Source organism: Rattus rattus, chromosome 1 (assembly GCF_011064425.1).
Source record: "Rattus rattus isolate New Zealand chromosome 1, Rrattus_CSIRO_v1, whole genome shotgun sequence".
NCBI lineage: Eukaryota > Metazoa > Chordata > Mammalia > Rodentia > Muridae > Rattus > Rattus rattus.
Window position 1 is genome coordinate 232,962,557 of NC_046154.1, and position 288,358 is coordinate 233,250,914.

Consider the following 288,358-nt stretch of genomic DNA (forward strand, 5'->3'; position numbering starts at 1 on the left):
AATGGTTGGAAGGGATGACGCCGCTAGCGACTCTAGGCCAATGGGTGGGGGTTGGGGGGCAGGCACACTCTTGTTCTCCTGGACCTTGTTTTGTTCGACAGGGTGGCGAGAGTGGTTCTTCCATTAGCAGCGTTTTTGCTAAGACAACCGACCGCCGTGCCTTTAGCCGCCTGTCCAGAGCCACTGGGGACACATATTCGGGAAACTGAGTCACACAAGCTCAGCGGTGCAGATCAGAGCCTCTGTTATACGCAGGCGCAGCTAACCCGGCTCCCGAGGGTCTCTGGGTCCCGCCTTCCTCGCGCGGCTCAACCACGTGCTGGGGGGCGGAGCTCCACTCGGCCTCAGGCCAGTGAGCGGAAGTGACGTCGGCAAAGAGCCATTTCCGGCAGGCCGAAACTAGGAAGAAACTTGAAGCTGCTGAGGCACGGGTCGTAGTCCCCGCCACTGTGCCCCGTGGCCCGCGCCGCGCGGAGCTGTGGAGGCCTGGCCATGGGGCGGCGCCGGGCTCGTGCGGCGTAGACGTACGGCCTCCCGCGGGCTCCACTGACGGGCCGGGCGCTCGCGGGCGGCAGGCGGCGTGGGAGCTGCGGCCACTGCGGGCCTGGGCTCCGGCATCATGAACATCGACGTTGAGTTCCACATCCGGCACAATTATCCTTGGAGCAAGTTGCCAACTAACGTGAAACAGGTATGGCTCCGCCCCGCTTCGGTGTCGCCTGACCTGCGGACCGTGGAGGGCTCGGGAAAACTGGGCGTGCGCTGTCTCCCAAGAAGGCTGAACTCTTGGTACCTCAGCCCGCAGACTCTATATAAGCCAGGCGCCTACGATCTAAAATAAAGCCCCCGGACCCCAAACTAAGAGTGGTGGGAGAAGGCAGTACAAGACAGTTCAAACGTACCTCCTCTGTAGCGTATCTGGAGGTTAAGTTGCCCATTTAGAGTTGCATGTGTAACTGGAAGCATTTAAAGTTGGCTCCGGAAGACCAAGAAAAGTTAATAAGATAAGGGACGAAGCCCTTCCTCCCCCAAGGAGGGGGAAGAACGTCTCCAGACATCACCAAAGTTCGGAGATGTGTTTCGATGCATTTGGAAGTGTAGGCTGAATGCGTGAGAGTAGTATCTGCTGAGGTTGGCAGGGTAGTCAGGTCTGATTTGAAAGGGTATGTGTGCTTTGAATTGTCGGACTTCGTCCTTTAGACAGGCTGGTTTTATAAAGAATGTGTCAACGGGAGCATGACCTGAGGGTTATTTTATTTTATTTTATTTTTTAAATCTAATGGTGAATGGTAGTTTTACTCAGCAGCATTTATTGAGCACCTACTAGTTGTTATGTCTGGTTTTGGATGTAGATAGTTTGCAGCACTCAGACAACGATCCTGTCTCCACGGAGAGTCTGTTTTATCAGAGACAGAGTAAATAGACGCATGAAAGTACTGAACAAGACAGGTGGTTTGAACTCCTACGAAGGCCTTGATGTGTGTGCCACTTTCTCTGCCCTCCATTTCTCGTTCAGTTCCACTGATTTCTGGTTTCTCTTGGTGATAGGCAGCAGATATGCTTTTGAAAAGTATGGAATAGCGGTGATAATGGTTTTATGATTCTTGTGGTTCACTTTGAGTCTTAGCTCTAGGGGATGAGTTAAGGGTCTAGTGAACATCACATGACAAAATACTTTTAAGACACCAGAATCCTAGATAATAGCAAGGTGTGTTTCAGGGACAAAGGTCTCTAGAATGTCAAAGATGTCAAGTTTCTCGGTTTCTGAAACTTGAAAAAAAAGTCTAAATCTTTGGAAATAAGTTCCTCTTAAGTTTGAATGAGGTTGGCACTTTTTGTCCTTTAGACAAATATGTTCTGAGACATATTTGAAGACAAGTAGAATAAATAGTCCTTTATTTCCTTTTTAAATAGCTTATACCCAACTTAAATAATTGATTCTATTAGTATTGGCAAAAGTCTCCTCAAACTTAATTGCTCTTACTAAATAATAGGATAGTGCTAAAACTTAAGTCCAGATATAAACTGATTAGTTTTTTCGTGTAAAACCACTGAAAGGCCCATTTCTTTTGTGTTAGGCTCAATAAGGCCTTTGTACACATTTGTTTCTGCAGACCTCCAGCCTTACCATGGTTTCCTGAAGTTAAGGTCCACTTTAGATGATATCACCCTTCTGTGTGGTTTCTTATCTTCAGCGCAGGGCCTTCTCATCCTCTCCACACTGCCCTGGAGCATGGACTGAGGTGCTGAGGCAAGCCCAGTCCTCTTACTGGCAGTAGCTGCCTTTTATAGCTTCTTTTGATTGTCTCTCAGGTGTCTCTTAGAGATTCCCTAACCCTCCAGTCCAGAGTCACTGCCCTCAGCCGTGTTGTCCCTGTGCTGTCACCCCTCACGCATCACAGCTATCACCTCACCAGGCTGCCTTTTCTGCTTAGATTCTGAGTTAGGGTTTGCGCCCTAAGTATCTGTGCACCCTAAACGTTGGCTTTTAGTAGCTGTTTGTTAGAGGTAATGAGGCATTGGTTTGAGGTGACTCCTAAAAGGCTATAAAAATCACAACTGTATTAAAAGTGGGAATTTCCTTATGATATGGAAAGAATATTTTCAGGACTTTTCTGTAATTTTCTAATAGTAGGCATTCATTGTTTGGCACAATGTATAGGAAGAATGTGTCTTTTGGTATTGTAAACTCTAAGTATGTTGGTATGATGATTTCCAGTAAGTTTTGGTGGGCTTAATTCGGAACTGACTCATTTCCCAGTTCTGAAAAGTTAGAGGAAGGAGACTTGGATAATAAAAAAAAAAAAAAAAAAAAAAAATCTCATGATCAACAAAGTCCCCTCCTCCTGCCCCAGTGTGGATGAGATGAGGAGAAATGTGTTTAGTTCTGTGGGTCACACCAGACTCTAGAAGGTACATTAAAAAGCTGTAGATGGGGGCTGAGCATGTACAGAGTCTTAGGTTCCATTCCTAGCACAGGGAGAAAAAAATGTAGGTCAGGCCATTGTTTTCAGAAATTTTCTATAGTTTACTAATATCAAGCATTCGTTGTTTAACACAACGTATAGTTCTTTTATTTAAAGTGAAATCTATGGTGAATCAATTTTTAAAATGTGTTTATTTTTACTTACTCTATTTTTTTAGACAAGTACCTGTTGGGATGTCTACACTGGGGCTTGTAGGTTCCTTTGGGGTAGAAAGTTTGCTTTCAGGGTTATGTGCTGCGCAAGGAGTGCTCTGTGTGTAAGCTAGCATCCCACATCACCTGTTCTAGTTCCTCTTCTGTGATGCCCAGGGCATCTAGCAGGTCTTCCCATGTGCAGCCCACAGTGGCCTGGTGAAATGGCTGGTCCTGTTCTGTTATCTGGATCTGTGGTGCTGACAGTGGTTTAAAATGATGGGAGATCTGGAGAAGGGCAGAAAGTCAAATAATTGCTGAACAGATTTCTTGAGGGAAAAATAAAACATTCACTGGTTTTAGGAAGGGATTTATGAACTCTAACATATATCGACTGATGGGGCTAATCACGCTATGTACCTAGTCCTCGAGCTCACATGGTACTAGAGTTCATGTTTTTCCGTGGGGCACACCGATAAATAGTGTTAACTTAAAGGACTAACTTTGAACCTGAGCTCAAAGCCTCAGGTTTGGAACTTGCTGTGATTGTAGCAGGATGACATGTTTGTGTACAATGCATGTGTGTTTCCTGACAAAGAGACTCTGACCTGGTAGTACAGCTGTGGGAACCTTGACTGATGTGTTGACAGATGTGTCTGAAACCCGCAGTGATCTCCGGTACTGACCGGAGCCTTGCTGCTGTATGGAGGGTGTTTCGATAGTGTCTCCTCAGGGCACACTCCTCCAGAACTTGGGATGTTACAGATGGAAATAGGTCATGCACACCTGAGCTATAGTCCTGGCTGACACAGCTGTTCCTGTAGCCTGTCCAATTACAGGACAGGTTATTTAGGTGGTTCATTTAATCTGATTGTAAAACAGGAATATGGCTTTGGCTTTTAAAAACCTATAAAGGATACAACCAGTTGAATCCTCCCAATTATTTTGTCATTAAAGATGTTTAGTTTAAGTTTACAATGTGCCAGGAAAAAAAAAAAAAAACCCACAAAACCCAGAAACTATACATAGTAATTAGAAGCAAGAGAACATTTCGATACTATACTAACTTTATGGTCACATGTGAATGTCATGTTGACTGTGATTAAACATATTTATTCTTTGTTTTTATAGTTCTAACTTTGTAACTGTTCTAACCTTTTTGTGTGTAGCTAGAAAGAATTTTGTTTATTATGTACAAGTCTGTATTTCTATCTGTAGGACCACTGACTGAAAATATTGCCAAAAAAGGGTTTATCTTGAATGTATACAGACTTATTTCTAGCTTTAGTCCATAGATAATATAGTCTAACAACTTCTTAGTAGCTATTAGAAGTAATCTCAAGGTGATTTAAAATATGCAGAAAAATATAGCGTCTATGCAGATTATATGCACATGTGATGCTGTTTTCTCTAAGGGACTGGGGCATGTCTGGGTCTTGGTATCCTGAGGGTCCTGGTACCAGTGCTACGTGGAGCCTGTGAAGGGCTGTGTGTGAGAATGGCAACCTTGTCCACATGTTTCCACAGCAGCCCTGAGGTGTGAGAATGGCAACCTTGTCCACATGTTTCCACAGCAGCCCGAGGGAATGACATTTCACAGATGCAGTCTCAGCACATCTCAAGTGTCCATTCTGTGAAATGTTAATCTCAGCTAATCACAGCTCAGTCCAGAAAGTCTGGGCTGTCAATCTGTCCTTCTTTAGTTGTATTCTTGAGTTTACGTAAGGGTGGGTGTGAGAAGCCACCTGCCGTCCACCCACTCATCTACCTATCCATCCATCCATCTATATATCCATCTATCCATTCCACTTAAATTTGGATATTTTGGAAGGAAAATTTTATTACCAATCTTGTTAACAAGTAAACATTCTTGTTACATTCTTATACTGGTTTTTTTTTTTTTTTTTTTGGAGCTGGGGACTGAACCTAGGGGCCTTGCGCTTGCTAGGCAAGCGTTCTACCATTGAGCTAAATCCCCAACCCCTCTTATACTGGTTTTTTATTTTGTGTAAATATTTATATTCTGTAAAAGTTTAAGTAAATCTTAGAAAGGCAAACAAAAAAAAAAAAAAAAAACAAAACATGTGGGATCTAGTTTTAGTATCATAACAGTAAAGTTAACATAATAAAACTTAAGAATATGTTACTTATTCAGTTCTGGGAATTAGCGATGCCAGAGTAAAATTGCAGTCTTTTTTTATTTTTTAATTTTATGGCAGAAAAAGTACCATCTGGAAACTGTGTAATGACCATGTACAATTTCTTTCAGAGTCTTGGAAATTCACAACGAGAATATGAAAAACAGGTTGTTTTGTATAGTATCCGCAATCAGTTGCGCTACAGAAATAACCTAGGTAAGTGAAGACGTTTTATACTGGGAGGGAGATGACTCTGTCTTTTCACTTGTATAAATCTCTCTTAGTTTTCAGTGTGTTCTGCATGGATCTGAAATTTCTCCATGTATAGACTTTAAGAACTTTCAGATTACATCATTCTATCTAATAGCAGTTTATATTTTGGATTTTTCTAAGTGTAATGAAAATTCCTTTTTAGAGTGCTTTTTATAGGTCTACTTTTCCTATAAAAATCTTCTTTTTTTTTTTTTTTTTAGAGATATATTTATTTATTTTATGTATATGAGTACACTGTAGCTGCCTTCAGACACACCAGAAGAGGGCATCAGATCTCATTACAGATGGTTGTGAGCCACCATGTGGTTGCTGGGGATTGAACTCAGGACCTCTGGAAGAGCAGTCAGTGCCCTTAACCGCTGAGCCATCTCTCCAGCCCCCAAAAATCTTAATCTGAATTTGATGTCCTCTTTATCAGAGTGAGGGAATGTGCCAGAGAAGAAAAAGGACATCAGTTCTTGATCATTTTCAGACTTAAATTTTATTTTGTCACCATAACTTTCCTGGGTTCTGTAACTTTTCTTTTAAGCATTAATACTCCAGAGAGTTTCTATACAGGTATTTTCCAATGAATTCAGAAGGCTTTTTACATTTGAAAAACACAACGTGGTAAGTAGCAAGGGAGATAGTTCAGTTGGATAACATGCTTATCATGTGGACACCTGAGTACAGTATTCAGTGCCTACATTAAAAAAGAAATGTGGTAGCAGGTGTCTAATTTTGTCCTGGGGCAGAGACAGGCAGATCCTGGTAGTTACCTGACTAGCTTGCTTAGTCTAAGTCTAGGTCTCAGTAAGAAATCCTGCCAGTAGAGGGTCTGCGAGATAGATGAGCTCTGTGAGGATAGGACATTCCCTAGGACCTACACACATTCATGTGGGCCTCCTCCTCCACATGAATGGACAGACAATAAGGAAGCCTAGTGGAATAGGCCTGATTTCAGCTGCTGGGAGGGCTGACTTGGGAGAATTGCAAGGCCAAGGCTGCCTGACCTGTAGAGTGAATGCACAGCTCGTTCTGTTACAGCTCAGTGGTGTACACATGCCATGCTTTCAATCCGCAACACATGAAACAGAAACAGAAGATGCTTTTTTAAAATGGACTAACTTGAAAACTAGTCTAGTCTGGCTATCTTGTGAAGTGATGTGGTCAAGGGTGTAAGACTTACAGCTTATGCATGTTGATTTTATACTGTTTCCTTGTTTTAGTAAGATTCTTTCCCCTACTTATATGTCTTATTACATTTTATTTACATGTATGAAAGACTCACATTTTTTTGTGTGTGAGATAAAATTGTTGCTTTGTTCCAACGGTTGATTTGTCCTTGTCTAGTTTATATACTGTTTCAAAAGTTAAAAGGTGTGTGTTTCATGCTGTGTTTATAGTGAAGCAGTTAGATACCTGAGAAAATGGCACATTTTCCTATTCTTGCAGTTAAGCATGTCAAGAAAGATGAGCGCAAATACTATGAAGAACTGCTGAAGTATAGCCGTGATCATCTCATGCTGTACCCTTACCACTTATCCGACATCATGGTGAAGGGCCTGAGGATAACACCATTCTCATACTATACTGGGATCATGGAGGTTAGTGTCTAGTGTGGGGAACCGTTAACAGTGGGGTGGGACTGCAAGCTAGGAGCACCTTACAGCCAGCAGAGCACCAGCCTACCGGCTCTGAGCTACCCAGTTACTGTGTAAAAGGAATGCTGGTCACAAGGTAGCTGAGGCATACTTGCACATGACCTCGTCATTGTTGATGCTTTTACGTTGGAAAGGTGGCTGCTTGTATTCCCTGTTCTAGAAGGTGTTGTTTACCCTTTGTGCAGTTATGATACTAATCAGTTATTTTACCAGCAGTTACTACAGCTATTGCTTGTACTATGTAAGATTGAAATGTGGGTTTCAGACTTCAACAGGAAGATCAAGGACACTAGTGTATTTAACTGTTCACCCTGTATAAAAACGAGGATGCACACCCAGTGTTGTATGATACACATCTCAGGAAGGAGACACACCAGAGTGTCCATTGCCCTGGCTGTTAGTTGCTGTAATTATTAACTTTTAACTTTATTCCAGAGCTAGTTTGTATTTGGTTCTTGTTGAATAACTTTAATAATAATTCTAAACTGTTTTGTTACGTAAGCTTTCTATAAAGATTTGACATTAAAATCTAGTATTAATTTACTTTATATGTGAGTCCTGCTATTTTGGGCTGTCTAGACACTGACAAAGCAGAGAAAAGCATATACCCAGGAAAGCTAAGCACCTGCAGTAACAGGAAGACCAGTACACTTTGTGGTATGCCCAGTGCCCTTGACTTCAAGCTCCCTTCCTTAGCTGTAAGCCACTTTTCTGTGGGCACTCGTGTAGTCTGTTTCTGAAGTGCTCTCTTGGCAGCTCTGCTAGTTTCAGGTAGTTGATGAAACACACGGGGTGGTGGAACAAGGTCAGCTCCTTCCTCTTGTCTCTGATTCTTTTTTTGATATCCACAAGGTTAAGGTATATATAACTTTTACTTTTTTTATATTTGCCATCCTTTGTTACATTTACGTTCACATGCTCTCTGTTCTGCAGGTTTTGTTTTTAAATGATTTCATTGAAGGTGGGTCTTATCCAACAATAAATAGTATTACTGGAGAAGATGGTGTTGAAGAAGCCAGATCCTAGTGTAATCTGATACTGAGATAAGAACAGAGGCTTGGAAGTAATTAGAACTATTGTCGGTAGTGTGTGTTTTGGATACATACTGATGGAGTTGGCACATTCTCTCAGGGTAGAGATGAAGGATTGGGTGTGAAGTGTTGAAAAGCTCTTGGCTCTAATGGAGACTTACAGGGCAACTGTCTGGGACTCACAGAGACTTCTGAGAAACCCAGACCCAACCGTTTACCCTTCCTTTTCTAGATTGTTGCCTTGGCTTAGTGCCACAGTAGTGTGTGCACATTTAGGATGTCAGTTATGATCCACTGTTTCCTGTAATGTTAGTAAATGTTCTGTTCCACCGTAGTAATAGATACATAAACTCTTTTCTCATCTGAGGAAAGTTAATTCAAAATTTGTATTCTTTCTTTTTCAAAGGACATTATGAACAGTGAGAAAAGTTACGATTCATTGCCTAATTTTACTGCTGCTGACTGTGAGTATCCAGCTGGGAAGGAGTAACATTTAGATTTTGGTTTTGTATATGAATATATTAGGATTGTGTGTTTGTGACCTGAAATATGTAAAAATTGAGAGTAATATTATCAATGGGTATTTTATTGCATAATACAAATCAGATGTGAGATTGGGAAGTATAATTTGGAGCCGAAATTTAGGCCTAACCTTTATTCTAGAGTGGTTCTCACTCCATGGGTTATGACCCATTCGAGTTCAAAGTACCCTGTCCTGGGTCTCTTAAGACTATCCGGAAACAGATGCTTACATTGTGATTCATAGCATTAGCAAAGTTACAGTGATGAAGTAGCAACAAAAATAATCGTATAGTTTGGGGTCCCTACAACTTGAGCAACTTTATTAAAGGGTCGCTGCGCTTGGAGGGTTGAGGATCACTGCTCTCGCCGCTGAGGCTTTGCTGTTGTCTGGGCTGTGTCTGATGAAGGAGAGCAGCCTGCACACAGGATTCCTACCTTACAGTAGCACGTCGAGTGCCACAGATGTCTGCCATGTTTCACTGTGCTTATTAGCTAAGTGAAGTTCCTATTCATCATGGCGTGGAGTTCTGTGTATAAGAAACTTCTACTGAAAAGCATAGTTTTACTTCTTAAAACCAGGAGGACTTCTGCTTTTTTAGTAAGACCTCATTAGCATTGTCAGAAGTGTTCAATTCATCTCTTCCAAAGTTGAAGTTTCATCTGTGTAGATATTGATGGGCCACATCAATCAGTTATTAAAGAATATAAGCTGCGAATTTTCCCAATGTCATTGCACATAGTATACTCACATTCTAACCTGTATTAAAGGAAAGACTTGCTTACAGGTCTGCGGCTTCTTGGCATAGGAAGAAACCAGTACATTGACCTGATGAATCAGTGTAGATCTTCAAAAGTAAGTTGTCCCCTTTCGCTCCACAGCCCCTTTGTCAGAACTGGATCATAACCAAAGTTTGGCTTAGCGTTCTAGGAATAACGACCTCTAACATGAACCAGTTAATGTGCGTCTCATAGGCATGGTGAACAGATCTTCAGTGTTCACCAGGTTAGAGCTTAAGTGCTCAATGAGTTACAGCTTATAATATTTATTTTTGGAAGTTAACTTTTCTTTGCTTGTCTTTTTAATTGGACAGTTTACCCTAGAATTCGCTTTATGGGTGAAATAAGTTCACATTTTCAAGTACAGGTTTTTAACCTCTTGGGTTTTATTTGAAGTGCTTCTGGATTGATGTCTGTGTTTAGTAATTTATTTTAAAATAAGTTAAAAAAGAATGAGTCTACGTTATATAGTCTAGTTAGCATTTTAAACATGAAAATTTGAGAAGATGTAGCCTGTTGTAGTGTCTTCTGTGATCATAGAAGACAGTGGTAATCTGGGTTGGCTGTAGGCCCTTAAATGTTGTATTATTGCAGAAATTCTTCAGAAGGAAAACTGCCCATGATCTTCTACCAATGAAGCCAGTAGAAATTGCCATCGAGGCGTGGTGGGTGGTGCAGGCTGGATATATCACAGAAGATGACATCAAGGTAGAGATTCTTATAGGCTAAAACCCGAGGAAAAGGAAAAATTAAAACCAGGATTTTTGCTTTTTAACTTAAAGTTTTTAATGACATAATGTTTTCAGAGGTAACTGTTGCATGTAGTTTTGTGTTCCTGGACGCGTGCACACACCTGCCCAGGAGCTCTCTCGGGTCCATGGATGAAACACACACACATTAGTGCAATGTCCAGGCACTTCTAAGCCTCTCACAGCTAATGTTCCCTTACCTTCACTCCTAGCTCAACATCTGTAAATCTGCTCTCAGCTTAGTTGCTCAGTACCTTCTGTGAAGCCCATTGGTCTTGCTGCCCAAGGTGCTTTCGGGCCACTTTCCCTTTCTGCCTACATTTTGGAAGATCTCTCTGTAGCTCTGAGTCTGTCCAGTCTTTCTTCCCCAGGTATCTCAATTCTCTTCCTCTCTCCTAGCCTGCAGGAATCTGGAAGTCCCTCCTCTTTCTTTCCTCCCAGCCATTGGCCACTGGCAATTTTATTGATAGATCAAAAACCAATGGGAGTGAGGACCTTCAGTGTCAGTAAACAGATTTCCAATCAAAGCACCAGAACCATCCCCTACAAGTAACATTTGACTGTAGAAAATCAAGTTATTCAAATGATCTTAATAGGCTAGTAGGTGGAGTTTACAAGGCCCTCTTTAATGGTGCAGGAGACATGATTTGGCTCTTGTATAGTAATCTGGGGTCTTAATTAGTGGTCTCCTTCTAGTGATATGATGTCATAGTAGCCATAGTAATATGGCTACTATTTCTAAACACTGACTGTGTGTACATGTGCCATATACTAAGGTAACTATGTCAAGACTCATGACAATCTCTGCACCCAGTCCACAGATAAGGAAAGTGAGTTAACTACATAACCCAAGTTATAATGAAAGGTCCAAGAGTGATAGATACTCAGGCAGGTTCTTTTGGAATCTGTAGTCTAGTCACTGTTGAATTACAGTGAACTAGGGGTAGGTGCCCTGATGGGAAACAATGTCAAGATCAAGAGCAGTGATGTCTCCAGAAATTAATATACACCACACACAATCTGGAAGGATGCTGACTGAAGAAAGGGTAGGGTGCTCTGTGAGCCTAGAGACCAAGGCATATCTGTATGTGGTTGAAGGGATGTGTGTGGCCTTTTCATCTTTCATTTATTTAGTTTTCGTCTAATTCTTCTGGAGGGCATCAGAAATTTTGCTTCACTTTACTAAACCCTTCTTTTTTTTCTTTTTTAAAACTATTTATTTATTTTATGCATATGAGTACACTGTCACTTCTTCAGACACACCAGAAGAGGACATTGGATCCCATTACAGATGATTGCGAGCCACCATGTGGTTGCTGGGGATTGAACTCAGGACCTCTGGAAGAGCAGTCAGTGCTCTTAACCACTCCTCCCCACTCTAAGCCCTTCCTAATGGTGCTGCCATACTGTTGTAATCTCATCATTTTCATGTGGAGTTTTTCTCAGTGAACTTTTGATAAGAATGATTTGAACTCCTGTATCTGATTCCGTTGCATTGGTGTTTATGAGTGAGCATTACTGCTAACCAACAGATGTTGATAGTTACAGTGATTTTGTTATCTAAACTGTTGGCACTATAGTTTAGTTAACTTTAGGGATAGTAACCTTCATTCTATGCATAGTTCAGCTATGGATTCCAATGTGAATACATCTTAGGATTCTTATGAATTAGTTAATTAGGACAGACTTAACTGAAAATATTTTCCTTTTCATAGATATGCACTTTTCCTGAGAAAAGCGCTATTGATAAGATCATCGACTCAGGTCCTCAGCTCTCTGGATCACTAGATTACAATGTAGTACACAGTAAGTGTTTAGTACACATGGTCTTTGTCAACCCCAAAACTTGTTTGTAACAGTTGATGATTAATACCAATTATTGGCCTGAATTGAGTCTATTTCTTAAGTCATGTTACTTGAAATGTGATCTTAGTCTTTTATTTTTTTGGTGTAGATGAAATTACAGACCTACATAAATGGTTGGTAAGAGATTTGTAGTTCTGAAAATATCTAGGAAATCAAGATTTAGAAGAGGTAGTTACTTACTCTATACAATTTTCTTTTCTTTGTGTAGTGTTCAATTGTAAGGCTTCAAAGGAGGTTAGCAGTCAGACTAGTAGAAGAAACACTGTCCTATGGTGTCCCATCTAAACTAGGTGCTTTTGCTTTTGTAGGTTTGTATAACAAAGGCTTTATTTATCTGGATGTGCCCATATCAGATGACAGTTGTATAGCAGGTGAGTCTGGACTGACATTTTGCACTGTATTTTGAATGACTGCTTGAAGTTAAATGCTATGTTCCAGCCTAATAAATTTGACACAAATCTTTCTGTAATTTTAGATATGAAGATTTTTTTAAAAGAAGGATATTTTTACTTTTACACTTAACCTATTGTAGTTTTATTATTATTTATTACTATTTCATCTTCTATGTTATTTTGATCTATACACTATATTAAAATAGAACTTCAGGATAAATTTCCTACAATTCCAAATGAAATCACCTTTTTTAAGTTTTAAATTTTGTAACAGTACTAGCTTACAGTTAGGTGTGTGTAGTAAGTATCTTTTCTGGTGTCATTTAGCTACTGTGGTTATTTATGATTTTAAAAATCACACTGAAGCAATATTTGTGAGAAAGAGTATAAAGGGTCAAATCCCCAAGAATGACTAGATGTTGAGAAACCGGTGGTGGGTGGCTGATCCCAGAAATACTTCCTCTTGTCAGTGTTGTATCTTGTCAGGTCTAGTGCTGTAGGAAGTCTTGACCTTTCTTTGAGTAGCATATGTGTTACTGGCTGGTTTTGTGTGTCAACTTGACCCAAGCTGGAGTTATCACAAAAAAGGAGCCTCGATTGTGGAAATGCCTTGATGAGACCCAGCTGTAAGGCATTTTCTCAACTAGTGGTCAAGGTGGGAGGACCCAGCCCATTGTGGGTGGTGCCGTCCCTGGGCTGGTGGTCTTGGGTTCTATAAAAGAGCAGGCTGAGCAATCCAGGGGAAGCAAGCCAGTAAGTAACATCCCTCCATGGCCTCTGCATCAGCTCCTGCTTCCTGACCTGCTTGAGTTCCAGTCCTGACTTCCTGTGGTAATGAACTGCAATGTGGAAGTGTAAGCTGAATAAACCCTTTCCTCCCCAACTTGCTTCTTGGTCATGATGTTTGTGCAGGAATAGAAACACTGACTAAGACAGTATGTTAGGGAGATTCGTTCCCAACCCTGTAACACATTGTGGACCGTATGCTTACGTGAGCTCTGTTTTAAGTTTGGAAAGACAGTTACAAAGGAGGTGAAACACTTATCTAATCTGGGTTTGAGGTTGATGATGTAACAAGTAGAGCAGTAGGTTGAATTTGCACTGTTACCAGGAAATGAGTCTTTAGATGTAGAGATTGTGGTAGTGGTCTCTTCACCATTGGGATTTGGAAGATTTATTCTAGTCCCTATTCTTACCTGATAAGCAGACTGAACTCATCTGAGATTCCCTCCAAAGTTGGATTAGATTGGATTTGTTCACTTCAGTCTGCTTTAACTGCTGACTATTTGAGTAGCTCTTTGGTTTGAGGTTCTAATATAGCCCCAGCTAGCCTTGAACTTGTATGTAGCTGAGGTTTGCTTTAAATTACTCACCCTCCTGCCTCTGCCTCATATATGCCACCACCACACCCAGCTTTGTAATAGCACTTCAGTCTGTTGGAGTGAGCGGAGGAGGGCTGAATTCTCTGTAGTGATAGAGTCTGCTGTGGTTCCCTCAACACTTAGCAGTTGGGTAGTGCAGGCAGATGTAGCCTTTGTAGCTGCTGGACTGGACTCAGCCTGCTTGCTAGCATGCCACCTCTCTTGGCTGGTCCTCTATTTGGAAGAGCCCACAAAGTTGGCAACTTGGAGCCCATCAAATTCAGCATGAAACCCTGGCATGCTATTTCAGGGGAGGCATTCCAGATGGTCTGCCGAGATGCAGCAGTGTGGATGTGGAGCACTTGGGTTTGGAGGAAGCAGTGCTCTTAGCGGTGCTTTGGAGGACTCCAGTGTTAATGCACTTAGAGAAACACTGTTTTATTCTCAGGGAACTTCATACAACATGTCTTGATTCTATTCACCCTTCAGCTCTGCCCAGATCACCTCTCTTTCCCTCCTCCACTTCTTGCTTTTTTCTCATAGTAGATGTCCTGGTGTTTTGGCTCTTAGAGTCTTTTTTTTTTTTTCCTATGTGTATATTTTAATGCTTCAGTGCCTATATTTTTCTTTCTTTTAAAAAAAGGTACTTAATGAATATATCATTGAAAAATTACATAATATACATACACAAAATTCTGAATAACTTGTCAAATCTGTAGTTTGTCTGGAATGTAGTTTTATATTTGAGATGAAATAATGATTCCATTCATTGTATTTGGATGACCAGTATCTTTTATTTAAAAATATTTTTATTATGTATTTACATGTACAGTGTGTATTCTGTGTATGCACATGGGCCTGGAGCTGGAGTTACAAGGAGCTGTAAGCTGTCTGATGAGGGTGTTGGGGTTAAACCTGAGTCTGCAAGAACAGTACATGTTTGCAACCACCAAGTCACCCCTCCAGCCCATGGCCAGTGCACACCCACAGCTTAGGCTGGAATTTAGTTCATACTTTTATATTAAATTAATACATATTAGAAACTGATTTTATGTCTCTATAAGGAGTTTTCCCATCCTGTCATTCAGATGTAAATTATATATTGAAATTTCTAACTTCTTAGTACCTTGGTATCTCCAAGGAAGGGAAATTATAATACTATACAACCTGTAGGGCTAAAAGATGGAATGATGAATGTAATGTACTTGGCAGGTGCTCAGCACCCAGCCAGTATTCATTCAGGAAATGCTTGAACACAGCAGTACTGTAGGATAAGAATTAACTTATTCTAAAGTTAATTTCTAAAAAGAAACCTTTGGTTTTTATTATTGGTGGCCTGTGTGCTCCACTTGTCTGTAAAATTTCATTTTTTACATTTTACAGTGTGTATGTGAGTGCATGTTGCAGTGTTCGTGTGGAAGGAAGTCAGAGCACAGGTTTTAGGAGTCTAATTCTCTTCTGCCATGTAGGGTGTAGGGGCACTAAGTGTAGGTTGTTGGACTTGCCATTGGGTGCCTTCACTCATCCATTTTGCTGGCCCTTTCCCAGGATAATTTGAAGGGATGCAGACCCACGGAAGGGTGTGAACAAAAGCACACCCTTTACTGTTTACTACGCAGAGCTTGCTGCTAAATCAGATGAAAGCATTTGGACAGGAGAGAGAGAGCTTGAGTATGAATGGATACCTCATGTGCTGGTCTTGACCTCCGGACCCTGAGGAGGAGCAGACGTTAGTAACCTCTGCAGACTGGTTTCTTCTCAGGGTAGAGAGAGATGGGGGAGAATGGCAGCGAGCCAGCTTTCCTCCACTTGTTCCCAAGGGGTTATTAGCTCTTTCCAGCAGTCCTTGGCCCGCAGGCATCAAAAGCACATGTATCTCAAGCCTTCTGAGGCTCAGCCCCGCCCTCATGTGTTTTCCTAAGTCTGTACTGTCTAGTATTCCCTTTGTCTCGGTAATGGAGAGTTTCTTGTGAACCTTTAGACAGCTCTGTGTAGATGATGGTGTATGTGTCCTTAACTGTGGGGACTTTGAAAGGTTGCTATGGAGTGGATGAAATGCATAAAAGTTGTATTCAGTTTCTGAATGATTTCTCTTTTTGCATAGGCATTTGAGTTAATACTTTGTTGTTTTATGAAACCCAGTGCTGAGAAAGTTTTTGTTTATTTCAGTTCCCCCTCTGGAAGGTTTTGTAATGAATCGGGTACAAGGTGATTATTTCGAAACCCTACTCTATAAGATATTTGTGTCAATAGATGAGCACACTAATGTTGCAGAGGTAAGTGTGACAGAAGCATTCTTGAGAAGACTTACTGAGAATGCTGAGAACGGAACAGTAATTTTCAGTTTTGTTTTCTAGCTTGCTAATGTCCTTGAGATAGACTTATCGCTGGTAAAGGTATGACTCTTTTAACCTTCTATGTGTAATGTGAGTACTGGATGGATTTTGCTAATTGATTTTTATCTTGATACATTACTGATCCTAATTGGCTGCTCGAGGGAGTCTCCATGGTAAAGGGACGGTTGCAGAGAAAGAAGGGGCAAGATGAGAAGCCCTGAGTCTGTTTTCCACCAGGTGGAATGGACCAGAGCACTCACATTAATGTGGGCAGCAGGAAGCAGCCTGGTCAGTATCTTGTTAAGGCCGCAGCTCTGGCCTCATTAGAAGAGGATCTAGGGAAAAAAAAAAAAAAAAAAAAAGAAGAGGATCTAGGGACGGCAGTCCTGGCTCGGACTGTTCTGTCTGTGAGGAACGGAAACGCTGGCATTAGTCTTGTACAGTATTTTTTCTCTTCAAATAGTCTGATGTCTATTTTAATGCTAATTTTCCTTCCATTCCTTTCAGAATGCTGTTTCAATGTATTGCCGATTGGGCTTTGCCCATAAGAAGGGACAAGTAATAAACTTGGACCAACTTCATTCATCATGGAAGAACGTTCCATCTGTGAACAGATTAAAGTAATTCATTTATCCCATATGACAGTTTCCTTTTGAAAAGAATTTTTACATGCAGAAAGTTTTTTAGTTCACTCTGCCTATGGAGGTGGATCCTGAATCCTAGTGTCTCAGTCATCTGGGTATGATTCATCTTCTGTATAATCTGATGGAAACTAAGGACGCTTTGTTTAAGGAAAAAGCACATACAGTATCTTATAAAATTTAGAAGACCTTGGATTCCCTGAAGCCTGTGCTTGAGTTTTGGTCACAGTGCCCTCTGTGTATGGCCAGAGCAGTTTGAGAACTCCTCTCAGTTTCAGATAGGCCTTGGTTTATGTTCTGGTGGGTCGTTCGCAGTTGTAAGTACCAACCTCAGTAGCTATGTGGGATAATTTATGTGACTTTTAAAAATGAATGTATTCTTCATTAACAGGAGCACGTTAGACCCACAAAAGATGCTCTTATCATGGGATGGTGGGGAAAGTAGGAGTCCTGTGCAAGAAGCCTCTTCTGCTACCGACACAGATACAAATAGTCAAGAGGATCCAGGTTAGCAACTCAGTTTAACTTAGAGTCTGTCTGTTGGTCTGCCATGTGTCCAGACACAGCCCTACATCTCCTTCATAGCTCTCTCTCTTTAGGCTTCTTATTTGGTATGCAGTCTGGGTCCTTACCAACGCTGTCAGAGCCTGGCAGGTATACGATAAATAAGAACATGGCATTTGCCACCTACAAATTAAGTTGAGGCAGGAGGTGATGGAGTATAACCCCCGAAACATAAACAGTTGAAGTGTTTGGGGATGCAGAAACAAATAAAAATTCTAACCTTTGACTTCAGGAAGAGGCTGTGGTTAGCGTGGCTGTGAGTTCAGTGGTCATTGAGAAAAGGCCATGTTAGCCAAAGAGAACGTGTGACTCAGCCCGAAGGGAGACGTGCAGGGTTAATGCTGAGGGCAGTAGGAACCTGGGATGGCCTCTCTCCTGTTCTGCCTGACACACAGGTCACATACTGAGAAACATGGGCCTGTTGGTAGTGCTTATTGATCTGATGATTACCAAGGATTATTATTTATAGTTTTCAAGGAAATTAGCTGTGCTCATTGGCTTTTCTGTTGCTCTGATAAAACACCAATACCAAAAGCAATTTGAGGAGGAAAAGGGTTTATTTGAGCTTACAGCTCACAGCCCATTACAGCCCATTGTGAAGAGAGGCCAAGGCAGACCTGTGAGGCAGGAGTCTGCCAGCAGGAATTCAGGCAGACCCCTGAGGACTGCTGCTTACTGTTTACTCCCCAGGCTCATGCTCCTTTCTCATACTTCCAGGGCCATTTGCTCAGGGGTGGCGCCCACCACAGGGAGCTGGGCCTCCCACATCAGTCCTTAATCATGAAAAAGCCTCACTGACATGCCTTCAGGCTGGTCTTACTGTGCCCTTCTTCAGTGATCCTGGCTTGTGTCAGACTGATTGACAAACTAGCACATCAACACAAAGCTAAATGCCTTTTACATTGTTTTTTAAATGGTGCATACCTATAATCTTAGTACCAGGGAGCTAAATGCAGGAAGATTGGAATTAAGGCCAGTGTGCGCAGTAGAGCGAGGCCCTGGTGCAAAAACACTTGATGTCTTAAGACCACGGTATCGCTTATATTTAGTTAAGTTTGTTTGCTGAAGCAAACAAACATTTCGGACGATAAGCAAAGAAGGCTTTCATTGACTTGATTGCATATTCTATTTTTTTCTTTCAGCTGACACGGCCAGCGTCAGCAGTTTGAGTCTGTCCACTGGGCACACAAAGCGAATTGCATTCCTATTTGACTCAACTCTTACTGCATTCTTAATGATGGGAAACCTTTCACCAGTAAGTCCAATGCTTGTGGGTGTAATGATGTTTAAAGTAAGATGAGATATACAATCATTGCTGCTGCGTAAATGTGTCCTTGTGTTTAGAACAAGTCCTGAAAGCAGCCAGCTGTGTCACATTCCTCTGACAGTGTGAGTCTCAGTGAGGAGCGAAACAGATGCTCATGTTGCTGTCTTTCGGTTGTGATGTGTTAGAGAGCATAATAAATATTGTTAGCATAAAAAAGGAAAAGCGTGGTTTAATAATCTGCTTCTTTTTGCAGAACTTGAAAAGCCATGCAGTCACCATGTTTGAAGTGGGCAAACTCTCAGATGAGTCTCTGGACAGCTTCCTTATAGAACTAGAGAAGGTCAGTGCCCTAGGGCAGCATGCCTGAACCTTTCCTACCGCTTGTGATGGCAGCCCTGCCGATGTATATGCTCCTTGTCCTCTGTCTTGGAATATCCCTGCTTCTTCCTGACTACCCTATCTTCTCCTATGGTGCTGCTTAGACATCAGCACAGTGAATGATCTGTGATCGTAAGGTGCCGTGACTAACTCCTAATAAGATTTGATATATTGAGAAATGGGGTATAGACATCTTAGTCTGTGGAACATCTTTAATCTTTTCTAACTGTTTATTCTTTTTAATGTGATATGACTGAGATAAGCTCTGAGGCTGTTTTATTTAGGTTTTTGTTTCTTTTGTTTTTAATGTGGAACAGTGTCCTGAGCACTGTATTTATGCCCACTGTTACTACTCCTGTTAGCACCTTGACGTGAGCTGTGTTTGCTTTACCCACTCCCTCCCATCACTGAGTAAGCCTAGCACCATGCACTGGTGCTTTTCCTCACTGCGTTTCATCCTGTCCTCTTTTCTTTGTATTCCGTTTGTCAGATCTGCAACTTAGCTAATAGTTTAGGTAGGTGGTTATGAATTTTATACATTAAATGGTTCATTTAGAGGATTTGTAGTGATTTTGTAATTTCTTTGTCATAAATAGGTTTTTATTTTACTATTCCATAGGAATTTTATATTCATTAGTGTAAAACATATATGATAATAATACTGTTGTAATAAATATTTAATGTCAGTTGGGAGTTTCTACCTTTCTGGTGATCATTCAGTTCAGATAAAAGACATAATTTTTTATATTTATATTCTAATTTTATAAATGTAATATTTATAGTGCACTAGAGGTAGGCAGATATCTACCCTCTAAGCTATTAAAATCTACTTCCTTATTTATAACACTGAGTTATAATTTGTCACGTTCCTTGTGGGCAGCTCTTAACTCCAATTGACCAGTCCTCATGGCCATTTCTCATGACTTACCTGTTCTATGGCTTCTTTTTTCTCCACCTTCTCTCCTCACCCCCCATTCAGGATTCTCCTCAGAACCCAAGCCTGGGAACCAAAACTCTGCCTACCTCTCTTTTTCCCAGCTACAGGCTGTAGGCATCTTTATTCAACCGGTAATTCTAAATTAAGGAGCAAGGTCACATAGCATCTCTTGGTGTACGTGTGGATTCTCTTGTCCTGGGCAACCTTTCGGACCAATATTTAGCATTAACAGTAAAGAGCAGCAGACCAGACCTCAGCATAATACAGAACACTTGCTTCGTGTTTGTAATTCTCACCCCTATTCTTCCAGATGCTGTGCTAGTTATGAGTTTTCTGTCTTACTGTACACTTGATATTCTGATCTGATTATTCTTGTTCTACTCTTTGGATGAAGCTGACCTGGCTTTGGAACTTCCCCTCTTTAAATCATACAGGGACACAGAGCGTAAACGTGTGCTCCGCGGTAGTTCACTCAGTTGTTAGAGTTGTTCTACTTGGAGTCCTCCTCCCATCTTAGGAGGTGACGGGAACTTTCTCAAAATCATTTCCTGGGAATTCTGTTTTTATTTTTGTTGTTGTTATTTTTAATGTATTTATACCTGTGTTACATGATTATTAGGATGAATAGTATGAGAGTGGTATTTTAAAAACAATCTGTTTTCTCTTGGTTTAGGTTCAGAGCACTGGTGAAGGAGAAGCACAGAGATACTTTGACCATGCACTTACTCTGAGGAACACTATTCTCTTTCTTCGTCATAATAAAGATCTGGTAGCTCAGACCTCTCAGCCAGACCAGCCCAACTATGGTATGGAAATATACTGGATTGTGAAGACACGACAGAGACCTTCTTTTCAAGAGTTGAAGCAGGCCATGCACCTCATTCCATCAGCACATGTTTTCAGACATGGAGCTGGCAGCCTGTTCTCTGAGAACCGTGTCAGCTGTTTCTCACTGTCTTTCACCCTCTTCCTTTCTTCTCCTGTACTAGTAACATTTGTTCAGTCTGACAGGACTGACAGAAAGGTTATAGGAGTACTTAGTCATGAAGCTGTTAGACTGGGCAGCTCAGTAGATGGCCAGCACAGAATGAACACAATGCACACTTCATAGTCATATTGTCTGGATTTTTCTTTGTTATTTTTCTTTATTTATGTTTTCCCTTACATGACTTTTGGGTATATATTATGGTGTCTGGTATTGCTGTATGTGTGGGCGTGTGTTTCTCTGTGTCTGTATGCTTTTCCTTCTTTTAATTTGTTTGTTTCATCCTATTCCAGTTTGATTGTATTTTATTTTGTTATTATCTTAAGATGCCTGTTTGCATACTAACGAGATAGAGAAAGAAAGGATTTAGGCTTGGGTGGGTAGAGAGGTGGGGAGGCAAACTAATCAGAATATATTCTATGAAAACCTATTTTCAATAACAAAAAGACATCTTTTCATTATGGTCAATGTAAGTTTGTAATTTGGTAGCTTAGACTTTGGAAACATTTAGAAGCTAATCTACACTTATAGATGAGTAATCATAGTGGTAAAAGTCTTAGAAAGTGCTCCAGTCACTTGGAACTCTAGATTTCGTAGTTCCCTGCCCTAATGAACATTAAATGTATTTTGTAATTGACATTAATAACCCTGGCTTTTACCTGAAGGTTGGGAATCCGCTCATCCATTTGTGTTTTAGAAAAGGCTTTAAGGACCATCCTTTTTCCACACAGTTTTCATGAAATTTCTGTGTTCTCTCCCTGTTCATATCTGACAAGGCAGAAACAGCCTCTGAGTTCTCTCCCTTTGCCTCACCAATGGTTGGTTGAATTTGCCTCTCATCTGATTGGTCAGAATAAGATGCTTTTAGTCAGACTGTAGGTAGGAATCTTTGCAGATTCCAGGCTCCCAAAGTTCATGCTGAGTGACACCTTACAGTACAATGTCTCCAGTCTGTTCCGCACCCGTTAGGTTCTCTTCTAAGTGTCTTTTGTACAGTTCCTCACTGTGCAGCTGAAATCTCTTTGGTCTTTATAAGGGAGTCTGCCTCCTTCTCTCCTTTCCCACCTGTGAACCAGGTACTGGTCCTCCTGTCAGTATATCTGTCCTGCACTAGCTCATAGGCCGTAAGCTCTAGAATAGGACTCTCAAATTTTGAGAACAAGAGTAATCTCTCAGCATAGAATTTGGGGATCAGTTGTTTATCACAGCCTTCTGTCATGTCTGCCCACCCTGTTGCTGGTCAGTAACATTAATATCCTTCCCTCATGCTGCTCTCTTTCAAGGGTGGGCTCCAGCCTAGGAAGAGTATTATATTTAATCATGTTTCTTTTACTCTCTTTATTCTGTAACAAATTCATGTTTGCTTGGTTTATTTTTAATGCCATTCTTAGTGTTCAAAAGCACTATATCCCACGTCTGTTGGTTCGCATGCATATTTCTCATTAGGGCATGCTGTTCCTTACAGATAGGCTGTGGCTTGTTCCTGTCTGGATACCATACAAGCAGTGCTCTGATTTCCTGAGGATTTGGTGTCTGGATTTGTGCTGTTCATCTTCCTCTTGCTGCTGATGTTAATTTGGTCACCCAAATTAATTTCTCCATGATACCGCACTATAGAGGAAATCTGTGGGAGATACTTTAAGACCTTGCCCTGAGATTTAGCATCAGCAGTGGCTCTTTCTCAACTGTAGTGGTTGCAAACTAGTCACGCTCTCTTCTCTAGCATCGCCTCTGTGTTATTAGCAGTCTCTTCAAGTGACTTGTCATTTCTGTCTCAGTTGTTTCTGTGCTCTAGTTGCCTCATTTTACCTTCAAACTGTTCTCTGTCTCCTTGTGACTTGACTCCATTTTCCCCCAACAATATCTTATTTTGTGCGTATTAAGCAATCTCCTAGGAATCGACTTTATTTTTCTGGGCACTGTATGAGAGATCAGGATCTTGGTGCTAGCTATGCTGGGAGCATCTTGGGCCTTTGAGCAGGCTGTACACTTCTTTAGATGCATTCTTTCTTGAAGGGGAAGTGTCCCACAGGACCTGTTAAGTTAGTTTCAGTCTTAAACACCTCCTTTATAGACCAATAGGACTAAGGTGTTTGTGTGCATGTGCGTGGGTGTGCATACATGTGTGGTGTGGTATTGATGTCAGTTGTACATATGGGAGGATTTAGAGGGCATTTTCAGTCCAGATTTCTAATTCCTGGCTTTTATGGGCTCTAGGATCCAGACTCAGGTGTCAGGCTTGCAGCAGGTGCTACCTCATTATATAGCTTCTCCTCTCTGCCCCTGGAGGCAATAGGATGGGATGGATAGTTTCCAGAGGATAGAGGATAGTGGTTGCTTAAAATGCATGCTGAATTCTTGCTATATAGACCAGCAAATTAGAGCACAAATTTCTAACTGAGGAATGCCTACCTCTATGCTAGAATCAGATCTAAGGTGTGATTTTCTCTAGAGCAGTGGTTCTCAACCTTCTAATGCTGTGAACCTTTAATACAGTGCCTCATGTTGTGATGACCCCCCAACCATAAAATTATTTTTATGTCCATTTCATAACTATAATTTTGCTATCATTATGCATCGTGACATAAATATCTGTTTTTTTTTTTTTTTTTCCGGAGCTGTGTGGACCGAACTCAGAGGGCCTGCGCTTCCCTAAACATACGCTCTACCACTCAACTAAATCCAACCTAAATATCTGTTTTTTGATGGTTTTAGGTAACCCTGTGGAAACATCTCAGCCCCTGAAGAGGTTTTGACCCACAGGTTAAGAACCACTGCTCTAGAGATTGCCATGGGGGGAGGGGGGACACAGCTTTCCTTGACACTTTGGCATCTTGACACTTGGTTGTCAGAACACACTGCAGAGTGCTTGAGATGGGAATGGAGTGAAGTGAGAGTTAGAAGAGGCGCTCCTCCAGGAGAGCACAGCCTTCAGTCTAGACCCAAGCTTCCAGTCTTAACAGTGTCCTGTTGGAAATGTGGCCTCTTAGTAGTTATTGTACCTTTGAAAACAGTAAATCTCGATACAGCACGCTCAGGGCCTGTGCAGTCTGCACCATGTCCTCTGCATAGTACATATGACCTAGAGTTTATGGGTTCAGCGTGCAGATGGTGAATTTCTGATTCCTCTGTTTTTTGGCTCTTTTCTTTTCTTTTTTTTTTTTTTTTTTGGTCTTAATGTGATTTTTTTTTTGGTTTTATTATATTTTTTTTTTTATTTTTTTATTTTTTTTATTCCTTGGAAGTCTGTTCTTTTCTAATGAAAGACGAAAAGTGAGTGAATCTAGAAGGGAGGCAGGTAGGGAGGAACTTCAGAGGAGTAGAAGCAATAGAAACTGTAATATTATGTGAGAAAAGAATCTGTTTATAATTAAAGACAAAAATAATGTCTTAAGGCAGTGATCAACAGCTCATCTTCAACACTTTTGTTTCACATGGTCAATTTGTTATGTCCCGTGTGTGTGGTTTGTTATAACTCAGGTTTTCCCCTGGATCTCTTACGCTGCGAAAGCCTTCTTGGTTTGGACCCAGCAACTTGTAGCAGAGTTCTAAACAAAAACTACACACTGCTTGTGTCTATGGCTCCTCTTACCAATGAAATCCGTCCAGTCAGCAGCTGCACTCCTCAGGTAATAACTCACTTAGAGGCTTTAGATGGGAGTGTGGTCATTTCATTGAGGAAACTGGTCTGTTTTCTCTTGTAAGATGCTGTCACATTCAAATTGTAAAGTGTATATTTAGCTTGTGTATCACTAAGTAACTCGTGACACCTTAGATTAAAAATGTATTCATGTGAAATACTTTAAGAGAACATTTTGAATGTTCTGGAATGAGAGTTTGGATAAATTTAAGAGAATAGCAGATATTTCAAAAAAAGTGTAATGCTAAGTTATTGAGAAGAAAAGATGGGCTTTGCAAAGCTAGCAATTACTAGGTAACCGTAAGATTTTGTTCAAATGACTGTGGTGTTTTGTATAATCAGCAAGGAAGATGTACAGTGGTCCATCCTTCCTGGATTCCTGAATGTGCAGGGCTCGGGGATTGAGAAGGGAGGAAGGGATTTAGGTACCGAGTTTGTTATTGCTCTCCGTGGGCTCTAGTTGCCTCGCATCACTCATCCTTAGGACAAAGTCCTTGTCTGGTGTCAACAAGAATGGAACTAGATTTTTACAAAGCTTTTGTACAATACTTTACACCCCTTCCATTTAACTCAGTGCTTTTGCCTAGTAGAAACAATCTGTGAGCTGTCTGCACAGGTGGGAAAATGGATGAAGGGGACATCATCTTTCTTTTGAAAAACAACACGTGATAGTAATGACTGCTGCTCTATGTAGAAGTTGTTAGCCAGGCACTACTTTCAACCCTTTAAGCACCTTACAGCACCTTCATGTGGTGCATCCTTCCGTGAGCTTTTGTGGATGGAGCAAATGGGCAGGCATAGAGTGTAAGAACCGTTGTAAAGGTGATATGGCTGAGGGATGAAACCTAGACTCAGACCTGGGGAATCCGATTTAAAGTTCAGTCTCTTAATAGTGCAGAACTATATCTTAATCCCAGTGTGAAGATAAAACTATTTTGGCTTTTGATTACTCAGCATTTACCTTCATAAGGGTACAGCAGTTAAAATATGTGGCAGTTGTAAGTATATATTCACTAATTAAGATTAAGGCTTGGTTTATTTATGAATTTGACTATTTAGATAAATTATAGTTTTGTAATTTCCTTGCGGTTGAGTAGCAGCATATTGGACCAGCTATTCCAGAAGTCAGTTCTGTCTGGTTTAAGTTGTATATTTACCATATCACTGGGCAAGGACCACCATCTCTCTTATTGTCCAAAGGCACAAGACTTCGAAAACTGCCAGATATATTCCAGGTATGTGTGAGAGGCTTTCTCCTCTTTTGTTCCAGTCTATTCTGTTAAGGATTGACCTCAGGGCCTCATACACGTTGGTCAAGCACTGTGAGCTATTTGGGGGAGGGGGAGCACAGAAATTGCTATGCAGAATTAGGTAACTTTTGTAATTTTCCCTTCTTTCAAAGTGCCATTTCATGTGTTACTCATCTTTCCAATAGGGTTATGATCGGTTACTCATAACCTCTTGGGGCCATGATCCTGGGGTCGTTCCTACGTCAAATGTGCTCACGATGCTGAATGATGCTCTAACACATTCTGCAGTGCTAATTCAGGTGTGTGTTGTCTCTTGAAACAAATTAAATTAGGTTTTATCACTTACATTGCATTGTCTAGATGCAACTGATTAGCTCAAAGTTGAGGGATAATGAATGACTTGGGTCTCAGTGAGTAGCAGGGCAAAATGGACTGAATTTGGACTCAGCATTTCAATAGAAGCCACACTGTTAACTCTGCAACATTTTTTTTTGTTTTTTAAAATAGCTTTATCAATCTGTAATTTATATGGCACAATTAAGCAGTTTAAATAGTACAATTCAGTGGTTTTTAGTTTACTTAACAGATTTGTATAGCTATCAGCATACCCCACGTAGAATATTTTTATCCCCTCAGCAGTGAATCCTATACTGTTTAATTATCTATTTTCTCTTCATCCTCTCATTCCTCAGTAACATTACTGTCTCTACATTTGCACAGCTTATGCTGCACATTATATATATATATAATGTGCTGGGTTTTTGGACATATTGATTACCAAGTATTAGGAAGGCAGTTGAAAATAATCTGAAAATCAAGTGAGAGACTACAGGAGAGAGGTGACTGAAGCCTTGGCATGTATATAGATGGAAGTTGAATCCTTAAGAGAATGCCATTAGTCAGGGACAATATGTGGTACTCATAGAGATAGGAGGTGACAAGCATTGGATGTGCTGGACAGGGCCTCTAGTTACACTGTCCCAACTCACATCTTGGTTTCAGTATTAATGTTTGTCTTGGAAAAGATAAATAACTTCTTTGAATTTCAGTGTCCTTAGCTGTCAGTTGGAGATAACAGAAGCCACCATCTTTCTCGGGTTGTTGAAGAAATTGTTAAGATGGATAATTGGCTTAAAATGCTTTGCACTGTGCCTGACCCAGGGGCAGGCTGTAAGGATGGCATGTGTGGTCCTGATGGGCTGAGAGGGCTGTGAGCGCTGCTTCTCTTGCTACTGTTGTGCATTGATCACTCACTCCTTTTGAGTGTCTGTTTTCCTTCACTACACAGTGAGGATGATTGCCTAGGTCCATTTATGGCTGAGCTATGAGACCGTGTACTTCAGTCCTTACTTGGCTCAAGCCTGTCTGATTTGCCTATTAGCCTTCTTAGTTTTTTCTTTTCATATGTCCAGTTTGAAAAATATTGTCCAAGAAATTAATAAACATTTATCATTCCTTGATGAAAAAGAAAAGCAAAATTACAAAGGGCGTTTGAGTATGGTGGAGTGTGCCATGATGTGGCACCCTGCTATTTCAGTCACCGGAAGTGCTGGTTCTCACTCACCTTTCCACTTGCATTTCTTCTGTTTGTAGGGACATGGTTTACATGGGGTAGGAGAGACTGTCCATATACCCTTTCCATTTGATGAAGCAGAGCTCCAAGGAGGTACACTGGATTCTATCCATTTGACTTTTATCCTTATTCCTGTCAGTAATTGGTGGAAAATGACAGGGAGTGAGTTCTTGACACTTTTAAATTCTGTGTTTTTACTCTTTTGCCATAAAGAATTGATTGAAAGTAGTTTTCAGTTGCATGATTTTTCTGCCAGTGAATTGTTAGACAACCAATTCTAACCTTTTAAAGAATACTGGTGTATGTTAGAGATGAAGAGAGAGTAATGTTTTTAGTAGCTCTTCGATTTTGATTGTTATTTATTTGGTTAACGAGAGTTGAAATTGTCATTAGAGTAATCTTTATGTTTACAGTTTAATATTCTTTTCATAGAACCTAAGGTAAGATTTGTAGATGCTGTGTGTTTACAGGGCGTATGCGGCGCAAGGCAGGTGAGAAATGGCCTTTGTTCTATCCTATAAGTCTTTAAATGCTGAGGACAAAATGTTATTGTTCTGAAGATGGTAGATATTGTGGTCTGAGAGCTCTTAAGAGCTGATTAATGGGGGCTCAAGTGGAGCTGTCCTTAGGTTTCATCATTGTAGTCGGTCTGATTTAACATGTAAAAGAATTTTAAGAATAGTAAAGTATACATTAGCTTTTGGTATTGTTATATGATAAGACTTCATTAATATGGTATTATTGGTTTGTTCCTAGAGTTTACCCGGGCCAGCATGGGTGTTCATAAAGCATTGCAGATTCTGAGGAGCAAAGTGGACTTGCAGCATTTCTGTGGCTATGTCACCATGTTGAATGCTTCTAGCCAGCTTGCAAGTAGAAAGCTCAGTGACGCTTCTGATGAGAGAGGTCAGTCACTGATTGGGTCTCTGGTTAGAATAGCTGGTTTGAGTCTAGCATTGCCTCTGTGTGTAAACCACAACAAACCTTTGTTGTCCTGCTGTCACTTAATAGTTTTCATTGAAGGGATAAGAATATGACCCTGGAGTGCTCTGGAGGACTCAGACAGGGTTAGTTAAGTACCTCTGATCCAACCATGACCAGGTGGGCTAGTGTTACCACCTCAGAGGGTAAGAGACCCTAGTCAGCAACACCATGGGAGGACACGAAGAAGGGATCTGTGGAGAGGCAATGTCGAATCAGTCCCTTAGAAACGATGCACCTCAAGCAAAATGTAAAAAGAACCAAAAGAAAAAAAGAGTATTTGAATGAAGATGTGAATGGATTCATGGAATACCTGAAAGAGCTCACAGGCGCTTCACAATGGACAGCTGATAGCAGCCGACAGCCGGAAAGGAAGGGAAGAAACTGCAGTGGCTTTAAAGAAGGAAGGAAGGAAGGTGGCAAAGAAGAATGCAGTGGTATGTTTCCATTGTCAACAACCTGGCCATGGAATCTCTGACTACCCAGCTGTGCTAGAGTCAGGACATGGGCACCAACATCTGTAACCGCTGCCCAGAGCACGAGATACTGAAGATGATGTAGACCCTGCGCGTGGTGAATTTCCTTTTGCAAAATGTTTTGTCTGTGGAAAAATGGGACACGTGTCCAGGCCCCGCCCTGATAACACCAGAGGAGTCTGGAGCATTTTAAGAAAGATTGCCTGGAAAGTCAGAACTCAGATGGAATCACCACAGTTGGTCCTGGTCATAGGGAGTGAGTGCAGACTACAGAGATGGTCTGGATGTGCTCAAACACAGAAGCCTGAGACAAAAGTACCCAAAGTAGTTAATTGTTGATAAGAATCGGTACACTTGTTAAGTACCATCTCAGGGTTACTTTTCAGAGTAGGCTTTTAGAAATTAAAGCTGGACACATATGGAGGCAAGCTTGTATTATAGACACGACTCTGACCTTGATGGGGGCCAGACTGTCTACAATCTATCTATCAAGGAGTACAGGGTGGTTAATTATACTCTATAGATGTGTGTGTGTGGGGGGGTCTGTCTGTCTGCCTGTGTATCTGTCTGTATTTGAAATAGATTCTATGTAGCCCAGGTTGGCTTCAGACTAATAACCCTGCTTCAGCGTCCAGAGTACTGAGATTACAGGCAGTGTGCCTAAGAACATATTTTAGCAGATGGAACTTAGAAATAAACAAGTGCCTCTATACCTGATTGTGGCACTCATCGCTATAAATGTAAATTATGAATCGAAACTGACCCCTTAACAAAGTACATGCCTTTCAGCTTGTGAGTAAATAAATATTTTGTTACATGCTTTTAAAAAAGAAAGAATATGACCCTGGGTTAGCTTTAGAACTGCTGTTCACTCAGCCTTTTACCATTGCATCTATGTTCATAGGCTTTGAGTCAAATTAGACTTAGGGAGTATAATTTCAAAACTCCTGCCATTTTGTAAAACATCCCCAAATTAGACTTAATAGTTTACAGATTCCATGAATTAGACTTTGGAAGTAACTCTCATTCATTTCTTTACCTCCCTCTTCTTTCCTTGTAAAAGCAAATTATTTTTATTTTATGTGTGCATGTGTGTATACACTATAGCCAGAAATAGTATTGGTTTCTGTGGAATTGGGTTTGAAGCAATTGTGAGTCTCTGTGTAGATGCTGGGACTCCAACATAAGTCTAGAAGTTGGCATTTTTCTTGTGCACACGTTACCTGCGTTAGCTTACTATCTCTCCAGCCCCTCTTCTGTTTTAATTCTCAGTTTGGTCTGGACCTTGATACCTAAAAACACATGTTGCAGCCACTTTCTGTGTAGCCGCCCTTCAGCTCTACATTGCCCAGCGTTTCATGGTCAGATCAGCTCTTAAGGAGTTTCTGCTCTGACAAGATGATGTGTAGATAGCTTTGCTTATGGTGGTGTCAACTCTATTGCACTGTTCTGAAGCTGTCAAGTGTCTGCCACTGGCAGTATTCCATGATCCTTTCCTTCAGTTGAAAACCCTGACAAAATATGGTCAGTAGTCAGCCAGGGGGCTGGGTTGACTCCCTTTCAGTTTTAGCTGTACTATAGCTCATTTTTTTTTCCAGTCATTTTCCCCCACACACATTTAAACAGCAAATACCTGGTTTAAGTCCTAGAAGCAATTAAATTTTTCAGTTCAGTTTTAGTCTAAAGGGTAAAGCCTCAGTAGGGAAGAAGTGAATCTGCCTGCACTGTGTAGTTAAGGCTCAGAGGGGACTGTGGACTACTTGGAGTATACATGGGAGATTGAAGGCATATCGTAACCTAGGAGCCACAGGGAATACATCTTAAAGAAAGCACAGTTTGAACTGAGCTTTGAAAACTGAGAAGTTAGTCAAGGTGATTGCTTGCTCGTCCGTCCGTCCGTCCATCCATCCATCCATCCATCCATCCATCCATCCATCCATCCATCCATTTGCAAAGGGAATTAGAAAGCAGAAAATAGCCAAAAGAAAGGAGTTATTGGTGAATAGATGAGTGCAGAAGGTGACTAGGAATCTCATGATGCCAAAAGATGGAGGGATTCAAAAAGAATTGTGGAGAATGCTGGGACTGCAGAAGTCCACCCTGATGGGGATGGCTTTAGGACTGATGGAAGTAGGAGTCTAAACTTGTGTTCTGCCTCATGAGTTTAGAGGTTTTAGGTCATGGTTGATTTTGACCTTGGGAATTTTATACACATTATGATACTTAGCATTGGTGGGTGTCAGCCACGCCCTCTCTTATTCACCAGCTTGTCTCTAGACGGTTCTCAGATGTCAATTGCTTAAACCAAAGATGAGCATTATCCTCTTTGCTGTTTTTTAAATCCTGTGGTGGGAAGGGAGGGAGAGTATAGGACATGTATGTGCAGTACAGTAGCAGTTGTCTGCAGCTCTGTAGATTGTGTGAGTGACTGAGAGCTTGTTTGTACCTTGGACTGCCTATCGCAGCAGATCTTTCTTTCTCTTCTTTTAATTTCTTTTTTCTTTTTGTTTGTTTGATTTATTTTTTTTTTTTTTAGAATTATTTATTTTATGTATATGAGTACACTGTAGCTGTCTTCAGACACACCAGAAGAGGGCATTGGATCCCATTACAGATGGTTGTGAGCCACCACGTGGTTGCTGGGATTTGAACTCAGGACCTCTGGAAGAGCAGTCAGTGCTCTTAACCCCTGAGCCATCTCTCCAGCCCTGTTTGTTTGATTTTTAAAACCTTTTTTCTTTCATTATTACTGTTTTCTGAAGTCCTCTTGTGCTAAGATTTAGTTGATGGTTTCTTCTGCGTATAGAATCCTCACACAGTTTTGTATCCTTTGAATTACCAGGCGAGCCTGATTTGGCTTCTAGTTCAGATGTAAATGGCAGTACAGAGTCGTTTGAAATGGTCATTGAGGAAGCCAGTACAGACTTGTCTACAAAGCAAAACTCCGGTAAGATGTTAAGAATTCTTTGCAACTTTATTAGGTCCTTTCTGGGACTTAACTTTTCTGTTGCGCTATTTGCATATTGCTTTATTATCTGCAGTGGAGTTCTGTGTTAATGTGATTGTTCTAGGAAATATGTTTATGTGCTTAGAGTAATTAAAAAATTATAAAGTTATGGCCAGAGTGTAATGATTTCAGTTTCATTGTGTATATGATAAATAGATTTATTTTATCTAAATCTTGCAGATGTCTTTTTGAGCAAGTGATTGTCTGCAACACTTTATGAAAAGCTATCTTTTCCCCAGACATGTACATAATCAAAAGACATGTGCTTCTCTTTTGAGATTAATAACCTTGTCTTATCTCTCCCTTGTTGAGTTTACTAGTGGGTGTCACAGGGATGGAAAGATCTAGGAACCTCAGATTGGAAGACCTTGCTGCTCATGCAGAGTCTGGAATCATATGGTTTTCAAGTTATCTGTGTCCTTTGTAGGGGCCACAGCAGAAGCAGATTGGGTTCCTCTTGAGCTGTGCTTTGGAATTCCTTTGTTCAGTTCTGAATTAAACCGGAAAGTTTGTCAGAAAATAGCTACACATGGCCTGTGCAGTAAAGAGAGGTAAGGCTTTTGTTCTTCATCTCCATTTTCAGCTGTTACGACACTGCTCTAGTTTGCTTCTTTGTGAACATAGCAATTGCCTTTATATTGGTTGGTTGAATAAAGAAAAAGGTTTTAAGTTTAAAAGGAATGTATGTGCGTATGTGCATGTACGTGTGAAATTATTTTCAGTAGATTAGAAGTTACTCAGAGCAAATATTTATGGTTCAAGCTTCTGTAAGTTTGCTTGTCCAACAGACATGATGAAGTGTGGGGAAACGCGTATGCCTATGTAAAGAATGGACCTGTTTGATTTTTTTTTTTTTAATACATAAACGTCACTTTTAATCTCAGTGCCCCAGAGACAGAGGCAGGAAGATCTCTGTGAACTGGGCCAGCCAGGGGCACATAGTAAGACACTCCAAAAAACCAGTCTGAAAATTAGTCTGTACACGAGCACTATATACACTCAAATGTTTACTTCATGTCTTGGTGACTTTCTCAACATCTTCCCCTTTGCATATTTTTTGAAATGCATGTTTTGCTTTTCAGACATGACAGGCAGGTTTGACCTTGTGGCAAGCAGCTCCAACCCTTTGGAAGGGAGTGGCCAACTGTGGAGGGGAGATGCCCGCAATCCTGTCTTTAAACTTAGGAAAACAAAGTTGGACAGCAAATAACTTAAATTATTTGGCCTAGTGAAGCTTGTATAGTAAAGAGTATTCAACGGATAATCTCCACAGCCGTTCTCTGGAGTATGTATGAATGAAAGTATAAACACCAAGTGAGGTCTGAGACTCAAGTATTGTTTACGCTCTGTGTCCGCTGCAGCCAGGAGTCTTGGCATGCACTATTTTTCCCTAGAAAGAGACGCATCTGTGATTTTAAGGCTAGGAGCAGCATATGTCTGTGGGTGTAAGCATGATGTTTAGAGTATCTTGACACTGTGTCAGTTTGCTAAACAGGACTCATTGTTCCCTGAGGCCGTGCTGTCCACTGCCACAGGTTTTTGACAAGATTTATAGTAACAGGGACACTTTGAAGGTTTGAGGAATGTTAGAAACGGGAGGCTGTATATAAATGCCATTTCCTGGGCAGGACCCAGCTATTGTAATCACAATGGAGAGCAGTGTGGATGCCTGTGCTGTTTCTGCAGAAAGATGGGTCAGCCCATCAGCAGTCACACAGGGATGGACGAGGGGTTGAGAGCCCAACCTTCACTGTTGGACTATTTACTGTTGATAGGGAGAGGGAAACTATTGCCTTCAGTTGTGAATCAACTGGTGACACCCTGCCTTGACCATGACCCAGGATCCAGTGGATAGTTAAAATCTAGTGGTGACACAGATGGCCTTAGCTAAATTAAATGGGTCACCAAAGTCAGGAGCTTGGGAAAGAAAACAGTAGGGACGAGATGGGGAAGGAGAGAGGTGTTGGTTGAGACTAATCAGAACACTTTGCGTGAGTGTGTGTGTGTGTGTGTGTGTGTATGAAAATTTTCAACAATAATCATTTTTTACAATTGTAACTATTAGGAAACTTCAAAGATTGCCACTCTCATTGTACTTAATTCACATATCTGGAAAGTGATGTATGTGTAGGTTGTGTTAAATCTGTCAGATATGTTTAGCATCTTGTTTTATTTTATATTTGTATGTATTAACAGTTCATAAGTAGAATCTTTTAGAAAAAATAACTTCAATTTTGGTTATATAAACCGTGCTCCCTAGTACCAACTTCTGACTCTTATAAAGGAAAGCATTTAATTGGGGCCTGCTTCCAGTTTCTGAGGCTTAGTCCATCATTCTCATGGCAGGGAGCATGGTGCTGGAAAAGGAGTTGAAAGCTACATCCTTATCTGCAGGTAGAGGGTTTGGGGGAGAGAGAGTTAAGCACAGCAGGGTGTGGGATAGGCTTTTGAAACCTCAAAGCCCATCCCCAGGGACACAGTTCCTCTAGAGGCCACAACTCCTAATCCTTCTAATCCTTTCGAATGGTGCCACACCCTAGTGCTGAAGCATTCAAATATATGAGCCTATAGTGGCCATTTGTATGTAGACTACCACATAAACTATGTTTTAATTTAGATTTAGAGCATGACATCTATTTGAAAATGGCCTTCTTTTTATATACAAGTTTCTGTTAAAAAGAAGACAAAATTTTATTGATACAAAGCATTTCAATTACTTAAAGAATTTTGTATTTTATTAGGTTACATATTCACATAGATTATTTAAATTGATAAAATTTAACCTGTAATAGTTTTATTATATTTGATTAAAATTTGTTTTTTTCTCCCTTTTCTTTCAGCCTTCAAAGTCTCTTACATTCCAGTAGAAAACTCTCTCTGCAAGTCCTTAACTTTGTCCATTCATTCCAGGTAACATCATCCAAAGCAGTGTCAATGGTGCTAGTATAGCACTCCATAATATGTGAAAGCCCCTCTTGATGGGCTTCACACCTCCCCAGTACAATATGTAACAAGCATGATTCAAGGTGTTAACTGACTTGGACATGTTGCTGGTCAGGCCTTCCTGGACAAGGCCTGGCCTCTGGGTTCTGTGCCAGGGTTCGCTCAGCAGAGCAGGCCTGACCGTGTGACGTGTGTCATGAGTCCTGCATGTTAGTGCTGAGGCCAGGCTGCAGTGCTGATGCCTGCAGTGCTGCTTTACTGCTGGTCAGTGGAGTGGAGAGAACGCTGGATATTCTGGACTATGTAGATTCATAAATAAACTTTGAGCATAGAATATTTCTGTTTAGAATATCTAATTCAATATTATGAAGACTGTTTTTAGAGTTTTCATTCATTTATTTACTCCACTCATTCATTCAATAAATACTTGAGTCTACCCTATGCCAGTCCCTTTACCAAGTGCCAAGGAAATTGATGTGGAAGCCACTAGTGGAGCATGTGATGCTGTGTGAGACTGGTCACACATTAATGTTTGAAAGACTTCATCAACTGCTTTGAGGGAGCTGTGTTCCTATGGGGTCTGAAAGAAGCCCTGGCTTAGAAGATTAAAAACTGAAGCCTATAGGACAGAACAGAATGCTGCAGACAGACAGGACATGCATTAGTATCAGGAAAGCACCGTGCACACAGGAATAAAAGGTAGCCACGATGGTAGGAACATCCTGAAGAAAGGAAGTGACAACAGGTGAGGTCGAGGAGGGCGGGGTTTTCCTGAGCATGGGGAAGAACCTGTGAATACACCACATACCAAGAGGCATGACTGAAGGCTGGAGAAAGGGAGGGATTGTTTCTAATGAAGTCCTTTAAATTGTGTGTTAGTGTTGGAGAGGCGTGGACTAGGGGCACGGCAGTCAGATGCCCTGGTAATTGCCTGGGGGAACCATGTTGTGACTGAGCACTTTTCACTGGAAGACAGCTGAAGTGCTCAGGTACACCCAGTAAAGGTGGTTTATTGTACATATGCCATCATGCCAGTAAACCACAACAGTCCACAGGTGGGGAAGTTGTGAAATTCTCAGTACTATACTCCACTTGGAATCTAGTAACTGTGGCTGTGGTGAATGGAACGGTTGAGATATATTCTGGAGATAGATTTGTAAAACTTGATGAATTAAATGAAAGAAATAATGCGGGTGTAGTAGGAAGAAGTCAAGACTGGTTCTCATTCTTGTGTTTACCTGGAGGAGTTGGATGGGGAAGGCTGGGGTGGAAGTGGGGACTGGGTGTGGTAAGTCTGTAGTGTGAGGAGACACTCTCTGGCCATGGTCAGACACTTGGCCTCTTGGGAACGTGGGTCTGAATGTGTCCATCTTGAAGCCTTGGACTACCTGCCTTGCGTGTAGAGCTGTGTAGTGTAGTGATGGGATCTTTGTGGCATTCTCCTGTTAGGTGATATTTCCAGCCAGGTCCGGTTATACATGCTTGTCAGTTTGCACCTGTTTCTTGTGGCCTCCCATAATGCTGTGCACGCTGTGAACACTTGCTGGGTAATTGGGCTCCTTAGTTCCATGTCTTTGCTGTAAGTACATGTGAGACAGTTCTCTTGTTCTTGACTTTTAGGAAGGTGCTGCAACTCTGGATCTTCACGCGGAGCCTGGCTTCTCAAGTGTGCTTTCACAGTCATCCTGCGCTGACACGGGAGTTCCACTTCCTGCCAAAAACGTAATGTTTAAAGATGGCATCCTATCTGAGTGGAGTGGACGCTCCCCTTCCTCCCTGCTCATTGCCAGTCTCCATTTGCAGTAATTTGATTACAGCATTGTTGCTCACACACTCTGCCTTTTTCCTTTCTTAACGCTGGCTTCCCGAGGTCAGCCACTAAGCTTCTAGCTGCCTTGGTGCAGGTCGAGCCTCATTGGTAGGAAACGCTCGGAATGTGCTCGTGTCTTCTGACGCCAGAGGCCTGTTGTTACACATCTTACTGCAACAAGTACTTCTCAGCAGCCAGCACTGTACTCGAGACAATCTGCATTTCTTTTATAAACTAAGGACATACTTTATAGGCTGTAGATGACTGTTACGTTTATAAGCAGTCACTATGAATATTGCAGTGGTAGTTTTATATGTATGTTTCTCAGACATAAACCTGGTTTAATTTTATATTTTGTTATCTACACTGAGGGGATCACGGGAGGAGATGGACTCTTCCTCCGAAAGGCTTCTTGGTTCTTGAGGTAGTCACGCTAGAAGTGGCAAGCATCCAGCAGTGAGGGGTATGTATGTGCTAGGGCATTAAAGGTTGCTGTAGATGTCAGTAAATTATGTATGCCAAGTGAACATGATTGAGGGTATGTCAATCAGCATAGTTGTGTAAACCTAACCTTGATTTATAAGGTCTTAACTGATGATTCATTGACATCTTATGAGAGCTTTGGAAAACATTCTATTTTTAAATGATGTTTGTATGTGGACTTCTGTCGTCACTCACCTTGGGCTTTATATTTTCATAGAGTCTATGGAAAAATAGAATTTATTTTCCACGTGTAGTTGAGGCTGTTGCATGTCTTCAGTTTGTCTTAGCTTTACCTATGAACTCTTAGGGTAATTGACCTTGATGGTTTAAACCAAGGATTATGGTTGAAGTTGGAATTGCATGGCAGCAGCCCCAGGGCTGTGGTTTTGGACTTAGCTCCATGGTAAAACGATTCCTGAGACACAGCCTCTGGATCTGAAACAGGCACACAGCTCTGGGGGAGAGTGGAGAAGCACTGCCTGGCTTCATGTGCTTCTTTGGGCATTGGGTCTTTTAGTATCTCAAATGTCAGAATTTTTGGAACCAGGATTAGACTTTCCAGGTCACCTTCCCTGGGGCGTTTGTGTGGTTAGTTGAGCTCTCCTAACCGAACTGGTCAAGCAACATACCTGAAACATTCAAGCATTACACTAATTGAGAACATTTGAGCTTAACAGTTTTGCTGATGGCTTTTGTTATTTATACAACTGATATTTGTGTAATTAACAGACTTCTGCAAGTATATGCCTTTCTTGAAACCGTTAAAGTGGCCATGTATTTCATACCATGGCCTATCTGTAGAATTGACTATTTTGGACCAGGTTACCTGTGGCACAGTTAGTGCTGTGTTTGGGGTAAATGAAGTAATGCTTAGTTTTCTACTCTGTCTTGTGTGAGGTAGAACTGTATGTATGTCACATTTGTCTGTAAAAGGAAAAGTACATAGTAATATTAAAATAATTTCTATGACTGTGACTCATTTATTTTTCCAATTACTGATACTGTACATTCCTAGTGCTATTAGTTATATGTGTATGTAACTTTTACAGTTTCATCTGGAAGTTGTATGTATTTCTTTTGATCAGGGCTCATTAATCTCATTTGCTTTGATTGAGTTACTGTAGGTATCTATCTTTGTATTAGTAGTTGAATGCCAACTCTAATGACATGTACACTAATAAAGAATTGAACAGTTGTAGTTACAACAGTCCAGTTATTGCTGTTTATAGTTTAAATGTGGGAGTGAGTTGCTGCTATAATTCCTTTTTGAAAGAAGAGATGGAGCCTAACCATGATCATGAACTTTAGGGACAGTACTTTAAAGAAAACAACACTTGATATCTTTCTGGATTTTCATTTAGGAGGGAGAGTGAGACCGTCAGAGTCCCAGCCAAAGTCCCTGTCTTCTTGGGAGAGGATGATGTGTGTTTGTGCTTTGCCTGGTTCCTTCCACTCATGTTAGCTCATGCAGAGAGGCCTCTGTTAAGTTGATAAAAAATAAATAAATATAGACTTTGTTCTTGCCAAAGAAGATTGATAAAAGTTATTTTGCAAATGTTTAATTTCATCTGGCTTTGCACCACCCTCTTTCCTGTCCCTATCTCACCTCTTACTATAGCTTGAACCATGACAGACAGACATTTAGAAACCAAGGGGGGGGGGAAGCTACTAATATCAAAAAGGGCATACAGTTTAGTAAAGGTCTAGTTTCACCTCACAAATGTATCTAAAGAAATGCAACTTTATATCACTTAAGAAGTTAGGGTCATCTGATTCCTTACAACAGCGGTTCTCAACCTGTGGGGCTCTCAACCCCTTTAGGGGTTCAAATTATCCTTTCACAGGGGCCGTATATCAGATATCCTGCATATCAGTTATTTGTTACGATTCATAGCAGCAAAACAACAGTTACAAAGTAGTAAGACAAAATAATGTGCTGGTTGGGGTCACTAGGACATGAGGAACTGCGTTAAAGGGTCACAGCGTTAGGAAGGTTGAGAACCACTGCCTTAGCGCCTTTCTTGTTTAACATGTAACCAGATGGCTTTGTATTCGTTTCCGGGGGAAGTGATTTCCCTTACTGGGTCCTTTGTTTTCCTTTGCCACTCTCATTTACTTCTTATGTTCAATGTTTCAAGGACACTTTGTATTAAAAGGATTTTAAAGTACCAAAACTGTAACTCAGTACAGTGGATTGTTTTCTGTTGTGATGTTACTATTATACAAGGAAATTGTATAAAGTGTTGTCAATTTGATTATTGACACAAATAACATGTTTACAAATAAACTGTGGTGTTGATCAAGTTGTTGTGGAGAGCATGTTATTTCCTGGGACTTGTGTTTTAATATTAAATACGCCTGTGATTTTTCAGCCTGGCTTTCCTGTGCCTTTTCAGCTAACTTTAAAATTTTGTCCTAATACCAGATTTGCAGGAAAATATCCAGGTTAGGCCAGGGATGTTCATTGTCTCTGCTCTGGCTAGTTTTATGTCAACTTGATAGAAGCTACAGTCACTTAGGAAAGAGCAACCTTGGCTGAGAAAGTGCCCCCACCAGATTGGCCTGTGGGCAGCTCTGTAGGGCAGTTTCTGAATTAGTGATTGGCATAGGTACTGACTCTCCTGGCTGGTCTTGACTGTGGGCTTGACTGCTATAACAACACAGGCCATCACTGAGAGAAGTCAGGGGAGGAACTCTTGGCAGGAACCTGGGGTCAAGAACTGATGCAGAGGCCATGGAGGAGTGCAACTTACTGGCTTGGTTCTCCTCGCTTGCCCAGCCTGCTTTATTATACCAAAGATCTGGGAAGAGTTGGGAGAGGGAGGGTGAGTAGGATTAAAACACATGACATTCTCAACTAAGGAAAACTTTTAAAATCTAAGAAGAAAGGTTTGCACATAGCATAGGCTCTCTGTCTTACTCCAGCCCCTGGTTGTTTCCCTACAATATCCTGGCTGGATGATGAGGTTGGTACTACTGCTTACAATGAGCTCTTTTCCTGCCAGATCTCTCTCTGTAGAGCCGTCCGTCAGTTCCAGGTCATCTTTCTCATGGTGTGGGCTATGAGGTTCTTTCTTGGACCATTTGTTTTTCATCTCGTGGTTCTAGTAAGTCCCTGCCCATGAGCAAAAATTCAGTTTTCCATCGTGAACTCTTCCAGCCTTGTGTTTTATTAAGGAGTGTACAAAAGTGGAGAGTGGTTTAGTGTAGGAGCCTTGTGCCACCGTTCTGCTTCGACCATGGCCAGTGCTAAGCTCTTCATGTTCATCCAGACAAAACATAGATGACTTATATGCGCACAAGCACAAAACTCCATCCCCCCTCTCTAAATTATCAGCTAAAACCTGGATACTACACAATCCATTCTATAATTTAGACTCGCTATTAGCTGGATTAGTTCCCACAGATAGAAATGACATGTGCCCACTGATCTGCCACTGCTGACATCACAATAGAATTAAAGCAAAGTCAGACTAAAGCATCAAGGGGTAGTTGAGAGGGGTGGGGTTTGAGGCAGGGTCTCAATGTGTAGCCTGTCCTGGAACTAGCGTCCTGCCTCTGCCTCTGGAGTGCAGGGATTAAAGGTGTGGACCACCACTGCACAGCCAGTAGTCACATTTTAAAGGGATGGGAAATATTTAAATTATCAGATGACATGTTTGTGTACTGGGAAAGTTCAAAGATGAACTGAAACGAGATTAGAAATGAAATACTATGGAATGATTTATCTACAACCTTTTTTGTCATGAATATGGAAAAATTTTTTTTAGATTTGACACATAAAATATAAAAACTGAACATATTAATGAAATCTCATTTAGGGAACAGATTTCCCAATGTGTATGAGTAATTAGTTAACACCAGTTCTTAGCACTCTGATAAACTTGGTTGAGGGAGGGTGTACAGAGATGTTTTAAAATTTTTTTAAATTTCTTTGAGAATTTTATAGTACATACACATATATAATGTGTGTATATAATATAATGGTCTTACACAGGCAACTGCAGCTATTATGAGTTTATGAGTGCAGTGGTCCTATCATAGCCAGAAGACAGTTTTGGTCCATTCTTCCTTAACCTCTGACTCTTAGAAGCTTTTCACCCCCTCTTCCATGATGTTTTGTGAGGCACACTCTCGAGTGTGTTTCGAATGTTCCACTTATGATTGAGCACTCCACAGACATTTATTTCTGCACTTTGACCAGTTATGAGTTTCTGTGTTAATGACCCTCTGCTGCATGGTGACGCTTCTCTGATGAACACTGAGAGATGCACCAGTCCATGGAACAGAGATACATATTTGGAAGATAGTTTGATACTATGTTCATGTACTGGCTAGTTTTGTGTGTCAACTTGACACAAGCTGGAGTTATCACAAAAAAGGAGCCTCATGTGGAAATGCCTTGATGAGACCCAGCTGTAAGGCATTTTCTCAACTAGTGATCAAGGGGGGGGGGGGAACCCAGCCCATTGTGGGTGGTGCTGTCCCTGGGCTGGTAGTCCTGGGTTCTATAAGAAAGCAAGCTGAGCAAGCCAGGGGAAGCAAGCCAGTAAGTAACCTCCCTCCATGGCCTCTGCATCAGCTCCTGCTTCCTGACCTGCTTGAGTTCCAGTGCTGACTTCCTTTGGTGATGAACAGCAATGTGGAAGTGTAAGCTGAATGAACCCTTTCCTCCCCAACTTGCTTCTTGGTCATGATGTTTGTGCAGGAATAGAAGCCCTGACTAAATCAACTTCCAAAGTAGAAGCTGCAGTTTGAGCCTTGTAGATAGGAGGCCCTCCCATGCCTGTCTGCTTCTTGGAATTCTAGCATGGCACCATTAGGAGGTGTGGCTTTGTTGGAGGAAGTATGTCACTGTGGGCGTGGGCTTTAATACCCTCGGACTAGTTGCCTGGAAGCCAGTCTTCTCCTAGCAGCCTTCAGATGAAGATGTAGAACTCTCAGCTCCTCCTGCACTATGCCTGTCTGGATGCTGCCATGCTCTCACCTTGATAATAATGAACCTCTGTACCTGTAAGCCAGCCCCAATTAAATGTTGTCCTTGTATGAGTTGCCTTGGTCATGGTGTCTGTCCACAGCACTAAAACCCTAACTAAGACAGGGATCCCTGAAATTGTAGATGTCCTTTCATATATTTTGTTACTTTTGTTTGTTTTGCCCATGAGAAACCATGAGTGCTTTTCATTTTCCTAGCAGGCCTCTGCTTAGCCCCAGGCAGAGCCACCAGACAGCAACATCTGTTTATGCAGGATTTACTCTCCATCCTTTGAACATCACTGCAATAAAACCACACCTCAGAAGGGCATGCTGGCCCCGGAAGCCTCTCTTCACTGCATCGCCTGCCCAGTGGTTTTTTTTTAATTAAGGAATATTTTATTCATCTGAAACCATCATCATCTATACCAATCTATTTATCTATCTATCTATCATGTGTGTGTATGTGCGCGCACGCGCATGTGTGTGTATGTGTGTGTGTGTGCACGCGCGCACACACACACACATATTAGGAGTTTCTAAAACAGACATTTACTTCAGTATATATTAAGAACTGCAAAATGAATTAAAGGTCTAGAGAAAGGAAGTTGAAACATTGCCTTGGGACCCACATTACTCATCTGGCACAGAATGAAAAGTTCAGAGTCATATATTAAATCACTTGTTATAACTGAAAGATGATCTTAATATTGTGGAGCCCTGTAGCTTCACAGGAAGTTAAGAATAAGGTTATAGTAAAGAGAAACATCAAATTAATATTCCAATAAAATTCTTGATTCAAAGGTAACTCCTTTCACTTACGTTTTTATTTCTATTCTTATGAATGTGAAGCAGATCTCTTTTCTTACAAAGTTCTTATGGTACATTTGATAATAAACTGTCTAGCATCCTCACAAAATCAAAGTATTATTAAATGCTTTTACATTGAAAATATTCCCTTAGCAAATGAGTGAGATTTTTGTGAAATACAGCTTATCGATTTATTAAATTTTATCCTCATATATATATACATATATATGAGGATATATATACATATATATACACATACATATATATACATATATATAATTTGTGTTTGTCATCAGAAGGCAGAAATATGTCATATCAGCTATAAAGTTAAAGATGGCTATCATAATGAGACAAATAAAATAATAGAAATTAAAAGTAAACAAAATGGTGGAACGTACCCTGGAGGTGCTTGTTACTGAAACTGAGTTTTAAATCTGCGTGGTGTTTTTACAGCTAGTTTGTAAAAGGCCTTTTGTAAGCGAAGGGTCTGGGGGGGTACCTGGAAGAGAATGGGGGACAAGAGACTTGAAGAAGGACGCCAAGACAAGAGTCTGATGAAGGCGACAATTTTATTTTTCCCAAGGCTGAATTTATACCATAACATGGGTAACAGAGGGAGGGGGAAGTGTGAAACATTTACGCAGGCCAAGGACACAGTATTTGTGTGGTCAGGGAATCGGTTGATGTTGACAGGATATTAGAAAGGTCACAGGTTTGTCATATCTATTAGTCAGCAGGATGTTGGCTTTAGCTTTATCATATCATTCATCCTGACCACCAGATTTGTATTAGTCTTCTGCAGCTGACTGGGGATTTTCCATGAACCCAGTCATACTTAATTCTAACCATAATAATAACATCAATAATGGAGGGCTTCAAGGGCATTGCTCCCAACAGCCTTTGTCCAGCTCCCTGACAAGGTATTGCCGAGTCCAGCAATGCACAGATGTGTCTGTTTGAAGTCCTCTGTGCTGCTGTGAGCTTGGGAGGCCTGGCAAGTTCTCCCAGGCTGTGGCTTCCGATGCAGTCTCTTCTTTCCCGGTGGGTGGCAGTGTTTCACTTCTCTATCCGTGTTTCCCTGATTTTATTAAAAAAAAGAAGAAGAAAAAGAAGAAGAAGGAGGAGAAAAAGAAGAAGAAGAGGAGAAGGAGGAGGAGGAGGAGGAGAAGGAGGAGAAGAAGGAGAAGAAAAGAAGGAAGAGGAAGGAGAAGGGAAAGGGGGAGAAGGAGTAGCAGGAGGATGAGGAGAAGGAGAAGCAGGGAAGGAAGGAGGAGGAGGAGGAGGAGGAGGAGGAGGAAGGAAGGAGGAGGAGGAGAAGGAGGAAGAAGAAGAAGAAGAAGAAGAAGAAGAAGAAGAAGAAGAAGAAGAAGAAGAAGAAGAAGAAAGAAAAAAGAAAAAAAAAGAGTAAACGGGATTCACACACTCTTTCATTCCCCTCGCCCCTTCTTGTTAACTTCAGTGTGTTCGCTTGGAAAACCACATTGACAACACCAGGATTTCATAATCACCTGAGGCTGATTCTAGAGACCTTTCTAGGAGTCAAGGTGCAACAGCCTTGTCAGTAGACCACGTGACCGTGTTTGGGTGGCAGTAATGGAGGTGGTTCATACTGTTGGGCCTCTCTTCCCCAAGGCAAAGCCTGTTTTCTACAAGTTCCAGGGAAAATGTAAGTTTGGTCCTGTGTACCTGTGACTGTGGACATAGAGTGATGGGGTTGATCTGATTGGTTATCCCGAGTCATGTGGCCTACAATTGACATGTGTATCAGAACCAATGGAATCATTGAAGAATTATAGTTTTTAATTAAAAAAAAGCTTTCTCCTACGTGTGTGTGTGTGTGTGTGTGTGTGTGTGTGTGTGTGTGTGTGTAAGAGCATGCCAGAGAGCATATGTGGAGGTCAGTCCAAGCCCAGGTATCAGGTCTTGCCTTCCACTGAGGCAAGGCTTCTCATTCATTGCTATGCACATCAGGCTAACTGACCCTCAAGCCTCTAGCAGTTGTCCTGTTTCTACCTCCCATCTCCCTCTAGCAGCACTGGGATTACAGATGTGTACACCACAACATCTGGCTTCCACATCAATTCTGGAGATCCAAACTGAAGTTGGTAGGCTTGTAAGGTAAGTGTTTTCCCCATGGAGCAATTCCCCCAGCACCTGAAGACTTCTAAGCTGGTGTCTTAGCTCTTTTCCCCACTGCTGTGACAAAATGCTTGAGTAACTTAAGGAAGGGTTAGGTTGTCACATTGTGAGGGGACAGTCTTATGGTCTGTCTCCTCCTTAGACTGTAAACCACATGAGATCAAGGATTTCTGTCTCTTTGCTCATTCGCTGCTGGAACAAAGTTCCTTCTCTACCTTCTGGACTGCCATGTGCAAACTCGGTAACTAACTGTAAATGAATGGATGGATGGATGGATGGATGGATGGATGGATGGATGGATGGATGGATGGATGGATGATTTATGTGTGTGCCTGCTTTCTCTCTTGAGGATCCACTGGTTTTTGTAATTAATGTTATTTATTTATGCATGTGCGGGTGGTTGTGGGAAGGTACAGTGTGGTGGTGGGGCTTATGTTCCTATGCAGGCCAGAAGATGGCGCTGCTGGAGTTGCAGTGTTTACAGCATGCCTGGCTTGCTCTGTGGGCACTGGAATCCTGACTGGAGTCCTTATGAGTGGTTGATTGTTGGGCCATCTCTCCAGTCCCCACTGGCTTTTTCTGTGGGGTTATTGAAGCAACAGAAACAGAGTGAAGCCTCTGGAGCTCAAGCAAGAGTCATTGAAACTGGAACGGCGCTCCTTGAGTCAGCAGCAGGCGGTGCACAAGTACAGTCCACTTGCTTGACAGTGGCCTTGCACCGTGTTGTCTCAATTTCCAAAGCCAGGAAAGAAAACCCAGAGACCACTCTTGGAGACGGACCTGCCATACTGGCCCCCCAGATCTAGCCAGCTGCTCAGCGCCTCCTGCAGGGCTGGACAGTAGGTACAGCAAATGGCTTGGGATTTATCTGAAGGACAGGACACATGGCTGCTTTGCAAGTGCTGACTAGAAAGGGGAAGGCAGCCATACCACTTGGGCCTGGACTTTGAGAGCAGCAATCGCCTGTGATTGGTGTTTGCATTAACGCAGTCACCGGCTGTATGCGTGGACTTGGAAGCTAAGATGAGAGAACTCAGGACGCCATAGAAGGCACCTTGGGACCTGAGCCCATGCTGTGGGTGGGGGGTTGGGGGTTGAGGGTTGGGGTGGGAGTGGGGGTGGGTAGTGGGTAGCATCATTTAGAACCCAAAGATCAGGAGCTTGAAGCCCAGCGAGTGAACATGGAACTACGCAGAGTGGAAATAGGAAATGGAGGGGGGAGGAAGAGGGAGGAGAGGGAGGGAAGGAAGGGAAGGACCGAAGGGGAATGGGAAAGTAGGGGGATGGGAAGTAAAGGAGAGGAGAGAGGGGATAGAGGAGAGAAGGGGGAAGTCCTACCAATGCCTTTGTCTCAGGCTTTTGTTTCTGAGGTCCCTGGATCACTGTCCCTGCTCCTTTGTCTTAATTCTCAGAGACAGGCTATCCTTGTCCACTGAAGCTCCATTTGGGTTTAAGCTCTTGCAACAGTTCCAAGTCTCTCATAACCGAGAGTACCGGTAAATGTGCTTCAGATGTGGTAGGAAAACAAAGAGTTCTCTGGGCCACCAGACTCCATTCTTAGGCACAGCCTAGATCAGAACGCCTTCCTTTGAGCTCAGAGGTGTTCTCATCAGAATCCTCCTTAGGGATCCAGACAATTGGAGCTGATGATTGCTGAAGTCTATTTCTCATCCTTGAATAAGGATTGTATTTATGTTAGCAAATCTCGTCCTTGCAATGATTCGGTTGAAATAGTTCATCCTCCGGGTCAGCTTGATTAGATTTGGCATCACCTAGGAGATGCACCTCTTAGGACTGTTTGTGTCTCCAGAGAGGTCTGAGGGAGGAAGACCCACCCTAATGTGGGCAGCACCGTTCCTTGGGCTGGGGTCTCAGGCTGAATAAAAATGAGGGAAAAAGCAGTACAATTCATTTGTCTTCTTCCTAACTGTGGATGCGATAAGACCAGCTGCCTCATGCTCCTGTCACAATGCTCCCTCTCCCCAACCCCTGTCACCCTCAGGAGAGACAGCATCCTTAATCTGTGAGCGAAGCCAAACACGTCCATAAGTGGCACTAGCCATATATTTTGTCACAGCAATGAGGAAAGTGCTAACACACACAGAAGGGGACCCTCATTCCACAAAGCTGAAGATGAAGATCCAAGCACATCGGTGGGTTGCTGGGTGACTCAGCTGGCTACTGGCTCAAGCTCAGGCCGCTGCCCCATGGTATCTCATGGTGCGTCATGACGCTGGGGCTTCCAGCTGCAACTTTGGAGCTATGACCACTGTGGGCTCCATGTTCCTTTCAAGGAAATGGGTTGCCCTGAGGGAAGAGTTCTGGAATTGAACTGTCTCCAAGTCCTAATGTGGAGATGGCTGAGAAAGAAGGTCTAGTGTGAGGTCAACAGGAGTAGATGTGACACAGGAACTTTGGTCCCCAACTACAATCTGCCGGTAAATACGTCTGCCTGGAGAGATAAAATGATTTCTCTGTAGGAACACCATAAGGTCCACGTAAGATGTGTAGGTCCCTGGTGTTTGCTGTCTCATACATCCTTAACTGTGTGATTATTTCTGTGGTTAAAATGTTCTCTTCCCCCAAATATAACTGCCCTGTAAGAATTTCGTCAGATGATTGCATTTTGCTTGGGAAATGTAGTCATGCAAACTGAATGCATTCAAAGCAGCCACCATTTATCCTAAAAATCCAGTGAACATCCAAATCAACTTAATTCTTCAAAGCAAAACCGACCAAAGAGGACTCAGTGTGTTTGGGGGAAGGGGAGGGTTTCATCTTAAAATGATTTATGCAGCACACCACCGAGAGACTGGCTTTGAAAACTGAGTCATGACGGAACCAACGTTTATGTGATGATTGGCATCTTGAGCAATGCTTAAGGACACGTTTGCAAGTCAGGTAGCTGTGCAAATTCTCCTGTGACAGTGGAGTGGAGGACCTGGGGCTGGGCTTGCTTTTCTCCTTCTACCTCTTTGCTTACCAAAGGGTTAACTGACATAGAGAACTGGGGAGGGAGGAGAGAGCTTGAGATAGGTATAGAGATAGAAAGAGAGAGGGAGACGGAGGAAAGGAAGAGGGGAGAGAGGGAAATAGAGAGTGAGAATCCTTGAGCAAGCACGGCCTGGGTGATGGCACCGTCAGTGTCCATCTACACCCCATTTCTCCTTTTCTTTGTTTTACAATAGAAAGTGTTTTATTATTTATTCGTTGACAACTCCATACCTGTAAATAATGCGTGTAGGTTATGTGCACCCCATCTCCTCCCTGGCCATCCTCCTAGGCATCTCAGTACCGTTGCTCTCTCTGCCATGGTCTAGTGTTCTTCCCGCATCCTTGAGGTCAGACTTGTGAATGGTTTGCTTTATCCCATAGGATGTAGGTAGCAGTGAAGACCTCATTTCCCGACACAGTGTCCTCGTGCCCATGCAGTTTGCTCACTCCCTTACTTCTGTCACTCTCACAGATGTCATACCCATCAGCCTGTGTCTGGTATGGCCACTGTGGACTGCAGGCCCTGCCAATCTGCGATGGAAGCGACATGAGGGAAGACCCTTTGTTTATTTGTTTATTTGTAGTGTATTCCATATCCTATCCTAACTGGCTCATCATGTGACCTTGGACAAAGAACTTTCATCTGACACTTGACCATTTCTCCTTTTACCAAGTGACTACCTTGATCTACGTAGTTGGCTTTCAGAATGGCGTAGGGTGCCTGGCATGGAGCAAGTGCACTGTAAAAGTTAGCTGTTACCCCATGTATGTGTCTTAGGATTCTATTGCTGTGAAGGGACACCATGATCACGGCAACTCTTACAAAGGGACATTTAGTTGGGGCTGGCTTCAGTTCAGAGGTTTAGTCCATTGTGGCCGTGATGGGAAGCATGGAGGTGCGCAGGCAGAAGGTGCTGGAGAAGGCACACAGGGTTCTACACGTGGATCATCCAAAAGGCAGCAGGAAGAACGTGAGACGCTGGCCTGGCTTGAGCATTTGAAACCTCAAAGCCCACCCCATGATACACTTTCTCCAACAAGGCCACATCTTCTAATAGTGCCACTCTCTGGTGAGTCTATGGAGGTCATTCGTATTCAAACCACCACAGTGTGGAGAGATAGAAAGAATACATTTGTTTGTGCAAAAGCATCACTCCAGACAACAATAAAAGTGTTTGTGTTGTACATTAATGTGTATGAGCCATGTATGAGGCAAGCGTGAGCCACAATTGACATTGGATTGACACCACGGTTGTGGAAGGGAACCCTTCTCACCGTTCATCTCTTTCTTGGATGATAGCTATTTGGTGAGGTGGATGTGCCAGGAGAATGGTTCTGAATCTCACACAGCCAGGGCCCATTTGTGAGCCCCTGACCTCAGGCTTTCTGTGCTGTCTAATGGCCAGGTTGCCCCATTTCACTTTCCTCCACTGACACTTTCTGCCCTGTTGATATGGAGACTTTTGGGGACTGATGTTATGAATCTATCTAGATTTTTAAATCTCCAAGGAGCAGAGGCAAACCTGACTAACCGAAGCAGCAAAAAACTGAGGATTTCACAGTCCCCAGAGCACTGCAAAGGTCATGGAGGCCCCAGGAAGGGAGCCAGGCTTGGAGACCACATGGTCAAGGGCTCATTCTGAACAGTGCTACAGTCCTTCCACACCTCAAACCGACCAGTGAGCTCTGTCAGCGTCACTGCCGGGGTTCATCACTATTTGCACCTTCATCACCACCCTTGAATCATGAGGTCCCTGCTTCCCTGTCCAAGCAACAAGCCAGCCTATACAATGTCACTCCTTGAAGGGCTTTCTAAAGAAAGCAGAATTCAGATGGAGACTTGGGTTCTGGTGGCTAAAAGACGGCGTCTTTCAGTGTGAGATATGTCCTCATGGGGATGTGGACAGACCGTTGAGGTTCATGGAAAATAAAACTTGATTCTGCTTTTGTTTTTGTTTTAGTGCCAATCTAAGAATTTATATCCAGCTGCTTTTGTTTTCTAACCATCTATAGGAATGGACCGTCAGTGGGAAGCCTGCTGACATCAACTACAGCTCTTTTAATTTGACAGTGCCGTTGGGCAGGAACAGAAGCCAAGTGAACTCAGAATGATATGTCCCCAGGCAGCAGCGGGTGTCAGGGCTCCAGTCTCTTCAGGAAGATCCTGTGCTTGTGATAAATGGCGGGGAAGTGAGTTGTGTGCAAAACTGATCGGTCATGAATGGCAGGCAGGGCCCCCTCTGGATCGAGCAGCAGTGCATTCCCTGCACAGCACCAGTGTCTGGGACAGGAAATGAATGCTGCTGAGGTGGATTTTACAGTTTTACGGACCTGCTGGGATTGTTTCTTAATATGTTGGTTGTTGGTTGAAAACTGTCAGAGGATTGTCGGCATGAGACTTTCATGTCCACATGTTTCAGGGGCAACATAATAAGACAAAACATCAAGTAAATCACATAATGACAACATTAAAAAAAAAAACAATTATTAACCAGTAATCCCAGAGTCTTCTCCATTGAGGAGAGATATGGACACAGCCTGAGTGTGCAAGGCTGTGAGCTCATGAGGCTCAAGGTGGGAAGAGGAGGGACTGCTTGGTGGAGGGAAGTCCGTCAGAACTAGAGAGATGGAGCTTGCACAGCCTTGGGGACATCCTCAAGGCCATTGAAAAGGGTTACATTGATGTTGACAGAAGCAGATTTATTTTATCTTGTATTTAATACAATAGAATCAAAAGCCGTGTTGCAAAGCACCCAGTAAAGGAAAATTCCTCCCCTGATGTAGGAACGCATAGTAAGGACGTTTATACACTGAGTTGTGTAACCCAAAATATCCACGCTCTAGTCTTGATGGTCAGACTATTTGGAGACACAGCTTTTGGAGAGATGGATAATCAGGGTTAGACAGAAGTGATGGGGTTCTGTCCCTATGGGACTGGTATCCTTAGAAGAGGGGAAAACAGATTCTCATCTGTCATGTATATATCATATATCCACAGACAGGCAGACAGACAGACAGACAGACAGATTATGGATAAACAGAACCTGTGTGTCTGTTGTACGCAGCAGCAGACTCTAGGGGCTTCTGAGCGCTATCCTAGTTTTGGTCTTTGGCCCTGGACAGCAATCTTGCAAAGCCTGCGGTTTTCCCATTTTGACAAAGGCTTTGCAGAAACCATTAATCAGCGTGTATGCAGAACTTTCCGAGAGAAGAGAAGAATAACATGAAAGCCGGGTACTTTGAGGTTGCAGCCAAAGGAGGCTTACCCTTTGGTGCCATTGAAAAACGTCTCCATCTTTAGTTCTCACGGTGACAGAATGCATGAAATAACCTTGGACACTGTCCCGTTCAATGTCTTGCAGGCTTTTTTTCCAGTAAACAGTAGCTTGTCTGCTTGACAGTGTAACACCCATCAGCTGCTTCCTTATATAAATGAAGCTTAAAATGAAAACAAGAGTTTTCTTTTTTAGCTAGTAAATCAGAGTGTTCCAAACCTAAAATTACAGCCATTTTCTAGCTAGAATTAACAACGTCAGGCACCAATCCACCACTCAATCAGGTTGTCAACCAGTCTTGAGTAGTAGACATTGTTTTCAAGGTGTGGAGGGCTAACAATGACAGGAAGGGGACAATTAACCCTCCAGTGTGTGGCAGTCCTCTGTGCATTCATTTGGTCCCTAACCCCCATCATCATCAGCCAGAGGCTCAGAAATCCTGGCAGAGCTTGTAGAATGTTCACTGTCTCAGGCCCAACTTAGCAGCAGTCCTCCATTACACATTTATGGAGCACCCAAGTGGGAAGACATTCACCACAACTCACCAGTTAGGAAGCACAACCAAACCCACCAGGGCATGGCACTACACACTTTTTAGAACCCTCACACAAAAAATTTAGAGACAACACCAAATGCTGGAGAGGGTGAAAACAATCACTCCGACATTACCTGTGGAAATTTAGGAGAGCCACTTTGGAAAGGTGAGCTTGACAGAACTAAAGACACGGTTAACATGTGACCCAGCATTGTCATCCCTGGGCAGTTATTTTGGGGAAATAAAAGGTTATGCTCACTGTAATGGTTGGTTTTGTGTGTCAACTTGACGCAAGCTGGAGTTATCACAGAGAAAGGCGCCTCCCTTGAGGAAATGACTCCATGAGACCCAGCTGTAAGGCATTCTCTCAATTAGTGATCAAAGGTGGGGGTGCCTTCCCTGGGCTGGTGGTCTTGGGTTCTATAAGAGAGCAAGCTGAGCAAGCCAGAGGAAGCAATCCAGTAACATCCCTCCATAGCCTCTGCATCATCTCCTGCTTCCTGACCTGCTTGAGTTCCAGTCCTGATTTCCTTTGGTGATGAACAGCAATGAGAAAGTGTAAGTTGAATAAGCCCTTTCCTCCCCAACTTGCTTCTTGGTCATGATGTTTTGTGCAGGAATACAAACCTTGACTAAGAGGCCCACATAAAACGTTCACACAATTATCTCCTGCAGCTGTGACAACTACTTTTAGTTGTGAATTGGACACAACAAAGGATCACTTCAGAAGAGAGCTCTAGTGAGGAATTGTCTACATCATACTGTGTCTGTGGGTGTCACAGTTAGATTCTGTGGTCAACGTGACACACCTGGGAATGGGGAACGCCACTTGCAGAACTGCTTCCAGTGGCTTGACCAGTGGGCATGGATATTGGGCATTTCCTTGACTTTAGATTGACGGGCAAAGGCCCAGCTCAGTGTAGATGGCTCAGTCTTTACACAGGTTGCCTGAACTGTATAAGAAAGGTAGCCAGACATGAGCCTAGACGCAAGGTCAGGAAGCAGCTCTTTGTGGTTCCTGCCCCACTTCCTGCCTCCAGGTTCCTGTCCTGAGTTCTTGCTCTGGCTTCCTTCAGGATGGACTGGAGCTTATAAATCTAATAAACTCCTTCTTTCCAAAGTCGGTTTTAATCAAGATTAAATTTAATATTGATTAATCAATATTTAATCACAGCAACAGGAAACAAGTTAGAACAAAGCAAGGGGGTATGTCTTGTTTGTCTTCATTGGTATGGGAAGACCCTCTCTAATTGTGTGTGGCAGCTTCTGATCATTGCCTAGATAAAAAGACACGGAAGAAAGAAAGGTTTTTGTCCCCCCCCCCCTTTCAGGCCTTTACTTTGGCTGGTGAGTTCATCTGTCCATCCGTTGCTTTGCCTGGTCTTTCATTCATATTAGAATCAAATTCTTCAGGCTTCTAACATGGTGGCTCACCAGGAATCCTCCAGACCTTCGGGGCTATGTTGGTACTGTCAACCCTCTTGGGTTGAGCAGCCGTTGTGTTCTTTAACCTCTCGGGTGAGAAGACAGCCATTGTTGGACCACTCCAACCACATCATCTTAAGTCAATCCAATGAATCCCCTTTCAGTGTATATTGATTCTGTGGATTATGTTCCTTAGAGACCCCTGACTAATGCAGCAGTTTTATTTGTAGCATCTTCAAATGGCAAACACCTCGAATGACGTTCAGTGTCTTGATGGCTAAACAAACTCTGGTCCATCCATGAAACAGACCACCACACAGTCTCATTAGTGTCGTGAGGTTTTGGGGTGAATTGTTTGTAAGGATGGAGAGTAGGTGAATGGTTTTCAGGGGTAACTGAAGGCAAGAAGACAATGAGCTGGAGAGCACAGAGGATAGTGTCAAGTGTTGAAGATATGTAGGATGATGTCATACGGGTGAAGGCAGGTACAAGATAGAATGAGGCATGTCATTGGATGAGAAGGAAGGATGGGTGGGAGAAAAGTTTTAGAGAGGAGGAGGAGACTGGAGAGGGAGGAGAGAGGCAGCTGAGAGAACATGGAGGCAGATGTTAAGATTCCTCTCTGCACATTTACAGGTTGTTATGAATATTATTAAGGGATGGATATGTACAGGGCTTTGTATGTCTAGGTGGGCAATTATATATTATCAATTAGATCAGAGGTTATTGTATTGTGTGTTCTTTCATGGGGCAATTTAATTGAATTTAAGAGAGTGTGTGGTGGCTGGAGACACTGAGCAGCCACAGAATTAGGATGTGTATGTCTGGCATGGTGGCAACCTGCCTTGGGAACTAGATGGATAGAGAGATTGTTGCCAGTCTCAGAGAGAAGCCATTGTCAGTGTGATATGGGATGGAGCAAAGCAGGTGAGAGGCTCTGCTGACTGAGATGACGATGTCTACCAGATATCTTGGGGCACTGCGGTGCCAGATCTAGTACGGGGTAAAAGACAGCAGATATTTTTATAATTTTACAGCAACAAAGATAAGAACCACAAAAATGGCCTTGGGACAGAAAAGGAGGGTGTGACAAGGGAGGGGTTGGTGGGCAGACTCTGTGGACTGCTTGGGTGAAGATGTTGCATGGATGCTTGGGTGATGTTGGATAGACTCCCTCATCCTCAGGTAGCATCCTGGCCTGCCAGCCCAACCAGCCTTGTACAGGTTTTCTTTTTGTCTTGGCTCCACTACAGTTTCTTTCATAGGCACCCAACTGCAGTCTATAGGCTGTTCTCTCTCTGCTCTCAGAAAGTCTGGCAAGCCCATTATTGACTAAGGACTGCCCAATGGCTGCACAACTCTTCTATATCCCTAGAACTTGACTTTGAACCTTGAAATGAAATTCATAACAGCCTACAGCTTCAAAGAGGAAGAGTCACCTTCTACCACTCATGAGGATGGGGGAAAGGTGATGAGCTATGACCACAGCCTGGGCTAGAGGCCACTGGCAATGCAAGGTTTACAGAGGTGGTGCTGGGGGCTCCTGGGTGAAGAAGTGGCTTCTCCCTCTTGCTCAGAGGTTCCTAGGAGCTGGACTCCATTATCTATGCTGCTCCTTCGACTGGCATTCACTTCTGTTCTCCATACCCCTTAAAGTAGTGTGCATGCTTATCATGAAGAAAGCCAGAGGACTATAAAATATGAGATGGAAGTCAGCACAACACTCTCAGCTCCATTCCCTAGACTCACATGTACTTTAGGCAGTCTTGTAGGTCCCTGCCAAACTTTTCCTGGACATGAAAATTGCTTCTTTCTTTGGTGTGTTTGTCTTACAAACATTGTGTGCTTTGTGCATTTGACTTCTTTTCCTCTTTTTTTGAAAGCTTATTTATTTTATTTATATGAGTGCACTGTCTCTGTCTTCAGACACATCAGAAGAGGGCATTTGATCCCATTACAGATGGCTGTGAGCCACCATGTGGGTGCTGGGATTTGAACTCAGGACCTCTGGAAAGCAGTCAGTGCTCTTAACCACTGAGCTATCTCTCCAGCTAAAAGCACATATCGAACCTCTTTCTACGTAGCCATGTGCTTCAGCCTCATGTACCCTGTCTGTCTCTTGGAACTGGCTCTCTTCTTTTGCTGATCCTCCTACCGTGTCTGGAGAAGATGCTAGTTGACGGGATCCATTATCATTAGACCTCTTGGTTTCTTGGAGGCAAGAGAAACAACTGTGTTTCGAAGGTTAATCCTATTGTCAACCTGAGAGCCACCATGGAAACAAACTTCTGGGAATGATTAGATTAGGTTAGTTGAGGCGGGCAGATGGGTGCTACCATCCCATGGGCTGAGGTCCCAGACTGAATAAAAAGGAGATTGTCAGCTGAACAGAACACCCATGGCTCTCTGTTCCCTCTGCCTCGATAAATTCCCTTGATAAGGTGCCTTGATGGATGGAACCATAAAACACTGAGCCAAAAATAAACCCTTCCTTCCTCGCCAGAAGAGAATGTCAGCTGAAGGAGCAGCACAAACAAAGGAACCCAGTTCATTAGGTACCTCTGGTGGGTTTGAGCAAGTGGGAGGAGCCACTTCTTCACCCAGGAGCCCCCAGGACCGCCTCCATGAACCTTGCATTGCCAGTGGCCTCCAGCCTAGAATGTAGCTCATCATCCTTCCTCCCATTCTGGTGTGCAGGAGAAGGTGGCTCGTGTTGCTTTGTTAGATATTCTACTGCAGCACTGGGCAAAGCAACCAATACATAAATTAGGGTTTTTTTTAAAGGGGTGTCATTGATAATAAAGGGTAACACGATGTTGATGGGAACTCACAGAGAAGACTGAAATAGCTTCAGAGACAACGCCATGAACGTCAGGACTCTCCAACCCGGCTTTTAGCAAGTCTGCTTCTCACTTATGTCTCCTCAGACTTGATTGTTTTACTTTTCCCAGACTATGGTAAACCTGGCCTCCAACCACCCCAATGTTTACCCATTGCAGACCCAACTACTGTGGGGGAACTCGCACTCCATCCTAGCTCCTGTACTCTCAGGAAAGGGTATTGCATCACTCTAGCCCCAATGTTGCATAATCTGGTTATGTCCCTCACAAACACATGAGGTAAGAGAATGGTGGGGTAGGTGAAGCAGGTGGACAAGTGTTCGTACACCTTACCTTATCACCCAGCTAAACCAGACAGCTCTGCTCCATGATCTAAACGATGTGTTCACATAAGCACCTGTCACAGTGAGTCCGGACTGCGCATGCGCTCCTTGGTAGTCTCAGCTGGAGAATTGTCTCCACGAACACAGTATAGCATGTAGCGGGTGCTCAGCGAGGGTCTGCAGAGAGAAGGAGCCCCACTCACTAGGACTCTTCTCACACACAGCTCATGCTCTAGGGAACTCAGAGCTATGTTTTGAGTTCTTTTTATTTTGGCTACACTAAAAGCAATTCAAACTCTCTTGGGCAGGAGTTCATTAAATGCTTCCCAAGCCCACTGCTTCAAAAACAATGGATAAACTAGTTTTTCCAACCCTCATGCATCAGATGAAGTCCTAGTGCTATTAAAGATAAGAAGAACAGATGCTTAGCTAAGAAAGCTAAGGGCAGGAAAGCCTTCTCACATCCTCTCTCCCTTCCCAGACTGCCATCCAGATTTGTCAACAGCTGCAAGACTATGGTAAGACACAGGTGGAGTACCTGGGTCACTGAAACCATGGGGCATCCTTGCCTTGGGCTGTGACCACAACACTGATTTTGAGATTGTCACAGCAATTAGCCAACTCTATATATGTCCCCACACATTCCTTTAGCAGAGCAGTCATATTTGGTTTTCCCCTAGGTCCCTGGGCTGTCTACTCTCAGGTTCTTGGCTACCCAAGCAGTTGGGTATGGGTTCCAACTCATGGAGTTGGTTGGTTACCCCCATAAGCTGTGTGTCACTATTACACTGGGGTGTCTTGCAGGCAGGTCATTCTTGTAGATCAAACTACTTGTAACTGGCTTGGGGTTTATGGTTCTCCTTTAGGAGCATGCAGAGTACCTTCCAGTACCGTGAATACCAGTCTATAGGGTTGAAAGCTCTAGGTAGACACCAGTTCAACATCTCCATGTTTATCAAGTGGTGTAGGTGTTGTTCTCAGCAACATAGCCTTACTGCATGTTTATGAAGAGCCTCCAATAGTCTTGACAATAGCCTGGGTTCTTTGGGGGTTTCCATGGAAACCTGTTAGATGGAGCCCATTCTTGTTAGTGTGTGCTTCATTTAGCGATGAGAGATGTCCAGTTATAGCTCTGTCTCTCTTGCTATTTGTTGATTTCAATTAAATCATCTTCATATAGGACATTATAGGACACTTGTACTGTACTAGGTTTCCATATAACCCCTCAAATGTCCCTCCCCATATTCCTTCCCTAGCCCCACCCCTCTTCTCTCCCACTCCCTGTTTCATCCTCCCATTCTAGTTTCCCCAAATATTTTTCTCTTCTAGGAAGACTCATCCGTCCCCTGAGTCCCTTACTCTCAGCTTAACCTCTGGTACATGGGTTGTAGCTTGCTTAACAATGACTTGAGAGTTAGCATCCACATACAGGTAAATATACACACCATGTTTGTCTTTCTGTGTCTGGGTTACTTTACTCAAGATGATTTTTTTTCTAGTTCTGTTCATTTACCCAAGAATTTCATGATTTCATTTTTTTTAAATGGCTGAAATATTCTGTTCTATAAATTTATCAAATTTCTCTATCCATTCATCTGTTGACAGACATCTAGGTTTTTCTCCCCAACTGGAATAAGGAGTCTTAATTGAGAAAATGCCTTCACAGAATTGGAGTTTGTGGGCTTTAATTTTCTTTCATAAAAAATTAATTATTAGGGATTAAAAGTACTGACTGTTCTTCCAGAGGACCCAGGTTCAACAGCCGCACCCACATGGCGGCTCACACCTGTCTATGACTCCAGTTGCAGGGGATCTGACACCCTCACACAGACATGCATACAGGCAAACAACAGTGGACATATAATTTTTTAAAATTCTCTTTTTAATGAAAAATTTCATACATTTTGATCACATTTCTTCCCCTCCCCCAATTCCTCCCAGATCCTCCCTCTTTCCCCACCCACCTGACTTCATGTTCTCTCTCGATTTTCCTCCCTCTCTTTCTCTTTCTGTCTCTCATCAACAAAACCCCCAAAATCAAAGAAAACAAACAAACAAAAATAATAAAACAAAGAGCGCAGAGAAAAACCACGAGTGTTTTGAGTTGGCCAACTAATTACTCCTGGGCATAGGGCTGCTCTGGAACTGCAGTTGATACACCCGATGACACGCCCGTGAAGAAAACCTCTCCCAGCGGGTATCAGTTGCAAACAGCTTCTTGGTGAGGGGTCTACTTCTCAGTGCTGGGATTTTGTCTGGTTTGAACCTGTGCAGGTCATGTGCTGGCTGTCAGGGTTTCTGCGTGGGGCATTTTTATAAATTGATGATTCGTGCGGGAGGGCCCAGCCCATTGTGGGTAGGAGGTCCTGGTGAATACAAGAAAACAAACTGAACAAGCCAGAACGAATGAGCAAGCCAGTAAGCAGCACTCCTCCATGGCCTCTGCATCAGGCCTGTTTAAGTTCCTGCCCTGCCTTCCCTCCATGATGGAGTTTGACCTGAGATTTGTAAGCTGAAATAAATCTTTTCTGCCACAAGTTGATTTTGGTCAATGGTACTGTAGGTGCTTTATCACAGAAATAGTATCCCTAACAGAGACAGTGACCGTGAGAGGTACTGTAGTGAGTGTCAAGCCCCAAGCCTCTGCTTTCCTTTCTTCTGTTCCTAACCCCTGACCCCGACCCATTCCTTCTTTCCTTCCCTTCCTTCTTTCTACAGATCTGGAAGGAGCCTTCCTGAACTCTAAGGTCTTCAACAAGAATTATGGATTTTTTCATCACAGAGTCCCAGTACTCAGGGTGGCATTTGGCACACAGTAGATACATAATTGTCCAGGCTCGATGGCACTGGACACAGTCCCAGAATCGTAGTAGGTGCTGAGGAGACAAAAATGAAAGAAGATTCAAATTGTCTGAAACCACACAATTCACAAGCTCTGAAGACTCTTCAGGAAGCAGCTGTATTAATAAGAAGCATAGGCGATACTTATTAGATGGTTACCATAGGCCTGCTTGAATGGAGTCTAATCATTTTTTAAAAATGCCTGTGCAGTGGGGTTGGGGATTTAGCTCAGTGGTAGAGCGCTTGCCTAGCAAGCGCAAGGCCCTGGGTTCGGTCCCCAGCTCCAAAAAATAGAAAAGAAAAAAAAATGCCTGTGCAGTGTGCATGTGTAGACAGGCCAGAGCTTGAATTCAGGTGTCTTCCTCCATTGCTCTCCACCATACTTTAGGGATCTCTCTCTGAACTGGGAGCTCACTTACTCGAGTGACTAAACTGGCCAATGAGCTCAGGGGATGCCCCTGTCTCCACCTCCCCAGCACCAGGATTATAAGCAACACTGTAACCAGCCTCCCCTTCAATGATGAAGGTCTGAGCTCAAGTCCTCATGTTTGTACAGCAAGCACTTAACACAGAGACTTTACAAACAGGCTTAACACAGACTTACAGACTTAACACACAGACTTAACACAGAGACTTTACAAACAGACTCAACACACAGACTTAACAGACTGGTCTCCCAAGCCCCCACTTGACCAGTTTTGAGAGTCAGGAGCAACGAGTAGGAGGAAACAGCCCTGGGGTCTTCACTGTATGGAGCACAGCCCTTGCAGGGAGTCAGAAACCTCACACATAGGCGATGATCAGGCAGCCTGTGGTGTGGGAGAAGCATGGTATCCAGAGCATCTAAGAGAGTACTCAGCCAGTTTACAGAAGAAAACAAAACCATGAGACCAGTCCCTGCTTGTTGTTATTATCTCCTGAAACCTGGAACCAAGACAGTGAAGGACAGACATTTCTGACTTGAGCTTAAGAAGCTAGAACTTTTTTCTCTACCCGAGGGACTTACAGAACAGCCATGTATCAATGGACAGGCATCGGCTTAAGTAAATCTTTAATAGTCTGTCTAGAGCAAGGAACATTTGAGATGGCCCCAAATGAAACCAAAGCAAAGAAAACCAAAGCAAACAAAACCCAATCCAACCCAACCCAACCCACCCTTTCTATTTAAGGAAAAGATCAACCTGTACCTGGTGGAGAACTTTGCTCTTTGGCCTTGAAGAAGGCTGTGCTCGTGCTAGGGGGACCTCCTGCAGAAGTGGTGCATCAACTGTTACTGATACTTCCAGGGGAGAGCCTGGGAAAGGTGGCTCATGGAAACTTTCCTGGCTGTATGTGGCTCAGGTCTTCCCTATCCCTGGACTTTACCCTGCTCGTCACACACACAGCAAAGACCACCATCTGTCCACCAGTCACCCTTCCTGGCTTATTTGCTTTGGTCACAATTCCATGCTGTTTTTCTGACTGTTGCACTATGGTGAGCTATGGATAAAAGATTCATGATATTATCTAGTAATGCACAGGGCGGGAGAGGTAAGGGCTCAGTGCTCATGGTCCCGACAGGAGGTGCTAAAGTTCAAATGCAGCTCTTGATCCATCCCCATGGTCTTTTCTCCTAAATATTTGTAGGATAAATGGATAAACTTGAATTTAAATAAGCCAAATAAAATATATGTATGTGTATGTGTGCATACATATATATACATACATACATTATATATACATACATACATTATATATATAATTTTTGCTTTTGTTATATAATTCTACTGTCAAAGGAAGGAGCAGTTGCTTTAGGGTGGGTGCACTAGAACCACCTTGGAGGAGACATAAATGTTCTTCCCAGACCTCACCCTAGAGGAACTGAATTAGGGTTTTAGGACTAAGCTCCCAGGAAATCTTTGAACATCTAGGGCTGAAAGCTACAAATTGGGTTCTCAGTTCTGGTTTGAGTTCCTTTATTCACACAAAAGGGAGAATGAAAACTTAACATAGTAACATTTTCTGCACAGTGTGCTTTTCCCTTTCCTTTCTGGCTTAAACTGCTTTCCCAATCATATACAAAATCAAGAATTACCTTCTAAATATTAAAACTATTATAGTTCTCTGCATGGTGTGTGTGAAGTATAGATAGACCAATGAACAAAAAAGCCAAGTTGATTATCTATCTATCTATCTATCTATCTATCTATCTATCTATCTATCATCTATCTATCTATCTATCATCTATCATCTATCCTTTTTATCTGCCTGTTGCTCTGTCATCTATCCATATCCATCCACTCCGTGCAGTGGCAGAGACCATTCCATTTAAACATAAGCCTTCTGGTGGATGAGTTCCAGGATGCATGCCGATCATTTTGAGGCCACTACTTGGAACTATGATTATTTTATGCTCCTCATTAACCCTCTAGTGTTCTAAAATGAGCGTTCCTCATTCTTTCTGTTTGTCATCACCAGCCACAAGAGCATAAATGACACCATCTATGACTAAGAAGAAAAACAACTTAAAACTATTATGATCAAAACCATATGGTGATTAGCGGCGTTCGGCTGAGTAAGACTGAGTCATGAACACATCTGATCTCGGCTGGTTGTAAGCTTGCTCATGTGATCCCAAGCAGAGCACTCTGATGCTTAATGTATTACAGTGAAAGAGGGCTTTTTTGGACAATTACATCATTGATTAAAATTATAAGCAAAAGGAAAATTAGAATCCCAAATGAAAGCCTTGTGTGAAAGTCTTTAAGAACCTGTTTGGAGAAACATTATGACTCTTGAGTCACTCAGTGTTACTGCAGTTCTCCAGCGTCAGGTTACAGCATCCTGATGCTAGCAGTTTGGGATAGACTCCATTTCCTGGTTCTTATTAATGGCCTTCCCTTCACCAAAGCTTTTGTCCCCTGGGAGCTAAGGTCTAAAATGTTTGATATGTGTCTTTCTGTTCCTGGCTTAACACAATCTACACTTCCATTCGTTTTATGATAAAGAACATGGTTTCCTTCATTCTACACTGAATGGCACTCCATTGTATATATAGCCAAGTTTATTTTATCTGTGTATCTGTTGGTGGATACACAGGCTGATTTCATAGCTTGATTGTATGAAGGACTCAATAATAAACATTTATGTGCAGGTATCTTTAAAGTATGCTAATGGGATTCCTCTGGACTCTCACCTAGGATTTATATAACTTGATCATATGTCTTGCTACATAGCCCAGGTTAGCCATGAGTTACTATGCTCTTGACTATAAAACTTGAATGGTGTGATTACAGGTATGAACAATCCTACCTAAATGTACTTCCTTGTCTCCCTCTCCCCTCTCTCCCCCTCCCTTCTCTTCCTTCCTCCCTTCCTTTCTTCATCCACCCCCTCCCCACTTTGCTCTGCATAAACTGAGGGTTTGGGCAGTTGATGTATAAACTAGTGACATGACCACTCTAAGGTATGGTTGAACAGAAGAATTTTTGTTGTAGATATGGGGGGGGAGCAGCAAGAAGGATCTGGAAGAGTCCAGAGCAGAGAGAGAAAGTAGATTGAGCATGGCTAGCAGAGTGGACTTGGCCATGAGAGAAGAGAGAGGGGCAGAGAGTGAGTGAGGGGACGTGAGAGGGAGACAAAGAAAGAACAGAGTTGGGGGGTTGTGGGGATGTGGAAATAGCAGGGTTATAGGGAGAAATGAGTAGTTGTGGGGAGGAAAGTGCCTAAGCTGGAGACTTTAGGGTATGGGGTAAGATAAGGAGAGCTGAGAAGTGCCAGGAAGTGCCCAGATGCCAGCATGGACTCTGAGGTGTGTCACAGGTTTTTATGATGCCGAGGGACACTAGAGGCCAGTATGTGCTTCGGTATGGTAGAGGCCACCACAGATAGCCATTTGGTCTTTCAGCATGCCTGTGGCAAGGGAAAATGGCTGCTTTGGCAGCAGGGATCCAGTTTCACAGTTCCTGAGGAATGTCTAACTGCCAGAATTGGGGGAAATGGAGCTTGCTTTGGACCTGACATCTTCTTACCTTCTCTTTGTTTCATAGGCGTCTCTCTGTTGCAGCTTCGTGAGGGCACTGTCAGGGCAGGTGGGTGGTAAGACAAAGCTGGTGTTCTGAAGATAGGACAGCAGAAAACTGGGGACAACCTGATCTCTAGTGATGTCACTGATCTTTCAACTCAATAAGCCTGAAGACACCTGACAGTCTTACTTTATGAGATAATAATGTGTCTTTGTTGTTTAAGCAATTTTTATTGCCTCTTCAGCAGATGTAGCTAAAATCACTCTAATATAAAGTATGTATTAGGTTGGAAAACTGAAGCTCAAGTGTAAAATAAATTCCCCAGTGTCATCAAACAAGGAACTGCAACTCCCCTGTCTCTCTAGTACACTCAGCCAACTGTTTGCTTGCAGTGAAGCCTGGAGCTGTTCTGTCACCAGTCTGAACTTTGGCTTCCTTATCTGCCTGTCACTCACCGGATGTGCTAAGAATCCAAGGGAACCCGAAGAGACCCTGGGTTTTCTCTTTCTCATCCTCTGAGATTTTGTCCTTAGGAATCTTCACTTCATAATTGTGAATCTTTACATTCTAATTGTAGGAGGTAGTGAACAGCCCTCCCACTTTATGAAAGCTCAGAACATTATACGGAGTTTTTGGTTGAATGATTTTACCTGAGGATACACAAAGAAATCTCATTCACCCCACAGAGTCCTGTAGACCAAAGAAAGGATTCTACCGAAGTCTAGCTTGCTGAACTGATGAGTACTGAGGTTACTTCCAGGGACCTGTGGGAGGGGTTACTTCCAGGGACCTGTGGGAGGGGTTACTTCCAGGGACCTGTGGGAGGGGTTACTTCCTGTGGGAGGGTTACCAGGGACCTGTGGGAGGGGTTACTAACTGGGGCCTGTGGGAGGGGTTACTAACTGGGACCTGTGGGAGGGGTTACTTCCAGGGACCTGTGGGAGGGGTTACTAACTGGGACCCGTGGGAGGGGTTACTTCCAGGGGCCTGTGGGAGGGATTACTTGCTTACATTGCGGAGCAGTTACTTACAGAGGCATGAGTGACTTATGGGCAGCAGAGTTCTTGAAAAGTCTCACGTAGCATGGGCAACAAGTCACAAAAAGAGCCCCAATCCTAGTCAATATTCTATCTCTTCCTTTCAAGTCAGCTGGCACAGGGCTACATGCAGCCTGAGGTGATGAGAGATTGTGTCCTGTACCTCAGGAAACCTGCCTCCACCTTTACCAGCCCTGCTACCTCAAAGGTAGCTATCACTGTTGTCCACTGTGGCCCTGACTGTGTCACAGCTCTGATGATGGCCATGGGAGGAGATAGCTTTACTACAGCAATTTCACAAAAGGCAAATCTTCAGCTTTGTGTGCTGAAAATGTCATAAAAATTGCTTATACAATAAGGAACATATTATCTCATAAAGTAAAACTGTAGAGACTGTTATCTTCTTGTTCATTGCATTGAATGGATCAATGACATTGTTTGATGTTTCTTCCACTCTGACGTGCTGTATTATTCATCTGAATTCATACAGCTCAAGTCAATCCCTTGGGCTCTTCGTGCTCTCGGGATCTGTTGCAATCAAACCCAGCACCAGAGTTGTTGTTCTTTATGGCTTACTTTGAGGTTAGCTTGTCATTCATGTCGAGTCTTCCCATTGTGAAGACAATCACACCAGGGAGTGTGTCCCTGCCAGCAGCATAGTGTTCAGGTCTCAGGACCATGCTCTCGAGAGATGAGGTCTCAGGAAAGTTGCCTTAGTCATTTGAGTTCCATGTTCTTTATCAGGAAAACAGAAAAAGAAGGAGATGGAACACATCCAGTTGTGCAAGGACTAAGCCAGGTAGAGGAGCACATGCAGGCCCAGGAGGTAAACCAACAGCTCCCTTCCCGAGAGTCCTGCTGAGTTCATTAATGTTACTCTGCAGTGCACAGCCACCTGCCAGAATGCTCCCTTCTGTCAAAAGCAAATGGATCCAGAACAAGGCATAGGGTTTGAGAGCTTTGGTCATACTTCTTATCTCTTCAGAGACAGTGGTAATCAAAATTCCAGACCCAGTGGATCCTGCAGAGGACGTGAAATGATCATGGTCCAGTAAGATCCAGCCTGTATCCCTGTCTGACTGTTTGAGCACCCGTGGGACTCTCTGAAAGCCCTTAGTTGGATCTGGAAGACAAGCATTGAGCAGACAATTTCATTCCTTCTAATATAGCTATCTAAATGAACTCCTATCACCATCATCACTTGATCCGTTTGGAAGGCTCAGAAAAGAAATGATGAAATAACTTGAGATTTTCTTAATATCAAGATAAAACATGTTTTGTTTTTAATCTTTTAACTTTTTGAGAATTTCATCTATGAGCATACAGTATTTATATCATCTTCACCCCTTTCTTCACCCACCAATTCCTCCCATGTCCCTTCCATCTCAAATTCACTACCTCACCTTTATTAGCCTCTGTCTCTCTGTTTCCACCCCAGCAGTGTGTGTGTGTGTGTGTTTGTGTGTGTGTGTGTGTGTGTGTGTGTCCTTTAAATCCAATTAGTGTTGCCTGTATGTTCATGTATTTAGGGTTGAGTAACTTATCAGAGATCTTGTCTCTGGAGAAATCTGATCCCCACCACCACCCCAACAGCCATGGACAGTCATTCATTTAGGGATAGGGCCTTGAAATGTTTTCCCTTGTCTATGTTGGCTTATTGACTAGTATCTCATTGTGGAAGCAGCCATATTGCTGTGTGCAGAACCCATGTGCAGTCAATGCCATGGGAAGGAGTATAGTCCAGGTGGGCTGGTGTACAGTTCTGGGAAGTTATGTGAGATACTCTGCTCATGATCTCCAGTTGTGCAATCTTAGCCATGTGAATAGGGACCATGACAGACAAGGGCAGTACTGGTCCAAGTATTATGTTACTGCAGTCCTATAGTGTCAAGGCCCCCAACTCCAACCCCTGCCAACTTAGGATGGAGCCTCTCCATTTTCTGGTTCTTGTTAATGGTCTTCCCTTCACAGAATCATTCTTTCCTTGGGAATTAAGATCTGCAAGCCAGCTGAGCTTGAGGCTACAGAAAAGGCAGCAACATTTTTACTGGTAGGTTTGGTAGTGATGCCAAGTAGTACTGTTCCCAGCTCCACCACATGAACTTCTGAATCGCCTGTGGGAAAACCGGAAGCTCATGTTAAGTGTAAATAATATTCTGGAGAACCTTGTTCTAGCCTGTGAAGTACTGTTACCTGGTTGGCATTGTATCTGTGCCTTCAAAAGGCCATTCCAGGGTTCTTTGAAGCTAGCTTCTTCGGGATAGTAAGGGGAACATGTAAGAACAGCGGATTCTGTAAGCACAAGGTTATTGGTGCATGTTGTTGACTGTGGGTGAATTCCTAGAGCAGAAACAGTACCGAACAGAATACAAGGAGGCTGTGCAGAGCTTCTGTAAGCCCATGTGTGGAAGTTTAATAGAAATGTCATGCTTAGAAGGTGCATTGACTGGTTTGTGTGTCAACTTGACACAAGCTGGAGTTATCATAGAGAAAGGAGCCTCCCTTGAGGCAATGCCTCCATGAGTCCCAGCTGTAAGGCATTTTTTCAATTAGTGATCAAGGGTGGAAGGACCCATTGTGGGCAGTACCATCCCTGGGTTGGTAGTCCTGGGTTTTATAAGAAAGCAAGCTGAGATCTACAGATTCAATGCAATCCCCATCAAAATACCAATCCAATTCTTCAAAGAGTTAGACAGAACAATTTGCAAATTCATCTGGAATAACAAAAAACCCAGGATAGCTAAAACTATGCTCAACAATAAAAGGACTTCGGGGGGAATCGCTATCCCTGAACTCAAGCAGTATTACAGAGCAATTGTGATAAAAACTGCATGGTATTGGTACAGAGACAGACAGATAGACCAATGGAATAGAATTGAAGACCCAGAAATGAACCCACACACCTATGGTCACTTGATTTTTGACAAAGGAGCCAAATCCATCCAATGGAAAAAAGATAGCATTTTCAGCAAATGGTGCTGGTTCAACTGGAGGTCAACATGTAGAAGAATGCAGATCGATCCATGCTTATCACCCTGTACAAAGCTTAAGTCCAAGTGGATCAAGGACCTCCACATCAAACCAGACACACTCAAACTAATAGAAGAAAAACTAGGGAAGCATCTGGAACACATGGGCACTGGAAAAAAATTCCTGAACAAAACACCAATGGCTTATGCTCTAAGATCAAGAATCGACAAATGGGATCTCATAAAACTGCAAAGCTTCTGTAAGGCAAGGACACTGTGGTCAGGACAAAGCGGCAACCAACAGATTGGGAAAAGATCTTTACCAATCCTACAACAGATAGAGGCCTTATATCCAAAATATACAAAGAACTCAAAAGTTAGACATGAGAGACAAATAACCTATTAAAAAATGGGGTTCAGAGCTAAACAAAGAATTCACAGCTGAGGAATGCGAATGGCTGAGAAACACCTAAAGAAATGTTCAACATCTTTAGTCATCAGGAAATGCAAATCAAAACAACCTGAGATTTCACCTCACACCAGTGAGAATGGCTAAGATCAAAAACTCAGGTGACAGCAAATGCTGGCGAGGATGCGGAGAAAGAGGAACACTCCTCCATTGTTGGTGGGGTTGCAGACTGGTACAACCATTCTGGAAATCAGTCTGGAGGTTTCTCAGAAAATTGGACATTGAACTGCCTGAGGATCCAGCTATACCTCTCTTGGGCATATACCCAAAAGATGCCCCAACATATAAAAAAGACACGTGCTCCACTATGTTCATCGCAGCCTTATTTATAATAGCCAGAAGCTGGAAAGAACCCAGATGCCCTTCAACAGAGGAATGGATACAGAAAATGTGGTACATCTACACAATGGAATATTACTCAGCTATCAAAAACAACGACTTTATGAAATTCGTAGGCAAATGGTTGGAACTGGAAAATATCATCCTGAGTGAGCTAACCCAATCACAGAAAGACATACATGGTATGCACTCACTGATAAGTGGCTATTAGCCCAAATGCTTGAATTACCCTAGTGGCCTAGAACAAATGAAACTCAAGACGGATGATCAAAATGTGAAGGCTTCACTCCTTATTTAAAAGGGGAACAAGAATACCCTTGGCAGGGAAGAGAGGCAAGATTAAAACAGAGACTGAAGGAACACCCATTCAGAGCCTGCCCCACATGTGGCCCATACATATAGAGCCACCCAATTAGACAAGATGGATGAAGCAAAGAAGTGCAGACCGACAGGAGCCGGATGTAGATCGATCCTGAGAGACACAGCCAGAATACAGCAAATACAAGGGGGAAGGCCGGCAGGAACCCACTGAACGGAGAACGGGACCCCCGTTGAAGGAATCAGAGAATGAACTGGAAGAGCTTGAAGGGGCTTGAGACTCCATATGTACAACAATGCATGACAACCAGAGCTTCCAGGGACTAAGCCACTACCTAAAGACTATACATGGACTGACCCTGGACTCTGACCTCATAGGTAGCAATGAATATCCTAGTAAGAGCACCAGTGGAAGGGGAAGCCCTGGGTCCTGCTAAGACTGAACCCCCAGTGAACTAGACTGTCGGGGAGGGCGGCAATGGGGGGGGTAGGGAGGAACACCCATAAGGAAGGGGGGAGGGAAGGGATGTTTGCCAAATGTACATAAGAAATACTCAAGTTAATAAAAAAAAAAAAAAAAAAAAAAAAAAAAAAAAAAAAAAAAGCAAGCTGAGCAAGCCAGGGGAAGCAAGCCAATAAGCCACATCCTCTATGGCCTCTGCATCAGCTCTTGCCTCCAAGTTCCTGTCCTGACTTCCTTTGGCAATGAACAGCAATGTGGAAGTGAATGCTGAATAAACCCTTTCCTCCCCAACTTGCTTCTTGGTCATGGTGTTTGTGCAGGAATAGAAACCCTGACTGAGACAAACGGGATAATCTGCATCCAGAATAAGCATCTATTTCTGTAAGGAGGAAGCAATGCCCCTGCTAAGAAGGAAGTGGTCCAGTGGAATCAACCTGCCACCAGTTGGGCACTGATCCTTGAGAACACGAGTGCGCGCGCTCGGGTGTGTGTGTGTGTGTGTGACAATGTAGGGGTAGGGAGGGAGAGACTGATAAAAGGACAGGAGATTATGGAGGCAAAAGGCAGAACAAGCAAACTGTCCCAGGAACTCACAGAAAGTACAAACTTCCCATAAAAGCATTTTGAAAGTAACATTTTGCTTTCTATAAATGTCACAAAACCACAGGCTTCTGATGTACCCCTCACTCGTTTTCTTTTAACGGAAACATCTTCTGGTACTTCGCTGTGTCTGTCAGACTGAGGAGACTGACTCTGGTATGTATTCCAGGCGGGCCTCTCCTGCCTCATTCTCCAAGTTACTTCTAAAGATTAGAGAGATGGCTGAGAGGGAAGGTGGGCCAGGTTTCTCAAGGCCAGTTTGGTGCTGTGTAGAACGTTCTAGAGGCTGTTCTTGGCAGATGTTTGATGTTCTGCCTTGGAACATAAGAGACATATTACTTATTGCTTTAACCTTTGAGCTTTAGCTAGAAATTTGAGACACAGTAAATCTCAACATCTTCCTAGGTCAACAGCAGTTCCTAAGACGTACTGGGGCCAGGCGAGCCGCTCTCACAGATACACCTGGATTTGTAGTGACTTGATGTGCTCGATGCTATTTCCTGTTAAGAGTTAGGTGTCAGTGGAGTGAGGTTGAGTCCTTCTTTGATGAAGACCAGACCATTTGAATATTACCAGAGGAAAGAGTGGGGAGAGAGCCTGGAGGCTCGTAGGCAGGCACAGAGTAACGCTTCTCTCAGACATTTTGGCCACAGTTCAATCACAGGATAACAGCGGAGGGAGGCAGGGACATGGGGCATAGAATACAACCAGGAAGTAGGGAAACTGGTCCAACAAACAGCTGGTTGGTGTTTGCCTCTGAAGCTTCCAGGAAAAGTCTGAAGAGTTAGGGCAGGAGAGAGGGAAGTGCTGGCTCTGGAGGGTGGGGATGACAGATTTTTTTTAGCCCGGGGACTTTCGATGCCCTGGGCAGGGACCATACATTTGGAGTAGTGTGTTTCTGCCTATAGATGGGCCGAATATGTTTTATAACTTCCTTTTTGTGACCCTGAGGACCAAACCCCAGGCCCTGTTGTACTAGAACAATGTTCAACCACTGACTTATTTTCTCAGTCTGGAGTATTGTAGTAGTTGTGACAATCACTAAATCATTTAGTGGCATGAGTGGCCAGGGCCAGGAATGCTAAATACCCTGAGGTATGTGGTTCAGTTCCACCCAAGGATAAATAGTGCCAGCTGGTTATCTTAAGGAAGGCCTGGCATAAAGAGGAAGTTGAGATGGGAAGGACATTTCGCAGACATACAGTGAGACCCTGGGCAAGAAGGGAAATTCCTAGCCCTGATTCCCTCGTCTCTCTTCAGTCACCCACGATGTAGCTGGTAAGAGCATAGGTTTGGGAGACAGAGAGCCTTCATTCAAATCCTGACTCCAATGTACTCTTTGGTATCTGTATCTGTCTTCAAAAGCCTGTTAGCATTTACCTTGTAGAGTTGTTTTGGGCATAAAAAGTGAGCTAATTTATCTCATTAGCACTCAGAATAGCACCTGTCACATGGGGAATACTGATTAAATGATGTCATTCCTCTCAATATTTGCATATAGCTGTTTGCACAAGGGATGGCGTTTTTTTCCCTTATTTTAAAGGTCTTACTAAGGTATGACATACATATGTATATGTACATGTACACACATACATATATTTACACATGTATATACACACATACACATATTTATATACATGCACACACACATACACACATATACATACACATATGGTCAAATACCTTAAGTGTGCCACTTCATAAGTATCAAGACACCTACTAGTGACATCACCACTGAAGGCACAGTAAAGAATGTCGCTAGTACACATGAGGCCCACTCCCACCCACTGCAAGTTGCTATGCCCCAGAGAATAAACTCTCACACCATAGGGTCCTCTTGCCCATCTTTGTTTTATGTGCGTGGGATTATTTCACACATGTTTTTCTGGTTTTCAATGTTCTTTTGGGAACTCTCTCCTTACTCTGCTCCTCTTCCTCCCCTCCCCCTCTCTACTTTAATCAATGAAACAGAAGGCAAATACCTGGGTAGGTGACCTAATAAGATGCCTTTAAAAGAAAATATGCCAGTTAAAAGGATTCAGTAAACTTTTGATGCCACCTTATTAAATCCTGTTTAAAATCAATATCCGGTATGGTAAGGAGTTTTAAATCAGTGACTTGGGCTTTCCAGAACAGATCAAAGACAGGGAATAGTAATAAATAGAGCTATAAGAACACAACTCCTTTTCTGGGGCAGTGACTCAGAGCAGATGCGTGGCTGGACCGGCTGTCTGAGCTCAGTACAGCTTTTCATCTTGCTCTGCACGCTTCTCCCTGGTCACTTTATTTATCATCACCGTGGCTCACTTCTTTATGTAATGGAAGTACACTCTAAGGGACAAGTTGTTTTCCATTCCCAGCTAATGATTCTCTGGTGCCCACACATCGAGAGGTGCCCCCAGATGACTGCAACGGCCCCTATCCCCAAACATGTCTCCCCGCAGACTTGTAGGTACGTCTGTGACAAAACAGAAACAAAAATCTGGTGACTTGAGTCTTATGTTCCAGGGGGAGTCATTGTCTGCTTAATTTCGGGACATAGTGATAATAATTTTTCTTTGACTTCTACCAGAGGAGCAAAAACATTTGGAGTTAATGGTCCAGCCAGGCAGGAATTCATCAGAGAGTTTCCACTCATTTTTAAAGGCCTAACTTAAAGAAAATAAAGGGCACAGACTCCCTCCACACCTTCTGAGTGCTTTATACATGATTTTAATGATAGCTGAGAGAGAGAGAGAGAGAGAGAGAGAGAGAGAGAGAGAGAGAGAGAGAGAGAGAGAGAATGTTTCAAGCTATGTGACCCATTGGTTAGCCCGTGATATGTCAGAATCCAATGTATAGATTTAGGTCTGACATTGAGTGAGACTGGGATTGCTCAAGGTTACTCAGTAAACCAACAGGAAGGGATATTTGCCTTAAAGATGCAATGAAAGAAGCACTTCTGGGTCAGGTATGAAGGTGGAAAAGCAAATGATTAGCCTAGTTTCTTTTTCACCTTCATAAAAGGTAATGTTTTTACTACACGATTTTAATGTAGAATTAGACACTTTCAGTATTCTTATTATTGCCCAGATGCAATCTCCTTTGTTTCTTTGTTAAAACACAACTCTAACCAATACACTATCAAGGTAATCTTCCATCCAAATATTTCTCCCATATTCTGCACTTACTTCCAAACATGGCTGGTTTGAACAGGAATGGTCCCCATAGACTCAGGTTTCTGACTATGCTTGGCCATAGGAAATGGTACTTTTAGGAGGTGTGGCCTTGTTGGAGTAGGTGTGGACTTGATGGAGGAAGTGTGTCGCTGTAGAGGCGGGCTTTGAAGTCTCCTATGTTTAAGCTATACCCATTGTGACACACAGTCTCCTGCTGCTGCTTTTGGATCAAGATGTAGAAGTCTCAGCTCCTTCTCCAGCACCATGTCTGTCTGGATGCTGCCACGTTTCCTGTCATGATGCTAATAGACTAAACCTCTGAACCTGTAAGCCAACCCTGATTAAATGTCTTTCTTTATAAGAGTTGCTGTGGTCATGGTGTCTGTTCACAGAAATAAAATCCCAAGTAAGAACTGGGCGGCATATGGGTGTCCTGTCAATATTGCTTAGGGAATTTTTTCTGGGCCCTGACCTTATCATTCCTACCTTTTGGGTACCAAATGGCTTTCATTCTGAATAATCTCACCTGATGAGTGAAGCAGCCTCTGTCTCCAGCTTACCCTCCCGATGCAGAGGTTCCTCTGCCTCCTTACTCTTTACATTCACAACCCCGCTTATTGCCAAAACCATGATAATTCCTTCCAAGAACATCTTTACCACTGCTGTTTCTTCAGTGCGCACTGCCGTCAGAGAATTCTCGTTTCTACATCTCAATCTAATCATGTCAGTGGCTTTCCAAACACATCTGTCCTCTGTGCCCTATCTCATCAGTATAATCTGAAGAATGTCGTTTTGAGATCCATATTAAAAGCACCCGAGTCTAACCACGTCTACAAAGGATGCTATTGAATCACCAAGCAACACTTTGAGTCTCGGGAAGGTGGTAGAGCATTCCACCCTCCATCAATGTGCCTCACCACATCAACTGACCGTGTCAACTGATACAGGAAAGCATCGGGCAAAATCCAATACTCAGTCATACTGAAACTTAGAACACTAGGGAGCTGGGTATAGTGGAACATGCCTTTAACCCCGGCACTTGGGAGGCAGAGGCTAGAGGAGCTCTGAGTTTGAGACCAACCTGGTCTACACAGCAAGTTTCAAGACAGCGAGGCCTACACAGAGAAACCCTATCTCAACCAAACCAACTAAACAAACAAACAAAAAATCCCCAACCAACCAAAAACAAACAAACAAACAAACAAAAACCTAAGAAAACTAGGAATCGAGGGGTGCACTGTGAACTTGATTTAGAATAGCTCCCCAGATCTCTATGGCTAACACAGTATGCAGGATGAGAAACTGTAAGCTCTCCCCTAAAATTGGTGCAAGACAAAAATGTCCCCCTATCACTTGCATTCAGTGTTCTGTGTGCTGACTCACTGTTGTCCCCGAGATGAGCTGGCCTGTCTCTCTGCTCCTCAGCAGCCTGCACTCCGAGCTTTGTAGAACATGCTGGTCTCTGTCCAGTTCCCTTCCTCTCCTTTATCCTCACACTGTTCTGAGACCTCTCTACGTGTGAGCTACCCTGGGTGCCTGGTGGTTATCACAGCACTTTACACATAGAAATGCTCACCGACGGACAAGAGTGCCCCCCTGTACATGAGAGCGTTTAGCAAGCAGAGCTGCCCAGGAGCCTTACTTCCTTTCCTGTTTAATTGTAGCCAGTGCTTTGGACTAGCCTGGAACCACTAACCTTCCTTTCACTCAGCACATGGTCTTATCCAACCCTCATCGGTTAAACATACATGTTTAATGTGTCCTATTTCCTCTGCACTCCCCAAATAGCAACGTGATCCTTTTCTGTTTGATGCTGTTCCTTGGCACAAAGCAGTGAAGGCCGTGGGTTCATCCACTGCATTCTCTGGGCTCAGAAGGGCTCCTCAGTGGTTAGCCACTGGCGGCCTTGGCATCAAATGAGAGGCAGTGGGGAGGGCATGGGAGGCAAAGGACTCTGCAGACGCAGTGTTTCCAGGGTCACTGTGGCTGTTGGTGTGATGGGCAGTTTCTGGACCCGTCCTCTTCCCTCTGAATCTCCATCACCCAGGCTCTGCACCAGAAAGTCTATAGCAGTGCCTTTTAAAAGGACAATCACTGGAACATGAATGTAAAGAAATAAATGTCCTTTGATTTTGATTTCTCTACCTGACCTCATAAAGTAAATAAAATTTGCATCTCAATGAGTTAATTTCTTTTCCTTGGCTAAAAAAGCTCCAATCGTTATGAAACAAGCAAACCCTGCTAAGTTTGACTAATTAGTGTTTTTTTTTTTTTTGAGCCGATTTATAATTTATGATACAAAGGAGAACGTGAATACGAGAAAGACAGCTGTATGGAATCTTCATAGTATAGTGAGAAGCCTGTCATTCTAACTGCTTTAACATGTTTTTAAATATACTTTTCAGACAAACAGAGGGTTTCCTTTAAGAAACACAGCTTGAAATAGTTGAGTCACACTGTGTCTCTCTCCAGGAGAGCAAGTCTTAGAAAGAGCCGCAGACAGCTGGGAGATGGGGGAGTACAGTCACACTGAGTGTCCCAACTATAGAACCTTCCAAAATGAACACCAGGAAGATGGCAGGCAGGCAAGAAGCCTGCTCCACTGAGAACTGGGGCAGGGGAATTTCATTTGAGACACTTTGCTTCCAAGCGTTTACTCTTTCATGGCCAAGGGTAAAGGGACAGCAAGAGTCAGAGTCAAAGGGAAAGCTGGAGCAGGCTCTGGAGGGAGCTGACTTAAACTATTGGGCAACTGATTGAAATTCAATTTTGCATTGCAGCCCAGGCCTCTGACCTACCCACCAGCTGTCAGTCAGCCACCACCCTCCATGACAATGCTTCTGTCACTGGGACTGAGCTCCTGGGCCAGGCATGGGTGAGAGCCATGCCTCAGGAGCCATGCATGTCAGCCCTTGCTGAGTACTCTTCAACAGAACTTATTCTCAGAGTAAATGAGTTAGTGAGTTGCTTGGAATAGCACCTGGCACAGAATAAGAGCAGCGTGTATGTTTAAATACAGTAATTTTAGAGGCATCATCCAAGTACTACTTTACTTTATTTTTTAGTATTTACATTTTGGGTTTTTTTTTGTTTTTGAAACAGGATCTTCCTGTGTAGCCCTGCTAACACGGAACTTGCTATGTAGACATCAAATTTACAGCTATCCTCTGCCTCTTGGGCTAGAGGTAGGTGCCATTATTATTATTATTATTATTATTATTATTATTACCTTTTATCCATTCTCTATAGATCTAAGTTTTTTGACTGACACATTAAATATGTTTTAATTTAAGTTCCTATTGGGTAGAGCTTAACTCAGGGTCATTGGTTCATCCGTCACCTTAGACTTTCATCATTTCTACAATGATGTTATTCAGTTTCCTCTCTGCTACTCTATGTTCAACCTGCTGTGCTATAGACACCAATAGTTTCTCCAAAACATTATACCTGAATTCTGAATCTTGCTTGTGCTTATTTTAAAATGAAGCTGGGACCAAAGGAAAACCCCTTCTGAAAATGCAATGCTAGTCTCTCTCTCTCTGAAAGGAAGAAGATTACAAAGAAAACTCTGAGAACGAAGCAATGTTAGTGAATCAGAGGAGTATGCAGTGTGATGCTCTAACCTCGGGACCCTTCTTGGCTGAAAAGCCAGATTAGTAAACATTTGAAATTCGCCTGTGGTAGTGCCCTATGAAGCACCCTGTGGCGTGATTCCTAGGCTGGAAGGGGCTGGAGGAAGGGCCCTGAGATCACTCATCTTATTTGCCACTCTTCAGAGGACCACAGGACGTGCTCCTGCTGGCCCTGCTCATTGAGCAACTGGTGTTACGAAGACACGCAGAATCCAGAGCCACGAAGGAACACTACGATTTCTGTGCCTGCCGACAAGAAGTGAGGAGCAATGGAGGGGTGCCCTCTCACCCTCACTGCTGTTCATGCGCAGTAGGAAGACCAGTTCTTTGAGACGAAAAGCATCAAGCTGGTACCTCCTCACTGTGGTTCCTACTGCCAAGCCTGATGGGGCTGAGTTCCATTCCCAGACAACACATGAGGGAAGAAGAGAACTGACTCCCATAAGGTGTACACCCCCCCCCCACATGGACACAAAAATAAATAAATCAAAATGTACTGAAGAAGGCTTGAAAGTCACAAGCCGAGCCATTGCTTGGCAAAATACGTCTCGACAGATTTGCCTTCATGGTGACAGTAGCAAACAAGTAAAACGGTCATTTTTATAGACGGGGCGCAGTGTCAAGGGTGGTTGAATTTAGTGACAGTTTTGCCTGCCCAGGTGCTCTGCTGCCAGCCCAGCACCATTTCCAAGGGTAGCTGGCAATGGTGAGACTATGTATTCATAGCAGACTATTTATTTACTCGGTAGCATTGGCGTTTCTTGATTTCTCTGCAGCAGAATTATTAATGCAATTGAAAGAAGCAGATCTTTTTCACATAATTTGTATTACAGTGACAGGAAAGCAGGAGCTGGCAGAGCTGTAAAGGGCCAGGCAATAAATATTTTAAGCTTTATGGACCCATTCATCGCTGTTGCAAATATTCAACTCAGCTGCAGAAACAGAAGAGCTGCAGACAAAATGTGAGATAATCATTTGAATCAATTCCAGTATCACCTTATTTACAAAAACAATCAAGAAGCTTCATTTGTTTTGTATATTGTATCTCATGTACAAATACATATACATATACATATGTGAAGGATTAGAAAGTAGAATCTGATATATTCAGATACTGATATTTAAATGTATCTCATTAGAAACACAATCTAAAGCCAATCTACAAGTGTGAAATCTATTTTTTACACATCTAATATGTTTTCTTATAAAATCATTCAAAGCAGTTTGATTAGAACGCCGTTATAAGAACACAACTATTCAGATTTTAAGTAAAAATGAACTGAAAGCTAAAAAATTTAAATTTAGTTTTTGAATACATGATTTTTGTCAAATCAAACATTCACATAAAAGGGAGAGATTATCCGTGGGGGTAAGAAAGAGCTCTGTTAAATTCGAGGGAGGCGTGGGCAGGTAAAGAACAAATACAGTGATGTATACTGTGGAGATGCCACAGGGAAACTTGTTATTTCCTGCGTTATCTAAAATATGAATAGAAGAAAGTTGTTGGGAAGCTTAGCACCTGCTGTCCTACTCAGTGCCCACATAAATAAGCATAGTAAGTCCACCAGGCTTGTGAAGTGCCTGTTGACCTACATAGCAGGTGAAGGGTACTGTAGAGTGTTTCACTCTTGTAGAGTGTTTCACTATTGTAGAGAGTGTTTCACTATTGTAGAGTGTATCACTATTGTAGAGTGTTTCACTATTGTAGAGTGTTTCACTATTGTAGAGTGCATCAGTACTGTAGAGTGTATCACTATTGTAGAGTGTTTCACTATTGTAGAGTGTTTCACTATTGTAGAGTGCATCAGTACTGTAGAGTGTTTCACTCTTGTAGAGTGTTTCACTATTGTAGAGAGTGTTTCACTATTGTAGAGAGTGTTTCACTATTGTAGAGTGTTTCACTATTGTAGAGTGCATCAGCACTGCAGAGTGTTCTCTATGAGCCATCGCCCCTGTTGGTAATGCTGAGCTAATTCTCAATACCCCTGGGATGGCAAATTGCAGAACAAAGTGAATGAAGACAGAGATTCCAGGCACTGCTGGGAAATAATGCTTAGTTATGCAAGAATCTGATGTTCTCCGAGAGAGGAGAGATCTGACAACTTAATGAACCTCACTTTTTTCCTCCCTAAGCATTTCTGCCACTCAGCTTCGCTGCTCACTCCGAAGCAATGACCTATTTAGCTTCAGCTCCACACACGATGGCTGCACAGCGAAGCCAGCCCACGATCCCGCCACAGCCTTGAGCCCTCATCCCTGATCGTGGTGTAAGAAGGTGGGTCCTGGGTAAGCAGATGCCTATGAGATCCACACACTACAGAGTGACATGGGTAGAGTTTTCCGGTAGCAGGAGGAAGATCAGTCTACTGCTGAAAGAAACATGGAGTGGAGCAACCCATTCCCAAATCTTGCCAGATTCTTGGAACCCTGGTGACTATTTCACAAAAATGAGGTCCGTGGTGGTAGTGAGTTTCTACCTACTATAGGCACTGAGAAGAAGGCAGACATAAAATTCAAGATGGTCAGGAACAGAGTCTTCCATTGGCCCATATAGAGTCTAAATAGCCTCTAAGATCTCGTTTAATTCAGATTTCTAGAGTATGAGATAAAATAAAGCAGCAAACAATACAGAAAGAAAGAAAATAGAGTAGGGCTTAGGCAGAGGGGCATGCTCGAGCCAGGTCATGTGGTTTGCAAGAGCCAATGTTAAGCATTTAAGGAAGCTTGTGAACTTATGGTTAAATCATGGTAACTTAAAATCTGATACAGTGGGAATATTTACACAATGGAAATTGTCAAACATTGTAACTAAGAACTGTTTCGTTTGTTTGTTTTGTTTTGTCTTTTTTTCCATAGCTGGCTACTAGAACATCTTGAAATATATAGTTGGTTTAACTGCTGAATTTCATCTTTGCTAGGAATCATAAGCCCATTCAATTTCTCTTACAACAGGACTATACAGATTCTGGAAGAAGTTTGGTAGAGTTAGGCTCCCAGTTACATGTGTAGACAGACCTGGTACTTCTGACCTGTGTGGCCTTCAACTAAGCACTGGACCTTTCTAAGTCCATAAACTGGGAGATTTAGTAGTAGTTTTGTTGCGTGAGAATGATGATAACTACACTGTGGAAAGAGTAGGTTAATAGTCATGTTGTGAGCACTACATGTGAGGACACACATACAAAGATTACCATGCTCTCTGGTAATCTTTTAATACATAACACAACTAGTAATTTTTCAACCCTATACATTACTGAAAACGGAAGAGCCCTGTACTTAACAACTCCTATACAAGAAATGGTTAAGAGCTTCCTAAGAGGATGTTGCCAGTGGTTTGGTTGGCCTCAAATGTAAGGTCCTAAGTTCAATTCCCAGCACCCAAAACAATTCAATAAATCTCCATTTCATAATTAGGGACCGAAATATATGGTTGTACTGACTCTGGGAAAACTCATAAAGCTATATAATTATTTCTTTCTTCATTTAGTGTGATTACTTTCCTACGCATATTAAAATTCAATAAAATAGTACACTGAAAATTAAAAGTTTTACATGGTTGATAAGGTTCGTGGGAATCTGAAAAAAAATTGAATCAGAAAAGAGGCAGAAACCTAGAGAAACAAAGAGGCCTGAACTCAGGCAGCATCGTATCAGGGACAGTGGGGACCAGGGGTTGTCTCCTGTTGTTGAGCTTGGTGACACCACCCTTGCTGCTAGCCCTGGTTACTAATACTGAGTATCTCTGCAGTCCCCAGGCCCAATCATAGGATGAATTCTCTGTCTCTGTATATCACAAGCTTCAGAATCAAAGCCTTGGGTAAATATGCCCAGTTGACCAACCCTTGGTGAGTTGGTTAAAAAAAAAGCATTTAATATTTTTAGGATCTGTTCTAGAAGGTGGGTTCTACCTTCTATCAAAACCTACATTGCAAATAATTTCCTAATATAGGATAAATCTGTCTGACAGGTCTAGTCTGCCTTATTCATTTAGAAACTGTATTTTTCCCCCCATGTAAAGTGCTCAATGACAACTTCAACTAAGACAAACCATATGTTTTAGAGTTTTACTGCTGCAAACAGACACCATAACCAAGGCAATTCTTATAAGGACAACATTTAATTGGGGCTGGCTTACAGGGTCAGAGGTTCAGTCCATCAAGGCAGTAACATGGCAGTATCAGGCAGGCATGGTGCAGGAGGAGCTGAGAGTTCTACATCTTCATCCAGAGGCTGCTAGCAGAATACTGGCTTCCAGGCAGCTAGGATGAAGGTCTTAAAGCCCACATTCACAGTGACACACCTTCTCCAACAAGGACACACCTACTCCAATAGGATCACACCTTCTAACAGCACCACTCCCTGGATCAAGCATTTACAAACCATGCTCTCATGTGATATGATGAAACTATTCTTCTCATGTCTTAACCTCTACTCCAAAGACAATACCAATGCTTTCCTTTGATTATGTCAGTGCCAAGTGTTGGGGCTCAGAACGATGCTCATTTTCCCTTCATTATTTAGCAACGCCAGTTGGTGTTTGGATCCCGTGGGTTAGGTGAGAGGTTGGCAAACTTCTCGGTGAAGGGCCATGTAATGAATATTTTAGGCTTTGAAGTCCATATAGCGTTGGTCTATACTCTTTGATTCCACCATTGAAGGATGCAAGGATGTATGTAAATGAATGTGTATGGCTGTAAATAAAGCGTTATTTACAACAGCCTGTAGGAAGTTGTATTAGGACTGTAGCTTACAGCTTGTCAACTCTTGGATTAGATTATGGTGCTGCTACTCTCAATATACCTCTGCAAAATAATCAAGCGACACAAGTGTAGGAAGGGAAGTTACTGTAGACAATACAAATACTACAGAATACGGGAAAGGAGGAGACATAGGTAGAGGGGTTTTGGGTTTTGTTTCACACAGTCATGGCTTCTTCCGCCATTGTCCTTTCTCATGGCATGTACCATGTCCCTCTCAACAATCAGCACTTCAACGTGTTATGGATCAATATTTGATTAGGTAACTCAGCTTTTCTTTCGGCAATTCTTCAAGTAGGGGTTGGAATGGTTACTTAATAACCATCTTACTGGGAAAAATTATGTCTTCAGAGGCTTCCCTTACGCCTTCTTTTTTTCCCCCTTTTTATTTCTTTATTATACAAAGAACACATAATGTAAAACATTTCCTCTTGATGGATTTTAAGTGTATAATATGACATTGCTGTCCACAAACCACAATGACATATAGCAAAATTTTAGTACTTTGGGTTGCCAGAACCATTAAGGGAATTTCTCTCACATCTTAATCATGTTCTTACTCAGGGAAGGACTAATCCAGAGTTGTCACATACACTTAACACATTGAAAGGATGCTCAGATGATGGCATGGTGTCACAAACGACCATCCCTCTAACCTGGGTACAGGGGTACGAAGAAAGTTCCATAGTGCACACAAGCCTGCACAGAAAGTGCTATGGTGAAGATTTCTTCTGTTTATGTGCAGGATTTGACACCTATTATCCAAATGTTTTATTGTTTCTACATTCGGGTAGGATGATCCCATGTGTTAAGAACAAAATGTATTTTTTTCTATCCTAGACTTACCAAAGATCCTGATAAAATGCTGTGTGCTCAAATTAGATCCATGCTGTATAGGAGAAGAGGAAAAAGTAAAACAATGAGGAAGTAACTCACAAAAATGTAACCCGAATATGATGGGAACACAATGGGTTCTTGTGAGCAAATATTGTATTGGGGCATCAGTTGCTGTTTGAGCAAAGTGAAGTTTGTGAATAGGTCCAAGAGAGTTGAAAATCAGCCTCTCTCTCTTTCTCTCTCTCCCTCTCTCTCTTCCCTCCTTTCCTCCTCCCTCTCTCCACCCCCTTTCTTCTTGGGAAGTCTCTGTGGGGAAACTCTGAGGCTGGGCTTGGTTTTGGTCCACAGCCAAAGACAATACACCACTCTTGCTTCTCTTTGGATGATGATTTATTTAAGAGCTTAACATTTTTTTTTACATCAATAGAACTTAGAAAACTCATTTGTTTCCTAAGTAGGTAAGGCCCTTCATGAGAAGCAGGTGCTGTCAACACTCATACAGCTCAGACTAGAAGTGGAACTGGAAAATACTATCAGAGATGAGTTGGTATTAACTGGAGAATTTAACAACTGATTGAATAAAACCAAATCCAAGTCAAGTTAGTCTTAGGCAATATGGGAGACACAAAGTTGAACTAGAATTAGTATTAGTTTGTGATCTAGTGAGAGGGCTAGAGTTGGTAAAGTCTTTAAGTAGATACAAGTAGAGGCAGTCACTACTAAGTTTAAAGGAGGGCAGAGAAAGAAGAGATTAATTCTAACTTAGAGCCAATTAGCACTTCTCTTCACGGAGAAGACATGATTTGAAGGCCATCTGTGAATGTAAAAGAAGCTTGTGCTGTAGAACAGTTCTGGGGATGAGACCATAAGACAACTGTCACAAGCTCAAATGTCTAAGGAACTGTGCTAAATCACAATTACGAGTGAGTCTGCTTGGATGCTAAATAATAAGACGATGACCCAGCTCTCAGCTCAGTTGACTGAATCACGTGCTAATTCTTCAAGAGACGCTAGAGTGTCCTTCGTTTGTTGTTGTATTATGTAGCCCAGGCTGGTCCCTTCCAGTAGGTAAGCGCCACCACACCTGGCTAGAGACCTTTTAAAACATTTCAGTAGGTTAGAAGAAACAAAACCGTGATGACAATGTGATAACACACCTGCAGATAACTGTAGTGTGCGGGCAGTGGTTCAGGTAAAGACCCAGAGGAGAAAAATGCCAGCCGTGCTTGGGGACTAGCCATACTGGAGTTCTTGGAGAGATGTGTAACTGGGCCTGAGTGGTCACACAGGAAGTAGATAGAGCTGGAGTTTCCAGGTTACCAAGGAAACTATTTTGCAGACAGTGAGCACTGTGACTGTGGAGGGGACTCATTGAAAATGGTGCTAGAAAGATTTCTCTGCCACTGAACAACAGAAATTGCTCTGTGAAGCAGAGCAATGAGTCAGGAGTGTGTTGGGTGGTGGTAGTGTTCCAGAGAGGAGGAATGAGCATCAGGCCAGACTGAAGGAGACTGGTGAGGGACATTTAGCTTCAAATAGTCACAATTGGTTAAAAGCCAGGAGCTGAGAGAAATGAAAACTGATTCTATTTCTTCAGGGGTTGATGTAGGAAATGGAGTCCGAGGTCTGAACATCATTACCTAGTTTTATGACCTGGGAAACCTGCCTTTTCTTAAGCTCCAACTTTTCTTTATTAAATGGTGATGGTGACAACTCTGCTTACCAACTTAGGATGCTTTAGCAATAAAAGGCACAGGGGCTATGGACAGGCATTGGCAACTATCAGGGACTGTATTTATGGAAGCCATGTGTTCCTTTTGTGCTTGGGATTGAATTTAGGCCCCATTCATGACCAGCAGGCATTCTACTACTGAGCTATGATTTCTTCTTATTTTCTTCTGTTTTTGAGATAGGGTCTTACTATATTTCGCAGGGTGGTTTTGAACCTGCCGTCTTCATAGCTGGGATTATGTGTCCGTGTCACCAGAAAGTTTGAAAGTGAAGGAGCTTCTAAATGGTGTTGTTCTAGTAAACTCTGAGATTCCTCATCAGTTAAGACATGAAAACATTAAGCAATACAAAATGACAGAACAGTTCTAGGCTTCTATGAAGTCAATAACAGCATCTAGAGAGGAAATATTCACCAGGTTGTGGTTGCAATGGCCGTCCTGGTCCCTGCTGTGGCTCATTACCCTCTCATTAAAATGAACCTGCCCCTCACCACCTTCCCTGAGTGCTCTACCCTGGGCAGCCACATCTGATACCTCAGACCACATGTAACTCAGCAGTGGCAGGCACACTCGCTCATCAGGCTAGGTCATCCCCTATGCCCAAAACACCATTTCAGACAAAAAATGGTTCTTAGCTGGTCTGGGCTATAACTCCTATGGGAACTAAAGTGTGGAACAAGGAGTAAGACATTCAACAGAGCAGATGAGTAGCATCTAAGAAGGCAGCCACGGAGAGGATGACAGATGGCAAGAAGGAAGACAGGCAATGAGAGGTAGAAGCTGTAGGAGAAGACAGTGTGGATGGGGAGCTGGTGGGTGGGGATGGGGAGCTGGTGGGTGGGGGATGGGGAGCTGGTGGGTGGGGGATGGGGAGCTGGTGGGTGGGGGGATGGGGAGCTGGTGGGTGGAGGATGGTGAGCTGGTGGGTGAAGGATGGTGAGCTGGTGGGTGGAGGATAATTAGATAGTTGGCCACAAGAAAGGAAATCTAGGACTCTTTGTACATAGCACTGGGATTGTATCCTTAGTCTATGTATCCCTGGTACATAGTCCTATGGAAACTTTGCTTTTGTTGTTGTTGTTGTTGTTTGTTTTTGTCATTTTTATTATTCAATCTAATTCAATTCAGTGAGAACCTTAAAATCATATTCATCTCACCACTGATTAAATTGGCTCTTTCATAAAACCAGAAGTCCCTAAGTAAAGCTAGCTTAAAATAAGACAAATATTTTCTGAGGTTGTATAAATAAATAAATAAATAAACAAACTGAAAACAGCATTCATCTAAAAGGTCTTAATGTCTTCTAGTGGAGAAAAGCGTGGTCAAGTACACGGCGTACATTTAGATAGAGACTGGTAGAAAAGACTGTGCTTTGGGTTCCACGTATGGATGAAGTGAGTTGCTTCAAGAAGGAATCCTTTAAGACTAGTTCAGGTGCAGCAGTGAGGGAAAAGTCGAGGTCATTTGTAAAGTTGTTGACAAGATGTAAGAATCATGAACTTCAGAGTCTGAGCTCTAACCTGACCTCCTGGTTGGATGGGTGTGGAGGGCTCCGGTGAGTGACTCAGGTGTTGGGAAATGGGAAATGGGGAGGACAGTGACTGTGATGATGGTGATGATGTTATTGATGATGCTGGTGATCGTGATGGAGCCAACATGACATTCCTCATAATCAATGTTGTTGTTAAATAAATAAATAAAGTGGTAGATACCAATGGTGTCTGGTGGAAAATTGAAAAGCAATAGCAATGAACACAAAGGAGGAAAGGTTAACTAGTGTCAGGAAAAAAAAATTTAAGAAAGCGCTAACAATAGTAAGTGGGTTCCCTGCGATTGCTATGTGATCAAATGTCCTTGGGACTTAACCTTTGAAGGCGAAGGTAAGAATGACAATGGCGGTACTATCCGCAGCTGCAGTCATCTCCTGCTGAGCAGCTCCAGTGGCACAGGATCGGTGCTGTATTTGACGTTAGCTCTCACAAATCCCCCAACAGCCGTGCCATCACCTCCTTTTGCAACTGAGAATCCAGGCGAGAGACTAAGAGGACCAGCTGAAGTCACCGCTCCAGTTCGAGCCCAGGTCTCTCCGGCTCTGTATTCCTTGCCCATTTCCCTGCTGCTTTTCTCAGCTCATCCTGGGATGCTGTGACAGAAGCAGCTCCAGTGATTGCTGGACATTGCCTAATCTACTTTTTGTTTTATAAAAAGAAATGGGATCTAGAAGCTTGGGGCAGGGCAGTAGCCTTCCCAGGGACACATAGCCATGAACGCCGAGAGCAAACTCTCCAACTCAGGGTTCGCGACTCCCGATGCGGATGCCGAGGACAGTAGCTGTTGCTATACTAGACTGCTCCGCTCATACAGTTGTTTGTTTTGAATTCCCATGTTCCTTTGCAAATAGACTGTTGGTTTCATTCCAGAGAACCACAGGGCAAATTTACCCTGGGAGAGAGAACAGCTGGTGTGTGCACTGTGAACTCTGCTGTTACCACACACCCTAGGTTTATGGTGCGCTTGCCTCTGGCTTCTGTTGGTAGCGGAAGAAGCCGTTTGCCATGGAGCTAATGAACAAGGGAGTTCGCTGAACTTCAGCTCCTAGCTTCCTGTTTATTAGTAGCTTCTAGAATACATATGCAGTACTCACCAAGGTGCGGGCTGGGAGAGCGTGCTTCACGGTAGCTGATCTTTGTAGAGTGCATATGGCATGCTATGATTCTGACTTCTCACAAACTGCACAGTGATGGCTTAAACCCATTTAACAGATAAGAAATCCAAGGCTCAAGCTCATCAAGAAAATGTCAATGTTTAAAGATAATCTTGATGATCCCTGGGACCCGAGCTCAGCCTCATGCCCCGGTGTATTTGATGTCAAGGCTGCTGGCTCTAAGGAAGGCACGGACCTGTACTGCACCTGTAGAGTTTTGCACCCAAGAGGCCTCTGAGTGTGTGGGAAACACAACAAAGTGCTCAAAGAATCGATAAACGAAACCTTTTAAACTGACTTATTGCAAAGAGACGATCTTTGTTTTACTGCTCATTTCTGGGAGGATACCCATGGATATGGATAGAATCCGCAAAGAACTGGGAAGTTATGAAAGCTTTAAAAGAAAATCTCAAAAGATAGCAGATTTCACTAAAGCATCAATGGAGCTGGTTCAGTTTCTCAGAGGCCTCCCTGGGTAGGCAGGTTTATGTTAATGGCTCATTTCACAGTTTTATGTGTATAAACTCTCTTCCTCTTATTTCTCACTATTTGCAATAGAAGGAAAGAAAAGAAAATAATTTTTAGAAAATCATATGACTGTTCCTTGCAGATTTGCAGCTTGCTCTTTTCTTTTGCTCTTGGAGTTGGGTACCAGGCTGATAGCACAATTGATTCACTTGCTGTGGGATTTGAGAGGGCTTTTCTTTTGTTCCCTCCCTCCCCTCCCTCCTCTCCCTCCCCCTCTCTCCCCCCCTCTTTCTCCCCCTCTCCCCCCCCCCTCCCTCCCTCTCCCTCTCCCTCTCCTCTCCTCTCCCTCTCCTCCCCCCTCCTCTCCCCTCTCCTCCCTTCCCCTCCCCCCCTCCTCTCTCCCTTCCTCTCCCTTCCTCTCCCCTCCCTCTCCCTCTCCCCTTCCCTCCCTCTTTCCCTCCCCTCTCCCTCCCTCCTCCCTCCCTCTCCCTCCTTCTCCTCCCCCCCTCCTCCTCCCCCCCCTGTGTGTGTGTGTGTGTGTGTGTGTGTACGCGCGCACACACATCTTTGTCTCTCTCTCCCTTTTTCTTCTCTCCCTCCCTCCCTTACTCCTTTCCTAAAGCCAGAGCTTGAACAAGTCCCTGACTTCCACATAAGCTCTTCACTCTTGGAATGGTCATTGATGACGGTGCAGTTATTCTAGAGGCTCTGGGAATCTATGTATTTGATTTAAATGAAGGCAGGGCAAAAATCACACAGTATTTGCATCTACTATGTGCTCCATGATGCTGTCGTAGGTAATATGGTAAAACGTGTGGGTATTTTACTATCTTGATCATTGTGCTTTTCCAATTAGAAGTGTTACAGCATTTTTAGTTTTGATATTTTTAAATTTTCTTAGTTAAAATGCAATAGAACTTTTGTTAATTTCAGACATTTGAATGTTCTTAATGAATGCTGGATGTTCTATTGGAATGAGCCACAGTTGAGTACACCTTTGATGTCAAGAATGAGTTTGACAGGGTTCAATGGAAGATTGTCTGCTTACCATGCACTTGGTTTGACCACATCACTGGAAAACAATAAAGATCTCAGAACTGCAAAGGCTGAGAATCACAGATCCCAACGGTTTATTATTTTTTTTTCTGGGAATAACTTTTTGAGAATTTTTTCAACTGTGATGTTTAAAGAGTAGCCCCATGTGATTGATTATGTTTACATTAAATTATATACATTTATCCTATTGTGGAGCCATGCTTCAAATATCCAGCAGTTATGTGAGTCAGTGGCTACTATTCTGAACAGGGGAAGTGGCAGTGCACCAGAGTACCACAAGAGGTTTGCATTAGCAGCTGGGAGATCGAACGATCATGTCACTTTCGTTGAGATGAGATGGTCTCATCACATAATTCTAAGATGAACATTTGAGGATTGAAAACATTTATGTTTTGCTTCTGTCACTGAAGGGAGCACCTCAGACATCAGGAGTGGCTGAGAAGCCTGTTAGATTGATCCTGTCTGAGGGGACAGTTTCTCTTTGCACCTTTGATTGCACTGGGTAACCTGATGCTTGCAAACAGCCGTGCACAGCCAGCCTTGTTGATTCAGCCACACCCCCCAAATAGCCTCGCCCACCAGATTACTCTGAAACTTAAAAGCCTGTGTCCAGGACCTAGGCAAACCAGACACCAGGATTTTGCTAGTTCCTGGACCAGAGAAGCCATTAAGAAGAGGAAGAATGGAGAAGCCATCTAAAGCCAAGTAAAATACTGCTTTCTCTTAGTGGAAGGTTCCTGGGTATTCTTGTAACCAGGGGAGTGGGGAGTGTGGGGCTTCCTCTCTAAGTAGCTAAGATTTAAGGCTTAGCAGGTAAATGCCATGGACCAGAGGAACAACTGGGCCTGGTTCTGATGTGATGAGGAAATGGATATTATTTTAATAATCATCCCTGGAGATAATAATTGTTAACATTTTAAAAAGTTATTTTCATCCCTCAAGCTGGACTTCAACAGTTACTAAAGACTTTTCATCAGAAACTTGGGAATTTTTTCTGATGTTATTGGGCTAAACTCTCATCTTACTCAAACCCTTGTTTCCTTTCTCCCCATGGCCGTCATCCTCTGCTGACAAGTTTCTGGACAATCTGTCAATGGGGGCTGAGAGCCTCCCCACCTTCTCTCATGTTACTGTTCACTGACTTCCAGCACAGACTTGTGTACAGAGCTGTGCAGGGGCTAAAACCCTGGCCTGGTGGTGACAATGGCCTCACAGGGCATTGGGTATCAGTTCTGTAGTTCAAGAAAGTCTTGGATCTTCATCTGCGTTGGGCTGATAGAAGGCGTTGATTTGTGTATTTTTGTCTGCAAAGTGACTGTGAAGAAATCTACAGGTGTTTGAAAGCTTACTTCAGGGACAGGATCTGAGTTTTGATATAGAATTGAGGTACCGAATTCATTTTTAAAATTTAACCAGTTGTTTATTGAATAGTTATTGATGATATCATGAGTATAGTACATCACCAGGCCCCAAGAAGTCCCTCTTTCAGAATATTCACATATCAGTGGTGCTGACCAATAGTGAAAGGTTATGTATTACGAGTAATATGGTAGAGATAGGCTAAGAATAATGTTCAAACCTGGGCAGAAATGCCCTCATTTGGAAGGATGAAGAAAATATTCTTAGGGGATACACTTGTAAAGTGGAAGAATGAATAGTTGATAGTATTTTTTGCATATGGAGATGGAAATTGGAGTGAAGGAGAATGTTCTAGAACAAAGATCTAGATAGCACAGCGAGGAGATGAACCAGTACTAGGTCAGTAAGTGTGTGCATTATGTCCGCCTTGCACTTTTTGTCAGTAAATACCATTGATAATACTGTTTCTATGTAGGCTGGCCTGTATTGATGGCTGAAGGTAACTTTTCCTTCCAGCTTACAAATACTACCTACTCCTGAGGACCGGAGCCAAGGCTACTTTATTCAAGCAGACTCTAGATTTCTTCTGATGAGAATAAACTCTTCCTCAGACTCCTCAGAGTTATGGTCTTCTTAGGACTTTCAACTTGTTACAACTTAGTAGCTGTCACTCATGGATAGATTCCCTGCCTCGTGGGTTATATGCACTGGGAGTCAGGTCCATTCTGACTGCTTTCCAGAGCGTGTGTTCAGAGGGCTGGTCTTCCAGCTTTTGCATATTTCTTGGGGATTGGTTGTAGTATTTTGCTTCATTTCCTTCCACGTGCCCCTGCCACATCTCGGGATGATGTTTAGAAGAAGGTAATGGTATTTGATTCTGTTTATTCATGCACATTGGATGTAGGCGTTTTTAGTGCCCTTGTTAAAGCTTTGCTTTGAGTGAGGAGAGCGGTTTCTCCCATGAGTAGCAATCCTTCCACTGTCTGTGTGAAGGGATTTTAGAATGGTACATGCATACGGAAGGCTCTCTGTTGTTAAAATAACGACATACTTCCATACCAGGAAGCAAGTGGCTCCTTTGTTAAGCCCATAAAGGGCCCTTCTGATACCTAAGACACACTTTATGCAACAGTCATGAGTTAAGGCCTGGCCTAGGGAAGTCTTAAGAGATTATACAGTTGCTGGGGCTGGTAGCATTTTGGTGGGTCAATACCTGTGCCATGGGTGTTTTAACTATGACTCCTGTTTATCAATGCTATCTATAACATTGAGGTATTTCCTTCTAAAAAAATAATGGAGTATAAAAGAGAGTAAGGATAGCGAGTCCTATCTGATGGTTTTATGTTGACTGTGTCCCCTTAGGCATATTGCTTCACCCCTGCTTCTCAGTCTTCTGTCAGTAAAATAGGTGTGCTAATTCATTCTTTTGTCTGTTCACTCACTCAGTCACTCATTCACCACTCACTTATTCTCCATCCATCCATCCATCTACCCACCAATCCATCTACCCACTGACCTACTTACCCATTTACCATCCACCTACCGACCCACCCATTCATCTACCCACCCACTAACCCAACTACCCATCCACCCATCCACCTACCCACCCATCCATCCACCTATGCATCCATCCATGCATCCATCCATCCATCCATCCATCCATCCATCCATCCATCCATCCATCCATCCAGTAAACAATGGTGCCAACCTGGAAATGTTGACTAGTGGTTACTAAGGAAACACAGGAAGATTGTTTAGGCAACAAGCTTGTTTGAAGTACACATAAGACATTGAGACTTAAAGCCTTTTGAGACTGCCAAGAACTGAGTTGTTGCTGGGGTGGTCTTCCGCATTTACCTAGAAAACAGGTGAGGGCATTTGTATGCACTGTGGCATTTGGTACGGCCCTTAGCTCTTCATTTATTCATGAGTGTAAATGAGGCCCAGCACCAAAAAGACCCCTGGACGTTTCCAATGGACTAGCATTAGGTAAGAATTTCTTTGCTTTAGGTATTGCCCCTTTTAACAAAACAAAGAATTTCCACAGTATTTTCAGAAAGCAAAAGTAGTGCACAATCTTATAAATATGCAAATGGATACAGGAGAAATCATAAAGATGAAAATAAAAATAAATCTAGTTCTACATCCTAGAGAGAAATATTTTGATGAAAGACCCCTCTAGGCTCTCTAATACGCATATATTCCTTGTTTTTACAGACGCTGTATCATGTTCTTCACGCTGTTCTGTAACCCACTTTTCTTCAACACACACTGACTGTTCTATTACTGGGTGGATGAATGAAAAGTGTTTAAGATTAAAAGAGTCTGTGATCTTTTCACTTTCTTCTTCAGCATTCTAGGACACCGTGCGTGTTAAATCTTCTTAACGTTTACTTCTTGAAGCAATAACGTATTGAATGCTGGGCACCTTTTCAGTCCAACAAACACACACTTGTGCAGCTTTTCCCAGCCTCTCCTGTTTGCTTTTTAATTAGATACACAATATTATTTAGATCTTTGTTGCCAGATGTTTGAGTTACCACTTATGCAATACTTATATATAACGAATATCCGGGTCTACTCAATCTTGCTAGTGTGCAGAGCTGTGCACTGTGGACCATGTTTAGGAGAGGGTTAAGACTGGACGTTTTTCTCAACCTTCCTAGTGCTGTGACCCTTTAATGCAGTTCCTCGTATTGTAGCGACACCCAACCTTAAAATTATTTTCATTGCTGCTTCATGACTATAATTTTGCTACTCTTATGAATTATAATGTAAACATCTGTTTTCTGATGGTGTTAGGTACACCTATGAAGGGATCATTTGATCCAAATGAGGCCATGACCCACAGGTTGAGATTCACTGCTTTAGATGGAAAAGGACACAAAACACTGGATGCAGTTTCTGAGCAGACAAATAATCTTGCTTTGGAGTCCTTTAAAAATAGTTTTAAGCTCGTCAAAGAGGCATCTGTGGGATCTGTGCAGGGCAGAATAGGTTGATGATCAATTAGACCTGGGTTTCACAGTCTTTCTTTCGATGTTGGAAGTAGAATATCGCCAACACACTAGCCCACAGGTGTTGAGGGGTCCTTAATCCAATAGGTCAACATGGGATCAAGTGGAGTTGTAATCTACAGTGGATGGTTGACAGTGGAGTGGACCTGCATAGCTAAGGTGTAGACACTTGCCTGCCAGGGGACCTCCCATAGCCCTGGGAGAAACCACTTCTGGGGTTGGGTGAGGTCAGGGCTTGCTTCCTATGCAAACCCATAAGGACTGGGGTTACAGACGGTTTGCATACAGCCTTTCTTGTGGCCATTCTGAAATAAGCCAATTCCTCCCTCCCATTTGTCACACATTCTTGGCCCTTGCATTCAGCAATTGCACCTGATACAACTCATGAGACATCACCTATAAGTACAGGAAGTCTTGAGATTCTGGTTCTCAGGCTGATGGCCATTTGAGGGCAGGGATATTTGTTTTGCATGACAGAAGGTGACATCTGCAGCTTGGGAGATAAGCAGGGTTTTTGTTGGAGTCATTGAGGGCAGGGTGACTTGAAGGGAGCAGGAAAGAAAGAAAAAGTCCTAAAAGGAGATCATATGGTTGCAATAAACGCTGCTGGTGCATCATGGGGGTAAGAGTCTCCACAGGAGGAACCAGGCATCTTGGGGAGGTCACTACAGAGGTCCCTAGATGGATCAGGATAATTTGTATTATGGCTGAAGAGGGAAAAGGTAGGCAGCACGAGAGGTCATGGCTGCCAACAGACAATACCGGAGTGAGTCAGAAAGCCAGTGGCATGCTGAGAAGATGGTTCAGGGGCTAAAGTATTTGCTGTGCAAGCCTTAGGAACAGAGTTCAGATCCCCGGAAATGCACATAAATGCCAGGCAAGTGTGACCACCCACCTAAGTTCAGCCTCAGAACGCTGAGCAAGCTGGTTAACAAGACTAACCATACTCATGACTGACGGGTTTGACTGAGAGACTCTGCCTCAGTGAATAAGACAGAAGGTAGAAGAGCTTCAGAGGAAGACACCCAGCAACAACCCAGGGCCTTCACAAGTACCTACACACCCATGTACCACAAGTACCTACACACACACCTACACACCCATGTGCTCACATGTACCCTCACACCCATGCGCCTCACATGTATCCACACACATAAGAAGTGTGAATATACATATGTATGAACTCTACAAACACATGAAAATGGGAAAATAAACAATGACAATAAAAAAGAAACTCAAGAGGTGTAAGCCGCTGGGATCAGGTTATATATGAAGCAAGGTGAGTGCTACAGAATATAAGGTGCGACTTAGCCAAACCTGGGCTCACAATCCTGACTCACATTTTTAAATCCATAAATTTCTCAAAAAAGAGTTTGCTTTAAGCATGGCACAAAATCTTGTTTCTGAACCTGGTACATGGCAACTTATTGTTTTGTGACCAGATAATATGACTTTAAAAAATTGTTTTACCGTAGACTCTAGGCTATAAACACTAACACATTTGGTTATAAAAAGCTCTCTTGAACTCTAGTGGGGGTTAATTTGGTATTTTATCTGTTTCTAATATAGGGACAGTTTTGAACTTCCTAATACACTGGCTCCAAAAACCATAAGAAAGGTGGGTTTGGGGGTCAGAGAGATGGCTCAGTAGTTAAGAGTATTGTTATGCTCTTCCTGAGGACCAGAGTTTGACTGCCCATATTGAGTGGTTTACAACCACCTGTAATTCCAGCTCCAGGAGGTCCAATGTCCTCTTCTGGACTCCATAGACACATATACACAATACATGCATATACATACATGCATACGTGCATGAATACATACATACATACACACACACACACAGGAAAACTGCAAATGAATAAAGAATGAAAAGAGATGTTGGTCTGTGCTATACCTCATTATGTGGCAGTCACTAGTCTCACTACTTTACATAAATATCTTTTTTCGGTATTTGTGATATATTCTAAGGTAGATGCTCTCACTAGCCCCATTTCACTGAAAATAAAATGAGAACCCAAAGGAGTTTTGTAGTTTGCCGAGGGTTATAGACACAACATGTGGTGAAAAAGATAAGTGTTTGGAGGGATAGAAATGGCTCAAGAGGACTCAGTGCTCAATCTCATTTGGGGTCAAACACGGCCAACACTCGGCTTGACTAAAGCCATCGGCAGGTGAGCAGCTACAGTGTATCCAGTTGTTGGTGAGGTTCCCGACTTCTGGGAGGGGCTTTATTTTCTCCTCTCTGGGACTCTAAGGAAAACATCGATCAGCCATGGAGCCTTTACTGATCTGTTAGGGAAACCCCGTGACTGTGGAGTGGGGAAAGATTCTTTGATAACGACTGCACTTTTTTTGCCTAAATGTCCAGGAGACGGCTCGGATTTTCTGTGCTAAACTGGAATTTTGGCTTCCTGTACTTTGTAATAAATATACTAACTTCTGAAAATCTTCTTAGCGGCTTTGGTGGCAGCGCCATTTGTCACAGTAGCAATCTTCCGTTAATGGTGCTTTCCCTCGGAAGTTGTGCTTCTGGTTGATGGCTGGGTGGGATGACTGCTATCGTCTTACTTTATTGATGGCCACATCATCGGAGTGAAGAATCCCAAACCCCGACAGAATGAAGATAGATCACACGTACGGCTGCTTCTCAATGCTCCTCACTTGTCTTGGTTGGAGAGCTGGGCTAGATTCGTCGTTTGACAGGGTGGGCGTTTCCGGAAGCTTTACCAGCTCTGCCTTCCTGCACCTATCCATCACAGGCTTCCTGTCACAGCTTTTTTCCTTTTGAAAATGGATATCTTGTGTATATCATGAATAATGATAAGATTTGTCTATATAAATGTTACAAATGATTATAAGAATTAGACAGAAAGATTAATTTTCTCCCAATACTTGAATATAAATCAAGGATTGCATTGGTGTGTAAATTATCTTTAATGGAATTTGGAGAAGAATTTTCTCATCCTTTTTCCTATAAAATCTGAACGCTTACTTTTGCCTAGGAGAGCAACAGATGAAGATTCCAATATGCTTATTTTGGGGGAGTGAAGGTCACTTAGGTATCGGGTCCAAAAGACTGGGGACGAATGGCTAACCAAAGTGCATGCTGAGTCTCTCCCAGCATCCCAGTTACCGGCTAGAGTCCACCTGGCATGCTGGCTTTTCTTCACTTTCCAACCACTACCCTAAGCTTCTTCAGCTCCTTCCCCAACTTTTGATTTCTATATAACACTTACATTTCAGCCATGAACTCTTGGTCCCATCTCTTTTGCTGCCCCCTACCTCCCATCCGCTGCTGCACTATGGCCTGGTCCATTCTGTGAGCCATGTTTTCTTCTTGTTTCTCTCCCTGCTCTGGACTCTTCCTGTACTCTCTCTCTCTATCATACCTACAATAAAAACCTTCCCCTCAACCATACCTTGGGGCAGTCACATTCCTACTTTATGCATGGGGTTAACTAGTATTGTTGCAGCCCGGCGGTGGTAGGCAAACCTTTGTTTTTCCCTTCTGTCTGTTCTGCACCCTTGGACTTCCCGTTATGAGTTGAAAATTTGCTCAAGGTACAAAGCAATGGCACCCAGGATGCAGGTATAGGATCTAGGCTCCATTAATCCAAAGCTCACATTCCAGATTTGGAATTGGAAGCCTATGCTATGAGAAGTAGGTACAGGTAACAGATAGGTCTGTTAATTAGAGAGAGCGGTGACAGGGTTTGAGGCAGTACTGGCTGGGCCTGTCTTAGGGTTTTATTGGTGTGAACAGACACCATGACCAAGGAAACTCTTATAAGGACAGCATTTAATTGGGGCTGGCTTACAGGTTCAGAAGTTCAGTCCATTATCATCAAGGCAGGAACATGGCAGTATCAGGCAGGCATGGTGCAGGAGGAGCTGAGAGTTCTACATCTTCATCTGAAGGCTGCTAGGAGAAGACTGGCTTCCAGGCAGCTAGGATGAGGGTCTTATAGCCCACACTGACAGTGACACACATACTCCAACGAGGCCATACCTACTCCAACAGGGCCACACCGTCTAATAGTGCCAAGCATTAACAAACCATCACAGGGCCCCAACTCGTAGAGAAGTTGCTGTGTCCAATGGCAGGGTCTACCCAGGGTCTGGCTGTGATTAGGTGAATACAGATCCTCCCAGATTTGTAGAATTTGATCTTGGTTTTCTGGGACTCATTAGGAATCTGAAATTCACCCCCTTTCCTACTTAACCTAGCCAGAGAGGGTTTCTGTATGTTAGCATCAAGAAAGCCATTTCTATAACTGGAGTGGGAGGGTACTGAGAAGGGGGTGGGATTGCTTCTTGTGCGTCTCCTGTCAGTGTTGAAAGTGTCAGTAAGACTGCCAGATCATCCTTAAGGATTCACTGTTTACCCAGAGTGAGTCATTGTTGATAAAGCATCCCAGAGAGAGTGATGCGCTGTCAGGCAGGAAGCTTCCAGGGAATCGGAAGGCAAGTTAACACCCATGCAATAAAGGGCTATGAGTTCAGAATTCACCTAACCCCAGGGGCAGGATCTCCTAGCAATTAAAAGGTGAGCTAGAAAGAGTTCCTGGCTACAGGAATTGTCTCTGGGATTCTCCAGGTTCTTGACTCGAACAATAGAAAAAATCCTGTTGAAGCAAAGGAAACAGTCTCTCTAGACACCCAAGATTCCAATATTTTAGTGTCTCATGGAACTCCTATTTATTGTGTGCCCATGGTGTACCATATGAAAGGGGTGGAGAGGGAAGAGAGTGGAGGGAGGGAAGGAGGGGAGGGAGGGGGGAGGGAGGGGGGGGAGGGAGGAGGAGGGAGGGAGGGAGGAGGGAGGAGGGAGGGGGGGGGAGGAGGGAGGGGGGGGGGGAGTCCGGGGGGGGGGATAGGTGCTCTTGCTGAGGGGGGGGGAGGGAAAACAGATAGATAGATATAGATGACAGACAGACAGACAGATGAGACAGACAGACACACAATGAGAGAGAGAGAGAGAGAGGGAGAGAGGGAGAGAGAGAGAGAGAGAATATCCAACCAGAACTGTGTGCTCTGAGACTATAAAACATGTCTTACACAGTCACGGTCAGGATAACAGCTTCTCACTGTTTCTAGGTAGTAAAAATTGGAGATGTTATATGGTTTAGCTACAACATCATTGTCAGTAAAACTGAGACATGAGCTTAATTCTGCTTTCAGAATCCTGTCTGCTTTTCAGGGAGTCAGTCCTTACCTGACAGAACTCATGCCAGTGCCAACAGAAAGTTGTTAAAAATATTATTGTCTCAGGACTGGGGAGGTGGGTCAATGGGTAAGAGCCCTTGCTGCTCCTGCCAAAGACCAGGGTTTAGTTCCCAGCACCCACATGGCAGTTTACAAGCATCCGTAACTCTGGTTCCAGGGATCCAAAGTCCTCTTCTGGCCTTTGAGGGCTCCCGCACACCTATGGTGCATGTGCATATGTTCATGCACACACAATAAAATTAATTAATGAAAGATTACTAGAGCGTTCCTTTTCTAGGAAGGAAACTCTACAACTCTATTTAAGTTGGCCCTAACTTACCATTCGTGTATAATAGCCTCTGGCATGAAGAGCAGATATCATGGAATTGGTCAAGTGTGAGGGCTAGAGGGAGAGAGAGCAGATGTGGAAGGGGCGTTGACTCAGCCGCTGATTTCGGGACAATGGAATTAGAAACAATCTGGCTTCTGCCATTCCCGATGCTATGATCTAGGGGGCAGGGTATGTGTGAACGCCTTGCCTTAGGCCCAGGCCTCTTGTACTGGATTTTCCTGTCATTATAACCACATCTTTCTCTCTTTTTCTATCACATGTCTTTGGTATGTTGAAAAATGCTTTGTGAGTTTATATTACGTGAATGAATAAATTAATAACATGACACACATGCACACACGGAGGGACGATGCAAGAGCTGCTCACGTGAGCTTTGCCTTAGATTCGTTAAGTGCAGCGGAAGTCGCTTGCCCTGGGGGGCACAGTGACTGACCTCAGGTTAGTCATGGTCTCAGAGAGGACCTGCGTAGATTGAATCTGCATGTCCCACTCTCACTGACAACTGTCAGAGTGGTCCTAATAGAGTTGTACTGTCTGGTTTCCTGTGTCAACTTGACACAAACTAGAGTTGTCAGAGAGGAAGGAGCCTCTGCTAAGAAAACGCCTCCGTGAGACCCAGCTGTAAGGCATTGTCTCAGTTAGTGATTAGTGGGGAGGGGCCGGCTTATTGTGGGTGGTGCCATCCCTGGGCTGGTGGTTCTTTAAGAAAGCTGAGCAAGCTACAGGAAGCAAGCCAGTAAGCAACACCCCTCCGTGGCCTCTGCATCAGCTCCTGCCTCCAGGCTCCAGGCCTGTTTGAGTTCCTGTCCTGGATTCTTCCAATTATGGACTGTGGTCTGGAAGTGTAAGGCAAACAAACCCTTCTTTTCTCAATGTGCTCTTTGGTCCTGCTGTTTCATTGCAGCAATAGAAACCCTGACTGAGACCCAAGTTGTTTCTGTTCTCCAGGCTGCCCCAGTTTTCTCATTTTAAGAACAAGAGTAAATCGGTGTGTACGGAGGGGTTTCTATGGGATGAAACATTTGGTGTTTGGGAGCCGACGCTGGCACAGTGCCTGGCTCCCAGGGAGTCACATCTCGACAGACAGGTGTTGCTCTTAATTGTCCTGGTTTTGATTGTGTGGGAGGGGCTTCCAGGGACTTAGAACAGAGTCCCGTCTAAAGCTCTTTCCAAGACAGCATGATATCTTATAGAGAAATCAAGCTTGCAGGTGTTTGTGTACTGAGGATTAATAAGGTATCAGGAAGCTTTTCCTCTGGACTGATCAGGATCAAAATCCCTGAAGATGCAGGGGTTAATGTCTGACTTTCACCCCAGTGAGGCCAGTGTGCTTCTCAGAGGCTGACTCTGTTCTTCCTCCTCTACTTTCCCTTTCTGGGTGGGGGATGGTCACTACGGGGCCTCCTGGACCTCCTGACTCCCTCAAATATCCCTTATGGTGATACGCCCGCTGTGAGGAAAGAAATCTTAGATTCCAAAGACAAGGTAGCAAGGAGAGCCGGGCGGGAGCTGGAAAACCGCACAGATCCAGCCTGCAGCCACAGACCGGGGGCACGACTGTCCGTCCAGTGAGTTACAGGGACAACTCTGTCCTTCTTCTCAAGGAGGAGCCCAAGCAGAGCCTTCACGGATGAATCCGAGCTAATGGGTCATCACCAAAGGGGTTGTTAAAAAGGCGATTTCATTTCTTACATGATCACCCCATTGTACATTATTGCCTCCATTTTTACAAAAGATTTCTCATTTCCTTTTCTTTCCTCGCCACCTCATCTCTTTTTAATATCTAAATTGTGGCTTATTTATATAGTATGTTATTCATTTTGATATTCAAATTGCCCCTTCTTTAGTCAGAGACTCATCTTTTTAATTCATAAGCTCAGTAAGACCCTGCCTGGGTTGAAGTCTTTTCCCACTTCTCTGTGTCAGAGCGGCCCCAAGCAAGTGGTTACATTCACAAGGGACTTCCTTTTTCTCACCTTTAAAATAGCGGTGGGAAGAGGCTAGAAGAACGGCTCAGTGGAGAGTGAGTATGGCTCTTTCCCTGAGGTAGCTCCTGTATTCACACTGGGTAGTGCACAACTGCCTGTAATTCCAGCTCTAGGGGATCTGACGCTTTCTTTTAGACTTAGATACACCCACACACCCACATGTGCACACACACACACACATGCACACGCACATGCACATACACATAAATAAAAGATTTGAGAACAGTGCTCTCCATTTCTCCATCACTTTTTGAGGAATTCCTTACTTCCTGGCAAAAGATGTTTAAGTTTATAATAAGTCATATTGAACTGATATACGGAAACCCTGCTGATTAAAATCACACACACACACACACACACACACGAAAATCAAACTGACAAATGTTCTTTCCACAGTGAAGTCCCTGGGACCACTGATATCAGATAGCTTACAGTCACTTGTCAAGAGTCCTTCAATCCACTGTGCAGCTGAGTCTGAAGGGAAAAATGACTAAAGCAGCCTATTAGGATGGGAGACAAACACCAGTGAAAATGGCCGCTGACCACGTGCCCAGGGAGCTGATATCTCACAGGGATGAATGCTGACAGGATGTCCCACATACACTGTCCACAGGCTTTACAGTTGCACTAGATTCTCTCTAGGAGACACCCTGTACTGCTTGTGGGGTAGGAAAACATGAGAGTTCTTTTCACTTGAAAACCTCCCCAACACTATTCCATTCATAAAAAAAAAAAAAAAAAAAAAAAAAAAAAAAAAAAAAAGACGTATGCTGACCTAAAAGCTGCAGTAGAATGACAGGCAGCTCTGGGCTTCACTCTGAGTTTGATCTGACTTTGACCTGGATGCCTCAGGGTTAATCTGGCTCATAGTCTGTCACCTACGTACAATAGCTGAATTGAATGACCAAGCTTTCTCCAGCAAATTCTTCATTATTAACGGTCTTGGCATCTGCTGTCCAATATTCACTGAAGGCTATGATGCCAAAGGCAAAGAGAATGGAGTCCATGGAGTTTCTCTCCTCTAGGAGCATTCAGCGTGCTGGGGTGATGGTGACGGAGAGAGAGATGGTCTGAACACCTTCTCAGTTGATCAGAATGCACAAGCGATTTCAACATCTGCTACTCACTTTATGCCAATAATTGAATGGAGATTACGGCACAATATTATTTTATAGAAAGAGACATGCCTTCTTACCACTTTCAGTGACAATTTCCTTGGGTTGGGTAGCGTAAGGACGCTTTGTGTTTGGGTTGCACAGAAAAACAGTGCATAAATCACTCTCTGTGGTGGAATTTTATTCCATGGATATGCTGAATACTAGCACTAGAGTATAAAGTTTAAGAGCTAAGGATTTGAGTACTTTCTTGGCTTTATCACCTAAGCTGATTGAGTCCTCTCTCTCTCTCTCTCTCTCTCTCTCTCTCTCTCTCTCTCTCTCTCTCTATCATCTATCAATCATCTTTCTACCAATCATCTATCTATAATCTATCAATCATCTATCATCTATCATCTATCTGTCATATCATATCTATCTATCTATCTATCTATCTATCTATCTATCTATCTATCTCCTCTTCTGGAAAATAATGGTAAGTGTATAATAGTGTTTGCTGTATTTCCCGGGCATAAGAACTCAAATGCATAATCACCATTGTTATAATTACTCTCATCACTTATGTAGCCTAATCCAGTAGCTCTTGGAGGGCAGAACTTCATCATAGCGTGCATCTTAGGGATGAGAACGTCTCTCAGGAGCTACTGTGATTTTGAGGTTTCACATCAGGGGCTATGATTATCCTGGGGTCCCCTGGGCATCAGCTTCCCCAGCACATCATCGCTTGGAGTTTATGAAGATCGAGCTGCTCTCTGCTTTGCCTGCTGCTGCCACCACTGAGCCACTCTCCTGCTCCACCTGCTCTCTTCTGTTGATACTTATCACAAGACGGAGTATTCCTCTTTCCAACTCCTCACCGTGGTCTCAGTAGACTATTTCTCTAGGTGAATTTTATGATTCTGCCTCATTACCAGTTTCTAAGCCCTGAGGTCACATATCAGCTATTTACATTGTGATTCATAACAGTAGAAAAATTACAGTTAAGAAGTAGCAAGAAAACAAGTTTAATGGTTGGGGACCACCATAACACGAAGAACTCTTTTAAAGGGTAGTAGCATTAGGAAGGCTGGGAAACACTGTTCTAGGGTCTAATTTGAACTTCAATTGTTTCACCCATCTGGGTAGATGCTGTCATGATTTTTCCCAGAACGTTAGTCCACACTATGGTCCACGGATGAGATTATATGTTTTTGGAATGTCCTTACCCTGAAAAGAAGACTCTGAGGGTCACAGACAACTTCAACCTGGCCTTTCAGTCCTTTGAAGCACAGGGATTTATAGAGGCCCCACACAACGTCACTTTAACTCCAGATACAGAAGAGAGGAGGCAGCTGCAGCCTGTTGGATAGAACCCACTTTTCTGTAGCACACAGCTTTGTTAGCTGCTTTTCCCATCTGTAATATCAACAACTGGAGAGGAGAAACGTAATTCTTTCTCACTTTGTACTTAAGTACAAAGCTTAATTTTTCTATTTAAGATGTTTGTCATGATTATCAAAGCAATGTATGGGCTTTACTGAAAAGTTGTAAAACATGAAAAAGAAATGCCAGTGACAAATTCCATAATCCTGTATCAGTAACTTTATTACATGTGGTCTCTATTTCTTCATCTGTGTGTGTACGTGCATGTGTGTGTGTGTGTGTGTGTGTGTGTGTGTGTGTGTGTGTGTGTGTGTATGTGTGTCACAGGATGAGTGATATCTAGTGAGTGAACAGGGAGGCTATTCTAAGAGGCAGTCTACAATGAATCTCCCTACTCCACCAGAGGAAAGGTTCCTTGTTCAATGCTTGTGCCCCTCAAGAAGAAGGAGGCCAAACCTATAGGATCCAAAGCACCCAGATCCCACTTGCATTTTTGGTCTCTGCTTCCCAGAGACAGCCACATATTTATTCTGTTAGGAGACTCTTATCTAGTTGAATTTACCCAGGGACACTGCCTTGTGGAAGTGTGTTTTCTCCTCAGACTTCACACAGGCTGAGCTTTTGCACCAGTGGCTTGCTCGGAATCTGCAGAATGCCCTGCCTTGGGGTGCTTGGTTTCCCTTCCTTCAACTGTTGAGTCATGATCAGGAGCTGAAGTCCAGTCAAGCTGACTCTTGACATTCAACACAACTGTCTCTAAGGTGAATTCTCTGAGCGAAGCCCATCATAATAAGCTCAGGATTAAAATTTGAAGACAGTTTAAATATAGTGCTTGTGCCAGTGTTATTTTTGGGAAGCAGATAAATCAAATAAGCTTTACATAATCCAAAGTCTTTCGTGTCCTAAAATGAGAAAAGGAGCTTTAATGTAAAGAGTAATTAATTTCCTCCTCTTTGAGAGATTATATTGACAGACGGTAGCTTGGACCAACCCATCTGTTTTGAGGTCTCTTAGACAAGAATAGGTGAGTGTATGCATGCATTGCCAAATGGTCCGCAGCGGTGGTCTGTGCAGACCGATACCTGATTGTTTTGATCTTCCGACCGAATTAACAGTCTGAAGGAAATGTGTCTTGTCTACATGGGTAGGGATCACTGCATTCTTGGGTAATTTTGGAGAATTTTATTACATATTAGCTGATGAAATAGAAACCTTGAGGTTACTGACTACACTGATTCTCTCTCTATGTGTTCCAAAAGTAGAACCTTTTTTGGTGGAAGATGTGTTTGTGACTCTCACGGTCTGGATCAGATAACGGTAGCTCAGGCCTTCCAAAAAGAAGATACCAAGACAGTGTCAGTGCATAGGGAAGATGAGTTTGGGGACCATCTAGGATGAGCAGAGTGGAAAGGGGAGATGGCAAGAACATTGAGACCAAGCCTCAGGTCTGACATCTATGTCCCAAAGGAGGTTGGAAGAGGAGACAGGGAACAAACACTTCCTAGGTAGTTTCTTCTAGGTTGATGGTTTAGAGGGTAGTGTCTTAGGTCCCAAGTCACCCATTAGAAGAGCCCCATGTCTTGCAGGGAAGAGCCTGGATGAATTCATTTTTCTCTGCTGTACCTATTAGTTGAGCACAGTCCATCAGCCTGACTCAGGTCCAGAGGCGAATCCAGAGGCACTGTAGCTGTCAGTCAAGGGCCTCCCTGCAGCGGGGGCTCTGGCACCATTCCACCACCTCCATTTCAAGTAGTGTCCTTAGTTACAGTAATTTAGTCAAGGCTTTGGAAACCAGTCACTTTGTACCCTGGACAATCTGCCTTTTCTAGTTCACTTAACTGCTGCGACACACATGCATCTGTGGAAGCTCCTTATAATCTCGAAATACCAACTCTAGCACTAATCCTAATGGTAACCCCTCCTCTGTCTGTAGGGAACTCTTATTGTGGGATGGCAGGGGCACCGGCTGCTGAAATGACTCCAATTCTCTGCCTTCATTCTCATGGTCAATTTCCTATACGTATAGGATGGTTCTAGGCATCTTATCGTTGCACATCTAATATGTACTGGGGAATGTTTGTTGAATCATGATAACAACTTTGTGAGGGTTCCTAAGAAATGAATTGTATACATATACATCCACCAAACTAGATAAGATGGATGAAGCAAAGAAGTGCAGGCTGACAGGAACCGGATGTAGATCTCTCCTGAGACACACAGCCAGAATATGGCAAATATATAGGCGAATGCCATCATTAAACCATTGAACTGAGAATGGGACCCCCGTTGAAGGAATCAGAGAAAGGACTGAAAGAGCTTGAAGGGGCTTGAGATCCCATATGAACAACAATGCCAACCAACCAGAGCTTCCAGGGACTAAGCCACTACCCAAAGACTATACATGGACTGACCCTGGGCTCCAACTGCATAGGTAGCATTGAATATCCTAGTAAGAGCACCAGTGTAAAGGGAAGCCCTGGGTCCTGCTAAGACTGAACCCCCAGTGAACGTGATTGTTGTGGGGAGGGCGGTAATGGAAGGAGAATGGGGAGGGGAACACCCATATAGAAGGGGAGAAGGAGGGGTTAGGGGAATGTTGACCCAGAAACCGGGAAAGGGAATAACAATCAAAATGTAAATAAGAAATACCCGTTAATAAAGATGAAAAAAAAAAAAAAGAAATGAATTGTAACCCAAACTGAATGTGCAGTCACGATGTGGACACCAAGAGGCCTTTGCTCTGGTGGGTGCAGAACATGGGCGGAGTCACGCGTTACTTCTGTCTGTTTGATCTCGGTCAGAGCAAGCCTTTGCTGTGAAGGCTTCCTTCTTCCCAGAGTGGGGAGCCCAGGGGAGAGGCTCAAGACATCGCTTTGCAGCACATCCTCTTTTACGTTTTGGAAATGGATCTGAAGCTAATTGTATCAGCAGGTCACACATGAATAGTTGTACAGCATCATTTCCCTGAGCTGTTTTTGTGACTAACTGCTTGAGTGCTGCCAGCTCATCCCTTCTCTCTGGGGAGCTCCTGCCAGGGCTAAATACTGGGAAGGAGGGGAGGCAGAGAGAGAGGCAATTCATAGCTGGGTGACATCAGAGTTGAAGGCGGCCCTCTGTCTGCCTCCTGGAGGGTGGTGGGCTTTTCTTTTATGATTTGTGCTTTTCTTAGTCCTATACCAGCATTTCCCACATGTCTGTGGACTGAACTAAGGAACGGACTACATGTGCCCACCCTATATGATGGGTGCTGGGGAGACAGGGGAAGCAAGGCATGCTCTCCCTTTTAAGAAAGGGAGCCTTTTACCTAATGGGAAAGGCATACACCGTCACCACATAAAATATAATTACAAAGCCAGGTTTATCAGTGTTTATTTGTAATCCCAATACTGGGAAGGGTGAGGCAGCGGGATCATGAGCTCCAGGCTGGCTTTGACTACATAGTGAGATGCTGTGTCAATAAATATATAAAATTAAGAAACGTATAGTTACTACGACAGAGGACAAGTCCCTGGACCTTCAGGTGATTGCAGACATATGTGTTCCACATGTTTGCCCCATCAGGAATGTGACCTGGTAAAAATCATAAGCATACTTAAAATGTTATGAGTGTATTCTTGTGATTTTTTTTTTTTGTAACCCAGTTGTGCAGTTCTCAAGTGTGAATGTTGTCGATGACAATGTTGTACTGTAGTGACACAAAGTTACAACATGCTTTGAAAGCCTTAGAGAAGAGGCATTTGCTGGGCCTGGGCCTGGCCTTGTGTGGGGAGGTTGTCATGGAAGGCCTGTCAGAGAACACAGTGAAGTACGGTGATGTCACCAGGCCCTGAGCCGAGCTGGGCAGAGACCTGGTTGGAGAGGACTGAAGGAAGGGGCGTGGCCAGAGCAGAGTACAAAGAGGTTGACCAGCATGAGGCCTGGCCACAGTTAGTCTGTTTGGCATTTCCTTGGAGGTGCCATTGCACAGCGTCTAGTGCTGATGGTCCACTGTGCTGGGGTGCTCTGGAGATGTTCTCTGCTGATTTAGCATGGACTTGTAGCTATATCAGACACAGAGGTCTCATTCTGCAAAAAGAAAAAGGAACTTAAATTATAGCAAGTGGGACTTAAGTTTTAGATGGAAATGGTTGGGGGGCCTCTGGGGCCGCAGGGCTCTGACAAAAGATCTCATGATTCCCTTTGATTTTGCCACTGTGCTTCCTGATGGACCTGCCCTGTTGAAGTGGCATCAGATCACACATCCCTGTGAATCGCCACAAAGGGAGGCTGGGTGCTCATAAGCTCAGGCTCCTGAGTCTTGTGCCCCTAATTAAGGCCAGACTTTCAGTGGCTCTGTTTTGCCATCTGTACACTGGGCACAGTGGCGACCTCGGCTGCAGCTGGGAGTAGAATAATACTCAATGGCTGCTAGCTTGCCAAAAGAAGAATACTCAGTGAAGGATGGTGATTATAATAATAATGATAACAACAATAATAACAATAAATTTATGAAGTATATTTATAATCACAATAATTAATATAAGATTATTATTATTATTATTATTATCAGTAAAAATTTAAAATTCAACAGGGGATGGAGAGCATGGTTAAAGGCCCCAGCATGATGGCTGGGTGGAGGTTGGACTCAAGGCTCTGCCACTGTCTGGCTCTTTTGAATTTACTTAGTTTTGGTCTAGGGTAGGGACTCACTCTTGCTAGGGTAGCGCTTTCTGTACCAGTGAGCTACATGCCCAGCTTTCTTCGCCTTGATCTACTTGTGGTTTCTACTTGTGGTTTCCTGATAAACTATGCAGGCAGCCTCTCTGCTCTGGACCTGTTCTGGGTTCTCCTGTATTTGCTGATTGGAACCCTTGGGTTTGGCCAACCTGGGTGCAGCAATTTTAAACAGAGATAGGGCACTGCCAGGCAGGTACATTCAGAAGGGCACTTCCTGGGCAGCAGGAGAGGCCACTGGTACTTCACTCCTCAGCTGCTGAGCCTACCAGTTCCCAAGGCGAGCTTTCTTCCTTCCAGGATAAGTGCTGGGTATCACTTCCTGGTTCAGGGAGTCAGCGAGTGTGGGCGTCTTTGCTAGCTCAAGAGCTTGGAGGGCAAGGTGAGATCCAACGTTCTGCTTCTCCTCACATGGTTTTGCTCAGTTTGGAGTCTAAGGTAGGTTCAGGTTGTTGGAAACGCTGTTCCTCTGCTTGTCCTCAGAGACCTGGGCCATCAGGAATGAGGGTGAGAAAGCGATAGGGGCAGCTCTCGAGTGTGAGATTATTGTGTGGGTCCAGGCAGGACCCTTAACCTCCCTGAGCTGAAGCGCTCTGAGTTTGATAAGGCTTGCATGGTATCTACTCTTAGTGCTCGATAAAATGGTGGCTCTCATTGATTTGGGAGATAGATTGGCATCTGGAAGGTAGGTAGCAGCAGAGGTCAGGCAGAGTGAGTGGGGTTAAATTATTTTTGCTGTTTATGATGATGGACTGCTAGGCAAATGGCCTCTTTTAAATATGTATCTGTTTGTTTGCTTTTTTGTGACAGGGTTTCATTATGTAGCCTAGGCTGGCCTCAAATTTCTGATCCTCCTGCCTCAGTCCCTCAAGCTCTGGGATTATAGCCTGTGCCACCACCCGAAGCCTTTTGATCCATAAACAATTTTACAAGTCAATTTCCAAATGCAAAAAGAGAGCTCAACCACCTTGCTCCACACTGTGACTGAGTGACATGCTCAGTCAGCAGCATCAGCAGTGAGTCTCAGAGAGCTTTGGGCAATGCGAACAGTATGAACAGAGAGTCCGTGCTGAAGTGTGTGCTGTAGAATAGAGCGCGGCAGACTGGCTCAAACTCTGCATGGTGCAGAAGGCGCGGCAGTCAGCCAGCTGTGAGAGGAGCAGTTCTCTCCAGCGGCCAGCATGAGCCTATCTGTCAACGTCTCTGAGCCTAAGCACAGTAAGAAATGGCACTGGCTGTGCTAGGACCAGCCCTTCACACAGAAACCCAGCGCTCAGCACTCTGAGAGGCAGGTACCCATCGGTATTTGATACACATGGAAAAACGAAGGCACAGAGAAGTGATGCAGTTTGCTCCAGGTCACACAGTGAAGGAGCCTGTGTCTAACCCAGCCTGCTGTAGAATCCTACCAGCCTTCCTCCCTCCTAGGTTATGTGCTCAGAAGAGGGTAGAGAGAGCATCACCAGAAACGGACATGTAGCTACTCCTTACATGGTCAGGGCTGCACCCTTCTTGGTTTATGTATGACATATGCTACTGTATAAATTGGGGTTTCAGGCAGGTATAGGATATGATGTGTTGTATTTAAGTATGGATGCATATTGGAGCCCTCTTTTATGATCTTATTCCCATCATGCACTGGGAACCAATGAAGACTTCCTTGTCCAGTACTGGAGTTTAAGGTCAATATCCACTGCAAGTATTTTCTGAGCCTCTGGCTCAAGGCCTGGGAGTGTGCATAGCTCTAGACATTTCTCTTTGGTGTTTTTAGGCTGAGTCTGTTAAGGGCAGGACTAAGGCTTTAAGATATGTTATATTTTGTCCCTGAACTAAGGCTGGAATTCCAAGGACTCTCGAAGAAGTAGACAGGCATGGAAGGGCCTCCTCCCATCTACAAGGCTCAAACTGCAGCTTCTACTTTGGAAGTTGATTTAGTCAGGGCTTCTATTCCTGCACAAACATCATGACCAAGAAGCAAGTTGGGGAGGAAAGGGTTCATTCAGCTTACACTTCCACATTGCTGTTCATCACCAAAGGAAGCCAGGACTGGAACTCAAGCAGGTCAGGAAGCAGGAGCTGATGCAGAGGCCATGGAGGGAGGTTACTTACTGGCTTGCTTCTCCTGGCCTGATCAGCTTGCTCTCTTAAAGAACCCAGGACTACCAGCCCAAGGATGGCACCACCACAATGGGCTGGGTCCTCCCCACCTTGATCACTAGTTGAGAAAATGCCTTACAGCTGGGTCTCATGAAGGCATTTCCACAACTGAGGCTCCTTTTTCTGTGATAACTCCAGCTTGTGTCAAGTTGACACACAAAACCAGCCAGTACAGAAGTTAATAGGAAGCCGCACTCTGGAGAGCTAGGCTGCATCGGGGAGAGGAGGGTGGCAAAGCTCTGCTTCTGAGATTCTGTGAATCCTATAGAAGTCTCACTCAGTAATGCTCTACATGACGTCTGCAAGCCTGCAGAGGGCTGTGCGATGGGACAGATGAGCTTCTAGCTTTGTTACCAGCCTGGGAGGCCATCTGTGAAAGCTGGAGCCCCCAATTTCCAGTTGGCTTTTTATTTTCTCTTTCTGAGTTATGTCTGCTGTATGGATGACTGGGTACTGCTCGTGAGTAATTGTGTTGAGCTGGCTCTGTGTGAGGGATTTAGAGAGCCTCACTTGGCTGCACTAATTAAAGTTTTACTCTTGGATCTAATCAGCTCCTCTTGGTTGCAGAAATGATTAAGGACATGAGCTATGCAAAACAAATGAGGTCACCAGTAAAACACCTTGACTGTTCTCAACACTGAACTTGAACAACATTGTACTTTGAAAAGATGAGGACTTCTCTTTGTCTTCCTCAGTATATAGAGGAAGGCAACTGGACTCAAATTCTCAGCCCCTTGGAGCATTTTATGTAAGGTACAGGATACAAATCCTGTTGAAGGAAGAAGTTGGTCTTTGAGTGGGTGGGGTGGTGATGTAAGGAACAGAGCTGGCCTGAATTAGCGAAGCCCATGGCAGCCATATTTGCTGGGGTCTTAGCATCCTGGCAGATGAACATGGGTGTGTGGGATGACTAGACATTTCCTGAGGGTAACCTGAGGTGAGCTCCATATGCACATTTGCATCCTCTCCCTCTCCCTCTTCTTCCTCTTCTTCCTTTTCTCTTCCTTTTTTTCCTCCTTCTTTTCTTCCTTCTTACTTTTGAGATCTGTGCACCTCAGACATGAGGAAGTAGGATTTTGGTTAAGACAAAAAGACCTCTTCCTCTTAACTCCACTTGACGCTCTTCCCAAGCCTTTCAAACAGCACCACTCTCTAGTACCAAGTACTCAAATCTATGAGTCTGTGGGGAGACATTCTCATCTAAACTGCCACAAAAGTCAAATATTTTATAAGAGAACCCAGCTCCCAAATATATGAGGAAGGATTAATGAAACAATCCTGAACAAGGAGAGTCAGGTTCACTGCTAAATGTCCTGCCAGAGAGAAGCCTGCTCGTGGGCTCTGTTAAGCATGAGCTCCCCCAACCTGCACAAGACCTTTTCTTCGAAAATGCTGAGAACATCGTAGTGCCTCCATGGCTTGCCTATTGTACAGAGCATTGCAACGGACAAGGATCTGTACCTCTGCCTACGCTGATTCATGGAATCCTTCATGCACATACCTAGTACTGGTATAGCAGGAACATATGGAAGGGTTTTGCTTTTTTAAAATAGAATCATATGTAACCCTATTACATAAGGTTTTCTTTTTTCTATTATCTTTGCTAGCATTTTAGGAGGCCATTTTTCTTATTTTTGTTTGTTCTTTGGCAATGTCTCAGTGGGTAGTCTTGGTTCGCCTTGAATTCATCATTTTCTGCCCCAGATTTCTAAGTGCTGGGATCCATGGCTGTGTACTAGCATACCTACCCTGTTCTTGGTGGAGGTGGTTGTTGTTGTTGTTGTTGTTGTTGTTTTTGCAAGGTCTTTCTGAAGAGAGTGACATGGACCCTTCCACTGCACACATCTGGCATGCGAAGGGGGAATTATATGGCCTTACTCTGGCGCTGTAGAGAGGAATTTATTTAAATGCTATCTTAGGTTTGGCCCAGGGAGTGGCATTGTCTGGGGGCTTATAGAAACCAGAACAGAATGGCTGACGGCTGCTGCGCGTCTTCTGCGTGGACGTGGTACTGGAGTTTGAGACCTTCCAGAAGAGGGCTGACCTATATCACTTAGAATGATGCTAATCCTAACGATCACTGAGCCACTTTTACGCCCACCAGCTGCTGGTGTTCCAAAGTGGCCCATCTCTTGCCTTCCTAACACCAACCTTCATAAAAGGAACCCAGTGCCATCTTCTCCTGGATCTTAAGGCGGATGGAGAAATGGCAGAGGTTAGCAAGGGTCCAGCTATGGCCGCATTTAATTCTTTCTCTATTGTGTTAATTATGTGTCTTGTGACAAAATATCTGACACATCCAACTTAAGGAGGGATGGGCTTGTTATGCTATACTGTCTCTAAGATATGGGGCACCGTCTCTGAGTTACAGGGTACAGTCCATCGTAGGGAGAAATGGAGACAGAAGTACAAAGCAGCTGCTCCCACTGCATCTGCAGTCAGGAAGCAGAGAGAGGTGGATGCTGGCGCTCAGCTTGCTTTCTCAGGGACCGAGTCCGTTGGATGGACCTGTCTACAGTTATAGTGACTTCCCTTTTTATATAAGTCTCATACAGGCCTTCTCTTATGAATTAACCTAATCTAGAAACTCCTTTACATACATGCCCAGAGGTTTGTCTCCTAGATGACTTTGAATCCTGTCAACTTGACAGTTGGTGCTAACCATCATTTAGGCCATGAAGACAACAGTGATCCAGGTTGGAAGGTGGTGAATTAGTTATTCCCAGAGTATGTAATAAATATGGTAGATTGTAGCTAATGGGAACACCTAGAGGATATTTAAGAGTGTTGTGCATACTATGCAACACTGAGTTACCAGGGGCTGACTGTGACGTTCCAGGCCTTTTACATGGTATCTTGTCTGAGAATATATGGGGGAAAACTGGTGTCTATCAAAACTGGAGGAGTTGTTTTATCTGATATTTCAGTAGGAGGTGGGAAGGGAGGTTTTAATTCTTGGAAAGCCCCTTAAGGAAGGCCTTATATTCTTAATGGAGAGATGGGGCCTTGAGGAAGGCTTTAATTTTACTCCTGTGTATGGCCTGGATGGTATCAGAGGTAGGCACAAGATGCATTTCTGAGTGGTGTAGACCTTCCTGAAGACCAGCTAAAGAGAACATCTTGACTCACAGCTAGTTAAGAAAGGCCCCTCTGACTACTCCAGCCTCCTACAGGAGCCGGAGGGAGATCCTGATGGCACCTTTGGGGTCTGAACTTTGTCTGCACCCATGGCTTTGATCAAGTGGCTTAGCCTCTTCAAGTTACTATCTATGTTTTAAGCTGGGAGTGCTATTGTCTCCTTCCAGCGCTGTGGTCATTATAAGAACAATATTGTGCAAAGGAGTTTGACACACAGTAGGACTTCAGGTCATGTTCACTCTTCCCAGTCATGTTCCTCCATATCTTTTTCCTCTTCTAAGACCCAATTAGAGTCCAATTAGAAAAGGACCTCCCATTCATGCTGTCACTGACCCTCCCAGGATCACGCAAGCCATTCTTCATTCTCTGAAAGAGCTTAGTTTGCATTCCTACATTTCCTTACAGTTGTGGGTGTCTAGGTCTCCACCCACATCGTGAGTGCCCCATCTGAGGAACTGTGCTGCATTTATCTCTGAAAACCTGTGCATGGCGAAGCACTCAAAACAAACAACCTCATATACTCTCACTGAATGGCCACACGGGAGAGAAATTATCAGCCCACAGGAGATATTTAACCACGATGAGGGAAAGGGACAGAAAAATGTGTTATTAAAGGGGCTGATTGTAAGAAACGGATGAAGGCCTGATGACAGCCAGGACTGATGTCCCATTTAACAGAGCACTAATGGCTTCCCAGGCCCCAAAGTGGATAATTTACTTTTTCTCCACAGTTCCAGGGTGAGCAATGGGTCAAGGCTCTGCCGGCCACTGGCATTTTAGGTTGTTTTCCTCTGCTCCCTGTCTTACACTGACTTTAACTCTTCTGACTCATATAGCTGTATGTTCTATCAAATCATTCATCTGTCCCTAATCCAATATTCTAGGATTCTTAGTTCATACCAAATACTGTGATTGATATCTGGGGCTCAGACAAAACCAGGCTCGGCTGCTGCCTTCAAACACTCAGTGTCTAATGAAGGCAAGTGATGTCTTTTTAAAAACTGTTATGCCAATGTGACAAATGCCGCAAGGAAGAAAAGGACAGCATGCTGACAGAGGCCAGAGGGTGAGTGACCTGCTCCTCCTGCAAAACCAAGAACAAGTCTCATCAAAGGAAGTGGTGACTTAAGCCTAGAAGAACGATTTGAATTTTGAGAGGCAAAGATGGAGAAAGTCACCTTAACAGGAGTCTCAGGGTGAGGAATGGTCACGGCAGAAGAGTGTGACAAGATTAGGAGGAGCTGTCTATCGGGATAGAGGACAGGATCTGAGGGTCAGGTGTGCTGACACACTGCAGAGAGCCTGTGAAGAAGCTCAGAACATTGATCCCATTTTCTAACTTAGTTAACATCTGTGGGAGATAGCATGTAAATGTTTGCAAACTGTATCCTGCGTCTCTTGGGTCTTCCCAACAGCCCTACAAGAGGGGCATATTTTATCTTCTATTTTACAAGTGAAGAAACTGAGGCACAAATATATCAAGGATTTTCTCAGATTAGCAGGTGACTGAACAAATGCTAAGAGCTAGGGATTTTAACTCTAGAATGTATCTCTTGAAAAACTAAATGTTTTCTGGAAGTATACACACACACACATATACACACACACACATGCATATACACGCAAGCACACACACACACACACACACACACACAATTCCACCAATCATTAATATACCCTTGAAAATTTTTGCAAAGTAAAATACTTTTACAAGATAAATGCAGCAAACAATAATTTTCAGATTAAGCTAGAAAAATTGGTTACCTTTTATTATTGTATTTTTCAATCTGAAAGCATGTACTATTCATCCATTTATCTTATTTTATATTTTCTAGTGTAGCAGTATCACACATATTTCTTAGATTTATTCTCAATTTAAAAAAATTTTATTCTTATAGTCAGTATTTATTTATGATTTTAATTTCTGTCTCTGGTACAAAGAGGTATATTGATTTTTTTATTGTCCTTGCTTATAGATATCCTGCTAAATTCAGTTAGTAATTCAATTTTTCAGATTTTTATGGCTCTGGGGAGCTGAATGAAGTATTGTAGAGATGATGTCCAGCATACCATCTCATTTTATTCCAGGATCTCAGGGGAGAGAGGCTTAATGTGTTCCCTTGGTGAGATGTTAACTTTAAGAGAGTTTGCAGCTAAAATTTATTGGATGAAAAAAGTTCTTTGCCCTTCTAAGGCTTCAAAGGTTTTCAAAGATGGCTTCTGAGTAGACTGCAGGAAGGGTAGAGAATGAAGGAGGAGTTTGTCTATGTCCTGAGTGAAGCCAGGAGATGCCTAGAGCTGGAGAGGGGGCACATGGGTGTGGTGGGAGCACCAACATTACCAGGACTCTTCTTCTCTGGAGTTCTTTAGGTCAGTAATCATTGGGTCAAACCCATTCTGAAAGGCCGGATACTACACCATCCAGTTAGAGGGTCACCACCCACACTGGCATTTAAGGATCTGATGCCCATAAGAACAAATAGTGTTGTTGGAAGGGATTCTATAGGTCCTGTTTCTATTACTTAGTTTTCTTGTCAATATGGTGGAAGCAACTGTTGAAGGTTTATTTTGACTCATAGTTCAGGGCACAGTTCACTGTGTTGGCACTCCCAGCCAACAGTGAGTAAGTGCGATGATGTGAAATTCCCAAGGAATCAACAAAACAATATTATGTTGGGGAAAAAAGCAGCTGAACAAACGATGAGAAGAAGCCAGATGGCAATCAGCTTCCTTCTATGGTTCCTGCATGGTTTCCCTCAGTGGTGGACTGGGGTTGAGCTGTGTATATACCAGTCTGTGGTATGTGAGACCACTGGTCTTATCATGCGGCAGGCAAGAGGTAGAGAGAGAACAGGAAACAGGTAGATCCAGAATCCTGAACTCCCCTTGTTCTAGTTTGGTTTCTATTGCTGTGGTAAAAGCATCATGACCACAAGTAATGTGGGCAGAAAAGGCCTTATACAGCTCAACCAACACTTCTCAGGGGCCCAGGCAAGAGAAGGTGTTGGGATGGAAAGAACAAAGTCCTAACTACCCAGTTAGAATCTGCTTCTCTCGTTTCCTTCTATTCTAGCCAGCCCAGCCACGTGTGACATGATGATGTCTATGGGGGAGGAGATGCTCATTAGAAGGGAAGCCTGGGAGAAGGGAGGCACCCAGCCCAGGAACTGAGAGGAGCTCCAAGCCCGAGGAAGGTGGCATTCACAGTAACCACTGTCGCTATGCAGTGGGGTGAGTGAGACGCCCACAAGAAAGAAGCCCCCCTTTACCCGAGGCTCTCCTCCAGTGACACCCTCCTGCCACTTTGCTCTTGAATGTTTGGTAAATACTTCTGACGAGTTCTGGCCTCGTTCTTGGCACTGCAGCTCCAGAGAAGTCCTAAACAGTCTTGTGTTCTGAGGACTCAGAGGGAGAAGGGGGCACTAATTAGAGTCCTTGGAGGTGTATGTACTAAGCTCTGCTGACTTCTTGTAGTTCAGAATGTCCAGGTTCTTAATGACTGTCAGTCAAGTTGTAACATCGGGGTCTCATCATGATGGGCATCAGGGCTGGAATGTATAAAACAAGGGCAGTTGGGGCTCTGTTAAGAGCATCCATTTGCCTTGGTGAACTCCCTCTGGACAAAGAGTTGGTATTCAATGCATTCAGGCCATTAGTTGACCAGGGTCTTTTTAACCCCATAGCAGACTGCCTATTTTTCTCTTAAACCTGAGCTTATGCTCTACCATGGCTGAACCGAGCCCATGATTAAGAAAGAAGCCAGGATAGTCAGTGCTGTGGCAGGTATAGTGGTGGGGTAAATGGAAAGGGGTGGACACTGAGCTAAAAGTGCACCCCAAACAGGTGTGTCACAAGGTATTCTGAATGTGGTGTGTATTGTTTCCACTTTTAGTTGAGAGCAATTTTTTAAATTTTCTTAAAGAAAAAGAAAACTGAGTCAATAAAGCCCCTGCTAGGTCAGCATTGGGATTACACGGCTGTACCATCATGCCAACGCTCCTTTTAAAGGTAGATTCGATTATATGCAAATTCATTCTTTTGCTAACAAAAGTCTATTAAATATATAATTACACATAGTTTAACCTTTAAAGGTGATTCGTTGTTTAGCTCTGGGTTTATTTATGTTTCTTTTCTTCTGGATGTTGAGACTGAGGGTTTGGAAGATGAAATACTCAAGCAACTTGTATCCCATGACCTCTTAGATGGGGATGAGGCAGCACAGACCTGTACTGGTCACACCATTGGCTCACTGCTGGCCATTTGGCCCAAGCTCTCTTTCTTCTTCAGTGGAGCTGGAAAAGCTGGTGCTGGAAGGGAATCTGGCAAACTGAATAAGAAATACTACAACTCTGGCTTCAAGTGATTTTTTTTAATCCTGGTTCCATAGAGCCATAAAAAAGACATGAAATTAACTATCTAAAGAAATGGGTGTAGCTCTCTATAAATAGTTCACCAAGAAGCTCAGTGAGGGTGTCTGCATAATGACCTAGTGTGGGAACTAGACTTTACTTAGAACTGCCCTCTAAAGAAGAGCCTAGTGCTTGGAGGGGTTCTATGCCCACCATCAATTACACAATTAGAAAGTGGCTTTAAAAGCCTAATGCCAGTCCAGCCCTTTCTCCTCGATGCTGCACTAGCTGTGCCTGGCATTCCAGGTGTTTTGCACCAATGCCACAGCATATGGGCAGAATCTAGTCTAATCCAGGCCTTGTTTAACATTCTTCTTGTTTGGACACAGATATCGGAGTCACGGTAGCTTCCACCCTGAGGAGACCAGGTTGGTATGGCTGTGTCTGTGTTTCTCTAACTTCTGGGTGGCCTGGGAAAGAATGTCATAGATTCTGAGCAGGAAAGCCTTTTCCTTTTGGCATTCCATGTTAGAGTAATCAGCACACAGGAGAGGGCAGGTGTGATGGAAGATACATTGGAGACTCACTGGTCAAGTCTTGATTTGGTAGTTGGTTCCCATGTACTCATTAGAAGCCCCAACTCTACTTAGAAGAAGTGATAAGAGTGGTATTTACTCCATGGTATGCTTTGGTGATCCTAGGAAATCAGATGGAAAATGTGATCTCTGTCACATGGCTCACTATAAGATTATTAAGATTCCTATTATATTGTCATTGATACTTTATAAACATATCTCCTATTTTAATGTCATTTTGAATTGAGTAATAAACGTCTTTGTGTTTGATGGGGGAATACAAGCTCATCTAAGTACCCAGTTACACAGTTTTCCCAAGCTGCATCTTGGGAGCGCTTTCGACAGCTGACTCACGGTCTCCGGCAGACGCTGTGTGTTCACCAAACTGACGTTAGCTTACCAGTGAGGGGCGAAGTGATAGAAGTGCCTGGGGGCACTCCTGAAAGATTTCTTTTTTTATTCTGCAGAGATCTGAGCTCTAGACAAGGGATTTTGAATTCTAGCCCTACCCTCGATTAAGTAAAACTTTCTGAAGTGATTTCAAGACATCATTTTTGTTTTTTTAAAGACCTCAACCCTTAGGAGACCCCAATGACAGCAATGTCAAGCTCTCTTTGTTTCAAGGGGGAAAAGGTACCTGTACCAAAAGATGGGAATCCCTCTCCCTCTGCCGTGGTAGCATTCTTAGCTATACCCCAGGGATCTAGTCAAGGGTTTCTCTGGGAGACACCAGAACGTCAGGCCACTCATGTTGTGTATGCCAGGCCTCCTTCTGGCACCATTATTATTGACTAGGAACAACGTCCCCTTTGCAGATGGAAATACCTCAGCCTTGACAGGCAGCCAGCAGATATGGGCCAAGTTCCTGATGAGGCTCTGTTTCCACGAACCACTCATGGCAATGAGCTCTTGAAGAGCATATGTATGGTGTTCAGGGTTTGGAAAGGACCAGATGTGGGCCCCTCACTCGGCAGATACCCTTTGAAAAGAGACCAGCAACAGCTAACACTGGGAATGCTCTCTTAGACAATTCAGAAAGGGGAGGCCCCTGGTATTCATTCTCTGGAAGTTCCTGGATTTAGGATGATGACATTCCCTCCCAGAGAGCACTCATTTGCCACCACCTGTATACCAGGCACGGATTAAGCTCTTTGTTTATTTTGCTGCATTTTATTCCCATGTGGGACATGAAGCAGGTCCCGTGGTATCTCTCTCTATCACGCAAAATGAAGAAGCCGGGGCTCAGAGAGGCCATGTGACTTCCCCAAGGAGGGAGAAGTCCAGCCCATGTCTGGGTGCTGACATAGTCCATTCTCCGCATTTCAGGCCTGCTGCAGCTCACTCTCCACAACACCAATTTCCCCTAGGTCAGAGTCCCATTGTGATGCCTGTCCTCAGTCCACCATCTTTAGCAGTGTCCTTGGTTTGCAAACCTGCAGGGAGAAGGGCTTCCTCTCCTCCTAAGTCTACTCTATTGCTCTGCCTTGGTGAGCTGGTGCCCTAACCTAGGTCAAAGAATGGCAAACGCTTAAGAAATAAATGAGCAAATCAATCAAATGGAGATTTGTTTCTTCTGCTTGTTGGCTTTAATCATAAGATTAAAGCCTTAGATAAGACTGAGACAGGGTCTCACTAGGTATCCCAGGCTGACCAGGAACTCGCAGCACAACAACAACAACAACAACAACAACAACAGCAAAAACTCATAGAGCAACTTATATTCCATATTCTGCGATCATTTCTTTCCACTTATCATTACATTGTTATCCCTGTGGGGATCTTGAAGTTAGGAAAGCTCAGGGGCCTGTTCTGGGCTGTGAAGACATTGCTTGAATGGGACATAGGCAGTCTGACCTTGCCCATGGAACTCCACCATCTCTTTATTCCCACATTCAGAAGCATAAATCTAGGACGTGTGCACTGGGAGGAGAGAGCAGCAGGGCTGCTACCCTCTTAGTGAACAGTCTGTAACCCAAAGCGACATGCATGGTGTGTGAAAGCAACAGAAGTCTCCACTGTGCTCACATTTTGAGCATTTACTATATAGCAGTTGATCAGGGTGCTTATGGTACAGCCTCAGCAGGTACCAGGGTCTCTTGACCTCAGAACCAGTGTGAGAGCCTGGCTCAGTGAAGCGATGGCTCTGCCGAGAGGCCTGGGAGATTCAGGTTCTCCCATAGTGCACTGTAAACAGACAGATGAGAGATTAGGTTCCTCTGTAAACTAAGCAGATTTCCAGGAGCTGTGTGACCTGAGAAACTGTCACAACTCTCTGGCTTCTCCTCTGTAAGTTGGATAGGAGACAATTGCTGCCATTAGCAAATGACGTCGTTCCCCTAAAGAGTTGATCATAGCACCTGATGCAGGCAAGTCAGGAGACACGAGAGATGCTGAACTAGAATGATTAGGACCCCCAGCCTATCCCTCTCGCGTGAGATAGCTTGTGGAAAAGGGGGATAGCCAAGGGGACTGGGGAGGCTCTCCTAACATACATCTTTTCACCTCTACCCTGTGTAGACGAGGTGGCTGGCCAGCCAGTAGGACTCACCAGCTCTGTGCTCACTTTCTCCCAGTAGGGACAACGACTCATTTCCATGATGGTATTGATGAGATTATTTTTTCTTTTCAGAAAGGGAATGTTTGGCCTGAAGCTGAAAAAGAAGAAGAAAGATAAAACAGAGAAGGGATTGGTCCTCACCAACAAGCGTGCACAAGGTGAGATGTGAGGATGGGGCATGACCCACTACCCAGGCCAAAGGTCCTCACCTTTGGGACTCCCTGGTCTGAGAATGTGGATGTCTATGGGATGGGGGGGCAGTAATCTGCCTGACTCCCTGTTTCTCCTGAATGCTGATGCAAACCTCAGGGAAATCATCCTAACTTCATTGGCAAATAGGAGTATGGTAGACCCCTGCTCAGTGCCATGCAATGGTCGCCATAAGGAAGTGGTGATGGGTTCAAGCTCTGTTTTTGCCTTTGTATTTGTCAGATAAGTGACTCACGATTTTCAAGTCTCCCACTGTCAAATGGGCATGGCATGGGTAGCCAAACTGACCTCACATCACTCTGGGGAGGATCAAGGGCATTTTTCAAAGTAAAAGGATTCTCAAAGTAAGATGGGAGGGGCTTTCCCTATTTGTCTGATTCTATATTTGTACGATTTAGCTTTTCAAACAAGGTTACAGAGAGAATGAAAATTATGCATGACAAAGGCTGGCTGCAGAATTTGTAAGGCAGGGGTGTGTGGGTGAAAATGTAAAGCCATTGTTAAGAAATTATGAGGGATTTCAAGATGTCAATAGTAGTGCCTAAACCAAGTGGAAGAAGATCCTTCTGTAGAAGGCTCTGTCTGTCTGCATAGAATGCCCATTGGTCAGCTTGCCCTGAGAAGCAGCTGCGTTGAGAGGTCAGTCCAGGCTGCCTGACTTTCTGTACTTTGAACAGATTATTCCTTCCACCAAGTGAGGACCAAGCCTCACAATGGGTTGATAAAAGCCTCACTTGGCATTGATAAAATCAAATTGCACCTGTGGTTTCCAAGTGGACAGGTCTTGGATGGCTTCCTGGAGACTTCTTCCTAGTGGCTTTGATAATATCCAATTAAAGGCTGCCATTCTTAGACCCAAACAGTGCAATGGCAATAATTCATCTTCACCATCTTCATTGTCATCCACCACAGCTTTCCTATATCCATAAGCCCCACCTAAAGCTACTCTTCTTGCTCTGCATAAAACTCAGTCTTAGAAAACAACAGACACTCATTTATACTGAAATGCTGGCGGTAATGACTAATTACCCTGGGATGGTGTCTTACTGTTTTACTGCTATGAACAGACACCATGACTAAGGCAACTCTTATAAAGGACGACCTTTAATTGGGCCTGGCTTACAGGTTCAGGTGTTCAGTCCATTATTATCAAGGTGGTAGCATGGCAGTCTGGGTGTAGGAGGAGCTCAGAATTCAACATTTTTTTTTCTGAAGGCAAACAGAAGACTGTCTTCCAGGCAGCTTGGATGAAGGTCTTAAAGCTCATGCTCATGGCCACACACTTCCTCCAAAAAGGCCACATCTACTCCAACAAGGCCACACCTCCAAAGAGTGCCACTCCCTGGGCCAAGCATGTTCAAACCACCACAGTTGGAGAGTGGGTATAGTACATTTTTAGTGGCTACAAGACTTAAAACTTAATAAGAAAAGCTATATGGCCTTAATAGAGTGGTGGCTCAATCAGTAAACTGCTCGCTATACAAGCACTGAGGACCTGAGTTTGCTCCTAAGAACTCACCGTATGGTGGTGTGCAATTTTAGTTCTAGGGAGGCAGACACAGACATATCCCTGAGGTGGGCTGGCTAGCCAGTCTTGCTCAGTCAGTAAGGTCTAGGTCAGGCTCAAAGGTCAACATGAAGGATGACTGAGGAAGACACTTAAAGTTGACCTCTGACCTCTAAATGCACACGCACAACTTGCTTCCCTCCCCACACATGAGTCCTTAATAGGAATATTTGTTTATTCAATCAAATCAATAATATGGATGATACTATTTAAAGGCCCTGGATCTTTTTGTGGTCCTTGAAATTAGGTCCTGAGGCCACCAGGTTGACTAAGAGATGCTCCCTTCCTTACAGGGTCTTATGAAATAATCAACACATATGACATATTTAATAAGCTTTTGCTACTTGTTACTTGTCTTGCATCATGTATGACCCCGAGATTCTATTAGCTGTATTTCAGAACAGAGACTCTAATGGGTGAGGCTTACCTCAAATGGCTCCTCCCTCACTGACCAGGAGATAAGAGAAGTCTATTTGAGGCATGCCAGGGGAGCCAGCTCTGTGGCTACTTCTTGTTAAGAGTCTTCAGCCCACAAAACAAACATGGCAGAGGTCCATTAGCCCATCCTAGAAAGTAAATGGTATCCATCAAGTTGGGAGGAGTTGGCCCTTTAGTGAAGGGACAAACATGGGTGTCAGAGCAGAATCCAATGATTCCTTCCTTCTTGGTTTAGCTTAGGAAGCTAGGACTTTGGTGTGTGTGCGTGTGTCTGCGTGTATGATATTTGAACTCTTAAAGTCAATTTCATATGTATTCTGAGGAATTGGGATTATGCCAAAATTATTGTTACTCTAACTATTAGAGTCTAACACATCCATTCATCAGTTGCTCAGTAAGTGGTAACCCCTGTGGCCATTCATTCATTCGCATATTCAATGATGTTAATGGAAAACATATCAAGTGTCTGGCCCTAGGCTAAGTCTAGTATTCAATGTAGGGCCAATATGGAGGGAAGACAACCTTGGGCAGAGCTCCTCTGCCCTCCAGATCAGCTCCCACATTTCTTAACTTATGCTTTGCCTCAGGATGTATGACCCAGATCCTTAAGCCTCTGCTCTTAGGTCGGATCTGTACAATGGAACTTCCGCGGGAAGTTTAAAGAGGGTTCGATGGAGCTTGAGGTCCAACTCCTGTTTCTCCCTGCTGGAAGAATCAAGTTACTCTTCTTAGGAAGGCTGACTCAACCTGACTCCCCTCTCTTTTCCCCTTCCCCTCCCTTTCTCCTCTCCTTCCCCCTGCCCTTTCTCTCTGTGTGCCTTTTCTCTCATTTCGGCTGATGGGATAGTAACAGAGTAGATACTTTGAGACCAGGTAACTGCATGAACTTCTGTGGTCTCCCTGGACCCACACCGTCCTAAAGCTCCTCGAGTCATTCCATCAGTCATGATATGCGTGCACTCAGGACCCTCCCACGCAAATGCATTGCAAGTGAAGAAAATACAAGGAAGGCTAGACACTGGGCTGAGTGGGAGCCTGTTCTGGAATCTAGATTCCTGGCTCATTGGCACAAAGATTGTCAGTGCATACAGAGAGGGCTCTCTTGAAAGTCAGGGTCAAAGCAAGACTTTCAAAGTGGGAAGGGGGCCACAAAGGAACAAGCAACAGGGATGGGAGTTCAGGGTTGTGTGTGTGCACGCACACACGCGTACATGTGTGTGTCTGTGTTGTCTGTGTGTGTCTGTGTTGTCTGTGTGTGTCTGTGTGTGGTGTGTTGTGAATGAAATCCCAGGCTAGTCAGAATTAGGTCAGAAGGAACTGAGCAAGGCCTGCTTTGGCAGAGAACAGAGAAGAGTGGCAGAGGCCAGGTGGTCAGGAGGAGCAGGTGGAAGCCAGGTGAAACAGGACATCCACACTGAGTCACGTATGGACTTAAGATGTTTTCTAAATAGGGTGGGCAGCCACTGGGATACTTTAAGAGAGGTCATGTGCTATCATTCACTTTTGCTTTGTGAAAATCACCCTGTGCGAATGGTGAGTGAGAGAGCATCATAAATCAGTGGACAAAGGCGTGTCAGCCATAAAGAAGCTGCAGCTGGTGACTTTGCTACCTTGAGAGGCCCCTATCTAACTTCAGACCTGGAGGAAGGGGTCCATGGTCTGTTAGATGCCTCTCCTGTATCTACCCTCGCTCATTGTTTAGCTTTTTGAGGACCCTAAGAATGCTTACTGCATATCTGCATCTATGCCAGGAGCTCTGCACACACACATCTCAGTCATCAGCAGAGAACACGCGTTTATTTTATCTTGTTGCTGCAAGGCTACTAGGCACTCAGCCAGGCACTAGTGTTTCCTCTGCTGACCCTTTTGTCTGGCTTTGCCCTGAGTTTTCTCACTGAGATTGCAGTAAATGAGGTTCTTCTTCATCCAGCTTTCCTCTCTGTTGTGATAGAGAATCTAATAAGACCAGGGCTGGGGACACCAGCTCCTAAGGAGTGGGCTGCTTGAGCCCATATGTCTTCATGTTCAAGGTGTGTGTGTGTGTGTGTGTGTGTGTGTGTGTGTGTGTGTGTGTGTGTGTGTGTGTGTGTGTGTGTGTGTGTGTGTGTGTGTGTGTCAGAGTTGTCTGGTTAAAACCAAAACCCAAACATGTCAAAGCTGAGGAGGACATTAGAAATAATTCAGTTGATGTACTTCTAGTTGAGTCTCAAAAGCCCTGGGAACAGCTATTAGGATGCCCTGGGGAAAGTTCCATCTCCATCGTACACAATGATACCAGGGAAGCTTGAACAAATGAGCTTTTGGCCTATAGTGTGCCATATTGGGACTTTTTCCTTCCCAATCTCTAGTTTGATTCATGAGGAGAAATTCCTAGATGACAAGATTTTTAAAAATACACATACATACATACATTCTTATACACATACACACATATACATACATGTGTGCACACATTCGAACATATGCACACATGCAAACATTTACACACAAGCACATACACACACACACACACAGAGACAGACAGACAGACAGACATCTATAAAAAGAACCTGGTTGCTTTAAAAAGTTTTGAAGACCCTTTCCTTATTCAATCATCATTTTATAGAAGGAAAAAAATCAGGAAATTCTTTATGACTCACGTAAGCCTCCTTAGGCTGTGACAGGCGCAGAGAGAGAGCTGGGACACTGTTGTGTTTATCTTCCTAATGACTTTATGATATATTAGGCATCAACCCTGCCTTAACTATAGATAAGGAAAACATCATTCCAAGACAAGGTAAGTAACATGCATATGTGTGCCAAACTTTGGTCATTGGGCAATGTTCCCATGAATGACATCAGCATCTAGGTTAGGATGGGAGGATCTAAGGATATGACTACAATCCACTCACTTGGCTTTGCTAAGTTCCTATAGATTTGTTTCCTTAGGGCTTCCTACTGACCTGTCCTCCCTACAGTAGGTAATTTGATAGCTTAATGCATATATTCTTCCATGGTTATGACACTCAAATGCCTGATACGTGGGTCAGCATCTGTGGGTCAAAAACCTGAAGAACCTTTCTTCCCCCTTCCAACTTCTGCATTATTCAGCATTCCATCACTATGACAAAATTCCTGAGGTAATCATCTGATAAAAAGGAAAGATGCATTTTAGTTCATGGGTTTCAGTTCATGACTTCTTGGTTATGTTGTTCTTGGGCAGTAGAATAGCCAGACATTACAGGAGTTCATGGGAGAGCAACAGCAGGGCAAGCCTGGATCCCAACCTCTACTGCATAGACATGTGATTTAACTCCCTTCTGCTAGGCCTCACATCTTACAGGTCTCCCACCTCCTAGGTATGGCATGATTTGACCACCAGACCTTCGCATGTGGCCTTGGAGACATTTAAGATCTAAACCATAACAAGGTGGGATGGGGCTATGCTGTTCCTTGCTTTGTAATAGATAGAGGTCAGTCTAATCTTTGCCCCTAGTCTCACAGCTGTCTTCGGTCCTGTTTAAAATCTCCCTCTGTCCCTTCTTGTGAGGATATGTATGATTGCACTGAAAGTCCAAGTGATAACCCAGCATAATCTCCTTGTCTCAGAACCCTGTATCTGCAGTGGCCCCTCCCCGCCCTGCTCTGCTGTCACTCTATGAGGCACCACTTGGGGGGTGGGTGTGTCCAGGAATGACTCCCTGTCTTTTTACAGCATGAGATTTTGCCATTAGAAGCTGGCTAGCACATTCAAGAGTGACTACCAGTTTCCCGACTGTTTCATTTATTTTGAGAGACTGTTTTTGTCAAGGTCTTCTTTAGTTTGTACATCTGCTTTTTTGATCCTTCTATCCCTTCTTATAAAGGAATGGATACACACACTCATTACATTATGCACTTGTCTGCCTGACTTTTCTGTCACATCAAATTCAATAGGAGCAGGGGCTATGGTGCCTTCCATCCAGGTGGGCACAAAGTGGAGGTTTGCCTACCGTCTTATATTAATTTAACAAAATTCTCTTCTTCATTTGTTTCTTTAGATGGTAGTGAGTCTGAAGTACCACAGGAAGGGCCTTCTCACCAGGAAGGACCAGAAGACTTGACTTATGATGACACTTCTATCACACCTGGCCCCTCAGCTCCTTCCAAGAGAAGGTATGGGTTTTGCATAGGTAGCACACTCACTTTGTGCCCTGGGTATGCCAGGCTCTGAGAGAAATGGAGAGAAGACCTTTTTTGTCTGTCCACCAGGAGCCAAATCTAAAAAGGGAAGAGAGTTCTGTGTCTATTCAATGTATCTCTGAGTGACAGCCTCCAGATACTGGCCAACCTTTGACAGAATCCTGGTCCCACTAGCTTCAGGCCTAGTTGTGCTGCTAGGAGCTCAGAAATGAGCACAAGTCAGGAAGACAGGCTTGGGAGCTGTCCCTTAGCCTGCTCTTTAATTCGTCATGATCCTACTTACCTTAGTTTCCTGTTTCTCCCACAAGAGAAGGTGTTTCCTAAACGACCAGAGAAGGTTCAGGAGAAGCTGGCTTCCACATGCTATTTCATGATTGGCTGGGATTGTGAAAACAGAACAAACCTAAGCCACCCAAATCAGTGGCTTAATATAAAAACTGTTATTATTGTCCTTGAGTCTGTGTGTCAGTTAGATGGTTCTAGTGATCCCAGATGGTTGTCCAATTGTCATTTGGCAGCTTAGTGATTTTTAACTAGGGCTTAGTGGTAGCTAAAGTCTAAAATTGAGGAGAATAAATCTTCTACCTCAGATCAGTTTGATTCAAAAGCCTTGAGATTTTTTTTCTTGCAGCTTACAGTAGTTTCTACTGGGCTGAATTGCAGTCTGTAGACACGGGATGGAGGCAGGTATACAATGTCACTGTTAGAAGCCAAAAGAACATCGTTCAATCTAACTCATCTCAGTTCGTCTCCCACCCATTGCTGCTCCTGTGGTAACAAGCATCCTTCTCCTCTGCCCATGATTATCCAATATCTAAGTTCCCAGGTGTTTCCTGTCTGTTTTCAATTACCCGAGACAGTCCAGATAAACGAATTCCCTGTGACTGTGAAACTCGATGAGATGGCCTTCTGACCATGTCTTCCAATTTTCTTCTCTATCAGTCCATTCAAAAGCAATCACAACACTCAAAATTACATCTTTTAGAAAAGATGAAGTGTTCCTGGGTCTAAAACAAGCCCAGCAAAGGGCAGATCCTTCTTTCAATCCATCTTCGTCTTGGCCCTCCTGAGGAGTCATCATTTCTATAAGATCGAGATAGAAAAAGCACGGAGAACCTTACATATAAAAAGTGCTAGTGCTTATTCTTGCTAGACACTAGGTTAAATGCCTGTGTGCACTGTATTATTTAAGTCTAGCAATTGCCTTGTGGTATAAATGGTACTATTAGCCTTGTTATTAGGATAGGGAACTGAGTCATAGAAATCTTAAGTCACTTGTGTACTTATATTTATTTCCCCAGAGATGTAGAGAGAATCTGTGATAGCATGTAAAGGAAGTCCTTAGAAACTCCTGGGAAAATGTTACCATGGTTTATATGTCTGAAGTTTGATCTTTCTTGAGCTATATTACAATATATATATATATATGTGTGTGTGTGTGTGTGTGTGTGTGTGTGTGTGTGTGTGTGTATATCTCATTTACCGTTACATTATTATTGCTATTACATTATTTTTATTTTATACTTGCACACAATGTTATCAATTTATATATCAATATATTTAACTTTAATAGAGCAAAGTTGCTGACTAAGATCCATGATGGGGAGGTCAAATCTCAAAACTATCAGGTAAGTGATGGGTTCCTCCTACCCAGCATCCCCCAGTCAGGAGACTGAAGTCAATAGTGAGCGAGTGGTGAGCACTGTTTTGTATTGTAGATCACCATCACCATCACCGAGGCCCGACAGCTGGTGGGCGAGAACATCGACCCAGTTGTGACCATTGAGATTGGGGATGAGAAGAAGCAAAGCACAGTGAAGGAAGGGACCAACAGCCCGTTTTATAATGAGGTAAGTCGCAGAGCATCCTCTGGGCCCACAACCTCTTCACTGGTGAGAAGAGTTGGAGCCCCTCGGGCTGTTCCCATCTACGTTCACTCTTTCCACACAGTCCCAAGGCATTGATAACAAGACAGTAGATAGGAGAGGAAAAGAGGCCACTTCCTTATCTCTCAAAAGTTCATGGCCATTCTTAAGAAGCACTGGGGTTGCATTCAGTGAACCTTGGATGCTGGTGAGAGAGACAGTAGACATTCTTTTCCACAGGAACAACACTGAAATTGTAATCACTGAATTTGAAATAAGCATAATTGATTGGAAAGCAAAACAGTTATGTTTTTCTAGGATCCATAGGAAATTTAAAAGGACTCCAAAGAGGAGAGTTTCTAAATAGTCTTTAAATAAATAAATTTTTATTTTGTAAATAAAATATTATTTGGTAAAAAAATATGGCAGAGTGTAAAATAATATATAGTAGAAAATCTCACTTCCCTTTAATGTTCAGACCCTGATATTCTAGATTTCACCCTTGGAAGGATCCGTTCTCAAGATACTAGAAATCTTCCGGAGAGAGCCCAAGCATACACAGGAATATGAATAATGCCCACTAGCACGACTCAGTTGTCCTGGGTCTTGTTCCTTTTATAAGACAATGGTTTCTAGGATAGGGCCCAGCTGGTCACCCAGGCCAAGCTCATTTCTGCTTCATGGTTGGAGAACTTTCCATCACTCTCCTGTGCCATAATATACTAACTGTGTAGTCTCTCATCCATAGATACTAAAACTTTTAACCTTTGGCTTGTACTCACAATATACTTATGTGGCCTAACTTATGAGGAATGGGGCATAGGCATTTAAATTTGAATATTACCAACTTCATGACAACCTGAATTGCTTAAAACAATGCTGTAGAGTCTTCATAGCTCCACTAACAGTAATCTACAAGGACGACAGGGACAGCATGGATAAAGACATTAACTGAAATCCCCTGAATCACGTTTGAGCCGTTAATTCTTTCTTCTGTGTCAGGGTTGTCCCCTGAGCTTTCCAGATGTTCCACATCCCCCTCCATCCTTCTGGCACAGATGTGATATAAAAGAGTGTGTGTGGAAAATTCACTAAAACTGCAAGGCCCCATTTACTTGTTAAATGTTATACCTATATCTGCAGTTTTGGTTGTAAATGACGTCAAGTTGAGCCCAACCATAGCAAGCAGGAAACCAAGATAAAGAACAGGAGGCAAGCCCAGGCCACAGCCTTTCACATTCAAGGCAGAGGCCATCAGGTGTTGGAGGAGGAAGTAGGGTTTGTTGAATGTTTGCTGGCTAGAAAAATGGGTGCAGCCCCAGGAGTCTATGAGAAATTGGAGAGTGCAACAATTTAAGTCAGCTGAAGGCAGCAAACATTGGAACATCACCAGCCCAAAGGACCATATAGTCATCCTTATTAGAGTGAAGAATTTCACCAAGTGAAATTTCCATGTAAAGTTTTAGTTTTAAACATTAAAAACATACTAAAATGTGTAAAAGTGTGTGTGTGTGTGTGTGTGTATTACATATGAAAAATTCTTTAAAGGTCATGCCTGTTTTCTGACTAAAATGAAATTGTTATCACCTTTAAATTTATTCATTTATCATGGCACTGGGGATCAAACCCATATGTTATGACTACTATAGGGCCATACCTCAGCCTGGGGGACCACCACCATTTTGAAGACCTCCTAGCATAGCACATGACAGTTTATTCTTGTTTTTCTATTTTACTCTAGGGGGGAAATGTCAGTTTTTTGTTCTTCCCACTGGTATGTCCATACACAATCTATAATTCGCTTATATCTATAGCACAAAGCAAAGGAAAGAACCCAGGGTACAAGTGTCGCAGTCCTTCCTCGCCCACCCCGCTGTTCTTCCTCCACACAGCTCCCCATCCTATGCTACAACCTCACTTGAGAGGCACCTGACTCAACCTCTGTGAAACTTGTTCTACATACCTAGTCCCTTCTTCAGGAGACCCAAAGCATGGCTCTAGAGCCAGAAATAACTAAAATTATGAAGCTGGTCATCATCTTTTAAGCTCATCCATCTACACAATTCTTATATTTTAGTTATTTATCTCTCTGTGAGCATGTGGACACTTGAGCACATGTACCATGGTGCACATATGGAAGTTAGAGGACAGCTTGCAAGGATCAGTTCTCTCCTTCCATCATGTAGATTCTGAAGAAGTCCCTTTTCCCATAGAGACATATTGCCAGCCCCAAGGTAATTCTTTAACTCTGAAATTTAATATCTTTTCCAATATTAAAAATTTCTATCATTCATTTTTATTTTTGTTCCTTCCATGGCTAGTCTTGGTAATTTTTCAAGAATGTTTGAAACAGAAAGAATCCTGAGAAATATTGAAATGAGTTTGCTCAAAAACTATTCCAATATACCCTTTTACCTATTACAAGACAAAAAAAGAAAAGAAAAGAAAAGAAGAAAGAAAGAAAGAACTAACATCATGAAGGGTTAAAAAGATACAGCAAAAGCCAGAATGTAAAATGCCTTCTGCAGTAGTTTGCATGAGAATGTCCCTCATAGGCTTGGATATATGAACCATTGGTTGTCACTCAATGTCATTGTATGGCAAAGGTTTATGGAGTGCATCCTTGCAGAAAGGAAATATGTCACAGGAGGTGGGCTTTGAGATAAAAAGCCCAGTGCACTTCCGACTTGTTCCTTCTGCTTTGTATTGTTGTTGACATAGGATCTCTCAGCTTTTTGCTCCAGAGCCAAGCCTCTCCACAATGACAGACTCTTGTTCCCCCTCAAACTATAAGCCAAAACAAACTTGATTTTCTATAAGTTGCCTTGGTCCTGGCATTTTATCATAACAACAGAAAAATAACTAATACAACTTATTAGTCCCTCAGAAGAAAAAACTTAATACTATTAAAATTTTACATGCACATAATTCCTGATCCAGAAATACTACTTATACCTATTTTAGAGGAATATTTATACTTATTCTATGCAAAAATGTAGTTGTTGGCATTTTAAATATAATATATAAAGTAATACAAATCAACTGAAAACAACTTAAGGGGTCTAACTCATTCCAGGAGCAAGGTTCTTAGATGCTGGGGTTGATGACCAAGGTGAACTTCATGTTTTACAGTACTTTGTCTTTGATTTCATCGGACCCCAAGTGCATCTTTTTGACAAGATCATCAAAATCTCAGTAAGTACAGCATGGCAGGTGATGGTACTCGGGGAGAGGAGGAGAGACTCTAGACACTGGGGACAGCTCAGCATGGTTAGGGATGCCTGGGTTTAGGGCATATGTATGGTTGGTGACCATGGCACCATCAGGCTAAAGCTGAAAATCTCCAATATGGATGATTTTAGGAGGCAGAGCCATCTCAAGGGAATCTGTGCTTTTTGGAAGCAAGAGATAAACTACAGTAAACTTTTGCTAAGTGGATGTGGGAATAATGAAACATATGCTGCAGATGATATCTTAATTGGCTGCCATTTTTCAGTTATTTTTTTTTAAAATCAAGTTAATGTTATGCTTTTCTCTTGGGATAATATCTACCCTAATTAATCACAACCATCTTTTCTTCTAGGAAGTGACAAATAGAGGATCAAGAATAGAAACTGGGGACAGTTCGCATATGTCAGTCTTGTTATTGATAATATCCAGTAGGCAGAGAAAATAATTTGGAGCATTTCAGCATTCTTAAAAATTGCCTCTGAGTGTGAACCTCAGGACATTTCCAAGGGGGAATTGGATCTGCTAGACAGATCTTTCTCAGCCCATCCAGGGAGGCCGTCCAGGGGAAGGGGAAGTTTATCCACAGATCCAGACTGAAGAGTATATATAGTGAGAGCCCTGGGCTTGCCGGGACATTGTCATGCACCTAGGTCATGAGTGGCAGGAATGGAAAGTAAAGATGTTGAAGTCATATTGTCCCAAGTGAGAGCAGAAGTGGCCAGTTGGTACCATGGCCAACTGCACAGTATTCAGCCGAGGGTCAGGGAACAGTGGGTGGCAGGTGGTGACATCTACTTTAGTCTCAGAAAACAGCCACTTTGTCCATGAAGAGGGGTATGAGGCTGGTTATGCCTGGGGCTGTCAAGTTGCGGGGGTTAAGAGTGATTAAGTGCTTTTCTCTAAAGACTTCTCAAAGACCAGGATTACTACTTGCTATTTTATGTTGGTAAAAAGTGCACAGAGAGTAAGGGAATGGTCCCTCAACAGTCGCAGCAACTCAGATGAGAATCTCAAGGCTGACTCTTCATCTTAGAAATCCCCCTCCCTGTCCTGTTTTTACCACTCTATCGCACACTAGATAAATACATATCTGATATGACCTTTAACCTCAGCTGAATGTCGATAAGGTCCTGTCTCAAGGCCTGGGTCCCAATGGTATCATGACACCGTCCTTCCCAAGAGCATTAGAAGAATGTGGCTCTTGAGGAATGAAACACCACCAAGACCCAAACCTTCTTAGCACCTGAGTTTCAGGTGTGATGACAAGGATGCGGAAGATACTTTGAGAGCTGGGGCGGCTTTCAGGACTCTGTGCCATCTCTGGCACTCCTGCAGCCACCCAATGACACTGGCTCTGGAGAAGCTAAGCTCGTAACCATAGACGTCACATCATAGGCAAGAGTCATGACTGTATGCAGGATACCTGGACTCTTAGACATAGGATGAAAGCTCGTTTTCGTGTTTCATTCCTTCTTTGGGAGAAGACACTGTTTTGCTATTCTTAAATGACTCCTAGGGAGACTCAAGATTTTAAAGGAAACCCCTCCCTCTTATGTTTAATACAACTTTCCTGCTAGTTCATAACCTAAAAGTCAGTGTGAATGAATGAATTCAGCATTCAATAGTTAAATAGTTCAGTCATAGTCATGTATTCTCAGCACTTAGACAGTTATGAGTCCTTGTATTAACTACCACAGAATCTGACCAGGGCAGAGAGCAGCACAGATGTATATGTACAAATGTAGGTATTTAGAAGGCTGTTTGATAGCATGGCCATTTAGCAAAATAACAGTAGTGGGTTCCCTTCTAGGGCGTGTTACTTCCCTGTCCATGGGGATTTTGACCAGGTTTATATTACTAGGCATAAATTCTCTCAGAGCAGTCCTCAAATCAGAAAATGTTTGACTACTCAGAGTCACGAGACTGTTATGCATGTAAGAGCAAGCCAGCCAAAATTCCAGTGTGAATGGGAGAAGGACTCGTGAGGGCTCGTCCCTACCACAGGTTTCTGGAATCTTAGGGGACCTGCTAGGTTGGGTTCAAGAGCCCCAAACCCAAGCACATATAGGCAGCATTCACTGGACTCAAAGGGTTCTAAAAAGGAGGTGGGCACATGAATTTGGAAGGCATACATGTTAGAGGGTCCCAGGAAGAGTTGGGAGGGGGAAGAACAAGTGTGGGTGTGATAAAAATATATTGTGTATTTGTGTGAAATTCTCAAATAAGAAATTAAGACTATTAAAAAGGCATGGTGTGGGGGTGACTGCAATTAGATGCTCTTTAGACAGCATGGCCCCAGTTTAGCTAAAATAACAGGGATATAGTCAGGTGCATCTAGTAATGCCATCTAGGGCTGGCACCGCCTATAGGCCCCTGTGTGGTTTTGTTTGAGAGTTTTTTTCCATCTTTCACAGGGACCTTTACCTTGTGAAAGGAACTTGAGACAGGCCTTGGGGAGTCATGTTAGTCATGGAAAACAAGGCTGGTAACAGAGGCAGCTTTTTGTGTGTGGTCCTAAATAGCTCCTCTGCTGAAGCCAAGCTGCCCTTGTTTCCCCTCTGTTCTCTGACACTGGAAAATCACAGCCACAGAGGGAGAGGGAGAGGGAGAGGGAGAGGGAGAGGGAGGAGTAGGAAGAGAAATAGGATAAGCTATTCAGAAGCTTCTAGACTCTACCATTCATCCTTCTTTAAACCATCCATTAACTCATCAAACATTCATTGAGTATCTGTCATGAATGAGGTACCTGGTAGGTGAAATACAAAGAGACACTGCCCTCGATCGAGGAAATCAGGGATTTATGTTAGTAGGAATCTCTGAGGCACCTCCATGATGCCATGAAGTTCTTGGGGCCCTTGGGTTCCAGTGACAGAGATGCCACTACTTCTGGAGAATGGCCCCTTCATTGCTGAGAGATTCTGACTAGTATAAGAAATAGCATCCTTAACGGAGCTGAAATCTTAGCCTGTGTTACCTAAGAACCAGGCAAGAAGCCTGACCCCCTTTCTGGCTGCAGCATTCTAAGACTTGAAGGCACTTCAGTCACAGCCTTCTTTCCGACAGCCCCCCCTTTTCTGGATTAAAGATTAAACTATTCCAGTTTTCCATAAGCCTCCCACACACTGTGACTTCTATGCATGGCACCAACTGTGTCACTTTCCTTCAGGACTTCCTCATGGTGGTAGGGTGATAGCAGCCTTTTAGCACGCTGCTGTAACCGAGATAGGCACTCTGCTCCCTTCTAATCAGAGCAAATGCTATATTGTATGGAACTCACTCTATGGTGCAGTGCTAACACAGCTCCCAGCAACACATACTAGTTCTAAAGAAAGCTGTGAAAGATGTTTTGGAGGCTGAGGAAAGAAACACCAGTGGCAGCTCTGGAGATCGCGGATAGATACTTGGAGAAGGTGACTTTTGCTCCAACAGTGAAGGATAGGTCAAGTTCGAGGAGGAAGAGGTGGACGTTAAGGAGTAACTTTCCAGGGTCTATTTGATTAAAGAAATCTCTTGGGTAGTGAGAGTGTCAGGCGTCCTTCACCCGATGAAGGGAAAGGTTGCTCGAGAAGGAGGCACAGGTGAGACACTCATGGAGGCCACTCTGGACCCTGTCATTGATGAGCATGTGTGTGTTTGTGTGTGTGTGTGTGAGACTATGCTTCAGACAAGCATAGTCAAACCCAGACAAGGATCAAGTCCTAGAGATCTCTTAGGCGAACCATGAATCCATTTCACCGATGTATCTGCAAAGACAAATGTTGCAGGTTGGTGCTGTATCCTCTGTAGGTCTTACATCACAAGCTGATAGGAAGCATCCTGATTGGCTCTTTCAGAGTGGATGTGGGGACGGTGTACAACCAACCTGGTAAGCAAGCTCCACCCATCCATCTTGCTTCTTACCCTTCTTTGGTTGACACTCTGCTTTGCAAAGCAGGGATTTTCCTATGTGATTCACTAGACTGAAAGTCTCCCAAATGCCTGTGATCTGTTGGAGGAAATATCAGAGGGTGGGAGAAAAGATGAGGGGAAGGAGGAGAGTGGGATAACCTGAGGACTAGGGATATCCACAAATGGCTACTATTGTAAGCATCAGAGAGAGACCATACCCTGTGGGTGTGGGAGGAGATCAGGGAGCCACTGTCCATCTGCAAAGGATACTACTTACAAGATGTGTTCATAGGTCATCAGTTCTGTGACAAGTGGGCACTGCTTACAGACCCCGGTGACATCAGGACTGGCACCAAGGGCTACCTGAAGTGTGACATCAGCGTGACCGGGAAAGGCGACATCTTAAAGACCAACCCCAAAACCTCCGATGCTGAGGAGCAAATAGAGAAGTGAGATAGAGCCAACCAGAGCCATAAAAGAGAAATTCTCTGCCCTTCTTTATGCCTCTTTCCCCTTTCCACTCTTTTCTGAATGGATGTGTGAGTGCTGCCCACTCATGGCCTGTCTATCAGAGACTCAGCTCTGTCAGATGCCTGAATGCATCTTCTCAGAGCCATGGCTCTTTTGGAAGCTTGGATTTTCAGGCAAGAACACTGTTTCCCTGTAACAGTTTATTTTAGGTAAACCATTCTATTATTATTATTATTATTATTATTATTATTATTATTATTATTATTATTATTTTCTTGGAGAATTTTATATAATGTACCTTGTTCACATTCGCCCACACTCCTCCATTCTACCGTTCCCAGATCAAACTCCTCTTTCCTATGCACCTCATACTTCCTGTCTTTTTATTGTTGTTTAAAGAAAAGACAATTCTGCAGCATGTGTCCAGTCCTCCAGTTCTTATAGTCTTTCTACCACATCTTCTATGCTCTCTGATCCTTAAGTGTATGCATTATGGAGATAAGCCATTCTTGAGATTATATAATTCATCCACATGTAGCTGGGTTTTTTTTTTCTTTGAAAGAATCTTACTTTCAACTACTGGTTTATGACACACACACAAAAAAAAGGTTTTAAATTCTAGAAAGGAAACTTGGTTTAGTGATGAATCCCAGTGATTTTCTAAATCCAATTTTTCTTCCTTTCTGCCTTCAGCCTGTATATGCCCTTTCTCCTTCCTCTTTCTCCCTCCCCACCGCCCCAGAGCTGGGGACCAAACCCAGGGCCTTGAGCTTGCTAGGCAAGTGCTCTACCACTGAGCTAAATCCCGACCCTCTCCTTCCTCTTGACTGGCAGACCTTTTCACTTTAAAAATTTTCTTGTCTCCCTTTAGGAACCTTTTGATCCCTCAAGGATTTCCATCAGAGAGACCTTGGGCCAGGTTCTATGTGAGACTTTACCGAGCAGAAGGGTTACCCAAAATGAACTCCAGCATTATGGCAAATGTCACCAAAGCATTTGTGGGTGACAGTAAGGACCTTGTGGACCCCTTTGTGGAAGTGTCCTTTGCTGGGCAGACGGTGAGGAGACTTTGTCACCAATAGTGGCAGTTATGTTTTGCTTGGATTCAGAACATTTTTAACCAAATGAAATTAAGTAAAAAGTGCCTCAGAGAAAACTTTGTCACAAGAAGGGTAGGTGTTAGGTATCAGAGGTGCAGACATCAGCTACCCACTCATGCCTCATTGGGGATTGTGGAAAAGAACCATGGTTAGGTGTGTTACAACTTAGGATCAGGTAGAAAAACATCTTTCCTCATAGCTGGCTACTTCTCTAAACAAGAATAAGACAGGCACTGTAGAGTTGCCACTCTCTCCTAACCTATTTCTCAATTTCCCAGGCAACCATCCTCCTACATAACCCTAGACACCTCTGTTCTTTTCTCAAGGGCCACTGGGAGATACGAGGCCTAGGTTTGTGGTCAAAGCTGCAGTATGCCCTACTGGACTTTGAAACTTTGAACAACATGTGCTTTCAAAACATGTCCCTGTCCCTTCTGATCAGCAGGAATAAAAGCTGGAGTGAGTCTAAGTTGCGTTCAACTTGGAGGGCACATTGAATGTCATTCTGTTTTATGACAAGGAAACTGAGGCCCAGGCTGAAGCTTTGATTCACTCAAGGTCATACGTGACATGACGTTCACCCTGGTCTTTACGAGGGCATGACCTCGGGGTCTCACTATGTCTGCTGCTTCCCTGGAGACACATGACACAGCTCCTATGTATAACAGAGGGAGTCACTCAACACTTACCTGTTGAGTAGAAACCCCCAAGGACAACGATTCACCTTTGCCCAGTGCCCTGCATTACCATCTAGGCCAGCAGCAGTGTTAACAGAGTGAGTGTAGCTGATTTCACAGGCATCAGGGAGCAAGCCCAGAATCTTTGATTAATTCCCTTTGCATTAGGTGCTTTGAAGTGTTTTCTTTAGCCACGTATCCCCATGGCTCACATCCTGGCTCCTGTACTTTCAGGGGCGAACCTCTGTGCAAAAGAATTGTGCTGATCCTGTGTGGCACGAGCAGGTGGTCTTCAAGGAAATGTTCCCCCCCTTGTGCCGGAGGGTGAAAATTCAGGTGTGGGATGAAGGCAGCATGAATGACGTAACTCTGGCAACCCACTTCATTGACCTGAAGAAAATCTCCAATGAGCAGGATGGCGATAAAGGTAGAGCTTTGTGTGTCTGACTCGGAAGTGGGTCTTAAAACCATAGTTACCTTCAAAGGGAGAAGACCACGTAGGCCTGTACTAATACCTTGCATGATTCTGTGGTCTGTGGCTTGGCTTGGTTAAGCTCATGATTGAACCAAGCTCTGACTGTAGGTCTCCCATGACTACTGCTACCTACCTGCAGTGTGTGCCTGATAAAACCAAAGGTTGAAAAATTAAAATCTATGGGCCAGTCTGTCCTGATATGTGGTTTTGCATGGTTCTGTATGAACAGGTTTTGCATGTGGACAATGGAAACATATTTGCCCTACTTAAAATTATGTCCCCAGTCACTTGATGGGAACATATGAGCTAATGGGTGGCAAGGGGCTGTGTCCTCAGGGAGCTGGGAGAGCTTCAGGTTATCCACAAAGCCTTGAAGGTGGCAGGGAAGGAAAGAACTCCCACTCAGTATATGACTGGATTTCTAAAATCCCATCAGTGTGTGAGAAGTTCTAAATTAATCCCCATTTAAATTCATGGCCACCTTTCTTTGCACTGCATATGCATGCTGATTGACAAAATGCCTACATATCACATGCGTATATAATTAGAAGACCATGTACACACATACATATATGCATGTGTATGTTAAACATCTCATATGTCACATAAAGATGACATCAGTATAGCTGTTTTAGTTTTTCTTAACTAGATGAATATTTTCCAAGAGCAGAGACTTGTATTTTTACATCCGTCACAGACTGACATCACAAAGCCCTCAGTGAATGTGTGTTCTCTAGTTCTTCATATTACAGCAACACTCATCCATCTTCACTTTCTCAACTAGATGTCGAGTTGTTTTATTCACAGCAGTTTAGAAGCTTCTAGATGGTGCTCAGAAAGACAGATGTTTGTGTGTTAGAAGTAGACATTGGGGACCATAAAAATCTTTCCTATCTTTTTAACAATATTTTTTCTGCTTAAGTTTGCTCAGAGGAGAATAGAATCCAAGGGATAGAATCTAGTTTGCATAAATCAGGGTGGTAGAAAGGAGACATTTAGACAGAAAGAAAAATGTTTTCTTAGTGACTATGGGGGGACTGATAAGCAAATTATGACTCTCTATGTCTTTGCATCAGTGGAGTGTGTCCTAAGGGAGACACTTAGTAGAGGTTATCCTATTAATCTTGACAGGTGAATTAGGCACTATTAGCTTTTCCTCCACGTGAGGAAACTGAGGTACAAGGAAGTTAAGAAATGTGTTCAATCTCATGTGGTTGAAAAGTCCCAAGGCTGGAATTGAAACCCACAAAGTTGAGTCTTCTGAAACGACATGTGGTGCCTTTCAGAAAGAAGCATGGGCAGAAGGTGTGTGTCAGTGGTCATAGTTCTTGGGTCAGGGGCCATAGCTCTTGCCTACAATGTGAGAGGCCATGGGCTTGATTTCCAGTACTGAAAAGTAAAGGGGTGATGTGATGACAGATGTTCTCATGGTTGCCATATATTTTGTTCTATTTTGAAAGAAACCCCTTATGGTAGGAATAAATTAAAATCACCAGGTATTTTCAGGTCTATGTTTAAGAAATATTTTTGAACAATCATTTCTCACCATCTCTACCACCTTGCCCTAGTCCAAACTGTAGTGTCCTTAGCTTTCATGATGAAATTGTTCCCAAAGCAATTTTCCCACGTCCATTCTTGTAAACTTTCACATGGTAACCACAATGGTCTTAACTGGTTCTCAACTGGAATTCCCACTGCTGAGACCTTTTAATACAGTTCCTCATGTGGTGGTGACTCCCAACCATAAAATTATTATTGTAACTACATCATGAATTGTAATATAAATATCAGATATGCGACCCCCAAAGGAGCAGTGACCTAAAGGCTGAGAACCACTGGTCTTAAGAGGCATGGATTTGATAAAAATCCCTTTAAAATGTTCTTAATGATACTAAGATAGTGAGCAAAGCTCAGAACAAGGTCTAAGGCCTCCCACCTATCCAAACTCTACCCATGTATCTCTGGCTCCATATTCTTTCCAGCTGGTTTACAGCCCCGCCCCTTCCTCCATGCTCCATCAATCACTGGTTTATAACCCCGCCCTTTCCTCCATGCTCCATCAATCACTGGTTTACAGCCCTGCCCCTTCCTCTGTGCTCCATCAATCACTGGTTTATAGCCCTCCCCCGTTCCTCCATGATCCATCAGTCTATTGTTTTCCTAGCAATAGAAGATGTATCCCCTTCGTAGTGTTGATATTGTAGATATTAATGTAAACATTTCTTTGTTCAATCCTTGTATCAGCTTGTCCTCTGCTGAACTCCATAATTGGCATAGAGCATGCTCCCTAGCTCATGTTCGGAATAAGTAAACATTTGATGGTTAAATGGAAACAAAAGGGTGCAAAGTGGCCTCAATATTATTTTTAATTTAATTTAATTTTTTTGCTTATTCACTTTACACCCCCCTCACTGCCTCCTCTCTCGGTCACCACTTCCCACAATCCTTACCCCAGTCCTCCTCCTCTTCTCCTCTGAGCATGTGGGGCCTCAGGGTGTCCCCCAACCCTGGCATTTCAAGTCTCTGCGAGATTAGGCACTTCCTCTTCCATTGAGGCCAGACAAGGCATCCCAGATAGAAGAACATATCCCATGCACAGGCAACAGCTTCTGGGATAGCTCCCATTCTAGTTCTTTAGGACTCACATGAAGACCAAACTGCATATCTGCTGCATATGTGCAGGGATGGCCTCTATAATATTACACATGTGAAAAACTGTAAATGTGTAAAAGAGATGGAAATTGAGCAAAATAGTGTCTTTGGAGAGGATGTCTTCTAAATATTAAATATTTTCTTTTGTCTGTATATCATACATGCTGCCTTACACTCAGGTTTCCCCTAGGTTTTCTTCCTACTTTCGGACCTGCCTGGATTAACCTGTATGGCTCTCCCAGGAACCATAGCCTCATGGATGACTACCAGGAGTTGAATGAAGGCTTTGGGGAAGGTGTGTCCTTCAGGGGCCGGATCTTGGTGGAGATTGCTGTGGAGATCCTCTCAGGTGGGGCCCAAGAGTCGAAGTTCTCCAAGGCTCTGAAGGAGCTGAAGCTGTCTTCTAAAGACAAAGACTCCAAATCTTCCAAAGGCTCCAGTAAGGACAAGGCCGACAAAGCTGATGACGGCAAAGCCCAGCAGGCCACTGACAAAACCAACTCCACGGAGGTGGAGGTGGAATCTTTTGCTGTCCCCCCAGAGGTAGGTCTAAGCACTGTTCCTCTATGCCTGATGGTAGCGGAGCCCAGGGCAAAGGGAGACAGCACTTGTCACAGGTTCCAGAAGACCTTCTCCTGTGCAGGTCTCTTCTTCCTGGCAAAATTGTGTTGGCCTAGTGCTGAATCTTTGGGCCCATTCTCAGTTCATGCAAGTATGACCATATGCTCATGATGAATTTCTTCTGCATTTCTCAAGCATGGGTCCCATGGGTACTCAAAAAGGAAGACAAAAAAGTAGCTGGAGGCATCGGTAGGAGGACTGCGTGAGGAAACTCTGCCTGTCTAGTTTGGTTTAGCTGCATTATCCTGGAGTACTTTTTGGATGTGACCTTGTAGGAAGAGGGAAGACAGGGGAGAATAGTAGGCAAGAAGCTTCATGAGAACTCAAGAAGCCCCACAAACCCAGGAGGAAATGGCAAGCCCACAGAATGCTTCTCTTCAGTTAGTTCCTACCAGAGACACATGAACATTTTCCCCGCCCAACTCTGTGTTAGTGGCAAGAGCTTGGGGTGCCAAGATGATATCAGCTGTGACTAGCCTCTCAGTGTTTATCCTAGTGATACAGTTTGTATTCAAGTGAGTGCATGAGTCCTGTGTGTCAGCAGCAGAGGAAGGTTGACCCCAGTTGATACTGGTTAATTCTGTCTGTGGGAATGTGTCTCAGGTCAACAGGTAGGGAGGCGATGGCCACTTACCCAGAGCTGTCCATTCCTCAGGAGACTGGGCAGACCTCAGAAGTGCAGTAGGAGACTCACCCTTACTTTTCGGGAGTTTTTTTATTTTTCTTTCTGGGATCTCAAGAACCCACTGCAGAGAACTGGGAGCACGGGATTGGAAACCTCGGCGTTAGTTCTACTCGTGGCTCTAATGCCAACACTGCCCTGGGTTGTCCTTTTTTCTTCAGCTAAATGAGGTCATACAGGTCACTCCGTCAAAGACAACATCTAGAGGCTGATGAGAAAGTGTGTATAAATTGCCATCAGATCTTTTAGCACGTACATAGTTAAGCTTGCAATGCCTTTCTGGCTGGTACCCATGGCTGGCTCCCTCCACCAAGGTGCAGCTGTTTAGAGCTTGCTACCTCTTGACCCTTTCAGCCCCTCCCTCACCACCTCTCTTCCAACTCTCATCTGGGAAAACCTCTGGAAATGTGTGATATCAGTTTGTTTGGGGCAGGACTGACATTTTCTGTGTTGGGCTCTGTGTGTGTGTGTGTGTGTGTGTGTGTGTGTGAGAGAGAGAGAGAGAGAGAGAGAGAGAGAGAGAGAGAGAGAGAGAGAGAGAGAGAAGCGCATGTATTCAGAATATAAGCCAACATTAGAAACTTGACTTTGAATTTGTGGGTAGGTTAATGACCACTCACATGCCTCCTACATCTGCGGCCATTCCTGCTATGGGCCAAGTTGTATAAGGACATCCAAGGAGAAAGAAGCTAAGGAAATATTCAGAATCTAAGTCAATATCCTTAGGATTGTTTGCTGAGAGTGCCTATTAAAAAGAAATTCTAGTAAAAGGCATGGGAGGTTGGGTAGGGAGTGGACTTTCCTATAAGTCAAGCTATAGAGAAGGCTAATGAGCTTCTGTGGAGAAGGTGGTAGATATGGGACAACTGAGGAGCTTTTCTGCCTCCACCCCCTCCTCATCTTGGTGTCTTATTAGTGGCAGTTTCTTGTCAGATTCATTACTTACCTGTTGTTGCACATCGAGTCACCTCAAAGCTTAGCAGCTTGAAACATCAAATCTTATTTTCCAGTGAATAAGGGGTTTGGAAATACCTTAATACAAATGGTTCTGGTTCAGACAGTCCTTGGAGGAAAGATTTTGGTAATGTGGATATGAAGGTGATTTAGTTGTGACATTTGTCACCCCATTGGTAGCCAGGGTTGGTGTGGCTGATCTAGCTGGCTAGGCAAGTGTCCCCTTTCTCCCTCACCACTCCTTGTACATCCCTCCTGAAGTTGCTTTCCAGGAATAGAGGAGGAGTAGTCTTTACTCAAGAGTATATGAGTAGCTGAGCTCCCCTGCTACAACCTCCTAACAAGTTCTCAAAATCTTGGCAGAGGCTATGATCTTTCAAAGGTATCACAGGATTAGAGGACCTATCCCAAGATGGCTGCCTGACACTCAGGAGGCCTTAGCACCTTGTTGGTTGTTGGTATGAGAATGCAGTTCCTTACTATGGAGACTTCCATAAATTCTGAATATCCTTATGACATGGTAGTTTGTTGCCTTCCCCGAGGGTGGTGGTGACCTCAGAGAATGGCCATGACCAAGCCATGACACCACAGACTGACACTTCTAGGTTCCTTCTTCTTGTTAGGAACAAATCCTCTGTTTTCCACAGCCAGAGCAGATCAATCTATCCCAATCAACCCTTTCTTGCTGTGTGTTTTTTTCTTTTTCAGCTTCCCAGGGTCACAGAGCTCCAGTGTCACTGTCAAACAGCAACTTCATGCACATCTGGATGCTGGGAGACCCTATGATGCTGCCTTTTCCTATTCTGCCTCATTACTTACCTAAGCTTCTTTCTCCTCTGCCAAACTCCCAAAGAACATAGCCAGCCATGGGAATGTGAGCATTTTTAAAGTCTATGAAAGCTGATTCAACAGCTCCATATCAAACATCTTGCTCACCATGGGCAAGAGTAAATACAGAGCCCAGTTCCATGGAGCTTATGCTGTAGAAGGGGAGAGAATAGATGCAAAAATATATCCAACAAGTTGGAAGTGATGGATGTTAGGACCTACACATTGCCGTTATTTATGGGGTGAGAAAGTTTGGTGTTTACGATTTTTGGCCTTTTGTGTGGGACAGCTGGATTTAAACTGTGTAAGTATGGTGCAGGGTCTAGTGTGTGGCAAGACGTGCTCACACCTCTTTTTGACTCTTTGGGCAGATGACTTGACCCCTATGCTAATTGCTTTCCCTTTGCTGAGACAAAACACTGACTAAAAACGACTTCAAGAGAGGGGTTTTGGGGCTCACAGTTTGAAGGTACAGTCCATCACAGTGGGGAAAAGCAGAGCAGCAGAAGCCTGTAGCAGCTGGTTACACTGTATCCATAGGCAGGAAGCAGAAAGATGAACTCGGTGCTCAGCTCACTTTGTGAGCTCGGTGTACATTATGTATCAAGCATTTCTCCAGTCTAAGGAATATTTCCAGAATTGGGGGGGACAGGGAGGCTAGAAATTGGAGCTTGAAGGATCTGAGAGATTAAAAGATAATTCAAACTATTCAAGTATTTACTTATAATTTGCAGGGCTTATATGTCTGCTCGTCACAAGTGTTCCAGGCCTTATTGTGATACTTTTGTCACAGATAAGGAAAGAAACAGCCAGACTGTAATGCCACCGCTCAAAGTCCAGTTGCTGGCAGGTCAGCTGGTTTGCTGCCACATCTGTCATCCTTGAGTCCTGCTCTCCCTCTAGTCTCTGTGGTTTTCACCCTCCTCCCAGAGAGTAAACTCAGCCCCCAGACTGCAAGATAAGAGGCTGGTAGATAGACAGTGACTAAGCTTTACACCCTGCTCTGCCCTGCCCTGTGTTTCTGGTCAAAAAGAAGCATTTCCTGGATCGTCCATTGCCACAGGAAAGGTCACCTCTCACCCAATTATCTGAAATCCTTTGCTTCTCTGTGGGTCCTAGTTCAGGATTCTTGTTCAGTTCACACCATGTCTGTGGGGCCACAGTTGTTTTGTTCTCTTAGCTTACTGCTAGGGAATTTAAGCCTTGCTGTTCTTTCCTTGGACTTTAGTAATCCCAGCCTCAAGCCAGGGAGCCCTTTTTGTATGTCTTCAACTCAGAATCTTCACTCAGAAACGGTTCCACATTAGGAAGAGCTACTTGCAAAGAACTGAGTATTCCCTAAGGTGTAGTGGCTGCTTCTCAACTTTTCTAATGCTGAGACCCTTTAATATACTTCCTCATGCGGGAGCTTTGCTACTGTTAAGAATTGTAATGTAAATATATTTGGGAGATAGAGGTTTGCCAAGGGGGTCGTAGCCCACAGGTTGAGAATCACTGCCTTACGGCCTGCCATAGTCCAGTCTTCCAGATGACCTGTAGGTTATTTGATCATGCAGCCTTAGTGAAGAATAGGACTTAAGCCATGACTGCCTTAGTCTTGCTGTGTGACCTTGGAAGCCCCTGAATCTTCCTGCACTTTATCTTATAAAGGTAAACGGTAGAGGTTGGAATAGATGGCCCTAATGTCCTTTTCAATATAAAATCATTTCTGATTCACATACAAGTGGATCCCTTCCAACAGCTTTCAGGGTGTATGGCATCCTGGATACACAGTGTTGATTGATGCTTTTGCTATGCCTAACACTTCCCTCTTTTTATCTGGGTTTCCTAACTGTGAAGAGACACCATGACCAAAGCAATTCTTAAAAAGACAAACATTTAATTTTAATTGGGGCTGGCTTACAGCATTATCATCATAGCAGGAAGCATGGCAGTGTGCAGACAGACATGGCGTGAGAGGAGCCAAGATTTCTACATCTTGATCTGATGTTAGCCGGGATGAGACTGTCTTCTGCAGGCAGCCAGGAGGAGGTTCTTCCACACTTGAGCACTAGGAGACCTAGAAGCCTACTCCCACAGTGACACATTAACTCCCACAAAGCCACACCCACTCCAATAAGGCCACACCTCCTCAAAATGCCAGTCCCTATGGGAGAAGCAATCAAACACATGAGTCTTTCGGGGGCCAAACCTATTCAAACCTCCACACTAATTAATTATTTAAGGAAATAAATGTGGACTATGGATCAGCCCCAAGGCAACAGGTTAGCATATGCTAATCTCAAAGAACACATGGGAATGTTCTAGATTCCAGGCTCTCAAAGTTGTTACAAGGAGTGAATGTGAGCACTGCATCTAGGCTGTACAGTTATGCTCATGTGTAAGGGTCCAGTGCCATGACTCCCAGCATCTCGTCTTTCATTTGTTGGGTCTAAACACCTGCTCAGTGCTGCCCTCCACCCCCAACAGCATCTTGGGAAGACACATACAAGCTCATCTTTTGCCATGAAAGGAGACTATTTTCCATGTATGTTAAGTTAGCAGTTTAGAGGGTGGTTCTGGGTCGTTTTAAACCAGTGGCTAGCTGACATTAGACTTGAGTTTGTTGGCCACGACCGCTGCCCATCTGCTTAGTGGCAAGGCATAGCATTTTCAACCGTAACAGAGTCAGACATCTATGGGTTATACCAGACCAAATGAGTTTCACTAACTTGGCTTTCTAGCAAGGAAAAGAAGCCAGCTCTGTCTAGCAATATGTTTTTTCTCTCTGTAGATTATACCAGAAAAGTATGAGGACTTTTTACTCTTTGGAGCCTTTTTTGAAGCTACCATGATTGACAGGAAGATTGGAGACAAACCTATCAGCTTTGAGGTTTCTATTGGTGAGTGCAGACACCTGCAGGGTTTGGGGAGTGTTTGTTTCTTGAATAAGTGAACTAATGCTTTACATAAGATGATTATATTGTGGTGGAGATTATAGTCAGGACCCCAAAAAGAGAGGATACTTCCCTGGCTACCCAGTGCCAACACATAAAGAGTAGATTTATTCCTATAGAATTTAAAAAACAAACAAGCACACAAAAACAAAGCAGTAATCAATGTAGGTTTGGATTCGGGGATTTGGGTTCCTAATCTTGGTTCCATTACTTTGGGATGACTTAGTTTCTCTGGGTCTTGGTTTCCTTGTGTACACAATGGGAATTATACTGACTCCTCCCAGGATTGCCTGATGTCTGATGCCACATGTCACACATCCAATAGAGGCTACAGCCATAATCCCCAGCCACCTTCCTTGGCTAATGCAGCTCAACTAAGAGCACTAATTCCATCAGAGGAGAACAGGTTCACCTCCAGGCAGTTCTGTTGCAACAGGGCAGAGGCAAATGGGGCTGAGACTCATCCTGAGCTGCACAGCTGGAGGCCAGGCACAGAGCCCCATGTCTGCATGGCCACAGGATGAAGATGCCTGTTAGAACTGTGAAGGACAAAATTCCGACAGGAGAGGCCTTGTCTTCTTTTCCCTTTTATTGATTTACTGAAAATAAATGCTTTTTCTCACATAGTATATCCTGATTATGATTTCTTCTCCCTCGATTCCTCCTCCTGGTTCCTCCCACCTCCCCCCTTATCTGGATCGACCCCCTTTCTGTCTCTCATCAGAAAACAAAGGTTTCTGGGGTTGGGGATTTAGCTTAGTGGTAGAGCGCTTGCCTAGCAAACACAAGGCCCTGGGTTCGGTCCCCAGCTCTGAAAAAAAGAAAAATAAAAAAAGAAAACAAAGGCTTCTAAGGAATATATTATGATATGATATGATATGATATGATATGATATGATATGATATGATAAAAGAATTAACACATCAGAATTGGTCAAGAGAAGGCATGAGAAACAGACACCACTTGTTTGAACAGTCAGAAAGCCCATAAAAACACCTGGAAGCTATTCTATATGCACGAAGGACCTGCAGTGTAAATATATAAATATAAATAGAAATATATAAATATAACATAGAAATAGAGAAATATAACATAGAAATAGAGAAATAGAGATATAATAAATACTATATAAATAAAAATTTAGAAAGATAATAAAAATCTTAAAAAGGGAAAGCTCTGATGTGACATTATGAGACTAGGGCACTCCTATGCTGCTGTTGAGGTCATTGTCTGTGGCCATTGACTGCTGGGCATGCAGTCTACCCTTAAGGGTTGTTTGCTTCCCCAGTGAGGCTCCTTGGAAGAAACTAAGTTTTCATTTGAAAGTGGTTATCGATTGGAAATTGTTTCTGGGTTAGCGTTCCCAGTGACCATTTCTCCTTTCAGCTCTAGGACCCCAGCTGGAGCAGTCCCTGTGCATGCTAGAGAGACCTTCTCTCACATGAAACCATTTCCTCCCAGACTGCCCCCAACTCCCTCTCTCCAGAACAGCCTCTCTTTAAAGACATGATGTCATCTTTGGGTACTCAAACTTCTCTCAGAGAGGAATCAGTTTTGAGAAGGTTCCTAATATTTTATTGAGCGGGGGGGAGGTTGGGGGTGGGTGGGAGGACACACCTGATTACCAAATGGCACATCCAGAATGATAGTATCAAGGCTCCATGGCGAATTTCATTGGTAGGAGGTATACACTAAGATATTAAAAGCAGGTATAACTCAGAGAGCCAAGGCATTTTGCTGCTAAGCCCAGATCACCTGACTTTAGTCTCTGGGATGCTCAGGTAGAAGGAGGGAACCCAGCTCCTACATGTTATCCTCCAACCACCATACTTACTCATAAATATATGCACATACACAAAGTAATGTAATAAAATTAAAGTAGGTAAAAAAAATAACATGGCTAAAATCTCCAGTGGATTTTCTTTTTTCCTCAACTGTCTTTCTTAATTTGCAACTTGTGTAGGCTTTACAAACAGGAAAATAAGAGTTGTTGGCTTTGTCAATCAATTTTCTCATTCTCCATCGGTTGTTCTTTCTGCCTTTATCCTGAGATCTTAGCCCCTTTCCGTGAGAGGGTGTGGGATATGCCAAGTTGACTGATCCCACTTGCTGACACCCAGCCTGTTGCTCTTGTCTCTGAAGGTAACTTTGGGAACCTGATTGACGGAGGGTCTCATCATGGGAGCAAGAAGAAATCGGCTGAGCTGATGGAAGAAGACGTCCTTCCTCTGCTGCATGAAGGAGAAAAAGACGTGGCCCATGACACTGCCATTTCTATGGCCTCCACCACTCACCCAGAGAAGCCTCTGGTGACAGACGGGAACAGGTAGGAGGAGACAGGGCAGTTGAGAAGAAAGTTTCTGCTGGGTGAGAATTTTTGCCAATTGCTAGAGCTGTTTCATTCAGCTTTCGGTAAGAGAAGAAACACATTCATCTCAGCGCTGGGAACCAGCTGCAAACAGGGAGAGCATTCTAACTATCCCTCTAGTAAATCCTTAGCTCCCCCCACCCCCAGCTCCCAACAACATACCTGGGGAATTCATCTAAAGCCAGAGCAGCCATGATGGTTACTGTTAGACCTGAGAGGAACCATTCCACAGGTGTCTGTTTAGCAGTCCAGACATTTCCCTAGGAACTGACTCCCAGTCTGCCTCCTTAGGCACTGCTCCTCTTTCCATCAGGCAGATCAGAGGCCCCATTTGGGCGGCTTGTGAATCGCTCACCAGACTCTTTCTTTCATAGCTTGCCCTCTCTAGACAGATCCCTCCTCTCAGAGTCTTTCAGCCTACAGTTGGAAATTGTCAGTTGTTCCCCTCCATATTTTAAGATTTCTTTTATTTTAAAATATATCCCTATCTGTGGGGGTGCTATGGGCATGCATGAGTGTACCTGCTGAATCCTTGGAGCGTGTCAGATCCCCTGGAGCTGGAGTGGTAGTTGTGAGTCACCCAACAGGGATGCTTGGAATAGAGCTCTGGTTCTTTGTGATATCCGCACACCCTCTAAACCGCTAAGCCATCTCTCCAGCCCCAGGTCTACTTTTCCTTCCTGTCTGAAGCCAGTAAGTGACAAGGTCTGGACAGTAAATCTTAGGTATTTTTGTGTCCTTAATTCTGGCCTTGTACTTCTCGTTACTAAGGACAAAAATACATGACAAACTCAACTAGAGGCACAAGTCCTTATATTTCATGGAGATACAGTCCACCATGATGAAGCAGGATTGGTAGCTGGTCACATCATGTTTACTGTCAGGAAGTAGAGAGTGGACAGGAAGTGAGCCAAGCAATAAATCTAGTAATCACTTCCTCCAGTGAGGTTCTGCCTCCCAAAAGATCTCCAACCTTCCAAAACAGTGCCAGCATCTGGTGACCATGTGTTCAAGCACACACAACACACACAGACACATACACACACACACACACACACCACACCACACCACACACACACATATACACATGCACATACACAGACATGCACATGCACACACAGACATACACAGACACACACCACACACACATATACATATAGACCACACACACAGACATAGACACATACCACACACACACACATATATACATGCACTTACACAGACACACACATGCACACACAGACATACACCACACACATATACACATACAGACCACAAACACAGACACATATGCACATACACAGGACACACCACACACACATATACACATGCACATACACAGACACACATGCACACATAGACACACACATATATCACACACATACACAGATGCACACAGACAGAGATATACACACCACACACGCAGACACTTATGCACACATACACACACACCCCACACTTACACACAGACACATACACACAGGTGCACACCACACAGATATATGCATATGTGGGCACACATAGACATGAATATATACAATAATAAAAATAAAATTAATAAAATTCCACTGAGTTTGTAGTCCTGGCCTTCTGGTTCTGCAAATATGTGCATTTGCACACAACCTCTGCTTGGTTGAGATGAGGACTAAATCAGAAGAGGTGACATCAGTGTAGGCTCATCTTTACATCCTCAAGACAAGTTTATTCTTGCTCAAAGTCACAGACTAGTGATGCTGGTCATCCGCACCAGCAGTTGTCACCCTGAATGGGCCACCAGGTACCTTCTCACTTGTTGCTTTCCCATTTGCACAATAGCTCACCCAATGAACCTCAACTGCCTCATGTCTGTGTGTGTCCTCAAAGCATAGCAACAAAACTCTGAAAACTACAGAGACAAAGACCTAGACTACCATTAGCACATGGTAGCCCAATGCAAAGAAACCCTGAGTCAAATACAATAGTGTGGGCACTTGTGTAGATGCAGGGTTCTCAGTGAGGTGATTTCAGAGATAAAATACAGTAGCTTGGTTTCTGACCTTTTGTCTTTGTTGTCTTGCTGTAATAACTTCAGTTCCTGCCAAGAGCCTCTTTTGCTTCCTTTTCTAAATGGACACCTGCTGGTTTATTTCATTTTTGCAGAGCAGAACAGGACCCCTTGCTAATTCTGTTGTTTACTTAAGGAGAAATTTATGTTGGAGAGTTAAAAGGGAACATTCCATCTTTCAGGCTGAAGATCTTTGTAGCTTTTTGTTTGAAAGGAAAATAAAATTCGTTTCTCCCTCCCTCTCCTCCCTTCCCCTCCTCCTTTCCCTCCCTCTTTCCTTTCTTCTCTTTTCTTTTTACTGCTCCATTTTCTCCCCCTCACTCTGCCTCTTCTGTGCCTCTGTCTACCCCTGCCTCCATCTCTTTCTCTCCAAACCACCATGAGTACATTCCTCTAAACACTCTCCACTTCTCAAGAGTCAGCATCACAGCCATTCTCAGCATTTTCCTTCTGCCTTCCTTCATGCATCTCTTTATGGTCTCCTATGCTTGTGAGGAAATGACTGGGAGCTGGGGAAACCCAATCATTAAAGCAGCTGTCATCAGTCAGGGAACACCACCATTGGGCTGTACCTCTTCTGCCTGCCCTGCCTTCACATGTGCCTAACCCCCCTCCCTGAGAACCAAACATACACACTGGTCCTGTCATTCTGTTAAGGATCTTCTTCTATCAGCATTAAAAGTACATTTGTTCCACTGCCACCACATTCCCTGGGGCTTCACATCTTTGCCCCTTGGCTATACCTCCTATCCCTTCCTAGCCAAACAAGACACCTATATTATTGGCGCCAGTGCCTGGCAAACATAAGTATTGGATGGAGGGATGGATGGATAGACAGATGAATGGATGGACAAATGGATGAAAGAATGTCAAGCCACCAAGTACTGATTTAGATTGGTATATATACCTTTATCCCCATTGGTAATATGATTTACTTTTCCCTCAAACTTTCACTCTCATCTGTTATATCAGCAAACCAATACAATGTGCTCAGAATATATGTATTTAAAAAGTAATCTTGTCCTTTTTACTTTATCAACTTAAGTCTTCATTGAGGAAGGTTTGCCCAACATATTCTATGTATTGATGATAATTTTGAAGCTTTGCCCTATGTCTGAGGGTAACTTGTTTTGTTCGTTTGGTTGATTTCAAGAGTTTCAAATGTAGCCAGGTCTTGAATTTACTTTGTTGCTGAGGATGGCTTTGAATCCTCCTCCTGCCTCTACATTCTAAGCGCTAGAAACAAATGTGTGTCGCCATCTTGATTTGTTGGTAACTCTTAATCCTTTCCATGGTAGCCACATAACCGGAGCTCACTGTTCACAGGTCTCCAATTACAGACTAAGGATGGCATTAGTAGTTTTATCCTCACTGTTCTGCAGAAAAGCACTGGGGAAAACCACTGACTTCTGCACCCCATGTGCCTTTACAGAAATTACAACTATTTGCCTTTTGGTGCCAAGAAGCCCTGTGTCTCCTTCATCAGTTCCTGGGGAGACCAGATATTCAGACTGCACTGGTCCAATATGCTGGAAAAAATGGCTGACCTCTTGGTAGGTAGCTTCATAGACAGAGTTGGAAACTGGGGACAAAGATATGCCTTTTTAGTCAAACAGGGTCTTGACCTCAGATTAAACACCACTGAAATGGGGACTACTGTATTTCATGGCTTCTACCCTGTAGACCCAGAGGAATGAGAATGTTTTGTTAAAAATTCTTGGAATTGAAACCAAACTATCCAAATCAGAATCCAAACTAACCAAATCTGCATTTTCTTCTTACAATATCTAGCAGGAGACTAATTTCACATCTCCCAATGGCAGGAGAGCGGAGGCATCTCACAAAGTTGACATCTGTCCTCAACCGGTCCTCTCTCCTACTCTGCCATTTCCCCCCATCCCACAGGTCCCACTGGGAGGGACATCCTTTAATCTTCTACTGCTGGTCCACAGGCCCCACCAGATGACTCTTACCTTAACTTCCTATGCCCTGGAGCCTACACCGAGGGCAGAATCCTCTCCCTCCAATCGGTTCTGGCTTCTGTAAAGCGAAGCAGTGTCTCCAGCTGTGGGATTCTAGGAATGGGGAAACCAGACTCTGAAGATAACTTGAGGGGCCTCGCTAGGCTCACACAACGTGGAGGCCACGGGCTTTGTAAATCTAGTCTTGTTCATTCTTCAGAGTAGCTTTAGTTCAGCACTAAGAGGAAGGAATTAGAAAAGACTGGTCAGTGTTAACATCCCTTTATGGCCTCCATGACTAAGTTTATCCCCCTTATGGTGGTGGTGTAGATGGCTCCTATTAGTTTCCTATGTTATAAATGAGGAAACTGTGCGTAATGGGATTAGTTCACTAGTAAGTGACAGCTTAGATTGGAACCCAGGTAGCCCAAGCCAGAGCCTGACTGCTTACCCATCGTGATGCCTGTTCCTCAGCTACTGGAGATGCAAAGAAGGGAGCTTGCGTCATCGGGCCCCAGACTTGGCAGGTGACAGGAAATGCAGCTTTGTAAACTCTAGCAGAGCAGTAGGAATGTGAGCAACTCCCTTTAGACCCCTTTCTCTGAGTAGAATTCTAGAATTTGGGCCCAAAGAGGAATGTAAAATTATTATGTATATCAGTATATAGTCACTGCTGCAGCCAACCTGGCCCATTCCCTGTCATATTCCCTGTCCCATATCCTTAAACCTGATATTCTCAAAAGAGCAAGTAATCCTTTAATGTCAGTAGGATTACATTACTCGGTAAAATTGACTGATTTTGAAGTTGTTTAATAACTACATATACAATTTTAAATTATGAAATATTTCTCATGATATTAGATTTTCCACAAGGTAATTGACACAAAATGATGCTTAGGTAGGTAGGAATGGATCTGGGACACAATGGCTCTGAGTAATATGGGCAAGGATGCACATGTGGCCTTAAGGTAAGGAGGGATCAGAGTAGGAGGGCAGCCATGTTTCCAGGTCAAGTTCACGAAGGTAGAGGGGGCACTTCCTGTACCTCCAAAACCTCGGAGACAAAGATAGCCAACTGAGATGTGACAATGTGTCTCTACAAGTCCTGTGGCTCTGTGGTTTGTCCTCAGGAAGAAGGCATAGAAGACGTGAGGGAGCTGGTCAAGGTTTCTGAGGAGGCACCGGAAGAGAAAATGAAGACTGTGCTCCATGATTTCATCAGTCAAAGCAGGTGGGTGACGTCAGAGATGAGCTCAGATGAACTCGGCTTCTAATGACCTTGAGAAATCAGCTGCGCTCATGCGCATTGGATGAGCATTTCACAGTGCTGTATCAGCTCTTGACACTCTTAAACAAAGCCAAACGAGACACAGCCACTGCTCAGATTCATACGGAGCAAGAAATATCCTCATAGCATTAACACCAAGTCATGCTTAAGCAGCCCACGTTAAGCAAGGGGATTCTGTAGCAGGACAAAGGGTAGGTTGGGTTCTGGGACCTTTGGAGGCAGCTTGCCCCTGTTGGAGCAACTTGGACCATCTTGAGATTAACTCAGTCAAGACCAGCAAAGAATAAGAATTTGCTAAAATAGACTTACTAAAAAGGGAGTGGAGATTAAATTACATCAAAGGAAAATCCCAGTAGATAGGCAGTAGAAATACCCAATATTCTGCTCCATGTGTGTATATCCATGTGTATATGTCTATCTCCATATATTTGCATGCATATACATGTAAGCAAAGAAATAAGTGTGTCACCTGTGCTAGCCCTATCTGCTTACATTTTTTTCAGCACCAAGCAATATTAAGCATGAGTCCTGCTGTGAGCCAGGCACCAATACAATTTGCTTGAAACACCTTTTAAAAGCTTCGCAATCTCATATCTCATGTTGGAAAGCATTGACCAGCAAGTAATAGGTCAATGGCTCTTCTATATTATGGGAGGACTTGAGGGTGATAATTAACTGTCCCTCTTGTTCAAGTTTTCAGTCAACTGAAAGAACACCCATATGTGTCAGTAATCACAGTGGTAGTTTCATAGTCAGGATCTGTGGGGCAGGCTGGACCCGAGGTCAGATTGGAATTCTTGCCTCCTGAGCCTTTCTCCATCAAGCATTGGTCTTTTGAGACCAACTCTGCAGCAAGGACAAGCCATTCATCAAGTAGAGGTGACCAAGCTGCCACAGCCAGAGGGTAGGCTGGGACTGTGGGATGGGAATGAATGAGAGCAAACACCATAACACTCACCCCAACTGTGATGCAGAAAAAAATTCTATTAGCCTCTGTGTGGCAGGAGAGCCTCTAATCAGCTAACAGGTCCCAGAGATGGGATGGGACTCCCTGTGCTTTTAGTAAACACAGGGATCCAGTAATTCAAATATGATCACCGTATTCTTTATAAAAGGAGCGGGAAATAAAGTTTAAATAGGATTCCTGAAGAAAATGTGGCAGGGTTTCCAATGGGCACCAGGCAGAGCCTGGGTTTGGGGTCTCTCGTCCTAGATTCTCCTTTGTAATGTCCTTTGTGATTGTTTCAACACAGAAGGACCACGCACTGTGTGTGCGTGTGTGTGCGTGTGTGTGTTCTGCAGATCTATTATGGATATGACTTAAAAGATGCATTTTCAATTTTCTGTGCATTCCTACAGAGGAAAGAGGTTCATTTTCCTCCTGGACTGCTTTTCCCTGCCTTTGAAGACACACATCCTCACATACACACGCTCATAAAACACATTGTTTCTTCACAGTGACGGCCGATATTTGCCCAGCAGGTCCCTCCTACCCTCAGTAATGTCACAGGCAACTCCACACATAGATATATCACAATAAGTTTAATTTATCTGCAACAACGGTTCATTGTTCCGTTTATTCTATCACCATGGCAAATACTCTATATATTCTTATAAATATAAAGAATATATAAATATAAATATATTCTTAAAAAGTCATTCCACTATTTCCAAAGGACAGGAATGCTAGTGTAACTTTTAAATCAAATTATGCACATGTTAATATGTCCGTAGTTCTATCAAGCAGTTTGTAAAAACAGATAACCACTCACTTCTACAGCAGCACAGCAGCACGCGTTCTTCTACACTCTCCCTCACCTCCACTAATTTGGAGTAAAATTACTTTTATAAGTGAAGTCGCATTGATTTTAATATCCTTTAAATCACTAAAGACAATGTGTTCATTTACATCCCTTCTTGAATTGTATGCTTAGCCGTTATTATTTTCCTTTTAAAAACACACTTGAAACTTCATCTCCAAAAGTGTTACTCTTCGATAGGTGGGGACATATCTCAGTCTCAATTCTGAAATATCTGCTTTGTGTGTAACATTTCAGGAAAGTCTTGGCGTGTCTTAAGTATGTAAGACTGCATTATTCCATGTAAATTTGTCATGAACTTTGATAGCAGTCACAATGGGTATTAATGTATGAAGTAGAATTCATAAATCTCCTCAAAGTAACACGGGGCCTAGGTATTGTTTCCAGTCTTTTCTTTTTTCCTGTTAGAGATGTTAGCGCACCATTGTTTAAACCTAAACTTAAAAACCTGGGTTCTGCGGATCTATCAGCTTTCTATTGTGCCATGGAAAGTAGATTTTTTTTTCAAATCTCTGGAATCACACAAATGGATTTTCACTAAGTGGGCTGGAAAACGGATATTCTCTTTCAGAGCTTTTATCTCTGAAGCAGAAAGGAAGCAGAAGACGCCGAACCAAACTGCGCTAGATAAGAAACGACTCACGCTCTGTTGGCAAGAGCTGGTATGTGAAAACCTATTTATATTTTGAACACAGCCAAAGCATGTGCTTTAAAAATAAACCTCACAGATGACACATAGGTCGCAGGGCAGGCAAGGACAAGGCTTAAAGAACATATTTTTCTGTGAGGTGGAAACAGCAGTGGGAAAGAATGTGTGTGGGGTGGGAAGGGGACTCATCTCTTAGAGATTCACAAGGATCACCTGCAAGCCCAGGAGCTCAGTTTTCTTATTCACATGGAGCCCTTGTTTATTTCTTCTGAAATTTGCATTTTGCTAAAGCTGTTAGACCCAGGCTAGAGAAATGGCTGGGCATTTAGGAAAAAATAGATGCTCTTCTAGTGGACCTGGGTTTGAGTCTTAGCACACGGAGGCTCACAACTGTCTGTAACTCCAGATCCAGAAGATCTGCTGCCCTCTTCTGGCCTCAGCCCACACTGCAGACACGTGCAGGCAAAACACATCTACACATTTTCTTTTTAAGGTTGGACTGCTAGGTTCTTTCACCTTGATGTCTGTCCCACAAATGAGAAGCTAAAAGAACTAACGATTCTCTTCTCCTCTGGTGTCCCCATTGAAAATCGTGTTAAGGGTTGCCAGAGTTCTTGAGGACAGGTGGCTACTGATGTCCCTTTGTGCCCTGCCTACTAGCACAGCATTTGTAGGTGCTTAAAGGTACCTTATAGATACTCAGTCCTTGTGGAATGGGTGATGGCTGGAAAATGCCAGCCCAAGTCAGACAGCCCCTGAAATATCTGACTGTGAAGTTCCACCAACAGCACTAAGGGACATTTGGGCGACACTGTGATAATTCTACCAAGAGAAACCTCTCAGTATTTGACTTGGGGCTGCTACCCCAGATCTTGGTGATAATTCCCCAAAAGCATTCTAGAACTTACCTCTCTAGCCCCTGAGAATCTCTGGTATAGACTTTGCAGTCTAATCAGTATTTAGAAAGTTGGTTTTTTAAAAATCCCATATAATCCAAGTTTAGAGAGTAAACCTAAGCCCTTCCTTCATCTTTCTTTCCAGAACACTTATTCTCTGTCCCCCAGGATGTCCAGGGGATCTGGCTTCCATTGTCCTCAAGATCTTTCTGCTTGGTCCTCCCTCTGATCCTCTAGCTGACTATGCTGCCCATGTCTTGACTCCATTGCATGTTCTCTGCAGAGCCCCGCCTGTTTATTGACTACCAACCCTGGCTGGACCAAGCCCACAACATCAGTGTCTTAACAATGCCTTGTATTTGTGACTCTTCTCACCACTGGGAGCAAAACCACTGGAAGAAAGGGTTTATTTTGACTCAGGCTTTGAAAAGTTGATGCTCAGTCGTGGCAGGGCAGGCGTGGTAGTGTTCATGGTGGAGCGAGTATGTAGCCGGGCACTTCACATCTTGTAGATCATGAGGGAGAGAGAGGGATGACAGTGTGCAGTGGGCTTCCTCCCTTTTGTTCAGTTTAGGATGCCCAGCAGATGATGGTGACCAGCCCAGCAGATAGTGCTGCCGCATTCAGCATGGGTCTTTTCTCCTCCTTAAACCTCTTTAGAAACACCCCCGCATCTTTACTCAAAGTTGTGATTCACCAATGTCCAAGGTATTTAATTGAGTTGCCAATAAAATGTCACTGTCTTAGACTCATGTCTCTTGTTTCTAGAGCAGTATATCCATATATCTTGCCTCCTAAAGGAAACCAGATGTCTTGGAACACTTCCTACTCAGTATTCTGCCGATCTATACCTCTTCTAACTCTTCTTCCTGTCTTGGGATACCAGCTGACCTAAACCTGTGTATCAATGGCGATTTTTTAATCCCTCATCCTAAACGGTCAGTGCTACCCCAGATCTTGGTGATTATTCCCCAAAAGCATTCTAGAACTTACTTCTCTAGGCCCTGAGAATCTCTGGCATAGACTTTGCAGTAAGCTTCCTCTCGCCTATTTTCCATTCCAGAACCAAAATGGCTCTAAAACAAAATGCAAGGTGATTACTTGTTCTTAGCAAATCATTGAAGTCTGTCTTGATTCATAGGATAAAAACTAAATTCTCTTTGCATGACATACAGAGCAAGCAGTGTACAGCCTAGCATCCTACCCTTGTCCTTACCCTGGAATCGTGTTCCGACCAGTTGGACTCTTGCTGCCTGTGTATCTGCACATGCGATTGTTCCCTCTGTCAGGACTCTCATTTGGTTTCTTACTGACTGATGAATTCCTTATGGGTCAGGTCAGATTGAGATCCTCTAGGAAGCCTGGCTTCACCCCGTCTAGTCTCACGATGCTTTATATATTTATTTGAACATATTGCTTTCATTTCACAAAACTGTCAAAGGAAGCATTGTGTGCAACTGTGGCCTCAGTACCTGGCAGACAGCTGGTATTCATTCCTTCAGTCAGCATTACCAGAAGGCTTCTTGTGTTGGGCATGGACAAAGTGCTAGGAACACGAAGCTGAAAGTTCTTAGTGTTTGTCCCTGAGGAATCCGTAAATGGCCTGACTTGTTCATTCCTAATTTACTTACTACCCTCTGTGTGGCAAGGATGTACTGTGTGTCACTGTTGTTTGACAGTATCTCTGACAACATTGATTGTTCAAGATAAGGACAGGACAGGAGGCCCCTGTTCAACGGAAGAGTCCCTTGTAGTGGAGAAGACAGAATGCAGACAGGCAAACAACACAGACATGGAAATAATCGTAGGTTATGATTATGAAGGGAAACTCGCCAAAGTCACAGAGAATCGGAAAATATTTGACAGCATATAATACCATTGTGATGTTTAAACTGAAGCCACGTGGAGGTTAGGAAGAACATTTGAGCAATAAGAAGATCTGTGTGTTACAGCCATAGGGTTGACCAACCTTGGCATGCCCCAGGACCTCTTGAGGAGCCATGAGCCTGGGCAGAGAATGTTATGAGACAGAAACACAGCCAGCTCACAGGGCCTTAGAAGGCACTGTAAAGACTGTATCTGTCTGTGTGTGTTAAAAAAAATCCCATAAATATAGGTGGAATGAATGAATAAAAATAAGTATTTTCTTTGCTTCTTTTCTCTCTTTCTCTGTCCCTCCTTGTACACCCCACCCTTTCCCCTCCTTCCCACCCCTCTCTCTTCCTTTCTTAACATGGTTTCATATAGCCCAGGCTGAGCTCAAACTTGCTTTACATAGTTGAGGAGGATCTCAAACTACTGTTCTTTGATTTCACCTCCCTCCCAGGTGCAGGAGTTACAGAGTTACGTCTGAGTTATAAAATAATTGTTTGGCACTTAGAACACTCCAGTGACTCAGATGTTTCTCAGATGGTACCTTGGGCTGGAAGCATCCTTCATAGTTTCTAGGATGAGAAAAGGACATGCATTTTGGGCTGATCTGGAGATCAGGTCCAGGAGCTGTGTGGCCTTTTTCTCACCTTAAAATGGAAATATTGGTACCTACCTCAGAAGGTCACTAGGAGGAATAATGAAAGAAGATTGCATGGCATAGAGCGATAATTCACAATATAGCTGTCATCATTATAGTTGTTACTAAGCATTAGGGAGCAATATTATCCCATAATCATGTGGCCTGGACACATTTCTACACTTTCTAGGTCTCAAATATCTCATCTATTTATCAAAGGAGAGATGGTATCTACTGTCTTTGCTGTGGTAGATTTCTTATGGATGAGGTAAATAACTCTACAGGCAAAGTTCATTAGGAATATGGGGAAGAAGGCTTCCCAGAGAGGGCGAGATGAATGAATTAAACTCATGTCATTTCTATTCCATGGTCAATGCTCACAATGTCAAACCCAAAGCCATTCCAGAATGCTTAGTGTGGGCTTGCAAACACCTCAGGGCACTCCAGCGTAGGGCAGTGTTTGTTGCCCAGACTTCTGGAAACATTTACACCACAACTCTTGTCCTTTTTTTAGAAGGCAATGACTGATGAGGCTGAAGGAGTCATTCAACAACAGAAGAAAAAGTTATCTCTTGATGAGATGATCCGTGAAGCTCAGAACTTCGTGGAGAGAATCCGCTTTCTTGTGGATGAGGTAATCAACACTATAGGCAAAGCTCACTGGGGAGATAAGAAAGCTTCCCAGAGAGGACGAGACGCTTGCTTGGTGACGGAGGGAGAAGTTTTTAAAATTAAGCCAAATATATATCGCTGTGTTGGTTTCTCATAAAGCCAGAGCGTTCAACAGAATAAAAAGCGTGTCCCCTAACACAAGTACTGTCCAAGCAGGCATGATGATAGTGGGAACCTTGAGGGATTTTCAAGCATAAGAGAATTTAAACTCACATTCAATGAAGATCAAACTGTCTATTTTAAGGATAGTTGTAAGGTAGGTTTTCTGCTGTCTTCTAGAATGATCTTTAAAAGGCATCATATTCACTTCTGTCAAATACTGACTCTTTCTTGAGTCCTACAGATGTGGACAGGCTTCCTCTACAGGGTTCATGGGGGATGGTGTTGGGGAGAGGGACATGGGTTTACTGCTCCACGGGCTCTCCAGTGTGGTGATTCTCTCATATATTATTTGGTCTCTGGAAATATATTAAGTAATGAGACAGGTAACATTAAAGTAGACATGAGGGTTTCATTAAGAACATGGAAAGTTTGATGCAGGCACTGTGGCTTCCTGCCTGTAACTAACAAGCCCTGTGACTGGAAGACTTTCCTTTGCTGTTGGTTTCAGACCAGATAGAAGGGACAGATGCTCCTTTTCAGTGTCAGATATGCATGTGACAGGAGAGAGAGCAAGACAGAGTATCTACCTCCAGATAGAAGCTATGCCTCCTATTTTGGTAGTTACATTGGTTCAGAAGTGTACATTTCAAACACAAAGTAGTGAAACACTCAGTATGGAACCTCATTCCCTTATTGAGTAGCTCAACTTTTAAAATTTCTCTTAAGTTTAGTAGAGTTGCTCCAAATGGCTAAAATGGGAGTCGGTGATTTGGCAACTAGATGTTAGGCACAGGGCTCCTCTAGATTTGTTTTCTCTTTTCCTTAACGTGACTGGGGGATGATTCAAAGGCATCAGTGCACTTTCTTTTGTTATGTCATGAAAAGCAGGGCAGCAAAGATGCCCCAACACAGGTCCAGCAAGCTCAAGTAAACCCACGTATCCCTACCTCATGACCAAGACGCTGTCCTCTTAAGGAAGCGGCACTTCACCGGCTTACTGTACAGATGACTAACCAGCTCCATTGTTTAATGCAGAAGAAGGGTTCTTTTGGGATAAGCTCTGGAAGCACATCCATTAAATACCAACCTATACAATCGTATCATTCCACTGCACAGCCTCAGCATACTATCCCGGACGTCTTCATTTGGATGCTCAGTAACAACAAGAGAGTGGCATACGCCCGGATTGCTGCCAAAGACCTGCTTTACTCCCCCATCGAAGAGCAGATGGGCAAGCACTGTGGGAAGATCAAAACCCACTTTCTCAAGGTAAGTCTGCCCGAAACCAGAAGACCAATTTCTTCTTATCCTGAGTGGCTTAGAAATTTTAGCATGCGTCCATGTCTAGAATTCTTTTCAGTGTTTTCAAAAACAGGAGATCTCAGGCTTCTTGATCTAGATTTCAATCCAGTGGTTTCTCTAGCTTTCTACTTATGATGTCTTCAGACACATGTCGGTTTCTCTTCCCATCTAATGACTGACCCACTAGCTTAGAGTTTCACTCCGTTGATTACTGAGACTGGAAATTTTTCCTATTTGTTCCTTCTGTCATTTTCTCCCGTATGATTTTTCGAAGGCATCTTTCACAGGAATATATATATTCATATATGTATGAATATATATATTCATATGTATATGAATATATATGAATGTATATATGAATATATATGAATACATATATATTTAGACAAACCCCATTCATTCATACAGTTAATATGTTTGTTTCAAAAAGGTCCTAAAGTCCTTCAAGCACAAATACTTGGGAATCTGAGACATTTCAAGACTAGCCTGGGCCGCAGAGTGAGTTCAAGGCCAGTTTGAGCAACTTAGTAGATACTGACTTAATTTTTTTTCTTTAAAAATAAAATGTAGTTCAGGGGTAATGAGCTTGTCTAACACACGCAAGACCCTAGGGTTAACCTGCAGTGCTGAAAAGAAGAAAAAGAAAGGAGGAAAGAAAAGGAAGAAAGGAAAGAAGGAAGGAAGGGAAGGAGGGAGGGAGGGAGGAGAAAGGAAGCATCTTTTGATAAGGACATCAGTTATACAGTCATTTGACTAATTATATCTGCAGTGACCCTATTTCCAAATAGGGTAACAATCTGATGACTGAAGATTAAGATCTAAAACAGATGAATCTGGGAGGGACATAATTCAATCTGTAACAGAGTTCTGGGCAAATATTTACTGGCTGTGTGATCTTGGACAGTCTGCTTAATATTTTTCATACATTTGAAGAGTGTTTATTCTATTTTTCATCCACTGTGTGGATGTGGCTGTGAGGATTAAGTGAGTAAACTCAGGCAAAGAACACATACTTGTGCCTCAGGCAGAGTCATCAGTCAATAAATACCAGTGTTCAAGAAACTGGGCGTCCAGCACCTCAGAGGACTTTGTTATCCCCTGCAGAGCTCATCAGTTGTTTGTGGCTGTGGTGATTAATCTGACTGGATTTAGAATCGACCTTGAGGCACAGTCCAGGTCTATTGATGAATGTGCTTCCAGAAACCCTTAGTTGATATGGGCAGACCCACCGTGGGTATGAGTGGCATAATCCTGTGGGCTGGGGTCTCAGAGTGAACAGGAGGGTGGAACAGGGAAAGAGGTGAGCACTGGCATTCATCTGTCTTTGACATCTTCCTGTGGACTGATGGACAGCCACTTCACCCCCGCCTCCTCCACACCACAACCCATGATTGACTGTAGCCTCCCTTAAATCACGAGACAAAATGAATCCTTCTATAAAGCTGCCTTTGCTGGGAAATTGGCACATTGGTGAGAGAAAGAACTAACACAGTGACGTTGCTTATGTCTTTCTGTCCTGTCCGAACAATAATTTTTAAAATTTGCTCCTATGAAACTATAAGTGAAAAAAGTCAATATATATTTTTACTCAAGTCATTCATCCCAAATATCAGAGACTTTCTTTCACCCTCCCCATTCAAAGAGTGCTACAGAAGCAAGAAAGGTTTGTCTTAAAAATAGCAAATCATTTCCAAAGGGCCTGTGCTAAAAATACTAGAAAGTGGTATGAAGTTACTCTCTGCTAAATATTGTGGTGGATTCTGGCACCGTACAAAATTAGAACAAAGAGCAGCTGTCAGATCAAGCCAGGGGATGGGTGCCGCCTCATAGGAGTGCGTTCCCACAGGTATCCAGCCCGTGTTATCTCTAGCAATGTGTTTATAGCCTTCTTTATCTTCATTTCACTGTTGCCACTGTAATTACTATGGAAGATCACCACTAGGTCTCCTTGAATTCAGTAACCATGAGGGGAGCGAGCTTCTGGAAAGGGTGATTCAGCAAAACCATTTCCTTTCTTGTTATGATTGTCAACTCCCATTTCAACTCCCTCCCACACACCACTTCCTTTTAGTCTCTCCCCCTTCCCTACTTCTTCCTGAAATAGTAAGTCTGAAAAAAAAAAAAAAAGAGCCAAGACTATAGGAGAAGACCCAGTCTCATAAAAAGCATAGACTGTAAATCTCTAAAACCTTTAAGCCATAACTTCCTCAAATTTTTTTCTGTGGCACAGCTGTCTGCTCCGTGAACATCCCCTAAACATTCAAAGACCTGTAGGTTGTGGTGGTCACACTGCAAAGTCATAGACTTCCACAGTGCCCACGGGTCAGAAGATGACAGCTAGAAGACCTACAGTCAAGCAGTTTTGAAAGTCAGATTTCTTAGTTTATTGCTTCAGAGTATCTATGTAGAGTTGAATTAGTCACTCTGCCTGTCGCTGTGTCAGAACACCTTACAGAAACATCCCAGGGCAGGGGTTTATTTCAACTCACAGGTGAGGTGACACAGTCCTTCATGGTGGGGTAGGGGAAGGAGTGGTGACTAGCATGGGACTGTGGTAACAAGAGCTTATCCACGAGGCTTCTTGTATGTACAGACCAGGAAGCAGGCATGATGGGCCAAAACAAGAGAGGAGATCACCTTCTGATAATACCCTTCTGATAATTAGATTACAGACCCGAAGTTTCTACAGCCTCCCCAAACAGTGCCTCTGGCTGCGAAGCAAGTGCTCAAACATCCAGGAAGGATATTTGACTTCCAAACTCTATCATGGGCTTTACTGGACCTTCTGTCTGTTGGGTCCATTTTGGGAGGAGGAGGAGGTAGCTGAGGCCTGGGGAAGCCTAAGACGTGGGCATTACATCTCCTGCAGGATTTGGTGTCGGCTCACAGAACTGTTTCCGTACCTCTCCATTCTTGCTGGTTTTTAATCTGCTCTCCATCCTGGTCTCAAAGGGTTGAATAAATCAAACCTGGATGCCTGAAAGCAATTTTGATTTGGAAATGCTTGTTAGGAAAATTCCTATGTTATATACTGTAGGAATATAGTAGTGATCCTGTGGAATACTTTCCCAGGATTTGAGTTGAATTTTGGTTCTCACTATAAGTTCACACACACACATACACACTTGCATGCTCATACAAACACACTCATACACACATACACATGCATATACACATACATATACACACATGTATACACATGTACACACGTGCACATGCACACTCACACAAACGCATACACATACACATACACACATGTACACACATGTGCATACTCAGTAGAAGGAATGATGTTTTCTGTTGTTTTTCATTAAAGAAAAAGGAACTTTTAAAATAAAGTTTAAGGGTGGAATATAACATAGTATGTTCCGAGCCATACAATTTAAATACCTAGAACTAAGGTCTGCAGGCTTAGCACCAACAGAAAGGCGTGTGGACGCCCATCTTCCTCCCTGGAACGGCAGAGTAAACCTCCACACATAACTGGATGCTCTCTCTACGTAGGTGCACAGACACACACAGCAACTGTGGGGAGCAGAGGGGGCCTCTGCACAGAGCTGAGTGTGCACAGACGCCAATCCTTTCTTGCTCTGATGTCCCGGGATGGCTACAAATAGCAGAAGAAATGCTGTTATGGCAACAAAATAACCCCAGGCTGACCCAGACTCATCCGCTCTCTTTCATCCCATCCTCTCCTCCTCCCTCTCTTCCTCCCACTCTTCATTCTGTGCTGTCAATCAAATGCAGGGCCTTCCAGGTGTGGATCAAACAGTGCACAAACGAGCACCCAATTAGATCCCCGGCCTTCTCGATAAACGTTTATTTGCTTGAACAAGTTTCAAATTTGAATCATCAGGGAAATATAAAGGAAGCTTATTTCTCTTATTACAATTTAAAAAATTACAGGTTGCTGAATACTTGCCTAATTAAGAACAAAGTGGTTTTTGTTTTATTTCTTTTTTTTTTTAAGCTGAGCACATAACCACCCTTCTTTCTAAAGAGTAAATCTTGACTGCTCTGCATACCAATCAAATACGCAATCCTTGAGCCTCACCGGCCCTAGTCAGAAAGTTCTCTATACTGGTCTTGGCGCAGCATAAACACTCAGTAAATATGAATGTCTACTGCCAGGCGCATGTGTGTGTTCTTTTCTCCTTCTGGGATGCTGCAGGCTGGTCTTACTCTAAGGTACTGACTAAAGCTCAGCCAAGTGTGGCAGTGGCCGCCTATCCACTGGGGGTGTGTTTCAAGACACCCAGCGGGGGCCTAGCATGCAACTGCAGGATATGTGGTATTTTCCCTGTACACACATACCTATAATAAAGCTTAATTGACAGATTAGAGGTTTATGACACTAGCTAATAGTAAAGTGGAACAGTTAGAGCAGTATACTATAATAAACCTCATCAAGGACTTAATTCTAAAATTTCCCACTTAATACTTGACACTGTACGTGCAGGGGAAACAGAAGCTGAATGCAGCAAGTTGTGCTTTTGAACAAGGGATGTTCCTTCCCCTCCCTTGACCAGTGATTCTCAACCGTCCTAAAGCTGTGACCCTTTGATACAATTCCTCAGGTGGTGCTGACCTCCAACCATAAGATTATTTTGATGCTTCATGATTGCAATTTTGCTACTGTTATGAATTGTAATGTAAATATTTGATATGCAGGATATCGGGTATGTGATCCCTGTTGTGGCCCACAGGTTGAGACCCACTGCCTGAGATTTTGCTCTTTTATCACTGGTATTAGCTCTTGTGTCTGTAAAAAGCAAAAACCTGACAAGAAACAACTTGAGATGAAGGGTTTGTTTTGCCTCACAGTTTGAAGCCACACAGTCTGCCACAGCCTGCTGGGAAGGCCTGGTGGGGTCTGTCCACAGTCAGGAAGAAGAGAGATGGGTGTTTCTGCTTACTTCACCCCTTTTCTGTCTGTGGGATTCCAGTTCACGAGACGGTGAAACCGACATTCAGTCTGTGTCTTACCCTCGCTCCCGCCACTTAATCCCGTGTAAACACTCTTGAGGACAGCCCGAAGGTGTTATCTCACTAATCTGTTAGATGTTTATAAACCGATCAAGTCAATAATAAAAATTACCCATCCATCACTTGAGTGAGTGCCAGTGTCCAAAGCTGAGCACTTGGAGGACCTGTCTGGGCCTCAGCGTCTGATGCTCCCTGGCTCTAGTCCATTGGCCAAAGCCCAGTGGCACAGGCAGTGGCTGTTTGATTGAGTTGTTCCGAATCTGCTTTCGGAACCTTCGGAGCGAGCTGCAAAGGCAAACACCTGTGCTCAACTTTAAGTCAAAGCCTCTTTATGGGTGCTCGGGAAGTTGTCTGAACAAGTTCTGGCTTGTGGTAATGGGACTTTCTGATCTTCCACAAAAAGAACTCTGTAGGAGAAAGGAGAGATACTGAGAGGCAATTCTAAGACCTGTCAGAAGAGACACTTAAAAGAGTCAATAGAATCTAGAGAAGTAGCCATGTCTTAAGTGTCATTGGCTCTTGTCAGAAGCCCGGAATATAGCCAAGGCTGGTACTAGGACTAGGTAGGGACAGAGAGATCCCAAAAGCCAGTGACTAGGAAACAAAAGAAGCATGTTCAATGCATCAGTTTTTATCCTTGTGGTCTTGGGGTATATGAACTCCCATAAATACATTTGCACATGTGTGCATGTATACACACACACACACACACACACACACACACACACACACACACACACCATATTACATGTGAGGCTACCTCACAGATAGGAAGCAGAGAGCTTAGGGAGCTTAAAGCCACACTGCCTAAGGAAGATGAAGGATCTGAAAACATCTGCCAGGCAAAAGGGCCTGGGAGAGCAGGCAGGACTTCCCCTCACACAGAGCATGCGACAGGAGAGCAGGACAGGCAATCTCTGAATGCAGTGAAGGGACAGAAACTCAGGTTGCAACTCCAGTATCCAAGGTTCTAGGAAGGCAAGGAGAATCGAAGAGCTTGAAGAAGAGGCAAACTGTAGGCTCAGGGCCAGTAGTCTATGACTGGAACCACCAACCCTCCATTCTAGTCACGGGTGTGAGAGTTAGGGAGTAAGGGAGCACAGACCCTGTCCATATCTGTGAAACAGACAATGAGCACTTGTATCTGTTAGGCCTACTTGATCCAGGACCTGGCAGTGGTTATCAGAATTCACGTTTAAGCCTCGGGCCTCCAGATCGAGGTTGTCCTCAGGAGCTATGCAATGCAACAACTGGGACCATTTCTTTCAATTTTACGGTGTATACGTATGCGCGCGCGCGCACACACACACACACACACACACACACACACACACACACAGAGGAAGGATCCATCTTCTCAGAATAGGGTCCATGCTTGCCTTCTGGTGATCACAGAGCCTTCCTTGTCCTCTCCCCTAGCTTCCTGGGAAACGGCCGGCCGGCTGGACTGTACAGGCAAAGGTTGACATATATCTGTGGCTGGGCTCCACTAGACACTCCGATGCCGTTTTGGACAACTTGCCAGCAGGCTATGAAGCAGAAATGCCTTCCAAATCATCGGGCACCCATCACCCACCATCAGCCCTGCAATACCAAGGTATGGTGCCCACAGAGCAAAGACAGACGGGAGACATCTCAGATGGGCTTTTGTGTAAAGAGAGGTGGGGGCAGCATTCATGCATTTGTGTTTTAGTTGGGACCAACTCCCTTGCCTTCTTTGGTACAATTGCCAAGAGTACTCTCTTCCAAATGTGAAGTAATGCCACATTTAGAGGTATTACATTTGGATTTATGTATGCATTTCTGTGAGGAGAGAGAGAGAGAGAGAGAGAGAGAGAGAGAGAGAGAGAGAGAGAGAGAGAGAGAGAGAAATGTGGATTTCTTCAAAGATGGTGAGCAGCATTAAAAATGTGTTTGTGTTTTAAACAGAAAGCTCTTGTGTGGTGCGACTCATGAAATTGAGGTGATTTTTTTTCCTTTTTATATAGCATTGAGGTTTGAACCTTGTACCTAGCCTTTCAGTGACCCAGTGCAACTGGTATTGATGAAGTCGCTTATGTTTCTCTAGCCCAGGTCCTGGCGTGGCTGCTTCTTTAAGGAAAGGAAGCATGTTTTATGGAATTGTTTAAATTCATATGGTTGCTCCATCAGTATCATTATGTTTATGTCTCAGTACATCTTAATTGCGTTATGAATATTAATGCCTTGCATTTGCATCCTGCTCTGTTTTCAAGTCACTTTAACTTTGGTGCTTTTCTTAGCTGCTAAGTCCAGGCAAAGCAGACTGTAGTTTTACCTTCACTTCTATGGAAGTTGAGTTTTGAGTTGAGCCATAAATGGAGACACTGCAGAATGACAGACACATTCAATTTCTCCTGTGTCGCAGGACGGCCTCTTATCTTGACTGACAGTGTATTCTAAGCAGTGAGAGAGAACGGGGCTCTTGGGATATGCACACAGTGGCTCAGCTCATAAAGTCTGCAGGCCGTGCGTTATTTTGGGAGGAAACACATAGCGCAAAGTGCCAGGCATTGGGCCGTATATGTTACACATCAGATCTCCTTCAACCCTGGGAATTCTTCAACTCACAGAGGGGGAGAATACACTTCAGAGACACCCAGAAATCACATGAAATCCCTCATCTGCTGAAGGGTTGGGAAAACCAGCTCTAAATACTACTTTCTTATTTACCTTCCATTAAACCACTTAGGGCTTCTTATCTTTGGGCAAATAACACCCACATCGAGTTAGCTCCTGTTTCTGTTCATAGAAACATCTACAGACACAAAGCCCCAGACACGCTCACTGTTTGGGCTACTAACAACCCAGAGGAACCTTTCTGGGGCTCTGAGATGCTGTGCAGCGTGCCATTTTCACGGTTACCTAATGACCTTCTGCTGAGCTCTGACATTGGTGGCGCTGGCTGCCTTCCACACCGACTGGTGAATTGTATGCTCCAGAGGAGATCCATTCAGCAAATAATTACCTTGCATCTATATATGGAAGGCAGGGCGGAAAACCTGGTAGGGGGTGTAGAGGGAGCAAGAGGGGATCTTGGCTTCAAGTGGGGCATCCAGGTGTGGCTTTAATAACCACAGGGGGCAGGGGGTGGGGCCCCATGGCATGAGGAGTTAGGCTAGACTACTCTGAGGAGCAAAGATTCACAGTTTCTAAAGAAACCCAAAATGTAGGCTAAGAAAATGGCACCCCCTAGAGTTGTGCAATATGCTGCTTACATAGCTTCAGTTGGAAGGGTTGCTGCTAACGTCTCAGGATTAGTCATCTCAAGGCAGCTGGTGGGCATTCTCTCAAGGGATGAGACCATACCAGGTCGGACTGAGAAATCTGCCGAAGCCGGGAGTATGTGAAGTAACATATGGCCATCTCCCAGCTGACTCCTGTCAGTGTGTTCCCGTAACATCTGCTGAGCACTGCTGTGTTTACTGCTGTCATTTTAAGGGACCTTCTCGTCCGCAGAGCTCAGCCTGTCAACATCAGAGTTAATTGGTGTCTATGGAGACATGGAGGGCTTTAGAACTAAGCCTCCAAGAATCACTTTCTCCCGTTCCACTGACTTGCTTGGAGTTTGCAGAGCCTTGCACCGGAAGAACTGGCCTGGACTTAATTGGGCAATGTGCACAGCCCAGGACTCCTAATTGCCTGCAGGATTAGGTTGGGAATTGAAAAGGTTGCTCCATTCTTAAGCTCCATGCTGGTCCTCATGTAAGCCAGACAGTGGCATGGGGTATAGAGAGGGAGAAATGTTCAGGTCTTATATCAGTCAACTAAGGAATTACCTTTGACATCCTGCCTTCCCGGTCCCTCCACATCTTGTCTGTCAGAATTGTTTGACACCATCTATGTAGGGCAGCAGTCTTTTCCCTCCCTCATTTTTTTCTGTCTCCAGTGGGTGGTGATTTGGCCGTTCAAACTTTCACCTACAGGGGGCACTGTTGTCTGCTTGGCTCCAACCCTTACATCTCTTCTGTCCATTGAAAGCTTGACCTACAGTTTTATCCTCCTGACATCTTACTCTAATCATCTGTTCCCATGCATATGCGTGCACATTACACACACACACACACACACACACACACACACACACACACACACACACGAACACCGCTCTTCAAGAGTACCATGTGGCCTACCACACAATGTGTCATGTACATTTCCAAGGTCTGAGGTCACGTGACTTCTACTGTGTATGACCCTTACTTCCACACAAAGTAGCCAACAATTTTTCTTCCAAATGACCTGATGTTACAGATTTTTTTAAAAACTGACTAATCTTATACCCTTGCTGCAGCCACTTAAGGCTTGCATTCCTGCCTATCAAAAGCTACCACCTTGAAGGTCTCTGCTCAAAGGACAATACCATTGCCCTAGAATTAGCTCCCTTGTCCTTGAATGTGCGACTATGAACTGTTCTCTCATGTGTATATAATCTTACTTCACAGGAACCAACTGTTATGATTTCATGTTTTTCCGCTTTTCTCTTTCCCACTCTATATTAGATCCCTGAGATCCTGCTGTTTGGCTCTGTACAGTTCTAACATGCTACTTCTAATTGCTTAAGCAAGCTGTCTGGCCGTCCTCCTATCCTGCTGTGATGATTCTGAGGTTGTGTCCAGCTGCTCCGTAGGCAACACTGCAACAATCAACAGGAGTGGCACCTTCATGCAGCTCGGCAGTGCCAGACGCTGCCCTCCGCCCTTAGCCTCCTCTAATGGGGAGTCATTAGCGTTTATTTCACAGATGACTGTGCTCACGTTCCTGCGTGGACATGTGTGGCTTATGCCTAGAAGTTGCTGGGGAGGATTGATGGAGGTCAGCTGAGGGAATCCTCAGAGGGTGTTTGTGGTCTTCGTTTTAAGTAAGCAGACCTAATCGCAATAGGCACACAAGGTCCCTACACAGAAGTCCCCATGCCAACACAAAGACGTGGATCATCCTAACACAGTCCCTTTCAGAGAGGTGGGAACGGGCAGGTAAACAGGCAAAGGGGAATGGGGGACTATGAAAACAGGATGTGAGCTTGAAGAGCCAGGGGTGGGGAGGTCCCATGAATGTGACCAGCTGAGCTGTCATTCTCCACTGAATGACAGCCTCTTTGAACCTGTCTCTCTCTCTCTCTCTCTCTCTCTCTCTCTCTCTCTGTGTTCCACCCTATCTAACACTGTCATTCTGCTCTTTGTCTCCCGTGCCCTTTGGCCGGATCCCTCGAAATCATTCAGCCACACCCTCCTATCCCTGTGATCTGGCTTCTCATCTCATCTCCTGCCTTTTCTCAGGGGAGCTTCCAAGGACAGGAAGCTACAGTCCCCTCACTATCGACAGTGCCTAAGAGACCAAGACCAACTCTACATAGTAGGCACACAAAATGTCATTGGCTAGCAAAGTAGAAGAAGGGACGAATGGATAACTCACTGTGTCTACTGAGTTTATTGAAGTAAAAAGTAAAGCGGCCTTATACATTGGTGGATGAGCCTGTATATGCATGTGTGCTCACATACATGTGCACATGTACACACATACACACACACACACTCTTAAATAAGACATTCCTAGGGAATCATGTTGCTTGTTTAAGCTTGCTAAAATATGACATTCTAGTGGAAGAAAGGTGGATTTTGGAGTTATGTAGAAAAATCTGGGCTTTGCATACTTGGGAAATTATATCATCCATTTTTAGGTCATTTTCCTCATCTATTAATGGAGAGATAATTACATATTTCACATGGTCGCTGTGATGGTGATTAAGAAACTCCATGGGCAAAAACTCATGGGGAGGGGTGCTTTTAAAGTACTTGGCATTAGCGTCTCTCCCCTGTCTCCACATTTTCTGGCCACGGAGGAGGGCAGGGCTGGTATCACTGCTGTCTGTCTGGGGATACTGGCAGACACACATAAACACATACCACTCCTAAAAGCCTATTAACACTTGACCTTTCTGTAATTTCCCCCGCAGCCCAGCATGTCTTTCAGCTGAGAGCACACATGTACCAAGCCCGGGGCCTCATCGCAGCTGACAGCAATGGACTTTCAGATCCCTTTGCCAAAGTCACATTCCTATCCCAGTGCCAGACCACAAAGGTAACCAGAGAGCCATGGTCTTCCCGCTACTGCTACAGCTGATGCTTGGCAGAGCCTGGGAAAGAAAGATGAGGGTCACCATCCCATCCCGCCCCTTCCCTCTGCATCTCCCAGTGCACAGCCCTGCAGACTCAGAAGCCAATCGGGGTCAAGAACAGGCTGTAGAGGCCTACTGGTTTCCTTGAGCTATTGTGCTGAAGCAGAGGGACAAGACTTAAAGCTAAGACAGGGGCCAAAAAGACTGAGAAGAGGAACCTGGTGCACCCCGGGCACCTGCAGGGGTGCTGGGCACTGGGAGTACAGAGGGAATAAGAAGTAAGAAGCCATAGTAAGCCGAAATAGCTCAGTTGGGAGAGCGTTAGACTGAAGAAGTAAGAAGCCAGCTCAGACAGCATTCCTGAGACTTGAGTCTGCAATCACCTTAGCGGACCTGCTGGAGGAGAAGGCTCTAGCTCTCTGCTCAGGAAGTTCTAACTCAGCACTTAGCAGCTAGGGTGCTTTCTACAGATGTGTCCCCTGGAGGACACCCCTGGGTGACAGGTGCTGTGTTAGAGGAGAGGAGCAGGTGGTTGTTTCCTTTGCTTCCTCCCTGTCTCCCACACCAAGCTCTACCCCAAAAAGGGCTCCCAGTCAGCACAAGTCCTGCAGGAGATCTCTCTAATGGGTTGGACTCAAAAGCCTTACCTGGTTTTGAATTGTCGATGGGGGAAGGGTAAGACCATGTAGAATTGGCCCTCACAGAGAGGTGGGAAACAAGAGATGCAAGGTCACTGTGTGGTTTGTCTAGTCTGAAGCTGTGTGTCTCCCCGACAAATGGTTCACTGGACCCCAGTTCTGTCTTTCTAAAACAGAGCTGTTGTGAAGAAGTGGAGAATTTTGTGCATAAATGACTGAAGAGTGGCTGCCATTACGCTGGCTGATATCAAGAGGGCACATTTTTCTCCAAGACCCCTAAGATCCATTCAGTTGATGGATTCAACTATATTTTGATTTATCACACATAGACTGAGAGTGTAAAGGGAGCCAGCATGGCGTCCATTTAGCTAGTGCCTGCTGAGTGCTGGTTCTGCATGGGCTCTACAGTGGGGGTTGGGAGAGATCCTGCTCCTGCATAATGTGTGAGGCAGACATGCTTGTAGTCCTTCAGGCAGATAGGCTGGTTGTGCTGTGCCAAGCCCTATGTGCAGGGCTGAACAAAGGCCTACAGGAGCCACACGGAGAGATGGGCTCATCCTTCTCAGAGAGACTTTGGAAGAAAAGGGTCTCCATTCTCATTCATTGTCTAATTGGAACAGAAGGCAGGAGGCCTTCCTCTTTGCTGGTTTTTGAGAGGACACAAACAGTGGTGACTGTACACATGGACCCTGGAGAGGGTCCAGGAGAGAGCACTGCCGTAAGTGCTTGCCACACAAGCATGAGGATCTGAGTTTATCGATAGAGCCCAGGTAGAAAGCCAGGCTGGTGGTGAGCACTTCAATCCTAGCACTGGGGGTTTGTATGGAGATGGCCAGGTTGCTGGGCCTCACTGCTCAGAAAACTCCTATCTTAGTGAAAGAGCTTGTCACAAAACAACAAGATAGATGGCTTCATAGAAATGATACCAGAGGTTGCCTTCTAGCCTCCACATACATGTACATGCATGTGCACCTATACACACGTGCACCCCTTACAAACATCCATATATGTACCCCTATGAACATGTACACACATGCACACACCTGTACACATGTGCACCCCCTACAAACATTCATACATGTACCCCTGTGAACATGTACACACATGCACACACCTTCAAACATATACACAGACATACTCATGTGCCCTTGGCAAACATGTGCGCACACACACACACACACACACACACACACACACACACACCCCAAAACAATACATAACTGTGGAATTGTTTCCCTGGTCCAAATCCAAGATCATCTACCTTTAGATCTCACTTTCTTCACCTGTGATGGGCATAAAAGCAACACATACATCTCCCTCACAAAGCATGAAATGCCAATGGCTTAAAACAGCTTCTACCTGATAGCTCATGATGGCCGCTACAGAGCCACCATCCCCAGATAAGAGTAGGCTCAGAAGGTGAACCCAAGGACCATCCATGTGCCTCAATCATGCAGTTCCAGAGCCTCTGGAATGACCCTGGAGACGTCTGAGTGAGCTCATGGGGCAGCCACATAGCTATCTTGCTGGTTTTCATTTCCACACATCTTGGTTTAATTTAGATTCTTATCTCAAAGGAACAGATGGACTTGCTTTATCAAATAATCATCCGAAAGAGAAATAGCTTCTTGTTGAACCCTGGATGTGTCTCTAATTTTGAATCAAATACCCAAATTGGCTAATAATACCAGGTGTCAGTTATTCCAAGCTCTCCCACGCCAGACACGACAATATGCATTTTCCATACATTGTTTACCACCCTTCATGTAACTCAGGGACACATGCTCTTGTGTTCCCATTCTGGAGATGAAGAAGTGAGAATCAGAGATTGTACAGCTTGGAGACCAAGATGGAGACCCAGGTCTCACCCGTTCCGAGATCACTTTTGCCTAGCTGCTCTGTCTTGATTTCAGTTACAAAGCTCCCAGGTTTCCCTCTCCTGTTCAGGTGTTGGACTACACTGAGGGCCTGTCTGGGACAATGACAGACCCCCTTCATACATCTGCTGGGAAAGCTAATTGTGAGGTCCTGCAGAGCCCAGCACTCACGAGGCAACACCCATGGGCTGTACTAGGTCCCAGGAGAACTGAGCACCTGGTGCTCTGAAAAGCCAGCCTCTAAAGCCTCCTGCCTTCCACCTCTTACGACATGACTTGATGGTCTGGAACATTTCAGAGGGAGACCAGTTATTGCAGATGCTAGGGCTGGAAGGATAAAGGGGAAGGGGAAGAGGCTCTGACAGAGGAAGGATTTGGGAGGAGAGAGGAGGAGGGTGAGGCATCTTAGACACTAGAGATCGTTAAGCCTGGTGTTCCCAACAATGAGACTGATGCTTAGTCCTGAAGACATGGGCAATTAGATAGGATCACCTGTATACCAGGGCTGTCATAGGGTAAATATGAGTGTGTGTGTGTGTGTGTGTGTGTGTGTTATATGGTGTGTAGTGTATGTGTGTGTGGTGTGTGTGTGTATGTGTATGTGTGTGTGTATGTGTGTGGTGTGTGTGTGGTGTGTTGTGTGTGTGTGTGTGTGTGTGTGTGTGTGTGTGTGTGTGTTTTGTGTGTGTGTTATGTGTGTGTGGTGTGTGTGTGTGTGTATATGTGTGTGTGTGGTGTGTGTGTGATGTGTGTGTGTGTGTGTGTGTGTGTGTGTGGTGTGTGTGTGTGTGTGTGTGTGTGTGTGTGTGTGTGTGTGTGTATGATGTGGTGTATGTGTGTGTGGTGTGGTGTTGTGTGTGTGTGTGTGTGTGTGATGTGTGTGGTGTGTGTGGTGATATGTGTGTGTGTGTGTGTGTGTGGGATGTATGTTGTTGTGTGTGTATGTGTTGTGTGTGTGTGTGTGTGTGTGTGTGTGGTGTGTGTGTGTGTGTATGTGTGTGTGTGTGTGTGTGTGTGTGTGTGTGTGTGTGTGTGTGTGTGATGCAAGGAATTGGACCCAAGGCTTGACAGATACTCAACAGGCACTCTACTCCTGAGCCACACCCCTAGCCCTCAATGTTTGCTCACTTATAATATGGACCGAGATGGAGTACATTTAGGGAGGGTTGCAAGCATTTACTGAGCACCTACTGTATGCCAGGCAGTGGATCTTCTTCACTTCAGACAAATGGGTATAAACCCATTTAAAAAAGGGAAACTAAGGCTTGGGACATTTAGTCACCTGGATTAATCAAGCCGGTCATATGATACCTGGATTCCGTCTAGTTAGATTTTTGCTCCTATTGCTATATTCTGTCTGGGACATCTGACTAATTATTTAATGTTAGCCAAGTCTTACCCTGAAATTCCAAATGATGCTTTAGACCAGTGTTTCTCAACCTTTCTAGTGCTGTGACCCTTTAATACAGTTTCTCATGTTGTAGTGAGCCCCCAACCATAATATTATTTTTGTTATTATTTCAGGACTGAAATTTTGCTACTGAGTAGTTCTCAGTTCCTAAGCCCATTGGGAGTAAGTGTTTTCCAATGGTTGCAATACACAGGCACTGCTGCTTTAAACTTAGCTCAGTGAGGTTCCTTAAAGAAGCCCTTAAGAGACAAGGCAAATCATGGATAGCTGAGCAAAGAAATAGAGGATGCTTGTCTGGGTGAGTCATTAAGTATTGCTCTAAAGGGACATCTTACATATGATGGCAACTTGGAGGACAGGTTAGTTCCCTCTCATCTATTCATGCAAATGGCTGTCAAGTACCCACTATGCAGAGGTCACAGTCTAGCTCACTGTAGGTACATGATGGATGAGTGAATGAAGACTGAATAAATGCTGGCCTCACATGATGAATGAGTGAATGAAGACTGAATGAATGCTAGCCTTACATAATGAATGAGTGAAAGAAGATTGAATGAATGCTAGCCTCTGGATTCTTATTCAATGGCACCTCCAAGTTACTCGAGAAGGAAGTTATTCAAATCCCCCTGTAGCAAAGATGCTATGAAGATCATAGTCTGCTTTGACAATACTCTGTCAGTCAGGTGCATGCCACGGAGAGCTCTCCTGTCTCCTCAAAAGCGACATAAAGCAGGCAACTTTGCATTGCAACTATGTCACTTCTGTTTATCGGTTGGTTAAACTGTGGTCCTTTTTCTGTCAGAAAAGGTAGATTTCCCCAGAGGCATTTTAAAACTTCTTTGTATCTGAGACATGAAATATTCTAAAATAAAAACTCAAGAAGGGAGGTGAACTGCAGCCACACGATACTTTTACAGCTTACATAAAGAGCTATAAAGATATTCTTCTGTGACCACAGTACAAACACTTTAGTGCTGTAACCGGAGCTGGCTGGCTGTTTAACTAGGCTGGCAGTTTTATGTGAGACTGAGGGCTAGTGCAGGCTGGTTCTTTCTTCCAGCCCTCCTGGAGTAGACAATAGTGAGAAACAATTCAGGGGTGCTGTGGAAATTTCCCCAGAATCCAGCAGCTAGGCAACACTTACATTTCCAAATCCCGCTTGATTGCACAGCTTGGAAGAAAGCTATGACCATGGACTCTTTCCAGTACAAGCTCTGCATATTAATGGGGCAGTGTCTGCCCAGGTGTGGGGCCATCTACCTTGTAAGCAACTCAGTCTTTTGTTCTGTGAAACTGGCCTCTTTCCAAATGTCTAAATGAACAAAGAAAGAAATTAAAATTTAAATAACATTCTCCCTTCCAAAAGTTCCTCTTGAACATCCTGGGAAGAAAGCTATTGGCCGGTTGTGGTGAGACCAGAATGGTTCTGGACCAATTCTTCAAGCTATCATCCTTCCTAGATTTTCAGTTTCTCCATCTGCATGATGGGTACAGCCTACTACCAATGTCACCATTTGCTGTCAAATGGTAAGGGTTGTTCTGAAGACTCCGGACTAGTCAAAGTAGTCAATGAATAGCTACAAACTGTAGACTTCTCCATAAAGTAGATGAGATTTAAAAGCCAACATTGGGGACTTTGATTTTGTTTGATTCCCTCTTCTCAGTGGAGGGGATCTTTAGAGTAGAAGTGTTAGTGGTATTGCCCAATGAAAGTAATGGTCCAGATGGAATTTCTGTTTATCATCTGTAGACTCTGAACATGTGTAGGTTGATGTCATTATGCAGGTAAAGGCAGATAAGATAAAAGAAGGCCTGTCATTGGACAAGAAGGAAGGGAGGTGAGAACAGAGATTTTAGAAGGAGAGGGAGAAGCAAAGGAGAAGGGGCTGGGAGAACATGGTGGCAGATGTTAAGATTCTTCTCTGGGCACAGATACAGGTTATTATGAGTATTTTTAAGGGATAGATGTGCAGGATTTTGTGCTGTCTAGATGGGTAAATTATATCTTATCAATTGGGTCAGAGGTTATTGTGTGGTGTGTTCTTTTATGTGGCGTCCTAATTGCTTTCAAGAGAAGGTGTGGTGGCAGGATGCACCAAGCTCATCATGGAATTGGGATGTGTATGCCTGGCATAATAACAACCGCCAAGGGAACTGTGAGTTAGAGCAAAGCAGCGTGGCAAGGTGCCATGCTGGAATGGCTCTCGGACAGCCCAGGTTAGAGAGTACCATGGGGGCCAGCATGGAGTTCCTGAGATAAATTACTGCTAGTTCCCATGGCCCACGGGAGCAGAACTACGTGAGAGAGTGACTGCCTGGGTATGCGCAGGAACCGGTGGCACTGACCTTTATTTTTTTACTGCAACAGACATGTGAACCTTTTTTTTTTTCTTTAACAGTCATGGAAATAACAGTACTGAGAAAGATTTCAAGGTTTGAATGAGACAGTGCATGGCTCAGTGCTATATAGATAGTATATAATAAATATTCAATAAAGGACAACTGATGTCATCATAGCACCAGGGTGAATTAAAATTACTTATGCAAATTATTTATGCAAATAGGTCATTAAGCAGTACTCCACTAATACAACATTAGGAATACAAAGTTTTCCAGAGACTGGAAATTTGCATTTAACAGACAGCAGCCATGAACTTTCCCTACCCTTCCTGTTTCTGTTGACCAACTGTTAAATGGCTCCTTTGTTGTTTTCTGCCAGGTCATTTCCCAGACTCTCTCTCCTACCTGGAACCAGATGCTGCTATTCAATGAGTTGGTTCTGCATGGCGAAGAAAGGGAGCTAATGGAGTCCCCACCCCTTGTGGTGGTGGAACTCTACGACAGTGATGCGGTGGTATGTGTCACTAGGCAACACTGACTACACCTTCTAAATGCTCTACTACAAGAACTGTCTTTATTTCAACATCAGTAGCGTCAATAGAGTCCTGATACACCCAGAGGTGGCTTTGACCTCACCACACTGTGATGCACTAGTCACTGCTTTAGTTAGAGTTCTCTTTAGATCACAATCAAAATCACATCTAATTAGCAGGATTTACTCCACACCCACTCTCATAAAGACGTGATGCTTGCATGAACCAACCCACAACTACAGCAAACCCCCAGCTGGTCCCATGTGACTGCTACATTAAAAACTCCTCCAAGCCAGGTTTGGAAATAGGTTTGTGCTGCTCTTGCCTGGCTTCAGGGAAATGCATGGACATCTTTAGCCTTGTAACCAACTCTCTTTTACTTGGTTGCTGCCTGGCCCTGCAAGCCCACATTCATCCTGGCCCTTTTTGGTTATAAATCAAATCTCTTCCTCTTCCAATGATGTTTGTGTGCTGAAACGTCAGGTAACCCCCAAAGCTGACTGGTGGGTTTAAGTGACTAAGACAAGCACTCTTCTCTAAGTTAAAAATGACAAAGATTTATATCTTTTATTTGACATCCCTACCTCCTCAGGTAGAATCTATAAAGTACAACAGTTGTTTTGGAAAGATTTTCCAAAGCCTCCTCACTCTCAGTGTGCTCTGGGGTGGGCCAAGGTCAGAGAAGAAACAAGATTCGAGACTCACAAGAGTCGTAGTGACCATGGAGACCAATGAAGGCTTGTCCTGCCTTTCTTGCTCTCTAGAAATTAGGACAGATTTGGAAAATTCAGATGCATTAAGGTCATGGCTGGTGAGGGACAGAGTCAGGACTTGACATGGCTTCTAGGTGTACTCTTTCCTGCACCCTTGATGGCTGTCAGCACAGTACCCCCTCCCTCTACCCCCGACCCCTGCTGTAAATTGGGGTTGAATGTGTTTATGAAATGCAGTTTAGATTTTCTGGCAGAAGACCCACAAAGTAAATACCCCTTCACTCTCCTTCCAGGGAACAAGCTTCCCATCCCAAGTGTTGGTTTTCTATGTGAAAAGGAGCCCATTGCCTTTGACATCCCATTACCATGTATTGGGTACATAATGCAAACGATATATAAGATTGCATCACTTTGGGGGATGTTATGAAGAGATAAAAACCTTTAGCCCTGTTTATGAGCTTCAAAAGGGTTGAGTACCTAGCTTAGGCCACACACACAGGAAAAAGAAGCAGAGTGAGACCACAGACTTGGGTTTGCTTATCTCTGAAGCTCACGATCCTGTGGACCATGGAAACCCCTTTAGAATGTCTGTCATTTTCTTGCATTTTCCTTTCCCCTCCCAGTCTGCTCTGGTTGGTTGGTGACTTTAATTAATCTCTCTACAGAAGGAGTCTTGGAATAGGGAGCCCCCAAGCTTATCCTCTCAGCAGGTCCCTGGGACCCTGAGAGTACCCTCTGTCTGCCAAGCCGTGAGTGGGGTTATGGGATAGGTTGATGCTGCTGACTGCTAACTTTGTAAAAATGATTTGCAAAGTTGCCTTGATGCTGGTCGGAACTAAGTGGATGTCAATCAAAAACTCATTTCTTCTCTAGGGAAAGCCAGAATATTTGGGTGCCACAGTGGCTGCTCCAGTTGTGACCCTGGCTGACCAGGACTATGAGCCCCCCAAGCTGTGCTATCACCCCATCTTCTGTGGAAACCTCTCTGGAGGGGACCTCCTCGCTGTGTTTGAGCTGTTGCAGGTAAGAGGTCCGGGGCATGTGTACCAGATGTCTTTCTGCTCCACTTGGCCTGAGGAACAGCTTTTCCAGATGTGTTATTTAGTGAAGCACCACCTAGTCCATCCCTGTTATCCTGTGTCTGTGGTGTCTCCTTCCAGGCATCTGGAAGCTGACATTTAAAAACTTTGATAACACAAGTTATTCCCAGAACAAATCGAAATCCTAGAACAAAAGATCCCTCAGGGTTGGGTCATCAGGGTTTGAGCTACAGAAGAGTCCCTCAGCTCTTAGAAAGATATGGAAAAAGAAGGCATAGGCCATTTGTGGGCTAGTTGCCTTGTGCCTGAAGTTATAGCTGTGGTATCTCATATCTTTCATAGATCCCCTCAAGCCTTTGGAGACATACATTCCCATTCCCATTAGAGAGACGGGAAACCAAGGACTCATGCACTTGGCCAACCTCATCACCTTCTATAGACACAGTTAAGCTGAGCTCTGAAGCAGGACCTTAATAGCTTCTACTTCTACCATATCAAGTTGTTTCCCAAAGTCAAAGAACTCCTAGTCCTTCCCTGAAGTCCTAGGGTGTGTGTGTGTGTGTGTGTGTGTGTGTGTGTGTGTGTGTGTGTGTGTGTGCATGCGGGCATGTATGTATGTATATGTGTGTGAATACAAAGACCCTCTCAGAGGAAGGGAAACTGAGTTTCTGAATTGTGGCTGTCCAGTAGAGAACCAGTAGGACTTGAAGAGGATAAATAAGAAGGGAGCATCTGGGCTTGCCAGAGATCCCTCTCCCAGACCCTACACTCTCTGAGGCATCAGGTCCTGGGATCTTTGCTTTGGGATCAGGCCAATCTTTCATCTTAGTCCATGCAGGATGCCATAACAATGCACTGATTGATCAGTTTAAACAACGAACATTGCTTGTTACATATTCTCACAGTTGAGCCTGGGTGTCCTAGAAGGCACTGATAGATCTGATGCCCTGGTTTATAGTGATCGTTTTCTCATTGTACCTTCATGTAGGAGGGTGTTGTATGTAGTTTTGTTCTACCTGCCTTTGCTTTGGGAAGTGACTGTACTATCAGCCACCTTCCAGCTTCCCTGAATCCTCAGATAAAAGACACACACGAAGTTGTTTATTTTCAACTTGCCTTCTTGGCACAATTACTGAGTGCTACTATCTCTCACCTGGAAAAGTGTGCCCTTATCAATTTCTTATCTCCATTTCTCCCACCTGCCCTAAACTTCAGTTGCTAAACTTCCCTGACCGCCTGCCCATAGGAGTGGCCTGTGTTGAACTCTGTTCTTGTCCCTTGTGTCTCTCTGCCTGTGCCCAGGGTCCCGGAAGTCCTGCCTGTACCTTCCACACAGCAATTGGCCTATGACTTTCTTTATTTTTATTGGATATTTTTTATTTACATTTCAAATATTATTTCCTTTCCCAGTTTTCCATCCATAAACCTCCTCCCCCTCCCCCTCTTCTATAAGGGTGTTCCCCCTCCCCAACCAAACCCCTCCCTGACTCCCCGCCCTGACATTCCCCTACACTGGGGGGTCCAGTCCTGGCAGGACCAAGGGCTCCTCCTCCCATTGGTGCACAACAAAGCCATCCTCTGCTACATATGCAGCTGGAGCCAGGCCCATGGCTTTCTTTACTAACAGATCAATAACCAATTGGGGAACAGGATCTTAACATCAGAACCACCCCCTACAGGAGGGGGATTGTTCTTCTGTAGGTCTCTTATTATAAGGGACTGACCACATTTATGAGAGCTCTGGATTCTTCTCTAAGGCTGAATCTCCAATTGTCATTGGTGGGGTTACAATTTGAACATCCACGTTTGACACTGGATTAATAACATCTTTTACAGGAAACCCAATTTTCAAAAACTCCAATTTAAAATAAAACAAAACTCAACTCACTTGATAATGAAATTGTGGAAGGCACATATCCCTAGCACACACAGTATGGATGCATGTGAAACTGGGGGGAACTAGATCCCACAGACATAAATCTCAGACTTACCACTTGTTAGAATGTGGCTCTCTCTGTTTAAAAATATAGGGCACTAATTAGCCTACTCAAAGTGTCTTGTATAGAGCATGCATGATATTTTATTATTAATAATATTTCTATGCTATAGGATATTAAAGTAAAATCTTTGGTCCCAACTATTGATTTTAGAAATTGAAGTGGGTAGAATGCAATGATATGGGCAGCATAATAGGTGCGAATTTAAACCCTAGGTAGACAGATTTCTAACCAAAATGGAAGGCTCAATTGTATTAATTATTAAGGGGACATTTAGGTTAGATGTACTTGTATTTGAACTCAAATTCTCTTCACATCTGCAGCCTGGAGGTTGTAATTGCTAACACTGATACATTCCTAACTCCATCCTATCAGACTTTGTTGTCTGTGTTTTAAGTCACCTAAGGGAGAACTTCTACTGGAGAAAATGGAAGCTTTGGAGAAAGAGTAAAGTCTGCCTGGGAAACTGAGTCTGCATAAGGAGGAGTAAGGTCATGGGGATTCAAGGACTGGCTTCATTCAGCTCCAAGTAGATGAAGTCTAGCAGGGTAGGAAAGTAGAACTAGAAAGATCTGTCTTACAAACTAAAGACTATACTGTCATTTTCTTTCTAGGATGCTAGGATGCTCTAGGATGATAAACCAAGTGGTCTCTGATAAAACTGTCTGTAGCCAGATGAGTGTGTGCTGCCCAGATGTGTGGGTGTCAGAATGGAAGGCGAGCTTCCAGACCAACTGGACCAGTCTTCTCTCAAATGAGAGCTGTCAGCAAGCTGTTCAAACCTAGGCAGATACCAAACAACACTGAGTCCAGACAAAAAGAGGTTTGCCCTTATAGTCATCCCCACTTCTAAAGGAAGGCTTTGTTTTCTGTTCCCCTATAACATCACATCAACTGACAACTTCCCTTCCCAAGAGAGACCAGCTTCAGACTTGATGGCTACAGAAAAGTATTTCCCATGTTATCATGGAACATCAGTTCCTCCAAACCTAATGAGTGGGGAAATGAAACAATTGCTTCATATTACATATTCCAATAACACTTGTTTCCACTAGAGTTTTTGTGTGTATCTGATGGTGTGAATATGTGTACACATTTGTGTGTATCCATATTTATATGTGGGTAGCGTGCATGCCTGTAGGCATGTATGTGTGCATGTGGAATCCTGAGGTGGGTGTCAGATGCTCTCCTCAATCACTCTCCACTTTATTTTTTGAGACATGGCCTCCCACTGAACCCGTAGCTGATTCAGCTAGACCAGCTGTTAAGCAAGCTACAAGGATAGCCCTGTTCCCCACTCCCCAGCTCTGGGATTACAGGCACACCCAGGTTTCTTAGGTGGATGCTGGAAATCAAGCCCGGGTCCTCATGCTTGCCTGGCAGACACTTTTCTAACTGCACATCTCACCCAGCTCTGCTTTAACTATTTTGTTTGAATTTTACTTCCCACTTTCTTATTTTACCTAGCCAGCCATATGACTTTTTTTTTTAAACAAACAAAGCTGTGTCCACTTCCTTTTTAAGGTTACTAGAACATGAACCATCAACGGAGATGGTGGCCATCTTGAGAGAACTAGACGTGGTCTGGCACACTGTGCATGGGAATGCTCGGGTTCTAGGGCTGGGTCCAGGCAGCCACTCTTCTAAACTCACGGCTGCCTTGATAAGTGCTCTTAGCCCACGTCTACAAATCTCTCAGTAAGTCTTTCAATGAGGAGCTGAACAGGTTGACCCCTAAAGATGACCCTCAGCCTCAGCCGTCTGAGTCTCGTGGTCCCGCCCACCTCCTCTCTCAGAACCAGGCACACTGTTGAGACACCTGCTGCTTCCCAACAGGTGACCTATGGAAGAGGGTTGTCAGAGGTAGGACGCTCAGGGGATGCAATCAGCCAGGGTTTAATTACGACTTTTCATTTGATTACTTGTTCCAAACGTGATTTGATCATCAGCATGATTGTCTTAGCAGGTGGAGTGCAGACATGCTGAGCACACTGGGACTAGACAGGCCTTCACTTGTCACAGCCATTACCTCTTTGTGTCTGTGCATGGCTTGCTTTTACTTCCCTGCCTCCCATGCTGAGACGCTCTCCTGACTCAGGAGTTAATGGCATGGCTTTTCTATCAAATCCATTGTTTCCACCAGCCATTCACGCTAGCTGGCCCCTCTATTCCCCATCTTAGTCCATCCCTGGCTGTTAGCTTAGTCCCTCTGGCTGAGCACTGAAAGCCATCATCATAATTCTGATCATAGTGTCTATGCCTATGGCCTGACCAGCCTGTAGCTGCTTCTGTGCTTGTTTCCTATCTTCCCTGTTCCTGGAATCTTCTAATCCCCATGCCAATCATTTTCCTTTTCTCATTATTCCCCACATTCCTTCCAGAGCAAGAGTCCATCATGCCTCTCTCCCCTTCAGATGTCCCCACTCCTTACCTACGAGACTATTTACCAAAGTCTGCTTTAAAAAATAAGCCACTTCCTCCAAATACAGTGAACAGAGTTTCGGAAGTGTTTCTTGGGATATTTCTCTTTGGGATTTGAAGTACCTGCTACTATGGTAAAAAGGCTCCCTGAAGAACATCTTAAAATGTTGTTTTCAAAACCTAGTATTTCCAAGTGTAACTACAATACCATTTTGTTTTTATTGTAATGGCTAATATTCCATGAAGAGAAAAATCTACACTGTACCTGAATATCAAATTCTCAGTCTGGCTTTTATGCTGTCTTAAAAGTTGTCCTCAAGCTACTTTCTCAGGGTCACTTATTAATATTCAAGTTACCGTACAGCCACTATGACCTTCTTATGCCCAGCCTCTCTGGGTTCCTGGGTCTCACAGGGTCTTCCGCTCTTAGGCATTCTGTTAACTCATTCTGAAGTGTCTCCCCACTCTGCCCACCTCAACTCCTACAGAGCTATTTACCTGCCGATGGGAATTATCAAAATTCAGAGCAATTGTTTTCTGTTCCATCTTGCCCACTTCGCTGCAGTCTAAATATTCTCTCCCTGTCCATCCTGTTCTTTGCCTCTTTCTCTATTCAATGACTGCCCACTGTCTATAGGCAACTGAAACAGCCTTCCCTCCTCTGTCGCTGTGTCAGTTTGTAGAAGACAAGGATTGCTTTACTCATTGATTCGTACATTCGAACGTGTATTTATGCAGTGTCTACTGTGTGTGGGTGTGTTCCCAAGGAATGTTCCTCAGCAGACAAAACACAGATCTTGCTACCCTTATCTGTCTGCCATACTTTCCAAAGTCTAAATGCTCTCTTATCTTACCACAGAGCAGGTTCACTAGACATCCCCAAGAGTGACCATTTCTATCTAGTTCTGAGAGTAGCTCATTGGAGTTGTTCAGTGCCCAGTGTTTATAAACCTATGTGGCGTATCTGCCTTCTTGGATCCCATGCCATGCCCCAGGAACCTTTCACTTACCATCACATGAGCTTTGCCCACTTTCTAAAGTTTATTTTTAATCTTTGTCCCATTGATACAGATCAAGGAAAAGCTATATTGTTCTTGCCTTTCACTTAAGCCCCCCTGGCTTGAACAAAGTGAGATTCTCCTCCTTCAAGTTTGCTGCTCGTTAAACCATCTCGTTAGTGGCCTAAATTAAGTGAATAGACCAGTTTTACACAGCATCTCTATGCGTTCTCCCTGGTCACACATCTCAAAATAGCAGAGAGCCAGGTGAGATGTGCAGTTATCAATTGATGATCTACTAATCTGCATTGTGACAGTCACCTGAAATAAGCTAGGGACAGGTCATCAGAACAGGAAGGAAGACAGCAGCATAGTGTTAAGACCTCCCAGAAGACTCCGCTCAGGCCCAGGAGATTCTTCTCGAGTCATTAGCTAATCATAGAGATGGCACTTACCTCTTCTGCTGGCTAACATGTCAGTTCATGTATACTCTCGCCCTCACTTCCTTCCTGGGAAGCATTATCCACTGCAATGTCACCTTGGTGCTAAGGTCTGTGTCTAGCTGGGATGTGCACATGTGCACACACATACACACACACACACACACACACACACACACACACACACACACGCACATTTGCTATTTGAACTAGAATATCTATTTCCTCTGAGATTCTTCTGTTTGCCAGTGTTGGTGACAATGTCTTTCAGTGTTTGAAAATACCACTCTGCCTTTCAGCTTCCCGTCTCTGGTGAGAAGTTGTATATTATTTTATTATTACTCCTTTGAAAAGTAAACTTTCACAAGATTTTTTCCCCTGGTGGCTATATGTATGGTCATGGAATTTCCATTTCTTCCCTTTTACTTTAGGTTTCAGTTCTTTACTAAATTCCTCCATCATCTCTTTTATTGAACAGACTAAGCATTGCTATTGTAGAGTTTATATCTGATGATGACACTACCCAAATCCCTTGGGATCCATTCCTTTGGTTGTTGTTTCTTGGCATTTGACACCATTGTCCCCTCCTTTCATACCATGTTTTATTGCACAGTAGACATTGTATATAAAAACCTGAAGAGAAATTGGAGTCCAAACTTAATTTCCCTCTAGAGAACTTAACTTTTTTTAATTTATGGATTATTTTGAAGCCACTAGCGCCTTGCCCTGCACAGCACTGGAACTGATCAGATGGGCCACCCACTCTGATGGAGGCACAACAGTGTCCTGGAAAACCAATGTGTGTTATACTCTGCTGAATGAGGGTGTGGGTTATCTAATCTCCGTCTGTAGGGGAGCAGTCTCAGGCAGTAGACCCGTGGGAGGAGGAAGCTGTGGTTGGTACTCTGTGAACACACTGTTAACATCTGTACTGAGATCTGAGGGAAGTCTGGCCATTCTCATGGTTCTGAGGCTTGGCGATCTTAATACAGACATTCTCTCAGGGCCTCATCCACCATACACTGCAATCCAGAGTCCACTCCGTTCAACTGGAGACAACTTTAGGTTGAGCCTTGCTCTTTGCAAGTCCAGTTCAGCTTGCCTTCCCTCCTCAGCAATGCTCTGTGGCAGAAAGCATGTGAATGCCGGACATGCCCTTCAGCAACTCTTCACAGCAACTCTGTGACTTGGACACTGCTGTCCCCACTTCACCAATGACAGGGCTGAGATGCAGAGATCCAGACTAACTTTCCAAGTTCATCAGCTAGAGAGTGAGAGAGCCCAAGCCTGGTCCTTCATCTCTGTGCTGAGAATGAGAAGGCTGAATGATGGGAGGAGGAGGAGGAAGACAGCTCATGAACATCTGTAGCTATCCAGATGTGCAGGGCTCAGATTAAGGTCATGCATGGCCCTGAGAGTAAACAGCTCTTTAATTTTGCACCGGATACACAAGGCACCCATTCGCCCATCTTTGCCACAGTTGTGCAGCTAGACCTTTTGTGAGTTCCTCATATTTCATCTTCTAATATCCCTGGGATATTAGAGCAAATTGTTGTTCACAACAAATCACTCCACTTGTCCCAAGTTGAATTACATCACCTTCATAATAGTCCCTCCTTTCCCAGCATCCCATTTACTGAGCAACTATATACTATTAATACAGGCCCCACTGACCCATTCCATTGTGAAGAAGTGAGAATCGGGCAACCAAGTGCAGAAACCAGGCTTTAGTGAGTGATCCTGTACTTCCCTTCTCTGGGCCTCAGACACTGAGCTGGGTACTACTTGGGTCCTTCAGGATCTCATGCTCTGTTAAACACTGCTCTGGGATCTGTGACTCGCTTCTGCGAGGTTCAGGGCTTGGTCAAGAGGAAGTCCTTCCTTACTTCATCCCGTTCTCCAAGCCCGCAGGCAGTACGCCACACACAGTGGCTTGTTGGTAAATGTTTACCAGCTGACTGACACATTAGCTCCACATGCTAGAAAATAACTGATTGCTCATCAAGGCCGGCGAAGCGCGAGCTTCCCCCCACTTCATTATTTCATTATTACAGTATTCATTATTCGTTATTATTATTTTGTATTCTGTTTGCCATGGCAGATGTGGTTAAGCCATACATGAAAGCCCAGAAAAAGATGCACAGATGCTTCAAATACCAAATAGGTCAGATAGAGCGAAGCTGCAGAATGAGCTGGAGAGGGAAGCTGGTGCAGCGAAGATGGGTACCAGCTGCCTGGCGCTGCCTGCTCACATCACCGTACCTGGGAGGCTAACTGCTCCCCTAACTCACAAAACCATGGAAGAGCTAAGGGGCACATGGAGATACCGCACATTTTCTCTCATTCATATTTCTTAGCATTTATACAGTTGTAAAGTCTTGTGTGCATATAAGACGGGAAAGTAGAAGTGAAACTCTCTAGGTGAACTAAGAGGACTAATGGGGAGAGGGGAAGTAAGGGAATACTGTGCACTTGTATGAAAGCGTCCTTACATAACCCAGGACCATGCATCATGAATAGGAAACAACCAGCCGAGACCGTGGCCAGGAAAGAGCTGACTGTGGACATTCTTTTTATTCTATTTTAATCTGCCATGTAACAGCCATGCACATTTAAAATTCATGTGCACTCTATTATAAAGTGGAAGGGCTTTTTAAATAATGTGCAACAGGCAGATCAAGGCACTTGGGGTCCCTAGTACTTCAAATATCTTTCACTGCTTTGTGTGTGTGTGTGGTGGGGGTCAATATTTAGAACCCTCGATTTCTGCTAATCATGTTTGTCCTGCCACTGCAGGACATTAGAGATTATCCCTCAAGGAGAATGGAAAGTGTTAATCATCCTCTGTTCAGCCCGATCCCTACGCTCACCCTTCCTAGGCTCAAAGAGTCATTATTAGACATTCTTCTGAAAAGGCAATGTGTATGGGGCTGCAGAGCTGGTTCAATGGTAAAGCACTTGCCTCTCTTGCAGAGGACCCAACTTGGTTCCCAGCACCCACACGGTGACTTACAACTATGCAGCATTCTAGTTGCAAGGGATCAAATGCCTTCCTCTGGGCTCTGTAAGCACAGGGTAAGCCAGAGGTGCACACACACAGATGCAGGTAAACACTCATACACATAAACTAAATAAATGAGATGAAATAAAATCTTCTTAAAAGGCATATTTTAAAAATTCTTGTAAAAAGGGAACATGTGTTTCTTCATCCTGAGAATCCTGAGAAGTCAGCCTGGGCAATCCACTGAAAGGCAAACATTTCTGAACTTAAATATTTACCCCCATCTCTTAAGGGATCCCACAGTATGGTGGAATGGAGTGGCTGAAGGGTCTCTCACAAAAGCCTAGTTTTTGCCTTTGGTCACCTGATTCCCATACTTGTGCCTATGTAGGAGGTACAGCACAAAGGACAGAGAGCAGGAAATGGCCACGATAACCAGGACCCAATCTAGAAAGGCCCTTGACAGATGGGGGCAGTGTGGTAGATCTCAAGGAGAGGGCAGCATGGCCTACATGTGGGTAAGTCCCTGCCTTTAGTAGACTTCTCTAGGTTCTTTCTGCAAAGCATACAAATTGTCCTGCAGTGTCACTGTGCCCAAGGGCACAAAAGTGACCCAGTTTCCTCCCACGTTTCACACTCAGAAGATTTTATTTTCTGCTTTGCTAATTCACAGTGAGTCTCTATTTCATTAAAGAAGATCTCGTTCCTTAGTTGTGCACCATGGTCTTTCTGGAGCTCTCAACTCTCTGGAGGCAGTGGGTAGTAAAGCTATCAAAAGCTTAGGATGTGATCATACCCTCCTTCCATCCATTGATTCATATTTTTGTGTTATTTTTAATCAGGCTGTGAACATCTACACACGTGTGGGAGGGTTTGCTCCCCGTTATCTGCTGCGAGTTCACTGAAAGCTATGTCTTAGCAGTCTCATGGCACACCCTGAGTGCTCACTACATGCTTGTCAATCAACATTCTTATCATTAGTGATTGACAGAAGGTGATAATGCTGCACCTCGTTGCTCTCGGGGCTGATGAAATAAAGATGTCTTACCGAGGAAGTGCTGCATAGCCTGGCTACTCTTTCTTACTTCTCTCAAGTCTGCTCACTAAAGGCTGTTTTGTGTGACAGGTCCCTTCTTCTGGGCTGCAGGGCCTCCCTCCCACTGGCCCACCTGACATCACACAGATCTATCCTGTTCCCTCCAACATCCGGCCAGTGCTGAGTAAATACCGAGTCGAGGTACGGTTCAGAAATGGGGAGGCTTGCCCCATAGGACTCATGGGGAGGGGTGGCTCCACCTACATCATTGAAGGACTATGGCAGGGTGGGCAGCTGGCCCAGGGAAGACCCCGCCAGCTAAACCAGGCAGTGCGGTACCTACTACCAGCTACATAGTTTGCAGCTGGAAGACCATATGGTTGCTCAGAAGTCACATTTGACTTTTCAATTGGTCATACACAAGGCTCCTCTCTGGCTCTGTTTACCCTCTCCTCAGGTCCTTTTCTGGGGTGTCCGAGAAATGAAGAAGGTACAGCTCCTCTCTGTGGATCGGCCACAGGTTCTCATTGAGTGTGGAGGACGAGGTGTGAAATCTTGCGTGATCCAAAGTTACAAGAACAACCCCAACTTCAGCGTGCAGGCAGAGGCCTTTGAAGTGGTAAGGGTCTCTCCTCCCTCAGCTCCCTTCCCTCAGCTGGGCCCCTTTCCTTCACCCACTTGGCCTAGAGAGAGGATGCATCAAGATTTCAAGTGTAGACTGTCTTCATGGGTAGAATAATTATGGAAAGCCAGGACTTCAGAATGAGAAAAAAAGTAGATATCTTGTTCACATGCCCGGGTCTAGATCTTATAATAAAGCAAAGAAAGCTAGGAAACTTATGCCTATACAGGGTTATTTGAATCACCAATCCACACCAGCCCCACCTGCAGCAAATTCTCAGCTAGACATCATGGTGGAGGCCTGTTGTCCTCCCTACTCAGGAAACAGAAGCAGGAAGATCCCAAATTCTAGGCCACACCAGGTCACAAAGAGGGTTCCAGACTAGCCTGGGCCACTTAGTGAGGCCTTGTCTTAAAAATAAAAACTAAAGATAGGGCTAGGAATGTAGCTAAGTGGCAGAGCGCTTAACTAGCATGTGAGACACTCTGGGTTCAATGCTCAGGACATACCCTCACACACCCCAAAGAAGAAGCTATATAACATCAGGTCTAGCCCTGTCTACCAAATGCAGAAGTGTTTAGAATGGGGATCAGACATACCAGCTTAACAAGCTCCCTAGTTACTTCTGAGAACTGCAGTCTACACAATGCTCTGTAGAAACTTACTTTGAAGACCAACTTAAATAATGTTCTTTGTGTTTATAACGTCAGTCACTCTCATGCATAAAGTTATGTCTCCTGACAGCTCTGCTCTTATTTATTTCAATATTTCAACACACACAGTTTTAGTGTGGTTGGAATTAACTATGGAAAGGAAGCTCTCTTTGACAACCCACTCAACTCCACAGATGCATGTCCTAAATGATCAGATATGACACTAAAGCCTGTGTAGTATCTGCAATCTTCCACAGAAGACTTCATGGATCCTTGTGGGGCACTGGAGGAGACAGATGTGCACAACACTGTCCTCTGAGAGCCACACCTCATGGCTTGACCTTGATCTGTTTCACATATGGGGACTGGTTAAGCTAATGCTTGATCGAGGTTCTCGTGGTCAGCAATGACAAACTAAGAGGATTGAAAATATTGCTGTGGAAATACAGGAGTGGGAGAGATTTTTCAATTTAAATCTTTTTGGAGTTTTACCTAGAGTGAATTAGTATTAATAAATAGTCCCCACAGGTTCAGTGCTTATTTTTCTGGGTTAAAGAGACAGTTCCCAGAGTGTGGGCAAGCTGCAGAGCTACCCTGAAGACAAGAATGTCAAGGCCAGGAGAAGGGAGGCAGACACCCAGCTGTGCCCGCCTGTGGTCTACAGGGTCAGAGCACAACCACCCCTGGTACAGCCATTTTCCTTCCACCTCCCCTGCAGGAGCTGCCTGAGAATGAGCTACTGCACCCACCGCTGAGCATCTGTGTGGTAGACTGGAGGGCTTTCGGGAGGAGCACCCTCGTGGGCACCTACACCATCAACTGCTTGAAGCAGTTTCTATGTAAATCGAGAGAGCCCCTTGCCTTGACTTCACAGACGGATGGAGCTGGGGCCAGGCCAGGTAGGAAGTACATCCTAGATTCAAGAGCAAAACCACCATAGAGTCATAGTGCCTGTGGGTGTGGACGGTGGCATCTGCCTCAAAGACTCCGAGTGGCTGGCTGGGCCTTTCTGATGAATTTAAACCTCTCTTCTCTCTACCATAGTTGCCAAATTATCATTTAAGACTCATATCAGAATCAAGTCCTCTGTTGAGACATCTTTGAATATTTCTTAAACTCTACTCCCTAGCCCCCATTCTCCACAATTGTTCTTGGCTTTATGCTAAGTGTTATTTTAATTTGTCCCATTTTTGGTTCTCAAGGGTTTATAGTTAATCTCACTTCTCATCTCAATGCTGCACTATCATGCTACACACGCATGCACACGCACATGCAGACACATATGCACACACACCCTTCATGGGGGTCAGAAAAAGAAAGACATCAGACACCCCGGAGCTGGAGTTACAGGTGATTATAAGCCATTCGATGTGGGTGTTGGGAATCTAGCTTAGGTCTTCTGCAAAAGCCGTATGCACTCTTAGCCATCTTCCCAGACCCTCCTGTAAATTTAAGCACATTTGATCTACACACATGATATAGTGCTGTAATGTTTTTGGTTCTTTTCATTCAGTGTTACATTCTAATATCATCCATATTGTCATGTGCTCATTAGTTTATCATGAGTATCCTTTGCATCTACTGTATCTCCCTTTTTCCCCAATTGGACTGGGCTCCTAGCTGGTTTATAATTCTCCACTTTCACCAAAGTCTCTGTTATAAAAGTGCCTGTGTATGTTTCCCAAGGGAGGATGCTGTGTGGGAATTTCTCCAGCCTAGTTACCCAGGAGTGACGTGCTGGTCGCAAGGAGTGTGTACATGAAATTGCTTTGAATAGAGTCAGAGGGTGCTCTGAAGGACAGCACTGTTTTACTCCACTCTGCATGTCTCCATTACTGAGTCTGAGCCCCTCTATCTCCTTTCGAGCATGCTCTCTAGCCCCCTCCTCTTTACCTCCTACTGTCCAATTTTGTCGGGTTGAGTATTGCTTCATTTGGCAGTTTGGGATCTTGCTATTCTATGGATGTCTACTTCAGCTTGGCTTTTTGTATTTAGCACAGAGTAGATACCTATGAGAATTTATTGGATTAGCTTTGCTGTTGAAAGGCACACCCAGGGGAGTGAGGCCTTAGTAGCCATGGAGACTCCAGACTGAGAAATGGTCATCACTGTTGAGTTGTACCACATGAAGTGCAGAGGACATTTGACAACTCTGGACAAATGTTATGACCCTTAGTGACACCAGTGACCCAGTTAGAATTCCACAGGAGTCCAATTGTAAAACTCTGCTTTCCACTAAGCACATGTGATCATGTGTCCAGTGTTCTGCCTCCACTTAGGGGTTCCTTGACCTCTGAAACCTCAAAATCTCTATAGGTTTATACATTGAGAGAGACAATAAATGTAGAGGGCCTGTGCCCTAAACCTTGACTTTCATGATCCCAATGTCCAGAGTTTCTCGAAGGGATAAATAATTAATCAAGTCACTCATTGATTGCCTATCATACATCAGATGTCATACATCATAGCCTAATTTTATCCCCCTACAAAAAATTGGTAGTTTTGCTGTCATCCTAGAAATAAGGGAAGTGAGGTTCAGAAGTGTCAAGAACTTGCCCTATTTGAATCTGGTTATAACGGCTGTGTTCCTTGTCTAACCAGATGAGTTTTCATTCAGCCATTTCAGATTCACCAGCAGCAGTCCAGTCTTCTGAACTCCTCAGCTCCTCCAAGGACCTCCCAACAGATCACGTCTATGTGGATATTGAGCCACCTCCCACAGAGGTACCTGACTCTGCTCAGGCCCAGACGGCCACCCTGGTGGACATGCCAGACTCCTCTCTGATGCTGGAACCTGAACACAAACCTGTAGCACAGGGACCACCAAAAGATGGACACATCAAGGTCAGTCAACCGGTCATCCTGGGTCTTATCTACCAGGCTCAGTAGAGTTTGCACTGGAAAATGTAGACAGTAATCCTGTGGCAACCAGCTGTATGACGTTGAATCAGCAACTTCACATTTCTGGGTATCAGATTCCTTGCTTACAAGGAAGATATTGATGCCCACCTCAAAGTACTGTTGGAGGATTGGAAAGTCACTGTGTATGAAATTAAAGTCTCAGTCAGATGTGACAGTAATATTTAATGGGACAGAAACTCTTCCAAATTCATTAGCTTGGAAAGGCAAGGGTTTCTTCATCCAGGACTACTGCTCAAATATTTAGAGCCTCCTTTGTACAAGGTCAGACATGACCAAGAAGATGTGTCCTTTGAATTCTAAAGAGGAGAAAGACACTTCAGGTGTCTGCTGCCATAGCACTCTTGACACCTGATGACCTCAAAACTGAGCAAGGTTGATCCTGGTTAGAATGTGGGAGTTTCTGAGGATGGAGAGGACCAAAGGCCACGGAACAAAAATGGTGTCAGTCTTTTGAAGTCACACATTTAGTTGCAAAGCACAAGATCATTTTAAACTTTTCCTTGTGGATTACAATGGTATAGACTTGTAATCCCAGAACCCATAAGGCTGAGGCAAGAGGACCACAAGTTCAAAGCCATCCTGGGCTACATAGGGAGAGCTCATCTCAGAAACAAATCCTAAGAAGTTTCTTGCCCAGAAGATAGTAAAAATTGGAATGCAAAAGCAATTGGCCCAGCTTTGCACCAGACACTTATGAATATTCTCACTCTCAGATTTTGTTAGCTTTATAAACCTGTTAATCCAGGTTGGATATGACTTGTTGACATCGTGTCTTTGTATGACCTGTCCTTGATAGAATATTTGGCACACAGTAGGTCCACTAGAGATTCTGGGCAGAGAAGAGATGATGGGTGCATGGTGAGTCTTCTATAGACAACTGCCAATATGATAACCATCTTCTCCAAATGTCTCCTTTCTGGAATATGTATTATAGTTATCACATATAATCAAACCTCTTCTACTGCCCACAGCTTATGTTTTAGATGGACTTCTTAAATTAGAAATGAAGCCAACTAGGGAGTTCCTACTTCATGCCACTTGAACTTCCCACAGTGAGGTAGGCTAGTATTGTCAACCTTAGTTGAGAAAACTTAGAACTACATATTTTACATGAATTGCTTAGGGATTATTAACCCAAGACAGCTATAGCCAATGCTCCTTCTGTTATATGTGTCTCAGGGTCTGGTACTCATTTGCTGCATGTCTCTCTTCTCCATTGAACTTAGCGGTTTCTGCTTTTGTGGTAAAGCCTCACTATATCCCTAAAGCCAAACACAGTATACCACATCTTTATAGCTATTGACTGAATTAATTAATGAATGGTTGAAAACATAATTAAATGTTCATTTATTGAAGCAACATAGAAAACTGTTATCACAAAACCAACCTCTGCCCACCTCTCACTGGGCACCTACATAGATTGTTCTACAGTTAACCGGATGGCTTCTGCATGTACATGAGGCCAATTAGTAACCTATCTCTCATTCCTTAGCGAGATCCCAGGATGCCTTCCCGGAGATCCACCAAAAGAAGAAGAAGGACTATAGCAGATGAATCTGCTGAAAATGTCATTGACTGGTGGTCTAAGTATTACGCCTCTGTAAAGAAAGCACAGAAGGTAGAGTCTCCCCTGCCTGTGACAGTCAAGGGACTCAGGGAGAACGTGGCATCTTCTCCCTTTCTCAAGGCCACCTGCCTCCACTTAAATTCCAGCATAAAGAGCCAGCGGGCCTAACGTGATCCCATTTGGTAGTCCATGGTTCTCTGGTCTACTTTCCAGAGACTGAACTCTTAGAGAAACCTAGTTCTTCCTCTCTTAACAGTTTAATGATTGCTCCTGAGTTAAGGGCAGAACTTCAGGCTCAACTCCTCTCTCCATGCTGGGCTTTGCTCTGGCTTGGGCTTGCAGAGGTCTTGTGCATGCCATCACAGTTAATTTGAGTCCATATGTAGAGCTTCCTTGTTGTGTCCAGATGACATATTTTCCTTGTGGTAGTCATCTACCACCTCTGATTTTTGTATTCATCCCTCCCTCTCTTCCACAAAGATCCCTTAGCATTTGATGAAGGAATGCTGTATAACCATTCCCTTGAAAGCTGAGTATAACTAACTGTTCCCTTGACAGATGAGCATCCAAGAACACTTGGGCATCACCCATTGACCTTGATGGGGGAAAAGACACAGCTGGGTGGGAAGAAAAGAAGGAGTAGGTGTGGACAGAGTTGGGTGAGGGGTAAATCAAGACTCAATGTATGAAGTTATCAAAGAACTGATTTTTTAAAATATTAACATTTTAAAAACATGTTTCTGTTAAAATGCAGTAGGGAAGAGTCTAGAAGACCAAGGATCCTGATTACAAGTTCCCCACCCTCTAGCTGGAGGTGATGTAGAACACAAGCTCTGTTGGAAAGCCTGAAAGGCTATTCAGTATAATTAGTACATTCAGGATTTGACCCCTGTGAGTCTTAGGAAAGTCAGCAAGGAGAAGTAGAGTTCAACTTTGGGCAGCAGGAGCAGGAGATACCACAGAGAATTCTACATTTGTAGGGGAAATGATCCACATTAAAAAAGATCTTGGCATAGCAAATAGTAATAATTGGGGGGTTGTCAGAGCAACCATAGGGCCTCATACACATGGGTTAATACAAGGATGAAGTCATAGCACTGGAGAGCCATGGGGAATGGACCTGCAAATTTGGGTAGCAGTTCAATGACCAATTGAACTATGATTTATCAACCCCAAGTTAAAAAGAAAGCAAGAATTAGACACATGCTATCATGGCTGAGACTGTGAGGACTCTGTAGATTAGAAAGATTAGATTTTCATCCAGGAATTCTCAAAAACACTGGCATACACTGAACTGACAAACCAAACACTACCCCTCTTCCACCCCACTTTCTTTTGCGGGATGGATACTTATACTTCCTATGAATAGTTAACCCTTTGCTGTCTTTCTACTACCCTTCACAACCCCTAAGACCCACCCAAGGGCCCAACATGTCAGCAGGTAAAGCTCATAGGCAGGCTGAGGGGTGTTGCAGGGAAATGTAAAATATTTGTCTTCCCTATGGCTGTGAAGAACTGTCCACAGAGAACAATCGATAATCTTTACATTGGTGACACTTTTGTTGGCTGTACAGATGCTATTCTCTGGGTTAGGGCATGCACACTGCAGCTGTGAGCCATTCTTCACAGTGAGACTTCATTCTGGAGACTCCTTGGAGGGTATTTTATTAGTCTCAAAATGGCGTTCCTGAGGTTGCAGGGAGTTGGGATAACCATATTAGAGTAGTTAGCATTCTGACTTAGTAAAGTAGACATAGCAATGTCAATGATCTTATTCCTCTCTTTTTAAGGAAAAGGAGAACAACCACAAGGAGAAAAGGGACCCAAGTAAGCGGCTATTTTGAGGGGAGGGGTTGGATATAGAATGGGGCCATCAGAGTAAGAGGCTATGGGAGGTATATTTCTATATTTGTATCTGTTGCTTACATAAGAAGATGGTAACGTGTTCCAAAAGTCTTGCAGAAGGTTGGCGGATAGAACCTACCTGACATTCCTTGAGTTCAGTCCCGTAGTACCAGAAAAGAGAGTCTTATAGGTATTAAAGTCGAACTAGTCTGTAATTCAAATTAATTTCTGGAATTGGCTGGCTCGAGTCCTCTGCCGAGCTTTTGTGTGGAAACAGCAGGATAAAAATTCAAATCAATCTGGAAGCCCAAACCAACAAGATAAATGTTAACAGTGCTGAGTGGAAAGATCTGGATCCAGGACCTAAAACTCACTTTGCAAGGACTGGTTAGATCTGGTTTGGCAGAAGCTCAACCAAATAAGCTTAGGAAGTGACTGAAAGCTCAATTCAAGTCATAACCTAACTATAGCAGTCAAACCAAGCAGCCAAGAATAGCATGGACACACACACACACACACACACACACACACACACACCCCATACCAACACACACATAGAAGTAATAGATGAAACCACACACACATATGCACAGAGGTAATGCCATACACCCATGTGCACACGCACCATACATACACACACATATCACACCACATATCATGATATCATGGGGTGGGGGGCGTGAGGAAGGGGAGGCAATGTGACTGCACCACACACACACACACACACACACACACTCATGTGCGCGTGCACACAGGCAATGCAGCTGCATATACCACATACCACAGACATGTGTGCACATACACACCACACACACATATATACACACCACACCGCACACACATACACATACACCATATATCACACATACACACACACACCCCACACACATCACACACATACACACATCACATACATACACACACAAACCCCACACCCACACACATACACACACACACCACACACACACACACACACACACACCCACACACACACACATACACATATACACACATACACACACACACACACCACACACACACACACACACACCCCACACACACACCCACACACCCACACACACACACACACACACACACACACACACACCACACACACACACACACACACACACACACCATACCACACACACATACACACACACCACACACACACACACACACACATACACACCACACCATACACATACACACACCACACACACACACACACACACACCACACACATACACACACATACACACACATACACACACACACCATATACCATACACACATACACACACACCACACATCACACGTCACACACACATATGCACACATGGATACATACACACACACATGAGAACCTGGCCCCTAATTGACATGTTTCATTTCACTTTCCTCCTATGATCAGCCAGTCCCATAGCATCTTCATCATTCCCATGATGAGACAGAGATACAATAAAGTCGAGTTACCCATTCAAGGCCACACAGCTAGAAATAGTGGAACTTGAAGTCTGTCTCCAGTCATTTTTCTTCCCAGGATGCTACTAAAAAAAATTTACTCAATAATGTTATTAGCAGGACCTTGTGGAGACCCTTAACAAATTTGAGCCTCATGTTGGAACTAGAGGACTCTGAAGAGCCTGAGGACATTAACAAAAAGCCTCAGAAGCATCCACACTCAGGTCTTTTCTCTGCTAGCTCGCTTGAAGAACAAATAACGTACCTTCTCGGTGCCAGGTTTAATGTATTCATGCACAGAGCTGGCCCAGCAAACACTGCATTGCCTGGCCCCAGGGCAGCCACCTTTACATGTACACATGATACAAACTCCAGGGCTGTATGTAGTAACCCTGCAGTTAACAACTCTGTAACAGTGTCTGCCGAATATCCACAGAGGCAAAGCCTGGTGAGGTAGTGTTGGATGTGGATGACGGTCCCAAAAAGAAGAAAGACAAAATGTTCAAGAAGAAACTGAAAGATGACGGAAATGAGGCCATCCCAAACCTGGCTGTACTGAAGGTCTGTGGGCCCTGGGCCTCCAGGGGTGGGGTGTAGCACTCAACAGCAGGCTTCTCTTAGTGCTGTGGTCAATGTCGTGAGTCTGTTCTCTGAACTAACCCATGCTGTCTTCCTAATAGTCACTCATGTGGGAGAATAGAGTCGAACGTGTACATAAGCCAAGACAATGAAGCTTGTCCATTTTCCTTCTCCACATCACCATATATTCAGCAAGGGTATAACACCCATTGGTTAGCTTCAACCTGGGAGGTAATTTACAGTGTTCAACTCCTCTGGGAGCTTGACATCATCACGTGGCATGTACATACTCAAAATAGCAGGAGCTCCAGCTAAAGTCCGCTCCGTCAGACCAATCCACATTAGTGAAGAGGGTATTAGCTAGAGGCATATGTAATGGTTGTGAAGATTCGAATTACACCAATGACATATGCAGATAATCAAGTTGGATACTTTTGACAGGAAATTTGAATACATATTTTAATTATATTTCTAAACCTCAAATTTAATTCTACTTTGCATTTCTAAAGTCTATATATCTTTTCCCACTTGGAAAATTCATATCTGCATGCATTATAATGAAAGTAAACACTTTGCAATTTTCAGTATGTTATGAATTAATGAATATTAGTGATTTCAACTTCCTCAAAGTACTAGAGTCTATAGTTAATGGCTAATAACACCAATGAAGCATAAAAACAGTTGTTGTGTTTATGCTTATGTATTTGAAAATGTTTTGTGTGCTGGAAAGCCAGCTTTGTGGTTAAGAGCATTTGCTGCTCTTGTAGATGATCTGCGTTTGCTTTCCAAAACCTACTTGGAAGCTCACAACTATCTGTCACTTCAACTCTAGGGGTTCTGACACCTTCTTCTGGCTTCCACATGAATTATGTATACACATAGTGCACATACATACAGTGCACAGAACATTCATACACATCAAAATAAATAATTCTTTTTGTGTTCAGATGGCTATTCTTCTTGGAATTCAATGTTTATGCAGAGGACTTTATGAAATTCATAATAGTTAGCTTTAGGAGTGCTGAGCCCAATATTTCCCCTATACTGTTAAGGATAATCAATGGTAGCCTCTTACCTTTTCCCTGAGGCGTATTTCAATGCCAGTTTTTGGGCATCCTGGGTCTTTCTCATTAAACCAACACTAACCCTTTGTACGGTTCTTTGTGCATAGCTCTGATCTGATACCTAAGAGAGCAACTTGGGGCAAGGGTTTCTTTTGGCCCATGGTTTCAGAGGATTCAGACCATGATCGCTCAGCCCATGTGTTTGGATAGAACCCCATGGTGTCAGGAGCGTGTGGTAGAGGGGAGCTATTCACTTCATGCTAACAGAAAACAGAAATGGATGGTTCCGGTGAACCTCAGAAGAGAAGGTTGCTGATAGGAATATAGACGATAAAGGCTGTCCTTGTGAGCTTTCTAATGGGAACAGGGATTCTACTGGGAATTGAACCCAATGCCATTCCTATTATATTCTGGTGAAGAATTTGACTATATTTGTGTCTGTTTTCAAACTGAGTGAGAATGAGTTTAAAGGTGATGGAGTAATTAACCTTCCTTCATCTTAGTATAATCTTACTTTTCTCTAAAGATTTATGATGGTGATCTTGAGAGTGAATTCAACAATTTTGAAGACTGGGTGAAGACCTTTGAACTCTTCAGAGGCAAATCGACAGAAGATGATCACAGTCTGGACGGAGACCGTGTCATAGGAAAGTTCAAGGCATGTTCCCATGTGGATTCTGCTCTTTGTGTCCATAAACGTCAGCCATGGCTCAATTCTAATAATGGGGTTGTGATGTGGGATGTGTGTGTGGCGGAGATGACCCTCAATGCCTACCCTGAAACTTCTCTGAAACCCTGCAAGGCCCGGCCTGTCTTTGAAGATATTTTTGATCTGTGGTCAATGGGTTAAACTCACTCTATGTAATATATATGAAGACATAGTCACTACCCATAAGGACTACTATCTTTTTCATTGCGGTCTCAACCATAACACATTAAATATGTGATCCATGCAGATTTGCCAGTTGAAAAACTAAGATAAATCAAACAACCCATACCCTTTTCTTGCAGACTTGGGGTTTCAGTGTCACAAAGCAGTCACTAATATATAGTGTTCACTTCTGCATGCTGGGCTTTTAAGGTGCTAGACAGCATGCTGAAATATACCAAGTAACCCAGTTCACCAACCTGGATTTAAATCTTGTTTGTTATAGTAGTTAGTTGCATGACCTTGAGCAATATACTTCGTCTCCCAAAGCTTCATTACTGTGTCTGGAAAGAGGAATACTGTACTCAGGACAGACAGAGAAAATAGAGAGACCTGGGCACAGCATTCCATGTATAAAAAACACTCAAATCCCATTGTCATACTCCTCGTGTGATGCCCTGTAGTGAGGGCATTAACATACTGACCCGATCCACTAGTGTGCCATGAATAAGTGCTGAGGTTAGCAGCTTGTATACGTTGCCCAAAGACAGCCCTGACAAAGGACAACACTAGTCCATGCCCTTCAGTCACTTGGGCTGTGTTCATTTTTCTACCACTGGGCCCACCCACTATGGTTTCTTATAGGTCATATGACTATTCTGTTTTCTGGCTTGTGTTCTATGGTACCAGGGCTCCTTCTGCATCTACAAAAGCCCAGAGGATTCTACCTCAGAGGACAGTGGCCAGCTGAGAATCCAGCAAGGAATTCCACCCAATCATCCCATTCAAGTACTGATCCGTGTGTACATTGTTGCGGTGAGCCATCCTCCTTTGATCTACTCGGTGAATTAGCCTAGCCACGGTGCTGAAACAAAATACCATAAGTGGGTTTAAATAACTGAAATGTTTTTTTATCGAAGTTCTGGGGGCTGTAAGTCATGATTGAGGTTCTAGTAATCATGGCAAAAAAAGGTTAGTGTCTAGTGGAGTCTATTCTGCTGGCTTGTATGTCTGTCCTCACATGGCCATTCCTCTGGGGATGTGAATGTGAGGGAGAAAGAGCAGCTTCTGAAACTTACAGCTCCACTCTTGTGACATTATTAGTTTTAGTCACCTGCCTATAGCCAGCCATAGGTCCAATACACTTGAGTTTCAACATAGGCATTTAGGAGGCGTCCAGATCAGTCTGTTAAGCTTTACCTGTGTTAGGTTACCTGCTAGTGGGAAAGGAAACCAAAGGCAGAAGTAGAATACTCACAGGGAAGACAGTGGGAGGAGCTGAGAAAGGCACCCAGGACCCAACAGGGCAGCTACTGTGGTGAATTCTCCCTGTGGCTTTACTGCTGCACTACTGCAGTCAGAAGTTTCATTTTGAGTGCACTAAAAAAACCAACTCAAAACATTATGTTCTCCAGGTTTTTTGATGATGAGTCAAGAAAAACATTAATTACAACTTTTTGACTCATTGGGATGGTGGAATACCAAACATAACATTCAATTGTACAAATCCTCATGGGTCATGGATTTGTTTTTAACTCATTGCTTAGATTTGGTTTCTGTGACTGTCTTTGTAGTATTCTTATTCAATGCTACCTCGGTTCATGTTGCTTATATCCCTTGTAAGGAGCATTAACAAAGTATAAAAGGAAAGCTAATTGTCAGGTGTGACGGCACAGGCCTTTCGTTCCAGCATCCAGGAAGCTTCCAGGCCAGCCAAGCACACAGTGAGACCCTGTCTCAAGAATTAAAAGATTAATGAGAAGAGAAAACAAATTATCCTTTTATCATGTACTTTTTGGGTGTCCTTTCCCTCCTGAGTACCATCACACTGTGATGTAGCAGGGGTGTTGTGATGGAGTCTTTGTCCTCAAAAAAGCAAGCCAGCCGGGAGGGTGGTGATGCTTATGAGAAAACGCAGGCAATGCTGGGTAGTCTATAATAAACGCCTACCTACAGGATGCTCACAATAGCCTTTTCAAAATGTTATTCAGGAAGATGCTGGTGTCCTGGGAGACAATTAATATACATTCCTCAGGAAACAGAGTACATGTTCATATAAATCTGAGAAATATTGTGTCCAATAATTGATTTCTTCTCTAACTCTGGAGGTTCTCAAAGCTCATATGCGCAGTAGAGGCTCAGAGAATTCTGGAAGCAAACAAATGTGTTGTTGAACTGTTAAATCCTCAGTACCATCTCTGCTCCCCAACCCCCGTGGTTTTCTCTCACTAAATTACAGAGCCATGAATCACAACCCTTACAGTTCTGTCGTCTGGAGCTCTCTACACAAAGGCCAGGGCAACTGTGGACAAGGTTCCTGCCTGGACAGGAGTGGGCAGCATGGAAGAGGGCTGCCCTGGGCTGCAGCTTAAGGGCATAGCGCCCTTGAATGAACAGAATAGGAGGGTGACAGTCCCATGTTTCAGTAGCAAGGAAGTCACTGCAGGATGGAGAGCCAGTATTTGGTGTATACCTCTTTAGTAGTGGTGATTATGTGTGCTTTTCTATCATTTATTAATACACAATGTGTTATATAATGCACTGGTTTTAAAATAATTTAATAAGCACCAAAAGATTGTAAAAAATGTTATAGAAAGAAGTCAAAGTTCATTGCTGTGTTCCTCTTCCTTAACAAGGTAGCGTAGACACTTTGCCAGATCAGCTCATTGCTTTATTTCGTTTAGTGGCCGTATGATGCTTTCTTGAGTGGATATAACATCACTTGTTCGCACAAAAGAAATATTAAGACCCCATTCATGACAATATCCTTGCATAAAGTAATGAATAGAACAGCACTCTCATTTTCATGGAGATCACATGACAGATCCAAGTGGTATAAGAACTAGGAAATATAAAAGTATAAAAAATAAATAATGGAACAGCAAAGTGTGCAAGTTGTATTAGAGTTCATTGAGGTATAGAGAATTAAATGTGGGTGACTTGACAAGGAAAAACAAAGGAGTCACAGATTTGTATTGCGCTTCGGCATGTAGCCTGTTTACAAGTTTTGGCTAGTAAGCAATCCCTAGAGAACATTCTTGTTCTTATCTACGTAGCTGGATCTACTCATCCTGTTTGGTCCGAGGGAGATGGTACTGAGTACTGGGCTGTTTCTCAGCTTTCTTCACTACCAAGTTTCTCCATCTGTTTGATGCCACATCTTACTGGCTTCCTACCATGGCCTTTCCACACACCAAGTTCACTTTTGACAGCTTAAGGTCCAGCCAGTCTGGAGTCAGGCTTTATGATCAGAAATGCATCATCACTCAGGGAGCTAGGGTTAAAGGCAAGATTCATGGGGACATGGCTTCAGAAACCACTGGTGCTGGACAGGGTCTAGGTCCACCCCATGTTTCTTAGTTAGGGTTTTACTGCTGTGAACAGACACCATGACCAAGGCAAGTCTTATAAAGACAACATTTATAATTGGGCCTGGCTTACAGGTTCAGAGATACAGTCCATTATCATCAAGGCAAAAGCATCCAGGCAGGCATGGTGCAGGAGGAGCTGAGAGTTCAACATCTTCATCTGAAGGCTGCTAGTAGAATATTTGCTTCCAGGATGCTAGGACAAAGTCCACACCCACAGTGACACACCTACTCCAACAAGGCCACACCTACTCCAACAGGACCACACCCTCTAATAGTGCCACCTCCTGGGCCGAGCATATACAAACCATCACATCATGGTTTTACAGATAGATTCAGAAACAACATGACTTGGCCAAGATGACAAAACTAAACATTAGAACATGGGCTCATATCTTCTGCCTCCTTCTCCAGCATGTTCCTCGCTGCCATGTTCCAAGGACTGGTTTCCTCTGGGTAGATGACAGAATAGAAAGGCAGACATTAATAACTGCTCTTCTTAAGGCAAAACTGGCATTCTAAAGCAGTGGTTCCTGACTTTAGTGGCACTCTAAAATCTAAGGAGCTTTTCAACATCCCAAAGCTCAGGAGTTAGAACACCGGAGCACAGGACATCTCCAGACAGAACCCAAGTGTCCCCATGTGCACCATGATGGAGCCCACTGGGTCAGAACAATTTTCTTTTTCTTCTTCCCCAGGCATTTAATCTTAGCCCAGCTGATCCAGATGGCAAATCAGACCCCTACATTGTGCTCAAGCTTGGCCAAACAGAAATCAAAGACCGGGACAAATACATCCCCAAACAACTGAATCCAGTGTTTGGAAGGTCAGTGCCATCCCACTTGGGTTGTATTGTTCTTTCTGCATTGGTTGCTGCTGCCTTCCTGGAGGTGGATGGAAATTGTGTGTGTGTGTGTGTGTGTGTGTGTGTGTGTGTGTGTGTAGGGAGAGGTGTGGATATCTTAGATAAAACAATAGCTGAAGATTAAACACTAACTTGTATCCTTGATAACAAATGTTTATTCATGCAAAAATGTAGATGGTTTCCTATCTAGGACCTGACATTGTGATCTTCAGGCATGTGGTTTTATAACACATAAGTTTTAAACTTAAAAGTACCTTAGAGGGTCATGGATCCCACTAATACTATATGAGAGCTTTCCTCTTATAATCAAGACATCTAAGATACAAAGAAGTTAAGAAATGTATTCAAATTCATACAGCTCAAAAATAGTGGGCACTGGGCCAGATGTTTGATTTTTGGTCTCCTACTGGAGAAAGTTTTAGCACAATATCACTTTTTTCACCTAATTGCAGTAATTCTAAATGTTGAACTGAGAGCCTCCAGTGGTATTTTGTTTTCCTGCATGATGTTAAAATACAGAGAGAGAGTGTGTGTGTGTGTGTGTGTGTGTGTGTGTGTGTACTGTAGAACCAGACTCAGGAATTTTCTGGTAGATAACAACATCTTTAAAAAGATTTATTTATTTTATTCATGTGTGTGTATGTTTTCCCTGCATGTATATGTGTACAGTGCCCATGGCATTGGCTCCTTGGAACTGGAGTTATGTGTGGTCATGAACTACTACCTGGGTGCTGGGAACCAAACTCATGTGCTCTTAGCCACTGAGCCATCACTCTAGCCATACCTGTTGGCCTTCTAACAGCATACCAGACATGGCTCCTGCTTGAGTTTGTGCTCTGACTATACTGGAACTGGGTGTTATCATGTACAGACTCTGTACTGTCATGTAGCTGACTTTGCCTCCCTGACTGCAGTGTTCCTCATCTGTAAAGCAGTAGTGACACCTGTCTCTAGGCTCCTTTGAAAGAACGTGTGAAACTCCAATAACACAGTGTCCAACAGACATGTTCTACCTTTCCCTCCTCCTTGGTGACTTTAACAACATCTTTTTTTTATTAATTTTTTATTGGATATATTTCTTTATTTACGTTTCAAATGTAATTCTCTTTCCTGGTTTCCCGTCCATAAACCCCCATCCTCTCCCCCTCACCCATCCACCCACATCCACCTCCCTTACCCCCTCCCCTGACAATCCCCTACACTGGGGGTCCAACTTTGGCAGGACCAAGGGCTTCCCCTTCAACTGGTGCCCCAACAAGGCTATTCTCTGCTACATATGCAGTTGGAGCAATGGGTCAGACCATGTATAGCCTTTGGGTAGTGGTTTGGTCCTTGGAAGCTCTGGTTGGTTGGCATTATTGTTCTTATGGAATTGCAAGCCCCTTCAGCTCTTTCAATACTTCCTCTAATTCCCACAAAGAGGGTCCTGTTCTCAGTTCAGTGGTTTGCTGCTAGCATTCACCTCTGTATTTGACATGCTCTGGTTGTGTCTCTCAGGAGAGATCTATATTGGGTCTATTTCAGCATGCACTTTTTAGCTTCATCAATCTTATCTAGTTTTGGTGAATATATATATATGGACCACATGTGTGGCAGGCTCTGAATGGCTGTTCCTTCAGTCTCTGCTCTAAACTTTGCCTCCATATCCCCTCCTATGGATATTTTTGTTCCCCCTTTTAAGAAGGAGTGGGAGCATCTGCATCTTGGTCATCCTTCTTCTTGAGCTTCCTGTGGTCTGTGGATTGCATCTTGGGTAATTTGAACTTTAGGGCTAATATCGACCTATCAATGAGTGCACACCAAGTGTGTTTTTCTGTGATTAGGTTACCTCACTCAGGATGATATTTTCTAGTTCGTTCCATTTGCCTATGAATTTCATGAAGTCGTTGTTTTTGATAGCTGAGTAGTATTCCATTGTGTAGATATACCACATTCTTTGAATCCATTCCTCTGTTGAAGGGCATTTGGGTTCTTTCCAGCTTCTGGCTATTATACATAAGGCTGACATGAACATAGTGGAGCATGTGTCTTTGTTGTATGTTGGAGCATCTTTTGGGTATATGCCCAGGAGAGATATAGCTGGGTCCTCAGGTAGTGGAATGTCCAATTTTCTGAGGAACCTCCAGACTGATTTCCAGAATGGTTGTACCAGTTTGCAATCCCACCAACAATGGAGAAGTGTTCCTCTTTCTCCACATTCTCACTAGCATCTGCTGTCACCTGAGTTTTTTATCTTAGCCATTCTGACTGGTGTGAGGTGGAATCTCAGGGTTGTTTTGATTTGCATTTCCCTGATGTCTAAGGATGTTGAACATTTCTTTAGGTGCTTCTTGGCCATTCAATATTCCTCAGCTGAGAATGTTTTGTTTAGCTCTGTACCTCATTTTTAATAGAGTTATTTTGTTCTCTGGAGTCTAACTTCTTGAGATCTTTGTATATTTTGGATATTAATCCTCTATCAGATGTAGGATTGGTAAAGATCTTTTCCCAATCTGTTAGTTGCCATTTTGTCCTAATCACAATGTCCTTTGCCTTACAAAAGCTTTGCAGTTTTATGAGATCCCATTTGTCAATTCTTGATCTTACAGCATAAGCCATTGGTGTTTTGTTCAGGAAATTTTCCCCATCCCGAAACCAGAACCACTGGTACCAGCATCTGACTGTTCCTATATTCCTGTGTCCAGAGGCACTATGCAGTTTCCCCTTGACCAGGGATGTGGGCAGAGGTGAGCAGAAGTGGCAGTCTTTCCAGGGTGGTCTGCACTTCTGGGTGTTCAGCTTTCTTCCCCACAGGATTTGGGTGCAGGGACTAGCAACATCTTAAGTACATGAGCATGGGAGGAGATCGTCTCCAGACTCAAGTAAATTCATGTATCCATTTGTATTGGCTTTGGACACCATGGCATTTGATGAGCATCCGTTTCATAAATTTTTATTGCTGCTGAGGAAATGAGGTCATAAACCAGTCTGGGTTAATGGGAACAGCTAAAGTGACAGTTCTATGGACGTGTACCCCTGTTTTTCTGATCCGGAGGTGACATTTACTGCTGTCTGCCACTTATGGAGCTGCTGCTTCCATTTTGTCATTACGGCTCCCCAGCTGTGAATTAGACTTTCTTTCTCAGCCTGGAAAGCAGGAGTCTAGTGGGCTGGAATCTGCTTCTTCCCTGATCTCCCTAGGTGTAGATGGTTGGTGGGGTGTATATTCTATTGTTTCTCCAGGTCACAAGTTCCTAGCTCAAAATTACTGTGTTCCAGCAGGCTGAGTGCTTAACCTGGGGCTTAGGGATCCCTCCCGAGGATCACTGCAAGAATGTTCATGTGAGGATGTCACAGTCGTTTGCACTAATACCCTGGCTCTGTTTGCTACCTCCTTTCCTCCTTCATAGCTTCTGGCATGGGTTTACTAGTTTATGTGTTCACTGGCCATGCTCTTCCCTCTGCTAGAAGGTCACATCTGTCTGTACACAGACTCATGTGCCCAATAACACTTCCCTTGGCACTGTGGATAGGGCCTGGCCCTCAATAAGTGCTGAATAACTGTTTTATTGTGAAAGAATGAGGGAGAGATTGAATAGGTGCATAGACAAAACTTCCTCCATTTGATGATGAGATCTGATGGGGCTCTGCCACTCTGTACCATTATAACGTGGAGTATGACCATAGTCTTTGGCCCTTCTTCACTGCTCTCAAACATGGAATACCAAAAAGCTCATCTTGGGTGACTAAAACATCTCACTGACTCTGGCTTGCTTATCTCTGCAGGGTCCTCGATGTGACATCTGCCTACTTTGATTGGTTCCTTCTTGGTTACAGAGAATCCATCTTATGTCAGATGCTCCACAGTCAGTGCCTTTTAGGGATCCTATGACTAATGAGAGAAAAATGAATCAGGGATTATGACACTGTGGCAAGTCCCATGAAGACGGGGAGGGGCAAGTCTGAGCTCCACAAGTCTAGAGCCAGGAGAGCTATCTGCAGTCTATTCCCTGGGGGATGAGACTTCCCTTTATGCTCCTTTCCCCCCAGCTCACAACACTTTGCCCATGACTTGATCTTGGCTCCTGTCATCTTCTTCTGCCAACTTCTTGTATGCCTCACCCACTGGAAATGATTCTACTCTTAAACCTGTCCCACAGTGACCGTGTGATAAATGTCAGAATAAGAAGTTAGGAGATGAATGGATGAACAAAGGAGCCATCTTGATTTTGAAACTTCTTCAAATACTTCAAATATTTGAGCCTTCAAATACTTTCACTACCTCAGGTTTTGCTCATTTTAATGATCTTTACTCAAGCAACGAATGCTAGTAGCAATCTAATGATATTATTACTGACATATGACCTGATGTAAGTCTAGGAGTTTCCAGGGCAACCAAGAATCCAACCTTTGTACCGGGGTTCTGCAAACTCTTTGAATGACAGCTCCAGTAAAAATCAGACAGCATTCATTTGAGCACAGCTTGATGAGAAGGGCCAGAGCCATTATGTTCTCTGTCATTGTTGCCAGGGACAGTGAAGCCATTATTAAGTCCGTCCTGGGTAACTAACACAATGATAGCAAAGTCCAGGGATGGATGTTGGGTGCTTCCTTCCAACAAACCCCTAGAATAGCCATTACAGCCTAGAATCTAAATAGTGATGCTAAGAAAGGCACCACCAATACTGAAGCCAAGAAAAGAATCACCACGCTTGACAGATGAAGGGCCCATGGATCTCTCCCCTGTGCAGCCCCATGTAGGACCTTTTAGAGCCTGCTCCATCAGCTATAGTCACTGGTGCTATAAACTGACATTTTTCTCACTGGGAAGGGTTACTTGTGGCTATACTAGTCTTAGGATCCCACCGAGTAATCCAGGGAGGCTTGATTCATGATTCTTCACTTACATTCTCAAGATTTTTGGTTTCCTTATCCACAAGATAGAGGTACTGGATATAGATTTCTGATGTGTTTTGTAGTTCAAAGAAATAGCCACTAAATATGTATTCTCCGACAGCCAAGTGCAAGCTCCAGTGGTGTGGAAGTCAGAATGATTCTGTTCTCACGGGGGCTCAGCCTTGTAGAGACAGCATTACAGCCCTGCAATTCTTTGGTTCCATCAGTGAGGTTTTCTCTTTGAAAACTCCAGCTGGTGTTTCGCGACAAAGCAGTAACAGGAATGAACGATAGTATTCTCACTGTGTATGCGCTGAAAACCTGGAAGATGGATGTGTGTTTTATGTGATCAACTGCCCCCACCATGTTATTTTTTAAAAAGGTCCTATTTGTTCTCATTTTCATACATGGAGGGTGGAAGAGATTAAGTAAGATGCACAATGTTTAACAGACACAGAGTTCAGGTCTGAAATCACACTGAAAATCAGGCCAAGAGCTCTAAGATATGACCTATGAAAGGGCAAATCATTGTCTATAAAAATTTGATAATGAAATCAGAAGTTGATTGTACCTGGAGAATAAAGTACACAGATACCTGTCAGTGCTAACTGAACCATCAATCCAGTCAGTGCATCCACAAGGTGGACCACGAAGTACTAACCAGAAGGAACCTGGTGAAGTTCCATGCTGCCAGACATTGCTAATTCCTGGCCCTCTGCTTGGATTCAGGTCATTTGAGATCCAGGCCACTTTCCCAAAGGAGTCCCTGCTCTCCGTCCTCATTTATGACCATGACATGATCGGGTCAGATGACCTCATTGGGGAGACCAAGATTGACCTGGAGAACCGTTTCTACAGCAAACACAGAGCCATCTGTGGCTTGCAGAGCCAGTATGAGATGTAAGTTTTCATCTGTGGGGACGCTGTTGGTGTCTCGGGAGCACAGCTTTGTGGAGATCTGGGTTGAGCATGTGCTTATCTCGAGGTTAGCAGATCATATCGGCAGAGCTGGTTTGAAGAGACTATTCCATGCTCTTGAGGGCCAATGAGGCTGGGAAAGCAGCTTTGATTTAAGACTCAGGGCCAGTTCTTCAAAAGCTGAGTCAGGCTGTGGTGTGCTTGTGCATTCCCCTGTGCCTGGTGTTCAGGATTCCCAGGGGGATGGTAGGTACTAGATGAAGACTGGTCAATACGATGTAAACATCGCTAACATGGTCAGTAGGTCAGAACTGTGTAAACAACAGCAGCTGTATATGCTTAGAACCTGCTGTTTTAAGAGTTTGCATGCAATTTCCTATCAGTTCTCTAAAATTTGCTTTATGAGTGAAGGAAGAATAGATTTAAATCATTCTTTACAAAAGCTTGCAAATCGACTTTATTTTAAAATGTAGGCTACCAGCTTGATTTTCTTTTTAAGTGTGTTGTATCTGATTATATTTTTTAACAAAATCTTACAAATTACAACCAGGGAACTTGAGACATTCATTGAAGTTCCATTGTGTGAGTCAAAAACCACTTTTCCTAAATGGAAAATAATTTACATAACTTATCACTACAAATCAAATAATTTGCACAATTCACTATTTTACATAATTTATTGACAAAATTGAATATTTGTATACATTTTTGCTTATTTCCTTTTCCTATATTATTCTCTTCCAATTGGATTACATGCTTTACAATTTGTTTATTGTTCTTACTTTGTAGCTTAGGTGTGTTATGGCTGTCATTTAATATTGCTTGCAGTCTTCAATGTACTGGGCCCACACAGTATTCAATCATAGGAACGTGCTATAAAGTGGTAGAAACAATTGCCTTCTTGATGTGTAGGACATGTGATCGTGCAATTCCTATTGTGGGAGCGCAGGAAGCAGGGAGTGGGTGAAAACCAGGGCCTGCCCCTGTGTCCAGTGATTCACTTCTTCCAAAATAGCTTAGGGGATTGAAAGGGTTGGGGAGACCCAGGAAGGTCACTTATTAGAAAACATGAGTCTATATGATAAATTGTGTGCGGTGTGGGGGTTGGTAGGGGGACAGTACTGGGGAGTGGGAACAAAGAGTAAGTGCAGTTTGGATGCAGGGACTCCTTTCAGGGTGACAGCAACGTTTTATAACTAGGCGGATAGAGTGACTGCATGATATTAGGACCATATATAGTACCACAGAACCAGTCAACTTCAAATGATAAATTTCATTATATGAATTTCAGTTTGATGTTCTTTTATAAAGAAGAGTGTATCACTTTAAAGAAATCAAGATTTCCTGCAAACTATTTTATGTCAAGCTGCCTGCAAGCCCTTCCTTACATGCAAGCTGCGCTTCTGCAAAGGTGCTTGGCTCGAAAGAGAAGAAAAAGAAACAAAGCCAAACACACTAGCCCGGGTGTATCACTGAGGGACACTACACAAGCCACATCTGACAAGAGCTTTTATTGGGGTCCTCTAAGGATGTCCCCTAGAGTGCAGCCAGACTCACTTCCTTTGCCTTCCTCCTCTTCTCAGAGAAGGGTACAATGCCTGGAGGGACACAGCCAAACCCACGGAAATCCTAACCAAGCTCTGCAAAGACAACATGCTGGACGGACCACACTTTCGCCCCGGGAAGATACAGATTGGAAAGAAGGTCTTCTCTGGGAAAACAGTCTTCACTGAAGCCGACTCTGGTAACTCCCAGCACATGGCTCTGCCGATGTAGCTCTTCTTTTAAAAAGCCTGTTCCAGTGGCTGAGGCTCGGGGACAGTGGGTCATCTAATTACAAACGGAAAAGACAGAAAATCAAGTAGGCTAATGGCAAGCACTCACAATCACAAGGTTCAGGTAACTCCACTGCATCCTGGTCTGCTTCCTTTCGGTCTTCGTGTGTGTGTTGCTGAGAACTTGCAAATGTGCCAAGCCAGAGAGCTCTCAGGGAATGCCATATAGCCTTAAACAGTAGGTGCAACCCATCATCCTGCAAGGGCTGTACCAAACTATCTTATTGTAGCACCAAAAGAGGGATATTTTCCCACAAGTATCACAGCACACACCCTGCAGATCCCAAAGAAGTTTCCATAAATGTGGGAGGAGGGGACACAAGGCATTTTTAATGACATGGCACAATTCTGGTGCCACCACATCTGGGCAGTTACTGCCTCTCTCCAAAGCTGCCATGCTTTTACTACAGTCAAATGGAGGTGATATCGAACCTGATTCAACGTTATAGACTTCCACCATTTTTATTTTTTACTTCTTTGTTTTGGATTCAAGAACATTCAGAGGATGCTAGCACACAGTTTTTGCTGTTTAGACAGTCTTTGATAATAAATTGATATGGACTTCTTCTAAAAAAAACTTCCTATTCACAATATACTTTAATGGTGATGTAATTATTTGGTCAAAACTCTACACTTGACTAAATAATGATTAAAAAGTTAGCAGTTTTGCACTCTACAAATCTACAATTATGTTCATAATGTCAGTTCCTGAGTGATTAAACTTTATGACAAAGGTTCTATTCATCGATTACCTGACTCTCTAAGCTCCTGCTGATATAATTATCACCACGAGGTGGTTGTTTCTGTGATCCCTTTCTATAAAGTCAGGTTTGATTATCTTATGCCTTATATCTTATATCACCTTATATCTTATAGTTATCATCACTATAAGCTTCGTCAAGATTTTATTCTATCAACAATTTTGTCTTCTTTGTGATATTCCTTCCATCTGTGCTTTTTATTATTGCTTTTATCTTTTAAGCCAAGAGTCACCTCCTTTGGTAGAATGAAGTATGGGGTGTTTATAGTTGGGAGATCCCAGGCAAAGAGAAGACATCTACAACCACTCTTAATGCCACCATTTTACTAAAGGCCACCCTGATTCCTAGGCTCCCACACCATGGTGTGAACAAACATTCTCTTTAGTGTCTGGCATCCGTTTGTTGTGGGATCTCCAGTAATCTGGAGAGAGAGAGAGAGAGAGAGAGAGAGAGAGAGAGAGAGAGAGAGAGAGAGAGAGAGAGAGAAACTCCCCCATTCTCCAGGGCATGATTGATGTCTCTCTCTCTCTACATTCAGTCTCTTTTTCTTTGCTACAATGCCACCTCTAGTTCTTTCTATTTTTTATTTTCTTTTATTCCTACTATGTCCTAGTGTCTTTAGGATGCATGGTAAAGGGAAGTGCTTACATGGCATCCACAGCCCCACTCTTGCTTCTAACAAGCCTTTCCCTCATCTTTGCCCCCTGCAGAGGAGATGGTGGAGTCTTATGAACACTTGGCCCTCAAGGTGTTACACTCTTGGGAGGACATTCCTGAGGTCGGGTGTAGGCTGGTTCCTGAGCACATAGAAACAAGGCCACTGTACCACAAGGATAAGCCAGGAATGGAGCAGGTACTGTTACCAGTGTTGTTAAGGGCAGAGCCTGGATCTTGCCAGCCTTAAGAAGTCAGGGTTGGTGACTCATCCACAGTAGGCAAATCACACAAAGTCATGGTGAAAGCAAAGAATGATTTATTACCTGTGTCCATATTGAGAAGAAGATAAAGGGGTTGAACCCCCAGTCGATTTTAAAGACCCTGGCATGACATTTAGGTTAGTGGAGTTCAAGAGGTCTGCACACTTACCTAGGCAGGACTGTTCAAGAGATGCTCCCCCCATCAGTGGTCTATTGTTGACTTTGCTCCAGTCTCTCCTTCTAGGTTATCTGGAAAATTGTCAGACTATATGGTGTCTCTTTTTGCAAGATGAGCTAGTATCAGTTGTCATCCTTTTCCACCTCACACATGAAATTCCTGAGTAAATTCCACTTTCTTGGGAGCCATTATGTCACTAGTTTTACAGTTAAAGAAAGGGACAAACGTGTCTCTTTAAAACACCTTCATGCCTGCCAAGGTGGATGCAGTAATGGGCAGGAGAGGTCCGGCCTAAAGTGGAGTGTTCATCTACAACAAGTGTCCTTGTCCCTAAAAGCTGATCCTGTGTGCCTTGCAGTAGTGATTCTATCCAAGGATGTTTGAGCTTCTTCCCAGGGAACACAGCCCTGTCTGGAGACAGTTTGTGGTCTTAGAAGTAGGTGAGGAGCTGTTGGTAGCCAGTGGGTAGATGTTGTAGATGCTGCTAAACTAAACATTCTACAGTGCACAGGACAGCCTCCAAGAGAGAGAGAGAGAGAGTGAGACAGACAGACAGACAGACCTAACAATAATGTTAGTATCGTCAGAGTTAAAAAAACTATGCTCTGAAGTCACTGTTGGTTTCGTATTTCCATCTTAACTATTTGGATTAACAAAGTCCTTTGAAGCTTAACTGATATGTAAAAATTCTTGAGACTGTATTATTGACTGCATGGTGCCATGTCTACTACATAGGAGAGGCCCAATATATATTTTCTTGGCCTTCCCCAGCTCTTAACTTATGCATCAGTAAACTCTTGGTAAAAATGTGTTATCTAAGGCATGGTGGTACATTTCTGTAATTCCAGAATTTTGGGAAGTAGAAGCAGCTGTATCAGGAGTTCAAGGCCAGCTACACATACATAATTATGTTCGAGGCCAGTCTAGGCTACTTGAGAGTCTAGCTCAAGGAAGGAAGGGAAGAGAAGAAGAGCCAGAGAAGACTCCACCTTTGTTAACAAATAGGCTACCTGTGTATAAAGACACCAAACCACATCTAACATCCACTTCTAATAAGGGGATATTTTAGAATAATGGATGGTCAATTATCACGCCCTGCCGCCTCTCAAAGCTGAAGGAAACTTTCTTTTATCAACAAGGGTCGTCTACAGATGTGGGTGGATATATTTCCCAAAGATACACCTCAGCTTGGACCTCCTGTTGACATTTCACCAAGGAAACCCAAAGGGTAAGTAAATCTGCCCGTGTTGAGGGGAAGACTCTTTGGTAGCAGAATAAAGGATTGCAGCATTTGACACGGAAGATGGTCTTCTGGCCAGTGGTGCCTCACTTTTCATCTGGCCAGTGGCAGGGGTGTGTGAGTTGTTTGACAGAGGTGGTTGAATTGGTGGCTTTTGAGTTTCAAGCTCCTCATATGAAAAATGCTGGCCCCATAGAAGCAGGAGCTACTCTAACCCAGTCGTGCTCTGGCAAATCTGAGATCTCCTGTTGGGCCACTTAGTTCTGACAGACCAACCTTGAGTGCTGACGTCAGGCTAACAGACAAAGGGCAATGCTTTTGACCCCATTTCAAGGTGGTCCACCTAACAGTGCATTCCTTCACCCTAGATACGAGCTGAGGGTGACCATCTGGAACACTGAAGATGTTATTTTAGAAGATGAAAATATCTTCACGGGTCAAAAATCAAGCGATATTTATGTCAAAGGGTAAGGTGCCCCACAAGTTCCATTCTTCCTTTCTCCTTCCCCGCCTCTTTTAGTCTCTAGCCCATCTATGCTTTATGGAAGCCACCACCCACATTCCATGGAAGGAAGTGTCCTGCTTTGTTAGATAAGTGTTTATCTAACACTTTCTATGTAAAATATTTGTCTTGTTCAATTATTTTGTTAAGAATTATTTTATGAAAACATTTTCAGTGTGTAAATCTTATATAGTTATCTTTCAGTTGAATATAGGATAACTTGATGTTTGTTTAAGTGTCCTTCAAAGTGTATCTGCCCTTCAATTGGAAGCAAGCAGAGCAGCATGCATGTTATAGAGGGAAGAGGCATGTGTTCAACAGATTATAATGCTAAGTCAAGGAAGGACCGGAGAGATGGCTTAGAGGTTAAGAGCACTGGCTACTCTTCCTGAGGTCCTGAGTTCAATTCCCAGCAACCACATGGTGACTTACAACCATCTGTAATGGAATCTGATGCCCTCTTCTGGTGTGTTTGAAGACAGCGACAGTGTACTCATATACATAAAATAAATAAAAATCTTTAAAAAGTGAAGGCAAAGGCTGGAATTTAGGCCTCATCATTTGCTACTGCAATTCCTACCTCCATTCAGCCCAGTCAGGGTGAGGACATAGAACTCAGATATAAACTCATTGCAACCTATAGTGATAGCCCTTGCTCTTTCCTGAGCAAGAAGCACTTTGGCAGTCAAAGCATGCTCGGTGCTTCAGATTTTTTTTTTCTCCACAATGGGAATAGATAAATGAATTATGATGAAGAAGGGGTAATCAAATTGGCAGGCTAATACTTGGAGAACAGAATTAAAATCATCTGAAATTGCTTTCGAATCACATTCAGGAAAGATTAACGTGTTCTGCAAAATGGTATTTCACCATGACTCATGCAAGGCTTCTAGAAGAGTTCAGAAACTTTCAAGTCCTGGCCATGAAGATGTATAGAGAGAGCCACCCATATTCACACCCTTTGCCTGGGGCTGCCTCGATCCCCAGGGCCAGCACAAACCCAGGTCTACTGTTGCTAACCCCAATGGCTCATCTCGGATTCATCCTTCTAATTAATCTTTCTCTTCTCGTTCTCTAAGCATCACCCAGTACCACTACCCTCTCCTTTCGCAGTCAGTCTCTCTTAACCTCGACGGCAGCCTGTTCTTCCTGTTCTCCACCTACCCTGGCTGCTCAACTCTCAGGGTCTTCTCATGGTCCTTCCACCCGGCTGTTAACAGTCCAGGGCATTTCCTTAGCTCAGTAAGTGTGTCTACTCCTCTCTGCCACTGTGTCCTGCAAAATGTGCCATTAAATCCATGTGGCACGCCCTCTCTGAAGGGAAGGGTTTCATCTTCCCTAGGAATGAGAAATGGATGCTTTCAGAACACAGGTGGTTTGGGGCCTGGAGAGATGGCTCAGCAGTTAAGAGCACACACTGCTCTGCCAGAGGACCTGAGTCCAGCGCCCACATCTGGAAGCCCAGAGGTGCCTGTAACTTCAGCTCCAGGGAATTCAACACCTCTGGCTTCCAATGAGCACTGTCACACATTTGTGCATAGTCTCACACACACACGCAGGTGCAGGCACACGCATGCACACACACATTCACACCCACAAAGAAAATAATAGAAATAAATCTTTTTTAAAAAAGAAAGTTATTTGAATTCTCTATTAGTTTGAATTTTTAAAAAAAATCTTTGTTTTCCAGATCAACTAACCATGAATATACTAGGGGAAAATATTACATTATTCTTAGCATAGAGGGAAAACAATGGAATATACTGAGAAGAAAAAATGTCATAGATCATCTGGAGTCCCCAAGGTCTTTAACAAATGCGCCATGTAGTTCCTTAGAGCAATCCTATGAGCCAGGAGCCAAACCCCACGAGTTTCAATTTTTACAGATAGATGTAAGACACAGAGAGGTTATACAACTCTTTATACCGCGAGTAGGTAGAGTCAGGACTTGGAAGCTCAGTGGCTGTGGGCGCCCCACCTATACCCTTGCTGCCTCTGCCCCCTGGACCCCAAATGACCCAAATCTGCTACACTGTCAGGACCCAGAATCAGAGAGGAGAAGCCATTCCCAGACCCAACAGCAGGTCAAACACCCAATTTTAGAGGCTCCGATGTAATCTCGTTCTAACACTCTGGTGTGCAGATGACCCCACCCCACCAAAGAGGACTCCCAGTGTGGCAGGGACTCGAGCTTCATTTCCTCCTTTCTATCTTAACTGCACAGCCAAAGGCACTCATGCACCCTGCCTTGGGACAAGTCTCGGTTTGGATCCCAGCTTTTCTCTTTCATATGAAGACGGACATTTCCATCTGAACCTAAGTGAAATATCACCTAAGCTGTGGCTCAGACGCGCTGAAGTTGGTCGAGTCACTCTTGACTCTGCGAGTGCCTGAACGACGCGCTCTGAGTGCTTGGATCTCCTCCATCTTTGTGCAGGTGGATCAAGGGTTTGGAGGATGACAAGCAGGAGACAGACGTGCATTACAACTCCCTGACTGGAGAAGGCAACTTCAACTGGCGCTTCCTGTTTCCGTTCCAGTATCTGCCAGCCGAGAAGCAAATGGTCATCAGCAAACGGGAGAACATCTTTTCCCTGGAGAAGATGGAATGTAAGACTCCGGCCGTGCTGGTTCTGCAGGTCTGGGATTTTGAAAGGCTGTCCTCAGACGACTTCCTGGGTAAGCCTCGTGGCCTCCTTGAGCATGCGTGCATGTTAAGGACCTCGCCCCAGCTTTGGGAGAGCTCAGTGTGATTGTGTTATGAGGACAATAATTTTAGTGCTATTCCTGAGGACCTGACAAAGTAAACTGTAGTCTGTGCATACTGTAGGCCCCCAATACACTCAGACATTAGATATACATTAGATCTTAGCTCTATCTATTAGTTAAACTTTGAGTTCATTACTAATGCATTATGCCAACCAGAGGGGCTGAAGAGGTTACCCGGTAGCTAAGGGCATGGGCTGCTCGTGCAGAGGACCCCGGGTTTGGTTCCCAGCATCCTCATCAGGAGGCTCGCAACCACCTGAGACTCCAGTCCCAGGGATCCGATGCCCTGCACGGGCGCCTACATGACTGTGGGACACATGCACACATTCAGGCCCACATACAAATGCGTACAATAAAATAATAAAGCGTGTCTTTAGAGAAAAGAGCTGACCCCACCTCCTCACACACAAGGGCACTCAGTAAACAGTAGCCTCGCAACCATGAAGATATTGAACAGTCCGTGGTTTGGAAAGTTGGGGTGGATATGCTAAGTGCAAAAGAATGTGGGAGGAAAATCTCATTTCTCTAACATAATATTTATATTGTACGTAAATTTATATAAATATATTCATAAATAAAATTTATATAACTGTATATCTTAAAGTAAGGAGGGGCAGGCAGGCTAGGGCCACTACACCAAGCCATGGCCGGTTTGGTAAGAGTAATTCTTTTTTCTGATGTACATGGGCTAGAGTTTTGCCATTAACAAATGTTCTTTTATAATAGGAAAGTTGTTGATGTGAGATACAAGACTCCTTTATGACCGTATCTTAACCTGAAGCGACATTGCAGTGAACTGGGAAGCTCACTTCTGTTCTAAGAATAGATGTGAAGGGTGAAAGACGTTGATCCTGAATGCAAGACGATGAGTGGGGGAGGGGGGGCTATGGGGAGATCAGTACTAAAGTACAACAAACCTGCGGCCCATCACCCAGACGCAGGGAACCGAACGGAGAGCCAGGAAGGTGCCCAATAGTAACAGTATCCCGCACGGAAGCCTGACGCTTCATGTAGCACTGCCCCGCCTTCCACCTGCCACCATGGTATTAATTCTTTATGGCAGTACACGTCTCCATCCCATTTACACATACTCGTAGTCGGCACATCTCACACAATGTCACCCTGAGTGCGTGACTGGCGGTACGTATGTGATTCTGTGCTGATCCATGGAGACTGGAAAGCCCTCAGTAACCGTCAGGGGCGTGTCTCTTCACAGGCTCCCTAGAAATGAACCTTAACAGCTTCCCCCGGGCGGCCAAGTCTGCGAAAGCCTGCGACCTGTCCAAGTTTGAAAATGCAAGCGGGGAGAACAAAATCTCCATATTCCAGCAAAAGCGCGTGCGTGGCTGGTGGCCTTTTGCAAAGAGCAAAGAGCTCACGGTAAGTGACAGCTACTGTAGGAGGGGAGCTGGGCAGCTGTCGGAGACACTGTGCTCTCTGGGTGAGTCATTTCGTAAGCTTCAAGTTAAGTGCTTTGAGATGACTTTTTAGAGCTCTCAAAGCAAAGTTCCTGCCAAGAAGCTAGACGTCCCAAACCTTTATAAATGCATCAATAATCCTATTTCAGCCTGATTTATAAGCTATCTCTGTTGGGGCAATATTCCCTCATTGCATCTGAACTCATGCCCCCTGGCATTAATTTTTTAAACATTTCTTGAAATTAGGCATAAAATCGTGGCTAATGCACAGTCTGAGTATAATCCTCTCCTTCCTTAACCTCCAAACACAGGGCACAATTGTAAAGTCAGCCTATCCTTTTGCAAATTTCTGAAGAGGGTGGTAACTGGTAGAGACTTTTCTCTTCCTTCTGCCTTGCGAGTTTGGTCCGTATTAGACTCTACCCAGGACCACATGTGGCTAGAGTTCCTGATCTTTCAAAGATACTGACTGGGTGGGATGCTCCTTTTAAACGTTCTTTGAACTCCTCACCCCATTGCTCTTCTATAGGGATAACCGGATTGTACAAGTGGCCAAGTAGGTTGTACAGAAGTGGCAGACAGCAGGACTCTCCGGCTAGCCTTTCTCTGCTCTGGATTTAGTGGGTGTGAGGCAAGGAACCCTCTGGGAGTCTGATGCTCTTCTTATATTTTCTGGAAAGTTTTCTTCTCTCTTCCAGTCTTAGTTTAGTTCCCTGTGACCTGATAATATTGGTGAGAAACCTGAGGTACCAGCCATCCGTGGTCTTCCAGGTCCCTGGAGGAATTACTGAGGCCTAACTACACTCTAATTCTATGCTGGTTCTGGGCCAGGACATAGGAAGTAAGACTGTGGCTGGAGAGAATCAATCCCAGACAAAGAGGCTAACACAGAAACCCAGAGATGGAACTCTTAAAGGGCCAGTGGGATTCTCTTGGTATCATTTACTGCTGCTGTGTTAAAATACCGTGACCAAAAGCAGCTTTTGGAAAAAATAGTGTCTTTTGGCTTACAGTTCCAGGTGGAGAGGAGTCCATCATGGTGAGGTAAGCATGACAGCAAGTGGTAGGCATGGCAACTGGAGTGGGAAGCTAGGAGGTTCCATCCTCAACCACAAACCTGAAACAGAGAGTGAACTAGAAGTGCGGCGAGGCCATATACTCTCGGTGCCCACCCCCACTGACACACTTCCTCCAGCAAGGCTGTACCATCTCCCTAAACAGCATCACCAGCAGGTCCAAAGTTCCCAAATGCCAGGGCCTATTCATTTCTCATTCAAACCAGAACAATTCCCATAACAAGACAAATGCTTTATGAATCTAAATACGTGCTCTCAAGTCAGGACCTTGCACATGGAACTTGGGATAAACCATTAAGTGTCTCTCGGCCCCATCAATGAAGTTTAATGTACAATGTTCATAAGAATCCCCCAGGAAGCTACTAAATAGAAGATCCTTATTTGTTATATGGGGAAGCCCAGGAGCCTACACTTCAAACAGCAAGATCCCAAGTGAGGTCATTCTTACGTCAGGACATGCCATGCTCTGAGAGGACGGCAGCAGGGCCAGACCCATGGGGCCTGTGTCTGATACATGGGGTGTATCTATTGGATGTAGCAGCATAGAGGCTCCCAGCAAACTTTGAGAAATGGAATTGTGAAAGGTCACGACGGTGTTGGTCATAAAAGTGGAAACACCCTGGCCTCCGTCAGCTGATGAGTGAATAAATAAATAACAATACACGTGCTCAAGTGGAGATTATCATTCAGCCGTGGGGAAGAAGCGCAGTACTGAGCACAGACAGACCTTGAAAACATTATGCCGAGGGAAAGAAGCTAGGAACAGAGACCACGTGATATCCGACTTAACCTACACAAAATGTACAAATAAGCAATCCAGGAAAACTGCTTGGTGGCTGGCAGAGACCGGAGGGAAGAGAAATGGCTGCTAATTGGCTATAGGGGAGTCCAAAGGGGGTTCAAAGCCAACTCTTGTGTGAGCCAGGCTCCATTATTACCCACTGTGCAATCCCAGGCAACTTCAGGCCCCAGTCTCTGGGTCCTTACCCATAAAAAATAGGGGGAGTGAACGTGAGTATCTCCCGAGGCTGCTGTAACATTGAAAGGGCCCAGGATCTGTGTGTGGAACATTGCAAGTATTCAACGAATGTCGGAATTTGTGTGTTGTGGCATGGTAGTGAGTGTTAAATATCTAAATATCTGAGTCTATAAACAATAATGTTTATTCCTAAGGGGTCAAGAAAACAGAGGAGAAATATAGCCTCTCTCACCATCCTTTAAAGCATCATAAATGCTACTTCTAATGAACTGACCTTGATAATGGGTTTTGGCAATCTGTCATCAATGCTGTTTGTTACATTTAGGAGCTGTTAATTAAATGTTGTTTTTGTTTACTGTGAGGTTTCCTCTTTTGAGTGTAGCTCATCTAGGGGCTCTATCAGACATTCATGTTCTTGTGGCAGTTACAGGGATTGTCATCGGGACAGGGCTTTCCTAGAGGTATCTTTAACGGCTGAGGAGGAAGCAGCCTCCGTCCTAAGGAGCTTCCTGTCTCTCGGGAGGACAGACTAGAAAAGCAGCCTTCAGCTGCCACTGTGGAGTGTGTGATCTGTCTGTGGAAGGGACAAGTGTTGGCAGTTACAGCTTCATAGGTCGTGAAGGGCTGAATATGCAAACTGACATTGGAGGATCCCAAGTGACTGTGGAAGCCTGCGTTCCCTCTTCTGTCTCTGACCTCTGCAGCACCAGTCTTTGAAAAGCAAACCACAGCCTCTGCAAAAGGCAGCCTCAAACAGTCATGTCTGGTCAAGGGTACCAGCTCTCCAAGTAACCGCACAGTGAGCCTGCTTCTTTTCCCATGCCAGCGTGCTTTACCCACGAAGAACCCAAGCTTCCCTTTGGCCAGTTTACTTTCTCACCCTCCTACTCAGAAGTGGCAGTAGATTTATTTCTATTTCCCTCCCACCCCTGGCCTCCTTCTCTCATTTATTTACACATATACAAGGTCTCTGGTCTCCCTGTCTCCCAGGTAGCTGGACTTGCACATTGCAAGCCCCAGACTAGGATGCTAACTTTCTTGATGTTTACTTTGCAGAAAAGCAGTTCCTAAGCCCTTGACAAAGACAGGCCTGCACATTTTAAAGGATAAAGCCTACTTAGTTTTCAAAGGTGTTTATATACATTTCAAAGAGAAGAGAAAGTATTTATAATTTTAGCTCTTCTAAAGGAAATGCTCTAAGATAAAGAAAGAAAGGAAAATCCTATTTACAAGATTACATATTTTGTTCATGGTAGATAGGGTTTCTCTATGTGGACCAGGTTGGCCTTGAACTCATGACCCTCCAGGCATACTGTGTACTGTGCCTAGTCTTCTTTCCATGTTATCATGAATTAAGTTTTTTTTAAACCTGTATTTTCCCTTATGTAACTTAAAGGGAGAATGTGAAACAACTTTCTTCTTAACTCGCACTGTGTCGCTGTCAGATCCTGGAAGTCCTACTGTGGTTATAGAAGGAAGTTGGCCCCAGCTTCCCCTTGCCCTCTTTGCTCTGTAACAAACCAACATACAACCCAGGAAACCAACCCACCAGGAGTTTTCTCCTAGTGTGACAGGAAGGGGGATCACCCAAGAACGACATGTGAAGGAAAACCTGGGCCACTGTTGGGTTACCTTCTGTCTCGTGAGTCTCAGCTTCCGAGTCTCCAAGGTGCAAGGGCTGAAGAAGATGCCCCAGAGGTGTTTTTGTAGCACAGGCTCAAATTCTAACCCTGCACGGGTCCTCTCATGCTTTGAAATTACGAAAAGTGTTGGGGATGATGGCTCAACCTCTTCTCCCAGCACTTGGGCAGCTGAGGCAGAAGGACTTCTCCCAATCAGAAACTAACAGAGGCTACATTGTAAGTTGCAGACTAAGCTGAGCTATAGAGTGGGGGCTCCCCAACCGCACTTCTTCTCAGGAGTGTATATACACCATCCACAAAGTGTTGGAAATGTTCGGCGTTTTTTGTGCCCCAGTCATTGGCAGAGAAGAGAGGATTTGTTTCCAGTCTCCGCCACCTGCCAGGCTTATTTTTAAAGCTGCTCATCAGTAGTCCAAGCTGTATAATTTAGACACTTGGATTCGCCCAGCTCCTGGTGTGCAGCGCTGTTGTCCTTGGAGTCACTACGAGCTGGCTGTGGGGGTCACTCGGGGTGGCTGCCCTTGGCAGAGCTGAAGGGCACGAGCACACCACACCCTCAGCTTTATACGTCTTCACCAACTAGTCGTCTTGAAAGCCATCTTTAAATAAATCACTCGAGTAAGGTATGGGGGTCAGAGAGTTCCTTCTACAGGCAAATCCCACGAATTAGCATCTATTCAAGGTTAGGTCCTAGAGCTGTTGTCATGCCCTAAATTAAAAAGGAGGCAGCTGTACTTAAGGTCTCATGAGACGTTCTCCCTAGCCTCTGTGGCTAAAAGCTACAGGTTCAGTGATGAGGAAGGTGAGTTCTTGGTATCTCTGTGTTCACGGCTTGGCTGAGGAGGCTGCTTAGCATGTGGATCGTGACACGTGTAGCGGATTCCAGCTAAGAGCAGAGGATAGTGTTTGTGCACAAAGGCTGTTCTAAGGTTGAGTATTTATGTCCACAGGAAATTTGAAAAGTGTAAAGGGTCAGGAGAGTGCACATATCCTCACATGCAGAGCATCTCGGGAAAACTATGGCTGAGGTGCAGGTTATCTCCATGTTTCCTGTGTGTCACTTCCCCTCTGCTGTGACATTTACCTGGCAAAAGCAACTTAAGGATAAGCAGTTTTATTTTGACTCGGGGGTTAAGGGACGCAGCAGGAGCTGGTCACACTACATGGAGCACAAAGAGAGGGGAGTCTACTGGCTAACCTCTCCCCTTCCTTATTCAGTACCAGACCAAGGTGTGGAGCCTCTCAGAGTCAATGCCTCTCTCCTAATCAGGCCTTAATGGAAACACTCTCACAGACATGCCCAGAAATGTATCTCTTTGGTGAGACTAGGCCTGAGTTATCAGGTTGCTCTCTCTAACATTGCTTCTCTTAATCTCTATTCCTTACATTTTCCCTGAATGGAGTAGATGTGAAAGTCACCACACTGTAGTTTATTAGAAAGTCAGTATATATAATACAGGGTACTATTTACTTCCCAGAGAACCAATGGTCCTGCTGTAGATGCTGCTGAGTTTCTGGATGGGTTAGGTTGGCAAATGTAAGATCTGTTCATTTTTACCTTTGCAGGTAACACTGACAATATAAATATTCTCTGATGCCATCAACTTTCACCTACTGGGTTTTTCACCATTTTTTCCATTTCTTCTCTCTCTCTCTATTCTCTCTCTCTTCTCTCTCTCTCTCTCTCTCTCTTCTCTCTCTCTCCCCTCCCCTCTCCCTCCTCCCTCTCTTTTTTAGTTAGCATCCATCTAAGAGTTTGCTATCATAAAGCAAAATTATGACCACTCTACTTTCCCACCCCCAAAATGATGGAATAATCAGTCATATCTACTAATTACCAATGATTAGAATCAAGATGAAACTCTTCCTCACTGACTTATTTTTGACTGTGTCACTACAGACTAATGAAATTTTTGAAAAACACATCATCTAACTGTACCCTCTGAAAGAATCTAGGATCAAAATCACTCAGTAACAAATAAGACTTTCAGTGCTTGGATTCTATTTTCTAGATATCATCTTCTATCAAAATTAGCTGGCTTCAGACTTATAGCCAAAAAACAAAAAAACAAACAAACAAACAAACAAACAAACAAAAAAAAATCCAAGAAGAGTCTGAGACGCCTAGTTAGAGCACACAGGACAACTGAAACGTCTGGTTCAAGAATGTTTGTGCTCAGTACAAAAGACTTTTCTGAGGTCTGAATTATTCTTTAATTCAGGTACTCAGAGATGAATTTCCTAGATTGCGAACATGGGTATACACAGTGAACACACATATATGTACTCATACATACATATGAGTCGATCAGCCACTTTCATATGGCTATGAGAGAAACAACTTAAGGAGGAAGATTTATTTTGGCTCACAGGTTCTGGCGGCTTCAGTCCACATAGCTGGCAAAAGTGTGTGGCAAAGGTCACTCCTCTCGTGGTGGACCAGTAAACAGAGACTGAGGCTGATAAGACCAGATGACCTTCTCTAGAGACCTACTTTCAAGATCTCACCTCCTGAGGGTTTCACAGTCCTCAAAAAATAGCATAATCAGTTAGGGAGCAAGCACTCAAAACATGAGCCTATAGGGACATTTCAGATCCAAGCCACACATCGCACATGCATTTTTCTTTAAAGTATTTTATCAATGTGCATTCTGCCATGAATGTTTGCAAATCAATCTTTTAATACCAGTGAGGTTGCATTCTAATGAGCAATAGTTACTGGTAAAAACAAAGACTGTGTCCATTCTGAATGCGGTCTCTTCTGTGTTTCCTGAGAGCCACTCCCAGTGTGTTGAAATTTGAAGCATAAGCTGTAACCCTGGTACAGCACACACACAGTCTCTTCAGGGACCTTTCCTTATCTTTTTTTTCCCCATCTGCAGATGTCATGAGGTTAATGGATAGTCTCTCAAACTGCCCATATTTTTTCCTTTAGCCCTGATTTTAAATTACTTTTGTAGGATATTATTAGCTTAAGACCTCTGCTTGGTGTGAGACTGAATATTGATGGTAGAGTAGGAAGTGAAGCACTCTGGGTGCAGAGATAGGCGGTGAGGAGTGGTGTTTATCAGAATGTGATAGTCACACCTTCCCCCATTGTGTTCCTGAGGCTGGAATAGGTAAGTAAGGCTCTTCATAATAAACTAATGCCTTCTATGCCAAGGGCAGAATTTATGTGCTCAGCCTTCCTTGTATAATCTTCCTGTTACGCTCTGGACCCGTGAGACTCATCTATGCATGTCTGAGAGTAGCCTTATGCTGGGGTGGGGGTGTTCGTATTTTGAGCATCCTTGGGAGAGTGAGTCTTAAACCTGACCAGCAACTCACTCAAAGTCACACTGTTTCAACACAGATCACTAGATTATGTTCATTCAACTACTGTCCATGCTGAGCTATGCCATTCTACACAGTCCTCACACTCTCCATTTCCAACCCAAACACTGGTGTCAAATGCAAATACCTATGTCAGAATGATAGCAAAGACTGTGGCATCCCTTTAAAACCTTACAGAAAACCAGTTAGTCATTGTTATTAAAGGTGGCTCAGTGGGTAAGGGCACTTTCTGCCAAGCCTGAGGAACTGGGTACAGTTTCCCTATGAGGTAGAGAAGAGAATGGACTCCTGCACATTGTCCTCTGCCTGACACACACGGGTGCACATGCCACACATACTCTCTTTCTCTTGATAAGTAGATAAGCAAATTAAATAACATTTCTGGATCCTAGGACACTTAACGGTGCTTAGGGTTGAACGAGGCTTTTGAACCAGTGAATGAATGACAGATTTTAATTCATAACTTGGATATAAGTTGGCCTCACGTCTCTACTCATTTAGTCAGCCATGTCCAAGTGCTCTGTCCTCCTCAACAAGGAGTCCCTTGAACACAAAAAGAAAAATAATGGGACTTGATACAAGAACCCCAGGACTCACAGCACAGTTTTATAACAGAGATTGGCAAGCATCTCCACACCTGGGTTTCTTTGGTTGCAACTCAGACACGAGAATGCTATCTACTTTCCTGGGTACTTTGAGTGGATCATAGGTGTATGAAACACTATTCAGGCTGCAGGGATGTCATTGTCATTGTCATTATTATTATTATTATTATTATTATTATTATTATTATTATTATTATTAAGCAGTAGACTATAAAGAGGCTGCTATGGTTCTTTTACTCTCAACCTGAGTGTCCCCTGTTGGTTTGCACCCTGTTCTAAGAATTACAGAACTTGGTAATTCGTTAGCACCTCTCTCAAACCTAGTCTCTATCAAATTGGAGCAACAGGAAGAAGTTCTGAGTATACAAAACACTGCTCAGCAGGGTTAAAGCACCTCAGAAAGGGCTCTGGAAGAAAGATTTGCTTCTATAGTGAGACTGCTCCCTTGGCCGTGGATTTGAAGCTGGTTTCTTAGATTCCTTCCAATCATCAAGTCTTAAGGAGCTCCCTGGAGTTTCGATACTTTAGCACATCCTAGATGTTATGCCCGGATCATTCTAGAACACCTGACAGATGAGGAACCAGGGAGACAAATACCTTTAGGAGGTGGTTATGAAGATATCACGCAATCATTTGAGAACTGCATTTAAACCTTCTAATCTAGTATAAGTGTCAGGAAGTTTGTTGTCATGGCAATGTCAGGAGACTTCATGTCTTATAGACCAGGATTCAGATTCTAGTTGGACAGCTTATTATATCTGTGCATCCTTGGAAACATGATTTGACCTTTAGCTTCAGATCTCTATCTATGAAAAAGAATAGCTACTTTGCTTGTTTTTTGAGATAGACCAAGAGATAATAGAAATAGAGCCAGAGACAAGATGTACAGTTGCAATTTGAATTTCAGTATTATTATTATTATTATTACATTCTGATAATTGTATGGAAGCATGACTGTCAAGTATGGAAGCTATAGATTACTTATTTCCAGTTTTAAATATTCTCTGAGCATGACGACTGCCTTAGTTTGTCAATGAAAATGAGAGACTACACACATATTCATGGTTGTGTGGGATAAGATATAGACCAAATACTCATATGGTCTGCAATCGTGTGTCCCGAAGAGAGCCACTGTGACATTGATTGCATTTGTTACAATGCTTCTATGACGCTTTCATCTATGAGCTCTACTGTCCCCTTCCTGTCATATCACCGTGGATCTCAGCGCACAAAGTCCAAGGAGGCAGGGGGAGAGGAAAGCTATTCCTCGAGAACAGGAGTTCCAGCTGATTAGAGTCCCCAGGGCCTGGACTGGCAGTAGCCTACAGAGGGCCTATCATGTGGTAAATGAATAATTAAACAAGGGAGGATGACTTGATTACTGCACTGTGGTTTGCCAGTCCAGAGTTTATATCATTTCTAACAACTTTGGCATAATGCTTGAAAGAGTCATCTGACACTCCCAACTTCCAAATCAGAAGGGCTGTTTATCATAGCGGAGTGGGAGGTAGTTCTAAAAAGAAAGACTAGTTCAGATATCATTAGTGAACACACATGCATGTATGCATGCATGCACATACTCACGCATGCACACACACAATGATGGGTGGCTGGGAAGCTATTCTGAAAATTCAGGGTCACATCCACTAATTCCTTCCCAAGGACTGAAGGAAAAGAAAGTCGTTGACAGAAAGAGGCCTGCCACATGAGTCTCAGCTCCCTCTCTAATGAGTACTCTGTTTCCATCACTCGTCTTATTTACTCTTATGTTAATGATGGCAGTGATCCGCGTGGGAGATCTGTATCTATAAATCTGTGTGCAATTGTATATGTGGTACCCTTTCCATACACAAAACTCATCAGTAGCATCGTTATGGGCTTCTGTGGTGGTGATGGTGTGTATGGTTAATGCCTGTATGTGCACATGTGTGCACAGGTGCATGTGCCTAGCATACATGTGTAGTGAACACATTGATGTTATAATGTCTTCACTCACTGCTCTCCATATCACCATCATCATCACCACCACCATCATCATCACCACCACCATCATCATCATCATCATCGAGACAAGGTTGCTTCGCTCAGCCTGAAACTCACCACTTCAGCTTGCTGGGCTCCTGGCATCTGCTTGTCTCTGTCTCCTGCCTTCTGCCTCTGTCTTTTATATGAGTGATAAGGATCTGAACTTGAGTTTTCATGCTTTCATAACAACCACTCTATCCACTGAGTTCTCTCTCACCCTGGGGCTTTTATGATTCCTCACAAGATAGTTTCTCCCAGGATGAGAAAACTGATAGTTCTCAAAACAAACCAGCAGACTAGTCAAAATACTTCCTGGTAATATGACGGCACTTGGAGAATGCTGGTTCTGCCCCCAGAAATTGCAGTTTCTGTCTTATGCAGGGCAAGGTTGAAGCTGAATTCCACCTGGTCACAGCAGAAGAAGCTGAGAAAAACCCTGTTGGGAAGGCCCGAAAGGAGCCTGAGCCCTTGGCCAAGCCCAAGTGAGTATGGCTAGGCTGTAGTTGGAAACATGGGGCGTGGGCAGGACCTCAGGGGCTCTGGGGGTCCCCTGGGCTTGTCCTGTTCCTGCACAGAGAACTCAGGAGTCAGGGGTCAGGTGAATAGTGCTGTCCAACCTGTGTATTGTTTCTACTGAAAAGTGCCCCAAAGACCACAGACTGTTTGCGATAGAGCAGGTCCTGTCTGTAACGTGCTCCACCAGCATGGCTAGAGCACTCCACCCATCTTCCACTCATGCTATGTGCATGTGAACTGCACACACACACACACACACACACACACACACACAGAGAGAGAGAGAGAGAGAGAGAGAGAGAGAGAGAGAGAGAGAGAGAGAGGACTGACTTAACATTTTCACACTTTATTGAAGTTTTGCTTCAATGTCATAGTCATTCTACTTAAGATTTTTGAGGAGAGCACAGTAAGCCATGGGCTTAGTGCCTATCATCAACTCAGTCACCACCCATAACCAACTTAATTTCACCATTTTCTGTTTTGCTTCGTTTTTTTTTTTTTTTATAAAACGAGAACATTTTATTTTCCGTGCATCACTACTTTTAAAAAAAAGGCCAGCATCCAAATTACTAGAAAAATGATGGTACTCATTGCACCTGATTCTTGGTTACATAGGCATTAAAATGAATGTTCATGAAGTATGCGTATAAAATGCCTTTTGGAATCACATTTGTCCTATCACCCCAGACCCAGATGTTGTCTCTATAGCAACAGAACAGCGCATGCTCAGTAACTCAAAGTTGTTTATTAAGACATCCGTCTAAAATCACTTTGTTCACAGAGACATACACACAGGGTCCACACAGGTTCCAGTGCTGAGAGAGGGAAGTAGGCATGGGATCCCAAGCCTGACCAAGAAACTGTCTATGATTGACATCTGCTTGCAAAAGGAAAAGTCATTTTCTCCAATGGAGTCTCACACTTGGGGGCAGACCGGTGCCCAGACATAGATGGAAACACAGAAAGGGCTCAGTGGTATTTTTGAAGAGCCTTTGTGTCATATTGCCATACTTGGGCATTTTTTTTTGTCTTACTGCTCTTTTGTGTATATATTACAGATTCTAATTTTGCATTTTTATGGACTTTTGTGTGTCTGTCTTTTGTTTGTTGGTTGGTTTTGATTCTGGGTTGTTGGGTCTTTTTCCCGTTTGTTTTCTAAATAGAGAGAGTACAAAAGTACATGGAGTTGGGTGGTGGAGAGATGGGGAGGGTCTGGGAGGAGTTGGGGGAGGGGAAACCGTGATCACAACATATTCGTATGAAAAAATTTTTCAATTAAAAAATAAATGAAAATAAAAATACTTTGGAAGGCACAAAAGAAATGCAAGGCATACACTTTCCACTTACTTAGGAGAAGTAGCACAGAGACTCATAAAATAGAGGAAGAGGAGACAAATATGCTGTGCTCGCAAAGAGGGTCAATCAAGGTGAGGCAGGAATTTAGGACGAGCATTCCTGATGAACTGAGGTGGTGAGGTAGATGTTGTGCAGAAGATGGGCTTGATGATGTGGTTACAGATGGAGGGATGGGGTGTGGGCTTCAGGGTGGATTGTAACGGAGCTTTAACTCTAATCAGAGCAACTTTTAACACCATGCAAGTCATTAGAGATCACTTGGTAAACTGCCCTATTTCTGTTGTTTTCAGCGGAATGCTCTCTCTCTCTCTGTCTGTCTCTGTCTCTGTCTCTGTCTCTGTCTCTCTCTCTCTAACACACACACACACACACACACGTACGTATGTACTAATCTCAGACCTCTCCTATGGGTCCCCAGACTTGAAGTGTTACCTGGGAGTTTGAGACTCCTAGGCATTTGTTGAACATGACCCCTTCTCTGATTCCCTCTCTAGCCGCCCAGACACCTCATTCTCATGGTTTGTGAGCCCCTTCAAGTGCCTGTACCACCTCATCTGGAAGAACTACAAGAAGTACATCATCATCGCCTTCATCCTCATCATCCTCATCGTCTTCCTGGTCCTCTTCATCTACACCCTGCCAGGCGCCATCAGCCGGAGGATCGTTGTGGGCGGCTCGTAGGGGCAGTGGAGGACACAGACCTCTTTTCCCAAATGCTCTCCTCTGTTCTGTACAGGAATCTCTACAATCATGTGCAGCGAGAGGTACTGTGCTGAGTGCTAAGGGGATAGTCATGGGACCAATAGCCTTCCCTGTGTCTTGAGACAAATCAGGAGGACAGGACTCTGGCAGTCTTTCTCTGCCCCAGTGCCTGCTACCACCCTTCAAACCCCTAAATCCCAAATCTTATTTTTTGCCCACAAGTAACCTGAATGACTCTTTCACTTCAGGCTAATGACCAGTGACCTCAAATTGACCTCAGTGAGCCTTTTCATCATGTAATAGGTTCTATTTAAAAAAAGATTAAACTCTGGGTCTGAGAGTTTATTAGAAGCACTGCATTTTGAATAAAATGTCTTAGTAAGTAGACTGAAAGTATTCAGTAAATTACTATCCATTTAATACGTCCCCAAAATCTCTTGGTTTAGCCTTCAGGATTATAGGACACAGTCACTTTCAGGCTGTCAAATTGGGTTAGCAAAAATGTACATATACTTTGTTGTTGAAATTCTGCTATAGCAGTGGTTCTCAAAGCTGTGGGTTGGAACCCCTTGGGCAAACCTCTATTTCCCAAAATATTTATATTACAACTCTATAACAGTAACAAAATTACAGTTATGAAGTGACACTGAAATAATTTTATGGTTGAGGGTCCCCACAACATGAGGAATTGTATTAAAGGGTCACAGCATTAGGAAGCTTGAGACCCACTGCCCACAGAGACAAAATATAGCCATGTTACCTTCAAAGTCAACCATACATGTGTTGTGGAATTTTCCAAATGGAGGTCGTGATTTGTCCTAAGACCTATGAACTGTAATTATGTGTGTGTGGGAAGTCAGAGCAGGTTCCCCGCCACCCAGTGGGACTTCTCATTTGCTAGATCCACAGCCTCCCGCCAAGTGTCGTGTCCCCACTGGTCACACGACTGTGATGTGAATGACCACTGCTGCCTCTGCTCATCCCTTACCCGACCAGCAGGTGAGCCGGGCTCTAGTGTGAGTCTCAAGTGCAGAAGTAAAAACCAGGCTGAGAAGCAACAGCGTGAAAACAACCTGAGAAACCACCTGACGGATGGCGGGCATCAGTGCCTGGAAGGGAGACCTCTGGGCTGTGCAGCTCAGCCCTTATATTCTGTCCTGTCTATGCTGGGGGTTGAACTGGGGGCCTCTTTCCTCAGACACAGAAAGGAGATCAAAGAATTGGGATGTTTGGCCCCATAAACCTTTCTTCTGTCATAAAGGTCATTTAGGATGCTAGTGGGGAAACTACTAAGCTGGGTTCCTTTCTTGAAGCATCAAGACTATGACTTTTTTTATTTTCCCTGGTCTTTTTTTTTTTTTTAAGATGGGGTCTGGTATAGTCCGCATAGATCTTAAACTGTCTATATAAGTCAAGAATAACTGTGATTCCTGATCCTCTCTGCCTTGCTCCATGCTTGGCTTCATATTGCACAGCTGTAACTTTTCTAGAGGCAAAAGTGCTCACATCTAATTCTAGAATGTTCCTGGTCCATCAAAAACTGGAAATACAAACTTGTAGTACTGGTATTCAAACCCAGAGCCCGGTACATGTCATTCTGCCACTGATTTGCAGCCTCTGTGACTTTAGTCTTAAGCAGTTCAGGCAGCTCTGGCCCTGGATGCTTGGTCTGGCAACTATACCATCCCATCTTCCTGAGGTGCTGAGGAATAGAAGTTTGCTACCTGGGCAGTGTTCCCTAGGGAGAGCAGCTACAGGAGTGGTCTCATCCTCACTGTGCAGTACACCATCCATCCTTAACGAGGAGGTCAGAATGCTCGACATCACATGGCGTGTGTACTAAATTTGTTATAGGCATTTGTGTATGTATTAGAAAACTATGTACAGCATACTGTAAAAATAAATATGTACACAATGATGGAAAAATGTCTAGAGAAATATACCAACATGAACAATGATTATCTAAGCAGTATAATTTTTCCTTTGCCTTCTTATTTTTCTTGTTTTCCCAAAACCTCATTAATAAGTATGTGATAATTTAATGTAAAAAATTAATAAACATAAACTTACCTCTGTTCACTTAAAAATGTTCATTGTCTCCCTATAGGCAATGGGGCTAACATATTCATGGCCAGACTACCACAGGATTTGTGTTCTAGAAGCTCCCCCCAAATTATTGTTTTGTCTTCATATAATGGTTCTTCCAAGAAAGGCACTGAGCAGCGAATGTGCTTCACAAATGCATACATCTCTGGTGTTGTTGGAAAGAGGAGCGCTATTTTTAAATAAATGTGGATGTGAGAGCAGGCGCTTTCTAGTGAATTCTGAAAGATAAACTCTTGACAGAACCATACGAATTGTCGAAACACCTAATAAAAGCAAGCAAGGAAATGATCTGGAAATCCTCCTAAGTCAAATAGAGTCCATCAACTTCCTGTCGGTATCAAAAGATGTCCAGATGCCAGAAAGCCTGAAGCCTTAGGAACAGTTTAGAAATGTGCGAGATGGAGTTGGTAAGCAAGGATAATTTTGGCATCAGCCATGGCTGGTGTTCTATACTTAGGATATCACATATGGCCTGTCCTGCAAAGAAAAATTAAACAAAATAATGTTCCACCTAATTATGCAGCCTTGGTCCTAAAGATAATCACAGTTTTGTGTTTTTTTTTTTTTAAAGAACGCCCATTTCCCAAGTTGTCATGAGCCCCCACCTTTTTTTTCTTATACCTTGAATTCATTTTAACTCTTCAAACAACATTTAAATCCCCTCCCCCCCAATAGTGCTGGCAAACTTAGCCCCAAAGAAAGATGCAAGCGCAGTACAGGACTGGGTTTCTAATGTGACATCACACCCTGGAATCACTTGGCAGCCTGTTCTTCCCCTCTGGGGTAGACGCCCTGGCCAAAGAGAAAATAGTTTGTTTATCTTTTTTTGTTTTCCTTTTTTGGAGCTGGGGACCGAACCCAGGGCCTTGCCTAGCAAGCGCTCTACCACTGAGCTAAATCCCCAACCCCTTGTTTATCTTTTAAAACTGGTATGCACAAGGGGCTGGGGATTTAGCTCAGTGGTAGTGCGCTTGCCTAGGAAGTGCAAGGCGCTGGGTTCAGTCCCCAGCTCCGAAAAAAAGATCCAAAAAAAAAAAAAAACTGGTATGCACAATGTGTGTATGTGTGTGTACATGTTTGTGTATGCATGTGTGGTCATGTACAAGCAGGTGCGTGTAATTGTGTGTGTGTGGCCATATACATGCAGGTGCATGTACTTTCATGTCTGCACATGCATGTATATGCGCGCGCGCGCGCGCACACACACACACACGAGATGTCTTACTTTATCAATTTCCATCTTTATCTTTTGAGACATGGTCTCTTCCTGAACCCAAAGATTCACCAATTCGGTTAGCATGGCTAACCAGTGAGTGCGGTCTGCCTGTCTCTGTTCCCCCCAAAGACTAAAGATATGCACCACTATACCTTGCTTTCACATTGTCGCTGGGGATCCAATTCCCCAGCCCAGAGAAAAGATATTTTAAGGAGAGACACCTGTGCTCTCCAACTACTGCGACAATGATCCCCAAAGAGCTGGGATTTCTCCAGGAGTCTCCACCTGGGACAAAGGGAAAACGGAAGCCGGGTGCCAGCCAGAGTGAGATCTTGCTTATCAGCAAGAAATACCACAGGTCTGACAGGCTGTCAGACCACCTTGCAGGAGAGATGCTGGGCAGTGTAGAAGGCAGGACCACACTTGCTGGGACAGCTTAGTGGTGAGTGCCTCTTGCCTGGTGTTTATACTTTAACCAGTGAAGATGGACTTGGGAGGTTACTGAACATTTTTGTTTCTCTTCCTAATATGGTCATGTTACACAGTGCCCCTTTCTCCGAATTTCCCTACTACTTGGCTCCTTAATTGACATACTGAGACCGGGTGACCAAACCTAGCTGGTTAGAGCCGCCAGGGCCCAGGTTTCGAACCTAACAACTCCAGTAATACACGACACACACATAGGCATAGGATCCACCTCACAACCTTACTCATTCCATAGCAGCAGATGATTATTAAATCTAGACCCCATGCTAGTCGCATGGAGTGCATTGGTTACACTAAAACATGCCAAGTCCCTGGGCAAACACATGGAGCATGGAAGGGAGACAAACCAATCAATCACACGCCCCCAGCTACAGGTGCACATACTAAACAAGGACATACTGAACAGAGGCAGAGAGCCTCACAGGGAGACTCCCACCTGCCTCAGATACTCAGGGAAGCAGTGGCTAAGGGAGGATGTGAGGGGGAAAAAGACTCCAGATAGAAGACAGCACATGTAAAGGTCCTGTGGAAGGAGTGAGCGAGGCCATGAGGAATCTGAAGGAGACAGTGATGACAGTGAGGAACAGAGGGTCTAAGGTAGGGCTGCGGCATGAAGCTGGGGCCACGTCTTCAAGGGCAGGAGACAGAGAAGCAAGATTAGCTTTATAGCCCAGATTGGAGCTCCCAAGGCCCTTCCTTTGGAACCTGGCTTCACGGGTAGCAGCAGCAGAGATGGACAATAAACAGGTGGGTATCTCTCTGAGGCTCGAGTGCTCTGAGGGAGAATGCGCAATCTGCTTTACCTTGTTGACTCCCATGTGACCCAGGACAGCAGCCTGCACGTACGATGCTACGCTGAGCCAGGACTTCAAGGTTAGAGAAGAAGCCTGGTTCCAAAAGGGCTAGTCCATTCTGCCCAGAGACCATGACAGAGAAGGCTTGGAGGCTTAATCCCTAACTCCTCTATTTCTACTGGTCCCTTCAGCAATCTGAACCCTAGTCTCAGTCAGGAGCCAATACCTATGGGGGTAAGAATTACTATGACGAGGTAGAGGGGCTGCATGGGTCCACTAGGTGGCATGAAGCCAGGCCTTGAAGGAAACCTCTAGTATCCCAAGTGTCCCAAGTACAACTTTGGAGAATGGGTTTGGTTTTTTGTTTGTTTTGTTTGTTTGTTTGTTTGTACGTCCCTCTTATTTCCCCCATCTCCCCCTGTACTGGGGGTTCAACCTTGGCAGGACCAAGGGAATTCCCCTTCCACTGGTGCCCCAACAAGGCTATTCTCTGCTACATATGTAGTTGGAGCCCTGGGTCAGTCCATGTGTAGTCTTTCTGTAGTGGTTTAGTCCCTGGAAGCTCTGGTTGGTTGGCATTGTTGTTTTTATGGGGTTGCAAGCTCCTTCAACTCCTTCAATACCTCCTCTAATTCCCCTCAAGGGGGTCCTGTTCTCAGTTCGGTGGTTTGCTGCTAGCACTGACCTCTGTATTGGACATGCTCTGGATGTGTCTCTCAGGAGACATCTATATCCAGTCCCTTTCAGCATGCATTTTCTAGCTTCATCAATCTTATCTAGTTTTGGTGGCTGTAAAGCACTTTATTTTTTACCTGAAGCATCACCAGATGTAAATCTTTGAGTGGACAGAAAACGGACTTTTCAAGCTGAGAGAAAAGCATGGGGACATGGGCATTGGGGACCATTAGCAGTGTGACCTTCAGCAGCTACGATGGCTTGGAAAGATATGCTCATACTAAGTAGACAGTGGTGACAGCCCCCCCACTATTGGTGACTAGGGAGACAGAGGTAGGGACCACCTTCCTAAGGTTTAGCTAGTATAGTGTCTCCTACCTCACAAGGCTTCAGATAATGCTCAATTACTGTGTAAATCATACCGGTTTCAATAAGCATGCTCACAGATATTTTTGCCATAATTCTCCCACAATCCAATTTTGTATACCAAGAAACGGCTTGAGCTGTTTAACCACCATTTAAGGTAGATGGAGCTCCCTTCACTGGGAAATTCTTGTGTTTTAAATTCCAGTCATGAGTTAGGGGCTCATTCTGGACCCCAAAGGATTTCAAGCATCTTTTACCTAGTGGCATGCATCTGTGAGTTATGACCCCCTCCCCACCATGCAGAAAACAACCACTGTGTGCAGGTGTTTGCTGAGTGCCTCACAGGTCAGCATTGGTAGAAATCAGTCATGGGAAGAAGAAGGAAAAGCGGGAGGCAGGCTGTCACTCTGGAAATAGCTAGAATGTCACAAAAACCTACTCTTCCTTCTTCAGTGGCAGAACCCTAGGTGTACTGGGAACACCATGTGCTGAGCCAAGGGAACCTTTCCCTTCGCTCTATCTCGGTAGCCAAGGCTATTCCACATTGTGGAAAGGGCGTACAGGAAATCTCACTGTTACTCCCTCAGCTGACGCCTCTCATGTTCAGTCATCTTTTACTTACCTGAATGTGGATATAACAATGACTGAGAGACCAACCACTTCCTTTAATCATGAGGCAACCCTAGCTTAGGAACAAGGCTGAAGTATGGAAGGACAGAAAGACAGAGGGACATCAATCTCTCTTGACTGGGGAGCCCCCAAAACATTTCTACCTGAAAGCAAAATTAACCAATGTTTCTCTTTCTAAAATCAGGGTTGTCAGGGGTGGTGGTTACGTATAGCTGTGCCAAGTCCAAGCTCACATGCTTTCTCTGGCCTGACGGATGTGCGGCCATTTTCCTCCAGGGTCTCTTCACTCAGGCAACACACTGTAGAGACATCCTTTCCTCCTGAAGGTGGGGTTGGCAAGCCATGAGACCTCGTGTACTGTGCCCAAGTGCAGCAGTTAGAATCCCCCACGCACACATTTCCCGTTCATTTCCACACCTGTCTCTTGAATTTCACCTTTGAGTGTCTGGAGTGTATCTGAGATGTTGGCGTGTGTGTATGTTAATACACACGTTGGTTACTTTTAAGTGCGAACGAAGTCCTGAGAGAACAATGTAAAGGAGAAAAGATGCATTGGCTTGTGGTTTCAGAGATGTCAGTCTGGAATCTGGGTCCATGGTGGCAGTCAATCGTGGCTATGTGAGTGTGTGGCAAAGTCTGCTTGCCTCATGGCATGTGGGGGAGGGGGAGAGAAGGGAGCACCAGAGAAAGGGCATGATTGCTTGTGTGATCTACCTAGTAGGGTTTCCTTTCTGTCTTTCTTCCAGCCCCAACACAACCTACCCACATCCTTCCTATGCTCCACAACACCCCAGACCTGGTGCTCTCTGCGGTTTGTAACTCATCTCCTCACACTGTATTTCCACAGATCCTGTCACTGATGAGCGGACATAGAAACACAATCACAGTGTCCCGCGCACAGAATCATGACCCCGTCTGATCTGTTGGAGTTTGGCCTCTTTAAAAACTCTTATTTCCACACCCAGGACACATTGCTTCGATTTTAAAGCAGCCTTGAATCGGAGCACGGGTGGTTCATCCACCATAATTTCTCCCTCTGAGACGGTCAGCGGCAGCTCTGTGGGCAGCTGTATGAAGTTGCTCTCTGACCAGTGGCCAGCTGCTAAGGACAGAAATTCGAAACTCTGCAGGATGTGAGTTTTGAACAGTTATAGTGTATCTATCGGATTAAAGAAATAGCCCTTTGTTGATGTGATGCTGGATGTACAGCAGAATAAGAATAGAACTGAATAGAACTGATAACAGCATGAAACAAAGAGCCACAGTCCTAGCTTGGACCGCTCTCTTCCGACTCCCAGTGCTGCTGGTGGGATTTCCCGTGGCTTGCAGTTAACAGCAATCCTAACCGCTATCGACTGCCAAGTGCGTGTCTACAAATATACAGTTTACAGATGGCTTTTAAGGAAAAGTAGGCCAATTTCCGTCAAAACGGCAGCAAAAAGACAGGCAAGGAATGATCATGGGTCATATTCAAGAGTGGAGACAGAACAGCAGTCCAGAAAAGCATAGACTGTAAAGTAACCATTTAAAACCAGCTACATCATTGCCCACACGCATGCGCACATGACCACACGTGCACATGCCCACACGCGCATGTCCTCGCATACGTGCGTGGGTGCGTGATTATGTGATGTCCCCACATATAACCTGCCATACACAGACCCATAAATGAAAGCAGGCATAATAATGAAACTGAAACTCACCTCAAGTCCTCAATAACTCAGTGGTGTAGTCGTTTAGAGAATGCCTTGTAGTCATTCGGAAACTTGAATTTTTAGCACAGAGGAGGAGGCGGCTTAAGGACCCCACAAGGCCCAGAGAGCTGGCAACATCCATGGCTCCACATGAAAGCAAAGGCTTTCAGTTTCTGTGTTCCTACAGGCTTCAGGTCATGTAACACAGTACCCTGGGCCTCTGAGGCTAATAATCAGGTGTGGGCTATGGTAGGTGCCAGTGGGACCTTCCCTCTACGCATATCTTCTCGGCTTCCTTATCATATAAGAGCAGCAATTAGAGTGGATTAGAACCTACCCTATCATAGCCCGGTCACTTCTCTAAAGCTGGCCCAATCACCACTAGCTGAGGCATTCTGGGCCCATCTCATCTGCAGGACTGGGGAGAGTGGGCCGGCAACCTGCACTGGGTAATTTAGCTGAGCTGGCCCTGGTGGTGGGGATGTGGGTGAGCCTGGCTGAGGCCATGAGGGCAGGAGAATTGACCCTGCCCTTCTCCTCAGCATTGGGTGAGCTAGTGAGAGCAATGGTGAGGAGGTCACCCTGGTGATATAAGTGCACAAGCGCTGGCAGGCTGACCAACTCAGCTACCAACCAGACCCAGATCCAGGGCTTTAAGTTGGCCAATCCCAACATCTACCTCACCTGTGAACTGCTGGAGAATGTGAAAGGGCTGGTCCTGCAGATCCCAGGTTTCAGGATTTCCATGACACAGCCTACCACAGGGTAACTGAGAGGCATCCCGTAAGGATCCAGCATTGATAGTGTGGCAGAAGCCAGAGGCCTTGACCCAAACCAATGAATCATTGCAATGAACATCTGCAAGTGACGATGTGTGGACAAAAAGGTACACTGTGGAACACACCGTGACACGGTACAGCTTCCAGGACAAGATGTTTCTTACGCTTTGCTTTCTTTGGATTTGTTAATTATTAATTTTTACTGTTCATTTTCTTTGGTGGGGGAGTTTGCAAGGTCAGAGGGTGGATAAGAAGGGAGGGGAAGATTAGTAGGATTGGGTGCATGATGTGAAACTCACAAAGAATAAAAAGTTTTTTTAAATAAAATAAATTAAATGTGATCCTTTGATCATTTTCATATGCTGTACAATGTGAAATTTGCAAAGAAAAATTCATAAGGAAAATGAGAAATATTTTTAAGTGCCCTGTTGCCTTTACATAGATTTCCCAGTAGTTATACCAAAAAATTTCAGAAGTCACTATTTGTCTCGCCCCTTCTCCATCCTGACCAATTACAGGTATTTCATATAACTTTCCCCCTAACCTAGATTATATTATCCTGTTCCCCCCAAACCATCTTTACTAAATTGTAGTTATGATTTAGTACCTTGACTCCATTGAGATAATATTTCACACCTTTGGAGCAAGCTTGGTGGAAATAGAGCTCTGTTACCTGCCTGACTAGGGAGAATCTAAGTGATGGATTTGGGGCCTCAATGTGGCTACCTCCTGGGTGTACAGTTCTACATGTTCCAAAGACTCAGCTGAAAGCTAAAGCCAGTGACATTTCCCCCTGACTTTCCATGTGCGTCAAACACAGTGAAGCCAGCAGCTACACAGCACCTGCCTGCCATGTGTGAGGCCATGGGCTCACTCTCCTACCACAAAACAAGACGCAGTAAGTGTAGCAGCTCTCCCCACACCATGGGGTACCAGCTAAAGACGCAACGGTAATTACAGAAGGGTTGATCGTTTTCTCTTCATTACCTACCGGAAAACCAACTCAACTACAAAGCAAGCATTCATCCAAGGGGCATTCTCTTGTGGACCAGTGGGGTAAGAGCTGGACTGTACCCTTCAGAACAGAGACGTGTTCCCTGAGACGCCCAGCCAAGGAATGATGTCGCACAGGAGTCCCCAAACTCAGTGGCCCAGGACGACTTAGAGGGCTTCTTGGGACACAGACTTAGCTAATCTGGAATTCCAGGGTAGAAGTCCATGTCCACAGCACCTCGAAGCAGCCCTCTATCATCCCCAGGTGCCACATATCATATTCTTAAAAAGTTGATGTCACCAATGCTACCTATTGAAGGCAGTCTGATTGTCTTGTGTGGATTTTTCTAGGTTTCACTATATTATTTATTTTTTCATTGCATTGACAAAGTACCTTTAAAAAATGGTGATTTGAATGAAAATGGCCCCCATAGACTCAGAGAGAATGACTTTATTGGAGGTGTGGCCTTGTTGGAGGAAGTGTGTAATAGGAGGAGGGCTTTGAGGTTTTTAGAAACTCAAGCCAGACCCAGTGTCACTCTCTCTTCCTGATGCCTGTGGATCCAGACGTAGAACCCTCAGCTACCGCTCCAGCACCGTCTCTGCCCGCATGCCACCATGCTTCCCATTACAATACTAATGGACTAAACTTCTGAACCTGTAAATCAGCCCCGCTAAACGTTTTCTTTGATAAGAATTGCCACGGTCATGGTATCTCTTCACGATGATAGAACACAGACTAAGAGGCAAATAAGACTTAAAGATTTATTGTGGCTCCTGGGTTAGTGTGCAATCCATCACACTGGGAAGTCACAGCAGTAGGAACATGAGGCAGTTGCTCACACTGCAACCAATCAGAAAGCATAGACAAATACTGATGCTCCAGTCATTCTCCCCATTTGTACGCAATCCAGGACCCCAACTCACGGAATGGTGCTGCCCACCTACAAGTCATGTCCTCCCATTTTAGTTAAAACTCCCTGGAAAGGCCCTCACAGACATGAGCAGAGGTGTGTCTCCTAGGTGATTGTAAGTGCAATGAGTTATCGATGAAGATTAACCACCACGCTTCGACTAATTCCTCCGTAGCAGTGTCAGGAATGTCTAGGTTTCATGTAATCTGTTGTTGTTTGTTTTTTTATTCTGGTGGTAGATTTGAGGGGTGGTGGGTTCTGAATGTTTATGTCCTACTAAATTCCCAGGAATTTTTCAGGAAACAAATCTTCAAATGTCCCCTTCGTGGCCCACAATATTACCCTCCTAAAGTCTTAGTGCGTTGTATCCTCCGGTTCTTGCTCCCTAATGCTTGTCTTTCGTCTTTCATCTTCCCTACCTCTTCAGCTCCTCATTTTTAACCATAAAGGTCCCCACTCTGCCAGTATTCAGCCTTGTAAGTGCTTTGCCACCCTGGAAAAACGGACTCTCTGCTCATCCCTTCTTTGTCTCCACCATTCTTGCTCCACAATCAATGCATTTTTACTCATTCTTTTGTCTCACATGGGATACTAAGAGAATCCATCCACATGTCTCCAACTCATTCACAATGCTAAAGGATTGGCATTCTTTAAAAATCAGAGATTTTTTTTCCAATTTGGTCTATAGAAATGCCCTGTATTTTAGAATGCTGAGATACATAAGCAATTCATCTATTATTTCTTTGCATTTTGAAATTGTGTCATTTATCCCACACTCAACCCATTATCTTCAATCAGAACTCAGAGCGGATGAGCTGAGCTCTTTTCATTTCTAAGCAGCTGCCTCCAGGATGTCTGCATAAGCACCTCCTGGAGGGCAATTCACAGAACACACACAGCTCTCCTTTAGAGAAATCCCACAGTTACATTTTCTACCCTTGTTCAATATTCATAAAATTCTGAGTACACCTGGGGTGTCTAGATGCTTCCTTATTACCTGGGTTCATGTAAAGAAGATGAGGAGAAAATAAAGCCATGTATTCAGACTCCCATCTAAGCTAAATAATAGTACATATCCGTGCTGACTCATTTTACATCAACTTGTCCAAGCTAGAGTCATTTGGGAAAGCGTCCCCCACTAGTTTGGCCTGTGATCAAACCTGTGTTATATTTTCTTTATTGATGACTGATATGAGAGAACCCACCTCAAGGTGGGTCACACCACCATCCCCTGGACTTTTGGTCCTGGGTGTTAGAAGAAGCAGACTAAGCAAGTCTTGAGAACGAGCCAATAAATGGCACTCCTTCACGGCTATGAATCAGCTCCTGTATCCAGGTTCCTGCCCCAATGCCTTCAAAGATAAACTATGATATGGAAAATAAACCTCTTCCTCCTCGTCTTATTTTTGGTCATGGTGTTACATCATAGCATTAGAAACCCTAACTAAGAGAGTATTATTTGCTTTGAAATTCCACTGTGGTATATTTACCGTGGAAAAATCAACCCCCATAGCTGATCATGTTTTCTCACTGTTATCATCAAATCTAGACAGAAATGAATTAAGAAAAGAAAGATGGTTTCAGATATTTCCATTCATCGTGGTGAGTCTTCCCAAGTAGAGGAGCTTGCCTCAAAGTGGTCAGGAAGCAGAGTGAAACAGAAGCATGAAGAGAACAAGTAATTAGAACCACCAGCGACATACCGCCAGGTACATACTTTCTCCACTGGTCTCATCTTAACAGGTCCATCAATAGACTCTCAAAGGTTGACCCTTGGTAGATGAACCATTCATTGTGTCAGAGCCTCATGATCTAATTGTCTCTGAAACTGCCCTCACACGTACATCCAAGGATGGGTTTCACTAATCTCTCAGGTATTTTTCAGTTCAGTCATTTTGGCCTACAAGATTAATAGTTAAAATTCCCAACTAATGTTCATGTTCCATAGGGGCAGACTAAGATTAATTCATGGATTGCTCTCTCAGATCTAACATAATCATGTTTCACTTGAATGAACAATTTCAGGCAGTAAGAAGACATGTTTTCTAATCCTGTTTCGGGGGGTTGAGAGAGCTGAGGGTGAGCGTTACACTGGGCACTGCCAGAACTACAACCAGCATCCCATGTTGAAGCAATTCAACCCATCCCAAGAGACTGACTTGCCCAGGCAAAAACTACTTCTTATTCTTTTATTCATTTGTGAAACACACAGAAGGATCCAATAAGATACTGTTAAATTAACATAAGCCCACTCATTACTATGATTAAATTAATTATTCACATTCTCCTGATAAACTTTTTCATCCTTGGAATACTGCAGAGTGTAGCAGCAGGAAGGACCCTTTCCCCTGATAAAGGCACATCAACATTTACACATCCAGCAAACCTGCCTGTACCAACATCAAAGGGTTTTAAAAGTCTTAACACTGGGTTAAACCTTAAAAATCCCTTCTTTAATCTTGAAATTTGTGGGCTCATATGGTTGGTTTTAATGTCTTTATTTTAGAACTACAGAAACAGAAGGCTGGAGGTGTGCAATGGCCTGAGAGTCCATGGAAAGGAGGTATAGAACAGCTGCCACTTAGCCATGCCCTGAGTCACCCAGGAAGAGAATTCTCCCACCTACCTCCTTTGGGCATGGGCTTGCTCATACCCACTCTCTTTCCTGTAATCTTCTTGTTGCACCTCTGACTGAAACATGCCCACAAGCTCCTAGCTGAGCAAAATCCCGAGGTTCAACTCAGTTCTCCTAAACCGTAAACCTTTTCCCTACAAGTTTGGTTTCCCAGAGTCTCTAAACCTTCTCTGCCACCCTAGCATCTTGTTTCTTACCCCATCCCCCTTTCTAGGTTTACTTTCCATTTGGATCCTTTCTTGACTTAAACTCTCTCTTCTTTCAACTAAAAATGAATCAGAATTTCAGTCCACAAAGTGATACACAGTTAGGTGTAGATACCTAAAACTAAATTTGCTTGTATATTCCATGTTTCCAAAGCCAATTGGATTAAAGATAAATGAATAACTCCCTCATACATCTCCTTCCAGCCCTGAGAAAATGACAACGTAGTTAACACAAACCTGGATAACAGGTAATGATTCAAGTCTTATCTTCAGAATATCACTAGAGGCTTGCATAATTCTATATTGTGCTAAGCTCAATTAAAATGATTCTAGAGAGTGAGAGAGGCAGAGCGAAATTAAGTTTGGTGTTGATTACATGCTGTGATTAAACAGAACAAGGTGAACTCCTTGATCATAAAAATTGTTGATGGACTCAGAAGTTTAATTACATAATGACTGATGATACAGATTTATCCTGTAGAGTTGGAAAAATGTCAGAAAAAAATTCTTTTAAACCTGAGCTGGACGTGCTGGTACCAACCTGTCATCCAGCACATGAGCACAAGAAGCAGGGCAATCAGGATTTCAAGGGCAGTCTGGATGACATGAAGCTCTGTCTCAATGTCCCTGCTTCCATGATTTCAGGGTTCATTCTTGCAGTGTCCCCCAAACACATAAAGGAAAAAAGAGTTCTGAGTTTCCAGCCAACCAAAGAGCTTGAGTCTTAGGACAAGCCAGGAACTCAGTCATGATGTATAGCAGTATTACACGGGCTGGATTTCAAGAAGGGCCTGGGGGCATGCCATGTGTGGATCTGTCTTTATCTATGACAGCGGCAAGTTTTACTTTCAGCAGTTGTCCACTGGACTGTGTTGAACCAACCATGAAGATCAAAAGAGAACCTCAAGAAAATGGAAAAGATATGTCCTGATTTGATTCAGTCGGTATGCCTTTAGCTTAGTTTTAGAAAGACCCCACAAGTACTGGGCAAGAAATAACATAGTTCTAAATCCATCTGTTAATAGGTGGATTAGACACTACTTTAGTTAAGTGGCTAAAAGGACAGAAAATAACAGGTGTGTTTAAAATGTGAAATGTCAAAATAAGAAAATATCAAAGCCAGTGTCCAAGGGGAGGAAGTAAAGCAAGGTTCTTACTGGGCCTGGTGATACACTTTCTGAAGATTGTAAGTCAAGGTCTACTTAGACTACAAAGCAAAGTTCAACTTGGGCAACTAAGCAAGACCATATCTCAAGATGGGCCTAGACATAACCCAGTGACCGAGTGCTTGACTGGCACATACAAGGACTGAGATTCAACTCTTAGTACTGAAAAAAAGATAAACTAGAAAAGCTTACAGGACAAAAAGTTAAAAATACATAGAAAATAACATTTCTAATATTAGGACAAAAGGGTACATAAGTACATATCCTACAGTCATCTAAAGGAGAATAAGTGATAATATAAACACAAATGAATTATCCACCAACTGCACAACTTTTTGAAAATACAACTGATCAAAGTCAGCAAGAAGAAAAACAGAGGACTCAAATATGGTCTGACTGCCACATAAATTAAATTCATAACCACCAGCCCACTGTGAACTGTCGAAGTGTGTCTGATCTCTAATGAAAGAGCTGCAGTAGTCCTTACACAGCTCCTTCACTTGATGAACCTGGGTTTGTCCCAAGAAAAGATTGTGACTTCAAGAAAAGTGGCCTTTCAATTGTGTCCCTCAATCTCAAGGGAAGAATGAGAGACAAACACTAACATTGCACATTGTACTACCCTGGGAAGAACTCCTCCAATGTGTAAAACCACATGATCTCAGATGGGAAGACATGGCTCCAGGGGACTTCTGAGTTGACCACATCTCTGACGGCTGACTTTGGGGAGAAGGGGTGATGCTTGTTGAGCGACACAAAGAATGGTTATTGGGGATCTGTACACAGCCTCTTTTTTGACCTGGCAATGGTTACACAGTATTGTTTGGTGAAAGCTTATCAAACCCTCACACATGATGTGTGCTGCATGATTTGTGCCTTGGTTACATTTCTGTGGCTGTGACAGAATTCCCTGGGGGAAAAAAGGCAAGTTAGATAGGAAAAGGGTTTATTTTATTTTGGCTTATAGCTCTAGAGAGCATATAATCTAACATGATAGGAAGGCATTTCAGTAGGAGCATGAGGCTTGTCAGGAAGAAGAAGAAGAAGAAGAAGAAGAAGAAGAAGAAGAAGAAGAAGAAGAAGAAGAAGAAGAAGAAGAAGAAGAAGAAGAAGAAGAGGAAGAGAAGAGGAAGAGGAAGAGGAAGAGGAAGAGGAAGAGGAAGAGGAAGAGGAAGAGGAAGAGGAAGAGGAAGAGGAAGAGGAGGAGGAGGAGGAGGAGGAGGAGGAAGAAAGAGACAGAGACAGAGACAGACAGAGACAAAGAAATACACACAGAGACAGAGAAACCAAGATACACAGAAAGACAAAGAGAGACATAGATATACAAGAGAAGACAGACAGGCAGAAAGGCAGAGGCAGAGAAAGGCAGAGGCAGAGAGAGGCAGAGAAAGAGAGACAGACAGACAGAGAAACACAGAGAGATAGAGAGACACATAAAGAGGCAGAAAGAGACAGGGAGATACACAGAGAAAGACACACACACACACAGAGAGAGAGAGAGAGAGAGAGAGAGAGAGAGAGAGAGAGAGAGAGAGAGAGAGAGAGAGAGACCAGGCTATAAAAGCTCACCCTACCCTCCTTGTAATATACTTCCTCCAGCAAGACTCCACCATCTAAAGGTTCTAAAGCCTCCCCCAAATGGTGCCACCAGTCAGGGAGCAAGTGTTAAATGAAATGTATGAGCCCATGGGAAACATTTCTCATTCAAACCACAACAGCTTTCTTCGTGTGTGTTATGCACCAGTAAAATTAATGTGTACAAAGCATCAAAGATTAGCAGTAACGTTAGTGATGACTCCTACAGTACTCAGAGCCCTTAGAGGGGCTTTTGCCTGATTTATGAGATAAAAAAAGAAACAAATTGAAAATATGAGTGAGATATAAAGTCATCTAGTCATCTTGATGGTTATATAATACTAAAAAACTGTGACGGCTATTGATTGAAGACAGTGAGATAAAAATTGGCATCTATCCTGCGACTGTATAATGTAACGGTTGTCACATATTAAACCAGTAACTTACTGTGGAGGGAGAGGATGTGACAGCATTTTCTCTAAATTCGTTTCCATGGTTTATTTTTGTTTCTTCCTTGACTGATTAATTTTAAACTGATGTATAACATAATAGCGATCACATGCACACATCTTTTTTGCTGCTGTTTAACTAGGGACTGAATCTAGGGCAGCACACGTTAGACAAGTGCTACACTAACCTGTATGCCTAGCCCCACTTTTTGTTTCAAGACAGTTTTGCTGAGCTGTTCACGCATTGAGCTTGCACACTTCCTGCTTCAGCCACTGAGGAGCTGCGATTACATTTCTGCAGCATTGGGCCTGGCCAATGTACACAACTCTCAAACACTGCTGGCTGGGTTTTTATAATCCAGATACACCTGTGTAACTAATCCTAAAGACAGACAAGATTCTGAATATTATCAGCAGCCCACAAACTTCTCTTTATGTCCCATTCCAACTCCCTGTACTCCATGTCAGAGATGACCAATCTAACATCTATCACCATAGTTAAATTCTATTGGCTTTAAAACTCAATGGATGCACAGCTTTCTCTTCTGTGCTTTTCACTGAACATCGTGCCTGTGAACTTTATTCTTGTTTTCAGTTTTATATCGTGAACACTGTCATGATGTCATCGTCTAACAAGCCCCAGGGGGCAGTGCTAAGATCAGGAACCTTGCAAACTGATTGATCAAGGATTGAGTCTTAGCCCTTCTGATCTTGGGATAAATTTTGAAAATCTCTGACGTCAGAATTGAAATCCTATAAATAATGTCACCAACAAGAAAGCTGTGTTTGTTTGTTTGGCATGATATAATGACAGAACTTGGAAGAATCAGGAAGGTTCAAGGTAATCCTTGTCTACAAAGCAAGTCCTAGGCCAATCTGGACTACAGGAGACTAAGAAGAAGAGACGGAGGATGATGATGCAGATGGGGACAAGAAGGAAGAAGAGGAGAGGGAGATAAAGATGAGGAAGAGAAAGATGGAGAAGGAGGAGAAGGAGAAGAGGGGAAGAGGAGGGGAGAAGGGGGGGAAAGGAAGGGAAGAAGAGGGATAGAGGAGGAGAGAGATGGAGGAGGACAGGGGAGCAGGGATGCTTTACAGAACATTCATCCTGTGTCTGCGGCTTAAGGAGATTCAGTGCGATTTCAGTGGCCTTTGTAGTCAGTATACTTGTGTGTGAGCCTTGCCCTCTGCTCTCCTCATCCAAATCCAAAGCACAGAAGGTTAGGCCAGTGATCTCAGTCTGACTCAGGTCTGGAAAAACTGAGTTACCAAGTTGGAGAGGGAGCATAGTTCCTAGACGACCATCCCCACCCACTTCCCCGGGAGAACTTGCTGTAGCTCCAGAAAACCTGACCGGGAAGCACGCGGCTCTTACAAACCTGGACACACATTTCCAGGAAGGAAACACTAGAAAGCACATTACTCACACACAGACAGTCACAGGGACAACCATCCCCAGTCTCCATGAAGTTTAAGGAACAAGACAGGTCACGGTGACATGGTGACCTAGTGACACACAGAGGTTCTCTGTGACCCAGAGGACACAATTTAACACAGGGAAGCCAGTCCTTGGTCAGCTTGGCTGGAGGCACCACAACATTGTCATAACTATGTCCCCAAGGCCACACAGTCCCAACACAGCTGCACAGAAAATGAAAGAACAGCAGTCACAGTAATGTCACAAAGCACACGGCGCTACTCCTGGCATTTCCACGTGGTGAAAGGGCGGAGGCCTGAGCCATCTTCCTTGTAGATCATGATGTCTGAGCATGTGTGAGTTCTGCCTGTACAGTTTTACTACTTTAAAACATTATTTTGTACAGCCTTGAGGTGGTCTAATTCAGACGTCAGCTGGATAAGGAAGCAGTGGGGCGTGCTCATCTGTAAAGGGGCTCCTCTGGCTTTCCTGAACCATACCACTGTGTCTGCCTTTTCTTTGGCTGAAATTATTTCCATGTCTACCACACTGAAACCAGAGCAAAATTCACAAAGTAGGACAGCTGAATGGCCACTGAGCTCACAAAGACAATGGAGAGCGGCAGAAACATGTGCTTAAGAGGCACTTTAATAATTTTTTTACGTTGAGTGAATATTTCTTCTTAGAATAAAATCATGTAAATGCATTTGCTTCAGGAAATGGGGTAGGTACCCTTAGGGGAGTGGAGTCACACTAATTTTAGCTCCACTTGCATCTTTAGTACAATAACATTTTCAGTGTGGAGCGTGGAGGAAAGGGGAGCTGTCTGGATTACATGTCTTAAATGGGGGGCACCGTAGAGCCACGTCCCCTGCTGTTCCTGTCTGAGGCATGCCTAAGGCTCAGAGAAATGAGATCCCTTCCAACCTCTTATGCCCACCTTTCCAACTTCTTCCTCTTCTGTGGATAAGCCCTGCACCCCAAAAGTTCTACAACCTCTCAAATTAGCTCCACCAGGTGAGGACCAAATGGTCAAACACATTAGCCCATGGGAGAGTTTTACATCCACATCCTAACACATCAAAGGTGATCCACGTGCTAATTACCTTGCTTTGATCATTGCAGTGCATATGGATGTTCGAGAATCAGGCCGCATCCCATAAATACATGTTCCTATCACATGTCAATCTAATGTACAGTGAACCCTAAACCAAGGCAAAACGAGACTCAGAACTTGACTTAGCTTCAAGTCACCTCCCTCTGAGGTATATTCAGATGTTGGGGACGCTGGCCTTCCTGCCTTTGTGTCTTCACCGTGCACTTTCTTTTAATCCACAGCTTCCGTGTCAGGTGAACTGTCACAGCAGAAGAGTTGGGTGGAGGTAAAGGGAAGACTAGGACTTGCTTAGCCATTGCCTGAATTCCCTGGATCTGGCTGCATAAAACACATTCCAAGTATGTGGAACTCCCTCACCACCCTCCTCTCTGGGAGAGGCCAGTAGAGGCCACACCCATTCTCTGTAATTAGTTTTGTCTCATCCAGATTTCAAATCAGGCAAGGAAATCAACACACAGAGAAAGCTCTTCTTCATCTGGTCATGGTTCATACCTGTGCAAGTCTCTTCCAAGAGTCTCATAGTTAGCACAGCAGTGCCTTAGGAAAGCCCAGTCACAAAAGGACCTCTGCTAAAACCAGCCACAGAAGACAGAAAGAATCTCTCTCAACTGTGTGACATCTGGGAGGTATTCAATAAATTATTGCCATAGACTACTACCACTCTCCTCTCTTCTTCCACCTGGCAGGGGAGAGGACACTACAGGAAGTCCCAGCAGGCCCTGTTCAAAGAGGCGTCAGAAATTCCTTCCTACAGCTTCTCTGTGGTCAACCCATCTACTTTTTCAAAAGCAAATTCTAGTTAATTATTCAACATTTTTAGCAATGCCCACAAGTAAAACCACATGCTCTAGGACTAAATACTCTTCAAAAATATCCCAGGGTTGGTACATCCAACAGCTTTGGTGATGTTCCAATGTTAAAATTAAAACAAGAGATTCCATTGTGGGCTGAAGCTTCCTTTATTTTCCCTGAAGTGAACAGTTGTTCTGCAGATCCATGTGAAAAGTCTAAAATCACAAATCAAAAGTTGGATTGGAAATCCCCACTGAAAATCAGTTCCTACTAGTTCTTTGGTAGAGATACAGAATTAGCTGGCTAATTCTGTTCTGCCACCCCTCGACTTGGCAAAGAACGATTTAGACTATTTCCTGTCAACCCACTAAATCGAAAAGCATGTGCCTTCCAGGAAAGCCGAGACTACTAATTACCCAGACTGTGTTTGCATATAAGTCTTGTACATGTAGTGTGCGTGTGTCCTGCCCCTCAGTGACGTTGTGGGTGGTGAGATTTCCCTGCACAGAGAGCTGAATGTTTTGTTTTGTTCCTGGCAACGTCATGGAACCACGGCTGCTGTCAACCCCGTTGTAATTTGTCTGACTCCCATGAAGAACAACACCTCTCTAAGCCGGAGGTGGCTTCAGGACTTCAGGGAGTCCTGCAGAGCTGATGACTTCTGCACACCCACCCTTAAGAGCTTGGGTGGCTCCTTTGTGTTACTTGTCTAAGATGCCCACAGTAATGTTAATTTCAGCCCTCCATCCCTTCCCTGAGCCCCAGGAGCACCTCCTGCACCTTGTTTTGACACCCAGAGTCTTTCTATCCTCTGTTGATCCCATGTTCTGTCCAGCAGCTCAGATTGCCAGCAGTACTCAGGGAACTCCTGTGGAGGCGTTCTGTCTTGGCTCTAACTGTAAGTCCAGTAGAGGAAAGGAGACTCCTCAGGGGTTGCCATACACAGCGGGCTTCATGAAAGCAACAGCAAGCCTTGTTCTCTGAGAGATGAATACCTGCTCCACAAGATTAAGAGATCCGGGCTGGGGATTTAGCTCAGCGGTAGAGCGCTTGCCTAGAAGTGCAAGGCCCTGGGTTCGGTCCCCAGCTCCGGAAAAAAACAAAAAAAAAACAAAAAAAAAAAAAAAAAAAAAGATTAAGAGATCCACCATCACATGCTTCCAGGGCCACCCAAGAAGATGTGATCACATGACCATGACCTCTGGTTGCTGTCACAGAGGACAGTGAGGGTTTCACACACCATTTGCTGACCACATCAGGTGTCCAGTTGTGGTGAGGCAAGGCCAGGCACTTCTCAGCTTCTCCACCTGTGGCTGGAACACCCTGAAGCTTCGCAGCCCTGGATCTTGGCATGGTCATTTCTGGAGGAAAGGTGATCAGCTTCATCACGCTCTCAAAAGCAGAAGTTTCCAGAGAGAAACTATATGCCACTGCTATAATGGAGTAGCATTTATCATTTATGAAGGATAGATGTTTATTTGGCTCATGGTTCTGAAGGATGGGAAATTCAAGATCAGATACTAGGGAGGACTCTTTGTGAGACTCAAGGTGGCAGAGGGAATTGCATGCCAAGAAAGAATGGCCTGGTTCAAGTCTCTTCTTAACCTTAGGTCCCTCCCCAGAGGTCTTACATCTGAATGTTCTGGTAAATTAAGTCTTTGCACTCACAGTGAAGATTATAGTTTTTAACATGAGTTTTCTTTTCTCGTTACATATTATTTATTTATGTGTTAGAGAGACAGAGAGAGATACAGAGACAGAGAGATTCAGAAAGACAGAGGTGGGGCACACACCTATAACGTCGAATAGGTGGAAATCAAAAGGACAGCTTCTGTGGGTCAGTTTTTTCCTTCCACCATGTGGATCCCAGGGATGGAATTCAGGTTGCAGGCTCACCAGCAGCAAGTACCCTTACCCATTAAGCCAAGCTCGCCAGCCTCAGTTTTTGGTCGACTGTTGTTGTTGTTGTTGTTGTTGTTGTTGTTGTTGGTGGTGGTGGTGGTGGTGGTGGTGGTGTTGTTGTTGTTGTTGTTGTTGTTGGTGGTGGTGGTGGTGGTGGTGTTGTTGTTGTTGGTGTTGTTGTTGTTGGTGTTGTTGTTGTTGTTGTTGTTGTTGTAAATATTACCAGGCTGAAGCCAGCCTTCAAAACAGAGCACACACTTTATCCAGCTTGAGTTTTCATTTCTGAATTATATATGCTGTTAAAATCATCATTTTTCTGCTTAAGGAGCTGAAACTCTAGGAAGGACTTACTCAGGTCACACAGCAGGTAGAAAGGCCAGGATCTGAGCCCAGCCAGACAAAATACCAAGACACACAATGAACCCGACGTGTAGTCCACTCTGGCCTCGCCCTGGGTCATCACGAGGACTGTGGAATCGCTGAGCCTTTCTGGAGCTCTGCTAGGCAGTCATACTCTTTTTCAATGGCTTTAAAGGACAGAAAGGACTTGGTGGCTTTCAAGTTCCATAGGATGATGGTGGAAAAAAAGGGTGGGGATAAAATATCTGAAACTGGAATCAGGAGCTAACCTGAATACCTTTAGCTGTGCCAGGCCCCCTTGGTCTGCCTTCTAACATGAGGTAAATGAATATGGACTTGTAAAAGATAAACTAGCATGTGGCTATTTCTGTCCACACAGTCCAGAGCATAAGAACATGGAGGAAAAATCACTATGTGGAACAATTCTAGCCTAGTGCACGAGTATTGGAGGAATCCAACACTCTTCAGAGTCCTAGCCAAACCAAGTCCTTGTTGGCTAAAGACAGTAGAAAACCCCACATTTGTGTGTCTCAGAACCCCAAAGGCCTCCCTCCCTCCATTGGCTAAACATGAAACCATCTGGAGGAACACTGTGAAACCAGGAAGTTGTACTCTTTTGAACTAACTGGTCTCCAGAGTCAACTTCAACCCTGTCTCGTAGATAAAATCGCTAGACTTCAGCTTTTTTGTTTTTTTTTGTTTTTTTTAATTTTCAATTTAAATTGCACTTTCTTCATGAGCATGCAATGCCCCACTCACAGTAAAGGCCACATAAAGTGGTACTTTGTTAAATCTCCATGTCATCTGTGGCCTTTAATTGCCCAATCCCCCTCCCACATGCAACCAAAGTGATTTATTTCTTATGAACCCTTCCCAATGCATGAAGACTTTTTAGATGCCCTTCCTTGGGCCCTAAGCCAGACATAACTGAATAGAATTTCCAGGCGGCAATATAGACGGTTGGATTTTAAGCCTCAGGGCTTTCAGAATTTCAAACAAACGCAGTGGCTGATCAATCATTCAGTCGATTCCATTTATTTAATATGCGCTCTCGAGTGCCAGGCACTGTGCTGGGTGCCAGGGGTTCAGCGGCAAGCCAAACAAATTGCTACTCTCCAGCTTAGACTATGGCATGGGGTGGAGGAAAGGTGGAAGGCAAACTGTAATTATCCGGAAAGGAATTCTGTAATGAAAGCTAAAGTAAGATCGTGACAAGTCTTCCCCTTGCTTTTATCACAGCTTGAGCCTCCCTCTCCCTCGCCTCTTACTCTGCTCCTAGGCCCTGCTCTGGAGAGCATGTGGGAGTTGGAAAGAAAAGGAGGCAAACATTTTCAGGAATTAGATTGTTCCCAAAGCCCAAGATCAGGAGGAGCCAAGAGTTGGTGCCCAGAGTTGTTTACAAGGGGCATCTTTTCTCTTCGTTAGCATAGGTCACTGTATCATGCAAAATGATATAGGAATAGTGTTAAAAAAAAAGATAATGTAGGGCTGGGGAGATGGCTCAGCGGTTAAGAGCACTGACTGATCTTCCAGAGATCCTGAGTTCAATTCCCAGCAACCACATGGTGGCTCACAACCATCTGTAATGGGATCTGATGCCCTCTTCTGGTGTGTCTGAAAACAGTTACAGGAAACTCATATAAATATAATAATAAACAAATCTTTTTTTAAAAATGGCAACGTGTGTGGTCCTCTGGTACTGGGAATGTCTCTCCCAAAGCTAGGGTCATTACTGTCCCCCAAAAAGACAAACAGCTGAAGGTCTCTTTGCTGCTGGCCCTGTGAATATTTGGTTTCACAGAATGCTGGTGTCATTAATCAGATGGACACTGTGGTAGATACCATCATTATTGTGTCTATAAAGGGAGGGAGGGCTAAGCACATAAGTGACTTCACCAAGCAGCCTAATATTCTGCGCTTTCTTATATGGGAGTTTGCTTAATCCTCAAGGATTTGCCTTGAAATTGGAATGGGAACATCGGTGGATGGTACTTGACCTAGTACTTGATAAACTGCTAAGTTCTCTAGATCAGAAGGTGTTTTGTTCCCCATGGTGGCTGGGGAACATGGGATAATGCCTAGAACTTGCCCACTATGGACTCATGTCCACCTTTTTTTCAACCAAATGCTAATAAAGAAGGAAAGTAGTCATGTGACATCATGTGATGGACATAGCTTGACCAAAGAAAGCTGAGGGTTTGGACTGCCTTACTTGGTACCTGGGTCACACTAAGACTGGCTCCTGATCTAGTTGAGATTGGCAGTACCTTGAAACCTGTCCCACACTATCATCTCCACTTGATCATGACCCACTAGAGACCTACTTCCAGCCATACTCCCACATAGTGGAGACTCTGTGCAAAGTCACATGAGGACAGTGTTGAAATGGAAACATAGATCCCAATGCACTTCTGAGATCCTCCCAATCTGGATAGCACAGAGGCCCTGCTCCTCAGAAGGCTGGAGCTTAGGAACAGATTTATTCTGTTCTTTATTGTTAGGAGTTGAACCATGTCTCTCATAAAAGGCAGGTTGAGGCCCTAACTTGTCATAAGTGTCTTACTCTTACTTGGCAACACAATTGTTAGAGGTATAATTGGCTAAACTGATAAGTTCATGCTAGAAGAGTGTGTGTCATTAATCCAATAGAACCATGCCCTTACCGGAAGACCTTCATGTAAAGAGACAAGCACAGAAAGAACATGTCAAGATGGAGACCAAGGAACTGGAGACGGAGCTCAGTGGTGCTTGCCTAGCATGCGTGGACTTCTGCAATCAATCCCCACCACACCATGAACCAGCATGATAACAAATGTCTGAAATCCCACTGATCAGGAGGTAAAACCAGAAAGGTCTGGAAGTCAAGCCAGTCCTAATTACATAGTGAGTGCCAGGCCAGCCTGAATTCTATGAGGTACAATCTCAAAAAAAAAAAAAAAGAAAGAAAAAAAGATGATGATGATGATAATGATGATGGTGGTGGTGGTGGTGGTGGTGATGATGATGATGATGATGATGATGGCCAACTTGAGTTATGTGTCTACAAGCCAAGTAATACCAAGAGCCATGGGCAGAAGGCAGTAAGCAAACTCTAGGAGAGAGGCAGACCTTGGTCTACAGCAGGATTTTGGACCCTGGCTTGTAGAACTATGAGACCCTACATTTCTACCTTTTAAGGCATTCATTTTGAGGGAGCTTGTAATAGAAATCAAAGAGAGGGAGAATGCTCATAAGCCCCAAGAAATTAAAACTTAGTCTTAAATGAGAAAGTAAAATTTTTTTCTGACCATTCATCATGCCAGGTGGCCAAGTGGATAAGACAGATGACAGACACAGAGGCCTGCAGAGTGACTCCTAGAGAAGGCTACTATTGGCAAGTCACAATACCACACAAGTCTTTATTATGACTGCTGCTTCCTCACTTACTGAGAGACTATCAAGAAAGATGGTCTGAATTAGACCAGAAAGACTGAAATCTCTCACACCCTGGAGCGCTAAGTCATGTTGATTTCAAAAAGGCAGTCTTGATATATGGCCTGGTAAGAGTTCCAGACAAAGAACTTCTAGACACAACATTCCTCATTTCCCTCAATCTGTGGTTTCCAAGGAAACTGCTGTCTGCATCTCCTTGCTGTCCAGAGCTGATGTTGATCTCACTGTACACAGGCTGCTGAAAGCTCACCAAAACTTTGCTTCATTTAAATACAAACTGAATTCTGCATCCCCCCATCCCTGATGCCATTCCTGCTAACCCCATGCTACCTTTTCTCTGTTTGGTAAAGACCCAATTCTGTCTGCTGTGGGACAGTAACTGGTGGCCTAAGGCTGACTGCCTTCACTGGATGTAGCAATGGACTCCTGAGGATGGAATATGGGAAGTACTGGTGGTTAGTGTGCCTGTAATTTCCTCTCTGGTTTCCCTTCTTCACTCTCTAAGGTTGGAGGTTGCAAGAGTCTCTGAGGCCAGGTCATGACACTGACAGCCCACTGTTCTCTATTCTCCCTCACAGGCAAGATGGACTGATCTCATTCTGAACACAGCCCTTCCTGTGGCGCAAAATGTTCATGATAAGGGGAGGGGTTATCTTCCTAGGGTTTATAGTCTATCAGAGGACAGGAAGCAGTAAGTAGATCAAATATAAGATACTCCAAATAGAATTCAAAGAGATTAAGAAGAACAAAAAGCAAAATGTGGGAACCTCCCAGTAAGGGGCTTGGTGAACTTCCTGGAGGAAGTAGCATCCCCCAAGAAATATTCTGGGGTTGGCCTTGTGCAGAAAGCAGAAGGAGGTAGTCCAGACTGTGCGGACAAAATTCCAGGGAGAAAGAATAGGATTGAAGAATTGCATGTGGCTGTGTTTGGGGAGCCCAGCAGATGGAAGGGAAAGGAGGTGACCCTCCACAGATACCAAGCATTCAGGATTCAGGACCTAGAGACCAAGGCAGACTAAGAGTTGGAGCTTTACTCTCTAGAGATGCCCTGCTTAAAAGGAGAAAGATGATTTCATTTGCACTTTCAAAGGGTCAACTTGGGTGCCATGAGAAGTGAACTGGAGGAAGGAGAGCAGTCATGATTTCTTGAAAAGTGTGTGAAGATGGTGGGCTATACCAAGGCCACAGGAGTGGAGATGGAATAGAAAATACAGACTTCCAAATTCTTCTCCTTCTCCTTCTCCTTCTCCTCCTCCTCCTTCCTCCTCTCCCTCCCCTTCTACCTTTCTCTCTCTCTCTCTCTCTCTCTCTCTCTCTCTCTCTCTCTCTCTCTCTCTCTCTCTCTCTCTCTTCTCCCACCCCTAACCTGATACCCTGTGTGGTGGGGGTTGAGTGGTGATGTTGCCCAAGGTATGAAGGATGAGTTCAGAAAGCATTTACAACAGCCCTACCAGGTTGATTTGTAGCCCCATTTTGTAGATTTGTTAGAGGAGAATCATTCCTCCATTGCCACAGATCATGTAGCTAACAGTGTCACAGCCAAAACTGGAGATCAGATGCCTTAGTTCCAGAGGCCATTGACTCAGTTAAAGGGTGTGTATCTTTCACAGGAACATACCAGAACTGTGATGGCAGCCGGCTAACTTTCAACCAGAAGTTCCAGACCCCCAGTCAGGATTTAACAAGGTCAGCCACAGCCAATCTCATAACCCTGGGAAGCCTCTTAGAAGGCCTGAATACTTGACTCTCTGAGCCAAGAATATGGCTCAACCACTTGCCATTGACTGACAACTGCACCATCTCAACCAAGGTCTTCAGCAACTCAATCCAATGACATAGCCCCATAGGCATTTGCTTTCAGAGCACATAGAAAACCTCATACCAATACTGTCTAAACTATAACACAAAATAGAACACATGGAGCACTACCAAATTCCTTCTATGAAGCCACAATTACTCTTATACTGAAACCACACCAAGACCCAACAAAGAAAGAGAACTTCAGACCAATTTCCCTTATGAATATTGACACAAAAATACTCAATAAAATTCTTGCAAACTGAATCCAAGAACACATCAAAACAATCATCCATCATGATCAAGTAGGCTTCATCCCAGGGATGCAGGGATGGTTTAATATACAAAAATCCATTAATGTAATCTACTGTATAAGCAAACTCAAAGAACCACACAATCATTTCATTAGATGCTGAGAAAACATTTGACAAAATTCAACACCCCTTCATGATAAAAGTCCTGGAAAGATCAGGAATTCAAGGCCCATATCTAAACATAGTAAAATCAATATACAGCAAACCAGTAGTTAACATCAAACTAAATGGAGAGAAACTTGAAGCAATCCCACTAAAATCAGGGACTAGACAAGGCTGCCCACTCTCTCCCTACTTATTCAATATAGTACTCGAAGTCCTAGCCAGAGCAATCAGACAGCGAAAGAAGGTCAAAGGGATACAAATTGGAAGGGAAGAAATCAAAATATCACTATTTGCAGATGATATGATAGTGTACTTAAGTGACCCCAAAAGTTCCACCAGAGAACTACTTAACCTGATAAACAACTTCAGCCAAGTGTCGGGGTATAAAATTAACTCAAACAAATCAGTAGCCTTCCTCTATTCAAAGAATAAACAGGCTGAGAAATTAGGAAAATGACACCCTTCACAATAGTCCCAAATAATATAAAATACCTTGGTGTGACTTTAACCAAGCAAGTGAAAGATCTGTATGACAAGAACTTCAAGTCTCTGAGGAAAGAAATTGAGGAAGACCTCAGAAGATGGAAAGATCTTCCATGCTCATGGATTGGCAGGATTAATACAGTAAAGATGGCCATTTTGCCAAGAACAATCTATAGATTCAATGCAATCCCCATCAAAAACCCTACTCAATTCTTTATAGAAATAGAAAAAGCAATTTGCAAATTCATTTGGAATAACAAAAAACACCCAGGATAGTGAAAACTATACTCAACAATAAAAGAACTTCTGAGGGAATCACCATCCCTGACTTCAAAGTATTACAGAGCAATAGTCATAAAAACTGTATGGTATTGGTACAGAGATAGGCAGATCAGTGGAACAGAATTGAAGACCCAGAAATGAACCCACACACCTATAGTCACTTGATCTTTGACAAAGGAGCTAAAACCATCCAATGGAAGAAAGATAGCATTTTCAACAAATGGTGCTGGTTCAACTAGAGGTCAGCATCTAGAAGAATGCAAATCGATCCATTCTTATCACCCTGTACAAAGCTTAAGTCCAAGTGGATCAATGACCTCTAAATCGAACCAGTTACACTCAAACTAATAGAAGAAAAAGTGGGGAAGAGTCTCGAACACATGGGTACTGGGGAAATTTTCCTGAACAAAATACCAGTGGCTTATGCTCTAAGATCAAGAATTGACAAATGGGACCTCATAAAACTGCAAAGCTTCTGTAAGGCAAAACACACTGTCATTAGGACAAAACGGTAACCAACAGATTGGGAAAAAATCTTTACCAATCCTACATCTGATAGAGGGTTAATATCCAAAATATACAAAGAACTCAAGAAGTTAGACTCCAGAGAGCCAAATAACCCTATTAAAAATGGGGTACAGTGCTAAACAAAACATTCTTAGCTGAGGAATATCGAATGGCTGAGAAGCACCTAAAGAAATGTTCAACATTCTTAGTCATCAGAGAAATGCAAATCAAAACAACCCTGAGATTCCACCTCACACCAGTCAGAATGGCTAAGATAAAAACTCAGGTGACAGCAGATGCTGGCGAGGATGTGGAGAAAGAGGAACACTCCTCCATTGCTGGTGGCATTGCAAACTGGTACAACCATTCTGGAAATCAGTCTAGTGGTTCCTCAGAAAATTGGACATTCTACTACCTGAGGATCCAGCTATACCTCTCCTGGGCATAACCCAAAAGATGCCCCAACATACAACAAAGACCATGCTCCAACATGTTCATAGCAGCCTTATTTATAATAGCCAGAAGCTGGAAAGAACCCAGATGCCCTTCAACAGAGGAATGGATTCAAAAAATGTGGTACATCTAAACAACGGAATACTACTCAGCTATCAAAAACAATGACTTCATGAAATTCATAGGCAAATGGAATGAACTAGAAAATATCATCCTGAGTGAGGTAACTCAATCACAGAAAAACACACTTGGTATGCACTCATTGATAAGTGGATATTAGCCAAAAAACTGGAATTACCCAAGATGCAATCCATAGACCACAGGAAGCTCAAGAAGGATGACCAAAATGTGGATGCTCCCACTCCTTCTTAAAGGAGGGAAAATATCCACAGGAGGAGATATAGAAGCAAAGTTTAGAGCAGCGACTCAAGGGACAGCCATTCAGAGCCTGCCTCACATGTGGCGCATCAGCCACCAAAACTAGGTAAGATTGATGAAGCAAAAAATTGCATGCTGAAAGGGACTGGATATAGATCTCTCCTGAGAGACACATCCAGAGCATGTTTAATACAGAGGTCAATGCTAGCAGCAAACCACTGAACTGAGAACAGGACCTCCTTGGGGGGAATTAGAGGAAGTATTGAAAGAGTTGAAGGAGCTTGTAACCCCATAAGAACAACAATGCCAACCAACCAGAGCTTCAAGGGACTAAACCACTACCGAAAGACTATACACGAACTGACCCAGGGCTCCAACTGCATATGTAGCAGAGAATAGCCTTGTTGGGGCACCAGTGGAATAGGAAACCCTTGGTCCTGCCAAGGTTGGACCCCCCCCCAAGTGCAGGGGAATATGGAGGGGGGCAGTAAGGGGGATGTATGGGGGGAATACCTGTGTCGGGGAGGGGGAAGGGAGGGGATGGGGCTTACGGACAGGAAACCAGGAAGCAGAATAACATTTGAAATGTAAGTAAAGAAATATATCTAATAAAAAGTTTAAAAAAAAAAAAGAATGTACTTACATAGTCTCAGAGAGGTCCCACTAAAAATAATCCTTAATTACAAAGAGAAGATGTGCTTTTCCAATGGGAAGAGTGGTCTACCTTGACCAAGGTTAACATCACAGAAACACAAGAGGCATAATGTACCTCATAAGGTCGTTGGCCAAAAAGAATACAACGTACTCCTGTTGTATTTCTGCCAGAAATCTATAACCTGAATCTAATCATGGGGAAATGCCAGCCAAAGCCATTTCACAATAAGACATTATGCTAAATGACCCATACTCTCCAGAAAAGTCGGTGTCGCAAACAGTAAAAACCAGAGCTATTCAAAACTCAAGGAACCCAGAGGCATGAGTCAGCTGAGGCCAACATATGGTTCAAGACTTACTTATTCTTAAGGAAGTGGTGTTAGAACTAGTGAAAATATGCTAGAATCAATGATTGATATGTAGATGATATACAATAAATATGATAGATGATAGATATGATATCTGTCATATCATATCTGTGATATCACAGATACACAGATTAATTATTAATACTTAATAATTAATTATAAATAATTTTATAAGTTTCACAGATTACTAACATGCTATGATTCTGTTATAGAATTGTCTTTGTTTTAGGAAGTATATGCTGAAATGTGCAGGGTAAGAGAATAGTTTCTGCAACTTAATCTTAAACTTTTCAGAAATACAATACTATGCATGAATAGATGGAAAATGATGAGGGGGGTGTGGAGAGATGGCTCAGAATTAAGAACCCCTACAGAGGACCTGTCTTCAGTTCCCGGCATCACATGGCAATTAAAAACCTTCTGCAGCTCCAGTCCCATGGGATCCAAAGCCCTTTCACATCTTCTGTCTCTACAGGCATTGGCACATAGATAGAGACTTTCAGGCAAACACTACACACAGACATAAAATAAGCATTTAAAACTGCCCTTGGTGCCAAGAAATTTGCACAAGTGTTCACTAAGAGGTAAACAAAAGAATGGTTCGTCAACAAATCTCATAGCTTGAGGGGAACAATTATACAGTTTTTGACCCAGAAATTCTATTTTTCAGTCTATCCTGGCAAAAAAAGTATTTCCAAATCTTTGACTAAAAGATTATTTGCTACAAAAGTTTGGAGGGGCAAAGATGGTAAAGCAGAATGATTTCCAAGAACAACCCTTTGGTTACACAAAACGTGCATTCTTATGATAAAAGAATGGACAGTGGACAAAATTGCCCCCAGACACAAACACAATACGACAACACCATGTTCAGTTTAACCCCTCCAGTTGGAAAGAATGCTCTTGGTGTCATACAAAGAAATGCACAGACAAAGCAATTACCTGGAAAGGCCATTTCTTTTTTGCAAAAAACGCTGCTACCCAAATTGAGTTCCAAGCAGGACGTACTAACTTTTTAACACAGGTAGTAACTGTCTCTCATCATTGTGAAGTCCAGCTTCACAATCTGGTCTAATTCATAGTTGGCTTTGACAGCCAAGTCTCAGAAGTGCCTGGGGGTTGGGGCGAACAGACACAAAAAGTGCTTTGAGATGGAAGAGGTTTTGGAGTAATGGCTGGGAGGTTTTGGTAGAAAGGGCGTGTATTTCATACTGTGGTCTTGTGGGTTTGTCTGAGATTCCATTTCCCTTATTGCTGTTGTTGCAGGAGGAGGACTCGTTTACACCAAGGCCACTGAGTCTTGCCTTCTGAATAACATTTAGTTTAATATAACTCAAACAAAGCACCACTGGTGTGCACGTGCAGACTCTTCCCATGGGATGAGGTACAAATGTATTCTTGTAATCTATCACAAAGGGCCTCTATCAAAACCAGCTCCAGGTTATAAAGTGAGCAAACATTTGTATCTAGTTTCAGACCCACTTGTGGGTCTGGTAGAGTGCTTGCCTAGTGCACACGTGCACAGAGCCTTGGGATTCAGTCCTCAGTACTGCATAGATCAGGAATGGTGGGGCACACCTAAAATCCTAGTACTCTGGCAGTGTGGGCAAAGGATCAAAACTTCAAGGCAGCCTGTTGGTGGTGGTGCACACCTTTGATCCCAGGAGGCAGAGGCAGAGGCAGAGAGGCAGAGAGAGAGGCAGAGAGAGAGGCAGAGAGAGAGAGGCAGAGAGAGAGGCAGAGAGGGAGAGAGGCAGAGAGAGAGGCAGAGAGGCAGAGAGGCAGAGAGAGAGGCAGAGAGGCAGAGAGGCAGAGGCAGAGGCAGAGGGGCAGAGGGGCAGAGAGGCAGAGAGGCAGAGGGGCAGAAGGGCAGAGAGGCAGAGAGGAGAGAGGGGCAGAGAGAGAGGCAGAGGGGCAGAGAGAGAGGCAGAGAGGCAGAGAGGCAGAGGGGCAGAGAGAGAGGCAGAGAGGCAGAGGCAGCTGAATCTCTGTGAGTTCAAGGTTAGCCTGGTCTTCAGAGCAATTTCTAGGACAAGCAGGGCTTCACAGAGAAACCCTGTTTTGAAAACAACAACAACAAATTCCCTTGAGACCATGTTCACCAACCCCTCCCAGCCACACACAAGGAGCCTTGCTCATGAACACTGTCCTATGTGACCATGAGGGCTATCAGGTGCCAAATGAAGTCATGCGTGAGGACAGGTGTTACAAGATCTGGCTGACTCTGCATCTGCTGTTTGTTTTCCTGCATGAATTAAGCAAGTTAATTTCTCTGAGTTACTTTCCATTATGTGTAAAATGGCTAATTTTGGCCACTGCCTGCCTTATTTGCCTCCCAGGGTGAGGACAAAAAGAATAACAATAAAACAAGAACTGTGAGAAATTAACATTTATGTAATGTTTCATATGCGTCCAGTTCTATTCTAAGTACTTTCTACAAATGTGAGCTAATGTCACAGCAAAAACAGGCCAGAAAGTTTTTATTAACTTCAAGTTTTTAGACCCTAACTTCTGGGCTGTATTCGCAGGACAGCTTGTGCACTCTGTTCTAACAGCAAAACTCAGGTTCCACAAGTGATCGCCTCTCTTCCCAAACAGCGAAGACCCCAGCAAGTGACTGTGACTGTCACTCAGTACAAATCCCTGACGTCCATGGCTCTTTTCCGGAGTATACCTGAATAGCTTCTTATCCCTCAACACTTGGGCTTATAGTGCTGTGATTTTTCCACATAGTAACTTCAGAGAAGAACCTGTCACTGACCTTTTGTGTCTCCTCCCAGTACGGAAATAAACCCACAGGTCTGGACAAGCAAGCCAGGGGCTGAGTCTCCTGACGATGCAGTGTGGGTGATTCCTGTCCTCTGCAGGCTCCTTTCCCCCCCACTGACATACCACACTTTCCTCTCCACTTCCAGAGGACCAGAGAATGACAGATAAATGCCTCTCTCCTTTCCTAAGCAATGAAACCTCACCCCCAGAAAACATTACCTTCCCAATAAACCAGTTTGGGAGGCCAAGGTGAGCAAACAGCAACATTTGTCAGCAGAAACCACTCCGTTCTTGGGGTTTATGCCTTGCTCTCTGTCATCCGCCCACCCCTCTTTCCTTCAATCACTGTCCATATCTCCAAGATGCTTGTCAGATTTGTGCACCGCTATACTAATTAGTTCTGTTTGAAAGGAGCTATACCTTCAGACTGCCATGAATGGAAGGCCAGTATCAGAGAGAATTTTTCTTGTTACCGTAAATCTCGAAGCCACTGAAAAGAACTCTAATTATTACAAAAATGGAGTAATTTTCTAGGCTCTAATTGGCTGGAGCTATTTGTTGAGGATCCTGTGTTCCTGCGCGCGCGCATGTGTGTGTGTGTGTGTGTGTGTGTGTGTGTGTATGTGTGTATCTATGTGTGTCCGTGTTTATGTGTGTCCGTGTATATGTATATGTGTGTGTGTATGTGCCTGCATGTGTGTATATCTGTGTGTGTCTGTGTCTCTGTGTGTATGTGTGTTGTGTCCATGTATGTATATGTGTGTGCCTCTGTGTGTATCTCTGTGTGTGCATCTGTGTGTGTCTGTGTGTATATGTGTGTGTATGTATACATGTATGTGTGTGTATGTGTGTGTCTCTCTGTGTGTCTGTGTGTATATATGCATGTATGTATATGTGTGTGTGCCTGTGTGTGTATATATATGTGTGTGTCTGTGTATATATGTGGGAGAGGGTATATATGTGCCTGTATGTGTGTATGTGTGTGTATATGTGTATGTCTCTGTGTGTCTATGTGTATGTGTGTATGTGTGTGTTTATGTATATGTGTGTATACATATGTGTGTGTGTGTGTGTTTCTAAATAAAATCAGAAAGATTTTCCCCTAACAGAAATCTACCTGTGAATCGTTTCTTCTTCCTCCGCCCAGAGGCTCCAGCACCCAACAGGTGCAGCTCTCTGTCCCACAAAGTCAGCCCAGCTGTGGGGATTCCTGTCCTCACTTTTCCAAGCCGAGAAGCCACCTTTGATTCCTTTGCCCCCCCACTTCTGTCCCTAGAGTCCTGTGGCACACAACTCTGACGTGTCTGCCTCGCCCTGGCTGCCACTTTTAACCCCCCAGCCCCCACCCCACTGCCTGTATTTCTGAGTCAAGAAACTCATCTAGATGACACTTCAACTGTCAACTGGACAGAACTTCACTCTCAGGGGGAAATGACCTTTCTCTTACCAGCTCCTGCGGAGGAACACCAGGGACAAGCTCTGATGGCTGTGACTGCAGATGGCCCTCACTCTGTCACTGGGCTCAGGGTAGGGAAAACAGACACAGACATTTCATATCCAGAGTGAGATTGGGATGGAGAGCAAATGGCATGAAAACGGGATGTTATGTTCTCAAGGAGGAACAGAAGTGGTCGGGGTGAAGAAACGGTGTCCATTCATGGGGAAAAGCATGAGAATACATGACATTGTGGTGAGGCACATGTGTGTCCCTTCCTGATATACAGAAGGAGCCTTAATTGTGGTGGTGTGACCTACACTTAGTGCCGGTGCCCATGAAGCATAGAGTTAGCATGCTGGCTGGATAGAGAACGAACCCGGATCAGTGTGTTTCCCTCCTGCTGACGCTTCTCTCTGCAGCTTCCATTTGGTTCTTCCAGCCTCATGTGGGGAACGGTTACATAGCGCCCCTCCAAGAACCCTGGCTTCGGTCTGCTCAGCTGTTTGCATCTTAGAATGGTCTCTCTGAGACTTGCCCGTTCTCCTTTGCCTCACTTGGCTTCTCCCCCTAGCTTCTATGTCCCTATTTATAAACCTCACTCGTGTCATGCTCCTGGGTCCTGCCTACCCCTCTCCTCTCTCTCTCCCTCCTTCTCTCCCTCCCTCCCTCCCTCACTCCCTCCCTCCCTCCCTCTTAGGGGCAGAACGTTCTAGTTAACTTGTGCCTGGTATGGCTCTCAGAGGAGACATGACTATTTATGCTGATGTGTCACAGCTCAGTCCACTTCATCAGATATATGGCCACCTTTCCTGCTTGTCCATTTAGTTACCGCCTCAAGGACAAAGGTCATTTCACTGATTCCCCATTTAATACCTGGAAGGCAAGTGGCTGTAAGAAAAACCATGGATAAACCCCGAGCGTCTTCCCTCAAGCAGATAGAAGCCACCACTTTCACATGCTAGGCCCTGTATGGAGGATTGGGACACTATGGTGACTCAGGTCAGTCCCTGTCCTTGAGAGGTTAAAGGAATCCACCCCACCACACAACAGCAGTGCACTAATATCACCTACTATGAGTTGCTCCATCGAGATCAGAATGTATTATACCTGGAACGACCTTGGTCAGGCTCCAAAAGTCCTAGGGCTAATTTCCAGAGTACTAGCTCAGGGAAGCAACTAAAGACAGGTTCTGAAAGTCATTTGCAGTCATAGAGGTTTTTGAGCTGTGGTCTGGAAATGAAACTTAGTGACTGAGCATTTTTATAGCATTCAGAGGACTTGGGCTTTATCCCTAGCCTTGCAAACAAACAAACCAACAAAATTTTAGAGCTGGAGAAACCTTGAAGTTCATCTAATGCCAAACCTTAGCTCCCAGGGGGGACGGGGGCGGGGAGGAGATAAATCTCCATAGCCAAATCATCACTGTGATACTCAAAGTGCTTCCAAAAATGGCCGTTCAAATAATCCAGAGCATTTACTATGGAAAAGGGAAAGACATTAAACATGTATGTGTGAGCCCTAAATCTCATACCATGACCACATGCAACTTCCCACAGATGTCTCTACTCCATTCTGCATCTGAGGAAACTGAATCACAGAAATTCTAAGTGATGCCCAAGGCCTCAGAGCAGATGGATAATGGGTTCAAGATTTGAAGTCACCTGGTTTCCATAGCTTCTCTTCTTAAGAGAATGAAAATATATTGAAATCATAATATTGAATAACCTGAGCTCTGTTCTTACATTTACGACCAACAGATTATTTGACCTGCTGAAGGCCTTTTCATTTTCCCAGGACTTAATTTCTCAGGTTGTAAAGAAGAGTGGCCATGACAATGAACGTCATGCAGCTGCCCCAACACGCCAACAGGAACTCAAACTTGTTTGTGTCCTATGCTATTTAGTCCTTGCAAACTCTGGCCCTGTTTTGTTTTGTTTTGTTTTGGCTGGAGAAACGGAGAAGAGCTTATCTGTGACTGTGCAGAACAGAATCCTACTATATGCACAGCCCTATGTCCTAATTGATCATAGACTGTGCCCCGGACCCCAGGGACCTGCCTCAAGGTAGAGGGTGTTTACTTTCACAGCTCTGCTTCATCCTGATGGAAATCTTCCTCACCCCTGAAATGGCTGGCGCCTCCCACAGCTCTCTTCAGCTGTCTCTAAAGTGCATTAAAATGGCACTGAAGAGGTTTATGGAAAAACACCACAGTCCTTGAGAGCTGATTAGCTCACAGGCCAAAAGGGTGGGTGGATGGGGGAAGGGCGTGCAAGCAAGACAGTCAGTCTCCCCAGAAATGACAAGCTAACCTGTGATGAACCTGGGACCAGAGGTCACAAAGGCATGGAAAGTCAGAAGAACGTTGAAACCTGATGCTGGGCTGACAAGCAGCTGTCAAATGCTGTGCTGTTGGAGGAAGCCTGTCACCCAGAGGGACTCAAGCTCCTGCCAATGGCCAATGCTGGTGGCCTAGCCCTCAGTAATGCCTGGAGCTTCACATACTAAGTAAGGGCCATTCTGTCCTGCCAGTAGCCACCGTGGGAGATAAATCTATTCTTCAAGGTGTCTACTAGAAACTAGTGTCAAGTTACCCCAGAACGTCAGCTGTAGCCTTGACTCTGCCTTGGGAAAATATCTGAGCCTATCTATGAAGTCGTGCCTGATCCTGGGAAGGCAGAAGGTTACAACCAAGGACAAGGAACCGCTTCCTCAACAAGGTTAGAACTATGCTTCTAAGTGTGTCTTACAGGCATCTTCAATTTCAGTCTTGTGGCAGAAGGTTCAGTAACAGAGGCCACCACACTTAACCAGATAACTGAAACAACAAATACTCTCTTTAAAAGAAAAACTCACAAGTCAAGTGGGTGGTGCACACCTTTAATCTCAGCACTTGGATGGCAGAGGCAGGTGGATTTCTGAGCTTAAGACCAGCCTAGTCTGCAGAGCACGTTCCAGGACAACTAGGGCTACACAGAGAAACTCTGTCTTGAAAAATCAGAAGAGGAGGAGGAGGAAGAGAAGAAGGAAAAGGAAGAGGAGGAGGAGGAGGAAGAGGAGGAAGAGGAAGAGGAAGAGAAGAGGAAGAGGAGGAGGAGGAGGAGGAGGAGGAGGAGGAGGAGGAGGAGGAGGAGGAGGGAGGAGGAGGAGGAGGGGGAGAATTATTCTGGAAGGATCCAAATAGATCCAGTTATCCTTCTCACTTTTCATTTAAGAACAAGCTCAGTGGTTCTCAAATCCATACTCTAAGCTAACAGCGTCCTCCCCGTGTAAACGCTGACTTGCTGTGTTTCCATTCTGACTGGGTCCACAGAGCTTCATGGGAAGAACATGTTGCAAATGCCCTACTCCATACCATACCAGCTGAAGCAGAAATGCTAGTGTAGCCCAACATCATCACATTGACTAACCAGAGTCACTTTCCAGGTAACTCTGATGATGCACCAACAATAGCTACTTCTTATCAGCTTGTGAGCCAGGCACTGGGGTACGTCTCTGATACACCTCAGTCATCACTCATCACTTGGTTAATTTGGGGAGGGGTGAGGATATTGTGCGCTTGTGCTCTCTTGCTCGCTCTCTCTCTCTCTCTCTCTCTCTCTCTCTCTCTCTCTCTCTCTAAGGATAAAAAACAGCAGGCAGTAGAGGTATGGAAACAGAGGCTTTTCTGCCTCTGTTGCTAGCTGAGATGTCTGGAAGCATCATCTAAGGTCATCATGGTCTACAGCGCAGTTGTGGGAATTCTGGGTCAGTGCTTGCTTATTTACAAGATTGAAGAGGATACTACAGGGATGGTTCAATATGCGTTAGAGACGGCTGCATTTGTGAGATACTCAGTTCAAGTAACTCTTACCTCACTTCATGAATTGTCCTGTATTATTCCTATTTTACAAAATAAGGGCTTTAGGATTAAAGCCTTTAGTTGCTTCCTTAAAGTAACACACCTATTGAGTGCATGTGGTAAGCAAGGTAATACCTCCCACTGGAGACCCGAGGCTGTAAGAAGCTAAATTTGATTCCAAGGCTAAGGGGAAGATTGAAGATAGGAATAAAGTTGCTAATCATCTGACCACACACTCAGAAGAATGCTCCAGATAATCATAGTGCCTCCGGGGTAAGCAACCATGTCCTCACACATGGACGCAGGAGATGCAGATGTGAAAGAATATCTGTGTGGCAATGCCGTCTTTGAAAGGGCTGTGACTCCAGGGAGTGGGTTCAAAGCCAAAGGAAACTCCATTTTCCTAAATTCTGGCTATTAGACAAAAGCCAGCATTCCCAAGAACTCGTGAAGCTGATTCCTCTCTACCAAAGGATCTACTTCCCTGATCACTTGCTGAAGGGGCAAATGGCTGTCCATGGCACCTATTAGCATACTGAAGCACATGCTGGCCTCCAGCCTCCCTCAGTATCACAAGTACCTGTCTATATTTCAGCAGGCATCCTGGATTTTCTCAGCTCTTCTTGCCTCCCCCTGACACCCCAAACTACTGCCAGCTCAGGAGCTTCCTTCCCTGCAGTAACTCACGTCTTCCTATTCTCCTGCCAGTCCTGCCATGTTCTGTCTTTGTCATTTCTTGGTCCTCTCTGTGTTTGTCTCTCCCCATCACACCCCTGCTCCTGCTTCTCTCCTGGCCAGGTCTCTGTTGGCCACGGTCAGACTACTACCCTCTCTATATTCTCGATTCTTTCAGATGCCCTTAGCTGTTCCCTCCCTGTATCTATAATAAAACCTTCCTCTTAATCACACCATGGACCAATCATGTCATCAGTTTATACAGAGAGCAGCCTCTGGTAGCTGGTGGGGCCAAGAAAAGAAGTTCCTTTGGAGTCTCCATGAGGAACACTTCCAACACTTGAGTTTTAGCCCCATGAGATCAATGCTATACTGCTGAGCTATAGAACTGTATAGAGATGAATGTCTATCATCCCAAGCCAAGTTTGTTGATAGCTTGTTGTGGTGGCAATAGGGAGCTAATACAGTGGGCTACTCGGATTTGAACTCGGATCTCCCTTGCTGCAAATACGAGCTCCTAACCAGATTGACTTGACTTTGCTAGGCATACTTGTTGGGATTTAGATCCAGGACAAACAGCTAAAGGTGTATACTTGACATACCAAAGTGGACTGGCCTGCAGGTTCTCCCAGCATCCCTCAGTCTTTACCTGACATACTCTGCCCTCTACCCAGAACTTTCCAGTCCAGGGGCTGGGCTTTCCCTCCCCAGAGGCTCTTTCCCATATAATCCAGACCTCTTCCTCTTCCTCTTCCTCTCTCTCTCTCTCTCTCTCTCTCTCTCTCTCTCTCTCTCTCTCTCTCTCTCCTTGTCTCTCTCTCTCCTTGTCTCTCTCTCTCCTTGTCTCTCTCTCTCCTTGTCTCTCTCTCTCCTTGTCTCTCTCTCTCCTTGTCTCTCTCTCTCCTTGTCTCTCTCTCTCCTTGTCTCTCTCTCTCCTTGTCTCTCTCTCCTTGTCTCTCTTTCTCCTTGTCTCTCTCTCTTGTCTCTCTCTCCTTGTCTCTCTCTCTCCTCTCTCTCTCCTCTCTGTCTCTTCTCTCCTCTCTCCTCTCTGTCTCCTCTCTCCTCTCTCCTCTCTCTCTCCTCCTCTCTTCCTTTGTGTGCATGCATGCTCTTTCTCTCTTTCTCTTCCCCCTCCTTGAGTCTTCCTTCCCATGGCAACTTCCCTGGCCTTATTCCTCCTGACAGGTGGACCCCTAAGAGTTGCTTCCTAGTAATCCTGCTTTTATATACTCTAGTGTGGCTTGAATTGACTCATTTCACTGGTGGAGAATAACTTATCAATCCTGAAGGCAAATTAACACTGATAGAGAATGTGTCTTTGGATTATTGTGTTTGAGTTTCCCAAATTTACTGATCTGGTGATCTAAAAGTCCACCCAGATTAGATAATATTTAAAGAGAAAAGAAGTCCCCTCAATGGCCCAGTACAACTTATGCAGCTCTGGTTGTCAGCTCTTTTAAGCAGTTGCCACAATTTACTGTGTATTAAACTAATGATGAAAGGCTTGGAAATTCTATGAAACCTCATAGGACCACCAACCAGGGACACACAAACCTCAGCTCAATAGCCCTTGGTTTGTCCCTGGGCCTGAGCAGAAGCCTAAGATCAGATCATGCAGGTCCTTGCTACGTAAGCATCTTTATTGTAGACTAAGATACCATGTGGGAAGGAATACGCCACTGACACTCAAGAACTTGCCTCAGGTGTCAGGATCCTCTGATGCTTCTTATCAAGGTGTAAGTAGATAGGCTCCTCCACTTTCCAGACTATCCAACATGTCATCGATGTGACAAACTAAAGTAAAATCCCTTCTGATGGTGAGAAGAGATGGCCACGTCTCCTATGCACTAGGGCATGACCAAGGAAGAGCATTGAATATGACCTTGGAATGAAACAAGGAAGGGAGACTGTTCTGTCTTCATGATCAGTCTTTTCATTAGAGCTGATAAATACACATGTTCTTAATAAGTAGCTGCCCCCACCCCCAGAGACCAGAATCCCTGCTGATTGATCCATTTCAGGTTATAAATAACAGCTTGAACCAGTGCAATAGGAATGTCTTCCCAATCAGGCTTGTGATAGTCTGTGCCAAGATGGTGAAGGATAACCATCCTTGTGTGTTTCACAGGCTCTGATGATGCCATAAATCCTTATAGTCCACTCAGGAAGCGTGGGGTGAGGCAGGTGGGGGAGATGGGGGTGGGGAGATGGGGAGGGCAGCTCTGGGAGCTTCAATATAACATCCTTTTGTTACAAGTCCTCAGATAAGGCTCTGCTGGGGGCTAAGCCCATTTATTCCATTGTACGCTAAAGCACTAAGGAAACAACAGAGTTAGTGTAAGGCCCAGTGAGTCAACTGTCAGTAGAAATCGAATTGACTGGCCTACAAAAGCCAGTGTCAAAGCCCTAAAACCTGGAATAAAGTCTTTCCTCTCAGAATACCTGAACCCTGTAAATGGCTGCTGGACCTTTTCAGAAAGGGAAAGCCATGTCCTCCTAAATATTTACAGGCTCTTCCTCCTACACCTAACCTCCTATTTATCCAAAGAACTGTTACAAAACAAATAGGAAGCCAGGATCGCCTGCGTGCATCCAGATTCTCTTGTGGCAGCCCGATTCTCCCATTATAGGCTGATTCTCTGCTATAGCCTGATTCTCCTGCAAGAAACCTGATTCTGTGTTGCAGGCTGATTCTCCCACATGCAGCCCGAGTCTCCTGTTGCAGCCCAAGTCTCCTGTATGCCACATCCAAATAAGCTGCTTTCCTTCTATCCCTTACTTTGGTGGAATCTTAATATTCTCCCCTAAGCTGAGTATCTTAAGCCGTTTCTAGCACAGTGCACATTACATTTCTCTGCCATATTGAAGCACAGACACACCAGAACTTCCTGCTTCCTAGGGAGTCTAAGTCCACAGAACAATACTTTTATCAAAAGAGGGAAAACTTACAGGAAAAATGTCAACGCTAGGATCTATATTAATATTTTCTCATACTTTGAGCACCTATTATACATCAGGTTATCGGCTGTTTCATCTCATTTATTTTTCACTAGAAGGCTCTGGGGATAACATATGATTCTGTGTCACAGACAGGGAAACTGAGGCATAGAAAAGTCATGCTACTTTTCCCAAGAGAAACACATCAATGGATGACATAGTGAATCCCCTTGACTCTGATACCTGTCACACTGACAGTATCATGACAGTCTTTTGTTCACACTAATTATTCAAGGTTCCACTCTCTACTGCCTGTATTACACCGATTTTCTCTAGATCTGCCTCAGCTAGTGAGATGCCAATTGGATGACTGACCCTTTCCCAGGCCCTCACTGAATCTCACTTAGCTCTGTCCGGTCCTCATCCAGATCTAGCCACTAACAGGTGTGCAGTATATGTGAGGCGATCAGCACGCACCAGCATTCTGCACACGTCCTCCAGGGTGAATGTGATGCTAATGAATTCTGATGAGGGAAGCTCTTATAAACATCATTCCAGGAGAAAAACCATCCTCTGTCATGCTGTCCCTTCCCAGTATCATCAGCTGAACCTTCTTCCCTTCCATCCCCCACCACACATCCTAGAGTGGTTGACAGTTTTGAAGCTGCTAAACCAGTGGGCGGGCATATGGAGTCCAGGAAGATGGAGTGTGAGTGCCCTCAGATTCCCCTGCTGTGGGCCTGGTCGTTAGTGAATGAATTCAGCACAGATGTGTGGAATGTGGGCCCTGAAAGTTCATCCTTGGCCCTGGGGTCCTGCTCATTCAAATCTAGACTTGCCAAACTCCAAGAAGTTCTGGAAGAAAACAGGAGCAGAGAAGGGGGTCCCTGGCTACACGGCCTCTCTATGCAGAGACCTGTTGCTCTGCCTTCTGTGGGGCTCTGTTTGGTCCAAGTAGTACAGAACTGCAAAGCGCAATAGGGCTTCATGTTGGCTCTGCAGCCGGCAGGGGATAAGGATAGAGTGTGTTCATTTTTCCTTGGGAGATACAAACCAATATCTACTCACAGCAGACAAGGCAAAACAGCAGTGCTACCAGACTTCAACTCAAAACAGATGCACTAACTTGGGTTACCTAAGGACTATGCATAAAGGGCTACTTACAGGACCTTGGATGACTCAAATACATTACTGAAAATCCCACCCCAGCCTGGGGGATGACTCACCAAAGCTGCAACCCTGGAGCTCTGTGCATGACTTGCAGGCAGACCAGTAGACCACAGGTCCTTACTGCTTACATAACTTTACTGGCTGGTTTTGTGTGTCGGCTTGACACAAGCGGAAGTTATCACAGAGAAAGGAGCCTCAGCTGAGGAAATGCCTCCATGAGACCCAGCTGTAAAGCATTTTCTCAACCAGTGATCAAGGTGGGAGGACCCAGCCCATTGTGGGTAGTGCTGTCTCTGGACTGGGACTCTTGGGTTCTATAAGAGAGCAAGCTTAAGAGGGGAAGCAAGTCAATAAGCAACATCCCTCCATGGCCTCTGCATCAGCTCCTGCTTCCTGACCTGCTTGAGTTCCAGTCCTGACTTCCTTTGGTGATGAACAGCAATGTGGAAGTGTAAGCTGAATAAACCCTTTCCTCCCCAACTTGCTTCTTGGTCATGACATTTGTGCAGGAATAGAAACCCTGACAAAGACAATAATCTTGAGGGGCCTTGTGGGTCTTTAAGTTCTTTAAGTGCTTCCTGAGATGTACAAGGTTGTTTCTTTCCTGAGCCTTAACCTCCCTCCAGGATGGGATGTTTCTATTGAGAGGAAATTCTTCACAACTAGACAGAATCTGGGACAGTACATGGGGGTGTCTGTCTTGCATTTAGAATCAGGACCAGCTTCTACCAAGAATGTCTAGCATCTGTTGTGCTGAATCACAATTTGCCTGGAGATACAGTTTCCAATGCTGTATCTCCAGTCTTGCTGGCCCAGAAACAGACTACTCTGTTTCCTAGTGGAAATTTCCCCACTAAAGAGGGTATTTTCCATTTGAACCATTGGATAAGTTTCAAATTCAGGGTTGAGAAGAACCCTGACATCCCACTGTGGTATAATATCATGTGCTACATGTGTTATCGCATGTTATAGGATCAATATGACTTTTAAGTCATCACCCATTCCCTTGAATGTTCTCAGGCACAACCCAAATCCTTTCTCTCCCTCTCTGGTGCTGCCACCCTCATCCAGGCCCCTCTCACCTGGGCACTGCCATGACCTTTCACATGGTGCTTCAGTCTTGCTCCGTCCTACTGACCAGAACAGCTTTTGGAGGGTATAAGCCTCCTTTGCTTAACTCTTCCTGTACATCCCCGTGTGTTTAAATTTAAGGAACTCCACAGGAGGACCAACAGAGCCAACTAACCAGGACCCTTGAGGCTCTCAGAAACTGAACCGCCAACCAAAGAACGTACCTAGGCCTCCCTGCACGTATGTAGCGCACGGACAACTTGGTCTTCATGTGGGTTCTGAGGGCCCCAAACAAGTGGAGCAGGGGCTGGGGGGAGGTATCCCAAAAGCTGTTGCCCATACATGGGATATGTTCATCTAGCTGGGCTGCCTTGTCTGGCCTCGGTGAGAGAGGATGTACCTAGCCCCACAGAGACTTGAAGTGCCAGGGTGGAAGAAGACCCAGGCAGGAGGATGGGGTTAGGGCTGTGGAAGGGGATGACTGGGAGGGAGCAGGGAGCAGGATGTAAAGTGAATAAGTAAAATAATAATAATAATAATAATAATAATAATAATAATAATAATAATAATAATAATAAAGAAAGCTCATGTTGCAATAGCCTGTGAAATCCTAGCTGGTCTCGGGTCTCCCTCTCTCTTCTTATTTCCACAGCTCCCACTAATTGGCCTTCCTACACTTCTGAAACATGCTTCTGTGCTCCTACCTGAGCCTTTGTGCTCTTGCCCTTCTTCTACATAGAACACAGTTGTCCCTGTTGTTACAGCATCTGGCTTCTCACCGGTCCAGCACAGCATTGCCTCTGGGGCATCCTTGATCCCTTAACCAGCTCTCTCCAACCCAATGCAGTCTTCATCCTGCACTGCTGATCTTGTTCCTTCATGATTGTGTGTGTCGAGTTCCTTTATTGGTTGGCTAGGTTTCATCTCTTTCTTTAAAATGTGAGCTCACTCATCCTTTGGGGTCACGGCCCTTTCTCCAGCACCTAGCACAGACAGGAGCTAGACTTGAATTTGTAGCCAAAGATGACCGTGAATGTCTTATCTTCCTGCTTCCACGTCCTAAGTGCTGTAGTTACAGGCATGAACCGCTCTACTTAGTTTTAGTAGGGCCCTGAGATCAAGCCCTAGGCTTCATGCATGGTAGGCGAGCACTCCATCGTCTGAACTACACACCCGGACTTAGTAGAAATTCAGTAATGTCATGTTACGAATGCACTGGATATGGCCAATGTATAAGAAAAAAATGTATAACAACAACAACATGCCACAGAGGAAATAGCAAACTCTATTTGTGGTGGGGCCAGGCATCATGGAGAAGACTCAAAGCCAGTTTGCGTCATAAAGCATGGTGCTTTCAGGCCGGGTAAATGGGATGGGAATGGAAAAATGGTGCTACCACCAGAGCCGTGTGTGTAATGAGTCACGAGAGCAGAATAAGGCCCTGGGAAGCCTCAACAGGAAGTGACCCTTGAGCTGAGGCCTCAGGGCTGACAGAGAGCACATCAGGCAAAGACAAGAGTTGGCATCACAGACTTTCCAGGCAAGTCAGAGTTGTGTAAGAAAAATGGGAAGAGGACACTAGAGAGACAGAGACTGGATCATCCAAGGACCTGCCTGACTTGACCAAAAAGGATAGTTTATTCCCCAAGAAAATGTAGAAATAAACAAAAGCACACACTAAACAATTCACATATGCAGGAAAGGTGACTGGGGCCCCTGAGGAGATCTCAGTGGGACCTACATCACGAATTATAATGTGCACCCAGAGCTCAGGTTGAAAGGATTTAGGCTGCATGGAAAACCAGATTTTCAGATTAGGAAGATTATTCTAATGCTAGCATGTGATCTCCTCAAACCGTCCTGTACACTTTAATTCCCACTGTGCTGTAACTAGAATATAGTGAAAGTTGCCACAGTTGTTGAGTCTTGCTGTAGATGTTCACAAATACTTATTCTTGATCTCCATCTTCAATTCTTTCTAGACTTGCAAGAAGCATACAACAGAGAATATGCCTTAAACTATAAACCACACTGCGAACTTGACCGCACTAAGAGCCACAAGATGGGGAGGTTATGCAAAAAAAGAGTATCTGTGGGGTTGGGGATTTAACTCAGTGGTAGAGCGCTTGCCTAGGAAGCGCAAGGCCCTGGGTTGGTCCCCAGCTCGAAAAAAAAAAAAAAAAAAAAAAAAAAAAAAAAAAAAAAGAGTATCTGTGAGCCTCTGGGTAGCCTTGCTGTTATTCCTTTGCTAATGCCTTCACGCCCACTGTGGGCCTCTGCAACTCCATGCCCTTTCTGCCACAAGCCTGTAGAGTTAGCAGCAAGCTCACTACAAAGCTCATCTCCCTGAGGAATGACTGCAGAATAGTCTGCTGTTCTCCATGGCCCCTGCCAGTTGATCCTCCAATAGGCGGAAGAATGTTACTTTGCTAATACTTAGGCTCAGAGCTCTTTTATGCATTTAAAGTAGCACAGAAAAATATTTCTTAGGTGTTCACGCCCAATTGTACAAGTTGTATTTCATTCAGATATTTCCAACACATCCTTTTTATTCCAGTGATGGTCATATTGGGTTTTTCATTATTATTATATTGATAGTTTATTGTAGATGGTTTAGAAAAACAATTGACTGTGGAATCTTGGTTCTGCCATTTTACCAGCCACATTTGTTGGGTAAAATGACTGAATGACTTCTATGATCTCCACAAAAAAAGACAGAAAAGAAAAATTCCATCCCAAGGTTACTTTGAAGTCTGAGTTAAGTAACTTGTGAAACGCCCAGCCTGCATAAAATGCTCAGCAAGTGTTCAGCCCTACCCTTTTGTCATTTTGTCCCTTGTCAGTACCCTTAGCTGTGGTCTAGAGGAAACAATGACTGTCTCTGACTGATCTTTCAATACTCAGAATAAGAATTAAAGGTTGTCTGTTAACCTGTTTCTTCTGCATCTAATGCAAGTTCCTCATCCCTAGGACTTATCCACAAATGCATAGACTCCACGGGAGCCCAGCCTGGTGCAATTGGTGTCAAGGAAGCAAAGCTCTAAAATCTCGTGAGGCTTCTGATTGTCCCTAAGTGAGCTTGGTGTGGAATCGACTTCTACATGACCCCTCCTCCTTTGACCTCTGTTAGCTATGTGAATTTAGTTTATGGACCTTACCCCCAGATGCGTACAACTAACAGGAAACTGAACCTGCGGGAAGAAAACGGCAATTGTATCTAAGCCCAGCACCTTCTCATGGAACTACCAACATGCCCTCCAAACTGCAGGGCTCTGTCTGCCAGATGCTGCTCTGGCCCACTGCTCTCTGACTATTCCTCCCAATGGAATGGCCTGCCCTTACAGTCGTGTTGGATATTACCCATGATTCATGAGAGGAAGGTCAGAAATACCCTGCGTCTCCTCTCAGTTCCTCCCATCACTAGCTGCATAGCCTAGACTCAGCTCTGTCCCCTACAGTGACGCCTGCCTAATGAAGTTTCCGTGCAGTTGATGAAGATAATGCATTAGCATGCCTCGTGTGGTGCTTGGCAAAGAGCGCGTGTTCGATAAGTACTAGCCTTTATGACAGTTATTATGTTATTATTAACAAGGAGCTGTTATACCCAGCTCAGCCCATCAAAGGCAAATTTATTTCCTGAGTGTACTGTAACATTATTATAGAAAGGATAGCTTCCCACTGTGATTTTCTTTTTCTCTTGGACAGTCCAGGGGCCAGAACTCTAAAGTCAAATAAAGCTCCCAGAGAAACCACTCCCATTGCTTGCTAGCCATCTTGGGTAGTTTATATCATCATTACTCAAGCCCACATCCCCAACTTCACTTCTGTATCTGCTGTGTCTCTCTGCCCTCTCTTCTTCTTTCTTAAACCTCTGTGGTTTATTCTCTGGTTCTAAGGATGGGGCCATGGTCAGTCATTTTTAGATGCCACCATTAAACCCACTTCCTAGAGCAGTTTAGTTTGGAGACCAAGACTGTGATAGTTAATCTTGACTATAACCTTGGTGAGTCTGAAATCAAGAAAGAGGCATGTCTCTGGACATGTCTGTGAAAGCTTAACTAAAGGGAAGTAACCTACCTCAGAGCCAGAATGGGTGGCCCAGACATAAAGCGGTCCAAGAAAAGAGCATCTTACCTGTGTCCCACCTCCACTTCTCTAGGGAGTCCATTGTAGCTGCTGTTGCCATCTTCAGTGACATCAGGGACCAGCTTCTTTGGAATTTTAGCATGAGAGACACTAGCAATTCTCCAAGGATGTACCAGGCCTTCAGTACCAGATTGATACTGTAGTATCCAGATTGATACTGTAGTATCCAGCTTCGTGGACTGAGCAAACTACTCAGTGCTCAGCCTCTCCAGCTTGCAGGCAGCTATCACTGGACTACCCAGCCTCTGTTGTGTAAGGGGAAAGACCCCATCTCAATAGAATGTATCCACTTTAAATGTATATGTATGTGCACGTGTGTGTTGTATGTGTGTTGTATATGTAAAAAGAGTTTAATTGTTTTCTTAGTTAAGGTTACACTGCTGTGAACAGACACCATGACCTAGGCAACTCTTATAAGGACAACATTTCATTAGGGCTGGCTTACAGGTTGAGGGGTTCAGTCCATTATCATCAAGGTGGAAGCAAGACAGCATCCAGGCAGGCATGGTACAGGAGGAACTGAGAGTTCTACATCCTCATCTGAAAGCTGCTAGGAGAAGACTGGGTTTCAGACAGCTATGATGAGGGTCTTAAAACCCATGCCCATAGTGACACACCTACTCCAACAAGGACACACCTCCTAATAGTACCCCTTCCTAGACCAATCCTATTCAAACCACCACAGTGTATATACACATTCTGCTGTTTCCATTCTGCAAGACAACCCTGCCTGATATGGGGATTTTGTTTATTTTTATTCATGAGTCTTGAATCCTGACAGCATTTCATTATACATCAAAATCTCTTTGAGGTCTTTCTCTTCTAAGGACCATTTATGGTTCATCCTGCCAGAGCTCAGCAGAGTCCCAAAGATCACCGTCTTTCTGGAACCATGTTGCAAACCAGACTAAGAACCAGACTGAGAGTGAGCCTGACAGTTGGCATGATAGAATTAAATAGACCATAGTGACAAGAAGGAGGCACTAGGAACAAAGGAATTCTTAGGAGAGTAGAGTATCAAACGTTGGCTCATCTGGAGCCATTATATGTAGTTATGAAAGCTCGACAGAGAGGCTAACCTTGGACCATTTGGTCATATATTATGGACTGTTTGTGAGCTAAACCATTATTAACATTTAGTCTTGCCTTTAATGGTTTTGATGACTTCGATAACTTCAGAAATAGAACCATTATTTTCAATTCCTGGTCACTAGAAAGCCAAGAAGCCCTACTATATAATTTATAAATATTTTGTGGAGCATGAAGTCAACAGAGAACACTGTACTTGTGTACAGTGGTAGCTTTGTGAAAATCCCACAGGAAGTTGGAAGAAAAGACCAGGACAGAGGCCTCTAGCAGTTCCAAACCATGAGCTGGTGGGAGTAGAGAGGAAAGCCTGTCTTCCCCCACACTTGATCAACTTGATACCTTCTCTGCTCTCCATTTACGGGAAGGTTAAATGAGAGTATACTTAATAACTCTCCCAATGACATCCATTCCCTATACCCTGGAACCAGAGGACGTACAAAGACTTTGCAGATATGAGAAAATCAAGGATCTTGAAATGACCAGACTGTTCTGAATTATCCACATGGCTGGAAGTATAAAAATGGTGTTCTCATTGGGAGACAGAAGACAGGGGGGAGGAGAGGGAAGGGAGGAGTGGTGAGGGAGGAAAAGAGATTGACCAGCAGAGGAGTCAGTAAGATGACTGAAGCAGGGATAAGATGTGGCACAAGCTGGGGAAGACCAGCAGCGAGCACAAGTGTGAAGTGTGAAGGAGGAGGCAAGAGACGGAGTCCCCCGGAAGCCACAGAAGGCCCCAGTCCTAGCAACACATCGATGTTAACAGTACACACATCTCAGGGCCTCCAACACTGTAAAAACAAGTGGGGAGGGAGGGAGGAGGGGAGGAGGGAGGAGGAGGGAGGGAGGGAGGGAGGAGAAGAATTCTGATGTTCTGGGGCTAACCACTTTGTGGTTCCATGTTCCAATGTTCCAGCAGCAGTAGAAAGCGTAAGGGTGAGGCTGTGTATATGCAGTAACGACAATTTTATTAATGGCCCCCTGCCGTTCTGAAGCAGGCATTGTATCCATTCACTCCTTAGTCCTGACTCCAGCTTTGAGAGTTAATGCTACAGTTTCAGAGAATGAGAGTTGGAGAGAGTAATTAGCTTCCCTACAATCAAACAGTAAGTAAGTGCCTAGCTGAGATTAAATCCCCAGCCCAGTTTCCCCGAGATCTAAGAGAGTACAGGCTCAATATGAACAGATGTATTAAGTTTTGGGTTTCTCTCTTACTTATTTTTTAATTTGTCCTCTCTTGCTTCAAGATAAAGGAATCCCCTTAAGCTCCTCAGGGGGACTCAAGCAATCCTGTTAGCTCATAGGCGAACCTGTCCTAACACATTTCCAAACAACTGGGTCTAAGTCACTTGTAGTTCACGAAGACCCAATTTTAGAAATACACAATTAATTCGGTGGATAACTAATACTCAACCATAATATTTAATAAAAGTAAAAGCATTAACAGGCATGGTGATGCACGTTTTTGATCCCAGCACTTGGGAGGCAGAGGCAGGCAGATCTCTGTGAGTCTGAGGCTATCCTGAGCTACATAGCGAACTCCAGGACAGCCAGGACTTATAGAGTCTGACTCAAAATGCCAAAATAACAACAATAATTTTAAAATAAAATCATTAAAAATGTACCAAATTTTTGAAAATATAGCAGAGGACAGTAGCTTGTGTCCCCTCGAGGACTCACCATAGTGTTGCTTTAGCAGACCCACTCAAGGATGGTTTAAGTTTCTTGACCAGTGGTTCACAAAATTTTGGCCTCAGGATTTCTTTACACTATTAAAAATTAGTGAGTGTCTTACAGTGTCTTTGACAATGTACATGTATTACAGATATATAATATATTGTATATATAATATTGCATATCATATATATGAGTTATATGTATAATATTGTATATACATATTCTTTGATATTTACCTACATAAGAAATGAAAACATATACTGTACAGATACAATATATTGTGTGTATATTGTATATATTATATGTATACAACACATTATATATATTGATTGATTGGTATTTACCCATATCACAAATTAAAAAATCAAATCACTAAAAAAATCAAATTACTATTCTAATTTAGCTAACGCGACAATGGAAACTACTGTTACCTATTAATGTAAGTAACATGTTCTGAAAATACACAGGTACTTCCCATCACAAGACATCTAGGTGAGAAGACTAACATTATTACGCTCTTGGCAAAGTCCTGAAATGTTGGGCTGAACAGGAGACAGCCAGCTTCTTGTTTGCTTCTGCACTCACGATGTGGTCTGCATGCTTATTTAGGTGGAGTTCATGAGGAAAATCCTTCCTGCTCAGACACATAGTTTGGAAGGGCTGGGATTAATGACTTCTCCAGTGAAGTATAGATCTTCTTTGATACTCCATCTAACTTTAGTAGGTTCTCAAACATTAGCATGGAATCTAAACTGTTCACACGCAGAGAATGGACTTTCTGACCTTTGTGACCCTGTGGTCCACTGGTTCATCTCACATTTTAGACGGATCCTTTACTCACAGGAAGAGTTTTGTCAAATTAGTGATTATTCAGAAAAATACTCATTCATTCAGTTCTGCAGGTCCTTCCAATGCTAGCAACAGTTCACCACACAATAACAAACTTGTTTTAGAGCTTTAGTATGATCCTGTCATAGATTCCACTTCCAAGTACCTACCCCAAATAATCAAAGTCAGCTAAATACAGAAATATCTCCATTTCCACACTCACTGCATACGAGTCTAAGTACGCCAGTTACAGATTCAGACCAGGTTCTCATCAATAGATAAATGGTTAAAGACGATGAACTCTGTGTGTGTGTGTGTGTGTGTGTGTGTGTGTGTGTGTGTGTGTGTGTGTGAGAGAGAGAGAGAGAGAGAGAGAGACAGAGACAGAGACAGAGACAGACAGAGAGAAACAGAGACAGAGAGAGAGAGATGGCAGAATGAATCTGTGTATGTGCCATACATATATGGGTAGACAGACGAAACTGACTGACAGAAAAAGAGAAAGCTTAGTTTCACTCATCTATAAGGAATAATGAAATTATTTTTTTCCTTTG

General features: G+C 43.8%; 2 protein-coding genes and 1 pseudogene across 3 annotated transcripts; all 3 read left to right on the forward strand.

The window, feature by feature from the left end:
• The first annotated feature begins 388 nt into the window (after positions 1-388).
• Positions 389-39,444, forward strand: Fam91a1 (family with sequence similarity 91 member A1). Of its 2 annotated transcripts, XM_032915769.1 has the most exons (24): positions 389-691; positions 5,388-5,472; positions 6,964-7,115; positions 8,610-8,667; positions 9,511-9,578; positions 10,097-10,210; positions 11,967-12,057; positions 12,426-12,488; positions 16,040-16,146; positions 16,228-16,266; positions 16,714-16,826; positions 17,239-17,354; positions 18,554-18,666; positions 18,932-19,018; positions 20,667-20,799; positions 24,459-24,607; positions 25,719-25,853; positions 26,054-26,167; positions 27,462-27,534; positions 28,198-28,347; positions 31,741-31,845; positions 32,333-32,456; positions 34,746-34,815; positions 36,469-39,444. In XM_032915769.1, the coding sequence occupies exons 1-24, from the start codon at positions 620-622 to the stop codon at positions 36,652-36,654; spliced, it is 2,517 nt and encodes an 838-aa protein (XP_032771660.1). In that variant the 5' UTR covers positions 389-619; the 3' UTR covers positions 36,655-39,444. The 2 variants fall into 2 exon arrangements, with proteins under 2 accessions (XP_032771660.1, XP_032771668.1); XM_032915777.1 differs by lacking the exons at positions 34,746-34,815; positions 36,469-39,444 and adding an exon at positions 32,988-33,219.
• On the forward strand, positions 28,357-29,237 carry LOC116885646 (annotated as a pseudogene).
• Positions 39,445-88,453: 49,009 nt separating the features above from the next.
• Positions 88,454-235,632, forward strand: Fer1l6 (fer-1 like family member 6). The gene is made up of 42 exons (XM_032915788.1): positions 88,454-88,543; positions 116,986-117,024; positions 119,801-119,886; positions 125,963-126,077; positions 127,678-127,732; positions 127,823-127,954; positions 131,102-131,164; positions 134,987-135,065; positions 135,381-135,537; positions 136,431-136,617; positions 137,571-137,763; positions 140,654-141,006; positions 146,322-146,430; positions 148,627-148,810; positions 152,329-152,449; positions 153,988-154,088; positions 156,537-156,627; positions 160,534-160,653; positions 161,910-162,062; positions 168,501-168,678; positions 173,053-173,177; positions 179,860-179,994; positions 181,600-181,749; positions 191,750-191,860; positions 192,117-192,278; positions 193,653-193,833; positions 195,552-195,778; positions 197,349-197,474; positions 199,214-199,250; positions 201,169-201,293; positions 202,902-203,033; positions 203,934-204,059; positions 207,310-207,437; positions 213,081-213,251; positions 214,853-215,013; positions 216,576-216,718; positions 218,100-218,188; positions 218,569-218,667; positions 221,140-221,381; positions 222,688-222,851; positions 232,932-233,032; positions 234,917-235,632. The coding sequence occupies exons 1-42, from the start codon at positions 88,521-88,523 to the stop codon at positions 235,101-235,103; spliced, it is 5,661 nt and encodes a 1,886-aa protein (XP_032771679.1). The 5' UTR covers positions 88,454-88,520; the 3' UTR covers positions 235,104-235,632.
• Positions 235,633-288,358: the final 52,726 nt, after the last annotated feature.

Excerpts from the sequence above, each read along its gene's own strand:
- Fam91a1 (XM_032915769.1), top strand. The coding sequence starts at position 620 with ATGAACATCGACGTTGAGTTCCACATCCGGCACAATTATCCTTGGAGC. Across the intron at positions 8,668-9,510 it reads TAATTTTACTGCTGCTGACT|GTCTGCGGCTTCTTGGCATA; the intron begins GTGAGTATCCAG and ends ACTTGCTTACAG. Across the intron at positions 20,800-24,458 it reads GCCAGACCAGCCCAACTATG|GTTTTCCCCTGGATCTCTTA; the intron begins GTATGGAAATAT and ends GTTATAACTCAG.
- Fer1l6 (XM_032915788.1), top strand. The coding sequence starts at position 88,521 with ATGGAGAAGCCATCTAAAGCCAA. Across the intron at positions 126,078-127,677 it reads TCAGCTCCTTCCAAGAGAAG|AGCAAAGTTGCTGACTAAGA; the intron begins GTATGGGTTTTG and ends TAACTTTAATAG. Across the intron at positions 148,811-152,328 it reads CTGGTGACAGACGGGAACAG|AAATTACAACTATTTGCCTT; the intron begins GTAGGAGGAGAC and ends GTGCCTTTACAG.